Genomic DNA, 288,358 nt, shown 5'->3' with positions numbered 1-288,358 from the left:
GGTAACCTCTGTCCAGACCTTTTTGGTCAGGTGGGGCAACCTTCTCTGGCTGTCCCTTGGCTAGAGTATTTGCTCCCTGGCTCTGACTTCCTCAACCAGGAATCCCAGGCACTCATCGGAGAAATGAGGGGGGAAGCAGGGTACCCGCCCAACTTTCCCTTCTACCTTCCATGATAGCCAAATGTGGAGACCATGACACAATACCAAGAGGAGTTGTTGCAAACCTTCCAACCACCTCCTTTAGCCTTTCCCACCGATCCTGGCAGTTTCATGCTGGGCAGGCCTTAATTGATCAACCTGTGTAATATCATATGAACAACACGATCTTAGCCGGCAGCAGGTTTCACATCTGCTTCCGGCCTCGCTGACTTCGGGCAGCCCGACGGTGAGATTCAGGTCTATGTTAATAAACATGAGCGATGACTTACAGTTTAACACAGATTATACTACCCATGTGACCGTCTGGGCGTCTGGCTGCACAACTGATTTCTCTTGCAGCTTTGGTCTTTTGGTCTTCAAACCTCACTCTTTCTTCTCTCTCTTCTCTCTTTCTCACCCCATCCAACTACCATCCCCTTGTCTCTTGCTTTGTTTGTTCTTGCCTCTGAATGATCTCTCTGTGGTAGTCACCACTGATGTATATATTGTATATATGGGATGTTGATATAGGTGCTTTACAGTGAGGCCCCTGTACGACAGGTACGGGGGTAGATCCCTGCCTGCTGGCTCCACCCAGTAGGCGGAGTATAAATATGTGTGCTCCCAGTACAGCAGCCATTTTGTCAGCTGCTGTAGGAGGCCACACATCTCAGTGTAATAAAGCCTCGATTACATCCTACTCTCGTCTTTGTGTAATTGATCGTGCATCAATTTATTACACTGAGTTTTTCAGAAGATGGACCTCCGCATCAAGCCGGATCGCCTGCAGCTGCATCCGCAAGCAGACAATGGCAAAAAGGACTTTGAACACTGGCTAGCCTGTTTTGAAGTGTACATCGGGTCTGCGCCAGACAAAATCCCAGAAGCACAGAAGCTCCAGATCCTTTACACTTGGCTGAGCTCCAACGTCTTTCCAATTGTCCAGGAAGCGCCGACCTACACAGAGGCCATGGCGCTACTGAAGGTAAACTACGCTCAGCGGACTAACACACTCTATGCCAGGCACCTCCTCTCCACGTGGCGTCAACTTCCCGGTGAGTCGGTGGAAGATATGTGGCGCGCCCTGCTCCCCCTAGTTAGAGACTGTGACTGTCAGGCCATTTCGGCCACGGAACACACAAATTTGCGAATGAGATACGCATTTGTTACGGGCATAGGGTCTGACTACATCCGCCAATACCTCTTAGAGGGGGCCATGCTCGAACTCGCGGCGACCAAAAAACTAGCGCTTTCACGCAACATTCAGGCCTATGCCCCCAACCGCACTGCCCATCCCCCCTGTGCATCGTAGACTCCGCAGACGGCCGCCCCATTGTGGACCCCATCAGCAACCGCCCTCGTGGTCAGCCAACCAACCCCGGTTGGCCCAAATGCTACTTCTGTGGGCAGTCAAAACACCCCCGACAGCGCTGCCCGGCGCGGAGCGCCCTCTGCAAGGCCTGTGGCAAAAAGGGACATTTCGCTGCAGTGTGCCAGGCCCGCTCAATCGGCGCTATTGTCCCGGCGCCCCCCACTTGCAGCCAGTGGGCGCCGCCATCTTCCCCTCCTAGGACCACGTGCGGCCAGTGGACGCCGCCATCTTGTTCCTCCCAGGACCAACGGGCGCCACCATCTTGCTTTCCCCACGACACGTGTGGCCCGTGGGCGCCGCCACCTTACCCGACTCAGGACCCATGCCCGTCGGGCACCTCATCCGGCCACTCATCGCCTGCAACCGCCAACGACCAGCCGCGTCTCGCCTCGGTCACGATTGACCAGTCTCGACCACACAACCTCGCGACTGCTTCAAATAAAGTGATGGTCAACGGGCACGAGATGTCCTGCCTGCTGGACTTTGGGAGCACTGAGAGCTTCATTCACCCCGATACGGTAAGTCGCTGCTCCCTTGCAGTACACCGCGCTAACCAGAGAATCTCCCTGGCCTCCGGGTCCCACTCCGTGGCGATCCAGGGGTACTGCATCGCCACTCTCACTGTCCAGGGCATGGAGTTCAGCGGCTTCCGCCTCTACGTCCTCCCCAACCTCTGTGCTGCCTTGCTACTCGGCCTGGACTTCCAGTGCAACCTCTAGAGCCTAACCCTGAAATTCGGCGGGCCCCTACCACCCCTTACTGTCTGCGGCCTCGCGACCCTTAAGGTCGACCCACCTTCCCTGTTTGCAAACCTAACCCCGGATTGCAAACCCATCGCCAGCAGGAGCAGACGGTACAGCGCCCAGGACAGGACCTTCATCAGGTCTGAAGTCCAGCGGCTGCTTCGGGAAGGCATTATCGAGGCCAGCAACAGCCCCTGGAGAGCCCAAGTGGTAGTGATCAAAACTGGGGAGAGAAACAGGATGGTTGTTGACTACAGTCAGACCATCAATCGGTAGACACAGCTCGACGCGGACCCCCTCCCACGCATATCTGATATGGTCAATCAGATTGCACAGTACCGGGTCTTCTCGACAGTAGTCCTGAAATCTGCCTACCACCAGCTCCCTATCCACAAGGCGGACCACCCATACACTGCGTTCGAGGCAGTTCCCTTCGGTGTCACCAATGGGGTCTCGGTCTTCCAACGGGAGATGGACCGAATGGTTGATCGGTACGGGCTGCGGGCCACTTTCCCATACCTGGACAACGTCACCATCTGCGGCCACAATCAGCAGCACCATGATGCCAACCTTGCCAAATTTATCCACACCGCCATTATCTCTCCTCAACCTCACGTTTAACAAGGAGAAGTGCGTGTTGAGCACAAACCGCTTAGCCATCCTCGGCTATGTCATCCACAATGGAATTCTGGGGCCCGACCCCAATCACATGCACCGCCTCATGGAACTCCCCCTCCCCCACTGCCCCAAGGCCCTCAAACATTGCCTGGGGTTCTTTTCATATTACGCCCAGTGGGTCCCAAACTATGCGGACAAGGCCCGCCCACTCATTCAATCCACTATTTTTCCTCTGACGGCCGAGGCTCATCAGGCATTCAACCGTATCAAGGCCAACATCGCCAAGGCCACGATGCACGCAGTCGACGAGACGCTCCCCTTCCAAATCGAGAACGATGCATCAGACGTCGCTCTGGCCGCCACCCTCAACCAGGCAGGCCCGTGGCATGCTTTTCCCGCACAGTCCATGCCTCCAAAATACGGCACTCCTCCGTCAAAAAAGTGGCCCAAGCCATCGTTGAAGCTGTGCGGCATTGGAGGCATTACCTGGCCGGCAGGAGATTCACTCTCCTCACTGACCAACGGTCGGTTGCCATCATGTTTAATAACACACAGCGGGGCAAGATCAAAAACGATAAAATCTTGAGGTGGAGGATCGAGCTCTCCACCTACAATTACGAGATTTTGTATCGCCCCGGTAAGCTCAACGAGCCCTCCGATGCCCTGTCCCGAGGTACATGTGCCAGCGCACAAGTGGATTGACTCCGGACCCTGCACGACAACCTCTGTCACCCAGGGGCCACACGTTTTTACCATTTCATCAACGCCCACAACCTGCCCTACTCCATCGAGGAAGTCAGGGCGATCACCAGAGATTGCCAGGTCTGCGCGGAGTGTAAACCGCACTTCTACCAGCCAGACCATGCGCTCCTAGTGAAGGCCTCCTGCCCCTTTGAACGCCTCAGCATGGACTTCAAAGGGCCCCTCCCCTCCACCAACCGCAACACGTACATTCTCAGTGTGGTCGATGAATGTTCCAGATTCCCCTTTGCCGCCCCATGCCCCGACATGATGTCTGCCACCGTCATCAAAGCCCTCAAGACCATCTTTGCTCTGTTCGGCTTCCCCGCCCACGTCCACAGCGACCGGGGATCCTCACTCATGAGCGATGAGCTGCGCCAGTACCAGCTCAACAGGGGCATTGCCTCGAACAGGATGACCAGCTACAATCCCCGGGGAAACGGGCAGGTGGAGTGGGAGAATGGGACGGTCTGGAAGGCTGTTCAGCTGGTCCAGAGATCTCCCGGCCTCCCGCTGGCAGGAGTTCCTCCCCGACGCACTTCACTCCATTTGGTCGCTCTTGTGCACCGCGACTAATGAAACCCCCCATGAACATCTTTTTGCTTTCCCTAGGAAGTCCGCCTCCGGGATTTCGCTCCCGTCATGGCTGGCAGCTCCGGGACCTGTTCTCCTCCGTCGACACGTTCGACTCCACAAGGTGGACCCGTTGGTTGAGAGGGTACAGCTACTTCACGCCAACCTGCAATACGCCTACGTAGCGTACCCCAACGGCCGCCAAGACACAGTCTCCCTCAGGGACCTGGCACCAGCTGGTTCCACACACCCCCCCCCTCCGACCCAGCGCCACCCTCCCTCCCCCCGGCGTACCCCACCACAGCCCCCGCTCCGGGACAATCCGTCCTCCCCTTGCTCACACCCGAGAATGAAGAGGATTTCGACACGCTCACCGAAGACCAAGCCGCCGCCGGAGTCGCCACCAGCACTGCGGCGCTCCCAACGACAGATCTAGGCACCGGACCGCCTGAATTTGTAATATTATCTGTACTTTTAAAACACACCTTTCTGTATAGAGTTCTCCACCACCCCCGCCGGACTCATTTTTTTTAACAGGGGGTGAATGTGGTAGTAACCACTGATGTATATATTGTATATATAGGATGTTGATATAGGTGCTTTATGGTAAGGCCCCTGTACTACAGGTACGGGGGTAGACCCCTGCCTGCTGGCTTTGCCCAGTAGGCGGAGTATAAATATGTGTGCTCCCAGTACAGCAGCCATTTCGTCAGCTGCTGTAGGAGGCCACACATCGCAGTGTAATAAAGCCTCGATTACATCCTACTCTCGTCTTTGTGTAATTGATCGTGCATCACACCTCTCCCTCTCTCTGCCATTTCAGAGACAACGTCAGGACATCCTTTAGCATGGCTGTTATTGAATTAACCCCGCCCTCAGCCCAGCCACCTTTAGCATCATATGTGAGGATACCTTTCTTGACCAGTCAGGAATAGTTTACTTTGCTGTTGCCAACCTTACATATTTACATAAGTAATGTTTTCAGGTACCTCAATTCTTTTTCGCACAATGGTCCTTGATGAGAGAGGGAGAGGCATCTATATTCCATTTTCACACTAACAGTTTTTCACAGACAGCTTCAAGATTCCAGCGTCAAAATCTATACAGTCTCCCAGAATCCCTCTACTTTGACATCTTTTCTGTACTGTGCTCTACTAAGCTTTTCCATTTTACTATTCTACAAATAAGAATATCTGATAAAGTCAAGGATTAGTTGTAGTTTCTCATTTGAGAGTTGGATTTTAATCATTCATATTCTTGTTGTTGGTAATCTCACACCTTGGAACTACTATCTTGTCATTTTTGCCTACAAGAGTTAGAGTTGTTGCTTGGAGAAATTTGTCCCTTCAGTGGGAAAATGAAATTAAAATGAAAATCGCTTATTGTCACAAGTAGACTTCAATGAAGTTACTATGAAAAGCCCCTAGTCGCCACATTCCAGCGCCTGTTCGGGGAGGCTGGTACGGGAATTGAACCCTTGCGGGCTTTGTTCTGCATTACAAGCCAGCTGTTTAGCCCACTGTGCTAAACCAGCCCCTTGTGAAGAGAGGGGTATCAGGATCCCCTTCCTTCTGTTCAGAAAATGCCTTTGAAGGACTACCTTCAAAGCAGCCTCTGAAAACCCGTGGGCACAATCTGCAGGTCAGGCAGCCATTTTTCATTTAAACCTTTCCCTCTTGTCTGCACTGCAGCGAGACTGCACCTCCCCTTTAAGAAGCGCTGGCTGCATTTAGGCGATATCAGAGCTGTCCAATTTCCCGCCTCCCCAAAGAAAGACACAGCCAGTGAGTAGTCTCTTAGGTAAATTATAGAAACACAACATCATTGAATTATGATCAGGCAGGTTGGCTCATCGAATTTGATATGTAATTTTATTACTTCTGGCAGGTCCACTTTCATCATTGTCCTGATTACCCTTACTTTGTAAGCAGCGATCTATCTTTCTATTAGACACCTCAATTAATTGAAAAGAGCCAGGATTGGCCTCAAGTTATCAGGAGGTCATTCAATAAGATTTCCAGGAACATTACTGCCAATGTACAGCCCTGCCTATGGGAGTCCACACTTTGGGACTTAGGCTGAATCCTTTTCCTTCAATGCCCTCTGTGATGGGGAAATCGCCCTCCCCTTTTTGAATCCGTCAATTAAATAATTAGAATAACAATCCATAATATGTATACTAGATTTTCCTGAGGCCGATTTCACATCCGTCATTTTACAATTGTTAATTTAGTCGCCGAATAAAGGCTGGCAATTAGATTAGTTCAAAGGTACGCAGGTACTGTCATTTTTATCTAAATAGAGATTATTCCCTGTGAGGAAAGAGAAGATGCAGTTACTAGATATCTACAAATTAATTGGGGGGGGGGCAGACTCAAAGTCACGCACCATCTGCTAGAAACCTAGGAACTGGAGTAGGTCAGTCAGTTACTCAAACCTGTTTTCCCATTCGATGAGATCATGGCTGATCTGCATCTTAACTTCATCCATCTGACTTGGATCTGTGTCCTTTTACCTTGTCTAGAAAAAGTCTTATCATTTCAGATTTACAGTTATTACTTGAGCTACTGTCGATGCTTTTTACTGGGAGAAGCTTTGAAACTTCTCGCAGCCTTTCCTTCACAAAATCTTAAAAACCTCAATCAACTCACCCCTTAAGTGTCGATATTTCAGAGAATACAAAACCTTAGTTTTATAATCCTTCCTCATAATCATCTAACTTGTGAGATCTGGTAACATTATGGTGAATCTGTTGACATGGCAATAAGATTACAAATCCTGGGCGAAATTCTCCGGAAACGGCGCGATGTCCGCCGACTGGCGCCCAAAACGGCGCCAATCAGAAGGGCATCACGCCGCCCCAAAGGTGCGGAATGCTCCGCATCTTTGGGGGCCGAGCCCCAGCATTGAGGGGCTAGGCCGACGCCAGAGGAATTTCCGCCCTGCCAGCTGGCGGAAAAGGCCTTTGTTGCCCCGCCAGCTGGCGCGGAAATGACATCCCCGGGCGGCGCATGCGCGGGAGCGTCAGCGGCCGCTGACAGTTTCCCACGCATGCGCAGTGGAGGGAGTCTCTTCCGCCTCCGCCATGGTGGAGACCGTGGCGGAGGCGGAAGGGAAAGAGTGCCCCCACGGCACAGGCCCGCCCGCGGATCGGTGGGCCCCGATCGCGGGCCAGGCCACCGTGGGGGCACCCCCCGGGGCCAGATCGCCCCGCGCCCCCCCCAGGACCCCGCCCACGCCGCCTAGTCCGGCTGGTAAGGTAGGTGGTTCAAATTACGCCGGCGGGACAGGCAATTTATCGGCGGGACTTCGGCCCATCCGGGCCGGAGAATCGAGCGGGGGGGCCCGCCAACCAGCGCGGCGCGATTCCCGCCCCCGCTGAATCTCCGGTGCCGGAGACTTCGGCAACCGGCGGGGGCGGGATTCACTCCAGCCCCCGGCGATTCTCGACCCGGCGGGGGGTCGGAGAATGTCGCCCAGGTATTTTTATTCCCATCCTCCTCCGTTTGTTCTGTAACATCCTGTAGATGTTCAGCTTTTTTTTTTCCAGAAGTTTCTTTATTAAATTTTCTTTAAAAGTAAAGACCGGGGGCAGCACGGTGGTGCAGTGGGTAGCACTACTGCCTCACGACGCCGAGGTTCCAGTTTCAATCCCGGCTCTGGGTCACCTGTCCTTGTGGAGTTTGCACATTCTCCCCGTGTTTGTGTGGGTTTCACCCCCACAACCCAAAGATGGGCAGGGTAGATGGATTGGCCTCACTAAATTGTCCCTTAATTGGAAAAAAAATTGGGTACTATAAATTTTATTTTTAAAAAGTAAAGACCAATGAGATATTTTGGGGAGCTCACTGTGATTTTGCTTCTAGCAGGTGAGCCTCCTTATTGACAATCTGGTTTCATCAAAACAGTTTTATATTCCCTAACCCGTCATGTTTCTTAACTCCATTTTATTTCTCAATATTTTCCTTCTTTCAGTTATTTTTCTCATTAATCTTAATGCAAGAGGTTGCTCCAGCTATTCTGCAAAAGCTGATTGTATATGCTGAATCCTGTACTATTGCCAAGCCTGCGCAATGCACCAGGCACAGGGAAGTGAACCAGTGAGCCCTCAATCTGCATTGATGCTGCCTGGAAATTTATCAGACTTAATTCCAGGCTGCGAATTTTATCAAACAAGACATTGACATAGTGGGATTTATTCCTGCTCACGTTTTAAAAGATAGGGTCATTTTCTTTAAATCAAGGAGCTTCTTTCTCCTGCCCAGAATGTGACAAAATAAACAAATGAGAGTTGCAGTAAGGTCTTTCCCTTCAGGTCTCAAGGCTATCTGTTTCCTCGTACCATCTGTATCAAGCTTGTGTAAGGGGAGATAACCAAGCACAGAAGAATGTTATCCTCCTCAGACAGGTATCTGCACGTCAAGTTGTCTGACAGCTTTTTCAGTTTTTGTTTAAATGGTTTCTGAATGTGCCCTGCATTTTTGTTGGTGGTTTTCAATTAAAATTGATTTTTTAACATTTTCAGACCAGCTCTGTAGAAAATTTCCAAGTTGATGCACCCAACTCGCACATGGTAGGGAATGGTTTTTATTTGGTAAATAGTTGTTTTTCCTTTTTCTTCTAAGTCTCAATTTTCTGTCGTTCGTTGTTTCAATTCTCCCCCATTCTCACAGTCAGCTTTCGATCTTTGATGCCCTGATATATTCCAACCAAATTCAACACAAATGTCAAGACCTGCCAGTGTCTCACCTTTTATCTGTGCAACTCTCCAACTGTCTGATCTGCACAGTGTCTTTGAAAGCGTCAGATCTCAGTTGTCTCTGCTCTTTTCTCACAGTAAGTTTTATTCACCTTCCAAAGTTTAATTTTTATTTTCGAGCCAAGACTGCCTCACCCTTATCTTTTCTTCTACCTGTTGTAACGTTGTTTTTGTGGTACTATGTATTGGGGGTCATGTGGGACTGGAAGCCCTAATGTCATTGGCTGACAGATCCCGGGTCCTGGTTGGCCGTTGACCTCATACTCCGCCCTGAAGGCGAAGTATAAGAAGCCGGTGCCTTCCCCCGCAGGCCAGTTTACTATCGGGCTGCTGGGGAACAGACACGCTTAATAAAGCCTCATCGACTTCACTCTATTCGTCTCACGGAGTCTTTGTGCGCCACAGTTTTGCATCTCACCAAGAGTTCTGAAGGCGTGTCTGGTTGAACATTAGTTTATTGGCAACAAATAACTATTTATCCAAGGGATGGCCCTGACCAGGTGCTTTCTCAATGCTGACTTCTGCTAGATTATTCATGTACTCAGTCTACTATCATGTGAGTCACTACATCAAAATGTGGGTGGTTTCCCCTGTACCACATTAACCCTTGCTATGCCAACCACCCTTACACTACACCTCCCAAGCCTTTGCCCGAACATATATACAATACAATCTTTCCATGCTACTCCTTCTCACCCCATTCAAGTCTCCAACATCACAAATTCAGTCAGTCTGCAGAATCCACAATTAGAACATAGAACATAGAACAATACAGCGCAGTACAGGCCCTTCGGCCCACGATGTTGCACCGAAAAAAAAAGCCATCTAACCTACACTATGCCATTATCATCCATATGCTTATCCAATAAACTTTTAAATGCCCTCAATGTTGGCGAGTTCACTACTGTAGCAGGTAGGGCATTCCACGGCCTCACTACTCTTTGCGTAAAGAACCTACCTCTGACCTCTGTCCTATATCTATTACCCCTCAGTTTAAAGTTATGTCCCCTCGTGCCAGCCATATCCATCCGCGGGAGAAGGCTCTCACTGTCCACCCTATCCAACCCCCTGATCATTTTGTATGCCTCTATTAAGTCTCCTCTTAACCTTCTTCTCTCCAACGAAAACAACCTCAAGTCCGTCAGCCTTTCCTCATAAGATTTTCCCTCCATACCAGGCAACATCCTGGTAAATCTCCTCTGCACCCGCTCCAAAGCCTCCACGTCCTTCCTATAATGCGGTGACCAGAACTGTACGCAATACTCCAAATGCGGCCGTACCAGAGTTCTGCACAGCTGCAACATGACCTCCCGACTCCGGAACTCAATCCCTCTACCAATAAAGGCCAACACTCCATAGGCCTTCTTCACAACCCTATCAACCTGGGTGGCAACTTTCAGGGATCTATGTACATGGACACCTAGATCCCTCTGCTCATCCACACTTTCAAGAACTTTACCATTAGCCAAATATTCCGCATTCCTGTTATTCCTTCCAAAGTGAATCACCTCACACTTCTCTACATTAAACTCCGTTTGCCACCTCTCAGCCCAGCTCTGCAGCTTATCTATATCCCTCTGTAACCTGCTACATCCTTCCACACTATCGACAACACCACCGACTTTAGTATCGTCTGCAAATTTACTCACCCACCCTTCTGCGCCTTCCTCTAGGTCATTGATAAAAATGACAAACAGCAACGGCCCCAGAACAGATCCTTGTGGTAGATCTCATTCTTGTCACATTCAAAAGAGAGGTAGGCTCAGTTGCTTTTAGCAGACTTTGTTGCTCAGAGTTGAAATCATAATATTAAATGTTTACAATAGTTGGGTGTCTCCATCTGATTCGCTTTGTGTAATTGTTAGAGTTGTATTTCTCTCAATCGGGTCCCAGCACTTCCCCGCTTGCATACAGTTGATGCTCTCCAAGACCTTTCCCAGTCCTATTGGTGCTTCCAGCTCCCCCTGCCTATCATCCCCCACGACTGGCATGTCCAGTTCATCGAGGAACCGTTTCATCTTGTTGCTAACTTTCTCCTTGGTTCAATTGCTCTGTTTTATTACCTTTGCTCTCGAGTGGCCAGGTATCTTTATGATACCGCCACGAGGTTCAAGTCCGAGTAATGATCAATAACCCAATACACCGATCAGTAAGATTCAAATCAAAGCACATTTGTTATACACAGTAATCGCTACTCATGCACAACTTTTACGTCTAAGCTACTTCTACAACTAACAGGCCTATACTTAACTTCGGACTGGCACACCAGGTCAGGGGAACAAATGGCCTTTCGTGCGGGTTCTGAGTCTGCGGGATTCAAAGTTGGTACGGATTGGTAGCTAGGAGCGCCTATCTCGTAGCGAGCGTTGAATTAAGACTTACTTTGTTCGGTGGTCACTGCACCGGTCCCGGTCAATGTTGGTTCGTGTTGCTGGGTGACCCGAGCAGGACGAAGAGGTGAAGAGAGCGATTTGAACTTGGGGCTTAACTCTTATAGTCCCCAGGGGCGGACCCTGTACCTGGTCCCAAGTGATTGGACTTTGTCCCAATCGCTTGGTTCGATTTCTCCAATACTGGACCGGTTCCCTGATCGATGGGCGGTCTTGAGGTGCTCGTTCACCTCCTTTGTGTTGGCTCCTGCTGACGCCGGGGAGTCTGGCTTTGCTTTGTGTGTCCCAAATGTTATTTATTGTTCAGGGGGTTGCTCATCAGTATGTAGGTGGCTGCTACATTGTTATAGTGATGGTCGCTGGTATCGATGATGTCTGGCCTTTGCAGAGTTTTACAGCAAAACTCTGTAAGTTGAGTTTCACAGCAAACCTGCACCTGCCGGTTTCTGTCTTGTTGGCTGACTTTCCCATCAGCCTTTGCCGTTCGCCATTTTAAATCGGGAGTTGGCCAATTTAGGGGGCTACAATCTCCACATCCCCGTCATGGAGTTCAGAGGTGTACAGTCCCCGGTAGAAGGCCTCAAATGCTTGATTCACCTTTTTTGGGTCAGCTACCAGTCAACCTCTGCTATCTTTCACCTGTGCTATCACCCTTGAGGCTGCTTGCTTTCTCAGCTGTTGAGTCGGCAGGATTCTCCGAAGCTAGCCTTCTCTCCGTGTTTGTAGAAGGTCCCCCGTGTCCTAGTGGATAGCAGGTTAAAGTCCATTTGTAGTTTTTTCCTCTCCACCAGAAGCTCTACAGTCGGGGCCTCAGAGTATTTTCTGTCGACCTCCAGGTTGGAGTCAATCATTTGCTGCCTGGCCGCCCTCTCTTCCCTGTCTCTACGAGCTATGTAGGCTATAATCTCTCCCCTGCCTTCTGTGTCTCCCAAAACATGAAGGGTGAGACTTCCCCATTTTGGTTGTTAGTGATGTCCTTGCCTATGGCCTGTGATGTTTTGTGGCAGAAGACCTTCTCGGCCAAGAGGTCATGTCCAACCTCCATGCGGGGCATTGGCACAGCCAGTCTCCAAACTCACATCCATGTAATGTGGAGCGTGGTCGGACATGATTATTGTGGAATATTGTGCTGTGACTATTTCTGGAAGCACCGATTTCCCCACTGTAAAGAAGTCAATACGGGTGTATGCCTTGTGCACCGGTGAAAAGAACGAGAATTCCTTCTCACCAGGGTGTAGGAACCGCCATGGGTCCACAGCCCCCATCTGCTCATGACAGTTCCCAGTTCCTTGGCCATGCCTGTCCTTTTTCCCGTTCTGGGGTTTGATCAGTCAGTCAATGGGTCCTGTACACAGTTGAAGTCCCCCCCATGATGAATCGGTGTGTGTCGATATCCGCTGTGGTCTTCTTTATGAAGTCCATGCCTTGCCAGTTGGGAGCATACACATTTACCAGAACCACCAGTACATAACGGCCCAGTGAAAAGATCCAGAGTCTGCGTCCATTTAAAACGTTTGAAAGCCAACATAGTCTTCCGTCAGGAGACACATCTGATGGAGAAGGATGGACTGGGGCTAAGGAAGGGTTCGGTGGGACAGGCGTACCATTCATGCTATGGGACAAGGGTTAGGGGTGCCCCGTCCAGGACACCGCTGACCATGACTTACCGTCTCTCTGGATCCATAACCATCCTTGTCGCCCTAAACACCGTCCTCTTGCTAATCAGTATTGATACCCCACTGGCCCTTGTCCCGTAGCATGAATGGTACATCTGCCTCACCCAGCCTTTACTTACCCCCAGTCCATCCTTCTCCCTCAGGTGTGTCTTTGAATCTGAAACTCCCGGCTCCCGTGCCGAAAACGTCCGGAGAATGTCCTGGTCCCTAGCTGCGCATGAGCACGGCGACGACCTGCAGCGGTCATGCCATACAACATGGAGCCATCCATGTGCGGACCTGACCCACCATCCGTGACCTCACAGGCCACACTTAGGCTACCCCTCACCAGTCCCCCCAGCTCTCGCAGAAGCCCCCCGGCTAGTGGCACAGATCCCGGCTGAATGTGGCGGCGCTGGACACAGTCCGCAGCCGCCACACAGGGTTCCCGACCACTGAGACCACATGTGTCCCGCGAGGTCAGGAACATCGGGCCCGATTCTCCACTTGGGCAACGGCGAATCCAGTCCCCTGTGTGTCAATCATTGTTTCTTTCTTTCCCTCTTTCCTCCTCTGCTTCGCCTTCAGCATTCCTTTGCCTGCCCCTTGTCCAGGCCATTCGTCTGAACAAACTCATTCACTTCTGCCGGGGTGTTGAAGTAACGTTCCTTATTTCGGAACGTGACACATGTCGTGTTATGTACTCTGGGATATCATAGGCTGCAACTGGATGCAGCTTTAACCAAAAGATACTCCAGACCTTGAAGTTAGTTCAATCTGATTTATTGAACCAGTAGCATAGTTAGCACAGTTCTCTATGAGTTCGACTCTCTGCTAACCTAAGTGTGGTTACTCTGTCTGACTGACCAAGACTAGCTCTTAGCCACGTGCTGGAGGTGTGATACTGTACATACACCCTGTGGATGTTCATCAGTGGAAAGAGGTGGAGTGTGAGTGCCTCGTGCCTTTTATAGTGAGATACCACCCCTGAGTGCCCTGCCTGCTCATTGGTCATGTCCTGTTCTCTGTGTTCATTAGCTGCCTGTCTGTGCCTGTCTGCATATCATTATCTGCATGTCTGCAGATCATGATATCTCCCTTTTTTTAATGTTTTGTTGGCATATGGGAACATACTTACATGTGGTGGCATATATTAACATATTTACAAGTGGTGTCGTGATGTCGGCGTCCTGATGCTCTGCGCGTCGTCGCACATGCGCAGTGCGGGTGTCGGCCGCTTTGTTATCCCGTTCACATCGCGCATGCGTGGGGCCCCGGGAAAACCGCGCAAAATGGCCGCTTTCATCAATGCTGAGGCGCTGCATCCAGGAGATGGCCTGCACACTCTCTGCCTCGTGGGAGGCAAGTTTCTCATTTTCAGCCGATTTGTACTGGGCATAACGATTTTTGGCGTGCTCATGCACTGTGCGTGTTTCAATCGCGACTGGCAGGGTCATATGCTTGATTTTCAGTAGCTGCTCTCTCAGAGGATCAGAGTGAACTCCAAAAACGATATGGTCTCTGATCATGGAGTCAGCAATATCACCAATGTTGCAGGACAGCGCTAGCAGGCGGAGGTTAGTTAAGAAGGAGTTGAAAGATTCATCTTTACCTTGTAGACGCTGTTTGAATATGTAGTGCTCGAAGATTTCATTGGTGTCCACCTCACAGTGACTGTCAAACTTGTCCAGGATGGTCTGAAACTTTGTCTTGTCCTGGCCTTCGGTGAAGTGAAAAGAGTTGAAGAGTTTGATGGCTTGATCACCCGCTGTTGAGAGGAGAAGCGCGATCTTCCTTGCATCAGACGCACCCACAAGGTCTGAAGCTTCGATGTACAGCATAAACGTTTGCTTGAATGTCCGCCAGTTGGCACTGAGATTGCCGGAGGTCCTGAGCTGCTGAGGAGCCTGAGTCCTCTCCATGGTGCCAGGATAAATTCACTGGTCGTCACGGAACGGACTGAGGTAAACCACCTAGATTAAGCCGTCTCCTGGCAGCATGTTGTGTTCTGTACTCTGGGATAACACAGGCTGCAACTGGATGCAGCTTTAACCAAAAGATACTCCAGACCTTGAAGTTAGTTGGTCATGTCTTGTTCTCTGTGTTCATTAGCTGCCTGTCTGTGCCTGTCTGTATATCATTACCTGCATGTCTGCATGTCATGACAACCCAGAGCCTGGCTGGGGACAGAATGGCAAATTTTATTCTGTTCCTGAACAGGGATGATTTTGCCCGGTTGAATTCAGCCCTGCTTTGCCAAGTCTGCCCCAATATCTTGATAGATCCAGATTCTGTGTCCTTCCCAGTTACTCACCTTCGTCTGTCTCACCCACCCCAGGATCCTCTCAAGATTCTGATGCCAACGCAATTTTGCGATTATCGCCCTCGGTTGTTCCCCCGCCTTGGGCTTTGGCCGGAGTAATCTATGCGCTCTGTCTATCTCCGGGGAGTTGGGGAAGGTATCCCTCCCGACTAGGTTGCCCAGAATTTGGGTCACATAGCCCGTCGGGTCCCTGCCCTCGATCACCACTGGCAAGCCCACAATCTGAATGTTCTGCCATTGGAACCTATTCTCCTGGTCCTCAACTTTGCCCTTCAAGCTCCGCTGGGTCACCACCAACCTTTTAATTTTCACCACCTGGACGACAGTACTGTCACTCTCGTCCATCGACGAGGATTGTTTGCCCCTGCGCCTCCACCTTCTTTCCCAGTCCAATTATCGCCGTTTACGTGACAACCCATGTCTCTGTTACTGCCACCGTGACCGCCACCTGGATTTCCAACTTTATTGCCTCTCTCATCGCAGCCAGTTCCTTCATAAAGAATGTCTTTGATCCATCTCCAGGTGGGGGGGAAAGGGGGGGGCGTTGATTCTCGGGGCATTGGTCTCCCTCTCTCTGGGGTGGTCGGGGCCTCCTCTCCTCCTGGGTCCGCCGGCTCGCCCGTCTGTTGTTCACGTCCTTTTCCTCCGCTCCTGCCATCTCTTCGGCCTCTCGAGCTCCCATTTGCTGGCATGCTGGCTCTGTTCCTTCCCTTTCTTAATTGAGTGTGTGTTGCTACCAAATGTTCGTGCTACTTTCGCCTAAACGTGCCTATTTGGCTATGTTCTGGAGGGAGAGCCACATGACGTGCGTCAGCTCAGCACATCACCGTCACCGGAAGTCCGAGATAGAAAGATTTTTAATCAGTAAGGAAATCAAGGCTGGTGGGGATAAGGCGAGAAAGTGGAGTTGAGAATTATGTCAGATCAGCCATGATCTCATTGAATGGCGGGGCAGATTAGATGTGCCGGGTGACCTAATTCTGCTCCTGCATCTTATGGTCTTATGATCTCATGGTCTTAATTTGTCTCAATTCTCATGGCATTAGTATCCGCTCACAGTTTGAAAACCTCTAGAGCTTTTCCTTTCAATGCCTCCACTTCTTCTTTTGCCTCTCTTCTGCTCTTCAGTGGGTAAGGGCACCAGAGAGGCAAGGAACATTCCGGAAGTCTCAAAAATATATATTATTGGAAATTCCAAATCATTACCTGAACTGCAACAGCAAGTGACAGTGCAGAACAAGTAAATGTCTATGAATGAAGGAAAGCTATATGATGAAACTGAAAATGAACAAAACCTGCAAAAGGAAAATGAAATTAGGTTGGAAAATGTTCATATCAGAACTGTATTGGAATATTTGAAACTTAAGATTCAAGCTGAGTATTGTCATGTGAATGTCCCTTTAAGAAAAGTGTGTTTTATCAAATGGCTGCAGTGATGTCATTGTGTGGGTGGAGCTGGGCTGTGATTGTGTATTTTACTTCCGTTTTGAGCTGGAAGCTGCTTTGTGGCTCTGAGCATTTTGGTTTCGTTTTCAGTTGGGAGCTGCATTCAAACAAAGAAGGTGTATTGTTGGTCTCTCTCTCTGCATGCTAAAGAATGTCTCCAGACCACTTGATAACTTCAAAGTAATACCTGGTGTCTGTAAGGAATTCAAACTTACTGTTTTGGTAGAAAAAGGGTGTTTGGCTTATGGATGTTATTTGGAAAGCTATTAAGGGTTACCTATAGAGTACTGTACCTTTTGAGAGGTATTTGTGTTGGTAGTTGTTAAGATGTTTACTGTGTGTTTATAAAATGTTAACTGGATTCATAGAGTAAACACTATTTTGTTTAAAAGTACTGAAAATCTCTGTTGCATAACACCTGGAAAGTGGGCCCTGGTGCTCCTCATAACCAAAATCTATTAAAAGTTGTAGGTCAAGTGAACTCCATGATATACTTTGGCGTTCTCTAAACTCTGGTCCATAACAGTATATATTACTGGAAAAGCATGAGACACTAATGTCACCAATGAACCAATCTGTTCAAGATCTGAACAAACAGATTTTGAGGTGTCACAAGGATACAAGAAAGAGACTACATAGCTGAAGAAAATAGTTTGTTATTTGGAAGAAAACTTGGAAAAACATTCCGGGCATGATCCTCCGGCCTCGTTACTCTGCTCGCTCAAGCTTAATGAGGCCGGTGAATAGTGGGAGAGGCCAAAAACGAGATCCGCACCTGGCACCAAACGTTCCCGTAGGCGAAATCGGGCTCTCGCCGTAGTGTGGCAAGAAACCAATTATCAGCACTTAAGCCCCATTTCCATACAATTAACGAGAGTGACCCCATATCCAACGGCCTCCTGTCACTCAGCAGCCTCCCCAGCAAGTAGTCTCACTGGCGCAGATTAGTACTCCTTTTGAAAAATGTGAACCTGGCGGAAGGGCTTCTGCGGGGAGCTGGGAAGATGAGTAGCCATCTTTGCTCACAGGCAAAGAGCCCGGGGATGCTAGGCTTGCCTCCCCAGTGGTCGGAAGGGGGGGTGGGTACCCTCGGCTGGGGTGGGGGACCCTCCGCAAGGGTGGGCCGCCATGGGGGGGTGGGAGGGGGAGACGCTGGGGGGGCCAACCAGGGGGGCAATCGCTCGCAGCACCACCATGCCGACCGCTGGATCATGTGTACCCATTCCGGAGGCAACCCTTGTCCCTGCCCATCTACCCCAGCAATCACCCATACCCCCCACTGACTGCTGTGGTCTTTGGCTGGAGGCTTATGCTTCTAAGGAATTAGCAATCGTGGTTAAGTGAACACTACACAGATGCCAAGTGGATTCCCGTGGGTGGGCGGGCCATATAGCATGTGGAAGTCATTGCCTTGCATCCGAATCACACTTTGATGCCTGGACACTGTGCTTGAACACCGGGAGGCAAGACCACACATGCAACATCCGAATACCCAGGGGATTGGACACAGCTCCGGGTATATGTCGACGCCTGGAGGGTGGGTGAGCACCTCGGGGAGGGGGGAAAGCCTGGAGAAATGGGCAAAGCGTCCGGAAGTCGGTCCGCATTGTGAAATAAAGTGATAGAGGCATCATAATGGTTGTGCAAAAAGTTCTATAATGTGCTGTACAATACCCCACTCCCGATGGTGCTGCCCCAAACCCCCCAACCCCTAACTACCCCCCACCCCCTTCGCCGGTGTCCTCTGTAGTCCTCGACATGCTTGGGCCTCTTAGCTCTACCACTACATCTCAGTGTTTCCCCAGAATGCATATCGGAGGTGGAGGCTGCCAGTTGCCCACGTCCCGTGGCCTTCAATGCCCCTGGTGGGCATCCTCTAGGAGCTCTTGGGACTCTGGGGCCTTAGGGCCCCGGCTCACTTGTCGGTGGCACATGCACAGGCGTATCACCCTGTCCCGTGTGCTAGCTGTGAGATGCAGCCTCATCAGAGGGGTGGAACGCAGGGGAGTTGGTCGCCACCATCGCCGCCCATGGGACAGGTCTGGGTTGGCACTAGGTACTCCCTCCTCCCAGTTGCTGCCCATAGGGCCCTGGGGGCCACCTTGGAACAGAGGGGCAGCTGGTTTGAGCTGTGGCTGCCCCTGCATCATCTGGCTCTGCCAGCCCTGGCAGTTCCCCATGGTCTGCACCATTGTGCGACACTCTCAGCGATGCTCCTCAGTGACTGTGACAGGCTTTGTAGCGCCTCAGCAATGTCCGGCACCCCACCGTCAGTCTGAGCCCTCTCACGTAGATTATGGGAGAACTTTTCCTGCAGGGCACAGCGAGGGCTTCGTTAGCCACACGCATGGTTCACAATAGGGGAGGTTGTGAAGGGAGGGTTGGGGTGGGGGTGGGGATGGAGGGAGGGTTGAAGGTGAAGGGGTTGAGGGTGGGCTGGGGTTGCATGGAGAGTTTGGGGGTTGGTTGAGGGGCGGCGGGGGTGGGTGGGCGGGGGGGGGGGGGTGGTATCTACTCACTCGTGCTGTCCAGTGTAGGTCATTGACCTTTTTTCTGTACTGCTGGCCCACACATCTCGTCATACTCCTCGGGCAGGATTCTCCACTCCCACGCCGAAGTGGCCGCGCCGTCGTGAACGCCGTTGAGGTTCACGACAGCGCGAAACGGCCCCTTTCCCGACCGATTCAGGTCCTGATAATGGGCTAGGATCGGGGCTGCGTCATCTACACGCGCCAGGCCTTGTCGCCCGCATAAAGGCGGCGCCGCATAGATGACGCGGCCGGCGCCGCATAACCGGCGTCATCCGCGCATGCGTGGTTGCCGTCCTCTCTAAGTCCGCCCCGCAAGAAGATGGCGGACGGATCTTGCAGGGCCGCGGAAGGAAGGAGGTCCTCCTTCAGAGAGGACGGCCCGACGATCGGTGGGCACCGATCGCGGGCCACCCCACATTTCAGGTACCCCCCCAGTGCAGGATCCCCCGTCCCCCCGTCCCCCGCAGGCCGCCCCCCCCCAGCGTTCACGCACTGTTCACGACGGCAGCGACCAGGTGTGGACGGCGCCGGGGGGAACCCGCCATTTTCGCCTGGCCGTTCGGCCCATCCGGGCCTGAGAATAGCAGGGGTGCCGGAGAATCGCCATTTTGGGTGTCTCCGGCGATTCTCCGGCCTGTGGCCCGCGGAACTTGACGGGGCCGTTCCCGCCACTTGGGAGAATCGCGGGAAGGCGTCGGACCGGCGGCCCGGGAAATTTTGGCGGCCCAGGCGATTCTCCCAACCAGCGCGGGAGTGGAGAATTTCGCCCCTCATGTTTACAGCAGTCGCCATCTCATCCCAGGCAGCACTGGCTGCCTTGTGGCTCACCCTCCGGGACCCTTGGGGGAACAGGACATCCCAACTGGCCTCCACCATGTCCAGGAGCCTCCCCAGGTCAACGTCCCCTAATCTTGGGGCTGGTCTCCTCGGTGCCATTGTTAAGAGCTGGCTGGTGTTGGCTGAGCAAGTGCAGCTTAAGTGCTGCTCGACCTTGTTAGCGGGGGGCTAGCGAGTGGGGTCCTGGCAAATCAGCTGGTGAGCCTTCTTTGGCGGCGTGAGGCCCATGAGGCCTTGTTAAGTGGACCAATTAACATTGAATTGCATTGCCTGCCTCACTGTGCCAAGCGAAAGGAAGCCTGCGGCAATTCCTGCTCGCTACCACACATAGAAATGTTTCTGGAGAATTGCGCCCTACACATCCAAGGAGAAAAATCAAGCACCTAGAATGGCAAGTGGAATAAAAGTTCTCACAAAAGAGCACAATTACAGAACATGAGCTTGAATGAAGATGCTTAGGAATTATACTCTGCCAAGGAAAAACTGATCAATGTAGAAAATTAACGTACATGTACAAAGGATGTGTTTGATAAGGCAAAATGAGAGCTAATGAGAATATTGGAATGTTGTTCACAAGAAGTAGAACACTTGACGAGGGTTTTAAATACTTAAATGCTGGACTTGTAGAAACAAATTCAATAGATCTTCAATTAAAACTTGATGAACTTCAAGCATCAAAAGTCTTGAGCAAGCATCATGCAATATACTGGGAATCGGAGAAGGAATTGCTGATGAATCAGAATAGTTGATTGAAAGCAGAATTAACAACCAAAGCGGATGCACTTATTGAAGGATGAGATGCGCAGTGTGGAAGAGCAAATCCAGACTTTAAAAGCAGAAATGATGAATTCTACAGAACAGATTGAAGATCTACAGGATTAATTGAAAGTGTTTCTAATCAGCAGTCATTGACCATGGAAGAAAGACTCTGATCAGAACCGCAAGCCCAGGTGAAGTTGTTAAACTTATGCAAGAGTTCCACAGATAACTCTGAAAGGAAGATAACTCAACTTACCAGAGTCCTTGGTGAGTTGAATGAAAAGATTCAAAAACTCAAAAAACAACTGGAAAATCAGATAGTACTCAAACATTTGGCTAAAATTGTGAAACAAGTAAAAGAAGAGGAAAAAAACATTATGTGGGTGAGCGCATCATTCATCCACCCTGGAATAAAACGGGATACATCAACAACTCCAAAGCCAGGTACACTTGAAAGGGCTTCCAATCCCCTGGCAGCCTTTGAAATGCAAATCTTCCATTCAATTTCACAAAGCAATACACTTCATTAGCCAATGGTTTCTGCTTTGAAAAAGAAGTGAAGCCACTTAGCTGCTTTTGATGTGGCCGGGAGCTGTCCATCATAGCAAGAGTGTTTATAAACATTGCAATTAGCATAAAAGCAAGTTAATGGAGATGAACTCAGAGATTTGAAGGGGGGAAATGGGGGCATAATAAAAATGTAAATACATAAGGTAGACTGGAATAGCTTGTAAAAGGGTAATGTGGGGTAGAGCACAGTGCTGCCCGCAGACTGATTGATGTAGGAGAACATATGACCAGCACTCAGGGGTTAATCTCATATTGGACAGAGCCATGTGCACAAGCAAGCATGGAGACAGCTCCCAACGTCAACCCTTTACTGTGTGTATATACATAGAACATAGAACATTACAGCGCAGTACAGGCCCTTCGGCCCTCAATGTTGCGCCGACCTGTGAAACCACTCTAAAGCCCATCTACACTATTCCCTTATCATCCATATGTCTATCCAATGACCATTTGAATGCCCTTAGTGTTGGCGAGTCCACTACTGTTGCAGGCAGGGCATTCCACGCGCTTACTACTCTCTGAGTAAAGAACCTACCTCTGACATCTGTCTTATATCTATCTCCCCTCAACTTAAAGCTATGTCCCCTCATGCTAGACATCACCATCCGAGGAAGAAGGCTTTCACTGTCCACCCTACTCAATCCTCTGATCATCTTGTATGCCTCAATTAAGTCACCTCTTAACCTTCTCTCTAACGAAAACAGCCTCAAGTCCCTCAACCTTTCGTCATAAGATCTTCCCTCCATACCAGGCAACATTCTGGTAAATCTCCTCTGCACCCTTTCCAATGCTTCCACATCCTTCCTAAAATGCGGCGACGAGAATTGCACGCAATACTCCAAATGCGGCCGCACCAGAGTTTTGTACAGCTGCAACATGACATCATGGATCCGAAACTCAAACCCTCTACCAATAAAAGCTAACATACCGTACGCCTTCTTAACAACCCTCTCAACCTGGGTGGCAACTTTCAAGGATCTATGTACATGGACACCAAGGTCTCTCTGCTCATCCACACTGCCAAGAATCTTACCATTAGCCCAGTACTCTGTCTTCCTGTTATTCCTTCCAAAATGCATCACCTCACACTTTTCTGCATTAAACTCCATTTGCCACCTCTCAGCCCAGCGGTGCAGCTTATCTATGTCCCTCTGTAACTTGTAACATCCTTCCGCACTGTCCACAAGTCCACCGACTTTAGTGTCATCTGCAAATTTACCCTCCCATCCTTCTACCCCCTCCGGTCATTTATAAAAATGACAAACAGCAGTGGCCCCAAAACAGATCCTTGTGGTACACCACTAGTAACTGGACTCCAGTCTGAACATTTCCCATCAACCACCACCCTTTGTCTTCTTCCAGCTAGCCAATTTCTGATCCAAACTGCTAAATCACCCTGAATCCCATGCTTCCGTATTTTCTGCAGTAGCCTACCGTGGGGAACCTTATCAAACGCTTTACTGAAATCCATATACACCACATCAACTGCTTTACCCTCATCCACCTGTTTGGTCACCTTCTCAAAGAACTCAATAAAGTTTGTGAGGCACGACCTACCCTTCACAAAACCATGTTGACTATCTCTAATCAAATTATTCCTTTCCAGATGATTATACATCCTATCTCTTATAAACCTTTCCAAGATTTTGCCCACAACAGAAGTAAGGCTCACTGGTCTATAGTTACCGGGGTTGTCTCTACTCCCCTTCTTGAACAAGGGGACAACATTTGCTATCCTCCAGTCTTCTGGCACCATTCCTGTAGACAAAGATGACTTAAAGATCAAAGCCAAAAGCTCAGCAATCTCCTCCCTAGCTTCCCAGAGAATCCTAGGATAAATCCCATCCGGCCCAGGGGACTTATCTATTTTCACACTTTCCAGAACTGCTAACACCTCGTCCTTATGAACCTCAAGCCCTTCTACATAGTACTTGTAGTTAATAAGTACATACAGATCATTTACTTTAGATTACAAAGATTCATTAATCTCCCACATGGGTCCAACACTCTACAACTATCCGTATTTAGAAGAAATTGCTGAAGGAAAAGAAGGAAGTTTAACCCTGCTCTTAAGAAAAGCAATCACTGTAATAACTGATTAGTTACCCTTGCATTATCCAGGATTAATTCTGGATTTTCATGGACTGTGTGAAAAGTACTAATCCATGCAGTGCCCTTACCCACTGAACAATTAGAAGAACTGTACGAATATTTTGGCATTGATTTGCCTTCCATTTGTCTGGTTAATCCCGGTATCATTGGGAAAATGTTACACTGGAACCTGTTTGAATACCTATTCAATCACTTGATAACTGAATGGAACCAGAACCTTACGATGCAAAGAATTGAAAGGGTTGTGTGCCATTGTTTAACTCGCAATGACAGGAGGAAAATGAATCACAGATCAAGTGTAACTGGTTCTCGCAGTCTTAAAGCACTTAATCTCTGTCAGAGGACTGACACAAACTCTGAGTTATATTTTAAAGTGTTTGTTGCAGTTCAGTTAAAGGGAAATATTTTCTGTAAAGTGTATAGTCAATTTCCTGTCAAACTACCAACTCGAGAGAGAGAAGACAAGGTGGCACGTTTAGGAAATCAGAGTATCTTTCAATCAATGTTCAGAATGTAATCATTTCCCAGTTGACCACTGACTGTACTGTAACGCACATTACAGTTCTTACTTTCTCCATTCCATCAGAGTGTCAATCAGTACCATGCAACCAATCTGAAGCTGATATCATAAAATCTTGTAGCGCAGACAACATTTGCCAAAAGCAGTTCAAGTTAATTTATAACTTTAACACCCATCAGTGAGATGAATATTATGTTGAGTTTTCAGGGTTGATTCAAATGATGATATTAGAGGAATTGAAAAGTAACTCCTTCCCTTAGACTGCTGTTCTTCCTATGATCTTGAACCTTATAAATTCTAAATTCTAAACCTCAACCCCTCTCTGTGCATGCAAAGCACGCAAGGCATGTTTCAGGTATTGGCCTTCCCTTCAACATTAACCAATATGGAGGGTGGCACACTTAGGGTGTGGAATGTGAACGTGCATACTGCTCACCTTAATGGATGCCCATTAATTTTTCAATGGCACAAGTGTAAACAATTACAATATTACCTCTAAAATCCTAAACAGGACACAAGTGAGCTAATTATTAGTGGGAAGTAAAATAACAACCTTACTCCACTTAATACATTTTTCTAAAGTTTATAGATCACAAACAAAAGCTGAGATGTATAATCAATATTCTGTCACTTTTTCTCACACTTTGACCTGAATTTTAACACACGCATCAAAACGCTGATGGCAAGGGGAAACACTGGTTCCAAGCCCAAATCTGTCAGCAGAAGGGCCATCTTAACAATTTTACCACAGCCGGACTACAAATTGGTTTCTGTAAGGCCTACATCAAATTAAGAATGGCAGGCAGGGTTCTGATCCTTCTGGCTTAATCAGAGGGCTTGCAGCTCTAAAGTCACAGCAGGACCACTGGGAAATGGTATCGGTTAAAATAGGTAAGTGCGCTTGGGAGTTGAATCAGGTAAATTTACAAATAATTTAAAATTCTGGGGGTCGATGGTTGGAGGGGATTGTTGGGATCATGGCAACTGCCTTCACTGCCCTTGGTCCGCTCTTTTGACCATCAAACTTCCAACTCATGATTGTTGGGCTGTTGCTAGGAGAATGCCTCCGTTTTGCAGGCAACATCCCTATACAACGTGATCCAGAGAAGGTCACCCCACTGTCAGCAAAATGCCAATAGTCCAGTAAAATGGCCACTCATCGTCAGCTGTCCCTCAATTCAAAGATCTTTTTAAAAATATATAAATTTAGAGTACCCAATTATTTTTTTCCAATTAAGGGGCAATTTAGCGTGATCAATCCATCTTTGGGGTGTGGGGGCGAAACCCACGCAAACACGGGGAGAACGTGCAAATTCCATACAGACAGTGACCCGGAGCTGGGATCGAACCTGGAACCTCGGCGCCGTGAGGCAGCAGGGCTAATCCACTACGCCTCCGTGCTGCCCTCCTCGATTCAAGGATAATGGCTTCTCAGGGGCACAATCTTCTGCCATGGGCATTTACCATGTGACTGAACAAGCTGATTCTCAACCCACACATCTTTGGGCACATGGGTAGGAAGTCCCACGAGGTAATGGGATCTGCAGTGCAGGATTTGATTCCTTCTGTTTCCATCTCTGCTACCGTTCTGAACTCAAACCAAGATGCAGCTCAATGGACAAGTTATCACATTTTGAATTATTGGTAGCAAGCTCCTCACAATTATTAATGCCAATGCTGCCCAAGCTTCAAAGAGATCTTCAGAATGTCTTTGAGTCACTCTATTTGTCCTCTCCTGAAATGCTGGCCACTTGAGAGTTGAGAAAGCAGGACCTGGTAGGGGAGACCTGTTCAGCCATCCGGGCACAGTGTACAGTCCATCGTAATTGATTGCAGCTCTGTTAATTGACTTTTGTTGATTTGCAGAGATTGTTTGTTGTTTGTAGAAGGCTGAGAAGGCACAGCTGATCTAGTGTTGGATTTCCTCGCGAGGGTGGCTTTTTGAGAGAGATGGCTGGCAAGGTATGAGAATTGCTCAACATATTCCAGAGTTTCTCCTTCAACATATATGGAAGGCAAAATATTTGGCTGACCAAGTGTGGGTTAGTATATTCTTTTGTTTTTGGCAACACTCAAGGTCAAGCTGAGTATGTTGCATGTACAATTGAAGAGATCGAGAGTCTCTTATGTAGAGTGGGCAATGCCACTGTAGTCATCTGCAAGTGTAGACCATGTATATCTATGGTGGACAGTTTAGTTTTGGCATGGAACTGACTGAGGTTAAAGAGTTTCCATCCAGATGGTATTTAATACTGACACCAGAGGGCAATTAATATTTGATGAGGTGAATAACCACTAGATTGTAAATAATATGGGGACTCTAACACAGCCTTCTTTGACCCCAGTTCAGATTTTAAGGCATTTGTTTCAGAATTTTTACTCAAAACAGTTGCAATCAAATCATCAGGAAGCAATTGCAAGATTGTGGTGAAATTTCATAGGCTTTCTTTGGAGCACAATCCACAGAGCCTCACGATGTACTCAGTCAACTTTTGGCAGGTCGATGAATGCACTGAAAGGTTCCTGTTTTTTCAACAGTGTAGGACTTGAGCATCGGTCTTGATGTTTGTGCTCATGCCCTGGTACATAGGAAGATAAAAGCAGGAGTAGGTCATTTGGTCCTTCAAGTCTGCTGCACCAGATTTTGCGGGAACAGTTATTCATTTTAAATCTGAGATAGATAGATTTTTGTTTAGCAAAGATATTAAGGGATATGGACCAAAGTCAGGTATATAGAGTTAGGCCACAGATCAGCCATGATTTCATTCAATGGTGGGACAGGCTCGAGGAGCTGAATGGCCTACTCCTGTTCCTATGTTCCTATCATTCAATAAGATCATGGTTGGTCTGGTTGTGATCCCAACTCCACTTTCCTCTCTGCTCCCCATAGTCCTCGACTCCCTTGTCAATCAACAAAATTGACTAACTCTGCCTTGAATGAATATAATGACCAGCCTCCAGGGCTCTCTGGGGAAGCGAATTCCACAGACTAATGACCCTCTGACAGAAAGAAAATTCTCCTCATCTCAGTCTTAAAAGTGGGACCCTCTCTTCTTTTTAAACTGTGTCCCCTTTGTTATGGGCCAGGGTTTAGAGAACCCCAAAGTGTATCATAGAGTTCACCTGACCCACACCTTTTAATAGATTGTGGTATGGGGAGCACACGGCCCACTCTACAAGTGTGGTAGAGCAGAAATGGAAAAGTATTTTTTAAAACAAAACAATGTTTATTCTATGAACTCAAGTTAACCTTTTTAAAACATACAGTGAACATCTTAACAACCATCAATTCAAATACAACCCCCAAAGAATCCAACACTAAGTAATCCTTAATAACTTCCCAAACAACATCCAGAAGACAAAAGAAACACTTTTTAACAGAAGCACATTAGGTTTACATTCACTAATGAGAACATTTATAATTCTGAATTCACCAAATGATCAAGAGATAGTCTTTTCATGGCAGAGAGATCAACAGTACACCTGCTTTGTCTGGCTTCAGCTCCAACACTGAAAACAAAACTAAAACACACCCTGCAGCAAACAGCCTAAAACGAAAGTAAAGAGCTGACCGACAGCCCAGATTCACTCACTCTCTAACATCACTGCAGTAGTAAACACCCATTTCTTAAAGGTACTCTCACTACAGATATTTATATACACACCCATTTATAAACACCCATTTCTTAAAGGTACTCTCACATGATACCTTGTTCTAGTCTCTCCCACAAGGGGAAACATGCTCGCAGAGTGGGCCAACCCAATAACCTTCTGCCTCAGGAGTGAGCATTCTACCAGCTGAGCCATGGCTGACACTGACAATCAAACTAACCTGTAAGACTGACTGTATTATGAGACTATTAGTGCTGAGTGTTAACTTGAAATGATGCTTCATAAAATTACAACTCAGTTTATGGCATATTTAAAAAGGAATTTAGTTTTAAAATTAGAGCTGCATTATATATCAGAATTCCATTTTAAACAAAGGATCCAGCTATTTGAAACAAATGCGTAAATATAAATTAGCTTACTTGTATTATTACTGATTATGTAAAGGAATAAATTGAGACAAAATGGTAGCAATTTACATGAGCATCATGAGCTGAAATGGCATATAATAGGATTTTCTGGAATTCAACTTTATATTTTCAAAACCTGCTGTCATGATATGCAAACATGTGGAAGCATCCGACCTCAATGGCGCGACCGATGCTCGGAAGATAGCTCTTCTACTCACCACTGCGGGTGACCATGCGCTAGAGATCTTCAACTCCTTTCGCTTTTCCGAAGGACAGGACAAAACGAAGTACCAAACCATCCTGGACAAATTCGACAGCCACTGCGAGGTGGACATCAAGTAAATCTTCGAGCGCTACATCTTCAAGCAGAGGATGCAAGGTAAAGACGAATCCTTCAACTCCCATCTTAACTAACCTTAGACTGCTAGCGCAATCCTGCAACTTCGGTGATATCACTGACTCCATGATCAGAGACCAAATCGTTTTTGGAGTCCACTCTGATCCTCTGCGAGAGCAATTGTTGAAAATCAAGCATATGACCCTGCCAGTCGCGATTGAAATGTGTACTGTGCATGAGTACTCTAAAAATCGCTATTCACAGTACAAAAAGGCAGAAAGTGAAAAACAAGCCTCCCACGAGGTGGAGAGTGTTTAGGCCATCTCCCGGATGCAGCGCCTCCACATTGACAAAAGCGGCCATATTGCGCGCTCTTCCCGGGGCCCGACGCATGCGCAATGCGATCGGGAACACGAAGTGGCTGAAAACTGCACTGCGCAGGTGCAGAAGTCCGAGAACTGCACCGCGCATGTGCAACGACGCACTGAGTGTCATGACGCCGACGTCATGACGTGTGCGAACTGCGGCACCGCCAATTTTTTAAAAAACTGCCCTGCAAGAGGCAATCGCTGTTTAAATTGTGGGAAACCAAACCACTATGCAGCCCTGTGCAGATCTGCACCACCAGTCAGGAGCCAGCACTCCCAATTCCGACAGCGGCGCAGCAGAAGTACCGAATGCATGACTCTGATCCAGGCAGTGCGATGGATCCACATGATGAATACCTGGTGTTGCTAACTTTTGGTTAGCTCTTAAATGTTGCCCGTTGTATCTTTACTTAATTTGCTCTGTTTCTATAACCTTTGGCTAGAGTCGCCAGATATCTTTGTGATACCGCCACGAGGTTCAAGTTCAAGTACTGATCAATAACGCGACACACCAATTAGTAAGATCCAAATCAAAACACATTTATTATACACACTATTCATGCATACAACTCTATTTGCTAGGCTATCTCTATCACTAAAAGGCCTATACTTAGCTTGGAACTGGCCCACCAGGTCAGGGGAACAAATGGTCTTTCGTTCGGGTTCTGAATCTGCAGGCTTCAAAGCTGGTATGGACGAGTAGCTAGGAGCGTACGTTGACTGGAGACTTACTTGGTTGATGCGGCAGCTTAGGCAGTTCACTGTCAAGGGTTGGTTCGCTGCTGAGTGACCCTGCCAAGAAGGACGATTTGAACTTGGGGACTCTACTTTATAGTCCCCAGGGGCTTCCCTTCCCTTCGGGGCGGACCCCGTATCTGGTTCCAAGTGATTAGACTACGTTCCGATCACTTGAATTAATTTCTCCAATACTGGAGCCGTTCCCTGATCGCTGGGCGGTCCCTGAGTGTCCGTTGGCCTTCCTTTGTCTTGGCTCCTGCTGGCGCCGAGGAGTCTGGCTTGGCCTTATTCACCTTAAATGTTTCAATTGTTCCCGGGGATCGCTCATTAGTGTGCAGATGGCAGTGAGTTTCAGTGCTGTATGGGCTTTTGCAAGTTCTAATACACAGGGTTTCTGCACTTGCTAGTTTTTGCCTATGTTGGCTGAATTTCCCTTCAGTCGTTGCGTATCTCCATTTTAAGTCAGGAAGTGGCCAACCCAGGTGGATACACTGGACAACACTTACCGGGTGGGCATTGTTACGAAGTGCGAATACGTCACACTGGACACATCGCAAGTCCAATCAATCCTGGCCATGGATTCCGAGGACGAATTGCATGCACTGATGAAGGTCAACCACTGCCCCATCCAGTTCAAACTGGTCACAGGTGCCTCCGCCAACCTGATTTCGCAGGTGGACTTCAAGAGAATCAAGAAGCCCCCACAATCCTTCCAGCTGCCTGCAAACTCCTGGACTACAATGGAAACACAATCAAGGCACTGGGGTCCTGCCATCTGCAGGTGTCCAGCCGACACACACAAGCAAGCTTACGCTTCAAGATTGTTAAACCAGAGAGGGCATGCCTGCTAGGTGCCCATGCCTGCAAGCAACTGAACCTCATTCAAAGGGTCTACACCACGACGCCATCCCATTCGGATCTTCAGGCCAGCATCGCGACATCTTAACCCAGTACCCAGATGTATTTAGCGGGATGGGCATGCTGCTGTACGAGTACAAGATTCTACTGCGGCCTGATGCCAAGCCACTGGTCCACGTACCACGATATGTCCCTGCTCCACTGAGAGAGCGCCTGAAGGCAGAGCTCACGAGTCTACAACAAAAAGGCATCATCTCCAAGGTCACTGAACCAACCGACTGGGTCAGCTCGATGGTGTGCGTAAAGAAGCCTTCGGGGGACCTACGCATCTGCACTGACCCCAAGGATCTAAACAAAAACATTATGCGGGAACATTACCCAATCCCGAAGAGGGAAGAAATCACGAGTGAGAGAGAAAACGCGTGCTTCTTCACAAAATTGGACACATCCCACGGATTTTGGCAAATCCAACTTGAAGAATCCAGCAGAAGGCTCTGCACCTTCAACCTGCCTTTTGGCAGATTCTGCTACAACCGAATGCCATTTGGCATCATCTCGGCATCAGAGACTTTCCATCGCATCATGGAACAGATGATGGAGGGAATAGAAGGGGTTCGTGTCTATGTTGACGATATCATAATCTGGTCCACAACCCCAGAGGAACATGTGTCGCGACTCAAGAAAGTATTCTGATGCATACATGAACATGGCCTCAAGCTAAACAGGTCCAAATGCTGTTTTGGGGCAGTTCCTGGGCGATCAGATTTCGCAACACGGTGTGTGCCCGGACACCGACAAAATTAAAGCCATCAAGGCAATGAAAGTCCCCGAGGACAAGAAGGCAGTACTGCGCTTCCTGGGAATGGTCAATTTCCTTGGCAAGTTCATCCCGAATTTGGCCACACACACCACGGCCCTACGCAACCTGGTGAAAAAATTAACCACCTTTGAGTGGAAGGCGGAGCACCGAACAGAGTGGCTGGAGCTGAAAGCCAAGCTCACCACTGCACCCGTCCTTGCATTCTTTGACCCAGACCGAGAGACCAAGATATCCACAGATTCGAGTCAGGATGGCATTGGGGCGGTGTTGCTTCAAAGAGACAATAGTCATCCTGGGTACCAGTAGCATACGCGTCATGGGCAATGACACCCACTGAGACCAGATATGCGCAGATTGAGAAGGAGTGTTTAGGTCTTCTCACCGGCATCCTCAAATATCATGATTATGTCTACGGCTTGCCAACATTTACTGTTGAGACGGATCATAGGCCTCTGGTCCACATCATCCAAAAGGACCTGAACGACATGACGCCTCATTTGCAGAAAATTCTGCTCAAACTCCAGAGGTATGATTTCAATTTGGTGTACACACCTGGCAAGGAGCTCATTATCGCCGATGCATTGTCCCGCTCCGTCAACTCACCCAGTGAACCACTGGAGATCATCCAGCACATTGAATTGCAGGTACAACTGTGTGCAAGCACTCTCCCGGCAACAGATGAGAAGATTGTTCTTATCCGAGAAGAGACGGCCAAAGACCCCCTGTTGCAGCGAGTCATCCACAACCTCAGCAATGGCTGGCAGAAAGGGCAATGCCCTCAATTCTACAATGTCAAGGACGACCTGACGCTGATCGACAGCAGCCTGCTAAAGCTGGACAGGATAGTCATCCCGCTACGTCTCCAGAGCATGGTGCTGTGGCAGATTCATGAGGGACACCTGGGCAATGAAAAGTGCAGACGCAGGGCCCGGCAAGCTGTCTACTGGCCCAACATCAACCAGGACATCACGGACATGGTCCTGAACTGTGAAACCTGTCAGAGGTTCCAACCAGCGCAGAGCAAGGAGACGCTCCAACCACATGACCTAGAGACCTCTCCATGGTCCAAGGTTGGCATTGACCTATTCCACGCGAATGGTCGCGATTATATCTTAATCATCGATTACTTTTCAAACTATCCTGAGGTGCTGAAGCTGCTAGACCTCACCTCATGGACCGCCATCAAAGCTTGTAAAGAGACATTCTCACGGCATGGCATCCCGAACACCGTCATGAGCGACAATAGCCCGTGCTTCCACAGTCGAGAATGGTCCACGTTTGCCAAGAGCTACAATTTCAGGCACGTCACCTCCAGTCTGCACTATCCGCAGTCCAATGGAAAAGTCAAAAAAGGGGTGTACATCGTTAAGCAGCTCATCCGCAAGGCCTCGGACTCCGCTTCCGACATGCACCTTGCACTACTTGCGTACCGGGCAACTTCCTTGTCCACTGGCATGTCGCTGGCTCAACTCCTGCAGGATGAATGAGCAACTTGACCATGATACAGAAACATTGTCATCAAACCAGCAGACAAAGGAGGGGCCACCGTCATACTGAATAGAACGGAATACTGCAAAGAAGTGTACCGACAACTCAACAACCAGGAACACTACAGACAGTTACCCGCAGATCCGACCAAAGAACACACCCGCCAACTCAACAGACTGATCAAGACCTTGGATCTCGACCTTCAGAGCACCCTACGTGCTCACATCCGACGTACTCCCCGCATTGGAGATCTCTGCTGCCTCCCGAAAATACACAAGGCCAACACACCAGGCCGTCCTATTGTATCAGGCAATGGGACCCTGTGTGAGAACCTCTCTGGCTACATCGATGGCATCATGAAACCCATCGTGCAAGGAATGCCCAGCTTCTGTTGCGACACAACGGAGTTCTTACAGAAACTCAGCACCCATGAACCAGTTGAACCAGGAACATTCCTCGTCACAATTGAGGTTTCAGCACTCTACACCAGCACCCCCCATGACGACGGTATTGCTGCAACAGCCTCGGTACTCAACATTGACAACTGCCAATCTCCAGACACACGGAACAGCCATGGAGAACAAATGCGCACCTCAATACGCCAACATTTTCATGCACAAATTCGAACAAGACCTCCTCTCCGGACAGGACCTTTAATCCGCGCTACACACCAGATACATCAATGACATTTTTTTCCTTTGGACCCACGACGAAGAATCATTGAAACAACTACACAATGACATCAAAAACTTTCATCCCACCATCAGACTCACCAGTTACTACTCTCCAGAATCGGTTGCATACTTGGACACACGCATCTCCATCAAGGACGGTCACCTCAGCACTTCGCTTTACCGCAAGCCCACAGATAACCTCACGATGCTCCACTTCTCCAGCTTCTACCCTAAACACATTAAAGAATCCATCCCCTGTGGTCACGCCCACCGTATACACAGGATCTGCTCAGACGAGGAGGAACGTATCAGACATCTATAGACGCTGAAAGACTCCCTCGCAAGAACGAGATATGGCGCTCGACCCATCGATCGGCAGTTCCAATGCGCAACGGCAAAAAACTTCACCGAACTCCTCAGAAGACAAATATGACTGAGTACCCTTTGTCGTCCAGCATTTCCCTGGAGCGGAGAAACTATGAAATCTTCTTTGCAGCCTTCAACACGTCATCGATGAAGACGAACATCGTGCCATGGTCATCCCCACACCCCCACTACATGCCTTCAAACCTCAAACAGACCATTGGTTGCAGCAAACTACCCGCCTTCAGGAGAACAACGACCACAACACAAAATACCCCTGCCATGGCAACCTCTGCAAGACATGCCAGATCATCGACATGGGTACCACCATTACACGTGAGAACACCACCCACAACGTATGCGGTACATACTCGTGCGATTCGGCCAACGTTGTCTACCTCATACGCTGCAGGAAAGGATGTCCCGAGGCGTGGTACATTGGCGAGACCATGCAGGCGCTGCGACAACAGATAAGCAGACATCGCATGACAATCGCCAGACAGGAATGTTCCCTTCCAGTCAGGGAACACATCAGCAGTCAAAGGCATTCCGCCTCTGATCTTCGGCTAAGCGTCTCCAAGGCAGCCTTCAGGACGCACGACAACGCAGAATCGCCGAGCAGAAATTTATAGCCAAGTTCTGCACGCATGAATATGGCCTCAACCGGAACCTGGGATTCATGTCTCATTACATTCGCCCCCCCCCCCACCATCTGGCCTGGGCTTGTGAAATCCTTCCAACTGTCCTGGCTTGAGACAATTCACATCCCTTTGACCTGTGATTATCCCTCTCTCCAGTTGCACCGTCTGGACTTGTAAAGACTTAATTATCCGCAAGGACTCACATTCAAAGTATCATCTTGCATCATTGCCGTTGTCTATATATGGGTTTGTGGAACCCACCTCTTCACTCACCTGAGGAAGGAGCAGTGCTCCGAAATCTAGTAAATCAAAACAAGCCGATTGGACTTTAACCTGGTGTTGTAAGACTTCTTACTGTGCCCACCCCAGTCCAACGGTGGCATCTCCACATCATGGGCATGATTCACCGACCTCCCACCGGGTCGGCGAATCGCCGGGGGCTGGTGTGAATCCCGCCCCCGCCGTGTCCCGAATTCTCCGCCACCAGAGATTCGGCGAGGGTGGGAATCACGCCGCAACGGTTGGCAGGGACGGGAATTGCGCCGGTCGGCGGGCCTACCTCCGGCGATTCTCCAGCCCGCGATGGGCCGAAGTCCATCCGCTGTCAATCCTCTCCCACCGTCGTGGATTAAACCACGTTTTGAATGGCGGGACTATTCAATGCGGGGGCAGGCTCCGGGGTCCTGGGTGGGGCGTGGGCCGATCTGGCCCCGAGGGGTGCCCCCACGGTGACTTGGCCCGCGATCGGGGCCCACCGATCCGTGGGCGGGCCTGTGCCGTGGGGGCACTCTTTTTCTTCCGCCTTTGCCATGGTCTTCACTATGGCGGAGGCAGAAGAGACCCCCCCCTGCGCATGCGTCGCCCGGCGAAGACCTTTCGGCGCCGGCTGGCGTGGCGCCAAAGGCCTTTCCCGCCAGCCGGCAGAGCGGAAATCACCCCGGCGCGGGCCTAGCCCCTCAAGGTGAGGGTTTGGCCCCTAAAGGTGCAGAGACTTCTGCACCTTTGGGGTGGCCCGATGCCGGAGTGGTTCCCGCCACTCCATTACGCCTGAACCCCCCGCCCCGCTGGGTAGGGGAGATTTACGCCCCTGGATACAGAAAACCATTCAAGCCAAGGGGTGTAAATAGCACGTAGTAGGGGATAGTATAGCTAGGAGGATAGTCAGAGTTATCTGCAGCCGAGATTTAGAGACGAGAAGGCTATGTTGCCTGCCTGGTGTCAGGGTTTGGGATATCTGCTCTGGACCAGAGAGCAACTTGCAGTGGGAGGAGGATGACCACAGCTGATTTGGTCCACATAGGTACCAACCACATAGATAGGTTGAGGAAAGAGGTTCTGCATGAGGAGTATGAGCATCTCAGGGCTGAACTAAAATGCAGAACCTCAAAGGTAATTATCTCTGGATTACAGATCTCTACAGGTATTTTAAAAGAAAAAGAGTAACTAAAATGAGCGTGGGTCCTCTGGAGAGTGGGTCTGGTGAATTGAAAATGGTAGATAAGGAAATGGTGGCAGTGTTGAGCAATATTTCAAGGGGCTTTTCACAGTAACTTCATTGAAGTCTACTTGTGACAATAAGCGATTTTTATTATTATTATTTTATTGTTATTTTGCATCTGTCTTCACTGTAAAAGACACAAATAACATCCCAGAAATAAGTATGCATAAGAGGTGAAAAAAGAGGAACTTAAAACAATTACAATCACCATGGAAAGGAATCTGAGAAAAATATTGGAACTAAAGGCTGACAAGTCCCCAGGTCCAAATGGAATTCATCCTAGGGTCTAAAAATAAGTTGCCGATGGGTTAGTGCATTTGTTTAAATTTTCCAAAATTCCCTCGATTCTGGAAAGCAGCAAATGTAACTCATCTATTCAAGAAAGGAGGGAGACAGAAAAAAGGAAACTTCAAGCCAAATGGCTGAACATCTGCCAAAATCTAGATAAAGGTGAACAGTATATGTGGGATTTCCAGAAGGCATCAGCAGGTTTCAAAGTCAAAGGTTACTACACAAAATAAGAGCTCATGGTGTAGCGGGTAACATATCAGGATGGATAGAGGCTTGATTGGCTAACAGGAAGCAGAGAGTAAGGATAAACGGGTCATTTTTAGATTTTTGATTTGCAAGTTGTAACAAGTGGAGTGCCACAGGGATCAGTGCTGGGGCCTCAGCTATTTACAACCTATATTAATTTAAGTGACTGAATATATGGGTATATATTTGCTGATAATGCAACGAAACGTCGGAGAGTAAATTGTGAAGAGGATATAAGTCTGCAAAGGGACACAGATAGGTTAACTAAAAGTTTGGCAAATGCAGTATACTGTGGGAAAATGTGAACTTTCTCACTTTTGCAGGAAGAATAGAAAAACAGCATATTGGGACTTCCGCTGGTGACCATGGCGTAGGTGGTTGTGTACTTGGTGGCTCCCGCACGAGGTTGCGCTATTTAGTCCTGAACACCCATATGTGCGGGCAAACAGCAAAAAGAAAGCAGCGAATCAGAGAGGGGTGCGAGAGCCTCTCCATAGGGGCTTGTCTTCTTCTTGCACAACTAGAAGAACTTTTTTTTAAATAGGCAACAAACGGACCGAGAGATTTTTTCGAGTGTGGTTAGAGACACGATGGCGGTGGCCTCCGATGTGGCACTTCTGGCACAGTGGTCACCCAATCAGCAGGTCAACTTTCTGACACTAAAATTCCAGCAACAGAGGCTTGAAAGTTCGGAAAATATTACCAGGGTAACTGACCCAATTCAGGCGACTGTTGAGAGGGTCGAACAAAGGCTGGAATCCCACAGTGTGTGATGTTCTCTCTTTTTTTGATCAGATGGCTTTGATGTGTAGTGTTCAACAAAGAACATCAAGCTATGTTAATTAACAAAGCTAATTTATTAACGCTACTTATAACTAGATTCAAACGTCTTCCTAAAGTACAAAGGGTACTAAATAAACTATGCTATAACTGTATCTACAGATCTCCTCAACATACTCAACATCTCTCTCATGACTCAACACCTTCTCCCAGAATCAAGGGTGTCACGTGATCTACGTGACTGCTCTTGAGCACCATCTGGTGGTTAGACATATTTACATAGAATTGTTAACCCTTCATTTACCATACAAAATTCATATTGTCATAGGGTGCATTGCTTAAAAGATGGAGGATTCAGTGGCCGATCACAAGGACTGGCTGGCCTCATTGGAGGTAGAGATCACTTTGGTAGCGGAGAGCCAGAAGGAGCTACAGGAGAAGATGGAAGAGTTTGAAAATCGTGAGACGTCAAAATCTCTGCATAGTAGTTCTGCCGGAATGGATCGAGGGTTCACATGCCACAGATTATGTAGCACGAATGTTGGACAAATTGATAGGAGAGAGGGCCTTTGATCGACCCCTCGAGGTGGACCGAGTGCACAGAGCGCTAAGGAGGAAGCTGGAGGCAGGTGAGTAACCGAGAGCAATGGTGATGCGTCTACTCAGGTTTCTGGATGAAGAAAAAATCCTGCAATGGGCGAAGCAGATGAAGAAATGCACCTGGGAATGGAACGTGGTCTACATTTACCCGGAGCTGGCTAAGCAACGGACCGGATTTAACCAGGTTAAGGCGACCCGACACAAGGAAGGTATGAAATCCAGGGTATTGTACCCAGCTCAGCTGTGGATCATGTACCAGAACCAGGAGTTCCTTATGGACCATAAGATCATAAGACATCGGAGCAGAATTAAGCCACTTGGCCCATTGAGTTTGTTCCTCCATTCAATCATGGCTGATATTTTTCTCATCCCATTCTCCCGCCTTCTCCCCAGAACCCCTGATCCCCTTATTAATCAAGAACCTATCTATCTCTGTCTTAAAGGCACTCAGTGGGCAACACTGTGGCACAGTGGTTAGCCTGCTGCCTCATGGCGCCGAAGTCCCAGGTTCGATCCTGGTTTTGGGTAACTGTCCGTGTGGAGTGATGCGACCATCAATTCACTCGAAGACACGTGGAGAAGTAAACCGTGGTTTTAATGAGCTTAGAACTGTGCCTGCCTGCGACCGGTACAATACTGAAGGTGGCCCCGCAGGTCAGCTGCTCTTATACTTCCTCTAAAGGGGTGGAGCCATGGGCAGAGCCCGTACATGCCCCAACATATCCCCCTGTGGGTGAAGCCACACAATGGCTCATAGGTGGAGCCCACAGGGTTAATAACATAACATAACATAATACAGTGCACTGGTGAATTATCAGTAATTATACATTCACCACATTCACCCCCTGTTTAAAAAATGAAGTCTGGCGGGGGTGACGGGCTCAGAGATTCAGTCGGTCTGGTGCCCGGATCGCACGTTGTGACCGCTGAAGCACTGGTGTTGCAGCCGCTTCGGGTGGCTGTGGAAGTGGGTCCGGAGCGGGCACAGGAGTGGACTCCGGGAGCGGCTCTTCTGGAGCTTCATTCCTGTGGACCGGTGCAGCGGGTGGGAGGGAGCGCGGGAACCATATAGGGGTGAACATGGGAAGTTGGGCAGGACATAGTGTGGGGGATGCAGCAGTGGTAGTGGTGGTGGAGTCTGCGGGCGCCAGGTCCTGGAGGGAGACGGTATCTTGCCGGCCATCGGGGTGTTCGACGTACGCATAGTGTGGGTTGGAGTGCAGGAGCTGGACCCTCTCAACCAGGGGGTCGGTCTTATTGCTCCGAACGTGTCTTCGGAGGAGGACTGGACCCGGTGTCATCAGCCAGGGCGGAAGCGAGGCCCCTGAGGTAGCTCCCCTAGGGAAAACAAACAAGCGGTCATGAGGAGTCTGGTTTGTGGCCGTGCAAAGGAGGGACTTAATAGCGTGGAGCGCATCAGGGAGGACCTCCTGCCAGTGAGAAATGGGAGATTCCTGGATGTAGGGTCAGTAGGACGGTCTTCCAGACCGTCGCGTTCTCCCTCTCCACCTGCCCGTTTCCCCTGGGGTTATAAATGGTAGTCCTGCTTGAGGCGATGCCCTTACTGAGCAGGTACTGATGCAGTTCGTCGCTCGTGATTGACGAGCCCCTGTTGCTGTGGACATAACTGGGGAAACCAAACAGGGTGAAGACACTATGATGTCAGTGGGGTTGGTCATATAGGGGCAGGGGATGGCAAACGGGAAGCGGGAGAACTCATCTATGATGTTAAGGAAGTACGTGTTGCGGTTATTGGAGGGGAGGGGCCCTTTGAAATCGATACTAAGGTGTTCAAAGGGCCGGGATGCCTTTACCAGGTGGGCCTTATCCAGTCAATAGAAGTGCGGTTTGCACTCCGCACATTCTCTGGTTATAGCTCTGACCTCCTCGGTGGAGTAGGGCAGGTTGCGGGCCTTGATGTAAAGGGCGAGCTGGGTGACCCCCGGGTGGCAGAGGTCATCGTGGATAGCCCGTAGTCGGTCATCTTGCGCGCTGGCGCATGTGCCACGGGACAGGGCATCTGGGGGCTCGTTGAGCTTCCCAGGATGATATACTATATCGTAGTTATAGGTGGAGAGTTTGATCCTCCACCTCAAGATCTTATCATTCTTGATTTTGCCCCGCTGCGTATTGTCAAATATGAAGGCGACCGATCGTTGGTCGGAGACAAGGGTAAACCTCCTGCCAGCGAGGTAGTGCCTCCAGTGCCACACGGCTTCCACGATGGCTTGGGCTTCTTTTTCGACCGAGGAGTGTTGAATTTCAGAGGTGGTGAGGGTGCGTGAAAAGAACGCTACCGGTCTGCCTGCTTGGTTGAGGGTGGCGGCGAGGGTGGTGGCGAGAGCGACCTCTGAGGCGTCGCTCTCCACCTGGAAGGGGACGGACTCGTCCACCGCACGCATCGTGGCTTTGGCAATGTCCGCCTTGATGCAGTTGAAGGCCTGGCGGGCCTCGGCTGCCAGTGGAAAGAGGGTGGCCTTAAATAGTGGGCGTCTGCATACTGGGGGACCCACTGGGCATAATAGGAGAAAAATCCAAGGCACCTCTTCAGGGCCTTGGGACAGTGAGGGAGAGGGAATTGTAGGAGGGGGCGCATACGGTCAGGGTCGGGCCTGAGGACCCCGTTTTCCACAACTTAGCCAAGGATGGCTAGCCTGGTTGTGCGGAAAACACATTTCTCCTTGTTGTAGGTGAGGTTGAGTTCTTGGGCGGTTTGGAGAAATCGGTGGAGGTTGGCGTCGTGGTCCTGCTGATCATGGCCGCAGGTGGTGACATTGTCCAAGTACGGAAACGTGGCCCGCAGCCCGTACTGGTCCACCATTCGGTCCATCGCTCGTTGGAACACCGAAACCCCGTTCGTGACGCCAAAGGGGACCCAGAGGAAATGGAAAAGGCAGCCGTCTGCCTCAAACGCCGTGTAGTGGCGGTCCTCCGGGCAGATTGGGAGCTGGTGATATGCAGACTTCAGATCCACCATGGAGAACACGCGTAGTGCGCGATCTGATTTACCACATCTGCAATCCAGGGAAGGGGGTACGCATTGGGTTGCGTAAACCGGTTAATGGTCTGGCTGTAATCAACCACCATCCGGATCTTTTCCCCGGTCTTGACGACCACCACCTGAGCTCTCCAGGGGCTATTGTTGGCCTCTATGACCCCTCCCGCAAGAGACGCTGGACCTCGGACCTAATGAACGTCCTGTCCTGCATGCTATACCACCTGCTTCTGGTGGCTACTGGCTTACAATCGGTGGTGAGCTTTGCGAAGAGGGGGGGCGGTCGATTTTTAGGGTCGCGAGGCTGCATATGGTGAGCGGGGGCAGGAGCCCCCTGAACTTAAGAGTTAGGCTCCTGAGGTTGCACTGGAAGTCGAGTCGCAAAAGGAGAGGAGCGCAGAGGTCTGGGAGCACATATAGTTGAAAATTAGCGTACTCAGCGCCCTGTATCGCTAGGGTTGCAGTAGTGCACCCTTGGATTTGCACCGAGTGCGACCCAGAGGCGAGGGAGATGGTTTGTTGCGTCGGGAATATTGGGAGCGAGTAGCGTCTTACCCTGTCCGGGTGAATGAAGCTCTCTGTGCTCCCGGAGTCGAAGAGGCAAGGTGTCTCGTACCCGTTAACCCGGACGTCCATCATGGAGCTCCGGAGGTGCTTAGGTCGCGACTGGTCCAGGGTGACAGCGCTGAGTTGTGGGTAGCCGGCGGCATGATCGGAGGTGCTGGGGCGGCCCTGCGATGGCTGTCCATGTAGGTCGTACGCGTCGAGCGGCGTAGCAGATGGCGGCCAAGATGGCGGCCCCCGTTGGTCGAGCGTGGCGGGCGGTGAGGAAGATGGCGTCCAAGATGGCGGCCCCCATGGATCGCACGTGGCCGGCCGCGTGGGGGAGGATGGCCAAGATGGCAGCCCCCATGAGTCGCACGTGTTGTGTAGAGGCAGAGTCGGCAGACACGTTGCCACCTTGCGGGGTCTGCGGGCCTGTGAGTCTGTGGATCGGGTCTGTGAGTTCGAGTTCTTAGACCTTGCCAGGCAGACCTTGGCGAAGTGTCCTTTTCGCCCGCAGCTGCTGCAGTTCTCGTTGCGGGCCGGGCAGTGCTGTCGGGGGTGTTGGGACTGGCCGCAAAATGGCAGGGTAGCCCCCCATGTTGGGCTGGCGGCCGCGCGGCACAGGCCTGGCGTAGTCTCTGGTGGGGGGCCCACGAGGGGGTCGCGATGTCGGCCACGAACACAGTAAGGCTTTGAAAAGCGACCTCCAGAGAGGTAGCCAGTTTTACCGTGTCATTCAGGTCCTGCCCCTTTTTTCCAGCAGGCGCTGTCTCACATAGTTCGATCGGACCCCCGCCACGTAAACGTCTCGGACGGCGAGCTCCATGTGCTGAGTGGCCATAACAGCCTGGTAGTTACAGTTGCACGCGAGGGCAATGAGGTCACATAGGTAATCATCTAGCAACTCCCCGGGGTGCTGGCGGCGAGTGGTGAAGACGTGTCGCACGTAGACCTCGTTCACAGGCCACACGTAGAGGCCTTCGCGTAGTGCGAGGACCTCTGTATAGAGGTTTAGAGTAGATGTACGAGGCAAGTTTTTTACGCAGAGGGTAGTGGGTGCCTGGAACTCGATACCGGAGGAGGTAGTGGAAGCAGGGACGATAGGGACATTTAAGGGGCATCTTGACAAATATATGAATAGGATGGGAATAGAAGGATACGGACCCAGGAAGTGTAGAAGATTGTAGTTTAGTCGGGCAGCATGGTCGGCACGGGCTTGGAGGGCCGAAGGGCCGGTTCCTGTGCTGTACATTTCTTTGTTCTTTGTTTGTTCTTTGGTAGCAGCTGCAGGAGGCCACACATCTCTGCTTAATAAAGCCTCGATTACTCTCTACCCTTGTCTCATCGTAATTGATAGTGCATCAATTTATTAAGCAGAGATATTACAGCGATGGAACTTCGCATCAAGCTTAATCGCCTACAGCTGCACCCGCAAGCAGCCAACGTCACGTCGGCCTTCGACCACTGGCTAGCTTGCTTCAAAAGCTACCTCAGATCATCGACCGAACAACCCTCGGACGCACAGAAGCTCCAGATCCTGTACTCAAGGGTGAGCTCCGATATTTTTCCCCTTATCCGGGATGCGCCCACTTACACTGAAGCTATGGAGCTTCTGAAAGGACATTATATCTCGCCGATCAACAAACTCGCCAGACACCTCCTGTCCACGAGGCAGCAACTCCCCGGTGAGTCATTAGACGATTTCTGGCGTGCCCTGCACATCCTGGCGAGGAACTGTGATTGCCAGGCAGTTTCGGCTGTTGAACATACGGAACTCTTAATCAGGGACGCTTTTGTTATGGGCATGGGGTCAGCGTCTATCCGACAGCACCTATTAGAAGGGGGTACGCTCGACCTCGCAGCGACCAGGCAGCTCGCGAACTCGCTAATGGTAGCCTCCCGTAACCTACAGTCGTACGCCCCCGATCGCACAGCACCCTCATGGACATCGTGGGCCCCACCAGCTGCCGCCACCAGCCCACCCCAAGCCTGCGCCGCGCGGCAGCCAGCCAACCCCGGGGGGCCCAAATGCTACTTCTGCGGACAGACCAAACACCCCCGGCAGCGCAGTCCGGCGCAGAGTGTAATCTGCAAAACCTGCGGGAAGAAGGGACATTTCGCTGCTGTGTTCCAGGCCCGGTCGATCGCTGCTGTATCTAGGCCCAGCGTTCCTGCACCCCCCACGTGCGACCCGTGGGTGCTGCCATTTTCGTCCCCGCAGACCATGTGCGGCCCGTGGGTGCCACCATCTTCCTCCCAGCAGATCACGTGCGGCCCGTGGGCGCCGCCATCTTTAACGCCGCCCGCCATGTGCATCCCATGGGCGCCGGCATCTTCGGCGCCATTTTGGATGGCACCTCAGGACCCCTGCTCGTCGGGGACTTCGTCTGGCTGTTCATCGTCTGCCACCGCCGCCGACCAGCCCGGGGGCTACCAACACCAGCCGCAGCTCGCCTCCATCACGCTCGACCAGTACCGGCCTCACAACCTCGCAACCGCGACGACGACGGTGAAAGTCGATGGGCACAAGACCTCCTGCCTTCTTGACTCCGGGAGCACGGAAAGCTTCATCCATCTCTCTCCGGTAAGGCGCTGCTCCCTCGCGGTACACCCCGTTACTCAGAGAATCTCCCTGGCCTCCGGATCCCATTCCGTGGAAATCCGGGGGCACTGCATCGCCACCCTCACCGTCCAGGGCGTAGAGTTCAGCTACTTCCGGCTCTACATCTTCCCCAACCTCTGCGCTGCCCTGGTACTCGGCCTGGACTTCCAGTGCAACACCCAAAGCCTAACTCTAAAATTCGGCGCCCTTACCACCCTTCACCGTATGCGGCCTCACGACCCTTAAGGTCGACCCACCTTCCCTGTTTGCAAACCTCACCCCGGATTGCAAACCGGTCGCCACTAGGAGCAGCCGGTACAGTGCCCAGGACAGGACCTTCATCAGGTCGGAGGTCCAGCGGCTGCTGCGGGAAGGCATCATTGAGGCCAGCAACAGCCCCTGGAGAGCCTAAGTGGTAGTAGTAAAGACTGGGGAAAACACAGGATGGTCATTGTGGTAGTCTGTGTTAGAAGGATTACGGTACCTGGCAATGCCGGAATACCATTGGTGGAGAATGTACTTGTTCCCATTGGTTAATCCTGTATGTTAGCTCCGCCCTGCAAGGCGGGGTATAAGAGCCCGTGCCGCCCCAGCAGCTTTCTTCTGTACCTGTGCTGCTGGGGGAATCATCTAGCGTATTAAAGCCTTCAATTGTCTCCAACCTCGTGGTGTCACTAATGGGGTCTTCGTCTTCCAACGAGAGATGGACCGAATGGTTGACCCGTACGGTTTACGGGCCACATTCCCGTACCTCGATAATGTCACCATCTGCGGCCATGACCAGCAGGGCCACGACACCAACCTCCGAAAATGCCTCCAGACCGCAAAAATCCTTAACCTCACGTATAACCGACCGCCGAGCCATCCTTGGCTACGTAGTGTGTAATGGAGTTATAGGCCCTGACCCTGAACGCATTCGCCCCCTTATGAAGTTCCCATTCTCTCACTGCTCCAAGGCCCTGAGCGCTGCCTAGGTTTTTTTCCTACTATGTCCAGTGGGTCCGCAAATATGCGGCAAAGCCCGACAACTGATCCAATCCACAGTTTTTCCCCTGACGCTAGAGGCCCGCCAGGCCTTCAGCTGCAAAAAGCAGACATTGCAAAGATCACGATGCGCGCCATCAACGAGTCACTCCCCTTCCAGATCGAGAGCAACGTGTCCAACGTAGCTCTGGCGGCCACCCTCAACCAAGCGGGCAGACCCGTGGCCTTCTTCTCACGCACCCTCCATGCTTCCGAATTCCGCCATTCCTCAGTCGAAAAGGTGGCCCAGGCCATAGTGGAAGCTGTGCAACATTGGAGGCATCACCTGGCCGGCAGGAGATTCACTCTCCTCACTGACGAACGGTCGGGTGCTTTCATATTCGATAATGCACAGTGGGGCAAGATAAAACATGACAAGATCTTACGGTGGAGGATCGAACTCTCCACCTACAACTATGAGATCTTGTATCGTCCCGGGAAGCTAAACAAGGCTCCTGATGCCCTATCCCGCGGCATATGTGCCAATGCACAAGTGGACCACCTCCGAGCCCTCCACGAGGACCTCTGCCACCCAGGGGTCCCTCGATTTTTCCATTTCATCAAGACCTGCAACTTGCCCTACTCCATCGAGGAGGTCAGGACAGCCACCAGGGACTGCCAAAATGCAAGCCGCACTTCTACAGGCCAGAGAAAGCACACCTGATAAAGGCTTCCCGTCCCTTTGAACGCCTCAGTATGGATTTCAAAGGCCTCCTCCCCTCCACCGACTGCAACACATACTTCCTGAACGTGATTGACGAGTACTCCCGGTTCCCATTCACCATCCCCTGCCCCGACATGACCGCAACCACCATCATAAAAGCCCTCCATAGTATCTTTACGCTGTTCGGTTTCCCCGCCTACATACACAGTGATAGGGGGTCCTCCTTTATGAGCGACAAACTGCGCCAATTCCTGCTCAGCCAGGGCATTGCCTCGAGCAGGACGACCAGTTACAACCCCCGGGGAAACGGACAGGTAGAGAGGGAGAACGGAACCGTCTGGAAGACCGTCCTACTGGCCCTGCGGTCCAGGAATCTCCCAGTCTCCCGCTGGTAGGAAGTCCTCCCGGATGCCCTCCACTCCATCCGGTCACTGCTCTGTTCCACGACCAACCAAACACCTCACAAACGCCTCCTTGTCTTCCCCAGGAAGTCCTCCTCTGGGACCTCGCTCCCGACCTGGCTGGCAGCTCCCGGACCCGTCCTGCTCCGAAAACACGTGCGGGCGCACAAATCGGACCCATTGGTCGGGAGGGTCCATCTCCTCCACGCTAACCCTCAGTACACCTACGTGGCGTACCCTGACGACCGACAGGATACGGTCTCCCTACGGGACCTGGCGCCCGCTGGATCCCCACACACACCCCAGCCACCAGTCCAACCCTCCCTCCCACCGGTGCACCCCACAGCCGCTCCCTTCCCAGGTGGATCGGTTCTTTCACCAGCCCCATCTAGGCCCTCCCGCCAACCGGCGCACCCCATAGCCGCCCCCTTCCCAGGTCAGTCGGTTCTTCCACCGGCCCTGTCTAGGGGTGATGAAACGGTCACAGAAGCCGAAACCACGCTCCCGGAGTCACAGACGCCTAAACTCCACCGGCATCACCACCAAAGCTACCACGATCGCAGAGGATGACCAGGGCCCCCGATCGACTAATTGCTTCATTTTGAAATGTACATTACTGTTGTAAATAGTTAAGATGTAATAAGGCAAAATGCTGTACGGAGGTATTACGGTACCTTCATAACTGTAACTTCTACCACTTTACCATGTTGTAATATGAAGCCACCACCCCCACGGACTCTTTTTTAACAGGGGGTGAATGTGGTAGTCTGTGTTAGAAGGATTACGGTACCTGGTAATGCCGGAATACCATTGGTGGAGAATGTGCTTGTTCCCATTGGTTAAGCCTGTATGGTAGCTCCGCCCTGCAAGGTGGGGTATAAGAGCCCGTGCCGCCCCAGCAGCTTTCTTCTGTACCTGCGCTGCTGGGGGAAACATCTAGCGTATTAAAGCCTTCAATTGTCTCCAACCTTGCTTCTGGAGTTATTGATCATGCATCAGTCATTGACTACAGTCAGACCATCAATCGGTACACGTAGCTCGATGCGTACCCCCTCCCACGCATATCTGATATGGTCAATCAGATTGCACAGTACCGAGTCTTTTCCACAAATCTGCCTACCACCAGCTCCCCATCCGCAAGGCGGGCCGCCAATACGCTGCGTTCGAATCAGACGGCCGCCTTTACCATTTCCTTAGGGTTCCTTTCGGCGTCTCTAACGGGGTCTCGGTCTTCCAACGTGAGATGGACCAAATGGTTGACCGGTACGGACTGCGGGCCACCTTCCCATACCTAGATAACGTCACCATCTGCGGCCACGACCAGCAGGACCACGACGCTAACCTTCTCAAATTTCTCCACACCGCCAAACTCCTTAACCTCACGTACAATAAGGAGAAGTGCGTGTTCCGCACCAACCGCTTAGCCATCCTTGGCTATGTTGTGGAAAACGGAGTTCTAGGGCCCGACCCCGACCACATGCACCCCCTCATGGAACTCCCCCTCCCCCACTGCCCCAAGGCCCTGAAACGCTGCCGGGGGGTTTTCTCCTATTATGCCCAGTGGCTCCCTAACTATGCGGACAAGGCCCGCCCACTCATCCACTCCACAGTTTTCCCCCTGATGGCCGAGGACCACCAGGCCTTCAACCGCATCAAGGCCGACATCGCCAAGGCCACGATGCACGCAGATGACGAGTCCCTCCCTTTTCAGGTCGAGAGCGATGCATCGGACATCGCTCTGGCCGCCGCCCTCAACCAGGCAGGCAGACCCGTGGCATTCTTTTCCCGCACCCTCCATGCCTCCGAAATTGGGCACTCCTCTGTCGAAAAGGAGGCCCAAGCCATCGTGGGAGCTGTGCGGCATTGGAGGTATTACCTGGCCGGCAGGAGATTCACTCTCCTCACTGACCAATGGTCGGTTGCCTTCATGTTCAATAATACACAGCGGGGCAAGATCAAAAATGATAAAATCTTAAGGTGGAGGATCGAGCACTCCACCTACAATTACGAGATTTTGGAACGCCCCGGGAAGCTCAACGAGCCCCCTGATGCCCTATCCCGAGGTACATGTGCCAGCGCACAAGTGGACCGACTCTGGGCCCTACACGATGGTCTCTGTCACCCAGGGGTCACCCGGTTCTTTCACTTCATAAAGGCCCACAACCTGCCCTACTCCATCGAGGAAGTCAGGGCGATCACCAGAGACTGCCAGGTCTGTGCGGAGTGCAAACTGCACTTCTACCGGCCAGACCGAGCGCACCTGGTGAAGGCCTCCCGCCCCTTTGAACACCTCAGCATGGACTTCAAAGGGCCCCTCCGCTCCACCGACCGAAACACGTACTTCCTGAACGTGGTCGATGACTACTCCCGATTCCCCTTCGCCATCCCATGCCCCGATATGACGTCTGCCACGGTCATTAAAGCACTCAACAGCATCTTCGCCCTGTTCGGTTTCCCCGCTTACGTCCACAGCGACCGGGAATCCTTCTTTATGAGTGATGAGCTGCGTCGGTTCCTGCTCAGCAAGGGCATTGCCTCGAGCAGGACGACCAGCTACAACCCCCGGAGAAACGGGCAGGTGGAGAGGGAGAATGGGACGGTTTGGAAGGCTGTCCAGCTGGCCCTGCGGTCTAAAAATCTCCCGGTCACCCCGCTGGCAGGAGGTCCTCCCCGACGCGCTCCACTCCATCTGATTACTACTCTGCATTGCAACTAATGAAACCCCCATGAACGTCCCCTTACCTTCCCCAGGAAGTCCACCTCCGGGGTTTCGTTCACAACATGGCTGGCAGCTCCTGGACCCGTCCTCCTCCGCAAACACCTGTGGATCCACTAGGCTGACCCGTTGGTCGAAAGGGTACAACTACTGCACGCAAACCCGCAGGTTGTCTACGTGGCATACCCCGACCGGCACCAGGACACCCTCCAGAACTTGGCACCAGCCACCACCCACGGCCCACCACCCGACACCCCCCCCCTCCGATTGCTCTGGTGCCACCCACCCTCCCCCCAGCGCACTTCACTACAACCCCGCCCCAGGACGATCCGTCCTCCCACTGGTTCCACCTGGGGATGAAGACGAGGGCAACACGCTCCCGGAGTCATGGGCGACCAAGTCGGCGGCCGTATCACCACTGGGACTGAGGCGCTCACAGCGGAGGATCAAGGCACCTGACCGGCTGAATTTGTAAATGTCGCCTGGACTCTAAATTTTTCACCAAACTGTAAATTTTTCCACCAACCCCGCTGGACTCTTTTTTTAACAGGGGGTGAATGTGGTAGTCACCACTGATTGTATAATAGTTGTAACGTTGATTATTAGAGGTAATACGATAAGGCTCCTGTACTATAGGTACGGGGGTAAATCCCTGCCTGCAGGCTCCGCCCAGTAGGCAGAGTATAAATGTGTGTGCACACCCGAGCTGCTTCCATTCTGGTAGCAGCTGCAGGAGGCCACGCATCTCTGCTTAATAAAGCCTCGATTACTCTCTACCCTTGTCTCGTTGTAATTGATAGTGCATCAAGTGGGAGGAGGAACTGGGGGGGGTGATGCGGGAGAGAGTTTGGAGTGAGGCCCTGTAGAGGATTAATGGATCCTCATCATGCACGAGATTAAGCCTAATGCACTTTAAAGTTGTGCACAGGGCACATTTGACCACGTCTAGGATGAGTCAATTCTTCCCGGGGGTAGAAAATAAATGCAGGCGGTGTGCCGAGACATCAGCAAACCACATGCCACATGTTCTGGGCATGTCCAAGGCTAGTAGGGCTCTGGAAGGGGGTTGCAAAAGTATTGTCGAAGGTTTTGGCTGCGGAGGTAACACCGAGCCCACAGGTAGCAATATGGAGAGTCAGAAGATCAGGGTGCTCAGATGGGGAGAGAGGCTCACATAGTGGCCTTCACCTCGCTGCTCGCCTGGAGAAGGATCTTGTTGAGTTAGCGGGATTCGGAGCTGCCTAGGGTGGAGACACGGGTGTGCGATCTGGCGGAATTTCTACACTTAGAGAAGATTAAGTTGGCCATTAGGGAAATGGACGAGGAATTCTCCACGGAGTGGAAGCTGTTCATTGACTTTTTAAAGAGTACTAAAATGTCAGCGAGGATGGGGGTTGGAGGTGGGGTGGGGTGGGGTGGGGGGGGGGGGGGGGGGGGGGGTCTTGTTTTTTTTAAATTTCTTTTTCATTCTTTTCTTTGTCAGGGGGGAGGGTGGTCAAGGGGTATACTGGAAAATGGGGGAGGAGGGAGAAGGGACTGGAAAAGTTAGTGTTAGACATGATTAGCAACTTTGCAGATGATACTAAGATTGCAGGAGTTGTGCTGCAAAAGGTTAAATCACATGGGGTCAGGGGTGAACTAGCTGGATGGATCCAGAACTGGCTTGGCCATAGAAGACAGAGGGTAGCAGTGGAAGAGTGCTTTTCCAAATAGAGGTCTGTAACTAGTGGTGTTCCGCAGCGATCAGTACTGGGACCTCTGCTGTTTGTAATATATATAAATGACTTGGAAGAAAATGAAGCGGGTCTGATTAGCAAGTTTGCAGATGATACTAAGATTGCAGGAGTTGCGGATAGTGATGAAGATTGACAGAAAATACAACAGGATATAGATAAGCTGCAAAATTGGGCAGAGAAATGGCAGATGGAATTTAACCTGGACAAATGCGAGGTAATGCATTTTGGTAGCTCCAATTCAGGTGGAAGCTCTAAAATAAATGGCAGAACCATCAGGAGCATAGAGACACAGAGAGATCTAGGCGTGCAGGTCCACAGATCCTTAAAAGTGACAGCATAGGTGGAAATGGTGTTAAAGAAAGCATATGGCATGCTTGCCTTCGTCGGACGGTGTATTGAGTATAAAAGCTCGAAAATTACGATAGTTATATCGAACGTTGGTGTGGTAGTCACCACTCTTGTATTGTATATACCGCATACATTACGGTAAGGCACCTGTACTACAGGTACCGGGGTAAATCCCTGCCTGCTGGCTCCGCCCAGTAGATGGAGTATAAATGTGTGTGCTCTCCGAGCTGTAGCCATTTCGGCAGCAGCTGCGGGAGGCTACACATCTCTGCGTAATAAATCCTCGGTTACAGTCTACCCTCGTCTCGTCGTATCAATGCATTAAGCAGAGATTTCACAACGATGGATCTCCGCATCAAGCCGGATCGCCTGCAGCTGCACCCTCAAGCAGACAACGCCAAGTCGGCCTTCGCACATTGGCTAGCTTGCTTTGAAGCATACATCAGATCTGCGACAGAACCACCCTCAGAGGCACAGAAGCTCCAGATCCTTTACACACGGCTGAGCTCCGATATCTTTCCCCTCATCCGGGACGCTCCGACCTACGCTGAGGCCATGGCGCTACTGAAGGAGAACTACGCTCAGCAGACCAACAAAATCTACGCCAGGCACCGGCTGTCCACGCGGCATCAACTCCTCGGTGAGTCTGTGGAAGCTTTCTGGTCTGCCCTGCACATCCTGGTGAGAGACTGCAATTGCCAGGCCATTTCGGCCGTTGAACATTCTGACCTGCTAGTCAGAGACGCGTTCGTTACGGGCATAGGGTCGGCCTACATCTGCCAGCGCCTCTTAGAAGGGGCTACCCTCGACCTCGCGGCGACCAAAAACTAGCGATCTTGCTCACAGTCGCCTCACGCAATGTACAGGCGTATGCCCCCGACCGCACGGCCCACCCCTCCTGGGCATCATGGACCCCACCAGTGAACACCCCATCGTGGACCCCAGCAGCGACCGCCCCCAGCCAACCCCAGGCCTGCGCCGCGTGGCAGCCAACTAACCCCCGGGGGCCCAAGTGCTACTTCTGCAGACAGACAAAACACCCCCGGCAGCACTGCCCGGCGCGGAGCGCACTCTTCAAGGCCTGCGGGAAGGCCTGTGTGCCAGGCCCGCTCGATCGACGATATTGTCCCTGCATCCCCGATGGGCGACCCGTGGGTGCCGCCATCTTCCTCGCCTCAGACCACGTGCGGCTCGTGGGCGGCGCCATCTTGCTCGCCTCACAACACGTGCGGCCCGTGGGCGCCGCCATCGTGCCTGCCTCAGGACACGTGCGGCCCTTGGGCGCCGCCATCTTCCCCGCCTCAGGACCCCTGCTCGTCGGCCACCTCATCGGGCTGCTCATCGCCTACAACCGCCACCGACCAGCCGCGTCTCGCCTCCATCACAATCGACCAGTCCCGACTGCACAACCTCGCGACCACGTCGACGACAGTGAAGGTCGATGGGCACAAGATATCCTGCCTTCTGGACTCCGGGAGCACTGAGAGCTTCATCCACCCCGATATAGTAAGGCGCTGCTCCCTCACGGTACACCCCATTAATCAGAAAATCTCCCTGGCCTCCGGATCCCACTCCGTGGTGATCCGGGTGTACTGCACCGCTGCCCTCAACATCCAGGGCGTAGAGTTCAGCGGCTTCCGGCTCTACATCCTCCCCGACCTCTGCGCTGCCTTGCTACTCAGCCTGGACTTCCAGTGCAACCTCCAGTGCCTAACCCTGAAATTTGGCGGGCCCCTACCACCCCTTACTGTCTGCAGTCACACAACCCTTAAGGTCGACCCGCCTTACCTGTTTGCAAACCTCACCCCGAATTGCAAACCCGTCGCCGCCAGGAACAGACGGTACAGTGCCCAGGACAGGACCTTCATCAGGTCTGAGGTCCAGCGGCTGCGTGGGAAGGTATTATCGAGGCCAGCAACAGTCCCTGGAGAGCCCAAGTGGTAGTTGTGAAAACTGGGGAGAAAAACAGGATTGTCGTTGACTACAGTCAGACCATCAATCGGTACACGCAGCTCGACGCGTACCCCCTCCCATGCATATCTGATATGGTCAATCAGATTGCACAGTACCGGGTCTTCTCGACAGTGGACCTGAAATCTGCCTACCAGCAGCTCCCAGCCCGTACACCGCGTTTGAAGCAGACGGTCGCCTTTACCACTTCCTTAGGGTTCCCTTTGGTGTCACTAACGGGGTCTCAGTCTTCCAACGGGAGATGGACCGAATGGTTGACCGGTACGGACTGCGGGCCACCTTCCCGTACCTGGATAACATCACAACCAGCAGGACCATGACGCTAACCTTTCCAAATTTCTCCACACCGCTAAACTCCTCAACCTAACCTACACAAGGAGAAGTGCGTGTTCAGCACGAACCGATTAGCCATCCTCGGCTATGTGGTCCACAACGGAGTGCTAGGGCCCGACCCCAATCGCATGCGCCCCCTCATGGAACTCCCCCTTCCCCACTTCCCCAAAGCCCTCAAACAATGCCTGGGCTTCTTCTCATACAACGCCCAGTGGGTCCCTAACAAGGGACAAGGCCCGCCCACTCATTCACTCCACCGTTTTCCCCCTGACGGCCGAGGCTCACCAGGCCTTCAACCGTATCAAGGTCGACATCGCCAAGACCGCGATGCACGCGGTCGACGAGATGCTCCCCTTCCAAGTCGAGAGTGATGCATCAGACGTCGCTCTAGCCGCCACCCTCAACCAGGCAGGCAGGCCCGTGGCATTCTTTTCCCGCACCCTCCATACCTCCGAAATTCGGCACTCCTCCATCGAAAAGGAGGCTCATTGAAGCTGTGCGGCATTGGAGGCATTACCTGGCCGGCAGGAGATTCACTCTCCTCACTGACCAATGGTCGGTTGCCTTCATGTTCAACAACACACAGCGGGGTAAGATCAAAAATGATTAGTATGTAAATAGTCCAACTCGGGAAGGGGCCATACTGGACCTGGTATTGGGGAATGAACCCGGCCAGGTGGTTAAAGTTTCAGTCGGTGATTACTTTGGGAATAGCGATCACAATTCCGTAAGTTTTAGAACACTCATGGACAAAGACGAGAGTGGTCCTAAAGAAAGAGTGCTAAATTGGGGAAAGGCCAAGTATAACAAAATTCGTTAGGAGCTAGGGAATGTGGATTGGGAGCAGCTCTTTAAGGGTAAATCCACATTTGAAATGTGGGAGTCTTTTAAGGAAAGGTTGATTAGAGTGCAGGACAGACATGTCCCTGTGAAAATGAGGGATAGAAATGGCAAGATTAGGGAACCATGGATGACGGGTGGAATGTGAGACTAGCTAAGGTGAAAAAGGAAGCATACATAAGATCTAGGCGACTTAAATCTGATGAAGCTTTGGAGGAATATCGGGAAAGTAGGACAAATTTCAAACGCGCAATAAAGAGGGCTAAAAGGGGTCATGAAATATGTTTGGCTAACAGGGTTAAGGAAAATCCCAAAGCCTTTTATTCGTATATAAGGAGCAAGAGGGTAACTAGAGAAAGGATTGGCCCACTCAAAGACAAAAGAGGGAATTTATGCGTGGAGTCAGAGGAAATGGGTGAGATTCTTAATGAGTACTTTGCATCGGTATTCACCAAGGAGAGGGACATGACGGATGTTGAGGCTAAGGATGGATGTTTAAATACTCTAGGTCAAGTCGGCATTAGGAAGGGGGAAGTTTTGGGTATTCTAAAAGGCATTAAGGTGGACAAGTCCCCAGCTCTGGATGGGATCTATCCCAGGTTACTGAGGGAAGCGAGGGAAGAAATAGCTGGGGTCTTAACAGATATCTTTGCAGCATCCTTGAGCACGGGTGAGGTCCCGGAGGACTGGAGAATTGCTAATGTTGTCCCTTTGTTTAAGAAGGATAGCAGGGATAATCCAGGTAATTATAGACCTGTGAGCTTGACGTCAGTGGTAGGCAAACTGTTGGAGAAGATACTGAGGGATAGGATCTATTCACATTTGGAAGAAAATTGACTTATCAGTGATAGGCAGCATGGTTTTGTGCAGGGAAGGTCATGTCTTTCAAACCTAATAGAATTCTTTGAGGAAGTGACAACGTTAATTGATGAGGGAAGGGCTGTAGATGTCATATACATGGACTTCAGTAAGGCGTTTGATAAAGTTTCCCATGGCAGGTTGATGGAAAAAGTGAAGTCGTATGGGGTTCAGGGTGCACTAGCTAGATGGATAAAGAACTGGCTGGGCAACAGGAGACAGAGAGTAGTGGTGGAAGGGAGTGTCTCAAATTGGAGATAGGTGACTAGTGGTGTTCCACAGGGATCCGTGCTCGGACCACTGTTGTTTGTGATATACATAAATGATCTGGACGAAGGTATAGGTGGTCTGATTAGCAAGTTTGCAGATGATACTTAGATTGGTGGAGTTGCAGATAGCGAGGAGGACTGTCAGAGAATACAGCAAAATATAAATAGATTGGCGAGTTGGGCAGAGAAATGGCAAATGGAGTTCAATCCAGGCAAATACGAGGTGATGCATTTTGGAAGATCTAATTCAAGAGCGGACTATACGGTTAATGGAAGAGTCCTGGGGAAAATTGATGTACAGAGAGGAATGGGAGTTCAGGTCCATTGTACCCTGAAGGTGGCAACGCAGGTCGATAGAGTGGTCAAGAAGGCATACAGCATGCTTGCCTTCATCGGACGGGGTATTGAGTACAAGAGTCGGCAGGTTATTTGGAATACTGCGTGCAGTTCTGGTCGCCACATTACCAGAAGGATGTGAATGCTTTAGAAAGGGTCCAGAGGAGGTTCACCAGGATGTTGCCTGGTATGGAGGGTGCTAGCTATGAAGAAAGGTTGAGTAGATTAGGATTGTTTTCGTTGGTAAGACGGAGGTTGAAGGGGGACCTGATTGAGGTCTACAAAATTATGAGAGGTATGGACAGGGTGGATAGCAACAAGCTTTTTCCAAGAGTGGGGGTGTCAATTACAAGGGGTCACGATTCCAAGGTGAGAGGGGGAAAGTTTAAGGGAGATGTGCATGGAGAGTTTTTTACGCAGAGGGTGGTGGGTGCCTGGAACGCTTTGCCAGCGGAGGTGGTAGAGGCAGGCACAATAGCATCATTTAAGATGCATCTAGACAGACATATGGACGGGCGGGGAACAGAGGGAAGTAGATCCTTGGAAAATAGGTGACAGGTTTAGATAAAAGGGGCAAAATTCTCCTACCCGCCCCGCCACATTTCTGCCCCGACCCGCCGGCAGGATGCTCCATTACACCGGCCGGTCAATGGGGTTTCCCATTGTGGGGCAGCCCCACGCCGTTGGGAAACCCCCGGGCGCCGGCAAAACGGAGACTCCCGCTGGCGGAGAATGACGCCCAGGATCTGGATCGGCGCAGGCTGGGCGGGCAGAAGGTCCTGTTCCTGTGTTGTAATTTTCTTTGTTCTTTATAAGATCTTGAGGTGGAGGATCGAGCTCTCCACCTACAATTACGAGATTTTGTATCACTCCGGTAAGCTCAACGAGCCCCCCGACGCCCTATCCCGAGGTATTTGTGCCAGCGCACAAGTGGACCAACTCCGGACCCTGCACGACGATCTCAGTCACCCAGGGGTCACCCACTTTCGGCACTTCATAAAGGGCCGCAATCTGCCCTACTCCATCGAGGAAGTCAGGGCTTCCTTACACGTACTTCCTTAACGTGGTCGACGAATACTCCAGATTCCCCTTCGCCGTCCCATGCCCCGGTATGACGTCTGCCACCATCATCAAAGCCCTCAACACTACCTTCACCCTGTTCGGTTTCCCCGCCTATGTCCACAGCGACTGGGGATCCTCATTTATGAGCGATGAGCTGCGGCAGTACCTGCTCAACAAGGGCATTGCCTCGAGCAGGATGACCAGCTACAAACCCGGGGAAACGGGCAGGTGGAACGGGAGAATGGGGTGGTCTGGAAGGCCGTTCAGCTGGCCCTACGGTCCAGAAATCTCCCGGCCTCCCGCTGGCATGAGGTCCTCCCTGATGCCCTTCACTCCATTCGGTCGCTTCTTTGCACTGCGATTAACGAAACTCCCCATGAACGTCTCTTGGCCTTCCCCAGGAAGTCCACCTCTGGGGTTTCGCTCGCAACATGGCTGGCAGCCCCAGGACCCATCCTCCTCCGCAAGCACATGCGGCTACACAAGGCAGCCCCGTTGGTTGAGAGGGTAAAGCTACTTCACGCGAAGCCGCAGTACGCCTACGTAGCGTACCCCGACGGCCGCCAAGACACAGTCTCTCTCAGGGACCTGGCACCAGCTGGGCCACCACCCTCCCTCCCCCCAGCGCACCCCACCACAGCCCCCGCTCCAGGACGATCCGTCCTCCCCTTGGACCCACCCGGGGATGAAGATGAGGTCGACATGCTCCCGGAGTCACCGACGACCGAACCGACGCCGAAATGGCCACCAGAACTGCGGCGCTCGCAACGACGGGTCACGGCGCCCGATCGTCTGAATTTGTAAACCTTTTCCTTAAAATATTAAACACCTGTATGTAAATAGTTTTCCATCACCCCCGCTGGACTCTTTTTTAACAGGGGGTGAATGTGGTAGTCACCACTGTTGTATTGTATATACCGCATACGAGGGGTATTACGGTAAGGCCCCTGTACTACAGGTACAGGGTAGATCCCTGCCTGCTGGCTCCGCCCAGTAGATGGAGTATAAATGTGTGGGCTCTCCGAGCTGCAGCCATTTCGGCAGCAGCGGCGGGAGGCTACACATCTCTGCGTAATAAAGCCTCAATTACACTCTACTCTCGTAATTGATAGTGCATCAGTTGGTTAGGCCACATTTGGAATACTGTGTCCAATTCAGGTTATCACACTACCAGAAGGATGTGGAGGCTTTGGAGAGAGTACAGAAAAGGTTTACCAGGATGTCGCCTGATATGGAGGATATTAGAACATAGAACATAGAACGATACAGCGCAGTACAGGCCCTTCAGCCCACGATGTTGCACCGAAACAAAAGCCATCTAACCTACACTATGCCATTATCATCCATATGTTTATCCAGTAAACTTTTAAATGCCCTCAATGTTGGCGAGTTCACTACTGTAGCAGGTAGGGCATTCCACGGCCTCACTACTCTTTGCGTAAAGAACCTACCTCTGACCTCTGTCCTATATCTATTACCCCTCAGTTTAAAGCTATGTCCCCTCGTGCCAGCCATTTCCATCCGCGGGAGAAGGCTCTCACTGTCCACCCTATCTAACCCCCTGATCATTTTGTATGCCTCTATTAAGTCTCCTCATAACCTTCTTCTCTCCAACGAAAACAACCTCAAGTCCATCAGCCTTTCCTCATAAGATTTTCCCTCCATACCAGGCAACATCCTGGTAAATCTCCTCTGCAACCGCTCCAAAGCCTCCACGTCCTTCCTATAATGCGGTGACCAATTAGCTATGAGGAGAGATTGGATAAACTGGGATTGTTCTCCCTAGAGAGACGGAGGCTGAGGGGTGACCTGATAGAAGTTTATAAAATTATGAGGGGTACACATAGGGTGAACAGTTGGAGGCTTTTTCCCATGGGCGGAAATGACAATTACCAGGGGGCACAAGTTCAAAGTGAGAGTGGGATAGGTTCCGTGGAGATGTGTGGGGGAAGTTTTTTTACACAGAGGGTGGTGGTGGGCTGGAATGCCACATGATCGGCGCAGGCTAGGAGGGGCGAAGGGCCTGGTCCTGTGCTGTATTGTTCTTTATTATTACATTGTTGATGATTTGTTCTGGTTCTTTGGGTCTTTTTGTTCTCTATATATTTGAAAATAGCTCCAATAAACTATCTTTTAAAAAAAGAAAACAGCTTATTATTGAAATGGAGAGAGATTGCAGAACTCTGAGCTACAGGGGAATCAGCTTTTCTTTTGACTGGATTTGGTTTATTATTGTCCCATGTATGAGTATACAATGAAAAGTATTGTTTCTTGCATGCTGTACAAACAATGTATACCGTACATAGGGAAGGAAGGAGAGACTGCAGAATATAATGTTTCAGTTATAGCAAGGTGTAGAGAAAAGATTGACTTAGTACGAGGTAGGTCTATTCAAAAGTCTGATGGCAGCAGGGAAGAAGCTGTTCTTGGTACGTGACCTCAAACTTTGGTATCTTTTTCCTGACAGAAGAAGGTGGAAGAGAGTATGTCCGGGGTGCGTGGGATCCTTAATTATGCTGGCTGCCTTTCCGAGGCAGCGGGAATTGTAGATAGAGTCAATGGATGGGAGGCTGGTTTGCTAATTGGACTGGGGTGGTACTTGAATCACAAAAAGGTAGTATGCAGGTACAGCAAGTGATTAGGAAAGCAAAATGGAATGTTGTGCAATGCAAGGGGAATAGAATTTTAAAATATGAAAGCTGTACAGGGCCTTATTGAGACCACATGAGGAGTACTTTGTATACCTTTGGCCTCCTTATTTAAGAAAGGATATAATTGCATTTGAAACAGTGCAGAGAATATTCACTCAACTGATTCCTGGGATGAAGGGGCTGTGTTATAAGGAAAGGTTGAACAGGTTGGGCCTGTAGCCATTGGAGCTTAAGGAGAATGAGCAGTGATCTTATTGAAATGTATAAGAGCCTGAGGGGACTTCACAGGGTGGATGCTGAAAGGATGTTTCCCTGCTTGTAGGAGAGGCTAGAACTAGGGGGCAGGAATTAAAAATAAGGGGTCTCCCATTTAAGACAGACTTGAGGAGAATTTTGTTCTCTGAGAGTCATTAGCCTATGGAAGTATATTCCCCAGGGAGCACTGGAAGCAGAGGTCATTGAATATTTTTAAGGTTGAGTTTGGCAGATTCTTGACTGACAAGTGAGCCAAAAGGATGTAGGGCGTAGACAGGAAAGTAGAGACTACAATCAGATCATCCATGATCTAAATGGCTCAAGGGCTGAATGTTCCTAATTCATATGTCCTTATGTATTAAATACCAGAGGAACATGAGACAATAATCATTTCAATTCACTTTCAATTCAATTCACTTCATTATTATCCATATGGAAATATTTTTGGGTACATTACTCATTCGTTAAAAACCTATGTACAAATGGATAATAACAATAAAAGAAAGAAAATTACCTGATCACAAAGATCTAACTTTAATTAAATATGTATTAAAAACCATCCCAATGCATGAAAATAATCAGTCAGTGAATCCTGCCCTGAGTACATGAGAGCAATGTCAGAATATTTATGGGCCTGTATATACCTAAAAGGCATGAGAGAACTTCAACTGAGGCGATTACCTGAATTAATTGTACTTAACAAAAATATTCATTAAACAGTACATGCAATTACATATAGTTGAGCCACTCGGCAGGATTATAACTATAAGCATCATTACACCTGTCATTCCCCAGTAATCCAGTCTTCATGAACCACTTTAGAATGCTGAACTTTGTAAATACTGTACTAATGAAGAGATAGTGAGTGGAATAAGGTTAGACATGTGGCAGTCTTAGATACTAATATTTACAAATTAGAATAGTAGAACACATTCTGGTACATCAGGACATAAAATGTTGCAACATATTTTTGTTGCTCGACCAATTTGAGATATTTTCATTTTCAGTATAAAAATGTGGAGGCAATTTGTGTGTTGTTTTTGATGTCGCCATGGGTTTGGGGCCTCACCACTCCGAAGCATGGGTAAAGATCTACACAGCCTCCACTGGGAAGAGGGCACTTCCTTGATCAATACTCACTGCTCTCAGCTTCCAGTGCTTGATGTTCAATACTAACTAATGACCACAGGTGAAGGTTTCTGAGCTATTGTCTAAGAGAGAGGAGGCAAGTGTTGGCGTGGTAAATTAGAAGGGATATGGGCAGAGGAATGGGGGCAAACATGTAATAACCGCAAATAATGAGTGGATTGGAACTATCTTTCCTCCTCATCTTCGTGCTGGAAAGACCAAGGAACTGATCATCGACTTCATGAAGTGTAGCACAACCCCCCTCCCCCCCCCCCCCCCCCCCCCCCTCAGTCTACATCAATGGCTCCGAAGTAGAGATGGTCAATAGCTTTAAGTTCCTGGGGGTCACCATCACCAACAGTCTGTCCTGGTCCACTCACATTGATGCAACAGTCAAGAAAACCCAACAACGTCTCTGCTTCCTACGTAAGTTAAAGAAATTCGGCATGTCTGCATAGACTCTCACAAACCTCTACAGATGTGCGATAGAGAGCATGCTATCTGGCTATATGACAGCTTGGTATGGCAACTGCTCGGCACAAAATCGCAAAAAACTGCAGAGTGTGGTGAACTCAGCCCAACCCATCACACAAGCTTGCCATCCTCCCATTGATTCTGTCCACACCTCCTGCTGCCTCAGAAACACAGACAGCAGTGTCAGAGACCCCTCACACCCAGGCTTCGCCCTCTTCCAGACCCTTCCATCAGGCAGAGATACAGAACTCTGAAGACCCGCACATCCAGACATAGGAACAGCTTCTTCCCCACAGTTACTGGACTCCTCAACGACTTTCCCTTGGACAGATCTGTTCCCTGTCAGAACACTATTCACGACGCCCTATGCTGCTCTTGTTTGGCCTTGTTCTGCACAGTAACCAATCACTATTTGTTGATGCACCACTGTCAATGTACTCCATCGATTATTCTTTTGTCTACTATGTATGTACTGTGTACATTCCCTTGGCCGCAGAAAAATACTTTTCATTGTACATCGGTACATGTGACAATAAATGTCAATCAATCAATCAATAAGGAACCAGGAAGAAGAAACTGTTCAGGTCATCCTCCTAATTGCCATCTTTCTTCAGTTGTTCTCCTCATTGATGGAGGCAAGAGTGGCAAAAGGTAAGAATGGGTGAGAATTATGCATTGTGCTCCACAGCCATCTGCCAAAGCAATTGCTGACTGAGTAACCGCAAGCTACATTGCCTGGTCATTGAAGGGAATGAATAGTTTAAAGATAGTGTTATCCCTCCAGTCAATTGCCTTCCATGGGCATGTTGTGCCAATTTCTTCTGCAAACAGATAAGTGAATGAGGCAAGTCTGGATGTTGAATGTGTGCCACGAGTCATGGGATAAATGAAGTAAGAGACTTGCAGGTACGAAGTTGCTAAGTGGAGGAAGAGTTTCTGTGGCTGTGCAGGCAGCGTTAGGGAATGTATGCAGTCATAGTACAGAATAGGGAGCTACAACCGCATTTAACCAGAGTACACTATGAAGAGTTAATTATTTATTTGTTGCTTTAATATAGGAATGGGTCTGCTGGTGCTCAGAGTGGACAGGAAAGATTGTGGTCAATGTGCTACCTTACCAGCCCTGGTGAGGTGGTTAAAGTTCCTGCAGCACTGCTCTGCAACCCTGGGGGTGAGAGATTCAGCACTCAGTGCCAGTGTCATCTATCTCCCTTCAGGCAGAATGCATACCTCAGAGTCCCTTCAATATCAACAAATAGGCTTGAGATGCTGATAACTGGAATTCTGAGTTCTTCTCCAAGACGGAGCCCTGTTCTGCCACCATCCATGTATGGATGGGGAGGCGGTGGCATAGTGGTATTGTCACTGGACTAGTAATCCAGAGAACCAGAGTACTCTGGGGTCCCAGGTTCAAATCCCGCCACTGCAGATGGTGGAATTTGAATTCAATAAAAATCTGGAATTAAAAGATGACCATGAAACCATTGTCAATTGTCATAAAACCCATCTGGTTCACTAATGTCCTTTCGGGAAGCAAATCTGCCATCCTTACCTCGTCTGGTCTATATGTGACTCCAGACCCACAGCAATGTGGTTGACTCTTAACTGTCCCTCAAGGGCAATTAGGGATGGACAATAAATGCTGGCGTCCCATGAACAAATTTTTAAAAAGATGATATTTGAGTTCTTATAACCATATTCAAGTATAGTCAAAATATTGGTAAGAGATGCAGTGATGTAATGTGAAAGAGAAATGAAAGGGAAACATTGGTGTTTACCTGCTTGTCCTCAAGAGTGCTGCTGAAGACTGAGCTGAACAGTGTTTTTAAAAGGTTACCAAGAAATTTCCTGGTGGTTACACCAATTTATGAACGTAGCGTTCTTCCTGCCAACTGCAGTGACTCTTACAGTGATGTAAATCTGCTTAATGAAGCTCCAATCCATACACTATTAACAGTGTACAAGTACAGACAAAGACAATAATAATGCTTTTTTCCCAGCACACTCTCAGCATTATGGGTCTTTGTTATGAACTAGAAAAGTACAATTTTTCACATAGGTTCCAGTTGATTATTACTTTTTAGGTTTTTTTTCCTCCTGAAACAATTTCTTTTTAATGATTGCTTAAATTATATTATAATCAAATTCACTCAAATGCAAATTAAAATGCAAAATATATTCATATATACTTTTTTTTAAATTCCCAATTCCCCTGTCTCCATTCATTTAATGACATTCAAGTCTATTTGAATGCAAATTAGATACATATTCTGGATGTTTATATGAGAAAAAATGGCAAATTAGCATGCAATTCATATGCAGTGACCATTTATATGCTAGTCAAGTGATGTAAATGAACTGCAAAAGCCAGGTCAGTACATCACTTGAAATGCAGCCGTATCAAATTGAAGTAATTCTTGCTTGATATTTAGAAATAAATCCATGTTGTGAAAAATCTACACCTGTGTAATGATGATCACACTTGAATAGTCGTTTTACAATCCTAGATTATTAATACTATGGCTTAATATCAGCAGCCTTTGCGCGGAGCTGTGTTGCATTGTCTCCTTGTGATGTGGAACCTTGATGATTGACCATAAAGATGGATAATTAAGGTTTCACTTTAGCTCACTGGTTCTTTTATTGGAATACTTTGCTTGTTATATGTTTTATGCTAGTCCAGTGTGAGTGTTCTCAGGGCAGCACGGTGGCACCATGATTAGCACTGCTGCCTCACGGCGCCGAGGTCCCAGGTTCGATCCCGGCTCTGGGTCACTGTCTGTGTGAGGGTTGTACATTCTCCCCGTGTTTGCGTGGGTTTCGCCCACACAACCCAAAGATGTGCAGGTTAGGTGGATTGGCCATGCTAAATTGCCCCTTAATTGGAAAAAATGAATTGGGTACTCTAAATTAATAAAAATTAACTTTAGTGTTCTTGAAAAACGCTCATAAATGACTAATAGGATGACGGGTACACCCAAATCATCATAATATGCCTTTTCTCTTTAGAAATTCTGACTGCTACTGTGTTTCTTCAGTGTTTCTATTTTTATTACTGACTTACAGCATTTTTTGTTTTTCCGTTTGAACTAACATAGCTTAATCTACCCAATTTCTAAATCCTTTTACTGCTTTACTTGCTTCACAGCTCCAGGGTCCCAGGTTCAATTCCGGCTTGGGTCACTGTCTGTGCGGAGTCTGCACATCCTCCCCGTGTGTGTGTGGGTTTCCTCCGGGTGCTCCGGTTTCCCCCCACAGTCCAAAGATGTGCAGGTTAGGTGGATTGGCCATGATAAATTTCACTTAGTGTCCAAGGTTGCCCTTGGTGTTGGGTGGGGTTACTGGGTTATGGGGATAGGGTGGAGGTGTTGACCTTAGGTAGGGTGCTCTTTCTTTCCGGGAGCCGGTGCAGACTCGATGGGCCGAATGGCCTCCTTCTGCACTGTAAATTCTAAATTCTATGAAATTCTATTGAAGCATTGTATTTAAAGGATTTCTGGGTGGTTGCCATTACTTATTTGCAGCACATAATAGCGAGTTGTTTTTTTTTCCTGACATTGTTGAAACTTGTAAAATGTCACAGCCACGATCGCTAGCTTCAGAAACATAGTGGTGGGAAGTCCTTGTGACACAGATAAGGGGATTCAGGCTGAGCTCTTCCCTTTGCATGGCAGGAACACTTTGAGGCAGCCCTGAGAGGAGATGGCTGACGATGTGAATGCATCAAGCATCAGCCCCAAAATGTGATAAATGTCACAAGTGCTCCAATGACCTGAGGTGGTAGCAAGGGTGGGAATCATGGGCCCGATTCAGCGGAAAAATATCTGTGTCATTTTGGGCAAGGTGTTTCACGCCAACTATTGGTGACATGGCGGCCTGCATTCAATCGCACTTATTCCCCAAAATGAATCCGCACGTAAATCTCGACATGTTTGGCTCCCTCGCTGTCTGATTCGCCCGACGTGCGCCTCAGCTGCTCGCCACTAACAACGGGGAGTTTCTTTAAAACATTCCCTCGGTACCCACTCCCTGTCAACACAGGAGGATGCCAGCGCGCAGACCACCTGCTAACTTTGGCGAAGCTGACCTGGCCAGGCATCTTGATGCCGTCGATGTAAGGCAGCGCACCCTGTTCCCCTGAGGGGGTCAGAGAATCCGCAGCAGGGTCAGAAATGGAAGTTGCAGTTAGTACAGGCAGCAGGACCAGGAGGACCGCCGTCCAATGTCGGAAGAAGATGGACAACCTCCAACGAGCTGCAAGGGTAAGTTACCACCTCTCGCCTGGCAACAGTCCCACCTGCCACTCCTTAATTTCCCAAAAGAAAAACCCTCCTCACTCCCCTCCCAATCCACTGGCTCACATTTTGCAGCCACTGATCTTCAAGCTCGTTCCTCAGAACCACTGTGGCTCCCACCAGCACCAGCCCTTCAGGTCTGGGAGTGATGCCCACACATGCCACCTAATATAGACCCCCTGACTCATCAAGCGTGTAGCTCAAAATGCCATCTCTTTGTCCCCGCATGAGAAGATAGTCCATAATAAGAGGGAGTGGACGAAGATGGAAGGAGGAGTCCCAGAGATCCAAGTCCTCACCCCCTATGAGGAACGGGCCCAGGAGATTGCACGGTTGCCTAAGGAGAGAGCAGTGGCTGTCAACAATGTCGACCTGCACCAGAGAGGTGAGGATCCACTGACCCTTCATCCAGACCTGTCGCAAGTGAGTTGTTGATGTCTCACAAAATTATCCTTCCCTCTCATTGACCATATGCCCATTGTCTAGCAGGGTCACCATTTGATGAGGCCAGGCCATCAGGATTCATTCCACCCCCCCTGTCAGCCAAGAGAAGACCTCAGAGGAGAGTTCCGAGCAATGCATCACAGCCATCACCTGCACCTTCTACCAGTGGCCTCAGTGGAAAACATTTTTTATTTTTTATTTTGGAGTACCCAATTATTATTTTTTTTCCAATGAAGGTGAAATTTAGCATGGCCAATCCATCCAACCTGCAGACCTTTGGGTTGTGGGTGTGAAAAGCAACGCAGACTGGGGAGAATGTGCAAACTCCACATGGACAATGATCCAGGGCCGGGATCGAACCTGGATCCTCAGCACCGCAGTCCCAGTGCTAACCACTGCGCCACATGCCGCCCAGCCTCAGTGGAAAACATGGACCACAATGTTTGCGTCTTGAGGTGTGGTGTCCAAGACATGGCTCAGTCTGGGCAGCACGGTAGCACAAGTGGATAGCACTGTGGCTTCACAGCGCCAGGGTCCCAGGTTCGATTCCCCACTGGGTCACTGTCTGTGCGGAGTCTGCACGTTCTCCACGGTTCTGCGTGGGTTTCGTCCAGGCGCTCCGGTTTCCTCCCACATTCCAAAGACGTACAGGTTAGGTGGATTGGCCATGATCAATTGCCCTTAGTTACCAAAAAGGTTAGGAGGGGTCATTGGGTTACGGGGATAGGCTTAAGTGGGTCGGTGCAGACTCGATGGGCCGAATGGCCTCCTTTTGCACGGTATGTTCTATGTTCTATGACCATGGCTGAGAGCCATGACATTATGTCCCATTCAATGAGGGATAAATTCCAGCTGCAGGTGGACATCGCTGAGGCACTCCAAAGCATGGCCCAGTCACTGAGAAGCATCGCTGAGGGCGTTGACACCATGGTGCACACAATGGGAAGACTCCAGGACAGGCAGAGCCAGATGACTCAGAGGCTGCTGGAGCTCCCTCCAATTGCCCCTCTGTCCTATGTAGTCACCCTGGGCCCTACAGGCACCTGCAGAGAGGAGGAAGCACTAGAGGCCCAGCCAGGGCCTTCCACCAGGTAGGTGACAGCGGTCTCCAGTTCTTCTAATTTCTCCCCCTTCTGACTCCAGGGCAGTGGGCAGAACAGGGTGGCATGGTGCACCAGCGACAACTGTAAGTCAGCTGGAGCCCTCCAATCTAGGCCCTCCAGAGGACTTCTGCCAAGGGCATCAAATGCCACAGGTCACGGAAGATACAAGGCTCTCTCTACCTCTGATGTGCATTCTGGGGACACAACTAGATGTATTAGACCACGAAAGATCAAGAAGAGAGAGGAGCACTGAGTGGGCACCGGTGAGGTCACTATCTGTAGCTAGGGGTAATGGAAATCTGTCACGTTAAAATGTTCACCATTAAAACATCTGACATCTCACACCTGATAGATGTGAAGTCTCTGCCACATTAATCTTCACAGCGGGTCTGCCTGCACCCCAAGCCATGCCACCCCCCCTTTGCCACCACCTTCCCCACAACCACCTGTCCCCGGCACAGTGGTCCATGATCAAAGGCCCCCAATGCAGACTCGGTCATGAGGATGGGTGTGAGCACGTTGTCAGCTGAAAGACAGGAGTCCAACTTTATCAGATCCTGAGGAGCACCAGAGCTTTCCACACAGCGAGTGATGATCACTCTCCTGCCTTGTGCAGTGACCCGTTGACAGTGCCAACACAGGCCCATCACCCTTGAGTGATGTTATACAGACCTTTGGAGGGAGGAACAGGGTGAGGGCCTCCTTGGTTCTCCTGGCATGTCAGACCTTCGCGCAACCTGTCCTCCATCCTGCAGGTCCTCCTCGGATTCTTCCCCCTCGTACGAGGCCGAATGTCCCTCGCCTCCTCCAGCATTCCGCCTCACTGCTGTGCCAGATTGTGAGGGTATAACTGACCACCACAAAGTGGGAGACCCTCTGGGGGTTGCACTACAGGGCACCTCCAGAGTAGTCCGAGCATCAGAACTGCATTATGAACAGCCCGCTGCACTGCTCAGTAACAGCATGGGTCGCAACGTGGGCCTCATTGTATCGAAGCTCTGCCTCGGTCTCAGGCCTCCGCAGTGGCGTCATCAGCCATGCCTTCACCGGGCATCCCTTGCCCCCCCCCCATGAACCAACCCAGCATGGGCAGCACGGTGGCACAGTGGTTGGCACAGTTGCTTCACTGCTCCAGTGTCCCAGGTTCAATTCCCGGCTTAGGTCACAGCCTGTGTTGAGTCTGTACATTCTCCCCGTGTCTGCGTGGGTTTCCTCCGGGTGCTCCGGTTTCCTCTCATAGTCTAAAGGTGTGTGGGTTAGGTGGATTGGCCAAGCTAAATTGTCCTTAGTGTCCAAAAAGGTTAAGTGGGATTACTGGATTACGGGGATAGGGTGGAGGCATGGGCTTGAGTCGGGTGTTCTTTCCAAGGGCCCGTGCAGACTCGATGGGCCGAATGGTCTCCTTCTGCACTGTAGATTCTATGGGCCCCGTCGTCCTGAGGTGGCCCTCGAAGACACTGGGTGCCCCAGGATGTAGCTGTTATGCATGCTACCAGAGTAGCGGGCACACAGTGCTTGCACGGAATCCTCCTGCATCTGGGACATCTCGGCAATAGTGGCAACACCTGCAGTCCAGGCATCTAGATGGGTCTGGTCCAGGTCGAAGGTGATATAGTGTAATGCCCGGGCATGCAGATTATCCGTCACCTCCGGATGCAGCGAAGAATGGGATATACCACACAGGTACCCACCCGAGCCCTGGAATGACTCAGTGGCTTGGAAGTTTAAGGCTGCAGTGACCTTCAGGGCCACCAGGAGCAGGTGTCCTCTTCCTCCACAGGGTGCCATGCCCGTAAAGGCTTCGCACAGCTGCCGCACAGTCTCTTTGATGAAACAGAGTCTTCTGCTACATATGCTGTCCATCAGGTCACGGAAGAACCAATGATTTCTGTACACATTGGGCAATCGCTAGCCTCCGCTTCTGGCTCTCTCCCCAGCCTGATGGATGGTTGGGTCTTCGGCATCCCCATGCATATGTGCCTGCATTGACATTGCTGCTGTCTTCAGCATCTGCCCACATTGGCTGCCACAAGTACAGCGAAGGCAGCCTCCACTGGATCCACACCAGCAAACATTTTTGTTCCTGAAAGGAATTGGAGATGGAGAGAGACCGACAATAAGTTAGGGCTTCCACCCCAGGCCCCTCAAATCCAAGACCCCCCCCACCCTTACCATGCCTGTCCCGTCTTCTCTCAGCGTGCCATCCAGAGAGCCAGTTGTGCTGACAAACCTCACCCTACACACTCACCCCAGCCAGATCAGGAGCCCCGGACCCCATACTTCTGCCGGGAACATTAGGGAGGTTGTGCTCAGCTGACCTCCGCTCATCCAGACACTTATACTTTGGCCACGAGAGGATCCTCAGTGGTGAAGCCCTGCTCTTCAGTGTTTGACTGTTGGCAGCTGCCTCTATGATGCTGATGCTCCTAGAGTTCAGGCACAGTGTTCAGACATCAAAGGTAGCTGGACATGTAGTGTACTCATCATCCTCTGAGACATGGCATCTGTTCCTTCGAGGAGGCACTTGAGAGTTCAGGAGCGTGAAGTGATTCGCAACTAACATGGCTAATTCCTCATTTGAAATAGCCTTCAGCTGTGAAGCTAGAGGCTGCTCACAGTCAAAGGGGGTGAAATTGATTTTCATGAGAGAAGCCGCAGCAGAGCTCAGTCCTGGGAAAGTTTGGTAAGACAGACAGGCTGCAGCTGTGGTTGCCCCTGGTATGGGTCTCCATAATATTTAAAAATGGCTTGAAGATCTCACAGACGCAAAGCCCCTTACCTCCCCCCCCCCAACCCTGGCCTTGGGGTGACCCCTGACCAGGAACGTTCCAGCCCCTCGAACAGCCTCAGCCTCTCTGAAGCACCCCACCCCATCCCCACTCTGAGTACTGGGGCAACAGCTCCAGTGCCCTTGAGCTGAATGTCAGGAAATAGAAAGGGTTATTTACCTCTTCGCTTCCCCTCAGTAGCCATTGCGCCAGCTTCACGTTTTTGTAAAGGATTACTAAACGACACGCTGGGGGTGTCGGGTAATTTCTGGGAAGCAGCTGCACTTGACTTCATTCTTGTGAATGAGACTGAAATTAATGCAAATTAGGTTTACTGATATTATCACTGTTTTTGGGTGAGATCCGGAACTCACCATTGGGAGTGGGCTGGGTGATTTGCCTGATGGTTCATGGCCATCGCGAACCTTGATTTTGTCCTCGCCCGCTATTCACCCAGTATGACCTGATCCACACCGGGCACAACACGATGGCTGAATAGCGCCTGATGTCTCTATAGCCCTGCATTCCACCTGCCCACAGCATATCCAATTCCACTGTCTTTCCCTCCTCATTCCATATGCACCCTCTCTAGGCTTAAAAAGTATCAAATTCCAGTTCAAATCCCATGGTCATTCCAATCACACACACATTCCATAGCTGTTATACACAAGGCAGGCACTATTAGCATTACTGCAAACAATTCAGTCTGCGCTGACTGCTTTCACATTTTACACTGGAGCCACTTTCTTGCACATCACCACCTCCCCTTCCTGCTCAGTAGCTCCTGCTTCCCATACTTACCCTGTTCTCTGTATCTACCCATACAAGGTGTACAACCCTTTACAACAAACAGTAACTAAATCTCTCCCTCTTTTTTCTGCAGGAAAAGCCAAGCAACAATAATTGGAAGAGGATCAGAGGCTCTCACTCAGCTGCAGGAGGAGCCAATGGCGGTCTGTGGACCTGGCAGCTTGAGGGCTTTTCACAATGGTGAGGCTAGGAGCTACAATCAACAGGCCGTCAGCCAATGTTTCTTCCTCGTTCTCCCATTAATCACACATATATGCAGCTTGCAATGTGCAGTGCATTGCAAATAAAATGGTGAATGGCCAAGAGGAGGGGCAACCCTGGAAACAGTTCACCAGAAGGTAAACTACAATCCAGTTCTGCTGAAGAGGAAAGAGATACCAACTTTAGGGGTCCAGCTAACAACAGAAAAAAATGCTTTCATTGGACCAATAATTGTCTGAAAGCCTGGTTGGGCTGCTGAGTACTGTATCCGATTGTATGGACTCTGGAACAAGGCATTGGTAATCTGAAATCTACCATGCAGCCATTTCCTGGTCAGTTGTATGGATGGTGTAGCTGAGCTTTCTGCACAGGATTCTGTGTCATCAGTTCTTGCAGTTTGGAGAGATAGGTGCTTCAGTGGCATTGTCAATCATCTGGTCTGCACTCCCACTAATTAATGGGAGTGATGGGTTGCCCTCCCACAAAGATGACATGGCATAAAAGAGTGGCGTATGTTGTCGTCCCTTAGAATGACAGCATGTCTGCACTCCCACTCACTTTACATCCATTGCCAGCCATGATACTGGAAAACCAGCTGGATGATAGTGTCCTTACAGCAACTTAGATGTTGCTATCAGACAGGCCTCCTGGAGGTTGCCTACCCTGAGCATCTCAGAGGTCTTAATCAGCAGCTTTTAACTACCCCTGTTGAAGCCACTAGGAGGGTATCTTGTGGGAAAGGTAAATTGGGTTATTAAGACATGCATTATGGGCTCACACTTGGGTGATAATTACAATGCAGGTATTTGTGCAACCCAGTAAATTTATAAAACAGTTTAAAATATGTCGTTATCCTATAATAGCTGGTGATCATGCGATGATTGGTAACTTGAATCTCACTGTTGTCTTTTAAGCAACTATAACTTGAAGTTTGGAAGGATTGAGAGAAATGTTGTTAATATAAGTTTTGGTTGTTCTAGATTAGTACTGAAGTGCTATTTAATGAGCTGCTGACAAAGAGTTGAAGCTGCAGCAGGTTTTGGAATCCTCCATTTACCTATGTCCACTGTTATCAATGTCATCTCCCTCATCATGATGATGGATCTCAGCAATAGTGGTTCCATGTGTTGTCCCCATTTCAGGACAAAGTTATGCAGTGTACAGCAATTTACTATCATGTGGGACTCTTCTTGGCTGCACTGAAAGAAGCCATTAGACATCAGAATTGTTGTTTCAGATATGCACTGGCTTGCTTGATAAGGGCTCCAGTATTCCCAGGGATCTGGGTAAAGCAATTTAACAAGCAAGTATGGGTGCCTAGGAGACAGCATGGGCCAAGTGCGTGGGATAACAATTCTAATGGAAGGTCATTGTCCTAAAATGTTTTTCTCTCTCTACAGATGCTGCCAGACCTGCTGAGTATGTCTAGCATCTCAGTGTTTATATGTCCATGATGGTCTTGGACACAAGCAGCCAGACTTTTACTCGATGTTCAGCAGCAAGAGTAGGAGGATAGATAATTGGTTCAATATGAAAGCATCATGGCAGCAATCAAGTAAAGATCTGCATGATGGGCGACTGGTCATCATACCCCAGTTGTTGGGAATGAAAGCCCTGGCTATTCAGGAAGGCAGCTGGTAATTGGTTGAAGAATGTAATGGAAATGTGTATGGTAATGATACTGTGAACTTGAGAAATCCTGTTATATTTGTGAATTCCATAGCGCTATCCTGCTGTTTCCAGTTGTCCATGAAGAACATGATACATTTATTGACTTTAGCAAACATGACTTGAGTCACTTGCTTTCCTCTTTTCACATACACAGGGCGCGATCTAACAGGAAAAGCATGAAATGTGGTAGTGAGCGTGGCTTCCTGGGTGCTTCCTGACCGCCAACCCAGCGAGGCCGCGACTGATATCTGATGTGAATTAGGGTCGGTACTGATCCCCCACGGGCTTCATGGCGGCAATGGCTGACCCGCTAGCTGATTCGCCTGTCAGCTCCCTGTTAATGAGGGGGAGCAGCAGATAAACCACTCCCTCAGAGCAAACCCCAAACAGAATGCGGCCATGCCACATTGCAGAGCAGAGCAACTCCACGTTTCGGAGATGCTGACTTAGCCTGACCATTGGATGCGGTGGAGTCGAGACGGGACATACTGTTCCCTCGAAGTGGTTGGATGGCCAGCCACAGGTCGGCCAGTGCCGCCAGGGAGGCCGTCAGCTCGGGGAGAATTACAAGGAGGATCTCTGTCCAGTGTCGTAAAAAACTCAACAACCTCGACTGAGCCACACGGTGAGTTGGCATTGGCCCCCTGGCACCGGTCCCTCATGCAACCCCCATCTTCAACCCCCCCCCCCCAAACCTACACACCCTTGAACCCATGAGCTCAACCCACCCATGTCCAGCAGCGGTGCCCAGGCCTGACTCCCACCATAGACACCCCCCCCCCGCCCACTCTTTGTCCCCGCAGGAGAAGTTGGCGCATAACAAACGGGAAAGGGCCCTGACAGGCAATGGGTGCGTACATCAAAATCCTCACCCCCAATGAGGAACGGGCCTGGAGGTCATGGGGGTGACCGAGGATATAGTCAGCTGCTGGGCATAGAGGGCATCCGTGATTTCATGGCTTCTCTTGTGGGATTTAGGTTGTGAAATGCCACATGAGTCACCCCTCGAATGAACCGAGTGCAGAGAGGTTCAGGGCTGCAGTGACCTTCACAGCCACCGGGAGCAGGTATCCTCCTCCTCCACACGGTGCCAAGTCCGCAAGAACATTGCCCAGGTGGTGCACCATCCCCTTGTTGAGACAGATCCTCCTATTGCACACGGTGTCCATCATCTCCTCAAATGATCAACGATGTCTGTACACCTTGGGCCGTCGCTAGCCTCCCTTCCCAGTCTCTCCCCGACCTGATGGGCGGCCAGGTCCTCGGTGCGCAGCGGGCCCCTGCACATGAGCTGCCTCCTTGAGCCTGCATCAATACTGAGAAAAGCAATGAAATGAATCTAGGTACATAACATATAACAAAAGTTTGGAAGTTGCTAATTAACTGAGATTGGGCTACAAAACAATAGGGGTAGCATTCAGAAGACTCATAACTCAAACATTTGTCTCACATTTATAACACCTGATTTCAGAGATCTCTGACTTTTATGCACATCTTCAGATTCTGCAGCAAGAACATTCTAAAGTTAGAGTCTATTGCATAAATCAGTTTGATCTCATGTTTATAAGGAACTGGAATGAAAGAAAATACATTTTCTATCTGAAATGTTTTTTGGGCCAGTTGTCAGAGATTGATGAATCTCTTAAAACTACCTGGCACTGTGACCTGGGCCATCCATTAGACAAAGACTCAATCAGGTTAAAGAGATGCAATTTAAAATTAACTATTGATTTTCACGATAAAGCTCACAAGTTAACTATGTTGAGTAAATGATGTAGTGCACATTCAAGAAGATGAAATTGGAATTATTTACATTTTATATTTGACATACCCAAATATGATGCCACATTTGAATAAAACTATGCATTTGGAATTTAGCATTGTCAAGGATCCAATTATGGAAATTTCAGAGCCATGTTTCTTGGATGTTTTGAGAGATGTCAGCCCAAACAATTAATTAATCCTATTTTGCATTGAAGATATATTATTCAACCCCTGGGAAAAAAAATTGTTGTTCTTATTATGTCAACAATATGGCCAATTTTGTTCCTTCAAAGTCCCACGGTTGGAATAAATGAAGATGGAAGGAAAGTTACATCTGCCAGAACACCATTCTTCTATCATAAGATGGCTATTGAAATCCACATGGATAATTTGTTAACCCTGACAGAATTTGCTGTACCAAGTATTAATCTTAGGTATAAATCAGGAAACTTGAATCAATAAACCCTTTCCTCGATTGTTATTTTGTGTGGTACATGACATGTTTATGTTGTACCAGATTGATTTCATCCATCCACAGATTTATGACTTAAAGATATTTGTACCCATGAGCTATCAATAAGTAGCAAAATTACAATATTAATCAAACACATTTTACAGCTGACTGCAATAAAATGTCATCTGTAGGGAAATATATATTATTCTGAAATATACGCTATGACCAGTGTGAATAATGCAGCAGGTTATATGCTGGACTAGCAAAGACCAGCATATTTTTTATTTCCAGTTTTTGTACCATTTTCAGTTTTTGTACAATTATTCCAACGTAAAATCTGCTGCATTTCTCCCTCAGTGCCAGTACTGCAGGGCCATAGACAACTGAGTTCATTAGAAAATGCCACCAGATTTGAAATACATATTCAGGGATTGAGGCATGGAGTATTAAAAACTAAGAATGTAGGGATGACAAAAGCATATTGGAATACAAGACAGTATTGAGTGAAGTGCAACAAAATTCTCATTTTCCAGAGGTAGGATTGCGTAAAATACAGAGATGCGTTAGCGAACACTATTTTATTTAGCCACCTCTGCAATAATAGAATTGTTACCATCACAAATTAAGTACTGGTGATTACCTCTGTCAGCTGGAAGACTCTCTTTGGGCTGCATTGAAGGAAGATAAAAGTAAATGATGACGCTGACAAGTGGAATCTAAATCTCTTAATTCATAAATACAACACTAATTTAAGTGTATACCAATGCCTCAGACATATCTGGACTTCACTGCATAACATAGGTGTAGATTAGGGTGGGAGGGATGTGACTGAGGTGGTCAGGATATTCAAACTGTCCCGCAAATTCTTATGACTTTTTTTTTAAATGCTGCCCATTCCTTCTTCCAAAAGAACAAACCATGCATCACTTGATTGATCCCAGATACAATGCATCTCTTCCGGAGATAATCAGTTCCACAATTTGACCTGTGAAAACTGGTTAGTTATGCTTGTTCACTGGCATATTGTGGTGAATAGTAATGAAATATTGATAGACGAACAATATTCAATTGGCCCATGGACTCGGTGCTATATAGAATTTTTTTTTTCTTTTCATTTCATTTTCTTCATTCAAGCGCAGGCTAATGAAAGTAATAATGTTTCAACTCGAAAATCATTATGAAATTCCGATTTTTAAAATTGACCTTTTGAAGGAGCTTTGTTTGTTCTGCCAAGCTCACATCCAAATATCACCCTAACATATAATCCTGCCTACACCATTGCTTAGTAACAGCATAATGAAGTTATTTTGATGACCAAAATTAGAATATGTATTAGGTTAGGTTTGCAGCCTATATTTAAGGTTTCGCTGGTATAAAGCTTGATGATGTGAACATGAAAGCATACAATCAAATGATTGGAGCACAAAGGAGACTATTTGGCTCAACATATCAATACCAGCTCTTTACTAGAGCAATCTAGATCTAACCCCATTGTTCTTCTCTCTCCAAAAAGCCTTGTACCTTTAACTATATCCTGTGGTAAAAATGTTATACTGTGACAACTCTCAGCAAGAGGAATTTCCCCAATTTTCCTCCTGACACTCAGTCATTTTAACTTTATGACCTCTTGTCATTAACTCTCCAACCATAGGAAATTGTATTTTTGTCGGATTCTATCAAAGCCTTTCATAGCATTAAAAACCCAAATCTTCTATTAGACTTTTCCGCTCTATTAAAAATGGTCTTACAATAAAAGACTGTTGCTGGCTATCTTAACTTTCCTCTTGGATACCCTGGCTTCATCTATGGACTGCCTGTGGTGAGTTATCAACCACTGTTGTCATCTTTGCTTTGATCTCAATATTAGCTGTTATTATATTGCACATACACAATTTCTCTGTTGCTATTATATAGGCCGGGACTTTGTAGTACAATTAAAAGGCTATCAGTGCTCAAACCCATATTAAATGAGACAGCAACTTCCTGTGATCACACATGCACAGTTCAACACAGAAAATAGGAAGTTACCATCTGAGTTGCTCTACCGCTCCACGAGTTTCTCTTCGCTGGCATGTCACCGAGGAGCTTCACATTCAAACAGATGAAAGAGTGTGAATTTGGAATGGTTACATGACAGATACTCAGTTGTAATGATCCAGGAGACCTGAGAAAGAAGGTTCACTTAAGTTTATTATAAATTTAAAGGTTAAGGCCGCTACTGCGTAAGCAACAAGAGTCCCGGTCCCAGTTCTGGCCGATATTTAAATAGCTAAGGAACGAGCCCCACAAGGGGAGAAGCTTGTATTCTAGGAGTCTCAATGGGGATTTGTTGAACAGACTTTGGGGAGTTAATGCAGTGTCTTATGTAGGTGATGCACATTGCAGCCATGATGCATCAATGTGAAGGGTGTGGGCGTTGGAAGTTATCGACGAGGTGACAATCAAGAATTAAGGGGGTGCATGGAGAGGAGGTTAGGCTGGAGTGAGATGTAGACAGAGTGTATTTCAGGTGGTAAGATCTGGTAAGTTTGAATCTTCAAGTGAGTCAAATAGCCTTGTAAAACAGGGAGCTGCCTGGCAGTGGCGGTTATCTGTCAATCTGCTGAAAGTACTTGGTTCAATAGGTGTTAATTATTATAGAAAAAGAGCTAAAATAGCTAATGACTCATTTTAGGCACTAAATGAGCAGATAGGTTTTCAAACATGGAGTAAGGAGATGAACAGAAAGGACACCTGAATGAGACATAGACAGAGGGCGGAAGCTTACCATATTTTTTCAAAGTGTCAGGCTCAGACTGAAAACTGGTGTGCAACTCTCCAGCTGCACAAACCAATTTTCACTCCAGATGGTGAGCCTCGCTGACTAAAATAAATAAGTATGTTTACTACATGGCTTCCAGATATATTCTGCCTGAGAGGGGACTCCACCATTTGGGATGATCATCCATTCCCTATTGGTCCCCCAAGCCAGGTAACCATCCTCTCCGGTCTTGCACAGACAGGCACAACAATCCAGTACGGCCCTCCCCCTTTTACCATTTTATAAAATCTTCAAACTTAATCTACTCAAACCCAAATTCTACATAAACATTGGGCTGGATTCTCCGATTCTGGGGCCATGTCCCCATGCCGGCGTGGGACAGTGGCGTTTTCCGGCAGACGAAATGGCACAAAACAGCCACCGATTCGCCATTTTGCTGGGAGCTAGCATGTCGGCAGCGTAGAGGACCCGGCTCTAGCTGCCGATATGCCCCGGAGAATTGCCGGGTCCATGGCCGCACATGCACATGGCGGCGGCCTGCAGCGGCTGTGCTGTGCTACATGACAGACACAGCCGTGGACCCGGCCCGCAAAATAGTGCCCCCCCTGTGGCTGGCTGGCGCGCCCCGGACCACCTCTACACAGTGCCCCCAGCCCCGAATAATGTCCCCCCTGCCCGCGGATCGGCTCTCCCCCAACCGTGGCGGAGTTGGACTGAGTCCGCAGCCGCCACGCTGAGTACCCGACGGATGAAACCGTCAGGATGAAAATGAAATGAAAATCGCTTATTGTCGCAAGTAGGCTTCAAATTAAGTTACTGTGAAAAGCCCCTAGTCGCCACATTACGGCGCCTGTTCGGGGAGGCTGGTACAGGAATTGAACCGTGCTGCTGGCCTGACTTGGTCTGCTTTGAAAGCCAGTGTTTTAGCCCTGTGCTAAACAGCCCCTAAAATGAAAATCGCTAATTGTCACAAATAGGCTTCAAATGAAGTTACTGTGAAAAGCCCCTAGTCGCCACATGGGATGAGACCCATGCCATCAGGAACTCGACCGGTCGGGGATGGAACATCAGGCGTTGGGACTCAGGCAATGGCCTGAGTCCGTCGATGCATGACGCGTATGTCGCTTTGGAGGGGCCGGAGTATTGCGAAAGTGACTCAGCCCCCGATTTGGTCGGTGTGGTAGTCTGTGTAGAGGTATTACGGTACCTGGTAATGCTGGAACACCATTGGTAGATATTGTATGCTTCCTATTGGTCAAGCTGTATGGTAGCTCCATCCTGCTAGGCGGGGTATAAGAGCGCGTGCCGCCCCAGCAGCCTTCATTCTTTACCTGAGCTGCTGGGGGAAACATCGAGCTTATTAAAGCCTTCAATTGGACTACAACCTCGCTTTAGTGGTCATTGATCGTGCATCAATTTAATAAGCTAGATTTAAAAGGATGGAGCTCCGAATCAAGCCGAGTGTCTGCAACTCAGCCCCCACGCGGCGAACTCAGCGGCAATCTTCAAGCACTGGCTGGCGTGTTTTAAAGGATATCTCGGAACGGCCGAAAACACACCCACAGGAGAACAGAAAATGCAAGTCCTGCATTCGAGGGTGAGCCCGGAAATTTACACCCTCATCGAGGACGCGGAAGACTTCGATGCGGCAAAGGAACTGCTAAAGGGACATTATATCCGCCCAGTAAACCAGGCCTATGCCCGACATCTGCTAGCAACGAGACGACAAATCCCTGGGGAATCACTGGAACAATTCTATCGTGCACCCCTGGTGTTGGGGAGAAACTGCAGCTGCCCGCAAATTTCGGCGAGCGACCACACAGAACGCTTGATCCGGGACGCTTTCGTGGCAGGTATGCTGTCCCCCCAGATCCGCCAGCGATTGCTGGAAAAAGACACCCTAGGCCTCAAGGAGGCACGGGCACTTGCCAGCTCCCTGGACGTGGCCTGCAGAAATGCCCGCGCTTACGTTCTCGACCGCGCGGCAGCCCCCTCCGCAGCGTGGAACCCCTCCGCAGCCGACCCCGAGACATCCCCCATCCCCCCACGTTCGATGGATGGGCGGCACCATTTTGTGCACCCCCAGCCATGTGCGACCAATGGGAGCCGCCATCTTGGATGGACTCCCAGGACCCCAGCTCAGCTGACCACACACCGCCCGAAGAGAACACTCAACTGCTGAGATTAGCCTCGGTGACTCTGGATCAGTCCCGGCCTCGAGCACTCTCAACTGCTACAACGACAGTACTAATCAACGGGCACGAGACGTCCTGCTTAATTGACTCTGGGAGCACGGAGAGCTTCATACGATCCGACACGGTAAGGCGCTGTTCTCTCCTCGTCCGCCCCATTAATCAAAAAATGTCCCCGGCCTCCGGTTCCCACTCAGTAGAGATAAAGGGTTTTTGTGTAGCAAAAGGGAATTTAAAAATTCCAGGGAAGGGAATTTAAAAATTACCGGCTCTACATCCTTCCCCACCTCTGCGCGGCCACATTCCTAGGTTTAGACTTCCAGTGTAATCTCCAAAGTCTAACTTTCAAATTTGGCGGCCTTATACCCCCCCTCACTGTCTGCGGCCTCGTGACCCTCAAGGTCGATCCACCTTCCCTGTTTGCGAACCTCACCCCGGATTGCAAGCCCGTCGCCACCAGGAGCAGACGGTACAGTGCCCAGGATCGGACCTTTATTAGGTCAGAGGTCCAAAGGCTACTGAGGGAAGGAGTCATTGAAGCTAACAACAGTCCCTGGAGAGCTCAAGTAGTGGTGGTAAAGACCGGGGAGAAGCATAGGATGGTCATCGACTACAGTCAGACCATCAACAGGTTTACGCAGCTGGACGCGTACCCTCTCCCTCTCGTATCCGACCTGGTAAACAGGATCGCGCATTGCAAGGTCTTCTCCACGGTGGATCTTCAGTCCGCCTACCACCAGCTCCCCATCCGCACTAGTGACCACAAATACACTGCCTTCGAGGCAGATGGGCGGCTCTGTCACTTCTTAGGGGTTCCCTTTGGTGTAACCAACGGGGTCTCGGTCTTCCAGCGCGAGATGGACCGAATGGTTGACCAGTATGGTTTACGGGCAACATTCCCATATCTCGATAATGTCACCACCTGCAGCCACAACTGATGTGTTGGGCGCTCTGGATCCGTGGAACACATACAGGCCACCAACATTTAAAATAGTGCAACACTATTTTATTAAGTCAGAACCTGTTTAACATACTTTCACTGTGGGTTAACACGATATTAGATTGAACTTGTCCTAACCAGTCTATGCACTCAGCACATGGTGAAGATCTGGGCTGCGGGCTGTGAGCTCCATCCTACTAGAAGGCTGCAGCTCCAATGAGCGGGAACTCTGATGCCCCCTGTCTTTATAGTGAGTGTGCTTTAACTGGTGATTGGCTGCGGTGTTGTGTGTGTTGATTGGTCCCGCTGTGTGTCCATCAGTGTGTGTGTCTGCACCATGATATACTGGTGTATGTTATGACATCCCCCCCTTTTATAAAAGGCTGTATATGTGTGGCAATAAATAGTGTATGGTAAGAATATTCCTAACTACGTGTGAGGTGCGAAAGACATATTTACAGGACTACGTACATGAGAACTAAGCTATTTACATGGGAAGGTGCCTGGTGCAGAGAAGCAGTATGCAACAAGAACAACGAGATGAACATTATATACAAACCAGAGAAACGATCAAACAAAGCAACGTAATAATTTAGAAAGTCTAAAAGTCCGCAAAGTTCATAATTAAGTCTCTGAGGTGGGCAACGAATTATGGTTGACCGCCTCAAGGGTGGGTCAGGAGCCGCCGGTTCAGGAGCGGGCTGGACCGCGTCAGAGTCAGGGGGATGCAGAGTGACAGGGATTTCTGCATAGTCCGTGGCAGGGTCAGCAGGAGGGCGAGGTGACAGTGGAGGATCATGTAGCGAGCATGGAACGAGCCGAAGGACACGCCGATTGCGGCGCAGAATGGAGCCATCCGGTAGACGAACCAGGAACGACCGAGGGGCCACCTGCTGAAGGACAACAGCGGTTGCAGACCAGCCACCATCTGGAAGATGGATGCGGACATTGCCATCTGGAGCCAGAGCAGGGAGATCAGCTGCACGGGAGTCATGAGCCGCCTTGTGCTGTGCACGAGACAGCTGCATCCGGTGAAGAACTGGAACGTGGTCGAGGTCTGGGACATGAATGGACGGCACCGTCGTCCTCAGGGTACGACCCATGAGCAACTGGGCTGGCGACAGGCCAGTGGAAAGTGGGGCAGAGCGATAGGCCAGCAAGGCGAGGTAGAAATCGGACCCAGCATCGGCAGCCTTGCAGAGGAGCCGTTTGACTATATGTACTCCCTTCTCCGCTTTGCCGTTGGATTGGGAGTACAGGGGATTGGATGTCACATGGGCAAAATTGTACCACCTGGCAAATTTGGACCATTCCTGGCTGGCGAAGCAGGGGCCATTGTCCGACATAACCATGAGCGGGATGCCGTGTCAAGCAAAGGTTTCCTTACAGGCACGAATGACTGCAGACAAGGTGATATCGTGCAACCGTATCACTGCCAGGTAATTTGAAAAGTAGTCCACGATCAGGACATAGTCTCTACCCAGCGCGTGGAACAGGTCAATGCCCACCTTGGTCTATGGTGACGTGATCAACTCATGGGGCTGCAGGGTCTCACGTGGTTGGGCCGGCTGGAAGCGCTGACAAGTGGGGCAGTTGAGCACTGTGTTGGCTATGTCTTCATTAATGCCGGGCCAGTACACTGCCTCTCGGGCCCGTCGGCGGCACTTTTCCACGTCAAGGTGCCCCTCGTGTAGTTGTTCCAGGACGAGCTGGCGCATGCTATGCGGCATGACAATGCGGTCCAGTTTTAGAAGAACCCCGTCTACTGCCGCCAGATCATCTCTGACATTATAGAACTGAGGGCATTGGCCCTTGAGCCACCCGTCTGTTAGGTGGCGCAAGACACGCTGTAGCAAAGGGTCAGCCGCCGTCTCGCGGCGAATTTGGATGAGGCGTTCATCCGTGGCAGGTAGATTGGAGGCCGCGAATGCCACATGGGCGTCAACCTGGCAGACAAATCCTGCTGGGTCACATGGAGTGTTGACTGCCCTGGAGAGAGCGTCAGCAATGATGAGGTCGTTGCCTGGGGTGTATACCAGCTGGAAGTCATATCGCCGGAGCTTGAGAAGAATACGCTGGAGGCGAGGCGTCATGTCGTTCAATTCTTTCTGTATTATGTTGACCAGCGGGCGATGGTCGGTCTCGACAGTGAATTGAGGAAGTCTGTATACATAATCATGAAACTTAACCACACCGGTCAGAAGGCCCAGGCACTCCTTTTCTATCTGCACGTAGCGCTGCTCCGTGGGGGTCATGGTGCGTGACGCATATGCAACGGGGGCCCATGATGAGGCCTCATCACATTGAAGGAGCACTGCCTCAATGCCGGATTGGCTGGCAGCGGTCAAAATTTTGGTCTCCTTTGCTGGATCAAAGAAAGCTAATACCGGGGCCGTGGTGAGTTTTGTTTTGAGTTCTCTCCATTCGCGCTCGTGGGCAGTGAGCCATTGGTAGTCTGGCGTATTCCTGACCAGGTTCCTGAGAGCAGTGGTATGAGAGGCGAGGTTTGGGATGAACTTCCCTAAAAAATTGACCATGCCCAGAAATCGGAGGACCACCTTCTTGTCCTCTGGTGTTTTCATAGCTGTGATAGCAGCTACCTTGTCCGCATCCGGCTGCACACCCAACTGGGAGATGTGGTCCCCGAGGAACTTGAGTTCCGTCTGACCAAAAGAGCATTTGGCCCTGTTGAGGCAGAGGCCATGCTCACGTATGCGTTTGAATACACGCTGGAGGCGACTGACATGCTCTTGTGGGGTGGTAGACCAAATGATTATGTCGTCGACATAGACGCGAACACCTTCAATGCCTTCCATCATTTGTTCCAAAATCCTATGGAACACTTCTGAAGCAGATATGATCCCAAATGGCATCCTGTTGTAACAATATCTGCCTAAGGATTTATTAAATGTGCAAAGTTTCCTGCTGGATTTGTCGACTATGCGGACCTGATCCAATCCACAGTTTTTCCCGTCAATAGAGGCCTGCCAGGCCTTCAGCCCCATCAAAGCAGACATCGTAAAGGCCACGATGCACGCCATCGACGAGTCCCTCCCCTTCCAGGTCGAGAGCGACGCGTCTGACGTAGCTCTCGCGGCCACCCTCAACCAAGCGGGCAGACCCGTGGCCTTATTCTCACGTACCCTCCATGCTTCCGAAATCCGCCACTCCTCAGTCGAAAAGGAGGCCCAGGCCATAGTAGAAGCTGTGCGACATTGGAGGCATTACCTGGCCGGCAGGAGATTCACTCTCTTCATTGACCAACGGTCGGTTGCTTTCATGTTCGATAATGCACAGCGGGGCAAGATGAAAAACAATAAGATCCTGCGGTGGAGGATCAAATTCTCCACCTACAACTACGAGATCTTGTATACTCCCGGGAAGCTAAACGAGCGCCCTGATGCCCTGTCCCGGGGCACATGTGCCACCGCACAAGTGGACCGCCTCCGAGCCCTCCACGTGGACATCTGCCACCCGGGGGTCACTCGCTTTTTCCACTTTATCAAAACCCACAACCTGCCCTACTCCATCGAGGAGGTCAGGACAGCCACCAGGGAATGCCATATCTGCGCGGAGTGCAAACCGTACTTGATAAAGGCTTCCCGTCCCTTTGAACGTCTCAGCATGGACTTCACAGGCCCCCTCCCCTCCACCAACCGCAACACATACTTCCTGAACGTGATTGACGAGTACTTCCGGTTCCCATTCGCCATCCCCAGCCCCGACATGACCGCAACCACCGTCTTCAAGACCCTCCATGGCATCTTTGCACTGTTCGGTTTCCCCGCTTACATACATAGTGATAGGGGGTCCTCCTTTAAGAGCGACAAACTGTGTCAATTCCTGCTCAGCAAGGGCATCGCCTCGAGCAGGATGACCAGTTACAACCCCCGGGGTAACGGACAGGTAGAGAGGGAGAACGGAACGGCCTGGAAGACCGTCCTACTGGCCCTACGGTGCAGGCATCTCCCAGTCTCCCGCTGGCAGGCAGTCCTCCCAGATGCCCTCCACTCCATCCAGTCACTGCTTTGCACCACAACCAACCAGACACCTCACAAACGTCTCCTTGTCTTCCCCAGGAAGCCCTCCTCTGGGACCTCGCTCCCGACCTGTCTGGCAGCCCCCGGACCCATCCTGCTCCGAAAACACATGCGGGCGCACAAGTCGGACCCGTTGGTCGAAAGGGTCCATCTTCTCCATGCTAACCTCCAGTATGCCTACGTGGCGTACCCCGACGGCCGACAAGATATGGTCTCCCTACGAGACCTGGCATCCGCTGGAGCCCCACGCACATCCCAGCCACCAGTCCCACCCTCCCTTTCACCAGTGCACCTTACAGGAGGATCGGTCCTTCTGCCGGCCCTGTCTAGGCCCCCCCACCCACCGACGCACCCCGCAGACGCTCCCTTCCCAGGTCAACCGTTTTCCCCACCTAGGGGTGCCGAAGCTGCCACAGAGATCAAGGCCACGCTCCCGGAGTCACAGATGCCCAAGCCTCCATTGGAGTCACCACCGAAGCTTCGACGATCACAGAGGACGACCAGAGCCTCCGATCGACTGATTGCTTCATTTTAAAGTGTATGGCTAATTATGAATCATAAATTGTAAATAGCTAATAGAATTGTAAATAGTTACAAAATGCTGTACGGAGGTATTACGGTACCTCCATAACTATAATTTCTACCATGTTATCATGTTGTAGTATCAGGCCACCACCCCCGCCGGACTCTTTTTTAACAGGGGTTGAATGTGGTAGTCTCTGTAGAGGTATTACGGTACCTGGTAATGTTGGAACACCATTGGTAGATATTGTATCCTTCCTATTGGTCAAGCTTTATGGTAGCTCCACCCTGCTAGGTGGGGTATAAGAGCCCGTGCCGCCCCAGCAGCCTTCATTCTGTACCTGAGCTGCTGGGGGAAAACATCTAGCTTATTGAAGCTTTCAGTTGGACTACAGCCTCGCTTTAGTGGTCATTGATCGTGCATCAATCAGGGACTCGGATTCTCCAGCCGTTCACCAAACGTGTTTTTGGCGTCGGCGACCAGAAAATCCAGCCCATTAAACATACAGGTTAGACATTTGTAAATTGATGTAGCGATTGTTTAATGATAAGATCTTAAGGCTTGCGTTGAACACAACACTTCTATTAGTAGCCTTCAACTATGTACTGTTCCAAATATCGGCCTGGATTCTCCGTTTTGGAGACTACTTCCCCACGCCAGGAAAACTGGCGCAAAATGACCACCGATTCCCCGTTTTGCTGGGGTCTAGCAGGGAGGCAGTGTAGAGCTCGCAGCCCTAGCTGCTGATACGGCCCTGAACACTTCCGGTTCCGTGGCTGCGCATGCGCACGGAGGCGTCCTGTAGCGGCCGCGCCGTGCTCCATGGCGGACTCAGCCCGCGGGCCTGGACCGCAAAAATAGTGCCCCCCTTCGGCCGGTCGCACACCCCGGGCCGCCCGCCCACAGTGCCTCCAGCCCCAAATGAAGCCCCCGCCCACCCCGCCCACGGATCAGCCCTCCCCCGACTGTGGTGACCCCGGAATGAGTCCGCCGCCGCCGGGCGAGGTTCCCGGACGATGTGAGCACACGTAACCCACGGGAACTCGGCCAGTCAGGAACGGAGCATCGCAGGGCGGGCCTCAGGCAATGGCCTGAGGCCGTGGATAATCGGCGCGCCATACTCCTACAATACGCCGCTTTTCAGGGGAATACAAAAAACGGCGCCGCTCCCGATATTGCCGTCAAAACGGATTCTCCGCCCCATCGCCAATGCGATTTCGGCGTCGGGAAGCAGAGCTTCCAGCCCATTGTCTTTCATGGGACTCTTCCATACAGGCTTGCTGCTTTTCAAGTTCTGTCTGTGACTCTGCACTGATCAATCTATGTTCTTTACACTGCGGGCAATATTACTCTCCAATCCTCCATTGATCCTACTCCTCTGTCAAGCAGCTTACTCTGCAATGCATGCAGGTACCATTATCACAATATAGCACAGTCTTGTGTCTTGACAGCTCATTCACAAACTCGGCCTGACACTTAGAAAGGCAATGGTCATGGTATTCTATTTCTGCTACTTGCGTTGTGTGATAAAGTTCCTTCTCTTTCTATTCTCACCTTTTCCACCAACCATGTTACCATATTCATTCTTGTGCATCCCTATTTCAGCAATCTTGTTCTGGCACATAATCTCAGGTTCCTTTTCTGTCTGAATTACTGCTTTGTCCAGTTCACTCCAACACAACTTTCACAGCTGAGGGGCTTCATTTCCCAATCTCTTTGTTTTGTCTTCTGCATCAACTAACCTTCTGCTTGGACATGAGGAGTTCTTTATGCCGTACATCCGCTCCCTCCTCCACCCACAAGCTTTTTTCTCACTCTGTCAGCACCAATTGCGGTTTGGGTCTGAGCCTATTCAAGCTCAATCTCCCGCAGTCAGTTTTCCTTTTTTTAACAACTCTCTTCCTTTATCTTGATAATCATCTGAAGTCGCCTTGGATGAACAGACAACTTTAAGGGGCCCCCTTGGTGTTAAGAGAGTTCTCTGCAGTGATCACAGTCTTCAACCTGTTTCTAAATTTGTTCCAATTCACTTTATTTACCAACTGTTGCCTTTTCAATCTCTCACTCAGCTCAAAGCTGATCTGTCTGTATTCAATAATTAAGCTGTTCGCCTTGGTTTCTGATTCTTCTTCTCAGCATGTGCAAGCTTTGCTGCATTTGTCTCATGGGAATTCAACATTCCAACCTTGACTTCCAGCTCTTAGTGGGAAATTCCCAATCCACTGACATTTTTCACCAATGTAATACTCTGTTACTGAATGCCTCAGAGTTCTTCCTCAATCACTGTAACTTTCTTTCTGCCATAATAACTTTCTCTTGCTGCAAAGTGTCAGGTGGATGTACCTTTAAGAAATGGGTGTTTATCAAATAGCTGCAGTGATGTCAGTGTATGGGTGGAGCTTGGCTGTTTGTCTTTTACATTCATTTTGAGTTGGCAGTGTGTTTGGTTTTGTTTTCAGGGGTGGACAGCTGCATTCAAAGCACGCAGCTGTATAATGATCTCTCTCTCTCTACAAGCTAAGGAATGTCTCCAGACCATTGACAATTTCAAAGTAATCCCTGTTTCTGTAGAGCATTTAAACCTGCTCTCTTTATTTTAAAAAGGATTTTACTTATGGATGTTGTTTGGGAAGTTACTAAGGGTTACCTATCGAATATTGTATTTGGGAAAGTATCAGTGTTAGTGTTTGTAGTTGAAAATATGTTTACTGTGTGTTTACAAAATGTTAACTGGATTCATAGAATACACTTTGTTTTGTTTTAAACATACTTTAGCTCTCTATTGCACCACACCTGTAAAGTGGGCCCTTGTGCTCCCCATAACCAAAATCTATTTAAAGTTGTGGGTCAGGTGAACTCCATGATATATTTTGGGGTTCTCTAAACCCTGGCCCATAATAAATTGGGGGCTCGTCCAGATACAAGTCTACCTTTCATGATTGGGTTGGCTTAGTGAACTTAAAGACAGTGAGGGGTGAGCATATTTGTGTTTGCTTTTCAGGTGTAGTATTGTGGTACACCAGTTTAAGTAGGGAGTGTGTTGTGGACAATGGTTCTTTCAGAGGCTCGGAAGTTTTTGGGGGTGGAGAAGGTCACAAAGTACCTTACGAACAGACTAAAAAAAGGCTTTTAGATTTGGCAAAAACGTTGCTGTTAGCGGTACCTGACAGTGCATGAAAAGAAGAGATACTTACGGTGCTAGCTGAGCATTTAGAATTGCCTGAGATACAGTCTGACTCATTAGAAATGGCAAAAATTCAGTTACAAATCAAGCAACTTGAACATGAAAAAGAATTAAAGCAGCTTGAATACAAAATGAGATCAGGGAAAAAGAAAAAGAGAGAGAGGAAAGGGTAAAAGAGAGAAAGGAAAGGGACAACGAGAGAGAGTTTGAACTTCAGAAAATGGCCATGAAACATGACAGTCAGTTAAAATTGGCGGATGTAAAGGGAAACGTACAGTTGGGGGATAGTGATGTAATTAAAGAGAAAGAGCGTCATAGACAAAAGCTTGGTGGGGATCTAATTTTAATTATGTCCAAGCATTGCTCAGGTTTGATGAGAAGGAGGTAGAAGTTTTTTTCATTTCATTTGAGAAGGTAGCTAAACAAACGAAATGGTCACAGGACATGTGGGTATTACTGATTCAAACAAAGCTATAGGTAGGGCGAGTGAAGTGTTTGCACTACTATCAGAGGAGGTATCTGAGACGTATGAGGAGGTGACAAAATCCATCTTAGGTGCATATGAACTCGTGCCTGATGCCTACAGACAAAGGTTTAGAAATTTAAGGAAGGAACCTGGTCAAACATACATGGAGTTTGAAAGGATCAAACAGAGTAATTTTGAGAGGTGGATGAGGGCTTTGAAAATAGACCAAACATATGAAGCTCTCAGAGACATTATACTTTTGGAGGAGTTTAAAAATATAATTCCTGATATAGTGAGAACTCATGTGGAAGAGCAGAGGGTTAAAACTGCAAGGTTAGCAGCAGAAATGGAAGATGATTATGAATTAGTTCATAAATCAAAGCTTGGTTTGCGACATCAGTTACAGCCTGCGAGAGATAGAAACTGGGGAAAAGCTCAAGTGGTTGAGGTAAAGGAGATCTGATGGGAGATAATAAGGAGAGTGTACCTCAGATTAAAGAAGAAATCCAGGAGGGTGGAAGAGAAATGAAAAGTTTCAAATGTTTTCACTGTTATAAACTAGGCCATGTAAAGTCACAGTGTTGGTGGTTGAAGAAAAGCACGGGGAAGGATGATGTGGTGAAACAGGATAAGACAGTGGGGGTTGTTAAAGTGGTCAAGGAAATCCCAAGTGAAGCTAAGGAGGTGCAAAAGATTGTACAGCCTGATCAAGAGGTGATTGATAAGAAGGTGCTAGATCGCTTTGAAGAATTTACTTGTGTGAGTAAAATTTACTCGTGTGTATCAAGAGGAGCAGATTAAGAAGTCACAATTTTAAGAGATATGGGAGCTAGTCAATCTTTAATGGTAAGAGATGAGGAGTTATGTAGTTTGGGAAGAATATTGCCAGAAAAGGTGGTAATATGTGGAATTCAGGGCGAGAAGAGTAGTGTTCCATTATATAAAGTAAGGTTGGAAAGTCCAGTGAAGAGTGGTGAAGTGGTAGTAGGAGTAATAGAGTAATAGAGAAACTATCTTGTCCAGGAATACAGTTTATCTTGGATATTGATTCAGCTGAATCGCAGGTGGGAGTGATGCCTACTGTGATTGATAAGCCAGTGGAAAATCAGACAACTGAAGTGTTGAAGGACAAATATCCTGGGATTTTTCCGGATTGTGTAGTAACAAGGTCGCAAAGTCATAGATTAAGACAAGAGGAGAAATCAAAGAGTGAAGATAAAGTTGAAGTTCAATTATCAGAAACGATTTTTGATCAGATGGTTGGAAAAGAACAAGAACACGTAGAGGATGAGGCGAATATGTTTAGTTCAGGAAAATTGGCAGAGTTACAACAGAAAGATATAGAAATAAAATGGATGTATCAGAAAGCATACACTGAAGATAAATCTGTGTGTATACCAGAATGTTATTACTGTAAAAATGATGTCTTGATGAGAAAATGGAGACCTGTACATATGCAGGCGGATGAAAAGTGGGCAGATGTTCAACAAGTGGTATTGCCGGTAAGGTATATAAAGGAGGTGTTGCGAGTAGGACATGAGGTACCAGTGGGAGGTCATTTGGGAGTAAGGAAAGCTCAAGCTAATATCTAAAAACATTTTTATTGGCTGGACTACATAAAAATGTGGTTAAATTTTGTAGATCATGTCACACATGTCAACTGATAGGGAAACCTCAAACAGTGATAAAACCAGCGCCCTTAATATCCATTCCAGTATTTGAGGAACCTTTTACAAGGATCTTAATTGATTACGTAGGACCGCTTCCTAAAATGAAAAGTGGGAATCAATATCTTTCGTCTATAATGGATGTGTCTACTAGCTTTCCAGAGCCCATTCCCGTATGTAATATTTACAGCTAGAAGGATTGTGGAGGAGTTAGTTCAATTCTTTATTAGATATGGACTACCCACAGAAATACAATCGGATCAAGGATCAAATTTTACCTCAAGGTTATTCAAATAAGTTAAGGATAGCTTCGGAATAAAACAATTTAAATCAACTGCGTACCATCCAGAATCGCAGGGAGCGTTAGAAAGGTGGCATCAAACATTAAAGACAATGTTGAGGGCTTATTGTTACGATTATCCAGAGGATTGGGATAAAGGAATTCCATTTGTACTGTTTGCAATTAGCAAGGCACCTAATGAGTCAACCAAAGTCAGTCCTTTTGAACTAATTTTTGGTCATGAAGTAAGAGGACCACTTAAATTGATTAAGGAAAAATTGGTGAGGGAGCAGTCAGAACTCATATTATTGGATTACAGGTCAAATTTTAGGGAACGATTAAATAGAGCAGGGGAATTGGCAAGACAACATTTAAAAGTTGCACAACATGTGATAACCGGGTAGCGGACAAGAAAGCAAAAGTTTGTAGTTTTGCCAGTGGGGATAAAGTTTTAGTGTTGTTACCAGTGGTAGGTGAGCCTTTAAAAGCTAGGTTTTGTGGACCTTATTAGATTGAAAGGAAATTAAGTGAGGTGAATTATGTGGTAAGAACGCCAGATAGAAGGAAAACTCACCGAGTGTGTCATGTGAATATGCTTAAAAGGTACTTTGAAAGGGAAGGAGAGCAAAAGGAGGCGGTTTTAATGATTTAATCTCAAAGTGAAGAACCGCATCCAGATGATTTTGAATTTGACATCCCTCAAATTAAATTGGAAAACGAGAATGTTATTAAAAATTGGGATAAATTGTTACATTCCAGAGGAAAAACAAACTGACCTGAAAGAGTTATTGATATCACATGGGCAAGTTTGTGGAGATAAGTTGGGAAGCACTGAAATGGCTATACATGATGTAGATGTGGGAAATGCTGTTCCAATTAAACAACATCCATATAGACTTAACCCTTTAAAATTGGCACGGTTAACAAGGAAATTGAAAGTATGCTTAAAAATTGCGTAATTGAAGTGTGTAATTGAAGTACTCATAGTGATGACACCAAAGCCAGACAGTACCCAACGGTTGTGTGTGGACTATAGAAAGGTTAATGCAGTTACAAGATGACTCTTATCCTATCCCACATTTGGAGAATTGCATTGAGAAGGTGGGGAAATCAGCTTTTATTTCCAAACTGGATTTACTTAAAGGTTACTGGCAGGTACCTTTATCTGAAAGGGCGAAGGAGATTTCAGCTTTTGTGACTCCAGATGGTACCAATTCAAAGTTATGCCATTTGGCATGAAAAACACCCCAGCCACATTTCAATGGTTAACTAACAAAGTTGTTTCAGGATTACCTAATGTGCCGTATACATCGACAATCTGGTAATTTTCAGCCAGACATGGCAAGAACATTTGAAGCATCTGATGGAGTTATTCGATCGACTTCAGGAGGCGGTTTGGTGGTAAACCTAGCCAGAAATGAATTTGGAAAAGCCCAAGTCACTTTCCTGGGCCATACAATCGGACAGGGTCGAATGGTCCCACGGGATGTGAAAACAAAAGTTATTGGGGAGTTTCCGATACCCTCGACACAATGGGAAGTAATGCGATTTCTTGGCATGAGTGGATTTTACCGGAAATTTTTGCCAAACATTTAGCAGTGTGGTTGCTCCACTGACGGACTTGCTAAAGAAGCGTAGCAAATTTAAGTGGACAGCGGAGTGTCAACAGGCATTTGACTGCCTGAAGGCTGTGTTAACCACTGCTCCTGTGTTAGCCTTCCCAAATTATACAAAACCATTCAAAGTGGCTGTTGATGCGAGTGATGTGGGTGTAGGTGCGGTGCTTTTACAAGATGACGATGATGGACTAGAGCAGCTAATTGGTTATTTTTCGAAGAAATTAATATAAGCACCAGAAGAAGTATTCAACGATTGAGGAGACTTTGAGTTTGGTGCTAGCTTTGAAACATTTTCACATTTATGTGACCAGCAATCCATCTGACACAATTATATATACTGATCATAATCCATTGATGTTTTTGCAGCAATTCCGGAATAACAATGCAAGACTGTTTCAATGGAGTTTATTGTTACAGCCATTTCATTTTAAAATAATTCATGTGGCAGGACGAGAAAACGTGATCGCCAACGCTTTATCACAAATGTAATGAAAAGAAGCAAGTCCGGTGGAGGAAGAAGAACTAAAATGGATTATGTTAATATAAATGTTGGCGTGTTTTGTTTTGTTAAAAGAAAAGTATATTCACTGTCAATATTTCTTAAAGGAAAGTGAAAAGGTGAAAAATGAAACCATCTTGAAATTGATGGGTTTTTGTTTTCTTGGGGGGGGGGGAGTGTCAGGTGGAAGTACCTTTAAGAAATGGGTGTTTATCAAATAGCTGCAGTGATGTCAGTGTGTGGGTGGAGCTGGGCTGTTTGTCTTTCACTTTTATTTTGAGCTGGCAGCTGCAGTGTGTTTAGTTTCGTTTTCAGAGGTGGATAGCTGCATTCAAAGCAAGCAGCTGTATAATTATCTCTCCCTGCAAGCTAAGGAATGTCTCCAGATCACTGACAATTTCAAAGTAATACCTGTTTCTGTAAAGCATTTAAACCTGCTGTCTTTATTTTAAAAGGATTTAACTTATGGATGTTGTTTGTGAAGTTATTAAGGGTTACCTATAGAATATTGTATTTGGGAAAGCATCAGTGTCTGTAGTTGATAAGATGTTTACTGTGTGTTTATAAATTGTTAACTGGATTCATAGAATAAATATTGTTTTGTTTTAAACATACTTTAGCTCTCTGTTGCACCACACCTGTAAAGTGGGCCCTTGTGCTATTTAAAGTTGTGGGTCAGGTGAACTCCATGATATACTTTGGGGTTCTCTAAACCCTGGCCCATAATAAATGGTTCACAATCATTATCTAGTCCATTGCTCTGCTTTTGTAATCCATTCAGTTTATCCATTTCTGACTTTTTTCCAAGGGGAATCCAACAATCTCTTCTAACAACATTTGATAATGATCTCTCCCTTCTCACGCTTTGCATGTTTTTCAGACAATTGCCACGTTCCATTTGTTGTAGGTCCGTCGAACTCTACTTCTCCATTCAACATTTCTTCCTTCTTCTTGTTATATTCATTGGAAAATTCTCCTGAATTGCTAACTTGTTCCAACAGTAGTGTTCTCTCTTTGGTCTTGTCCATTGCTATGTCCTCTTCTGCACCCTCTATCACCGGACAGTTTCTCTCTGCAGAACGCCAACTTCTCAAGCTCATTTGTATTTCCCACTTGACTGGTAGCTCGGTCATTCAATTGGATCTCTAAAGAATTCCCAATAATGGCTCTGCTTAATAATAGCTCTGCTCTAATTTCTGTTTCAGCACCACGGTGGCCCTTGTAGTAGATGATACAGGATGTCCTATGTATGCGTATTGGATCACATCTTTGATGCGCTTCACTAGCAGTTCTCTCACCCATCACAAAACTGACAGGCTCCATTACATGGGATGTCCTTGGCTATGCTCAAGTTCCTTGCTATGCCCTCTGTTGTTGAGTTCTCCCAACCCTTTGGTTTTACATCTTCATGCTCTAACTCTAGTTCCCTTGCCGCTTGCTGGTGAATGATGTACTGTTTTTTACTGACCTTGATAGACTTCTTAGGCACTTCGACCTTCTGCATAGTGCTTGTTTTTTCCCCTTGAATTTGATGTAGCCTGTCTGCTTCCCATTCAGATTAGTGTCACAAACTTTTAACTCATTTTCTATTTGCTGCAGTTTTCTGTTAAGTTTATCCAACTCTTTGTGATAGTCACCACTGTTGTATATATCACATACAAGATTAAATATGGTAAGGCTCCTGTACTACAGGTATGGGGGTAGATCCCTGCCTGCTGGCTCTGCCCAGTAGGCGGAGTATAAATGTGTGTACTCACTGAGCTGCAGCCATTTTGGCAGCAGCTGCAGGAGGCTACACATCTCTGCTTAATAAGGCCTTGATTACACTCTACTCTCATCTGGTCGTAATTGATGGTGCATCAATTTATTTAGCAGATAGTTTACAACGATGGACCTCCGCATCAAGCCAGATCGCCTGCAGCTGCACCCTCAAGCAGACAATGCCAGGTCGGCCATTGCACATTGGCTAGCTTGCTTTGAAGCCTACATCAGATCTGCAACAGAACCGCCTTCAGAGGCATATAAGCTCCAGATCCTGTATACGCGGCTGAGCTCCGTTATCTTTCCCCTCATCCGGGACGCACCTACCTACGCTGAGGCCATGGCGCTACTGAAAGAAAACTACACTCAGCTGACCAACAAGCTCTACGCCAGGCACCTCCTGTCCACATGGCATCAACTCCCCGGTGAGTCTGTGGAAGATTTCTGGCGTGCCCTGCACGCCCTGGCGAGGGACAGCGATTGCCAGGCCGTTTCGGCCGGTGAACATTCCGACCTCCTAATTAGGGACGCTTTTGTTACGGGCATAGGGTCGGCGTACATCCGCCAGCTTCTCTTAGAAGGGGCTACCCTCGACCTCGCGGTGACCCTACACGACGCTCTGTCACCCAGGGGTCACCCGGTTCCTTCACTTCATAAATCCTTCACAATCTGCCCTACTCCATTGAGGAGGTCAGGGCTATCACCAGAGACTGCCAGGTCTGCGCAGAGCGCAAACCGCACTTCTACCGGCCAGACCACGCGCATCTAGTGAAGGCCTCCCATCCCTTTGAACGCCTCAGCATGGATTTCAAAGGGCCCCTCCCCTCCACCGACCGCAACACATCCTTAACGTGGTCGACGAATACTCCAGATTCCCCTTCGCCGTCCCATGCCCCAATATGATGTCTGCCACCGTCATCAAAGCACTCAAAACCATCTTCGCCCTGTTTGGTTTCCCCGCCTACATCCCCAGCAAGCGGGGATCCTCCTTTATGAGTGATGAGCTGCGTCAGTACCTGCTCAGCAAGGGCATTGCCTCGGGCAGGACGACCAGCTACAACCCCCGGGGAAACGGGCAGGTGGAGAGGGAGAATGGGACGGTCTGGAAGGCCGTCCAGCTGGCCCTATGGTCCAAACATTTCCCGCTCTCCCGCTGGCAGGAGGTCCTCCCCGGCGCCTTCACTCCATCCGATCGCTACTTTGCACGGCGACTAATGCGACCCCCCATGAACGTCTCCTTGCCTTCCCCAGGAAGTCCACCAACGTGGCTGGCAGCTCCAGGGCCCGTTCTCCTCCGCAAGTACGTACAGCTCCACAAGGCGGACCCGTTGGTCGAGAGGGTACAGCTACTCCATGCAAACCCGCAGTATGCCTATGTGGCATACCCTGACGGCCGGCAAGACACAGTCTCCCTCAGGGACCTGACACCAGCTGGGTGCCCGTCCCCCCCTGCCCCAGCGCCACCCTTCCTCCCCCCAGTCACCTCACCACTGCCCCGCTCCAGGATGATCCGTCCTCCCCTTGGTCCCACCCGGGGATGAGGATGAGGTCTACATGCTCCCAGAGTCACCGGCGACCGAGCCGATGCCTGCATCGCCACCGCGACTACAGCGCTCACAACGGAGGATCAAGGCACCCAATCGGCTGAATTTGTGAACTTTGCCCAAAATATTAACCTTAAAATGCATGTAAATAGTTTTCCACTACCCCGCTGGACTCTTTTTTAACAGGGGGTGAATGTGGTAGTCACCACTGTTGTATATATCACATACAAGATGTAATACGTAAGGCTCCTGTACTACAGGTACGGGAGTTGATCCCTGCCTGCTGGCTCCGCACAGTAGGCGGAGTATAAATGTGTGTGTTCACCGAGCTACAGCCATTTCGGCAGCAGCTACAGGAGGCTACACATCTCTGCTTAATAAAGCCTCGATTACACTCTACTCTCGTCGCGCTGTAACTGATAGTGCATCACTCTTTTCTCTTCACTCTTAGTTCTTCTTCTGCTATGGCGTGTCTTACTTCCCGACTTATTACAGCTTTAATGTTTGCTAAAACTTACAAGGAATGTCTTATTGCGATACAAAAGGATGGAATGCAACTGAGTCTCATTGCCTTCAGCTCTTCATTTAGTCCTTTAGGGTCTTCTGTTGCCCTCTTCCTGAGTTCTCTCCGTCGCCCCTTCTCTCTGTGGTCAGAGTTTTCCAATGCTCCACCCCCTCCACGGTTTCTTTTACTACCTACTCAGAGTCTGGCTCTGCCTCTTCCTTGAGGATTTATTACCTCCTCTGAGTCCCAGTTGTCATGATATCCACATTAGCATATCATGGTGCAATCACACACACACTGATGGACAGGTAGTTGGACCAACCAACACACACACAGCATCACAGCCAATTATCAGTGAGAGCACACGCACTATAAAACAGGGAACACCACAGTTCCCACTCATTCTACCAGGAGATAGCTCAGAGCACAGAGCTCACAGCGTGCCACTCAGACATACACCATGACCCGCTGAGTGCCTCACTAAGATAGGGCTAGGGCTGGGTCCACAGGTTAGCTGGTGAAGTACGGACCACAGCCAGAAGTTAATAGTTATTATTGTACAGAATAATAAAACAGAGTTGTACCATCTACAACCGTGTTGGTTTGTTTGTGTATCGGAACACCCAACATGTGCCTCTTATTTGAGGTGTTCCATTGCCACTTTCCTGACATCTTCAATGCCTCTTTCCTGAGGTCTTTATTGCCTCCTTTAAGGCATTCACTGTCTCCTCTGAGGTCATCTGTTGCTTATGTTACTTTTCCGTTGCATTTTAAAGTTACCATCTATCTGGGGTCATCTCTGATTTTCCTATCCCTTGTCCTTTGTTCCTTCCTGTGGTTGTTGCATTAAATTTTAAATGCATTAATACTTTAATGCATAAACTCTAAATGCATTAACACTTGAAGGCTGTCAGCCTTTTTTCCACCCACTGACAGCTGCCGTTTCTCTCTCTGTCTCTGCTTTTCCCGTCCTTCTGGAGTATTGGCGGGAACTTGCTCCTCTTTTTGGACCCTTTCTAAATTGTTTAAATGCTCTTGTTATTTGGTGGAAGGCTGCTCCCACGATTTCTGCAGCTCTCTTCAATGCCTCTCAGCTACTCAAAATAGTCGGTTTTCCTTGGCTCCCGATGTACCGTTCTTTTCTTTTCTCAGTTTCACCAGCAAATTCAGCGCAATCATGGTCCAAAATTAAAACTGATTTTTAACTGTCTCTTGAACAGATGGGGGTCTTATTTTTTAAAATGTCTCAACCCCTCCCCCCCCCCCCTCGCAGGCTCTGTTCAAATCTTGAGCATAGAGCCTCAACCTCCTCACTTTCCCGTGCTTCCAGTTCCTTGCGGCACTTTTTAGTTTAAACGCTACTCTCTGTGCTCTCTTTTCTCACTTTCTCTTGTACTCTAAAATCACAGCTCCTGCTTCTGAGGATTATTTTTTCTTCATTTAGAATCTATATTTTTCTAAACTTCTGACAAGGTAATTCAGATTTGCTCTGCATCTGTCCCTCAGGGTCTAGCAATATTGATTCATCCAAACAGGCATTTGGATGAGTATTTCTTCCCCTCAGACTTCAATTAAAACTGACCACTCACAGGTTGGCTGTCATCATAAGAATCGATTTTGTTCTTGTCGCCAGTGTGGTGGATTGAAGCAATCTGGTGGATGCTCTTTGCGTAACCAAACGGAATTTATTGATAACAAGGAAAAATGGTACAGAGGCCAGTTGGCCCCAGCTGCCCTGCAGAGGCAGCTCCGGGTAGCTCCAATCCTTGAATGTTTACTACATTGTTTCCAGATGTATTCTGCCTGAGAGGAGACACTACCTGTTCTCGGTCCCCATTGGTCCTCCAAGCTAGGAGATCCTCATCTGCTGTGCTTTCTAAAAGAGGTAGACACCACAATCCGCTACACTTACCCTTAATAATGTTGGTATTCTCACAAGAATTTTCCTTGCTACCAGACAGCTACCCAAAAGCTGGGTACAGCTCAATTACAGCTTTCCAGAGACCAGCTCTATGCCCTTATTACTAGCAAGAGCAAGAAAGATCCAGGAACATTTCAGAAGTTCATGGCGCGCAGGTAGAAAAATGTAGAAAGATTGAATTGTTTGTAAAGCTCCATGCCTGACAAAGGGATTTAGAAGGAATGTGAAAAGCTGATTTGCATCAGCATGTTATCACAAGTACACTGTGCTGGCTGAGAAAGCAAACGCATGACTGATGATAAACATCCATAGAAGATAATATGAATCAAAAAGTCTGCATATGGCCTTACATGTGGCCTGTGATCCTTAAAATGAGGAATTATTGAAAGTAATTTTATTGTCGCACTTTTTGATGCAGTAACATAAGAACATAAGAACTAGAAGCAGGAGTAGGCCACCTGGCCCCTCAAGCCTGCTCCACCATTCAATGAGATCATGGCTGATCTTTTGTGGACTCAGCTCCACATTCTGGCCCGAACACCATAACCCTTAATCCCTTTATTCTTCAAAAAACTATCTATCTTCATCTTAAAAACATTTAATGAAGGAGCCTCTACTGCTTCACTGGGCAAGGAATTCCATAGGTTCACAACTCTTTGGGTGAAGAAGTTCCTCCTAAACTCAGTCCTAAATCTACTTCCCCTTATTTTGAGGCTATGCCCCCTAGTTCTGCTTTCACCCGCCAGTGGAAACAACCTGCCCGCATCTATCCTATCTATTCCCTTCATAATTTTATATGTTTCTATAAGATCTGCCCTCATCCTTCTAAATTCCAACGAGTACAGTCCCAGTCTACTCAACCTCTCCTCGTAATCCAACCCCTTCAGCGCTGGGATTAACCTAGTGAATCTCCTCTGCACACCCTCCAGTGCCAGTACGTCCTTTCTCAAGTAAGGAGACCAAAACTGAACACAATACTCCAGGTGTGGCCTCACTAACAACTTATACAATTGCAGCATAACCTCCCTAGTCTTAAACTCCATCCCTCTAGCAATGAAGGACAAAATTCCATTTGGCTTCTTAATCACCTGTTGCACCTGTAAACCAACCTTTTGCGACTCATGCACTAGCACACCCAGGTCTCTCTGCACAGCAGCACGTTTTAATATTTTATCATTTAAATAATAATCCCTTTTGCTGTTATTCCTAGCAAAATGGATAACCTCACATTTGTCAACATTGTATTCCATCTGCCAGACGCTAGCCCATTCACTTAGCCTATCCAAAACTTCCAGTATCCTCTGCACTTTTTGCTTTACCACTTATCTTAGTGTTGTCTGCAAACTTGGACACATTGTCCTTGGTCCCCAACTCCAAATCATCTATGTAAATTGTGAACAGTTGTGGGCCCAACACTGATCCCTGAGGGACACCACTAGCTACTGATTGCCAACCAGAGAAACACCCATTAATCCCCACTCTTTGCTTTCTATTCATTAACCAATCCTCTATCCATGCTACTACTTTCCCCTTAATGCCATGCATCTTTATCTTATGCAGCAACCTTTTGTGTGGCACCTTGTCAAAGGCTTTCTGGAAATCCAGATATACCACATCCATTGGCTCCCCGTTATCTACCGCACTGGTAATGTCCTCAAAAAATTCCACTAAATTAGTTAGGCACGACCTGCCCTTTATGAACCCATGCTGCGTCTGCCCAATGGTACAATTTCCATCCAGATGCCTCGCTATTTCTTCCTTGATGATAGATTCCAGCATCTTCCCTACTACCAAAGTTAAGCTCACTGGCCTATAATTACCCGCTTTCTGCCTACCTCCTTTTTTAAACAGTGGTGTCACATTTGCTAATTTCCAATCCGCCGGGACCACCCCAGAGTCTAGTGAATTTTGGTAAATTATCACTAGTGCACTTGCAATTTCCCTAGCCATCTCTTTTAGCACTCTGGGATGCATTCCATCAGGGCCAGGAGACTTGTCTACCTTTAGCACCATTAGCTTGCCCATCACTACCTCCTTGGTGATAACAATCCTCTCAAGGTCCTCACCTGTCATAGCCTCATTTCCATCAGTCACTGGCATGTTATTTGTGTCTTCCACTGTGAAGACCGACCCAAAAAACCTGTTCAGTTCCTCAGCCATTTCCTCGTCTCCCATTATTAATTCTCCCTTCTCATCCTCTAAAGGACCAATATTTACCTTAGCCATTCTTTTTTGTTTTATATATTTGTAGAAACTTTTACTACCTGTTTTTATATTCTGAGCAAGTTTACTCTCATAGTCTATCTTACTCTTCTTTATAGCTTTTTTAGTAGCTTTCTGTTGCCCCCTAAAGTTTTCCCAGTCCTCTAGTCTCCCACTAATCTTTGCTACTTTGTATGCTTTTTCCTTCAATTTGATACTCTCCCTTATTTCCTTAGATATCCACGGTCGATTTTCCCTCTTTCTACCGTCCTTCCTTTTCGTTGCTATAAACCTTTGCTGAGCACTGTGAAAAATCGCTTGAAAGGTTCTCCACTGTTCCTCAACTGTTTCACCATAAAGCCTTTGCTCCCAGTCTACCTTAGCTAGTTCTTCTCTCATCCCATTGTAATCTGCTTTGTTTAAGCACAAAACACTAGTGCTTGATTTTACCTTCTCACCCTCCATCTGTATTTGAAATTCCATCATATTGTGATCGCTCCTTCCGGGAGAATCCTTAACTATGAGATCCTGAATCAATCCTGTCTCATTACACAGGACCAGATCTATGACCGCTTGTTCCCTCGTAGGTTCCATTACATACTGTTCTAGGAAACTATCGCGGATACATTCTATAAACTCCTCCTCAAGGTTGCCTTGACCGACTTGGTTAAACCAATCGACATGTAGATTAAAATCCCCCATGATAACTGCTGTACCATTTCTACATGCATCAGTTATTTCTTTGTTTATTGCCTGCCCCACCATAATGTTACTATTTGATGGCCTATAGACTACTCCTATCAGTGACTTTTTCACCTTACTATTCCTGATTTCCACCCAAATGGATTCAACCTTATCCTCCATAGCACCAATGTCATCCCTTACTGTTGCCCGGATGTCATCCTTAAATAACAGAGCTATACCACCTCCCTTACCATCCACTCTGTCCTTCCGAATAGTTTGATACCCTCGGATATTTAACTCCCAGTCGTGACCATCCTTTAACCATGTTTCAGTAATGGCCACTAAATCATAGTCATTCACGATGATTTGCGCCATCAACTCATTTACCTTATTCCGAATACTACGAGCATTCAGGTAAAGTACACTTATGTTGGCTTTTTTACCTCTGTTCTGAATCTTAACACCTCGATCAGTAACCTCTCCTAAGTTATATTTTCTCTTAACCTTTCTCCTAATTTTCCTTGTCGTTAAACCCATATCTTCATATAACAACCTGCCGCGTCGCTTACCATTAATGTTTTCACTTCCCGTTTTATTCCTTTTAGTATTCCTGGTCCTATTCACTGAGCTCCCCTCAGTCACTGTACCTTGTACTGTCTCCCTTTTTGATTTTTGACTATGGCTTCTCTGCGTTACACTTTCCCCCTTACTGCATTTTGTTTCTGTCCCTGTTTTACTACCTTCCAACTTCCCGCATCGGTTCCCATCCCCCTGCCACATTGGTTTAAACTCTCCCCAACAGCTCTAGCAAACACCCCCCCTCGGACATCGGTTCCAGTCCTGCCCAGGTGCAGACCATCCGGTTTGTACTGGTCCCACCTCCCCAGAACCGGTTCCAATGCCCCAGGAATTTGAATCCCTCCCTTTTGCACCATCTCTCGAGCCACGCATTCATCCTATATATCCTGACATTCCTACTCTGACGAGCTCGTGGCACTGGTAGCAATCCTGAGATTACTACCTTTGAGGTCCTACTTTTTAGTTTAACTCCTAACTCCCTGAATTCAGCATGTAGAACCTCATCCTGTTTTTTACCTATATCGTTGGTGCCTATGTGCACCACGACAGCTGGCTGCTCACCCTCCACCCCCCCCCCCCACCCAGAATGTCCTGCAGCCGCTCCGAGACATCCTTGACCCTTGCACCAGGGAGTCAACATACCATCCTGGATTCTCGATTGCGTCCGCAGAACCGCCTGTCTATTCCCCTTACAATTGAGGCCCCTATCACTATAACCCTGCCATTCTTCTTCCTGCCCAGCTGCGCAGCAGAGCCAGCCACGGCGCCATGAGACTGGCTGCTGCTCCCTTCCCCTGGTTAGCCATCGCCCTCAACAGTATCCAAAGCGGTATATCTGTTTTGCAGGGAGATGACCGCAGAGGACACCTGTGCTGCCTTTCTACTCTTGCTCTGTCTTTTGGTCACCCATTTTCTATCTCTCTCAGTACCATTGACCTGCGGTGTGACCAACTCACTAAACGTGCTATCCACGACGTCCTCAGCATCGCGGATACTCCAAAGTGAGTCCATCCGCAGCTCCAGAGCCGTCAAGCGGTCTAACAGGAGCTGCAACTGGACACACTTCTTGCACGTGAAGGAGCCAGGGACAGTGGACATGTCCCTGAGCTCCCACATCACACACGAGGAGCATGACACGGGTCTGAGATCTCCTGCCATGTCTTAACCCTTCGGTAAACTTCAACAATTACAAATTCCCCCCAAAAATAAATAAATAAACGAAGAAAAAAATAAATAAATATACCAATGAAAAGAAAAAGAAAACAGAAACACTACTTACCAGTCACTTACCAGGGATAAAAATAACTTCCTCCCCACCCCGCTTCGAATTCCCACCTAGATTCAAATTCCCAAACTCACTCTTGGTTCTGTCTCACTCTGGCTGTGTCTTCTCTGGCTCACTGGGAGAACTCACTGGGAGTGAGTTTACAAGTTGCTCTTTTTAAATTGTCCTGAATTGACTCCCCTCCCCCACCTGCTTTTAGATCAAGGTAGATTTAAGTGACTGACACTTAACTGCCAACCAGTTATGTGAGTGGGTGGGGCAGCCCTTGTTAACCTACACTGCACAATTCTAGCTTAATTTAAATTAATTTAAACTCCTAAAATTTAAAAGGAGCTGCCTTACTGATTTGATTCAATTCCCGTTATCAATTGTCACTAGCATTGTAAAATAAGTTAAAGTAATGTTATTTTCTTGCATTCAAAATATACTCGGCTCAGTTTTCTTCCAATGTATGTTGTCATTTTAATTACAAAATGAGAACTTCAGTTCAGAACAATGTTGATCCCCACTGAGATATTAACATTCAGAAATATCAAAACAGTGAGGAGAAACACCTACCTGAAAATACTCAAACTCTAAGAAACTACTCAGAATGCTGGATCTTTTTTAAAATTAAGAACCTGAGGAAAGGTTTAACGTTTAACATTCAAGGTTCACCAAGCAGTAAGATTCAAAGTTCACTGTACACTAAGACTCACGGTAAACCATGCACTAAGGTTCAAGTTCTACCATGCATTAAGGATCAAGGTTCGTCACGCATTAAGATTCAAAATTCACCATGCACGAAGGTTCAAGATTCAACATGCATTAAGGTTCAAAGTTCACCAGGCATAAAGGTTCAAAGTTTACCAGGCAGTAAGGTTCAAAGTTCACCATGTATTATATTGAAACCCAGTGAAGATCAAAGGTAAAAGGAAAAGTAGCAGTTAAGGAATGCCATGTTCACATTTTAAATCAGTAAGAAGTCTTACAACACCAGGTTAAAGTCCAACAGGTTTGTTTCAAACACTAGCTTTCGGAGCACTGCTCCTTCCTCAGGTGAATGAAGAGGTATGTTCCAGAAACATATATATAGACAGATTCAAAGATACAAGACAATACTTATAATGCAAGCATTTGCAGTTAATCAAGTGTTTACAGATCCAGAGAGAGGGGTAACCCCAGGTTAAAGAGGTGTGAATTGTCTTAAGCCAGGACAGTTGGTAGGATTTTGCAAGCCCAGGCCAGATGGTGGGGGGTGAATGTAATGCGACATGAACTTGGCTATAAGTTTCTGCTCGGCGATTCTGCGTTGTCGCGCGTCCTGAAGGCCGCCTTGGAGAATGCTTACCCGGAGATCAGAGCCTGAATGCCCTTGACTGCTGAAGTGTTCCCCGACTGGAAGGGAACATTCCTGCCTGGTGATTGTCGCGCGATGTCCGTTCATTTGTTGTCGCAGCGTCTGCATGGTCTCGCCAATGTACCATGCTTCGGGACATCCTTTCCTGCAGTGTATGAGGTAGACAACGTTGGCCGAGTCGCATGAGTATGTACCGCGTACCTGATGCGTGGTGTTCTCACAAGTAATGGTGGTATCCATGTCGATGATCTGGCACATCTTGCAGAGATTGCCATGGCAGGGTTGTGTGGTGTCATGGTTGCTGTTCTGAAGGCTGGGTAGTTTGCTGCAAACAGTGGTTGCGCGGTTGTTTGAAGGCAAGTAGTGGGGGTGTGGGGACGACCTTGGCAAGATGTTCATCTTCACTGATGACATGTTGAAGGCTGCGAAGAAGATGTCGTAGTTTCTTCGCTCCGGGAAAGTACTGGACGACGAAGGGTACTCTGTCGGCTATATCCCGTGTTTGTCTTATGAGGAGGTGTGGTAGTATGTATTGGGGGTCATGTGGGACTGGAAGCCCTAATGTCATTGGCTGACAGATCCCGGGTCCTGGTTGGCCGTTGACCTCAAGCTCCGCCCTGAAGGCGGAGTATAAGAAGCCGGTGTCTTCCCCCGCAGGCCAGTTTACTATCGAGCTGCTGGGGAACAGACACGCTTAATAAAGCCTCATCGACTTCACTATATTCGTCTCATGGAGTCTTTGTGCGCTACAATTTATTAAGCGTGCCTAAAAAGGACTATGGAGCTCAGGATCATTCCAGAATGCCTGATGATAAGCCCCCAGGCAGTGAACGCGGCAGCAGCCTTCAAACACTGGCAGGCTTGCTTCGAGGCCGACATCAGAACGACCACCGGCCGAGTCTCAGACGAACAAAAACTGCAGGTCCTGCACTCGAGGTTGAGCACGGAGATTTTCACCCTCATTGAAGACACCGACGATTTCCAGACGGCGTTCACAGCACTCAGAAGTCTCTACGTTCGCCCAGTTAACCAAATCTACGCTCGCTACCAGCTCGCGACAAGACGGCAAGCTCCCAGAGAATCGATGGACGAGTTCTACACCGCGCTGCTGATTTTGGGACGAGCCTGCAGCTGCCCGTCGGTGAATGCAAACGAACACACGGACATGTTAATGCGCGACGCTTTTGTGGCAGGTATGCAATCCTCCCAAATCCGCCAAAGACTTCTAGAAAAAGAGTCGCCAGGACTCTCAGAGGCACGGGCCCTCGCAGCCTCCCTAGACGTGGCCGCGCGTAATACCCGTGCCTACGGCCCCGACCGCACGGCAGGCCATTGGGCCCCGTACGTACCCGTCGCGGCAAACCCCCTACCCCCCCCCCGGACACCCCACAGGCTTGCGCAGTCCAAACGCCGAGTCGCACCGGGGGCGCCCGCTGTTATTTCTGTGGCCAGGCGAAGCACCCCCGACAACGCTGTCCGGCCCGCGCAGCCATCTGCAAAAGCTGCGGGAAAAAGGGCCATTATGCGGTGGTGTGCCGATCCCGCGAGGTCGCCGCCGTCCCGGGGCCACAGGGAGCCCTACAAGCAGTCTATGCGTCCCAACCCCCCCCCAGCACGCCATGTGCGACCAGCAGGCGCAGCCGCTCTGGTTCCCGACCACCGCGGTCCCGGGAGAACTGGGAGCCCTGCACGCCGCCTACGCTCCCCAACCCCCCTCCCCGCAGCCCATGTACGACCCGCCGCCGGCGCTACCGCTTTGGGTCCCGGCCAACATTCTCCACGGAGAGGAGGGGGTTTTTCGCGTCCCTAACGCCACCCTAACCCCCGTCCCGCGCCCCACGCCAGACCCGCCGGCGCCACCTACTTGGACCCCGACCACCGCTGTCCCTGGTGAGGGAGCTCCTCGCGCTCCTTGCGCTCGCGGCCCCACGCCTGACCCGCCGGCGCCGCCGACTTGGGCCCCGACCACCGCTGTCCCCGGTGAGGGAGCTCCGCGCGGTCCTAGCGCTCGCGGTGAGGGAGCTCCGCACGGTCCTAGCGCTCGCGGTCCTAGCGCTCCCCAGATCCCCCAGCACACCATGTGCGACCCGCAGACGCCGCCATTTTGGGTCCCGACCACCACGAGGGGAGGAGGGGCGCCGCCATCTTGGACCGCCCCCGACCTGTACGACGCATGGGGGCGGCCATTTTGTCCACCCCCGCCGCCATCTTGTGACCCCCCAGCCACGTGCGATGTATGGGGGCAGCCATTTTGTCCATCCCCGACGCCATCTTGGATGGCAACAACGGACCCCACCCCACTACTACAACCACGGCTCGCTTCAGTTACGCTCGATCAGGTTCGGCCCCGGACACTCCAGACGACGACGACAACGGTCCTAATTAACGGCCACGAGACGCCATGCCTAGTCGACTCCGGGAGCACGGAAAGCTTTATACACCCCGACACGGTAAGACGCTGTTCCTTGACCACCTATCCCAGCGCACAAAAGATTTGCCTAGCTGCAGGATCCCACTCCGTACAGATCCAGGGATTCTGCATAGTTACCCTAACGGTGCAGGGGAGGGAGTTCAAAAACTACAAACTTAACGTCCTTCCCCAACTCTGTGCCCCCACCTTGCTGGGATTAGATTTCCAATGTAATCTACAGAGCCTTACGTTTAAATTCGGCGGCCCCATACCCCCACTCACTATCTGCGGCCTCGCTACCCTCAAGGTGCAACCCCCGTCCTTGTTTGCGAACCTCACCCCGGATTGCAAACCTGTCGCCACTAGGAGCAGACGGTACAGCGCCCAGGACCGGACCTTCATTCGGTCCGAAGTCCAGCGGCTACTAAAGGAGGGCATAATCCAGGCCAGCAATAGTCCCTGGAGAGCGCAGGTGGTAGTAGTGAAGACAGGGGAGAAACAAAGGATGGTCATTGACTATAGCCAGATCATCAACAGGTACACACAACTAGACGCGTACCCTCTCCCCCGCATATCCGACATGGTCAATCGGATTGCCCAGTATAAAGTCTTCTCCACCGTGGACCTCAAGTCCGCCTACCATCAGCTCCCCATCCGCCCAAGTGACCGCAAGTACACAGCCTTCGAGGCAGACGGGCGATTATACCATTTCCTACGGGTCCCTTTTGGCGTCACAAACGGGGTCTCGGTCTTCCAACGGGAGATGGACCGGATGGTTGAACAACATGGGTTACGGGCCACGTTCCCGTATCTCGACAATGTAACCATCTGCGGCCACGATCAGCAGGACCACGACGCCAACCTCCAAAAATTCCTCCAGACCGCCAAAGCCTTGAACCTCACGTACAACGAGGACAAGTGCGTTTTTAGCACCGACCGGCTAGCCATTCTGGGCTACATAGTACGCAATGGGAGAATAGGCCCCGACCCCGAACGTATGCGCGCCCTCATGGAATTTCCCCTCCCGCACTGTCCAAAAGCCCTGAAACGCTGCCTGGGGTTCTTTTCGTACTACGCCCAGTGGGTCCCCCAGTACGCAGACAAGGCCCGCCCCCTAATACAGACCACGACCTTCCCTCTGTCGATAGAGGCTTGCCAGGCCTTCAGCCGCATCAAAGCGGACATCGCAAAGGCCACGATGCGCGCCATCGACGAGTCCCTCCCCTTCCAGGTCGAGAGCGACGCCTCCGACGTAGCCAAGCGGGCAGACCCGTGGCCTTTTTCTCCCGAACCCTCCACGCCTCAGAAATCCGCCACTCCTCAGTGGAAAAGGAAGCCCAAGCCATAGTGGAAGCTGTGCGACATTGGAGGCATTACCTGGCCGGCAGGAGATTCACTCTCCTCACTGACCAACGGTCGGTAGCTTTCATGTTCGATAATGCACAGCGGGGCAAAATTAAAAATGACAAGATCTTAAGGTGGAGGATCGAGCTCTCCACCTTCAACTATGAGATCTTGTACCGGCCCGGAAAGCTGAACGAGCCGTCCGATGCCCTATCCCGCGGCACATGTGCCAACGCACAAATTGACCGCCTCCAAACCCTCCACGAGGACCTCTGCCACCCGGGGGTCACTCGGTTCTACCACTTCATCAAGTCCCGCAATCTCCCATACTCTTTAGAAGAGGTCCGTACAGTCACAAGGGACTGCCACATCTGCGCGGAATGCAAGCCGCATTTTTTCAGGCCAGATGGAGCGCACCTGATTAAGGCTTCCCGCCCCTTTGAACGCCTCAGTCTCGATTTCAAAGGGCCCCTCCCCTCCACCGACCGCAACGCATATTTTCGTAATGTAGTGGACGAATACTCCCGCTTCCCTTTTGCCATTCCCTGCTCCGACATGACCGCGGCCACAGTCATTAAAGCCCTGAACAGCATCTTCACACTGTTCGGTTACCCCGCATACCTCCACAGCGACAGGGGGTCCTCTTTCATGAGTGACGAGCTGCGCCAGTTCCTGCTCAGCAAGGGCATAGCCTCAAGCAGGACGACCAGCTCCAACCCCCGGGGGAACGGGCAAGTAGAAAGGGAGAACGGCACGGTCTGGAAGGCCGTCCTACTGGCCCTACGGTCCAGGGATCTCCCAGTTTCACGGTGGCAGGAGGTCCTCCCGGACGCTCTCCATTCCATCCGGTCGTTATTATGTACAAGCACTAATCAAACGCCTCACAAGCGCCTCCTTGTCTTCCCTAGGAGGTCCTCCTCTGGAACGTCACTGCCGACCTGGCTGGCGGCCCCAGGACCCATCCTGCTCTGAAAGCATGTGCGGGCACATAAGGCGGACCCGTTAGTCGAAAGGGTTCACCTCCTCCACGCAAACCCCCAGTACGCCTACGTGGAGTACCCCGACGGCCGACAGGACACGGTCTCCCTGCGGGATCTGGCGCCCGCCGGCACCACACACACCCCCCCGACACCATCAACCCAACCGCCCCCCTTCCTGCCACCGCCGCACCCCGCGACCGCCCCCTTCCCAGGAGGATCAGTCCCCCTCCCCTTTGCACCGACAGCTGAAACCGTACGGCTCCTGGAGGCGACAACACTGGTACAAGCACCACCACCACCGCCGGGGCCGAGGCGATCGACACGGACGACCAGACCGCCCGACCGACTCGTGGCGTCGATGTAAAACAAAGATGGACTGTTCAAAGAACATTTTGTTTTTTTCCTATACCCTCTGTAAATAGTTGCAACAGGACGAAACTGTCCAATACTGTACTACCATGTGAATGTTCTATCCTCCCAGGACCAGCCCTGTAAACCCTTACCACCATACGAAGCATCACCCCGCCGGGTTCATTTTTGACAAGGGGTGAATGTGGTAGTATGTATTGGGGTTCATGTGGGACTGGAAGCCCTAATGTCATTGGCTGACAGATCCCGGGTCCTGGTTGGCCGTTGACCTCAAGCTCCGCCCTGAAGGCGGAGTATAAGAAGCCGGTGTCTTCCCCCGCAGGCCAGTTTACTATCGAGCTGCTGGGGAACAGACACGCTTAATAAAGCCTCATCGACTTCACTATATTCGTCTCATGGAGTCTTTGTGCGCTACAGGAGGTCGGTGCGGTTTTTTGCTGTGGCGCGTTGGAACTGTCGATCGATGAGTCGAGCGCCATATCCCGTTCGTACGAGGGCATCTTTCAGTGTCTGTAGATGTTAGTTACGCTCCTCGTTGTCTGAGTAGATCCTGTGTATACGGAGGGCTTGTCCATAGGGGATGGCTTCTTTAATGTGTTTAGGGTGGAAGCTGGAGAAGTGGAGCATCGTGAGGTTATCCGTGGGCTTGCGGTAAAGCGAAGTGCTGAGGTGACCGTCCTTGACTGTCACATTTTAAATGCCTGAAATTCGTGGGAGCGACAATTGTTAAAGGAAAGGAGTTTCATAGATTCTCATAGATCTTCCAGAGCATGTCATATACAAATAATCAGTCTGCAGTGCAAACATTTAAAAAAATGTATAAGTGAATAATATAGCAATTTTGCATGCAGCAAGTCTCTCAAACATTTGTTGTGATATTAGTTGAGGGAAGAAATTTGCAAGACTCCAGGGGTCTTTAATGTTCCCTCAACCGGGCCTCAGTTTACACTATTTCCAACATAGCAGCACTCCTTCAGTATTACAGAAGAATGTCAGCCTAGATTAGGAGCTGGAGTACTGAGTTTGGTTTGAACCCACAATCAGCTAAATCAGAGACAAATGCGCTACAAATTGAATCAAAATGATAAGAGCATGATGCATGATTTAAGGTTAATTTCATTCTTAATTTACATATTTAAATTAATCGCTTTCTCTTATTTCACAATTTATGTTGAGGAGGAATGAAATCAGATTAATTAATGATTTTACAAGATGGCGAATCAGGGATAGAAGGCGAAAGTAGGATAAATCTGCTAAATATGCTATGAGGCAGTCTAAAGTTGAACCCACAAAGTGATGAGCTGCCATTTTTGCTAAACGGCACGTTCCAAACTTGATGATCATCATCTTTCTTAATATGGGGCAGCACGGTAGCACAGTGGTTAACACTGTTGCTTTACAGCTCCAAGGTCCCAGGTTCGATTCCCGGCTTGGGTCACTGTCTGTGTGGAGTCTGCACGTTCTCCCTGTGCTTGCGTGGGTTTCCTCCGGGTGCTCCGGTTTCCTCCCACAAGTCCCGAAAGACGCGCTGTTAGGTGAATTGGACATTCTGAATTCTCCCTCTATGTACCCGAACAGGCGCCGGAGTGTGGCGACTAGGGACTTTTCGCAGTAACTTAATGCGGTGTTAATGTAAGCCTACTTGTGACAATAAAGGTTATTATTATTTATTTATGACAACTGCACAATGAATTACCAGCCATGTTACTGTATGGGGAACGGGAATGTAAACACAGTAAGAGGGTTGAGCGTCTTCGGCTGCTCTTGTGATCTTACTGGATCAAAAATTCCCAACCAGTATACCACAGCACACTTGTGTGCTGTGAAGGACCCCCCCCCACCCCCCCCCTCCCAACCAGACGTGTGCTGTGAAGCTCCCCAGCACCCCTCCCCACCACTCCAAGTACACTGTGAAATGAGATTCAGAATGATTATTGACTGTATTTTTTTGCAAAACAGAATTAACCTTTGTCTCCAGCTCGGTGGTCAGGCATTTCCAAGTCCCAAGGAATCTCGGGTCTCCTGCACATGCTCTGCCGGAACATGTACGGTTCAGATTTTGTACATTGGTCAGGCCTCCCGTACATGCACATGGGCCTGCGTCTGCAAATCAAAGGGCACAAAAGCCCAGCGAGAAGTGAAGTGGACAGGGACAGGTTGAAAAAACAGGAGAAGTCAAACATTGAAGATCCCAGTAAGGGAAGAAAACAGAGGTAAGAAACAGGGACAAATTCTGCTAAGTAAAGGAGAAACAGGCTCCAATACAAGAAAGAGCTATAAGGAGCAGACCTTAAGTGAAGTGAGATTGGGAGAAGCCCTGGTAGTTAAAGAAACCTCAAAAGAAGCCCTGAAGATCCGAGAAGGCAGCTGAAGGTCTGAGTTTTGGGGCATTTTGTCCTGGGTACATTTTTGGGACAGTAGTGTTCAACTTGGAACAACCGAAGAGCTGAAATTGTGCTTGTAAGTGGATGCTTGAGGGTGCTTATTGTGTAGTGTGGTGTGTTTGCCCATGGATAAGTTTTTGAAGAAAAGTGAAGAATCCTGCTCTGATCCAAATGTTGCCAAATCAATACCAGCTCAAGAGAAAAAAAAACAAGGTTCGTACACAGACATAACAGCGACAGCTAGTTGGCTTTTGGATTTTCGTGGATTAGTGATACCTCTTGTCCTATCCAGAATGCCCAATTTTCTGAGAAAAACTCTCACATGATGCAAGCATAATTTGAAGCACCATTTCAACATAAAACATCGTAGACTCTCCAGCAAGGATATATAGTACTTCAAGCACCTGGGAGAACGAAACATAAATCAATATCAATATAGGATGAAGTGTGTGTGGATTTCAGATGCACTGGTGGTAAGTTACCTAGTGGCTGAGTTTGTAACGAAATCAAAGAAGCCACACACCATGACCAAAACCCCAATTCTGCCGGCATGCAAAGGTATTGTGAGAGCAATGTCGGAAGCTGATACTGTCAAAGGAATTGGCAAAGTTCCACTTCTGATAAGACAATCAAACGACGTATTGATGAAATGTCAGTTGGTGTTGAACAGGTAATCAATAGAAATTAGAAATGAGTGAAAAATTTGCCTTGCAGATAGATAACTCCACAGATATTAGTGCACGCAGTCAGCTCTTAACCAATGTCAGATATGTTGATAGGGATTCTGTCAAAGAGAATTTCTTCGTTTGCAAAGAATTTACCAGTCATGCGACCTGAGAGGAGAACTTTTGTGTCACAACTGCCTATCTGACGGCAAACAATCTTAACCGAACCAAGTGCTATAACATCTGCACTGATGGCACAGCTTCCATGACAGGAAAAGTCAGAGGATTTGTGAGTAAGGTGAAAAACAGAATCCTGACCTTCAGATCAGACCATGAGCAATAGGAACAGGAGTAGGCCATTTAATCTTCGAGCCTGCTCTACTATTTAATAAGATCATCGCTGATCTAACACTCACTAAGTCCACTTTACTTCCTCATCTCCATAACCCTTAATTCCCATGCTGATTAAAAACTTAACAATCTCAGTCTTGAAAATGTTGAAGGCCTCGGCCTGCACAGCTTCCTGGGGTAATGAATTCCAAACTTTCACCACTCTTTGAGACGACAAATTCTTCAAGTCCGTCTTCAATTAGTACCCCCTTATTCTGCGACGGTGTGCTTTGGTTTTATACTCTCCGAAGAGTGGAAACATCCTCCCAACATTTACGCTGTCTAACTCCCTAAGAATCCTGTATGTTTCAATCATATCACCTCTCTAAAGTCATGCAGTCTAATACAGGTAGCCACTGTATCCTGGACCATGAAGCACTTGTTCCAAAACAATGCTGCCTGAGTTAACAGCGTATTAGACCAAATAATGAAAATCATGAATTATGTGAAGACACATCCTTTGCAATCGCACTTATAGAACATAGAGTGCAGAAGGAGGCCATGTGACCCATCGAGTCTGCACCAACCAACTTAAGCCCTCACTTCCACCTTATCCCCGCAACCCAGTAACCCCACCTAACCTTTTCTTTGGACACAAAGGGCAATTTATCATGGCCAATCTACCTAACCAGCACATCTTTGGACTTTGGGAGGAAACCAGAGCACCCAAAGGAAACCCACGCAGACACGGGGAGAACGTTCAGAGTCCGCACAGACAGTGACCCAAAGGGGAATCGAACCTGGGATCCTGACGCTGTGAAGCCACAGTGCTAACCACTGTGCTGCCTTGCTGCCCCATGGTAGCCCCACTTCTTTACAATTTTGTGTGAAGAGATAGGGAGCCAAATACCAGGGTTAACTCATCCACACAGAAGTGTGATGGCTGTCTCAGGTAAAGGTTCTCTCTTGTGTTTATGAGCTTGGTAACGGACTGAAAGAGTTTTCGGCTCTGCAAGAATTTCCACACAAAGATTTAATATGTGATGATTCTTGGTATTCTAAGCTTGCATATCTTTCAGATATATTCAGCCATCTGAATGAGCTAAATGTTAAAATGCAAGGGGGGAAAGAGAAAATTCTGACTGCCACAGATAAACCTCAAGGCTTTAAATCAAAACTGGCTCTTTGGCAGCAAAGCATGGCAAGTGTTTCAATTGAAATGTTTATTCTGACATTAGCAAATCCTGCTGGCAAAACCATACTCAATCTCATCTGCACACCTTAAGGTACTAGTAGGGAAGTTTGAATGCTACTTCCCCTCCACGAGTGTTGAAAACGTTGACTAGGTACATGACCCATTTAGCTCACCTTCTTTTGAATCGTCAAATAAATTGTCATTAAAAGAACAAGAGGAATTTGCAGAACTCAGGAGGAATCGTTCATCGAAACTGACATTTGCAAAGATGCCTCTGGAAACATTTTGGTTGCTTGCGGGACAAGAATATCCAACTATTTCAGATCCTGTATCGAAGTACTCTTACCGTTTCCTACAACCAACCTGTGCGAGTTGATCTTCTCAACACTGGCTTATGTAAAAAACTCAAAAGGAGCGAGCACCTGTCAGTGGAGCAGGACCTGTGAATTTCAAGTCATAAGTTCCTCTTCGGGTCAAGAGACTCTAAGGTTATCGGTAAGATGCTACTCACAGTAGTTCCTTCAGTTATGATCTTTCACATTGAGGAATGCAGACTGAAAGGAAATGGGAAACACTTTTAGATGATGCACATTTTCAATTAAAAATGTTGACAGGCGGTATTCTCCTTCCCGCTACACACGTTTTCTGGTACGGCGTGCTCTCGCCGGCAGCGGGATCCTCCATCCCAGCAGCCGGCCAATGGAGTTTCCCGTTGTGGCCAACCCCACGCCGTCGGGAAATCAGCGGGAGTGAGCAGGCTGCCGGTAAAACAGAGGATCCCGCCGATGGAGAATCCGGCCCGTTGTATTTGACAATGCAACTGGTGATCAGGGGCGAGATTCTCCGAACCCCCAGCGGGTCGGAGAATGGCCGTTGGCCGCCGTGAATTCCACCCCCGCCGCCCGCCAAAGTCTCCGAAGGGAGAAAAGTCGGCAGGGCGTCAATGGCGCCGCACACCCCGGAGAATGGCACAGGTGGGTGCAAGGCAATGGACTTTGGAGCTGCCGATATTCTCCCGTCCGGATGGGCCGAAGTCCCGTCGACGTGATGACGGGTCACGTCAGCGTAAATCAAACCACCTTTCAATCGGCGTCAACCTATGCTCAAGGTTTACGCCGACCAGCGTGGAGGTGGGTGACGGCCAGGGGGGTTGGCAGCTGGAGAGGCGATGGCGTGGCCGCAGTCTGAATGTGTGGGGAGAGGTGTGTCTCGGGTTTTGTGTGTGTGCGTGCGGAGGGGGGGGGGTGGTTAGAGTGGGCTGGGCTCCGGGTGAGTGCGGGAGGGGGGGTGAGTGCCGGGAGGGGGGGGTGAGTGCCGGGGAGGAGAATGGGGTCCGTGCCGGGGAGGGGGATGGGGTCCGTGCCAGGGAGGGGGGTGGGGGGTCCGTGCCGGGGAGGAGGATGGGGTCTGTTCCGTGGAGGGGGATGGGGTCCGTGCCGGGGAGGAGGATGGGGGGGGGGGGTCCGTGCCGGGGAGGAGGATGGGGTCTGTTCCGTGGAGGGGGACGGGGTCTGTGCCAGGGAGGGGGATGGGGGGGAGGCACGTGCCGGGGAGGGGGATGGGGTCCGTGCCGGGGAGGGGGATGGTGTCCGTGCCAGGGAGGGGGATGGGGTCGGTGCCAGGGAGGGGGATGGGGTCCGTGCCGGGGAGGGGGATGGGTGGGGGCCCGTGCCGGGAGGGGGATGGGGTACGTGCCGGGGAGGAGGATGGGGTCCGTGCTGGGAGGAGGATGGGGTCCGTGCCGGGGAGGAGGATGGGGTCCGTGCCGGGGAGGAGGATGGGGTCCGTGCCGGGGAGGAGGATGGGGTCCGTGCCGGGGAGGGGGATGGGGTCCGTGCCGGGGAGGAGGATGGGGTCCGTGCCGGGGAGGGGGATGGGGGCAGTGACGGGGAGGAGGATGGGGTCCGTGCCGGGGAGGAGGTTGGGGTCCGTGCCGGGGAGGAGGATGGGGTCCGTGCCGGGGAGGAGGATGGGTTCCGTGCCGGGGAGGAGGATGGTGTCCGTGCCGGGGAGGAGGATGGGGTCCGTGTCGGGGAGGAGGATGTGGTCCGTGCCGGGGAGGGGGATGGGGTCCGTGCCGGGGAGGAGGATGTGGCCGTGCCGGGGAGGGGGATGGGGTCCATGCCAGGGAGGGAGATGGGTGGGGGGGTCTGTGCCGGGGAGGGGGATGGGGTCCGTGCCGGGGAGGGGGATGGGGTCCGTGCCAGGGAGGGGGATGGCGTCCGTGCCGGGGAGGGGGATGGAGTCCGTGCCAGGGAGGGGGATGAAGTCCGTGCCTGGGAGGGGGATGGGGTCAGTGCCGGGGAGGGGGATGAGGGGGGTCCGTGCCGGGGAGGAGGATGGGGTCCGTGCCGGGGAGGGGGATGGGGTTCGTGCCGGGGAGGGGGATGGGGTCCGTGCCGGGGAGGAGGATGGGGTCTGTGCCGGGGAGGAGGATGGGGTCCTTGCCGGGGAAGAGGATGGGGTCCGTGCCGGGGAGGAGGATGGGGTCCGTGCCGGGGAGGAGGATGGGGTCCGTGCCGGGGAGGAGGATGGGGTCCGTGCCGGGGAGGGGGATGGGGTCCGTGCCGGGGAGGTGGATGGGGTCCGTGCCGGGGAGGGGGATGGGGTCCGTGCCGGGTAGGAGGATGGGGTCCGTGCCGGGGAGGGGGATGGGGTCCGTGCCGGGGAGGGGGATGGTGTCCGTGCCGGGGAGGGGGATGGGGTCCGTGCCGGGGAGGAGGATGGGGTCCGTGCCGGGGAGGAGGATGGGGTCCGTGCCGGGGAGGAGGATGGGGTCCGTGCCGGGGAGGGGGATGGGGTCCGTGCCGGGGAGGGGATGGGGTCCGTGCCGGGGAGGGGGATGGGGTCCGTGCCGGGGAGGAGGATGGGGACCGTGCCGGGGAGGAGGATGGGGTCCGTGCCGGGGAGGGGGATAGGGTCCGTGCCGGGGAGGAGGATGGGGACTGTGCCAGGGAGGAGGATGGGGTCCGTGCCGGGGAGGGGGATGGGGTCCGTGCCGGGGAGGGGGATGGGGGGGGGGGTTCTGTGCCGGGGAGGGGGATGGGGTCCGTGCCGGGGAGGGGGATGGGGCCGTGCCGGGGAGGGGGATGGAGTCCGTGCCGGCGAGGGGGATGGGGTCCGTGCCGGGGAGGGGGATGGGGCCGTGCCGGGGAGGGGGATGGAGTCCGTGCCGGCGAGGGGGATGGGGTCCGTGCCGGGGAGGGGGATGGGGCCGTGCCGGGGAGGGGGATGGAGTCCGTGCCGGCGAGGGGGATGGGGTCCGTGCCGGGGAGGGGGATGGGGTCCATGCCGGGGAAGAGGATGGGGTCCATGCCGGGGAGGAGGATGGGGTCCTTGCCGGGGATGAGGATGGGGTCCGTGCCGGGGAGGAGGATGGTGTCCGTGCCGGGGAGGGGGATGGTGTCCGTGCCGGGGAGGAGGATGGGGTCCGTGCCGGGGAGGAGGATGGTGTCCGTGCCGGGGAGGGGGATGGTGGGGGGTCCGTGCCGGGGAGGGGGATGGGGTCCGAGCCGGGGAGGAGGATGGGGTCCGTGCCGGGGAGGAGGATGGGGTCCGTGCCGGGGAGGAGAATTGGGTCCGTGCCGGGGAGGAGAATTGGGTCCGTGCTGAGGAGGGGGATGGGGTCCGTGCCGGGGTGGGGGATGGGGGGATCTGTGCCGGGGAGGGGGATGGGGTCCGTGCCGGTGTGGGGGATGGGGCCGTGCCGGGGAGGGGGATGGGGTCCGTGCCGGGGAGGAGGATGGGGTCCGTGCCGGGGAGGGGGATGGGGTCCGTGCCGGGGAGGGGGATGGCGTCCGTGCCGGGGGGGTCTGTGCCGGGGAGGAGGATGGGGTCCGTGCCGGGGAGGAGGATGGGTCCGTGCCGGGGAGGAGGATGGGGTCCTTGCCGGTGAGGAGGATGGGGTCCGTGCCGGGGAGGGGGAAGGGGTCCATGCCGGGGAGGAGGATGGGGTCCGTGCCGGGGAGGGGGATGGGGTCCATGCCGGGGAGGAGCATGGGGTCCGTGCCGGCGAGGAGGATGGGGTCCGTGCCGGTGAGGAGGATAGGGTCCTTGCCGGGGAGGAGGATGGGGTCCGTGCCGGGGAGGGGGATGGGGTCCGTGCCGGGGAGGGGGATGGGGTCCGTGCCGGGGAGGGGGATCGGGTCCGTGCCGGGGAGGAGGATGGGGTCCGTGCCGGGGAGGAGGATGGGGTCCGTGCCGGAGAGGGGGATGGGGGGGGGGGTCCGGGCAGGGGAGAGGGGTGGGGTCCGTGCCGGGGAGGGGGGGTGGGGTCCGTGCCAGGGAGGGGGATGGGGTCCGTGCCAGGGAGGAGGATGGGGTCCGTGCCGGGGAGGGGGATGGGGTCCGTGCCGGGGAGGGAGATGGGGGTGGGGGGGCCGGGCCTGGGAGGGGGATGGGGTCCATGCCGGGGAGGAGGATGGGGTCCGTGCCGGGGAGGGGGATGGGGTCCGTGCCGGGGAGGGGGATAGAGTCCGTGCCAGGGAGGGGGATGGAGTCCGTCCCGGGGAGGGAGATGGGGGTGGGGGGGCCGGGCCGGGGAGGGGGATGGGGTCCGTGCCGGGGAGGGGGAAGGGGTCCGTGCCGGGGAGGAGGATGGGGTCCGTGCCGGGGAGGGGGATGGGGTCCGTGCCGGGGAGGGGGATGGCGTCCGTGCCGGGGGGGTCTGTGCCGGGGAGGAGGATGGGGTCCGTGCCGGGGAGGAGGATGGGTCCGTGCCGGGGAGGAGGGTGGGGTCCTTGCCGGGGAGGGGGATGGTGGGGTGCCCGTGCCGGGGAGGAGGATGGGGTCCGTGCCGGGGAGGAGGATGGGTCCGTGCCGGGGAGGAGGATGGGGTCCTTGCCGGTGAGGAGGATGGGGTCCGTGCCGGGGAGGGGGAAGGGGTCCATGCCGGGGAGGAGGATGGGGTCCGTGCCGGGGAGGGGGATGGGGTCCATGCCGGGGAGGAGCATGGGGTCCGTGCCGGCGAGGAGGATGGGGTCCGTGCCGGGGAGGAGGATGGGGCCCGTGCCGGGGAGGAGGATGGGGTCCGTGCCGGGGAGGGGGATGGGGTCCGTGCCGGGGAGGGGGGGTGGGGTCCGTGCCGGGGAGGGGGATGGGGTCCGTGCCGGGGAGGAGGATGGGGTCCGTGCCGGGGAGGAGGATGGGGTCCGTGCCGGAGAGGGGGATGGGGGGGGGGGGGGGTCCGGGCAGGGGAGAGGGGTGGGGTCCGTGCCGGGGGAGGGGGGTGGGGTCCGTGCCAGGGAGGGGGATGGGGTCCGTGCCAGGGAGGAGGATGGGGTCCGTGCCGGGGAGGGGGATGGGGTCCGTGCCGGGGAGGGAGATGGGGGTGGGGGGGCCGGGCCGGGGAGGGGGATGGGGTCCTTGCCGGGGAGGAGGATGGGGTCCGTGCCGGGGAGGGGGATGGGGTCCGTGCCGGGGAGGGGGATAGAGTCCGTGCCAGGGAGGGGGATGGAGTCCGTCCCGGGGAGGGAGATGGGGGTGGGGGGGCCGGGCCGGGGAGGGGGATGGGGTCCGTGCCGGGGAGGGGGATGGTGTCCGTGCCGGGGAGGAGGATGGGGTCCGTGCCGGGGAGGAGGATGGGGTCCGTGCCGGGGAGGGGGATGGGGTCCGTGCCGGGGAGGAGGATGGGGTCCATGCCGGGGAGGAGGATGGGGTCCGTGCCGGGGAGGGGGATGGGGGCCGTGCCGGCGAGGAGGATGGGGTCCGTGCCGGGGAGGGGGATGGGGTCCGTGCCGGGGAGGAGGATGGGGGTCCGTGCCGGGGAGGTGCATGGGGCCCGTGCCGGGGAGGAGGATGGGGTCCGTGCCGGGGGAGGAGGATGGGGTCCATGCCTGGGAGGGGGATGGGGTCCGTGCCGGGGAGGGGGATGGGGTCCGTGCCGGGGAGGGGGATGGGGTCCGTGCCGGGGGAGGGGGGATGGAGTCCGTGCCAGGGAGGGGGATGGGGTCCGTGCCTGGGAGGGGGATGGGGTCCGTGCCGGGGGAGGGGGATGAGGGGGGGTCCGTGCCGGGGAGGAGGATGGGGTCCGTGCCGGGGAGGGGGTTGGGGTCCGTGCCGGGGATGGGGATGGGGTCCGTGCCGGGGAGGAGGATAGGGTCCGTGCCGGGGAGGAGGATGGGGTCCGTGCCGGGGAAGAGGATGGGGTCCGTGCCGGGGAGGAGGATGGGGTCCGTGCCGGGGAGGGGGATGGGGTCCGTGCCGGGGAGGGGATGGGGTCCGTGCCGGGGAGGGGGATGGGATCCGTGCCGGGGAGGTGAATGGGGTCCGTGCCGGGGAGGGTGATGGGGTCCGTGCCGGGGAGGGGGATGGGGGGGGTGGGGTCTGTGCCGCGGAGGGGGATGGGGTCCGTGCCGGGGAGGGACGGGGGGTGAGTTGGTCCACCTGGCCAGGTGCCAGCCTCCAACAGTCGGACCCATGCGGTCCATGCCACCTGGCTGGGGGGAGGAGGGGATATGGGCAATGATAACATGCCGTCGTTCCCCCCTTCCCCCCCCCCCCCCCCCCCCCCCCCCCCCCGCTCCACCAGGCCATCATGTTTTCCGATCATCCAGCAATGTTGGCCGCCGTGGCGGCAGCCGCTAATGTCCATGTTGCCCTGGATGAGGAAGAGGAGGAGCGTGCCAGAGAGGCGGCGCAGGCTGCCGCAGAGGGGCAGGCGGCAGCCGACCAGGCTGGAGGGACACCTGACCGACAGGACGAGGAGGGGGAGGAGGACGTCGCGGCCCCACGGCAACGGAGGCACCCGAGGGCGCCCCGTGTGTACCGGCCCCGGCAGTCATAGAGGACCTCACGGACCGAGAATGCAGGAGGAGACTCCGGATGAGCCGGGAAACCGTGGCACACATCTGCCACCTGCTGGCGCACCTGTCACCGCGTGGCACTGGCGGGGGACACCCTCTCCCCGTGTCCGTCAAGGTTACGGTGGCCCTGAACTTTTCTGCAACGGGGTCATTCCAGGCACCGAGTGGGGACCTATCCGGCATATCGCAGACATCGGTGAACCGGTGCATCCGGGCAGTGACAGACGCCCTATATGCCCTGTGGACCGGGCCAGCCAAGATGCCCGGGCCGTGGGCTTCTCTGCCGTGGCCGGGTTCCCCATGGTCCAGGGCGCGATTGATGGGATGCACGTCGCCGTGCGGCCACCTGCAGATAACAGGGCCGTGTTCACCAATAGGAAGGGGACCTATTCGATGAACATACAGGTGGTCTACGACCACCGCATGATGATCCTGCACATCTGCGCCCGTTACCCGGGCAGTGTACACGACTCATACGTGTTGTCGCGGTCATACATCACCAGCATGTACGAGGGACGCCATCCCCGGCTGAGGGGCTGGTTGCTGGGCGACAGGGGCTACCCATTGCGATCGTGGCTGATGACGCCTATACGGAGGCCACGCAATGAGGCGGAGAACCGCTACAATGATGCCCATGTAGCGACAAGGGGAGTGATAGAGAGGTGATTTGGCGTGCTGAAGATGTGTTTCAGGTGCCTGGACCTCTCTGGCGCCCCGCCCTCCAGTATCAGTCAGATAGGGTCGGCCGCATCATTGTGGTGTGCTGCGTCCTGCACAATATAGCCCAGCAGAGGGGCGTTGTGCCGCAGGCAGAGGAGGGCGGAGTGGAGGAGCAGCAGGAAGAGGCGCAGTCCTCCTCAGATGAGGGGGATGGGGGCAATGGTCAGGGCAGACGGGGTAGACACGGGCGGGTGGCTGTCCACCATTACCGGCTGAGCCAACGGGCACGGGAAGGCTGATAGCCGCCCGCTTCACTGACTAGATGGGCGTGGGAATCGGGTCGTATGGCCACAGACCGCACACCATGGCAACAGCCGACCACCCACACCCCCCACCCATCCACCCACCCAGCACCCTCACCTCCCTCCCCAACCCCACCCACCCCACCCGCATTGCCGATCCACCTGCGGCACAACGGCCGGGCTCACACAGTTGCCGGTGGACGCGTGTCTATTGCAGGCCATGGAGGATAATGACAACCCGCCCTGCGGTGAGCTCCTGGCTCTACATCGTTGGACTATGTCTGACCCATGGCCACAGTACCACCATCCACCCGGACCATCCCTGCATGCGGCTGTGACACTGCAGCGCACGGTCCCGTCCTCTGCCCGGGGGGATGTTGATGGCGGCCCAGGGGGAAGGGGGCAGACTCACCTGGGGCTGAGGTAAGACCACCCCTCACACACACACTTGCGCTCAACGTACATGACACCCCCGCACGCTTTGGACAGAGCACAAAGGCAGCTTCTGTAGGTGTAACATTGACTTTAATAACCAAAGGAGTTCATGCACGTGCCCTAGCCCCTAAAACTCATCTGTGCCCTGCACCCGTGCCAACTTACTCAGTGTCTAATTGTTTGGCCTTACGGACCCTATGACTACGTCTATGTGGTTCCCCAGACGGTACAGCAGAACTGGAGGTGGACTCCTGTGATTCCTGCCCTCTGACACGGGATCCCTTTGGCGGCCGTTTCCTGGGGCGTCCTGGCCTAGATGGGCCAGGCTGCGGCCCGGGCGACTGGGATGGCGAGCTGCCAGCCTGTCCTGCCCATTGCCAACCCGATGCACCTGGGACGGAAGGGGGGGGAGTCCGAGGTGTCGCGGTGTTCTGGGACCTCCCCTACAGGGGGACCCGGGACGGACCACAGCGCCTCCTCCTCCCTCGGGGTGCCCGATGGCCCCCAGGTCTCTACATGGGTGGGGGATGCGAACGGACTGGCCATCCGACGCCCCCCTGACATCTGGCGCTGCCAGTCCTGGAGGCCCGTGCTGCTATCGACAGGGGTCTGCAGGTTTGCAGCCATGGAGCCCAGGGGGTTGGCAAACCCTGTCTGTGACAGTGCGACGCCGGCTCGCACATGGGCAATGGCGCCGATGCCCTCAGCGATGGCCTGCTGAGACTGGGCCATGGCCTGCAGAGACTGGGCTATGGACAGTTGAGATTGGGCCATGGACTGCTGAGACTGGGCCATGGCCTGCTGAGACTGGGCTATGGCGTTGAGCGCCTCTGCCATCTGCCGCTGGCACTGGCTCATGGCCTCCTGTGAGAGGGCAGCCATGTCCTGGGCCACAGACGCCGCCTGCACGGAAAGCCCCAGGCCTCGCAAACCGTTCCCCATGTCTGACACCGTCGCATCATTGCCTCCACCGCGGACGCCACCCGTGCGGTGTCGGCCTGGGTGGCACGCATGACCGGCACCACTTCCAGCTCCTGGACGCGGGTGGACTCCTCCACCTGCGACTGCAGCCGCCGCATGCCAGCTGTCACCCTCTTCGCTCATCTCCGGTTCGGCGGTTGCATCGGATCTATGAGTGGGTGTGGTAACTCCAGGAACCCGGGATCCATCTGGGCGGCAGATGTTCGCTTGGGCTGGGCTGCCCTCCGACCGCCCGGCCCCTCTGCTGCTTCTACCTCCACCTGCTGTACCGGGACGGCTATGTTGTGCGCACCAGTGAGTGTACCAGACGCCTCATCACTAAAGTGCCCAACCGAGGTGAGCGTCTCTGCGATGGTGGAGGGTGTTGGTGACAGCAATGGCGTTGTGTCGTGCGCATCGTCCCACTCTGAGTCCATGGCACTTTGGGGTGGCAGTTCGTCACCACCCATCCAATCTGTGTCACTCTCCTGTATTTCAGTTTCCTGGGTAGTGGTGTCCTGGGTAGGGGTGTCCTGGGTAGTGGTGTCTTGGGTAGTGGTGGCCTGGGTAGTGGTTTCGTGGCTCGGCTGTGACGGGGGCCTGTGGCTGCCCCCTCGTCGCTGGGTGGCACACGCCTGCGTCGTCGCACCCGCACGAGACGGGGGCGTCGTCTCCCTGTTGCTCCAGGTCTCTCCATCTCCAGTGGTCTCCGAGGGACATCTTGCGGGCGTCGCATGCCAGAGGGTCCGGGTCTCTCCATCTCCAGTGGTCTCCAAGGGGCATCCTGCGGGCGTCGCATGCCAGAGGGTCCGGGTCTCTCCATCTCCAGTGGTCTCCAAGGGGCATCCTGCGGGCGTCGCATGCCAGAGGGTCCGGGTCTCTCCTTTCCCCGTGGTCTCCGAGGGGAATCATGCGGGCGGTCTGCATCTGCGGGGATGGGTGCCTCGACGTTTACTCATGCGATACACAATGAAGCATGCATGATTAGACACGCAGGCAGTGATCAGGTGATATGGGGGAGGGGGATATAGGGGAGGGGGGATATGGGGGAGGGGGATATGGGGGACGGGGGATATGGGGACGGGCTGTCGGTGGCTCACTTGCTGGTGGGCCCCCGACCTCTGCATCAGCAACCTCCCGGTCCTCAGGTCCGCCAGCCAGTTTCAGGGCCCTTCCCTCATGTTCGGTCAGTGGCCTCTCATCAGCGGGGCCTCCTCCAGTCCTCACATGCTCCCTGGTGTTGTGTGCGCGTTTCTACTGTGGGTTGGGGGGGGGCGGGGTGGTGGCAGGGGTAAAAGGCAACAGTGTTAGACAGGTATATGAATGCACGCCATCGGTTGCTCGTGTATTGCAGAGGTTAAGGTTAGGGCTGGATTCACTTGGGGAAATGGGGGAAGGCGGATATGGGGGAGGGGGGATATGGGGGATATGGGGGAGGGGGGATATGGGGAGGGGGGATATGGGGGATATGGGGGAGGGGGGATATGGGGGAGGGGGGATATGGCGGATATGGGGGAGGGGGGATATGGGGAGGGGGATATGGGCAGGGGGGATATGGGTGATATGGGGGAGGGGGGATATGGGGATATGGGGAGGGGGGATATGGGGAGGGGGGATATGGGGAGGGGGGATATGGGGAGGGGGGATATGGGGGAGGGGGATGGAGATATGGGGGAGGGGGGATATGGAGGAAATGGGGGAGGGGGGATATGGGGGAGGGGGGATATGGGGAGGGGGGATATGGGGGATATGTATATCGGGCAGGGGGGAGGCTCACCCTGGCTGCTCTGACGAGGTCGTTCACCTTCTTGTGGCACTGGGTGCCTGTCCGTGGTGTCAGGGCCACAGCGGTGACGGCCTCTGCCACTTCCCTCCACAGACGCCGGCTGTGGCGTGGGGCAACTCTGCGGCCATGCCCGGGATACAGGGCCTCCCTCCTCTGCTCCACTGCGTCCAGGAGCGCCTCGATGTCACGAGACTGGAACCTTGGGGCTGAGCGGCGGGCGGCCATCCGGTCGGGTGTTCTGGTCGGGTGGGGGGAGCAGCGCGTACTTAATGAGCCGTCACGCCGTGCGGCGTGTATGACGTCACGCGGCGTGAACCACGTGAGCCAGCGCGGATAGCGTCACGGCGCTGCTAGCCCATTCCGGGCCGGAGACTTTGCGACGTTTTTGGCGGCGTGATGCAGGTGGGATTTGTGCCGTTTTTGCCGCCGGTCGGCGGATTTTGCGCCGATAACGGAGAATTTCGCCCCAGGTTTTTATTGTAAACTTTATTTAAAGTAATGAAAATTGTATTAGATGATGACTTGACTTCTTTAGGAAGCTTTAGAGATTTAAGAAGCTTTTTCTAGACTCAGCTAGAGATTTAAAAAGCTTTTGCTCGACTCAGCTGGAGAAAATACCTCAAAACTTTTTATAGTATAAAGGTGTGCTGTGACATCAAAATGGTTGGGAATCACTGGACTAAATGCATGGTTATGATGTGACATTAATTGAAATCTTGGCAGGAGTCTGTACAGACTCATTAACATAAGGGCAGATATGTACCAGATAAATTCTATTTTAAAGCAACATTTTTTGTGAGTCCTGTCAAGGAATGTTAATACCAGAGAATTGGCACACTTTCCATTTCAGTCATCTATCAGATTAATGGCAATGGCAGCCTTCTGTCCTGTTAGATGATTGTTGTGCCATGATGGCCAACTTTGTGTTAAGCATCACTTGGTGTGACTGAGGACCACACTCTGGCATGGCAGATTCTTCTGCAAGAAGGTTAGTGGGCTGAGAAGGTGCACAATTCACTGGCCTCTCTTTCTCTAGGTTCTCTCCTCAGCCAGCTGAGCTTTTCATTCTGTTTGCTGCTTCGAATGTCCTTCCAAACAGTCAGCCTCCAGAGGACATGGCCATCAGCGACTGTACCCCAGTTGTCAGTGCCAATGTCAGCCATCTTTGTATCTCGCTTGAGTAGAGGAATGGACGCCCAAGAGGTTGTGATCTAATAATCCGTTCACCGTACAGAAGATCTTTGAGTATACGGTCATCACCAATCCGAGCCTGTGCAGACGTCGTTGGCTTAGCAATGAATGCATGCTGATGGAATTAGCACATTCCAGGTCCTCTGAGTTGATGACTTGTCCTGTCAAGAAATGCTAGGGATATGTCTGAGAGAACAATGGTGGAAACTGTCATGATATGCAAACATGCAACTAATGAACACATAGAATAGGACACGACCAATGAGCAGTCAGGACACTCAGGGGTGGTATGTCACTATAAAAGGGATGAGGCACTCACACCCCGCCTCTTTCCACAGACCAACATCTGCAGAGTGAGACAGGGTGTATCCTCAGCATCACACCCCAGCACGTGGCTTAGAGCAAGGCTGCCTCAGTTAGACTGAGTTACTACATTTAGATTAGCAGAGAGTCAAACTCATTGAGAACTGTGCTAATAGTTCAATAAAACACATTGAACTCACTTCAAAGTCTGGAACATCTTTTACTCAAAACTGCATCAAGTGGCAGCTTGTGGTTATTCCAAATTACATAACACAACAGAAACTGTCTAGCCTTTTCTCCTGTCTTATATGTTGACTAGGTCCCACCACCATTGAGAAGTGGACCGAGGGCACAAGCTTGATAGAATCTCAGTTTGGTGTTCTCAGTCGGGTTGCTGTTGTTTCACACTCTCATACTCAGCTTGGACGTAACAGCTGCAGCATTTACAATGCGCGTGTTGATTTCCGCATCAAGTGACAGCTTGCTGGCAATTGTGGGGTGTAGATATGTGAAGCTATCAACAACATCTAAGGTTGTATTTTCTTTTTTTTAAATTTGTTTTCATTCAAAATTTTTCAATAATTTTTACAAACCACTACAAAAAGAAAACAACAAAAAGTATAGTAATAATTAAGAAAACAACTTAACAAATTAGCAAAACAAGGTGGGGTATCTGCCCTTTACAAACAAAATCCAGCTCGGCTTTACTCGAGTGTCCAATACCTTGGACACGGTCTTTGCAAAGCCTTTCCAAAATGATGTAAGTGCTTGGCATGCCCAAAACATATGGACATGGTTTGCTGAGCCCCCTGAACACCTCACGCACCTGTCCTTCACCCCAAAGGACTTACTCATTCGCGCCACTGTCATATGCGCCCGGTGCACCACCTTAAACTGAATCAGGCTCAACCTGGCACAAGATGAGGAGGAATTGACCCTGCCCAGGGCTTCAGCCCACAGGCCTTCATCTAGCTCCTCACCCAGCTCCTCCTCCCACTTGCCCTTCAGCTCTTCCACCGAGGCCTCCTCCGCCTCCTGCAGCTCCTGGTATATGTCCGATACCTGGCCATCCCCTACCCACACGCCCGAGACCACCCTGCCCTGTATCCTCCGGGCAGGTAACAATGGAAATTTCCCCACCTGCTTTTTCCCGAACACCCGAACCTGCATGTACCTAAAGGTATTCCCGGGGGCAACCCAAATTTCTCCTCCAGCGCCCTCAGACTAGCAAAAGTCCCATCAACAAACAAGTCCCCCATCCTTTTGATATCCGCTCTGTGCCAGCTTAGGAACCCACCATCTATTCTACAGGGAACGAACCTGTGATTGTTCCGTATCGGGGTCCAGACTGAAGCCCTTGCCTCCTCCCTGTGCCATCTCCACTGACCCCAGTTCCTCAATGTCGCCGCCACCACCGGTCTCGTGGTGTAGCCTGCCGGCGGAAGCGGCAACGGAGCCATTATCAATGCCCCAATCTAGTATCCCTGCAAGACGCCACCTCCAACCGCTTCCATGCCGCCCTCCCCCCTTCCTCTACTACCCACTTCCGAATCATGGATATATTCACTGCCCAATAATAGCTACAAAGATTCGGCTGCGCCAGCCCACCCCCACCCCGACTGCGCTCTAAGAACAGTCTCTTAACACGCGGGGTCTTGTTTGCCCTCACAAATCCCGTAATAATCCTGTTTACCCGCTTGAAAAAGGACTTGGGGTTGAGGATGGGAAGGCACTGGAAGGCGAACAAGAACCTGGGGAGGACCGTCATCATCACGGACTGCGAGGGCAGCATGGTGGCGCAGTGGTAGCATTGCAGTCTCACGGCGCTGAGGTCCCAGGTTCGATCCTGGCTCTGGGTCACTGTCCGTGTGGAGTTTGCACATTCTCCCCTGTTTGCGTGGGTTTCACCCCCACAACCCAAAGATGTGCAAGGTAGGTGGATTGAACACGCTAAATTGCCCCTTAATTGGAAAAATGAATTGGGTATTCTACATTTGAAAAGAAAAGAAAAATCTTCACGGACTGCACCCTGCCCGCCATGGAAAGCGGCAGCATGTCCCACCTCTTAAAGTCCTCCTCCATCTGATCCACCAGCCACGCTAAATTGAGCTTGTGCAGGACATCCCAGCTCTTAGCCACCTGAATGCCCAAGTAGCGAAAGCTCCTCTCCACCATCTTAAGCGGTAACTCTCCCAGTCTCTTTTCCTGGCCCCTTGCATGTATCACAAAAAGCTCGCTTTTCCCAACATTCAGCTTATACCCTGAAAAGTCCCCAAAATCTCTAAGGATCTGCATGGCCTCCCCTATCCCCTCCACCGGATCCGCAATGTATAGAAGCAGGTCATCCGCATACAGTGAAACACGATGCTCCTCCCCCCCACCCCCGAACCAGCCCCCTCCAGTTTCTGGACTCCCTCAACGCCATGGCCAGCGGCTCGATCGCCAGGGCAAACAGCAGGGGGGACAGTGGGCACCCCTGCTGTGGTGTTGGGTGCTCTGAGGTACAGATGAACCAACACGGTTGCAATTGGTACAACGCAGTTTTATTCCAACTTGTTATTTACAGATTTGGCTTGGTACTCAGCACGTGGTGACGGTGTGAGTGTCTTGTTAATCAGGTCCTGGCTTGTCCTTGTCTCCAGATGGACTGGCCACCAGGTGTCATGTGTCTTGTCTTGTACTGTGTCTGCTCTTGTCTGTGATTGGTCTGTTGGTCTATCTATCATGATGTGTGTGTTTGAATATCATGACACCTGCCTCGTTCCTCGATGTAACCTAAAGTACTCCAACCGCAGCCGGTTCGTCGACACACTCGCTACCCGGGCCTGATACAACAATTTAACCCACCCTATAAATTCCTCTCCAAACCCAAATCTGCCCAACACTTCCCACAGGTCCTCCCACTCCACTCGAAGGCTTTCTCCGCGTCCATTGCCGCCACCACGTCTGCATCCCCCCTTCCGGGGGCATCATGATCACATTCAGGAGCCTCTGCACATTCGTGTTCAACTGCCTGCCCCTCACAAACCCCGTCTGGTCCTCATTGATCACTCCCGGGACACAGTCCTCAATCCTAGTGGCCAAGATCTTGGCCAACAGTTTGGCATCTACATGAAGGAGCAAAATCAGCCTATAGGAGCCACATTGCAACGGGTCCTTATCTCGCTTAAGGATTAGCGAGATCAAGCCTGCGACATCGTCGGGGGAAGGGTTCCCTTTTCCTTTGCCTCGTTAAAGGTTCTCAACAATAGCGGACCCAACAGCTCTGAGAATTTCCTGTAAAATTCTACGGGATACCCATCCGGTCCCGGGGCCTTGCCCGACTGCATACCCTCCAACCCCTTAACCAATTCCTCCATCTCAATCAGGGCCCCCAATCCCTCTACCCGCCACTTCTCCACATTACGGAACCTCAGTTGGTCCAGGAATTGCTTCATCCCCTCCCCCCCTCCGGGGGTTCTGACTCATACAATTTGCCATAAAAGTCCTTGAAGTCCTCATTGATCCTTGCTGAGCTCAGCACCGTGTTACCCTCCTATCCTTAATTCCCCCAATCTCCCTGGCTGCCTCTCTCTTCCGCAGTTGAGGTGCCAGCATCCTGCTTGCCTTCTCCCCATACTCATACAACTTGTACCTTCCTCAACTGAGCCTCAGCCTTCCCTGTGGTAAGCAGGTCAAACTCCGCCTGCAGACTCCGGCGCCCCTTTAACAACCTCTTCTCGGGGGATTCCGCGTACCTCCTGTCCACCCCAAGTATCTCCCCCACCAACCTCTCCCTCTCCATCCTGTCCCTTTTCTCCCTGTGGGCCCTGACTGAAATTAGCTCCCCCCTGATAACTGCCTTCAGCGCCTCCCAGACCACACTCACTCAAACCTCCCCCATATCATTGGTCTCCACACAGCTTTGGATACACCGCCGAATCCGCCCACAGACCTCCTCATCCGCCAAGGGTCCTCTGTCCAGTCTCCACAGAGGGCGTTGGCCTCTCTCCTCCCACAGCCCCAACTCCACCCAGTGCGGGGTATGGTCCGAGATCGCAATGGCCGAGTATTCCGCCCCCTCCACTCTCGGAATTAGCGCCCTGCTTACCACGAAAATATCAGTCTGCGAGTACGCCTTGTGCACATGGGAGAAGAAAGAAAACTCCTTCGCCCTTGGCCTGGCAAATCTCCACGGGTCCACTCCCCCATTCTGGTCCATGAACCCCCTCAGGACCTTGGCCGCTGCCGGCCTCTTACCCGATCTTGACCTAGACCGGTCCAGTGCCGGATCCAGGAAGTCCCCCCCCCATTACCAAACAGCTTGACTCCAAATCCGGAATCCTACTCAACATCCGCTTCATGAACCCTGCATCGTCCAGTTCGGAGCATATACATTCACTAACACCACCCGGGGCCCCTGCAACTTGCCACTCACCATAATATATCTACCCCCTTTGTCTGCCACAACACCCGCCGCCTCAAATACCACCCACTTGCTCACCAAAATTGCAACCCCCCCTGGTCTTCGCATCCAGCCCTGAGTGGAAAACCTGCCCCACCCATCCCTTCCTCAGCCTGGTTTGATCCGCGATCTTCAGTTGCGTTTCTTGTAGCATGGCTACGTCTGCCTTTAGCCACCTTAAGTGCGAAAACACACGGGCCCTCTTGACCGGCCCATCCAGGCCCCTCACGTTCCACGTGATCAGCCTGGTCGGGGGGGGTTAATTACCCCCCCACCCCTGCCAACTAATTACCCCCCCCCCCCCACTCCTGCCGACTAGCCATCTTCCTTTTCAGGCCAGCCACGTGCCCACACCTGACGCACACTCCAGCCCCCCCCCCCGGCCGAAGGCTCATGTCCCGACTCTCCCCTTTAAAATCGATTCTCCTACAGTCAGCAAAGCAGCATCCCAGCGCCCCCCCCTTAAACCGCCCCCACCCCAGTCAAGCATCCACTTAACCCCCCTTTGCACTCCCGCAAGTCAGCTGACTCATGCTGACCCCGGCCGCTCCCACCTCCACGTCCAATCCCACTGTCGGCTCCCCTTACCAGTCTCCAACCCCCTCCCCCACCTAAGTGAGGTAAAGAGAGTCCGTCCGCCCCCCCCCCCCCCCCACACCCCTCCCCCCACACCCCATGTGTACAGAGAAAGAAGAAAAAAAACCAAGGCACAATACTCTCAAACCCCCGAGCTTCGGGTACTGCCCCCACCATTGAGCGGATAAACCGCTCTCCTGTCTGGGCCAACCCCACCACCTGTGACGCAGCTCTTCCCAACTGCGACCTCGCTCAAAGCCTCGAGGGCCCAGGGCAAAGGGGTCAACAAAACACAAGAGAACACAGGGAAATCTCCAACATAACACCACCACCCCCAGCCCCCACCACCTCACCAGCATGCCCCAACAACATACTGCAGTCCATTAGTTCGAGTCCAGCTTCTCATTCGTGATAAAAGTCCATGCCTCGTCGGCATATCGAAATAGTGGTGCCGGTCCTGATATGTAACCCACAGCCTCACCGGTTGTAACAGCCCGAACTTCACCACTTTGCTGTGGAGGACCGCCTTGGCCCGGTTGAATTTCGCGCGTTTCTTGGCCAGCTCTGCACTCCAGTCCTGATAGGTACAGATCTCGGTATTCTCCCACTTGCTGCTCCGCTCCTTCTTCGCCCATCGCAGGACACACTCCTTATCGGTGAAGCGGTGGAACCTTACCACCATAGCTCGCGGTGGCACGTTCGCCCTAGGCCTCCTTGCCAGGACTCTGTACGCCCCATCCAGCTCCAGGGGCCGCAGGAAAGCCCCCGCGCCCATCAGCGTACCCAGCATCGTGATCACATACGCCCCAGCATCCGACCCCTCCGCGCCTTTAGGGAGACCCAGGATCCGCAGGTTCTGCCTCCTTGACCTATTCTCCAGGTCTTCCAGCTTCTCTTGCCATTTTTTGTGCAGCGCCTCGTGCGCCTCCACTCTAACCGCCAGGCCCAAAATCTCGTCCTCGTCATCAGAGGCCTTCTGCTGCACCTCCTTTATCGCCGTCCCCTGCATCTTCTGGGTCTCCACCAACCTCTCAATCGACGCCTTCATAGGGGCCAACATCTCCGCCTTTAACTCCGCCAAGCAGCTTCTCAAAAACTCCTGCTGCTCCCGTGACCACAGGGCCCACGCTGCCTGATCCCCGCCAGCCGCCATCTTGTTTTTCCCGCGCCCGTTCTCCACTCTTCTCCAAAGCCGCTTTTTTGATCACCCCACTCCTGGTCCACTCCATAGACTCGATAGGCCGAATGGTCTCCTTCTGCACTGTAAATTCTATGGTTCTATGAGTTGGCTTCCCGATGCTGATGGTCAAACCAAGCTCTTTGAGCAATTGCAGTCTGTCCAATTGCTGCTACAGGTGTTTCTCTGTATGGAATGATAGTGAGGCATTATCAGCGAAGCGCAACTCATCTGATAAGGACCTGGCACACCTTTGTCTTGCATCTCAGGTAAGTAAGACTGAGCATCATTCCTTCCGTCCTGGTATATACCAGGTGGCACGGTGGCGCAGTTGTTAGCGCTGCTGCCTGTGGCGCTGAGGACCCCGGTTCGATCCCAGTCCTGTGTCATTGTCCATGTGGAGTCTGCACATTCTCCCTTTGTCTGCGTGTGTTTCACCCCCACAACCCAAAGATGTGCAGGGTAAGTGGATTGGCCACGCTAAATTGCCCCTTAATTGGGAAAAAATGAGTGGGTACTGTTAGCGGAAGAAATTGCTATATGTGTGCCAGAATTGGTATAAGTAATAATAAAGATGTGTCAAGAACAAAGAACAAAGAAAAGTACAGCACAGGAACAGGCTCTTCGGCCCTCCAAGCCTGCGCCGACCAAGTATTATAACAGCACAGGTCAAGGGAAAAACTAGGGGTAAAAAGTTTAGAAGTCACCTGCACTGGAGATAATTCAATCATCTCACAGGGCATTAGTATAAGAAAGGGGAACCACGTCATGGCTCCAGCCTGTCTGTAAGGGATTCATTGTCCAGCCCAATGTAAAACACATTAACACCCCATCCAGAAGTTAAATATGTTGAAAAGAATCCAGGAGATTGTAAAGAAGCATTGTGTTTGCTAATTGTTTTCCCATTAAAGAAACCAGGAAATATGCATACTGATCACCTTGTATTGTTCCGACTGAATTGATGACGTCAAATGCCTAATTGTAAATCTGAAAGAACTTTAAATATATATGCGTGTAATTCTGACTATGATCAGAGCTGACTTTTGCGAACCAAAGCTAGCAGCAGAACTTGCCTCTCCTGTGTGCACACAGCTATTCCGAAATAAACGCAACTTTTACCACTCCACACGGTCGAGAACAGACTCTGAAATTTACTTCCCTCCAACAGGTACACTAAATTTAAAAAAAGTTCTGTTGTATGTAGACATCCTCTAGATAATCTGAAGGTATATGACATCAGCAAAGAAAAGAATATGCCAAAGGGTGTCAATGCCAGAACACAACCCTGTTTGAGTCCATTTTGGAAAGGGTTCCATCATGTTGTCATAGAAACAGCAGCTTCAGTGGGCAGCTAATTTTCTCCAGCAGTTTAAATAGACTACTTCTGCTCACATGTTTGAATGCCATGGCGAGATCGATGATGGCAATATATAGTGGTTTCCTTTGATCACGGAATTTCTTTTTCAGCTGCCAAATTGAGATTATGTCAGCTGAAGATCTTCCAGTTCTGAAATTACACTGGGATTTGGGATCGATGTGGTCAGCCAAAACCTGCAGTCTGACAAGGGCAACGTGGCAAAAACATTTCCCATGCTACATTTCGGGCAGCACGGTAGCATAAATGGATAGCACTGTGGCTTCACAGCGCCAGGGTCCCAGGTTTGATTCCCTGCTGGGTCACTGTCGGCAGAGTCTGCACGTTCTCCCCATGTCTGCGTGGGTTTCCTCCGGGTGCTCCAGTTTCCTCCCACAGTCCAAAAACATGCAGATTAGGTGGGTTGGCTATGCTAAATTGCCCTTAGTGTCCCAAAAAAAAATTAGGAGGGGCTATTGGGTTACGGGGATAGGGTGGAAGTGAGGGCTTAAGTGGGTCGGTGCAGACTCGATGGGCCGAATGGCCTCCTTCTGCACTGTATGTTCCATGTTCTATGTTCTACTCAGCAGGGAGATGCCTCAGTAGTTGTTGTAATCTCTGTGGTCCCCCTTTGTTCTTGTACAGGTTCGCAATCTTGAAACACATATATCCTGAGACACAGCCCCTTCCCTCCAGCAGAGACAGAGAAATTCATGGTGATGCTGCAGAAGTATCAGCTTTCCTGTGTTTGATGATTCAGGCTGTAAAGCATCAGCACCTGGAACTTTGCCCATGACAAGTGAGTCAATAGCTTTGCTAAGCTCATCTACTGTGGGTTCAGTATCCAGCTCTGCCAAGACTGGCAGGCTTTCTACGGTTTCTGGAGCTTCCTCGCTGACCATGTTATCTCTAGAGTACAACTCAAGGTAGTGTTCCTCCATCTCTCCAATTGTTTATTACTTTCAGTGATGACCTCCCCTGCCTTTGTTATCACTGGAACCATTTTCTTTGCTAATGGACCTGTGGTTTTTTGATCTCTTCATATATTCCCCTAGCATTCCCTGTATCGAATTACATCTGGATATTCTGGCAAACTTGTAACCATTAGCCATTGGCGCACCGCCTAACAATCTGTTGGATTTTACTTTGAGTGGCTCTTAGTGCATTCAGCGTCTTTTTGTTTGAATAGTGATGAAAAATGAAATGAAAATCGCTTATTGTCACAAGTAGGCTTCAAATGAAGTTACTGTGAAAAGCCCCTAGTCGCCACATTCCGGCACCTGTTCGGGAAGGCTGGTATGGGATGACGAGACGAGAGTAGAGAGTAATCGAGGCTTTATTAAGCAGAGATGTGTTACCTCCTGCAGCTGCTGCCGAAATGGCTGCAGCTTGGTGAGCACACACATTTATACTCTGCAGGCAGGGATCTACCCCCCCCCGTACCTGTAGTACAGGAGCCTTACCGTATTACTTCTCATATACATAATATATACAAACAGTGGTGACTACCACAGATAGCTTTTGTAATTAATGGGAGCAGACTACTTGGCTTCAGTTACATATCCCATCACAGTGATGCTTTCCTCAAATCAGTCAGCATTTTCCTCCTCTTGCTTCCCGTATGTTGAGGATGCAATATTGTTGATGGTGTTTCAAAGCATGTTCCATTTCGCTTCGGCACACTGTTTAGGAATGTCGGAATGTGCCTGTTCAATTAAGTTGCGGGACTGTTGCTTTTTACCTGTGTCGCCAGTGTGGCTGACATTGATAAGAGGGTAACATTTCTGCTTGGAATAGAAACATTTCTTCAGACGTCTAGTTTGTGGGGGAAGAGAGTTAACATGCTTGTGTGGTGGTTTGCTTTGAATTTTTAGCCTGCACCGCTGGCTCGCAACAATGTGCAAAAGAGAGACAAACGTGTCAGTCTCTCCCCCTCATTACACAGCCTCCCTATTGGCAAGTTCTCAGTTCTGCCTGTGCGTGACAACAAATTAAAACTGGGCTTCTTTCAGCCCCATTCAAAAGCTTACGAGGAACTTCGAAGATATTTGGCTACCAGTCATGTTGTGTGTAGGTCTACTGGCATGTGACCGTGCCCTGGCACTCATGACCCAAACTCCCAGCTATAAGCAAATAGCTTTGTCGATACCTCGGGAAAGTTGAAAGTTAAGGGTATAAATGCTGACCAAAAATCTGGAATAGAGCCCAAAGGCAAACTGATATGTCATTTTTCAGCAACTCCTGCACCAAACCGGTACCAAATATAGTACTTTGCATTCCTTTGGACTCGACAGGGGTGGGGGCAGGTAAGAGGTGGATCCTAATATTCAGGGAGCCTAGAGTCTTCATAAATCTTATCCACACTTGTGTCCTGGAGAAGACACTCAAGTTTTGCCGTAGATCCCTAATATAACATGGGTAACAGAAGTTCCAAGTGATAGAGATTGGTGTAGAGAAAGGGTGCTGAGCGCCATGTCCAATGGTGGCGGGACTATCTTGTCCCATTGATCAGCCACCGCCACCTCAAGTCAGACAAACCCTAGTATGTGTTGACCCACTTTGGTCCATCTCTTCAATGGGGGCTTTGAGTTTAAAGTCTCTACTCAACAAGTGAGTGCATCCATTGCACCAGGCAAATATGCGGAAAGAAAAAATGTCAACTCTTCTGCAATGTCAGGGTCATTAGCATGGGATTCAGATTGACAGACAAATTGCAACTGGTCAATAATGGACTGTACCCGATGGGTATTGTAGAAACATCAGCAAAATGAAGACACCAGCAAAGGCTGAAGGTTAAATGAGCTAACCTTATCAGGTTGAGGACTATGGAAGCAGCAAGGCTGGAAGAGTTTGCAGTGACAAGCACAGGAGCTGATTGGACAGTGGCTTTTGCTGTGCCTTGAACAGACAGCGATAGAACACAAGCCATTGTGTTGTGCTCCTGAGATAAACACAACCCCGGAGAATTTCATGATTTCTTGAGCATTTGTGGCCAAAAGACAGTGATTGATTAGGTCTTGTCCTGTGAGTTTGTGACTGGAAGCATGGTCAGTGCTGTATGAGGAGAGACAAAGGATCTCTGGAGTGATAACCGGCAAGAATAAACATATTAAGAAGCAACACTGGGGCCCAGAAAGGACATTGGAATCCACCAAGAGGAAAACTGATCACTTTGCCTATTAACAGGTGGTGTTTAGGTCTGAGCCGTGAGTTTTGATGCTTTTGTAGAACAGAGTTTGATATTTTGATACCTTTTATAGTGGAGTTTTGATAGTTCTTGGTAACATGGTAAGGTACAATAAAGGAGATGGTTGTACGATAATTTAAGAGGTTGAGTGTTTTGTCCATAATGCTAGTTGACCCAAGTTACCCAAGATGGTCATGATCTACTTGAAATTGATAGGCTGAACATTGGCATAGCAAGCCTTGTCTTTAATAGGGAAGCTGAGAGCAGATCACTGAAAAAAAAACATTGAAATGAAAATCACTTATTGTCACAAGTAGGCTTCAGCGAAGTTACTGTGAAAAGCCCCTCGTCGCAACATTCCGGCACCTGTTCGGGGAGGCTGGTACGGGAATTAAGCCGTGCTGCTGGCCTGCCTTGGTCTGCTTTAAAAGCCAGCTATTTAGCCCAGTGTTCTTTTGGCAGGGGTAGAGTTCAGAGGAAACTTGTGAGCAAGGTATAGATTTTGCTGTAAGGAACTCTATATGACGGATCCCCTTCCACAAATCATACGGAAAGTCTTCTCTCCATCTTCAACTCAAACAGGACAAGTTAACCTTGAGTATTTATGCTGTGCTCCACTACAGAGATGATAAAAACTGTTCAATGAGGATCTTGACACTGCTAACAGCAGAATTGCTGTATCAAAACATTTTTATGTACTGGGAGATTTCAACACAGGAGTGGGTGCAGATCATGAAGTATGATCCCACTGCCTCTGATATCATGGTCTGGGAAAGATAATTGAAAATGGACAGGGACTACATGAGCTTTGCTTCTACCATGACATTGTGTAACTAACACAAGAACAAACTATGCCACAAGACGTCCTGAAGACAACTAAGATCGGCATTGACAAAAGCTGGATCTGACCATCACCTTCTGAACATCAGATACTACAGCACTGACTGCAATACAGATCACTCCTTGACGTGCACCGGGCTTAGGACACAATGTTAATAACAGAGCATGGAACACTTTTTATTTCAGTCATTTATCAAATCAAGTGCCATCATATCAGGCCGATCAACACCAGATCTAACACTTTAAACACTCCCTCCATCACGGCACACAGTGGCAGCAATGTGTACTATATACAAGTGGCACTGCAGCAACCTGTCATGGCCCCTTGGACAGCACCTTCCAAACCCATGACCTCTATCACACAGAAGGACAAGGGCAGCAGAAGCATGGAAACACTACCACCTACAGGTTCTGCTCCAAGCCACATACCATCCTGACGTGGAAACATATCTTCGCTCCTTCATTGTTGCTGGGTTAAAATCCCAGAACTCCCCTCCTAACGGCACTGAACCTGCAGTGCTCAAGGAGGCAGCTCACCACCAAAGTCTTCAGGTCAATTACGAATGGGCAACAAATGCTGACCATTTCAGCGACACATTTTATGAATGAATAAGAAAACAAATCGCATTTATACTCCGCCGTTTTATTTAATTTCTTATAAACAGACGAACATGATTGCCTTGACAATCCAAGTCTTCTATCCGTTCAATAATGCATAAAGGGCATTGTGTAAGTCCATTAGGGAACCAGGCAGTACATGCCAATGGGTGCAGCTTGAAAACTGTGGTCTGTCATTCAAGTTGAGTACATCTTGCACTTTAAGCAACAAATGCAACAAGGCAACTCGCTGCCTGATGTGAGATGGGACGATATTGAACAGGACTGGCCAGATTGAAATCAACGTACTGTGTACATAATTCATTCAAATGAGCAAGAACTAATCTTGCCTTAAGAGGAGCTAAGCCACACGAGGGAGCAATAGAATAGCAGAAGTTAAATCCAGCATCTTCATGTCTGCACATAACTCAGGTTAAACTAACTAGTTTTCTGGTCAGGATGTTTCTTGTCTTTATTCACAGTGATGTCTTTGCAAAGTGCCCCTTTAAAGTCAAGGCAAGGATCAATTCATACCAAGATTAATAGGCTTTGTGGTTGTTTATGATGTTTTTATTCGCAGTATAACTTCTGTTCTTCTATAGTTTGTCCCTCTGCTGTAAGGGTAAACAGAAGTCTAAAGTAAACTCAGCACTTATTTACTATGCTACAACATAAATTTTTAGAACGGTGTCGCTAGTGAGTTAAAACAAACAAGCATTGCTCAACCTGTAGAAGACCAAAAGATCATAGAATAAAAAGATATCTTGAAAGAGAATGTGGTTGACCTAGCGATAATAAAGATTGTACTTTAGTTTGTGTACTTGTTACTGGTTTGTCTAAGAGTTGGATTTAATCTTTGTCAGTGCAGCTGAAGATAGTCTTGAAGTCTGAATTGAACAGTGGAAATATTAAGGAATCAACAAATCAGGAAATGGATAGTAATGCATGGAATTCTCAAATTAAAAATGCATCTCAAATATTAAATCATAATAGAATTCCTACAGTGCAGGAGGTGGCCATTCGGCCCATTGAGCCTGCACCGACCCTCGACAGAGCACTCTACCCACGCCCCAATCCCTCACCCTGTCCCTGCAACCCACCCAACCTGCACATCTCTGGACACGAAGGGGCAATTTAGCATGGCAAATCCATCGAACCTGCACATCTTTGGACTGTGGGAAGAAACTGGAGCACCCGGAAGAAACGCATGCAGACACGGGAAGGATGTACAAACTCCAAAGACAGTCGCCCAAGATTGGAATTGTACCCGGGTCCCTGGCACTGTGAGGCAACAGTGCTAACCACTGCCGTGCCGCCCATGGTAATATTACAACAACAAAAAAATCAATCTTGGGATAGAAAAGGACTGAAGATAAATCATTGAGGATGTAAATAGGCCCAGAAGCGTAGAAGATTACTGAATACTTCAAAATGAAATTGCCATTGAACCATGAATCTAACCCCATGCGATATTAAAACTAAATTCGACTAACTCTATTCTTGAATGAAACGGGGTATTGTATGATTGCACTACGTGTTATGTACTTGTAGCAGTTAATACGTGTTATTTACTTGTAGCAGTTAATAAAACAATATTGTTTTTAACACATCATTGTGCCTGTGTGGTACCAAAGCACAGTGAAAAGTATTTTTCTGTGGCCAAGGGAATGTACACAGTACGTACATAGTAGACATAAGAATAATCGACAGAGTACATGGACAATTGTACATCAACAAATAGTGATTGGTTGCAGTGCAGAACGTGGCCAAACAAAAGCAGCTTTGGGCATCATGAATAGTATTCTTACAAGGAACAGATTAGTCCAAGGGAGAATCATTGAGGAGTCTAGTAGCTGTGGGGAAGAAGCTGTTCCTCTGTCTGGATGGGTGGGCTTCAGACTTCTGCCTGATGGAAGGGTCTGGAAGAGGGCAAAGACTGTGTGCGGGGTCTCTGACAACACTGCCTGCCTTTCTGAGGCAGGTGTATACAGAATCAATGGGAGGGACTTCTGGGTGCGGCTACGCAGAGCTAGGTCGCATATTCGGTAGCTCCCGCTTGGAACGGACCTTTGGGCTCTTTTACAGGGCCCCCACAGCATTTGTTTGACATTTCCCGGTGTGGCAAGAAGACTGCCACACTCCCCTGACAGTGTCCCCCAGGAATGTTATGTCTTTTGGCTACCAAACCCGGCAGAAACAGTAAAAGATTTGGCTGCAACAGGATAAACAGGGCCCCTTCCAGCATGCAAGCGGGGGAAGGGCAAGCTTAAAGCTGCAAACTGACCTGAGGACCTTTATCAAAAGTGAATTCTAACAGCAGAGGGAACAACTGTGAAAAGATCTCACCAAGGCCACTGAAGAAGCGGGGACGAGGCTTCCGGTGGCGGCCATGGAGGAGTAGGTCACGCATTCGGCAGCTCCCGTCTGGAACGGACACTTAGACCTTTTTCAGGAGTTTCCACAGACATTTTGGGGCAGATTGGTGAAGCGAACACTGCCAAAAGCATTCCCTCTCGAGACTTTTGGGCTCTTTTTAGGGCCCCCAAGGGCACTTTTTCGACATTTCCCGGTGTGAGAAGGAGTTAATAATAGTTCCCCGTCAGTATATGGCTTTAACTAGGAGCGGGGTGACAAAAAAGGTGGTGGTGGACCAGAAGAAGGGAGGGAGGAAGGACAAAATGGCGGCGGGCGGAGACCAGGCAGCGTGGAGGCAGTGGGCGGAGGAGCAACAGGAGGGTATCCAGCGCTGCCTCAAAGAGATTAAAAAGGACCTGCTAGAGCCGATGAAGGCTTCTATTGATAAGCTGCTGGAGACACAGACGGCCCAGGGGGTGGCGATCCGAGAGGCTCAACAAAAGATCTCTGACAATGAGGAAGAGATCTTAGTCCTGGCAGTAAAGGTGGAGGCGCACGAGGCGCTCCACAAGAAATGGTAGGAGCGGTTCGAGGAGATGGAGAATCGGTCGAGGCGGAAGAATCTGCGGATTCCAGGCCTCCCGGAGGGGCTGGAGGGGCCGGACGTGGGGGCCTATGTGGTCACCATGTTAAACTTGCTGATGGGAGCGGGGTCCTTCCAGGGGCCCCTGGAGCTGGAAGGGGCCCATAGAGTGTTGGCGAGGAGGCCCAAGGCTAACGAGCCTCCGCGGGCGGTGCTGGTGCGGTTCCATCAGTACGTCGATCGAGAGTGTGTGCTCAGGTGGGCCAAGAAGGAGAGGAGCAGCAGGTGGGAGAATGCGGAGGTTCGGATATATCAGGACTGGAGTGCGGAGGTGGCGAAGAGGGGGGCCGGGTACAATCAAGCGAAGGCGGTGCTGCACAGGAAGGGGGTGAGGTTTGGCATGTTGCAGCCGGCGCGATTGTGGGTTACCTACAAGGACCAGCACCATTATTTTGAGTCTCCGGAGGAGGCATGGGCCTTTGTTCAGGCCGAGAAGCTGGACACAGACTGAGGGTCGGGATGGGCGATTGGGGACTGCGGTGGATATGTTATGCCTATTTTTGGTTCGGGGGGGGGGGGGGGTGCTTTGCATTGTTTTGGGTTTCTTTTTCTCTGTGTTTTTCTCTTTCGGGTTGGGGAGGGTGGATGCGACGGGTTGGGCACTGTTTTGGTTGGTGGCGGGGCCTGGTAGGTGGAGAGCGCGGGATTTTTTTCCCGCGCCGAAGACTGGGGGGGGGGGGGGCGCGGGACCGGGGCGGGGAAGTGAAGATTGTTTCCCGCGCTTAGAACGGAGGGGGAGAGCCTGTGAATGGGGAGCGGGAGAGGAGGGTGTGCCACACAATGGGAGGAGTCGAAGGGGAGGCGTGAGTGGCTGGGGTCAGCAGGAGTCAGCTGACTTGCGGAAGTGCAATGGGGGGAGTAAACCAGCTAGGATGGGTCCTAGCCGGGGGGGGGGGGGGGGGGGGGGGGGGGAATCGAGTTGCTGCTGCTAAGATCAAGGAGGAGCTGGAGCGAGTGGGGTGGGTCGAGGCGAGGGTATGCCGCTGTGGGGAACGGGCTGGGTGTGGGGTGCGGGCGCGTGGCTGGCCGAGGAGGGGGCATGGCTAGTCAGCGGGGAGGGGGGCGGGTAGCCCCCTAATCCGGCTGATAACCTGGAATGTAAGGGGACTGAATGGGCCGGTTAAGCGGGCCCGCGTGTTCGCGCACCTGAAGGGGGCTCAAGGCGGATGTGGTTATGCTCCAGGAGACACACCTGAAGGTGGCAGACCAGGTAAGACTGAGGAAAGGGTGGGTAGGTCAGGTGTTTCACTCAGGGCTAGAGGCCAAAAATCAAGGGCTGGCGATCTTGGTGGGAAAGAAGGTGTTATTCGAGGCGTCGAGCATTGTGGCAGATAATGGCGGTAGGTACATAATGGTAAGTGGTAAGTTGCAGGGAGAGAGGGTGGTATTGGTCAATGTGTATGCTCCGAACTGGGACGATGTGGGTTTTATGCGGCGTATGTTCGGTCGGATCCCAGACTTGGAAGTGGGGGGCCTGATAATGGGGGGAGACTTTAACACGGTGTTGGATCCTGCACTGGATCGCTCCAGGTCTAGGACGGGTAGGAAGCCGGCGGCGGCCAGAGTGTTGAGGGGATTTATGGACCAAATGGGAGGGGTGGACCCTTGGAGATTTGCAAGGCCGGGGGTTAGGGAATTTTCATTCTTCTCACATGTCCATAAGGCTTATTCTCAAATCGACTTTTTCATTTTGAGTAGGGCGCTGATAGCGAGAGTAGAGGATACCGAGTATTCGGCAATAGCCATTTCGGACCACGCCCCGCATTGGGTGGACTTGGAGATGAGGGAGGAGAGGGACCAGCGCCCGCTGTGGCGCTTGGAGGTGGGGCTGTTGGCGGACGAGGAGGTGAGCGAGCGGGTCCGAGGAAGTATAGAGAGGTACTTGGAGACCAACGACAACAGAGAGGTCCGAGTGGGGATGGTATGGGAGGCACTGAAGGCGGTGGTGAGGGGAGAGCTGATCTCCATCAGGGCCCACAAGGAGCGGAGGGAGCGGGGGGGGAGAGGGAGAGGCTGGTGGGGAAGATGGTGAGGGTAGACAGGAGGTATGCGGAAGAACCTGAGGAAGGATTGTTGAGGAAGAGGCGCAGCCTCCAGGCCGAATTCGACCTGGTGACCACCAGGAAGGCGGAGGTGCAGTGGAGGAAGGCCCAGGGGGCGGTCTACGAGTATGGGGAAAAGGCAAGCCGGATGCTGGCGCATCAGCTTCGGAAGCGGGACACAGCTAGGGAGATCGGGGGAGTTAAGGACAGGGGAGGGAGCGTGGTGCGGAGTGGGGTTGGCATCAATGGGGTCTTCAGGGACTTCTACGAGGAATTGTACCAATCCGAGCCCCCACGGGAGGAGGGAGAGATGGGCCGTTTCCTGGACCAATTGAGGTTTCCAAAGGTGGAAGACGGACTGGTGGCGGGACTGGGGCCCTGATTGGGCTGGAGGAGCTGATCAAAGGGATAGGAAGCATGCAGGCGGGGAAGGCACCGGGGCCGGACGGTTTCCCAGTCGAGTTCTATAAAAAAATATATGGACCTGTTGGGCCCGCTGTTAGTTAGGACCTTTAATGAGGCAAGGGAGGGGGGCTTTACCCCCGACGATGTCCCGGGCACTGATCTCCTTGATCCTGAAGCGGGACAAGGATCCCCTGCAATGTGGGTTAACAGGAGTAAAATGGGGTTTGTGTGGGCACGAGGGACTCCGAGGGTGAGAAGGGTGTTCCTGGAGCGGAGTAGAGATAGGAGGGGACTGGCGCTGCCCAACCTCTGTGGGTACTACTGGGCCGACAATGGTGCGCAAGTGGGTGATGGAGGGGGAGGGGGTTGCATGGAAGAGGCTGGAGACGGCGTCCTGTGTGGGTACGAGTCTGGGGGCGCTGGCAACGGCGCCGCTGCCGCTCCCTCCAAGGAGGTATACCACGAGCCCGGTGGTGGTGGCGGCCCTCAAAATTTGGGGGCAGTGGAGGCGGCATAGGGGGGAAGTTAGGGCCTCGGCGTGGACCCCATTACGGGGGAACCACCGGTTCGCCCCAGGAAGAACAGGTGGAGGGTTTTCGGGGTGGCACAGGGCAGGCATACGAAAGTTGGGGGGCCTGTTTGTGAACGGGAAGTTCGCGAGCTTGGGTGAGCTGGAGGAGAAGTACGGGCTCCCCCGGGGAACACCTTCAGGTACTTACAGGTAAGGGCGTTTGCCAGACGGCAGGTGGTGGAATTCCCACGGCTACTGCCACACACAGTACAGGACAGGGTGCTCTCGGGGGGGTGGGTGGGAGTGGGGAAGATCTCAGAAACTTACCAGGTGATGCAGGAGGAGGAGGAGGCCTCGGTGGTGGAGTTGAAAGGTAAGTGGGAGGAGGAGTTGGGAGAGGAGATCGAAGAGGGGACGTGGGCAGATGCCCTAGGGATGGTGAACTCTTCCTCTTCATGCGCGAGGCTCAGCCTCATACAGTTTAAGGTGCTGCACAGGGCACACATGACCGGGACAAGGATGAGCAGGTTCTTTGGGGGTGAGGATAAGTGTGTTAGGTGCTCAGGGAGCCCAGCAAATCACACCCATATGTTCTGGGCATGCCCAGCGCTGGAGGAATTTTGGAAGGGCGTAGCGAGGACGGTGTCGAGGGTGGTAGGATCCAGGGTCAAACCGGGCTGGGGGCTCGCAATATTTGGGGTGGCAGAGGAGCCGGGAGTGCAGGAGGCGAAAGTGGCTGGAATTCTGGCCTTTGCGTCCCTGGTAGCCCGGCGAAGGATTCTCCTTCAGTGGAAAGATACGAGGCCCCCAAGCGTGGAATCCTGGATCAGTGATATGGCAGGGTTCATTAAATTGGAGAGGGTGAAATTCGCCTTGAGAGGGTCGGTACAAGGGTTCTTTAGGCGATGGCAACCGGTCTTAGACTTGCTGGCAGAACGATAGACATTGGTCAATGGCAGCAGCAGCTCGGTGGTGGGGGAGGGGTTTTATTTTATTTTTGTTTATGTTATTTACACTGGAAGGGTCTGAGGGGGTGTATACACCTGTTGTCTTAAGTCGGGGTGTTAATGTTAATTTATTATTTAGGTACGGGGGGTTTGGGGGGTTGCTTTTTTAGATTGTGTTTTGTACTTAACCCTGTTGGGACCTTTTTTCTTTCTCATTTTGTTATTGATATTTTATGAAAACCTTTAATAAAAATTATTTTAAAAAAAAAAGAATCAATGGGAGGATGGCAAGCTTGTGTGATACGTTGGGCTGATCTTGGGCCAAGCAATTGCCATACCAATCTGTAATGCAGCCGGATACGATGCTCTCTTTCGCACATCTGTAGAAGTTTATTGTTGCCGGGGTTGTCTCTGCTCCCCTTTTTGAACAAAGGGACCACATTTGCTATCCTCCAGTCCTCTGGCAATATTCCTGTAGCCAATGATGACATAAAAATCAAAGCCAAAGGCCCAGCAATCTCTTCCCTGGCCTCCCAGAGAATCCTAGGATAAATCCCATCAGGCCCCGGGGACTTATCTATTTTCAGCCTGTCCAGAATTGCCAACACCTCTTCCCTACGTACCTCAATGCCATCTATTCTAATAGCCTGGGTCTCAGCATTCTCCTCCACAACATTCTCTTTTTTTAAAAAATCTTTCATTATCTTTATCTTGTTCATGGGACAAACGTTGATCCATGAACCTTGATAAATGCATCCAAAACCCAGGGCCATTACATTCGTGCCTTTCGCCCTGCTTGAGTTTCATGGATCAGTCAAATTATAAATGGCCTTTCTTGGCACTTTTGCCTTTTTTGTGGATAAATTGTAGAGCAAAACACAAAAAGTTAGTTAATGCCGAGGACAGCTCAAGATACTATACAAATTAAGAGAAACATCAATAAAACTTCCATATAATACTGCACATTATTCAAGTTAGTCAATAATGTCATGGGAGATATGTTTAAGGGAGCATTTGCTTGGGCATTGATCATTTCTACATAATGGGAATACCTCCTACTACAAGAATTAATTTACATTGGAGCTGCAGCTTCATTGGCATTCGCTGTTTCCTGACTTTTAATTTATCTATTACTAAATAAGCAATTTCAATTACCTTAAAACACTTACAGCAGCCAGTTAACTAATCTTTCACCAACCACACTTCACTTTTAGTGAATATTGTGTTTTCACAAACAAATAATGCAGTATGAATAGATAATAGTATGAATAGAGTTTGCATAATCTTCTGCTGTTGACGTGCAAATTATTTGGTTCAGTAGTGCTCAATGGGATAATGTCATTATTTTCCTATTAGAAGTGAGATACTGCAAAGACATTAGTTCTTACATACTTCCAGAAGCTATTATCACAGATTGTATAAATATTCCATTCACATTGATTAATCACGCTTACCTTTTTTTCTATTAATATTCTGCAAATCCCTATTGGGGAATTTACTATATATAGAAAAGTTCCACCAAAGTTGGAATATGGTCTTTTTATTGTTTGATAAATTATAAATACTTTAATCATTACATGATATGAAACATGCAAAACACAAGTCATCAAACCAATGGTTGTTACTTAAATACAATGTAACTAACCATTTTATTACAGGAATAACTTCTTAAAATACATTTTAGTGCATTGTATACAACAGAGTGAAATTTAAAATGACTTTATTTATCAGAATTACTCGAGACATTTATGATCTACCATTTATATGACAGTACCAAATGTCTCTGCAGCAAAGCAGTTCCTTTATCTTAGGACACTTGCCCAATGTTCAGCTTTAGGTATCAGCATTTATATATATGTATTAAAAAATCAACAGCCAACAGTGCAAACAACCTGAATTATTTTCCCTCCCGCACCTGCATCACAAAATTAGATCAACCTTTCTGCAAATATCTCTGCAAAACAGAATCTTATCACAATAAAATACAAAAATACCAGAAAGGCCGATCTCTTATTGCTAGTTTAATTGAAGAGGTTATTATTGGAACAGATCTATGGAATTTATGTAAATTTTGCTAAAATTATGCAGAACAAAAATATTTATCCACAAAATACTATGAGTTCATAGAATTTATCATAGAATTTACAGTGCAGGAGGCGGCCATTCGGCCCATCGAGTCTGCACCGGCTCTTGGAAAGAGCACCCTGCCCAAGGTCAACACCTCCACCCTATCCCCATAACCCCATACGAGAATATCTCAAAATCCAACATTTTGTATTGACTGTTCGACTTTCTTCCTTGCCTAATAAAATTCTGCACTTGTGGAATGCACTGAATTTGAGCATGTCCTTCGGAATATTAAGCGGTTAATGGGATCTGAAGTCAATACCAGATAGACTCAATCCTAGCCCAATAATTATTGCCAAGCACACGCTAGAGACATGGATGCTGATTTTAATGCCCATTTATTAAGCTTCACACATTAGAAATACCTTGCAGGCAATCTGGTTTCATATTTATATTATTTTATGCCACTTTCGGAAAATAAAATGTCCAATTATTCAAGTTAAAGAAAGCTTCAGTGTTATGTGGTTGCATTTTTAAGTACTGATCTTAATCATAAAACAACAGTGCTATAAACTACTAAATTTACAGGTTAGTTTTGCACTCAACAACAAAACTCAAGGTTAACAAGGTTAATCTGCAAAACAAACCCCTTTTCTGACTGAACTAAAGTGACTGAGTGACAGATCTGAAAGACACTCCAGTTCTGAAGTACAAGGAATTGTTTACATTAAGCCATTAAAAAAAACCAATGTAAAGAACATGAATGCTTGTTGGAGAAAAATATATATATTTTGAAGATGCCATGATATTCATTGTGAACCATGCCAATGCATGACTCTCAATTTGATGGCAGAAACCTCAAAGCAAACATGCTTTTTTTTTTAAAAAAAAGGGCCTTCCTGGTAGCCAGCATTAGTAAATCCAAGTTTACTTTTGAGGTTGTTGCCAGCTGTCTGCAATCCATACATTGGGAGCCACAAGCATGGACATAGCACAGAAGCACTACAGTAGATGTCTTATTTACCTGCACAAAAGTGATCACATTTACTGCACTGTACATACAGTATACAAATTGTTGAATTTTGCAAATGTTCAGAGCTGGCAATGTCCTGCAACAGTTTAGGAAAAGTCAATCCCAAGATAAAAGAGTAGTCACAAATCTTTCCAGAAATCTGCCTCAAATCAGTGAGATGTACATATTAAACTTCTGTCAAGAGTGACTAAAATGGTTATGAATTCTCCATTGAAAATAATGGAAATTTCTGAACCTTCTAGATGTGTTGAGGGTGGAGGGGTAACATTGAACAGAACCATTGCATATGTATAATATTTAAGTTCAAAGAGGAAATCCCGCTCTTTCTTTCCCCCTCCCGACAGCACCAATGGAAGGCTCAAAGCACAAAAATTAATTCACTTTTGTCTCCTTCAGAATGAATGGAAACCTGTATTGTACAAGTTTATGAACCTGCAATGAGTTTGATTATTCGTGAAGTTTAAGAAGTCAGTTCAATGTGTGAGAAATTTAAAGCAAAACAAAAAATCCTGAATGATTAATTCCTTGCTCGCGTGAGATATGACAGACTGATTCATAAAAGTTTTTTTGGGGAAAACCCAAAGCTAACACCTTAGAATATCTATTCTATAAGGATATAAGCAAATTTTGCACAATAGTGAAATACTGTTTAAAAGATGCAATTGTAGCAATTAGAAGTCAGTACTTCCATTTAAAAACTCCACCAGTCCAATTAATTACTATGTTGAGTATCCCCTCCCCCCCAAACCCCTGTCTTATGGATCAAATGCATCAATGAGTTCGGATTGAGAGAATCTTCCATCTTCATTCAAATCAAATGGTTGCATTTCTTCAGGCTTAGGGGTTTGGATCCCAAATAAATTATGAAGGTCTTCATAAGAGAGTTGGCCATCATTAGATTTAAGAAACATATCCTGCAGAGCTGCAATAATAAAAACACAAAATATATTTGACAATGATACACTCTTCGGACAAGGCAGAATTAAGGCACTTAAAAAGAAAAAAGTATTTCACCATAGGAACCAACACACATGATGGATGGTCGTTTTCCTTTATGCAGCTGCCCAAGAGTACAACGGTTTAATTTGAATTGTCCCAATTCAGTTTGGAACGGACCACGGCCACTGCAGAAGCAGGGCTGTGTGCTGGTATGCTGCATGGTTTAAGCAAATTAACTGTGCAAACACAAGGGTTCTATGCATTTGTTCTTGCTAACCTGCACCAAAATTCACTGGATCAAGACACGTGGAATATCTTTGCAGGGAAGGAGTGTGCATCCCTGCTGAACAAAACCTCATGTGGACTACTCAGCAGCTTGGTTTAAGAGACTCGGAGCCATTCTGACAGGGTTCAACATAGCAAAAACTACTTGCATTTATATAGGACCTCTACCACAATAAAAGGGTCAAAGACACTTCACAGGGGTGTTCTAAAGCAAAATCTTACATCAAACTGCAAAGATATATTAGGACAGATGACCAATAGGTAATGTTTTCAGAAGTGTCTTAAAGGAAGAAAACCAAGTCGAGAGGGAAAAAGCGTTATGAACGAATTCTAGAGTTTAGGGCTTTGGTAGCTCAAGGGATGGCAAACAATGGTGCAGTGATTAAAATTGGGGATGCCGAGATGGAGATGGTTGACAGCTTCAAATTCCTAGGTGTGCACATTACCAGCAATCTGCCCTGGTCCACCCACGTTGACTCCAAGACCAAGAAAGCACAGCAGTGCCTATGCTTTCTCAGGAAACTAAGGAAATTCAGCATGTCCACATTGACTCTAACCAATTTTTACAGATGCACCATAGAAAGCATCCTATCTGACTGCATCTCAACCTGGTATGGCAACTGCTAGGCCCAAGACCGTAAGAATCTGCAAAGAGTTGTGAACACAGCCCAGTCCATCAAGTCTGCCATACCTTTTCCCTGTCCACACCTCCCGCTGCCTTGGGAAAGCGGGCAGCATAGTCAAAGACCCCTCCCATGTTCCGGGTGCGGCGATGACCAGCTAGGTCGCACGTTTCGGCAGCTCCCGGTGGAACGGACTTTTGGGCTCTTGATAGGAGCCCCAACGGCAATTCTAACGGCAAAAAACACTGTGCTGGAATCCAGAAGGGAATCCCCCTGGACACGGATGGAAAAAAGAGGAAAGTGGCCGGGTTGCGGTGGATCCTCTAGAGCAGCGGCCAGGAAGGCAGGCACAAAGCAAGATGGCGTCGGAAGGAGGCAGTTTAATATGGGGCCCTGACCAACAAGAGTTCCTGCGGCGTTGCATGGAAGAACTCAAAAAGGAGATGAAGAAGGAGCTGTTGGCCCCGATATTACAAGCGATTGAGGGGCTAAAGGAGGAGCAAAAGACCCAGGAACAGGAGGTTCGGGTCGTGAAGGCAAAGGCTGCTGAGAATGAGGACGACATACAAGGCCTGGTGGTGAAAACGGGGATGCACGAGGCACAACACAAAAGGTGTGTGGAAAGGCTGGAGGTGCTGGAGAATAATGCGAGGAGGAAGAATTTAAGGATTCTTGGTCTTCCCGAAGGTGTAGAAGGGGCGGACATTGGGGCATATGTGAGCACGATGCTGCACTCGTTAATGGGATCGGAGGCCCCGACGGATCCGCTGGAGGTGGAGGGAGCCTATCAAGTTATGGCGCGAAGACCGAAGGCTGGAGAAATTCCTCGAGCCATAGTGGTGAGATTTCTCCGATATAAGGACAGAGAGATGGTCCTCAGATGGGCAAAGAAAACTCGGAGCAGTAGGTGGGAGAACGCAGTGAGCCGCGTATATCAAGATTGGAGTGCGGAGGTGGCGAGAAGGAGGGCAAGTTTTAAACGGGCCAAGGCGGTGCTGCACAAACGGAAGATTAAATTTGGAATGCTGCAACCGGCAAGACTGTGGGTCACATATCAAGGGAAACACCACTACTTCGAAACGGCAGATGAGGCGTGGACATTTATTGTCGCGGAGAAACTGGAGTGAGCGGGCCATAAAAAGAACGTTTGGGACAAAGTGGGGGGGTGAATATGTGGGATGAAGGGGGGGGAAAAGAGGGAAGAGATGACTTCCCAAGTTGTTAATCCTGCGATCCTGTAACTTTTCTCTCTTCCCATGTCGTGGGGGAGGGGGGGAGGGAGGATGAGGAGCTGAGGGCGCCGGCCATTGGGGGCGGGGCCAAAAAGGAAGCGCGGGCTTTGTTCCCGCGCTATGGTAATCACGGCAGGAACAGGGAAGCAGGAAGGAGGGGGCCTCGCACAGTTTGAGCCGAGGTCACGGGGGGAAGCCGAGGTCGGCCAGAGTTTGCTGACTTCTGGGAGCAACATGGGGGGTGCAATTACGCTAGTTTGGGATCTAGCGGGGGGGGGGGGGGTTAACTGGGTTGCTGCTGCTAGGGAGAAGGGGGAGCTGGTATGGGGGGGGGGTGGTCGGGGCGGGGGGGCGCCGCTTGGGGGAGATACGGCTACATGGGAACCGGGTGAGGAGCTGGATTGAAAAAGGAGATGGCTAGTCGCCAAGGGGGGGGGGGGGTAAAGAGCCCCCCCAACCCGGTTGATCACGTGGAATGTGAGAGGGCTGAACGGGCCGATCAAGAGGGCACGGGTACTCGCACACCTAAAGAAACTTAAGGCAGATGTGGTTATGCTTCAGGAGACGCATCTGAAGCTGATAGACCAGGTCAGACTACGCAAAGGATGGGTGGGGCAGGTGTTTCATTTGGGGCTAGACGCAAAAAACAGGGGGGTGGCCATACTAGTGGGGAAGCGGGTAATGTTTGAAGCAAAGACTATAGTGGCGGATAGTGGGGGCAGATACGTGATGGTGAGTGGCAAATTGCAAGGGGAGGCGGTGGTATTAGTGAACGTGTATGCCCCGAACTGGGATGATGCCAACTTTATGAGGCGTATGCTAGGACGAATCCCGGACCTAGAAGTGGGGAAGTTGGTAATGGGTGGAGATTTTAATACGGTGCTGGACCCAGGGCTGGACAGATCGAGGTCCAGGACCGGAAGGCCGGCTGCAGCAAGGGTGCTTAAGGACTTTATGGAGCAGATGGGAAGAGTAGACCCCTGGAGATTTAGTAGACCTAGGAGTAAGGAGTTTTCGTTTTTATCCTATGTCCACAAAGTCTATTCACGGATAGACTTTTTTGTTTTGGGAAGGGCACCGATCCTGAAGGTGACGGGGACGGAGTACACAGCTATAGTTATTTCGGATCATGCTCCACATTGGGTGGACCTGGAGATAGGGGAAGAAAAACAACAGCGTCCACCCTGGAGAATGGACATGGGATTATTGGCAGATGAGGGGGTGTGTTTAAGGGTGAGGGGGTGTATTGAAAGGTACTTGGAACTCAATGATAATGGGGAGGTACAGGTGGGAGTGGTCTGGGAGGCGCTGAAGGCAGTGGTTAGAGGGGAGCATATATCTATTAGGGCACATAAAGGAAAGGGAGTGGTTGTTGAAAGAACTTCTCAGGGTGGACAGACAATATGCGGAGGCACCGGAGGAGGGACCGTACAGGGAAAGGCAAAGGCTACATGTAGAATTTGATTTGTTGACTACGGGTAATGCAGAGGCACAATGGAGGAAGGCACAGGGTGTACAGTACGAATATGGGGAGAAGGCGAGCAGGTTGCTGGCCCACCAACTGAGGAAAAGGGGAGCAGCGAGGGAGATAGGGGGGGTGAGAGATGAGGAGGGAGAGATGGAGCGGGGAGAGTGAATGGAGTGTTCAAGGCATTTTACAGGGAAATGAGGGACGAGGGGGAGATCATGGTAGATGAGCTGAAAGGGAAATGGGAAGAAGAACTGGGGGAGGAGATTGAGGAGGGGCTGTGGGCTGATGCCCTACGTAGGGTAAACTCATCGTCCTCGTGTGCCAGGCTAAGCCTGATACAATTTAAGGTGTTACACAGGGCGCATATGACTGGGGCACGGCTTAGTAAATTTTTGGGGGTAGAGGATAGGTGTGCGAGATGCTCGAGAGGCCCAGCGAATCACACCCACATGTTCTGGTCATGCCCGGCACTGCAGGGGTTCTGGGTGGGGGTGGCAAAGGTGCTTTCGAAGGTGGTGGGGGTCCGGGTCGAACCAAGCTGGGGGTTGGCTATATTTGGGGTTGCAGAAGAGCCGGGAGTGCAGGAGGCGAGAGAGGCTGATGTTTTGGCCTTTGCGTCCCTAGTAGCCCGGCGCAGGATATTGTTAATGTGGAAGGAAGCCAAACCCCCGGGTGTGGAGACCTGGATAAACGACATGGCAGGGTTTATAAAGTTAGAACGGATTAAGTTCGTGTTAAGGGGTTCGGCTCAGGGGTTCACCAGGCGGTGGCAACCGTTCGTCGATTACCTCACAGAAAGACAGAGGGAAAGGAAAAGAAGTAGACAACAGCAGCAACCCGGGGGGGGGGGGGGAATCGAACGGACTCTCAGAGATGTTATTGTATATGTATAATATGTATAGGTAGTTGTTATAGGTAATTGATTGTTGGATTGTATTTTTGGAGAGTATTTATTTTGGACAAGGCAGTTGCCATTCAGTTTTGTTTTTGTTTATATATTATTTATTTACTTGTTTAAAACGGGCCACTGTTATTTATATTGCTTTATTGTTGTGTAAAAGAAACACTAAGTACTGTTATGTTTGGCCAAAAATCTTGAATAAAATACATTAAAAAAAAAGACCCCTCCCACCCAGTTTATTCTCTCTTCCAAGTTCTTCCATTGGGCAGAAGATACAAAAGTCTGAGAACACGCACGAACAGGTTCAAAAACAGCTTCTTCCTGCTGTTACCAGATTCCTGAATGATCCTCTTATGGATTAAATGGATCTCTTCACACATCTTCTCTACTGAGTAGTACTACACTCGGTATGCTCACCCGATGCCAGTGATTATGTATTTACAGTATGTATCTGTGTGTGTCCTATGTTTTTCTATGTATGGACTGTACACAAAACAATACTTTTCACTGTACCTCAGTACACGTGACAAAAAATCAAATTCAATTCAATTCAGATAGGGAGGGGCAAAACCATGGAGGGATTTGAAAACAAGGGTGAGAATTTAAAAACCAAAGCATTGCTTAATCGGAAGCCAATATAGGTTAGCGAGCACAAAGATGATGGATGAGTGGAACATGATGCGAGTTAGAGCATAGTTTTTGATGACCTCAAAGTTTATGGAGGCAGAAATGCTTGAGGCTGGCCAGGAACGCATTGGATTAGTTAAGTCTCGAGGTAACAAAGGCTTGGGTGAGAGTATTTTAGGTACATTTTATTGCCATCTCAATTGTATGGCATTACCTCAAGTTCCGGATTTTGAAATTTCCCCAGTTTTGAAATTTTTAAATTGCTAGTCATTTTCGGTTCAACTTTATTAACACTGTACTTTTGAAAGTGCAGGTGCAACACTAATGTAGAGGTCCAGGTCTGCTGACATTCTGGTGCAGGTTTTGATGCTTTGGTTTTTCCCCCCAATGTTATTGCAGGTTAGACAGTGCAAGTATAAACAATGCTGATAATTACAAATTTCCTGGACATATAATAAACTTCATTTTGAAGCCCAAGCTATCTTCAACTTCCATTCTGTTCAGCCCTAGCCTTGAAATATTGCTCTGTCTTTTGGTTTCTTTTAAGCACTGCCCATTGATATGCATTATGATACTAGATTTGAGTATACAGCGCATAATTTTGAAGTCGACAGATTCTAAAGGAGTAGAATCTTAGACATTAGAATACTTTTGAAGGGTTGAAGCAAATATTTTTTAATTATAATGTTTTATGTATGACAGTTTTAAATGTTCCAGGAATTTCTGACTATGTTTCTTAATGGCCCAGATTTTATAGTCAGCAATGAAGGAATGAAGCTTGTTGTTCTTCAAGAAAAGCGGTCTAAAAACTATTAATGGACTTCCTCTTTCCCAATATCGATTTGAATTTGGCTTCTACAGGTGATCTTTTCAGTCTATGAGCGGGGCAGACACTGGGGGAATGATCAATAAATCAAACTGAAGAATTCTCATAGATGGCAAAACAGGAAATACAAATGACACTGAAATCTTTGGACTGAGAGCAAAATAATGATCGGGAAATACATGTGGGATTGAGAAATTTTGCAAAAAAAAACCTCAGTGGTTGCTCAGCAGTTATGAGTACAAAGTTCTAAATTTTGACTCTTGATTGAACAATGGTTAAGTTTTTAACCTGGTTTTATATTTTACTTTAATGCTACTCTATTTTAATGCTAGGAATATTATAGGTAAGAGTTAAGGGTGTAGATTGACACGTAGAATTGTGATATTGCTCCATGAACACAGAGCTGTGGTTGAGGGAGGGGCAGGACCTGCAACTCAACATTCCAGGGTAGAGAACCAGCAACTTAACATTCCAGGGTATAGAATCTTCAGGCGAGATGAGGGAGGCTGCAAAAGAGGTGGTGTTGCATTATTAATTGAGTAGTCAGTTACTGCAGTGAGGAGGGACAATATCTTGGAAGGATCTTCAAATGCGGCTTTGAGAGTCGAGTTTAGAAATAAAAAGGAGGCAGCCCTATTGCTGGGAGCGTATTATAGGTCCCCAAACAATTTGGCTGAGATCAAGTGTAATGTAGATTGAGCCTTTGGCTCAGATCTGGTATGTCTCTCTTGTGGGGACCATGAATTGGATTCAATTTGAATTGGTTTTTGGAGCAGGCGAGGAGCTGGATTAGGACCCTGGCTTTGTAACTCAGAAAAAGTAATTTAAAAAAAAAAAATGTTTTTAAATAGAGGAGCAATATGTAGACACTTCACTGAGGCATGTAAAAATAATAATAGGATAATTATACGAGGAGATTTCAACTTCCCCAACATTAGGATAGACATAGTGTAAAGGGTTTGAGGGGCGGGGGGGGGGATTTCTTGAAACGTATTCAGGATAGCTTTTTATGCCAATGTGTAGAAGGGAAGGCGCAATGCTGGATCTAATTTCTGGGGATAAAAACTGTATAGGTGTTCAAAGTGGAGAGGGGGAGCATTTTAGTGACAGCACCCACACGGAGTACAATTTAAGTTTGTTTTGGAAAAGGAAAAAGATGGTCTGCAAAAAATGGTTTTGGACTGGGGGGTGGGGGAGAAGGCAGATTTTCTTAGAATAAAGCAGGATCTGACCAAAGTAGACTGGGAACAGCTTCTTGTGGGAACATCTACAGCACAGCAGCGGAGGGCACTCAAAAAGGAAATGGGGAGAGTGCAGGCCCTACATCTTCGCTTATGGTGAAACGTAGGAGCAACAAGCCCAGAGAACCCTGGATGTCTAGGAAAGAAAGAAAAGAGGGGTGTTTAGCAGGTACAAATGGAGTCAATCAGCCAAGGCCTTAGTGGAGTACGGAAAGTGCAGGGGGAATAATAATCTTTATTGTCACAAGTAGGCTTACATTAATACTGCAATGAAGTTACTGTTAAAAGCCCCGAGCGTATTATAGGTACATTCCGGCCCCTGTTCGGGTTATGTTGAGGGAGAATTCAGAATGTCCTAATTACCTAACAGCACGTCTTTTGGGACTTGTGTGAGGATACTGGAGCACCCGGAGGAAACCCACGCAGACACTGGGAGAACGTGCAGACTCCGCGCGGACAGGGGCCCAAGCCAGGAATCGAACCTGGGACCCTGGCGCTGTGGTTGACATAGGGAGTGAGGAGGTATTGGAGGTTTTGGCGGGCTTAAAAGTGAGCAAATCCCCAAGTTCGGATGAGTTGTATCCCGGGTTGCTGTGGGAGACAAGGGAGGAAATGACATGGGCTCTGAGCAAAATTTTTAATTCCTCTCGGGCCACAGGGAAGGTGCCAGAGGAGTGGAGGACAGCTAATGTGGTTCCACTTTTCAACAAAGGTGGTAAAGATAAACTAGGGAATTACAGACAATTGAGTCTCACATTAGTAGTAGGGAAATCACTGGAGAAAATTCTGAAGAAGAAAATTAATCTCCACTTGCAGAGGCAAGGTTGACCATGGATAATCAGCATGGCTTTGTCAGAGGGAGGTCATGCCTAACGAATATGACTGAATTTTACGAGGAAGTGATTGGGTGTGTAGATGAGGATAGTGCAGTTGATGTAATTTATTTGGATTTCAACAAAGCCTTTGACAAGGTCACGCACGGGAGACTGATAGAGGGTAAAAGCACATTGGATCCACGGTAACTTGGCAAGTTGGATCCAAAACTGGCTTAGTGGTAGGAGACACAGGGTGGTGGTCGAAGGCTCTTTGTGTCACTAAAAGCCGGTGTCCAGTGACGTATATAGGAATAGTACTAGGTCTTTTATTGTTCATGATGTACATAAACAATGTAGATGACAATGTGTGTGTGTGTGTGTGTGTGTGTGGTGGTGGTGGTGGGGGGGGGGGGGGGGGGGGGGGAGGAGATGATAACTTTGCAGACGACACGAAGATTGACACGGTGGTTATTAGTGAGGCAGAAGGTATAGACGGGTTGGTCGGATGGGTAAATCAGTGGCAGATGGAATTTAACCCTGAAAAGTGCAGGTGATGCACTTTGGAACGAGTAACAAGACCAGGGAGTACGCAATGAATAGCAGGACACCAGGAAGCTCAGAGGAACAGAGGGGGTGCTTTTCCACAGATTCCTGAAGGCAGCAGGACAGGTTAATAGGGTAGTTAAGAAGGCATATGGGGCACTTGCAGTTATCAGTCATGGCATAGATTATCAGAGCAGAGTGGTTATGTTTGAGCTGTACAAAACTTTGGTTAGGCCACATAGGAACACTGTGTGCAGTTCTAGTCACCTCACTATAGGAAGGATGCGATTGCACTGGAGAAGGTGCAGAGGAAATTCATCAGGCTATTGCCTGGGATGGGGCATTTGATCTATTAAGAGAGGGTGGGTAAGCTCGGGTTTTCTTTTAGAGCAGAAAAGGCTGGAAAATCGTAGTAGGTCTGACTGTCTGTGGAGAGAGAACAGATCACTCTTTGTCAGAGGGGGAGCTGATTGAGGTATATAGGATTATGAGGGTTGTGGACAGAGTGGATAGGAATCAGCTGTTCCCCTTATTTTAAGGGTCAATAACAAGGGGGCATAATTTTAAGGCGAACGGTAAGATGTTTAGAGGGGATTTGAGGAAAACATTTTTTACCCAGAGGATGGTGGGAGATGGAATGCACTGCCTGAGAGGGTAGTAGAGGCGGAAACCTCACAACCTTTAAAAGGTACGTGGATGAGCACCTGAAAAGTCATAACATTCAAGGCCAGGGGCCAAATTCTGGAAAGTGGGATTCGTGCAGATTTAGTGTTGTATGGTGGTGCAGACTCGATGGGCTGAAAAGCCTCTTCTGTCCTGTATGGCACTATAATAATGGACAACATTGTACCAGCCATGGCTCAGTTGGTCACACTCATCCTCAAGTTGAGCCAGAAGATTGTGGGTTCAAGTCCCACACAGGGGCTAAGCACACAACAAAATCAAAGCTGACACTCCAGTACAATACTCAGGGAGAGTCTGTCCCATCAAAACAACTCTCAGCACTGTTTTGAAGAGGGGCAAGGGTGTCCCTGGTGTCCTGGTGAATATTTATACTGCATCAACATCACAAAAACAGATTATCTAGTCATTATCACAATGTTGTTTGTGGGAGCTTGTGTGCAAATTGGCTTTTACTTCCGACATTATAACAGTAACTGTACTTCAAAAGTACCTAATTATGTGTAAAGCATTAATGTTCTGCGGTCACGCAAGGCACAATTTAAATGCAAGCCTTTCAATCCTTTTTATATAAATGAGTTTAAGTTCACAGCAAACCTATGATTTGTGTGGCAGCAATTGACAGGACTGCAACCTCACACCCCGATTACCTCTACAGCACCTTCTGGATTTCTGTGTTTAAATGTATGTGCGGACACCACAAGCTGCTGTCAGGATTTACCCAGCAAAGTTACGCTCTGACCACTGATAAATACTACCACAAATTCAGGTCACTATTTAAATGCTCTAGTGTTGCTCTACAAATTCTCAGGTGACATACTTTAGTTTTGATACAAAAATTTCATTCTTTCACAGAACATGTTTTACTTTAAATGTTCTGAATTATTGATATATTGCCTTGAAACCTTTTCGTGAAAATCTAAGCAAAATTTGAGTTCACGGTGCAGCACAAGAGAATGAGGGGGAAAGCAGTGGGTGAGGAACATAATTTAATGGTAGTAAATTTGTTTTGCTCTAAAAGTCAAACATGATTTGTTTACCAGGCCAAAGGCTGGAAACGGAGTAAAGGGCAAGTTAGCACATCGGGTAAAAGAGCTGCTGATATCAGAATGTAACAGCTGGACTTGAAACGAGCAGTCATAAGTGCTTAAAAGTAGGCTTACACATAGTTCGAACCAGTAGGGGCAGGGATAAAAATTTGTTTCTGGGTTACCACCAGTCTTTGGCAAAAGTAATAAGCTTATGTAAATAATTTTAGCAGCAAGTTGGCTAGATCGGTGATTCCCAAACTTTTTGGTTTATGTACTCAGATTCCCAACTTCTTGTATACTCCTCTTCTAACCCCTTACCTACCACTCACTCAGCAGCCTCTCTTCTCAGCCCCTTAACCCTATTCATTCCATCGTTCCTTTGTGCAAAGATTCTGCAGTGCGATGGCCTCACCTCGGAAGGCCACATCCACCCAACAACGTGCAGACCTGTGAGTCAAGCAGCCGCCTCACCCACTCGGACAGTGTTTTAGTCAGCAACTACTGTTCTTACACCAACAGTGTGCCGGCACTCAGGCTGGTGCGGTGCCACTCACTTGCTCTCCAATCAAAGGCTGTTTCTCTCCTAGGCTTGCTGCTAATAGGCCAATGTGCTTCGTATAAGCAAGTGTGGGAGAGGAGCAACCTGTGATTGGAGGAGCAGCAGGAAGGTGAGTGATGGTGCTTTAGTTAAGCACTAGAGACACTTGCACTTGGAAACCCTTGTACAATGGAGATGGGAAGGCAGAAGTCAGAAAAAAATTCTCCTCCCTGAAAATCCACCATTACACAATTAAGGGGTATGCATTTCCACTTTAGGAACCACAAGGCTAGATTATGTTTTTCAGATTACATTGGATTCATTCCACCGTTTTCTAGCTAAGCCAGGTGAGCAATGGGGTGGTGGAACGGCCCACTAGAAGATAAATTAGTACCTTAGGAAAATTCACACAAGTCAAAGATGCAAAACAAACATTTATTCGGCAACTGAGATCTACATCTCCAATCTCCATAATGGTATCTGATTATACTTTGACTGCAGTTTTTGGACAGTCATCTTGCAGAGTTTTGCAGGTGGTGGGGCAGTCTAATGTAAGTTTTAACTCGGCCTTGAGGGATTTAGTAATAGCAACTGTTGAGAGAGTGGGAAAGGATTCAATTTTTCAATTTGAACATCCTCCATCTCAATATATATTAAATTCAACAAAGAACATTCATTATCTTTCTAAATAAAATATTCTGCCTGAGCAAATATTTGCATCCACAATATGGGATTCAAGAATTTCATTTTAAATGAGGCCAAAACATCAACAGAACCGATTCAAAATTAACACTGAATGAAACAGGAAATTTACGACACAGAAGGAGTTCATTCTGCATAGTGTTTGTGCCGGTCAGAAAAGCGCTGGACAGCCAATTCCACTTTCCAGCTTTTGATCCGATGACATTCAAGTGTACGTCCAAGCATTTTTAAAAATGGGATGAGAATTTCTGCCTTTCCAGCAGTGAGTTCCAGATTTTTATCACCCTCTGGATGAAAACATTTTTCAACTTCCCACTATTCCTTATGCCAATTACTTTAAATCTGTGCCCCCTGGTTATTGACTTCTGATAAAGGAAATAATACCTCAGCACCTCAAGTTTACCCAGCTAATTAAATCCCCAAAAGAAAATAGCCCCAACCTATCCACACAGCTGAAATTCTCCATTCCTGCAACATCCTGATTAATTTCCCCTGTACCCTCTCTACTGTAACAACTCCAGTCTGCAGCATTCTCGGTGTTCTGTTCTATGCCTCAGTTAACCTTTCACCTGAGGAAGGAGCAGCGCTCCGAAAGCTAGTGACATCGAACTAAACCTGTTGGACTTTAACCTGGTGTTGTGAAACTTCTTACTGTGCTCACCCCAGTCCAACGCCGGCATCTCCACATCAGTTAATGAAGGCAGCATTCCACCTGCCCTTGCTAAGAAACGGCGACTTGCCTGGCAGGCCTAAGAGTTCAGGCACATGCAGTGTGGGGCAAGTTGACAGGCTGTGTGCATGCTCCATTCTAGTTTCTTTTTTTGGTTAAAGAGCTGAGCCATACAGGACATCAGAGAGCATGTGTCCACTTCCACTCTTCTGACGTTGATCTATCTGAAAGTGACTATTTCCAGTCCAATTTGGCCAAAAAGCAACACCCCTCTATCTGCCTTTTCCCACAACCATGTAGATCTAACTGAATTACGCCCATGACCACCAAAATGCTATCCCGCTGGTATACTCTTCCACCTGTCCAGCTTCATTTCTTAAAAAAACTGCCCTTCTCTTGTTGGGCTTACGACACTGGCTAATAAGGTTTTCCTGAAAGCATTTTAAGAATTCTGTGTTCTGCATATTTCTTAAGACCGGATTTTTACCCCAGCTAATATTAGGGTTCTGCCCCATTGTTTCTGCACTTTTCAGCAATTTGCCGGCATATTTGCTCTTCTATTTCCATTTGTCAGCCGTGCAACAGTCCCATTTTTATGTTCCTCCGCTCAACCCAAATTACCGAATTTGATGACCTTTTTAACTATTTCTCCTCTGAGTTGTGAGTGTTTATTCAACCAATATTACGAACCCACACAAGTACCTAATTTTTTTTATTCCCCTCACAATTTTGCAGAAAACCCTGGAAGCAGGAATGTTGAGCTGCTATTCAAGTGGAAAGAAGAGAACAATAGCTGGATGAGGAGGGAAAATATTTCCAAGTGAATATGAGAGGGCAGAAAACAGGAGGAAAAAGCAAAAGAGAAAGGAAAATCCTAAATATTTATTTTCTACTGATAGTGCAGAATCATAGAATGGTCAATGGCCCAACCACTTTCTCCATGAGAATGTTAATGGAATACTATTGTTTATTCAAAGAGGAATTGAACGTAAAAGGATGTTATGCTTCAGTTGTGCAGGGCATTGATGAGACCACATCTTGAATATTGAGTGCTGTTTTGCTCTCGTTATTTAAGGAAGGATAGAGGTGATTTACTCGATTGATACCTGGAATGAGTGGGTTGTCTTATGTAGAAAGATTTGACAGACTGAGCTTGTTTCCATTGGAACTTAGGAGAATGAGGGGTAACTTGATTGAAGTAAATAAGATGCTGAATGATATTGACAAGATGGAAGTCAAAGAATGTTTCCTGTTGTGGCCAAGTCCAGAACTCGGTGGAAGTCCAGAATTCGGGGGCACTGTTTTAAAATTTGGGGTTACCCTTTTAGGAAAGAGATGAGAAGAATTTATTTCTCTTGAGGGTTGTGCGATTTTAGAACTCTGCTTCAGAAAGAGGTGGAGGTGGGGTCACTGAGTATTTTAAGGCAGAAGTAGATTGATTCCCTTGCCTGACAAGAATCCAAGATCCCAGGGGTAGATGGGACTGTGGAATTTGAAACACAAACTGATCTGCCATGATTTTATTGAATGGCACAGCAAGCTCGAGGGTCCAAGTGGCCTACTTCTGTTCCTATTTTAGATGTTCATGAGTCCACAAGGATAATACTAGTCTTTTGCTCAATTCATGGATTCTGTAATATTTCTCTTTTGGGAAGGAGATGTTTGACAGAAGGCAGTTAGATGTTGACGATATATCAGAAATGTGCAGGCTTGTTGAGCCTCAAAAGGCTAACTTTGAAATTACATTTTGTGGAGTTAACTATTCAAAGTAAAATGTAGTTTTTAAACTAGGTATTTGCACATAAAATTCTCCATATCTTTGATTTTTTCATGCTCATCAAAACAAATCACCATTACCCACAGTAGAAGAGGACCAATCACACTCAATGAATTAAACCGTTACGCAGCCAACATGCTGCTCCTTTGACAGCACCTTCCAAACCCACAACCTCTACTACCCGGAAGGACAAGGACAGCAGATGCCTGGGAACACCACCCATCTGCAAGTTCCCCTCCAAGTCACACACCATCCTGATTTGGAACTTGATGGCCTTTCCTGCACTGCTGCTGGGTCATAATCCTGGAATTTCCTCCCTAACAGCACTGTCGGTGTTCCTACAACTCATGGACTGCAGAGGTTCAAGGCTTCTGATCACCATTTTCTCAAGGTTATTTAGGGATTAGCAATAAATGCTGCTCTAGCCAGCAATGCCTACATTCCATGAACGAATAAGAAAAAAGGACAACTTAAGGAAAAGCTCGAAGATCACCACTGGTTCGCCATGATCATATCCACTGATGTCCACAAATGTGCAGTTAAGATGTGCAAATAATGTACTTCAAATAAGCATGTTGAATGTCTGATGTAGTCTGCATTTTAAAACTCACCTTTTAAGTTGTTAATCCCGGGCAATGAAAGGCGTTTTAATCTGACATTCCTTTTATTGTTTTTTTTAGTTATTGCTTTTATTGGAAGTGTCGAAGACACTAAGGGTTTCACTGTAGATGTTGAACTTGTATTACCTGTAGAACAAAAACAGCATTATTAAAAATCATTCATAACTCATGTCTGCATACTTGTAGGGAAAGATTACACAGAATCTACAGCAGAAACGGGCCATTCTATCCACCCGATCCATGCCAGTGTTGATACATAATCTGATTTCCTCTTCCATTCATGCCCTCATATCCCTCCACTCCTTTCCTCAGGTTTGCATTAAGTTTTCCCCTTAAATGCTATCTGCTTCCACTACTCGATGCATCACCGCTATATAAATTCTTTCAATTCTTTATTTGACCTGTCGGCCATGGTTGTAAACCTATAGCCCTTTGCTCTGGACTCACCCACAAGTGGAAACAGTTTTCCTACATGTACCTTATCCAGACCAAACATAACCTCAAGGGCCTCTATGCGATCTTCTTAGTGTTCTCGTTTGTAGAGAATAAAGTCCGAAGGTTGCTCAATATTTCTGGGTGGATGCACATTCTCAATTCTAAAACCCATGCAAATTATGCTTTCTCAAATGCTTAACAGATGCTATTTCAGGCAGAAGAAAAAGGATTATTTTTGAGTTAACCACCAAGCAGATCCCTGATGAGGACGGAAACTCTGTTTGAAGAAAACAGTTTAAGGCCAAGGAGTCACCAGAGGGTGCCTTGTTACTGGAAGTCCATTTACATATGTTCCGAAAATTGAACGAAGGGTACTTTGTTTAAAAGGACAATGAAAATTCACCCTGGTGGAGCAAGGAGAAGATATCCTGTAAAGTTGAGAAAAGCTTGGCACTTTAAACACAAGACTTCACTTCTGCTGAGAGTGTCATGTATAAATGTGGAATGTGGGATGAGTTTTCGGGTTGTGCTAAATTACTGGGGAACAGTTTTTCTGTAATTTAATGTATTGTTTAGTCATGGTTGATTTTAGTTTGTTACAGTAAAGGTCTTCAAATCTGAGATGTTGTACAATTTTGTGGTGTGGGTTTCTTTGAAATTCATATGTATTAAAAATGATCTGTTTCTACAGGGATTGTAACAACTGCCAGACCTGTATTTTGATTTAGTCAGCCACATTATTAGCAACCTCCCACTGTCAATTTAGTATCATGTACAAAATTTGACAACAGATCTCCAATTTCTGAACATATCTATGTACATGGTAAGCAATGATGATCCAAATGTGAATCCTTGTATGATGCCACTTCCCATTTTCTGCCTGTCTAAAAAACATCCTTTTCTCCTATCTTTCATTTAGCAGCCTTTGCAATCGGTTTTGTTACCTAGCCCCAAACTCCACATGCTTTGACCTTTGTCACAAATCTTTTGCGTGATTCCTTACTGAAGACCTTCTGAAAGTCCATGATTAAAACATCCATTGTACTCTAAAATCACAAATGGAATGGACTCCGCAGTATACTTTATTCAGTCCATTTCAGGGTAAATTTTTAGGTTTACATCTCTTAAAGTACTTGTGGGATTCCTCTTTCGATGTTTCAGTCAAAACCACATAGTTGTGTATTCGGATGTTATTTAATTATCTTGTTATCAGATTAACTGGCAGTAAAATTACAGCTGGATATGTTCATTCAACAGAAAAAGACAACTTAAGCACTATAATTGAATCTATTTTGCATGGAAAATATTTCTGCTTCTACAGTTAAAGTGGTGCAAGTGTTCTAAAAAGCAGGTTTTACTTCATTACATCTGTAAAAAGAAACAAGGCTAAGATAAAAAAATAGGACCCAAAGCAAATTGCAACTGAAGAAAACGCACAATTATTGCCCTCTTGCTACAGCAGGAGCATCTAAGTCTAGGAATCTCTGGTTACAAATGAGGGTCGTCCATTTAAGACAGAACATAGAACATAGAAAATACAGCACAGAACAGGCCCTTCGGCCCACGATGTTGTGCCGAACCTTTGTCCTAGATTAATCATAGATTATCATTGAATTTACAGTGCAGAAGGAGGCCATTCGGCCCTTTGAGTCTGCACCAGCTCTTGGAAAGAGCACCCTACCCAAACTCAACACCTCCACCCAACACCAAGGGCAATTTGGACATTAAGGGCAATTTATCATTGGCCAATTCACCTAACCCGCACATCTTTGGACTGTGGGACGAAACCTGAGCACCCGGAGGAAACCCACGCAGACACGGGGAGGACGTGCAGACTCCGCAGACAATGACCCAAGCCGGAATCGAACCTGGGACCATGGATCTATGAAGCAATTGTGCTATCCACAATGCTACCGTGCTGCCCTTAAGAACAAATAAATCTACACTATATCATTTTCCCGTAATCCATGTACCTATCCAACAGCTGCTTGAAGGTCCCTAATGTTTCCGACTCAACTACTTCCACAGATGAGAATAATTATTTTTCTCGAAGGGTAGTGTGTCTTTGGAACTCACTTTCTCAAAAAACAGTGGAAGCAGAATCTCAATGTTCTCAAGGCAGAGGTAGCTTGATTCTTCATAAGAAAGGGGGTGGGAGATTAAGGTCAGATCAGCCATGGTCTTATTGAATGACAGAACAGCCGCAAAGGACTAAGTTGCTTCCTCTTGTTCCGAGTTCGTATGTGCAAGGGACATGGACGTCACTACTAGGCCAGCATTCTTATAGCCCACCCACCCTCAATTGTCCTGGAGAAGGTGTCGGTGAGCTGCTTTCCTGAATCACTGCAGTCCATGTACTGTAGGTAGACCCACAGTTCTATTAGGGAGGGAGTTCCAGGATTTAGACCCATCAGTGAAGGAATGGCGATATAATCCCAAGTCAGGATTGGTACGTGGCTGCAGAGGATTTTGCAAGAGATTGTGTTCCCAAACATTTGCTGCCTTTGTCCTTCTAGGTGGTAGAGGTCATAGGATTTGAAGGTGCTGTCGATGGAGCTGTGTGTTTCTACAGTACATCTTGTAACTGGTACACATTGCTGCCACTGTGTATTGGTGGTAAAGGGATTAGATGCTGGAGGTGGTAGTTGGAGTACCAATCAAGTGGGCTTTGTCCTGGATTGTGTTGAGCTTCTTGAGAATTGATGGGAGCTACACTCATCCAGGCAAATGGGAGTATTTCCATCACACTCACGACTTGTACCTTGTACAAGTGGTTAGCACTGCTGCATCACAGGTTCGATTCCGACCTTGGGTAATTGAGAGTAGAGTTAGCACTTTCTCCATGTGTTTGCGTGGATTTCATCTGGTTACTCCGGTTTACTCCCGCTGTCCAAAGGGGCAGTTTAGGTGGATTGGCCATGCGTAACTGTCCCTTAGTTTCCAACGGGTAAGTGGGGTTTCAGGGATAGGACGAGGGAGTGGGGTGCTCTTTCGGAGGGGCAATGCAGACTCGATGGGCCGAATGGTCTTCTTCTGAACTGGAGGGATTCTATGATTGTAAATGGTGGACAGGCTTTTGGGGGGGGGCAAGTCACTCACTCCATATTCACTGCAGAATTCCCAGCCTCTCACCTGCTCTTGCAGCCAGAGTATTTAAATGGCTGGTCCAGTTTGGTTTCTGGTCAATTGCAACCCTCCAGGATATTGATAGTGAGGAATTCAACAATGGTAATGCTATTGAATGTCAAGGGGTGATGATTGGATTCTCTCTTGTTGGAGATTGGCATTGTCTGGCACAAATATTTACCACTTATCAGCCCAAGCCTGAATGCTGTCCAGGTCTTGCTGCATATTAGCATGGACTGTTTCAGTACATGCTGTGCACACAAAAGTGCAAGTAGATATAATAAAGCATTTTTTCATTTATCTTTCAAACCAAATTCAAATCTGACTGAAAGACTGATTTGAAACATGGTTTCTCTCGCCACAGATGCTGCATGACCTGCTGAGTATTTCCAGCATTTTGTTTTAATTTCAAAAATCAAATTCCCCTTGTTTTATCAATCCTTAGAGAAATGTTTGTCATAAAGGTTAGAAGGGGCAGCACGGCGGCGCAGTGGTTAGCACTGCTAACTCATGGCGCTGAGGATCCATGTTCGATCGAGGTTCCGGGTCACTATCTGTGTGGAGTTTGCACATTCTCCCCGTGTTTGCGTGGGTCTCACCCCCACAGCCCAAAGATGTGCAGGCTCGGTGGATTGACCACGCTAAATTGTCCCTTAATTGGAAGAAAAATAATTGGGTATTCTAAATTTTTTTTAAAAATCAAGGTTCCAGAAAGTGTAAATTCAACCTAACCACACATTGATGGGAAGTCAAACTCAATTGCACCTTGCAATGCAAAATTGGCACTAGTATTGTAAGCCCCATCTTTGGTCATGTTCTTTTCAAGCTAGACCCGACCCTCCAATTCTTGCCTTGAGCACTGTGGTATTATCATACATGAAGGCAATGTAAGGGTTAATGAAATGTATACAGACAACCATTGGAGGGAGCTAATCCTAGAAGTATGTAAGGAATAACACTGAGCCTTGTGGGATAGAAGGTTGAAGTAGGTGGTCGGAGCAGGAGCTGGCTAGGAAGACTGAAGATAGTGAGAGTAAGAGTAGTTTAATCTGTTGTGAGTTAGATGTAGATGAGTACAGTTTGTGTGATCAATCAACTGTTTGTCTCTTAGGGATAAGTGTCAAATCCAGTTAGTATTGTTTAATAAAATAATTTTGTTGGTCTACAAGACTCATTGTTCTCTGATCAACACTACACATCGAAGCCACCTGGATAGGGCAAGGCAAGGAACACAAGCATTGTCAACTTTAATAGCTCCACCATTGGCAGTTGTGCCTTCAGCAGCGGCCTGGACCCCAAGCTCTTGAATTCCCTCCCTATACCTCTCTTCTTCTTTAAGACTGTCCTTAAAATATACTTCTTTGACCAAGCCCCCAATCATATGCCTCGGTAATTTTTTTCTGTGGCTTGTCAAATTTTGTTTGGTGTTCGCTGTAATGCTTGGGATGTTTTATCTTGTTGAAGTCACTATACAAATAAATCACTGTTGATAAAAGCAAAAGATTACTGAATTTATCCAACAGTTTTCAAACTTTATCTTAATTGCACTGCTGTTGCTTTTCTTGTCTGGTTTTATTGTAATTCTCCCCTTCAACTTGAATTTATTTATATTTAAGTTTGATTAGTTATAAATCTGTGCCTTTTGCTTTTTCCTCCTATCCATCCAAAGTTAAATTTTCCAGAATTGCACACCAGATCTTGATTAAATTGAGATTTTCGGGCAGGCAATTTATTTTCTCTGCTTTTTGCCATTTCTGCTGTGAAATTAGTCAGTAGGAGATTGAAAAGAATAACAATAGCTGATATAATCTTTGAACCCCACCCAATCCTCATTTTACTCCTCAAATTTTTAATTCCTCAAAATGTAGAAGTATAAGTCAATGCACCAGAGCAAGAAGACATGGGCAAACACTGGTGGAAGAACTTTTTCATGCAGCGAATCTCCATTACCATAAGTAGCAGACCATTCCTTCAGGATACAGTTAGATGATCATATCCAATTTTCTTTCTATTCTGGATGGATGAGCCAAGGTAAGCTGAATTGATTCCCTTACTTATATTTACCTTGTGATCTTACTTCTACTGAGAACCTGACTAAATTCGGTTACACACAAAGTGGGAATTAAGAAAAAGAATCCTGTATTATTACCCACCTCTCAAGCAACAAAATATGTCAAAGTGTCATTTTAGGCAATAAAACCCATCCTATAACTCGATAATTTTGACTGTGTCTTCACTATTTTGCTTGTTTCAGTCTGTTTGCTTTTACAAGCAAATGATATTGCTGCCTGCCTGATGAACCAGTTTGCACTGGCAGCATAAATAGCCTAAGTGACGCTCCATGCTTTTGAATCCCAGCAAGTATCAATGCTATCACAGTTAGCACATGAAAGGCTCATCATCACACAGTTCTGTTGCTTCTTTCAACATAACTGGCAGCCTACTTTGATCAAAATCTACACTAGCTTCCAATGAGAGAAAAATAAAACTGTTTTAATTAGTTGTAAGGTCTTAGCCTTTGAATGCCAAATACCTCACAACGTAGGATCGAATGTTCATTACTAAAGGTGATAGTAGAAAGCTGTGAACATGCACTGAATTCCACTGGATGCCTGCTTGCTCCAGGTCAGACCTGCAAGTACTTTGTCAGAGAAAGGAAGTGAATCTCCCACTCTTTATTTTCAAGCATCGTCTGCTCTCAACTTAATTAGCTCGAAGATCAATTATATATTCTCAGGTTATATCATCTGACTCCTGCTGTATGGCCACCTCTGATCTCATCATGCGCAACACATCACTTTACAAAGGAAGCAGCAGGGCTGCTTATTAACCCAGCTGTTCTTTTTTAAAAGCAAGCCTTTCTTCTGAACTTCAATTATATGTTCTTTCCTCAACAGTTTAAAGTAATGCCAATAATGAGGAATTAGTGTGTAATTTTCACACTGTTGGAACAGATATTGTATTGTCTTCCATAGTAAATAGGGCTTTTATTTCTCATACATCAGAATACACAAACAGCATGATAGCAGCATTTGGCTATCCTTGTCTTAATCAGTACAATCTATGGACAGCCCATCCTAATCACTTAATAACCACGAAGAACTATTTAATTCATCAGGATGCAGGCAAAGACACAACTTTCCATTCTACCTTGTTGCATTCTGTCAACATCCCGGAGGTTACCATTGACCAGAAATTGAACTGGACTAGCCATATAAATACTGTGGCCACAAGACCAGGTCAGAGGTTAGGAATCCTGAGGCAAGTAACTCACCTCCTGACTCCCCAAAGCCTCCCCACCATCTGCAAAGCCCAAGTCAGGAGTGTGATGGAATACTATCAGCTGTCTTCCGATGAAAAGGGTCATCAAGGCAGATCCCAATCCTATGCTCATTTACTATTCACATACATACACTTTCCACACAGTTCATAGGCTATACTTTTTTCAGCAGTGATCTCTGAACTCCCATGTGCTTCTGAGGTTAGGACACCTCAAAGCAGTGGGAAGAAAGGGGATACACAGCAGCATCCTCTCCCAAGCCAACATTGCCAGGATCAAGGTGCTAATTACTCAAAACCAACTCTGCTGGGCAGAACATGTTGTTCATATGTCTGACACCAGACTCCTGAACGAATTATTCTACTTGGGACTTGGGTGCAACAGCAGACTCCCGAGGAGAACAGTAGAAATGCTTCAGTGGTACCCTAAAAGTATCCCAAAAGATATCAAACACATTAATAATAATTATCTTTATTGTCAAAAGTAGGCTTACATTAACACTGCAATGAAGTTACTGTGAAAATACATGGGAGCCCCTGGCTGTGATCAACCAAAATGGAGATGGTTCATTCAGGAAGACACTAAACACATTCAGACACTTTGGTAGGATCATTCAGAGGCTGAGTGAAGGCATTGGAGAGAGTGCACAAATCTCCATGCACTTCATGTACCCAACCATTCAAGCATAACCTGCCTACATGGCAAGGTCTGCAGACTGCATATTGGACATTTCAGCTATCTCAGATCCATTGAGCTGGCGTGGAAGCAAGTCATCCTCTACCCAGAGGGGCTGCCTAAGAAGAATAAAGTTCATGATGGGAAATTCCAACTGAATTAGTTACAGAATTAAATCAGACAAATAACCAGCACATTGGATAAATACTGAAAGTGGTGTGGTAATAAAGCATACTACTCAAACATCCCAGGTCTGATCCCTGGTCCATTTTGGGGTTTGCATGGATACCCAATTACCTTCTCAGCAGCACCTTAACCTATATAAAAAGGAGTGATTGTGGCACCAGTTAAAAGTGCATATGAGTATGAGTTTAATTATTTTAAAGGCAAGCTGTTAGGGAAGCCAAAATAGATTTCGCTTTTGACTTTGTCTATTCAGGTATAATGGATGGCACGGTAGCACAGTGGTTAGCACTGTTGATTCACAGAGTCAGGGTCCCAGGTTCGATTCCCAGCTTGGGTCACTGTCTGTGTGGCGTCCTGCGTCTGCGTGGGTTTCCTCTGGGTGCTCCAGTTTCCTCCCACAAGTCCCGAAAGACGTGCTGTTAGGTAATCGGGACAATCTGAATTCTCCCTCTATGTACCCGAACAGGCTCCGAAATGTGGCTACCAGGGGCTTTTCACGGTAACTTCATTGCAGTGTTAATGTAAGCCTACTTGTGACAATAAAGATTATTATAGTATTGAAGAAAAATGCTGTTTTGCTGTAGATGTGAAAGGAAAATTACATCCTCATCTCAAACACCCCTTCGCACAACCAACAGAACAATAATTCAATGAGGTGGAGGTATTGTCTTCCAAAGTGCATTGGCAGGCACTTTTTGGACTGTCCAACCAAAAAAGCCTAACTGGAAGACATGTAATGAACTCATCCCCAGATAGTTGCCATTGAAGTGGATGAGAATTGTCCGAATGATGATGACAACAACTGGCAGTTCTTATTCTAGTGCAAACTTTAGATCCATCAATGGTTCACCAGCCAAGAATCAAGTAACTTGAGCTGGATTGCTTTTCTGTTCACCGAAATCTCAATACATTTCAGTATTAAATTACTGTACTGTTTGTACACCTAACTTAATTTCAAATGGTATCACTGTTGATGAAAAACTTGAAATCTGCAATAATTTTCAAAGAAAACTGGGTATGATTAAAGACGCAATATATGATCAAAATTTTAAATTATAGTGCATTTTAATCCAAATAACCATTTTTGTTTGACTAGGCCAAATTTCTATTTACTCATACATTTCCATGTGTTAGCATTGCTGCCTTACAGCTCCAGGGTCCCAGATTCAATTCCGGCCTCGTGTGACTGTGTGGAGTTTGCACTTTCTTCCAGTGTCTGTGTGGGTTTCCTCCTGGTGCTCCGATTTCCTCCCACAGTCCAAAGATGTGCAGGTTAGGTGGATTGGCCATGTTAAATTGCACCTTAGTGTCCAAACAAAGGTTAGATGGGGTTACTGGTATAGGGTGGAGGAGAGTGCTTAAGTAGGATGCTCTTTCCAAGGGCCGGTGCAGACTCGATGGGCTGAATGGCCTTCTTGTGCATTATAAATTCTAGGACTCCTGGATCCATTTGGCTCTATGGATCAATCTTCATTAGGACCAACAACTCCTAAAAATCTGACGTCGGCCTGTGCTAAAATTGACCACGATCTAACACAATGGGAATTTAATGCTTCAGAATCGATTCAACAGAACTTGAAATAAGTAGTTTTGAATTTAGGGTATTCTTTTCTAGTTCCATAAATTCCACCATGTTGAATCGTCCTTTCTGCAATAAGCACAAACAAATGTATCTGTCTGAAGCGATTTTGGCTCAAAATTGTATCAAATTTGGCTGTGATGGAGGGATTGAATGTTTGTGGATGGGTGCCAATCAAGCGGGCTGCTTTGTCCTGGGTGGTCTCGAGCGCTGCCCTCATCCAGACAAGTGGAGAGTATTCCATCACAATTCTAACTTGTGCCTTGTAAGGTGGTGGCCAGGTTTTAGGGAGTCAGGAGGCGAGTTACTCGCTGGAGGATTCCTAGCCTCTGACCTGTTCTTGTAGCCACAGTATTTATATGGCTAGTTCAGTTTCTTGTAAATGGTAATCCTCAGGATGTTAATCGTGGAGATTCCGTGATGGTAATGTGATGGAATGTCAAGGGCGATAGTTTGATTCTCTATTATTGGAGATGGTCATTGCCTGGCACTTGTGTGATGCGAATGTTGCTTACCACTTGTGAGCCCAAGTCTGGATATTGTCCAGGTCTTGCTTCACGGACTGCTTCAGTGTCTGAGGAGTCAGGAATGGTGCTGAACATGGTGGAATTATCACTGAACATCTCTAATCTGACCTTATGTTGGAAGGAAGGTCATTGATGAAACAGCTGAAGGTTGGGCTGAGAACACTACCTTGAGGAACTCCTGCAACAATGTCATGGGGCTGAGATGATTGACCTCCAACAACCACAACCATCTTCCTTTGTGCTAGGTATGACTCCAACCAGTGAAGGGGTTTCCTTCTGATTCCCATTGACTCCAGTTTTGCTCGGGTTTCTTGATGCCACCCTCGGTCAAATGCTGGCTTGATGTCAAGGGCAGTCACTCACACCTCACCTCTGACTGGACTGTAATTGTTAGATTTATCTTTTTCAAAAAAGGGTGAAAACTTGTCTAATTCTCCAGACCTCTGGAATCCTCCTTGTATCCTAAGAGGATGAGAAGATTATTGACAATACCTCTTCAATTCTCACCCTTACTTCCCTCAGTTTCCCTGATGCACATCAGGTCCTCGTGACTTACCAACTTTTAAGTACAGCCAGCCTTTCTTGTATCTCCATACTATCAATTTTTAGCCCATCTAGCATCTCAACTATCTCCTCTTTTACTATGGTATTCATAGCATCCTCTTCCTTGGTAAAGAAAGATGCAAAATGCTCACTTAGCATCTCAGCCATGTCCTTTGCCTCGCTGCATGGATGGCATTTTTGGTCGTGAATCAGTTCACCCCTTCTTTTCTTAACATCTTACTCCATCTGCAACTGTTTCATTGCCTGCTTGATCTCACCCAACTCCAGTGGCGTTTCTAGTAATTCCTTCTCCACCTTGGGAAACTCCAAGTCACCCAAGAATTGCACCATATCTTCTCCATCTCATGGACGGGCCGACCTGCATAAATTTTGGAATAGATCTTAAAGAGCTCATTTACCTTCCCTTGACCAGAGACCAGCCCCCCCCCCCCCCCCCCCCCAATCTGGGCAATCTCCCTCAGCCTCCTGTTCCTCAGTTGATATGCCAGGAGCCGACTTGCCTTCTCCCCATATTCGTAAATAGCCCCTTTAGCTGTCATACTGGCCTGTGTAGTGATCAGATCAAACTGCATCTGCAGTTTTCTGCTCTCCGCTAATAGTTCTTGGGAATGAGTGTCCGCATACTTACGATCAACCGCTATATCGTCTACTAGTGCCTAAAGTAAAGAACTGCCATTAATGAAAATATAATGCAAACCAGTATATGCAGTAAGCTGTAGATGCTACAGAAGCAGCAAATCACCTACTATTTCAAAATTATAACGGTTGCCAGATCTACACGTATATTGTGCATATTGGAATTACCAATTATTTGGGGTCCTTTAAGAAATCAATTCAACATATACTGGAGAATAAAATGATTCTTTAAAAAAAATTCTAAGTATGCAAAAGTATAATCAGCTTATAAAAAAATGAGTGAACGATTGAACCTTTTAATGTCATGTCTGCAGATACTAACAATGTTTCGAAGGAATTACTGTATAAGCCTTACCTAAAGAAACAATATGAAGGCACATTCAGCAGAATTGCAACAATCTAGTAGCATAGTAAGGCTAGAGACTAGTCATGACGCAAATGTTTAGACCATGAGAAAGCACATGGGAAACTATAGTGTGTCAATATTACGGGAAATATTAATTAATCTTAAGTGAGTGATTTTTATTTTATTTTTTTAAAATAAAAATTTTTATTCTCCATTTTCACATTTTCTTCAGAATTTACACCCCACCAACAAACAGTAAACGGTAACGAATACAATGCCAATCCCCTTATCTTTTTTTTAAAAATATGTTTTATTGAATTTTTTTTCCCAAACAACAATTTTTCCCCTCTTACAAAGCAAACGCAACAATAACAATACAGAAATTTTTAACAATACACAAGTAACAAAACCCCTTTATCTTTGACCTAAACTAAACTAACCCCCCCCCCCCCCCCCCCCTCCCGGGTTGCTGCTGCTGGTCATCTGTCTTCCCTCTAACGTTCCCCTAGGTAGTCGAGAAATGGCTGCCACCGCCTGGTGAACCCTTGAGCCGATCCTCTCAGGGCAAACTTTATCTGCTCCAGTTTAATGAACCCCGCCATATCATTTACCCAGGCCTCCAGTCCGGGGGGTTTCGCCTCTTTCCACATGAGTAGGATCCTGCGCCGGGCTACTAGGGACGCAAAGGCCACAACGTCGGCCTCTTTCGCCTCCTGCACTCTCGGCTCTTCCGCAACTCCAAATAGAGCTAACCCCCAGCCTGGTTTGACCCGGGCCTTCACCACCCGCGAAATCACTCCCATCACTCCCTTCCAATACCCTTCCAGTGCCGGGCATGCCCAAAACATATGTGCGTGGTTTGCCGGGCTCCCGCCATACCTCCCACATTTGTCCTCCACTCCAAAGAACCTGCTCAATCTTGCTCCCGTTATGTGTGCTCTATGTAGCACCTTAAATTGAATCAGGCTAAGCCTGGCGCATGAGGAAGAGGAATTTACCCTGCTTAGGGCATCAGCCCACATACCCTCCTCTATCTCCTCCCCTAGTTCTTCTTCCCACTTTCCTTTTAGTTCGCCCACCGACTCCTCCCCCTCTTCCCTCATCTCTCGGTAAATCTCTGACACCTTGCCCTCTCCGACCCACACCCCTGAAAGCACCCTGTCCTGTATCCCCTGTGTCGGGAGCAACGGAAATTCCCTCACCTGTTGTCTAGTAAACGCCCTCACCTGCATATATCTCAAGAAATTTCCCCGGGGCAACTTATACTTTTCCTCCAATGCTCCCAAGCTCGCAAAAGTCCCATCTATAAATAAATCTCCCACCCTCCTAATTCCCAACTGGTACCAGCTCTGAAATCCTCCATCCATTCTTCCTGGGGCGAACCTATGGTTGTTCCTGACTGGGGACCCCACCAGGGCTCCCCGCACCCCTCTCTGTCGCCTCCACTGTCCCCAGATATTCAATGTTGCCGCCACACCCGGGTTCGTGGTAAACTTTTTAGGTGAGATCGGTAGCGGCGCCGTCACCAGCGCCTCTAAACTCGTCCCTTTACAGGACTTTCTCTCCAGTCTTTTCCACGCCGCTCCCTCACCCTCCATCATCCATTTACGTATCATTGCCACATTGGCAGCCCAATAGTAATCGCCCAAGTTCGGTAGTGCCAATCCTCCTCTGTCCCTACTACGCTGAAGGAACCCCCTCCTTACTCTGGGAACTTTCCCTGCCCACACGAAGCTCGTGATGCTCCTGTCTATTTTATTAAAAAAGGTCTTGGTGATTAGTATAGGGAGACATTGAAATACAAATAAGAACCTCGGGAGGACCATCATCTTAATTGCTTGCACCCTGCCCACCAGCGATAGAGGCTGCATGTCCCACCTCTTGAAGTCCTCCTCCATTTGTTCTACCAGCCGTGGCAGATTAAGTCTGTGCAAGGTTCCCCAGCTCCTAGCGATCTGAATCCCCAGGTATCGGAAGTTTCTTTCCACTTTCCTTAGAGGCAAGCCTTCTATCTCTCTACTCTGGTCCCCTGGATGTATCACAAATAATTCACTCTTTCCCATGTTTAGCCTATACCCCGAGAAATCCCCGAACCCCCTCAAAATTTGCATAACCTCTATCACCCCCCCCCCCCCGCTGGGTCCGACACGTATAACAATAGGTCATTCGCGTATAACGAGACTCGGTGTTCTTCTCCCCCTCTAATCATCCCTCTCCATTTCCTGGAGTCTCTCAACGCCATGGCCAGAGGTTTAATTGCCAACGCGAACAACAATGGAGACAGCGGGCATCCCTGTCTTGTTCCCCTATATAGTCGGAAATACTCCGATCTATGTTGAGCCAATCCCCTTATCAACAACGACGATCCCATCCTCCCAAACAACGGCCCACCTGACAATATAAGCATCAAATAAAACAAGCCCTCCCAATGTTGAAAAAAGAAAGGAAAACGGAATCAGGAATCGCCTATGGTCACCATTGACATCTACAGTCCACCCTCCCAACCTCCACCCTCTAATATTCAATGCCATCCAATCCATGAAAGAGTACCGTGAATGACATCCCCCCACACCAGGCTCCTCCCCTCCTCTTACTCTTGTAAACACCTCCCCCAGCCTCGGTTCCTTCCCCCAACCTTTCACCACGGCTAGACTCACCAAAACCTGTTCTACCAGGCTCCGATGGCCGCAGCCCCTGCCCCCACCTCACTCCCGTTCACTGGCCAGCTTAAACCGGCCAGCGTGGAGGCATCCACACGAGTCTCCTTCCCCCTTGCCCGGTCCCTGGAAAACCAAGAAATCTCCTTTAGCACACAACCCCCACATACACACCCAAGCCCCGAAGAACCATCATTTCAAATGAAAGTCCCATCTCTTCCCTTGTCCAAATATATACAGTGTCAACTCATTTAGTACATACACCAACACGCAGTGAAAAAATAAAGTTACATGAGGCTACATCGGTACACGGACATTTCTCAATTCTGCCACAGTCCTTGTGCCTTTGCAAACTCTTCTGTTGCTTCTGCCGTCCCAAAATAAAAGTCCTTGGATTTGTAGGTCACCCTCAATTAAGCTGGATATACTATGCCGTACTGGATATATTATGCTGTACTGCACCTTGCTGATGTACAGCCTGCCTTCTCACCAGCTCCATCGTAAAGTCCTGGTATATGCATATAACAGCTCCAGCCCACTGCACCACCCGCTTCTGCTTTGTCCAGCACAGGACTTTCTCCTTCACGCTATACCTACGGAAACACAGAGTTACGACTCTTGGCGGCTCACTCGCCTCCACGACCAATGTGCCCGATTCAGCTCATATAGGCAGGGATCGTCCCCCTCCCCAAATAGCTTCACCAACATAGTGGCAAAATACTCCGTCGGCCTTGGGCCTTCCACCCCTTCGGGCAGACCCACAATCCTCAGATTTTGACACCTGGATCTGTTTTCCAGGTCTTCCATTTTGGATCGCAAACCCTTGTTGGTCTCTATCATCCTCTGCAACTCCTTCCCCATCAAGGTGAGTTGATCACTGTGCTGCGATAATTCCTCTTCCACTTCCTTCAGTGTCTCACCTTGCTCCTGCACCTCCGCCGCTGCACTTGACACCGCCGCTCTCGCCGGGGCAATCGCCTCCTCCACCAGCACTTTCAATACCGCCCCCATCTCCTTCTTCTTCGCTTCCATGTGTTTTGTGAACTGTTTTTCAAGTTCCACAGCCATCGCCGTGGTCATTTCTTCTGCTGTGAGTGATGCAGCTTCCCCTGGTGCTCCAGCCTCCGCTTTCCTTACAGTTCCTGCGCTGACTTTTTCACTCCCCGGCGGACTTCCGTTAACCCCCTTTTTCATGGCTGTTTTACTCCCAAACTTGGACATTTCTCCTCCCTGTGCCTTCTTAGCCTTTTCAGCCTCCGTTGTCCCTGGGACTGGGCGTTAAAACTCCGAAATTCCTATTCCCGAGTGGGAGCCCTCCATGTGAGGCTGCCTCCCACCCGCCATCACCGGGAGTCCCTAATGACTGAGTGATTAATATCTAATTAACTAATCACCTGTTGAATGATCCGACACCTTTCTGAATGAGACAGGGGGTCTCAGCTGAGAGCAAAAAACAATGAGAAATGAGTAGTGGACTAAACTAGAGATAAGGATTTCCTTAAGAATATGATTGTATGATAATGTTTTAGAAGAATTCTAGCCTTCCGGAATTCTTGAAGTAGAAATTACTTTTATTTTTGAAGTATTTTCTTTATCTTTTCATATGTTAATGTTTTAATGATTTTTTTGCTGTATTCTGACAAGTTTGTGTATTATTTTGATCGAAGTTGTGATTCAGTTCTTAGGCAAGTGTATTAAGTAAATTCTTATTAATAAAGTGTGTTTTGGACACCTCTATCAACTAGACTAAATGCCTTATTTTTGGAAGAGAAATAAGGAATCCTAGAGTGCAGATGTACATTGCGTATCGCATTTAGAGCATAATCACACGCGTACAGAAGATACTTTGACAAAATAAAGTCGGTGATACATAGGGAATGCTGCAGAGCGGCAATCAGAGGGTCGGAGTGCCACTCCACTCCTAATTTCCCACCTCTCAATCTAGCCGACCATTTCTTGTCCGGAATAACCTGCTCATGCGTGCGTGCATGCATGGTCCCCAGGGCATCTTTGGGGTACCCTCCCCAAATTATGAAATCCCCGGAGCCCGGAAGTTATTATTTTCTTTCTCAGAGGTCATGCATATGCAGCTAAATTGGTGAGAAGCTATTGTCAAGTTATTGTTAAGTTTGGTAAAACTCCATACAAAGGCATTTCAGAGCTCAGTGTCTTAAGATTTGACATAAATCACCTTGCAAAACCAAATGCAAATTAAAAATTAATACACATTTATCTACCAATGCAGTATGTCGGAATTCCCTCAACTTGAAATTGCCACTGTTTTCTCCACCAAAGGAAAATGTGGTCTAAGACGCCAGAGAACATTACCATACATGCCAACATGAAAAAATGGTTAAACAACTGGAAATCAGCATAAATAATTGGGACTGCCTTTCCAGGAGATATGCATTCTCTGATCTTTTGCACGAGGAAGTGAAGCTGCGGCAGCAAGTGAAGTGGTGTTTCACTGATGCAAATTATCAAACTAATTTGTAGATATTTCAGTGTAAAGCTAGAAAGCGCAGAGTTCCGCAGGGAAAGAAACAGAACAACTCTTGTGCTGAAACTTTTCAGGAAATCCTGGCTCAGATATATTCACAGAAAATTGTTTAAAAAAGAAACTACTACACATTGCACTGAAATTGAAACTCACTAATGTTTGTTTTAAGAAAAAAAATACTCAGTACAATTATCACGTCAAATATATACATATATACTATTTCAGCGAAAATAGTTATGAAGGTAATAATACTATCAGAGCCTGAAACATACATCAACCCTATAACATACAGAGAAGAGTAACATACTAAAATTGCAAAATTACTTTTAAATTTCAAGATAATGGTTGTAGCTAATATGCAGAATGAAATTGAACTTAACGGAGCAGAAGTAGATTTTACAAATCTGTCAGGCTGTTTTTAAAAAGGGGAAAAGAATCTCCCAAAAAATTAATACAAATCATTGAAAGCTATAAAAGTGGCATAATTGTTGTCATGCTCACTTCCAATTTGTACTTTATTTCTTCCACGTACCTCTAACAACAAAGAATTGGTGATTACACAATATGGTAGAAGAGGTTTTAGATGTTAAAAAGGAAGAATGAATGTGCAATTGATTTTTAAAAGTGCACCACCACTGACACCTACTGGCATTTATTGCATTTGAAGCAACCAATATGTTCTGATTTGTTTTGAAACACAATTTGAGAATAATTTAAAATGTTCTCACACATACTTTAGGAACTAAGTTTAAATTTGTTCCCTTCCACAAACACCACATAATTTCTCTCCCATTTCCTTGCCCCTCCAACTACTTCAGTCCCATTCCACCTTTCCCCACTTCATCCCATTTTTATCTTTCTTATATTCTTTGTTTGTTTCACATTCCTTGTTACCCTCTCCTGGCCGCCGCTCCTACTCCCCTCTCCTGTCTGTCAAATTAAATCCAGAAAACCAAAAAGGCCAATTGCTAAATAACACCATGAAACCTTCTGTACATAATGTATTTTTATGTGAACTAAGGATACGTAATTCATCAAGGCTACAAGATCAGAAACAGATAATCAGGCTATTCCTTATCTGAATGTGGGCAAGGTTCTCAGTTAAAAAGAAACAGAAATTGTGGAGTGAAAGTACAACTTCATGTCTTGATTCTCACTTCACTAATTTAAAGCCATCAGGAGTACTCACATGGTTCAAATGGGTAGCCCCTAATGGATGAATTCTTCTAATACATTAATCACTCAGACAGTGACTAAATTAAGGGGGTTCCTGGACAATCTAGGACATAATGGCGTTTTAAACAATAAAAAGTACAAATGTGTGAACAATGATGGGCAGGCAAAAAACTCTCAGTTCCTCCTAACCTCTTAATAGCTGTAGTAGAAGTATCTTTAATTAATTATATGTAAAGGAAATATTTGCGTATTGTGTGCAAAATGAATGTCTCTGCAAAAAGAAGTGTGTCCAGGAAAATCAGTTCTCATCCTGTGACAGGACCAAGCTCCTGCAGAACTTAACATTTTATGACTGTACTATCCAGCATGTCACTCAGATGCCATGTAACTCCTTAAGATCAGGGGAAATGAATTTCAAGCCAGCCAGTCCAGATACAGCTCCCCACTCTTTCCCACCCTCCGCTTCTCTCCGGACTATCCCCACCTCACTTTATCTTTTAGGCACTCCATCAACCACTCTACTCCACTGGTATTCCATCTCCAATTTCCTTTATCCATGTACTGAAAACCTCCTTAAAACCCACCGCTTTCTGTGGTTGAGGATCAATTTTTTTCCCTTACACCCTATAATATACTTGCCATAGATAGTGTGCAGCGAAAGTTCACTAGACCAATTCCTGAGATGGCAGGATTATCATACGAGGAGACATTGGGTCGACTAGGCCTGCATTCACTGGAGTTTAGAACAATAAAAAGGGATCTCATTGAAATCTATATAATTCTGACAGGGATGAACAGACAGGATGGAGGGATGATGTTTTCCCTAGCTGGGAGGTCTAGAACAAGGGGTCACAGTCTCAGAATACAGGGTAGACAATTTAGGACTGAGATGAGGAGAAATGTATTTACACAGAGGGTGGTGATCCTGTGGCATTCTCTACCACAGAAGGCTGTGGAGTCCAAGTTACTGAATATGTTTAACGAGGAAATAGATAGATTGCTGGACACTAAAGGCATCAAGAGGTATGTGGAGAGAGCAGGAGTATGACATTGCCACAGAGGATCATATTGAATGATCACATTGAATGGTGGAGCAAGTTTGAGGGGCTGAATGACCTACTCCTGTTCCTATTTTCTATGTCTCATCCAGAAGTGATAGCTACTGCTTCAGTTTATGACATCTGATAAAAACAATTGAAATTATTTTCTCTAATCACTAAAAACATACCATGAAAATATGTAAAGCTGGTATTTTTAAATATTAGGAATGAATATGCAACAGCAAGGTTGACTTTAGTTATTATACTTAATGATCTGTTGAGTTGCTCGCAGAAAAATACTTTTCACTGTACCTCGGTACACGTGACAATAAACAAATCCAATCCAATCCAATCCAATCCAATCATCCACACTCCAGAACATATCCAGTAATATACCCATTACACTACAATGGAAATAAGGGTTAAATAGCATTGATGGGACCTGTTTGTAGCTGCTGTTCTGATTCCATTCCAAAACATAATACAGTGAACAAGTAGAATTCTGTCCATGATAAAGGTTAAAAATGCACTATTTAAATAAAAACAGCAATTCAGATTTAGAAGGCAGGAGCTATATAAATCGGTGAGCTATTAACCCAAGAAGCATTAAAGCAGCAACTTGACCAAACATGCAGGTACATGTGAGCTTTTCTCAAATGAGACGTGATATTAATTTATTGAAGTTGGTACCTGTAGAAGAAAATGTAGCATTGCACACCCTACGGCAATAGCCTTTATAGGTAAAACTGCATTTTAAATTTTTAACAAATTTATGTTTCCCCCTGTTGTGAGAGAAAAATGCAACTTTGAAAATGCCAATTTTATCGCAAACTGGTAATCTCAAGCACTGCAGAGCGCTGACATTCCCAGCTGCAATATGGTTTCCGCAGAGTCAAGCACCTCCAGGCTAGCCCTCAGACCTGTAAGAAAACTCTCTTTTCCTGTTGCTTCTAATGGAGCAGCTCCATGACACCCCTCATACTAGACTTCACCAGAATGGTCCAGGAAAGGAGGACGCCACCTCTGATACAGAAATAGGGTCAATGTTAAAATTGCTTTTTAGGAAAAATGTTGAAATATTTGATTTGCACTATTTTCTTGTATTCAAAGCAGGTTTACAAGCAGTAGTAAAAGGTTATTGGGAGTAGCAGTATTTAACAACTCTAAATTAAAGTGAATCAACACATAATACTAATCTTATTAGGGTCACAAGCAGGCTTACTTTAACACTGCAATGAAGGTGCTGTGAAAATCCCCTAGTCGCCACACTCCGGCACCTGTTCGGGCACACTAAGGGAGAATTCAGAATGTCCAATTCACCTAACAAGCACATCTTTGGGACTTGTGGGGACGAAACCAGAGCACCAGGAGGAAATCCACGCAGACACGGGGAGAACATGCAGACTCGCAGACAGTGATCCAACCCGGGTCCCTGGCGCTGTGATGCAACAGTCCTAACCACTGTGCTACTGTGCTGCCCTTAAAGATAGCAGGGTAGGTGATGTGCGTGACTGTAGAATATGGGAGCACCTAGACACCAGTATGATTGAGGAGCTTCGGCTCAGAGTCACTGAGCTGGAGACCGAGCTTCAGACACTGCAACACATCAGGGATGGGAAAAGTTACCTGGACACTTTGTGAAAACATATATTCCCTTTTTACTTTTCATCTTCAAATTACTTCCTTACCTTGACTGATGATAGTTTCTGTGTTTCCCATATTATCCGGCTTGCTAGTCAGGGCGTTCACCATAATCTTCAACCTCTCCCTCAGGTTTGACAATTGACTGCTGTCATTCTGCTGAGAGAGAAACAAGTACTACATTAGCAATAATTGTTGAAGATGATCAGCAATTAACAGACACAAAGCATCATTATTCTTGGAAGCAACATCAGGAATTCATGAAGTATGGTGGAGTACTTCAAAGCTGAACACAATAGTTTGGAATCTCATTTGCATGGGAAAAATGCTGTATATCAGAGAACAGATTGCATTAATTTTCATCGAGACCATAAAGGATATCTAATCGCAAGGAAATGAACGGGTAAAAGGTTGACCCAGGACAGAGGGCGAAATGAGGACCTGGAGGCAGTCAGCATCACGTAAAAGAACTATCTGTCCAATCCAGTCTGTCTCTGCAGAGTGGAGCAGCCGTATTGCAAGATAAATCAATGTCTGACATCGCAGAGAAACAAATAAGTGATGGGTATATTCATATTTTTCTTGTTTCACCTTCAAAACTCATGGAATTAATAATAATTGTAAGATTTAATAGTTTGAAACAGGTTTGCAAGCAGTACAAAGAACAAAGAAATGCACAGCACAGGAACAGGCCCTTCGGCCCTCCAAGCCCGTGCCGACCATGCTGCCCGACTAAACTACAATCTTCTACACTTCCTGGGTCCGTATCCCTCTATTCCCATCCTATTCATGTATTCGTCAAGATGCCCCTTAAATGTCACTATCGTCCCTGCTTCCACCACCTCCTCCGGTAGCGAGTTCCAGGCATCCACTACCCTCTGCGTAAAAAACTTGCCTCGCACATCTACTCGAAACCTTGCCCCTCTCACCTTAAACCTATGTCCCCTAGTAATTGACCCCTCTACCCCGGGGAAAAGCCTCTGACTATCCACTCTGTCTATGCCCCTCATAATTTTGTAGACCGCTATCAGGTCGCCCCTCAACCTCCTTCGTTCCAGTGAGAACAAACGGAGTTGATTCAACCGCTCCTCATAGCTAATGCCCTCCATACCAGGCAACATTCTGGTAAATCTCTTCTGCACCCTCTCTAAAGCCTCCACATCCTTCTGGTAGTGTGGTGACCAGAATTGAACACTATACTCCAAGTGTGGCCTAACTAAGGTTCTATACAGCTGCAACATGACTTGCCAATTCTTATACTCAATGCCCCGGCCAATGAAGGCAAGTATGCTGTATGCCTTCTTGACTACCTTTTCCACCTGTGTTGCCCCTTTCAGTAACCTGTGGACCTGTACTCCTAGATCTCTTTGACTTTCAATACTCTTGAGGGTTCTACCATTCACTGTATATTCCCTACCTGCATTAGACCTTCCAAAATGCATTACCTCACATTTGTCCGGATTAAACTCCATCTGCCATCTCTCCGCCCAAGTCTCCAAACAATCTAAATCCTGCTGTATCCTCTGACAGTCCTCATCGCTATCCGCAATTCCACCAACCTTTGTGCCGTCTGCAAACTTACTAATCAGACCAGTTACATTTTCCTCCAAATCATTTATATATACTACAAACAGCAAAGGTCCCAGCACTGATCCCTGTGGAACACCACTGGTCACAGCCCTCCAATTAGAAAAGTATCCTTCCATTGCTACTCTCTGCCTTCTATGATCTAGCCAGTTCTGTATCCACCTTGCCAGCTCACCCCTGATCCCATGTGACTTCACCTTTTGTACTAGTCTACCATGAGGGACCTTGTCAAAGGCCTTACTAAAGTCCATATAGACAATATCCACTGCCCTACCTGCATCAATCATCTTAGTGACCGCCTCGAAAAACTCTATCAAGTTAATGAGACACAACCTCCCCTTCACAAAACCATGCTGCCTTTCACTAATACGTCCATTTGCTTCCAAATGGGAGTAGATCCTGTCTCGAAGAATTCTCTCCAGTAATTTCCCTACCACTGAAGTAAGGCAAGGCTCACCGGCCTGTAGTTCCCTGGATTATCCTTGCTACCCTTCTTAAACAGAGGAACAACATTGGCTATTCTCCAGTCCGCCGGGACATCACCTGAAGAGTGAGGATCCAAAGATTTCTGTCAAGGCCTCAGCAATTTCCTCTCCAGCCTCCTTCAGTATTCTGGGGTAGATCCCATCAGGCCCTGGGGACTTAACTACCTTAATATTTTTTCAGACACCCAACACCTCGTCTTTTTGGATCTCAATGTGACCCAGGCTATCTACACACCCTTCTCCAGACTCAACATCTACCAATTTCTTCTCTTTGGTGAATACTGAAGCAAAGTATTCATTTAGTACCTCGCCCATTTCCTCTGGCTCCACACATACATTCCCTTGCCTATCCTTCAGTGGGCCAACCCTTTCCCTGGCTACCCTCTTGCTTTTTATGTACCTGTAAAAATCCTTGGGATTTTCCTTAACCCTATTTGCCAATGACTTTTCGTGACCCCTTCTAACCCTCCTGACTCCTTGCTTAAGTTCCTTCCTACTTTCCTTATATTCCACACAGGCTTCGTCTGTTCCCAGCCTTTTAGCCCTGGCAAATGCCTCCTTTTTCTTTTAGACGAGGCCTACAATAGCTCTCGTTATCCAAGGTTCCCGAAAATTGTCGTATTTGTCCTTCTTCCTCACAGGAACATGCCGGTCCTAAATTACTTTCAACTGACACTTGAAAGCCTCCCACATGTCAGATGTTGATTTGCCCTCAAACATCCGCCCCCAATCTATGTTCTTCAGTTCCCGCCTAATATTGTTATAATTAGCCTTCCCCCAATTTAGCACATTCATCCTAGGACCACTCTTATCCTTGTCCACCAGCACTTTAAAACTTACTGAATTGTGGTCACTGTTCCCGAAATGCTCCCCTACTGAAACATCTACCACCTGGCCGGGCTCATTCCCCAATACCAGGTCCAGTACCGTCCCTTCCCTAGTTGGACTGTCTACATATTGTTTTAAGAAGCCCTCCTGGATGCTCCTTACATACTCCGCCCCGTCTAAGCCCCTGGCACTAAGTGAGTCCCAGTCAATATTGGGGAAGTTGAAGTCTCCCATCACCACAACCCTGTTGTTTTTACTCTTTTCCAAAATCTGTCTACCTATCTGCTCCTCTATCTCCCGCTGGCTGTTGGAAGGCCTGTAGTAAACCCCCAACATTGTGACTGCACCCTTCTTATTCCTGATCTCTATCCATATAGCCTCACTGCCCTCTGAGGTGTCCTCCCGCAGTACAGCTGTGATATTCTCCCTAACCAGTAGCGCAACTCCGCCACCCCTTTTACATCACCCTCTATCCCGCCTGAAACATCTAAATCCTGGAACGTTTAGCTGCCAATCCTGCCCTTCCCTCAACCAGGTCTCTGTAATGGCAACAACATCATAGTTCCAAGTACTAATCCAAGCTCTAAGTTCATCTGCCTTACCCGTAATACTTCTTGCATTAAAACATATGCACTTCAGGCCACCAGACCCGCTGTGTTCAGCAACGTCTCCCTGTCAGCTCTGCCTCAGAGCCACACTGTCCCTATTCCCTAGTTCTCCCTCAATGCTCTCGCCTTCTGACCTATTGCTCCCGTGCCCATCCCCCTGCCATACTAGTTTAAACCCTCCCGTGTGACACTAGCAAACCTCGCGGCCAGGATATTTATGCCTCTCCAGTTTAGATGCAACCCGTCCTTCTTATATAGGTCACACCTGCCCCGGAAGAGCTCCCAGTGGTCCAGATAACGGAAACCCTCCCTCCTACACCAGCTGTTTAGCCACGTGTTTAGCTGCTCTATCTTCCTATTTCTAGCCTCACTGGCACGTGGCACAGGGAGTAATCCCGAGATTACAACCCTAGAGGTCCTGTCTTTTAACTTTCTGCCTAGCTCCCTGAACTCCTGCTGCAGGACCTCATGCCCCTTCCTGCCTATGTCGTTAGTACCAATATGTACAACGACCTCTGCCTGTTTGCCCTCCCCCTTCAGGATGCCCTCTACCTGTTCGGAGACATCCTGGACCATGGCACCAGGGAGGCAACATACCATCCTGGAGTCTCTTTCCCGTCCACAGAAGCGCCTATCTGTGCCCCTGACTATAGAGTCCCCTATTACTATTGCTCTTCTGCGCTTTGACCCTCCCTTCTGAACATCAGAGCCAGCTGTGGTGCCACTGCTCTGGCTGCTGCTGTTTTCCCCTGATAGGCTATCCCCCCCCGACAGTATCCAAAGGGGTATACCTGTTCGAGAGGGGGACAACCACAGGGGATTCCTGCACTGACTGCCTGCCTTTTCTGGTGGTCACCCATTTCTCTGCCTGCACCTTGGGTGTGACCACATTTATATAACTGCGATCTATGATGCTTTCCACCACCTGCATGCTCCTAAGTGCATCCAATTGCTGCTCCAACCGAACCGAATTAGTGAAGATAATTGGGAGTAGCAGTATTTAACAACTCTAAATTAAAGTGAATGAATAAACAATAAAGATGGCAGGGTAGCTGATGTGTGTGACTGCAGAATGTGGGAGCACCTGGACACCAGTATGATTCAGGTAAAACACATCTGTACTAAGTGCCTGCGGCTTGAGGAGCTTCAGCTCAGAGTCACTGAGCTGGAGACTGAGCTGCAGATACTGCAACACATCAGGGAGGGGGAAAATTTACCTGGACACTTTGTACCAGGAGGCAGTCACATCCTTTAGGATAGAATTTTCTGATTTGTTCAATGAGAGGAGGTTGTGACCACTAGGCAGGTGCGGGTAGCTAGAAGGTAGAAGTGGAGAAGCCTCTGTTTTTGCAATTGTGCAACAGAGTCAAAGTGCTTTCAACCTGCACTGATGCAAGTGGAAGCTGCAGGGTGGATAAGCGAACTGACCATGGCACACAGCAGACCATTTAAGCAGTGGAGTGAATAAGACTGGAGTGGTAGTAGGGGGCAGTATAGTGAGGGGGATAGACACAGTTCTCTGCAGCTGAGTGCAGCAGTCCAGAAGACTCTGTTGCCTGCCTGGTGCCAAGGTTCAGGACATCTACTCTGGGCTGGAGAGAAACTTGCAGTGGGAAGCAGAGGATCCAGTGGCCGTGATTCACATCGGTACAAACAACATAGGCAGCACTAGGGAAGAGGTTCTGCTTCGGAAGTATGAGCAGTTAGGGGCTAAATTAAAATCCAAAACCTCAAAGTAATCATCTCTGGATTATTACCTGAGCCGCAAGCAAATTGGCATGGGGTAAATAAGATTAGGGAGTACAATGCATGGCTAAAGATTGGTGCAAGAGAAATGAGTTTCAATATGGAGTACTCGCACCAGGACTGGGGAAAGTGGGAGCTATGCTGTTGGGATGGTCTTCACCTGAAATGTTCTTGGAACAGTGCTCTGGGGAGTCATACAACTAGGGCAATAGAGAACTTTAAACTAAACAGTAAAGACAAGGGATCAATTGTGGGAAGGTGCGATCAATTAGAGAGAAGACAAGGCAAGAGAGTAAGGTAGCAATAAGAGAAGTGATAACCAGAGTGTGGCAGGAAGGGATAGAACATATTAGCAAGTGCGCCAGCAGAAAGGGCTATAGATTGAAATAAATGTAAAAAGATAGAGTTAAAGGTGGTGTATCTCAATGCATATAGCATTCATAAAACCGATGAATCAACAGCTCAAACTGAAATAAATATGTATGATCTCATAGCCATTACATAGATATGTCTGCATGCTGACAAAGGTCGGTACCTGAAGCTTGTTAGGAAAACAAAGCAAATTTCAATTAGATTTGTATCGGTAAACATTAGAAATAAGGTATCGTTTCAGTTTTTTTAAAATTCATTTACGGGATATGGGCATTGCTGGTTAGGCCAGCATTTATTGTCCATCCCTAGTTACCCTTCAGAAGATGGTGGTCAGTTGGTTCTTGAACCGTTGCAGGATGTTGCCCTAGCGACAGTGAAGGAATGGCGATATATTTCCAAGTCAGGGTGGTGAGTGACTTGGAGGTGAACCTCCAGGTGGTGGGGTTCCCAGGTATCTGCTCTTGTTCTTCTAGATGGCAGTGGTCGTGGGTTTGGAAGGAACCTTGGTGAGTTACTGCAGTGCATCTTGTAGATGGGACACACGGCTGCCACTGTTCATCGGTGGTGGAGGGTTTGAATGTTTGTGGAAGGGGGAGCAATCAAGTGGGTTGCTTTGTCCTGGATGGTTTTGAGCTTGAGTGTTGTTGGAGATGCACTCATCCACGCAAGTGGAGAGTATTCCATTATAGCCCTGACTTGTGCCTTGTAGATGGTGGACAGGCTTTGGGGAGTCAGGAGGTGAGTTACTCACCATAGGATTCCTAACAGTTGACCTGCCCTGTTAGCGACAGTATTAATATGCCGAGTCCAGTTTAATTTCTGATCACTGGTAACCCCCAGGATGTAGACTGCGGGGAATTCAGCGATGGTAATGCCATTGCATGTCAAGGGGAGGTGGTTAGATATTCTCTTGTAGGAGATGATCATTGCCTGATACTTGTGTGGTGCGAATGTACCTTGCCACTTGTCAACCCAAGCCTGGATATTGTCCAGGTATTGCTGCATTTGGACTTGGACTACTTCATTATCTGAGGAGTCACGAATGAAGCAGAATATTGTGCAGTCATCCTTGCTTCTTCTGACCTTATGATGGAAGGGAGGTTATTGATGAAGCAGCTGAAGATGGTTGGGCCTAGGGCACTACTCGGAGGAACCCCTGCATGCCCTGGAGCGGAGATGATTGACCTCTAATCACTACAGCCATCTTCCTTTGTGCCAGGTATGTTTCCAGCCAGCGGAGAGTTTCCCCCCTGATTTCTAGGGCTCCTTGATGCCATACTCAGTAAATTCTGCATTGATGTCAAGGGCAGTCACTCTCATCTCACCGCTGGCATTCAGCTCTTTTGCCCATATTTAAACAAAGGCTATAATGAGGTCAGGAGCTAAGTGGCCCTGGCGGAGCACAAACTGAGTATCTGTGAGCAGGTTATTGCTGAGTAAGTGCCGCTTGAAAGCACAGTTGATGGCTCCTTTCATCACTTTGCTGATGATGGAGAGTAGACTGATAGGGAGGTAATTGCCTGGGTTGGATTTGTCCTGTTTCTTGTGTGTAGGACACACCTGGGCAATTTTCCACATTGCCGGGTAGATGCCAGTGTTGTAGCTGTACTGGAGCAGCTTGGCAAGGGGTGCCGCCAGTCCTGGAGCACAAGACTTCAGTACTACTGCCGGGATATTGTCAGGGCCCATAGCCTTTGCAGTATCCAGTGTCTTCAGTTGCCGTTTCTTGATATCACGTGGAGTGAATTGCATTGGCTGAAGGCTGGGGACCTCCGGATGGGACGAAGATGGATCATCCACTCGGCACTTCTGGCTGAAGATTGTTGCAAATGCCTCAGCCTTGTCTTTTGAACATATTTGCTGGGCTTCTCCATCATTGAGAATGGGGATATTTGTGGAACCACATCCTCCAGTCAATTGTTCCAATTGTCCACCACCATTCACAGCTGGATGTGGCAGAACTGCAGAGTGTAGATCTGATGCGGTCATTGTGCAATCGCTTAGCTCTATCACTTACTGCTTATGCCGTTTGGCACACAAGTAGTCCTGTGCTGTAGCTTCAGCAAGTTGACACCTCATTTTTCAGCATGCTTGATGTTGCTCCTGGCATGCTCTCCTGCACTCTTCATTGAACCAGGGTTGATCCCCTGGCTTGGTGCTAAAGGAAGAGTGGGGGAATAAGCCAGGCCATGAGGGTGCAAATTGTGGTTGAATACAATTCTGCTGCTGATGGCCACAGCGCCTCATGGTCATAGTCTTGAGTTGCTAGATCTGTTCGAAGTCTATCCTATTTAGCACGGTGGGAGTGCCACACAACACAATGGAGGGTATCCTCAATGTGAAGACGCGACTTTGTCTCCACAGGGACTGTGCAGTGGTCACTTCTACCAATACTATCATGGACAGATGCATCTGTAGCAGGCAGATTGGTGAGGATGAGGTCAAGTATGCTTTTCCTCTTGTTGGTTCACTCACTACCTGCTGCAGTGCCAGTCTAGCAGCTATGTCCTTTATGACTCGGTCTGCTTAGTCTGTGGTGGTACTACTGAGCCACTCTTGGCAATGGCATTGAAGTCCCCCACCCAGAGCATTCTTGCATCCTTGCCACCCTCAGTGCTTCCTCTATGTGGTGTTTAACATGGAGGAGTACTGATTCATCAGCTGATGGTGGCCAGTACATGGTAATCAGCAGGTTTCCTTGCCCATGTTTAACCTGAAGCAATGAGACTTCATGGGGTTAGAGTCGATGTTCAGAACTCCAGGGCAACTCCCTCCCGATTGCATACCATGATGCCGCCACCTCTGCTGGGTCTGTCCTGCCGGTGAGACACGACATACCCAGGAATGGTGATAGTGGTATCTGGGACATGTCTGTAAGATATGGTTCTATGAGTATGACTATGTCAGACAGTTGCTTAACTAGTCTGAGTCAACTCTCCCAACTTTGGCACAAGCCGCCAGATGTTAGTAAGGAGGGCTTTGCAGGGTGGGGTTTGCCATTGTCGTTTCCGGTGCCTGGTGCTATTCCGGGTGGTCTGTCCAGTTTCATTCCTTTTTGAATGGCTTGCAAGGCCATTTCAGAGGGTATTAAGAGTCAATCACATTGCTGTGGGTCTGGAGTCATATGTAGGCCATACCAGATAAGGATGGCAGATTTCCTTCCCTAATGGACATCGGTGAACCAGATGCGTTTTTACGACAATCGGCAACGGTTGCATGGTCATCATTAATAATAATAATCTTTATTGTCAGAAGTAGGCTTACATTAATACTGCAATGAAGCCACTGTGAAAAGCCCCTAGTCGCCACATTCCGGCACCTGTTCGGGTACACAGAGGGAGAATTCAGAATGTCCAAATTGCCTAACAAACACGTCTTTCGGGACTTGTGGGAGGAAACCGGAGCACCCGGAGGAAACCCACGCAGACACAAGGGAAGTGCAGACTACGCACAGACAGTGACCCAAGCCAGGAATCGAACGTGGAACCCTGGTGCTGTGAAGCAAAAGTTCTATCCACTGTGCTACCGTGCTGCCCATTAGACTTTTAATTCCAGATATTTTTTATTGAGTTTAAATTCCACAACCTGCCATGGTGGGATTTGAACCCCGGTCCCCAGATCATTATCCTGGGTCTCTGGATTATTAGTCCAGCGACAATACCACTATGCTACCGCCTCCCCATAATTTAATTTTGCTGTGCCTGGAAGGATAAAACCTATGGCTTGATTCATGCTGGACAAAGGTGTTTGTCTGTTTGGGGGTTGGTTAAGTTCCAACTATGTTCTATTGTGCATAGAGAGGGCTACGACTTTGAAGAATAAAAAAAAAGGCATAAGCATTCGGGTGTTGCTTAGAGAAGCTTTTAAGTTTACTATAGCTGATTTGGAGGTTGTTCAGGATGGGTATTGAGAGGGAAGGCAGCTCTCTCAACTCGTCTAGAAGCAGTTGGATTTAGAAGGCTAAAGAGAAAACATCTCTCTCAGCATTGCAAGAAGAAAAGTCGCATCATGGTGGAATGGGGGCAGCACATGGCACAGTGGATGACGCTGTTGCTTCATAGCGCCAGGGACCTAGGCTCAATTCCCGGCTTGGGTCACTGTCTGTGCAGAGTCTGCACATTCTCCCAGTGTCTGTGTGGGTTTCCACCAGGTGCTCCGGTTTCCTCCCATGAAAAACGTGCCTGTTAGGTGATTTGGACATTCTGAATTCTCTCAGTGCACCCGATCAGGTTCTGTATTGCGGAGACTAGGGGATTTTCACAGTGACGTAATTACAGCGTTAATATAAGCCTATTTGTGACGCTAATAAAGATTATTATTATGGTTAAGAAAATAAGTGGAGATCTGAAGAGCAGCTAGTTCAAGAAACTAAAGAAACGAAGTGACGTTTCAAGAAGTCTGAGGTAAAAGATACTAGAACAGGGAACTGATCAGTAAAGTCACAGAGTTGAAAATACATTGGGTATGAGAGGCCAGAAAGATATCTGAAGTGATATTCAGGATTCTGAGATTTTACTACAATTTTGGTTGAAATAATAAGTCTTTATTGTCACAAGTAGGCTTACATCAACGCTGCAATGAAGTTACTGCGAAAAGTCCCAAGTTGCAGCATTCCGGCACCTGTTCGGGTACACAGAGGGAGAATTCAGAATGTCCAAATTACTTAACAGCACATCTTTCGGGACTTGTGGGAGGAAACCGGAACACCCGGAGGAAACCCACGCGCACACAGGGTGAACGTGCAGACTCCACACAGACAGTGACCCAAGCCGGGAATCGAAAATGGGACCTTGGGGCTGTGAAGCAACAGTGCTACCCACAGTGCTGCTGTAACTATGGTAATCGGTGGCTAGATCTCAGAATTTGCACAAAAACAGTTAAGACAAAGGAAACCTAAAAGGGGGTGGTGTAAAATCCTGGATTGGAATCTCTGTTAAATGTGAAGCACCAGCTTTGTTTAAAAGCATAATTTGTAAAACCTGGACTGGATTTCGGAATGCACCCAGTACAGGAAAACCTCTTTCGGAGACAAGATTTTAAAGCATGTTTTTGGCAGTGGAGTTTGGAAACACTCATGTGATCATATTCTGGGGCGATTCTAAGGAGGCATCCACAAATATTCACTTGAGGTTCAGAGTGGTCAGTGTATTTTCCCACAGTCAAATTGCGTGCTTAATGGGGACTTTTGTGTTAATAAAACCATTGTAGATTAAGATGTTTTTTGTAATCCTCGTTAATCCTAAAACCTGTATGTAATTGCTAAGCTAAAGGGGGAGTAAAGTCGTATTGTATCGTAATCCAATTTTTTAATGCTGAAATAAATGCTTTTTTTATTATTGTTAAAACTAATTAGCAATCCGGTGACTGCTCCTCCACATTTTATAAAAGAAATATAAAAGTTACTGTCTTTTGAGTCAGGGTTTAATTCTGGGATCTTCCAGTTCAGTTATAACATCAACTGGGATCATAACACGAGTACATGACATTTTAAAAGGACAGGATGCTAGGAAAAGGTGGAGGGGCAGCTCTGCTAATTAAGGATGGAATTAGTACAATAGAGAGATATGACAAGTTACCTCTGGGAGTAGTTAAACAACCCCTTAAGAATAACCACACTATAGGATGGGGTACAGAGGAAGAAATATGGGGGCCTGTGAGCAATAACCAAGGATTGGGTGAATCAGATTGGAAACGGTTGCTTGGAAGTTGAGTACATAGGCTATTTAAGGGATAATTTCTTAAGAGCAGCACATGCTACAGCCAACCAGAGAACAGTCTGTTGTAGATCTGGTATTGAGGCAGGATTAATTAATGACCTCACAATAAAGGCAACACTTATGTAGTAGTGATCATAACGATTGCATTTTACATTCCGTTCAATGAAGAGAAGAGTTATCCAAGTCTTGTATAAGGGAAATTATGAGGGTATGAAGACGGGGTTGGCTAAAGTGAACTGGCAAATTAGGTTAACGGATAAGTCAGTACAGATTCAGCAGTGGACATTTAAGGAGATATTTTGTAACACTTAGAAAAGATACATTCCAGTGAGAAAAAAAGGGAAGGACGCCCCACCCGCAGCTAAATAAGGAAGTTAAAAACAGTACCAAATTGAAAGAAAAAGTGCGCAATTCTGTGAAGGTGAGTGGCAGGTTCGAAGATTGGACAGAATATAAAACCAGTAAAATACGGATTTAAAAAAAGAGAAATTAGAGTACAAGAGAAATCTAGCTAGAAATATAAAAGATAGTGAGCATTTCTACAGGTATTTAAAAAGGAACAGACTAAGGATAATGAATGATGGTCCTCTGCAGTGACAGACTAGGGAATAAATAATGGAAAATAAGGAGATGCCAATGAATTAACAAATATTTGGTATCTGTCTTCACTGTAGATTATACAAATAATACCCCAGAAACAATTATGCATTAAAAGGTGAAAAGTGAGGGAGGAACTTCAATTACAATCACCAGGGAAAAAGTACTGAGAAAATTATTAAGAACTAAAAGCTGACAAATCCCAGGTACTGATAGCCTTCATCCTAGGGTCTTAAAAGAAGCAGCTGTTCAGATAGGAAGTTTTAATTTTCCAACATTCCCTGGATTCTGACAGGATCTCATTAGATTGGAAAATAGAGAATATAACACCTCTATTCAAAACAGGAATGAGACAGAAGAAAGGAAACTACAGGCCAGTTTGCCCAACATTTGTCATATGGAAAATTCTGGATTCTATCATTAAAGAGGTTACAGCGGGGCACTTAGAAAATTTCAATGCAATCAGGCATGGTTTTATGAAAGGGAAATTGTTGTTGAGTAAGTTAACGACGTGGATAAAGGGGAATCAGTGGAAGTGCTGTACTCCGATTTCCAGATGTCATTTGACAAGGTATCACATCGAAGAGTTCATGGTGTAGAGGGTAACATATTAGCTTGGATAAAGGATTAGTTAGCTAACAGGAAGCAGAGAGGAGGGGTAAATGGGATTTCTGCTTGGCAAGATATAATGAGTTGAGTGCCACAGGGATCAGTGTTGGGGCCTCAACTATTTAAGTTTTATATCAGATGTTCTGAATGAAGGGACCAAATGTATACGGTGTGAGGAGTCCGCAGATGGGCATAGAAGTGAATGGCAGGTGGAGTATAATGTGGGGAAGCTGTGAACTTGTCCACTTTGGCCGAAAAAAATAATTTTAAGCATATATTTTAAATGGAGATTACAAAACTCTTGAGGTACAGTGAGATCTGGGTGTCCTGGCATATGAATCAAAAAGGGTTAGTATGCAGGCACAGAAAATGATTAGGAAGGTAAATGCAACGTTGTGAAGTATTGCAATAGGTATAGAATATATAAATTGGGGTGTTTTGCTTTTGTGGAGGAGGGCAATGATGAGACCATATCTACTGTACTGCGTGCAATTTTGGTCTCAAAAGTTATCATTGCATTTGAAGCAATTCAGAAAGGCTCACTCAACTGAATCTTGGGATTCAGCGCTCATCTTGCAAGGAAAGGTTGGACAGGTGGAGCCTGTATCCACTGGAACAGTTTTGTTCAAACTTTTTTCCCGGGGACCCATTTTTACCAACCGGCCAACCTTCGTAACCCACGCCGGACGACCTTCGCGGCCCATCATTTTCTCTTACTTTTAATGCGAGAGGTGAGCCTGCTTGGTCCTCATGATCTCACTCCAATCAGGTTCACAGGAGGAGAGCTTGGATTTCATACCTCAGTTCGTAAACTCGGAGTAGCCCCTATTGACTGATCGTTACAGTAACTTTTCAAGCTGCTGAAGTCCACCGTCATTGGGACTGACTGGTTACTGTTTCGATTCAATGCTTTAATGTAGTTTAAAAGATCAGCAAAAATCTTATGGCCACCCTTCAGTACACAGAGGGTGACAATGTGATGATTTCCCATGGCTTTCATTCGACCCCTTGCCAGACGTTCAGTTCTGTCCATGATTAAACCACGAGGAATATATACTCTCTCCAGATCATTGCAGTAATGTTTAGGGATGCAAAACAGATTGAGGTCATAGCCTTGTTCATCATCGGTGATCACCACACAGTCAGCCGCTGCCATGCCGCAATCGCACTTTGACTCCGGGTTCAGGTCCCAACACTCCTGGGCTTGCATGCCCACTGATGAGCGGACACACATGCGCAGTTCGGCTGCGTTTTTTTAGCTGGTCACGGCCACCATTTTAAAAGCCGGCTGCTGTGGCTGTTGCGCGTGAATTCCCGCAATCGGGAATGCCGCGATGGCTGGCTCCGCGACCCCTCGATACCCGCCCGCGACACACCCGCGGGTCACGACCCCACTTTGAAAATGTCTGCACTGGAGCATAGAAGAATGAGAGGTGATCTTAAGGAAACATACAAGGTCCTAAGGGAACTTGACAGGGTCTTGCTAAAAGACTGTTTCCCCTTGTGGAACACTAGAACTAGCAGACAGTTTAAAAATCAGGGGTTTCCCACTTAAGATGGAGATGTGGAGAAATGTTTTCTCTCAGAGGGTCTCAAGTCCGTACAACTCTCTTTCCCAGAGAGCAGTGAAGGCAGGGTCATTGAATATTTTGACGGTCAAGTTACATAGATTCATGACTAATAAGGGAGTCAAAGGGTATAGAGTGGAGGGAGGAAGGAAAGTGGAGGGCATAATCAGATCAACTATGATCTTACTAAATGGCAGAGCATGCTTGAGGGGTCAAATGGCTTACCCCCACTCATAATTTGTAGTTCATATCAGTGCCAAATAAACATGTTTCGTATTTTTCTTGTTAAATGAGCATTAAGATGTACTAGCATTAAAACTCACATCAAAAAAATAAACAGTATTGAAGTATCCAACATAAGTTTCTCTCCCATTATCAAACTCTTCAAAATCCGATAAATTCTGGGCTATATTTTCAGTGATGAGCAGTATAACTGAGGTATAAATAAATGCAAAATATAAGGATCGGAAGTGACAAGTTGGAGAAACTAGGAAATCAAAATAAACCTTGCACTAATTTTCAGTACCTTCAGATTAAAAGTGCACGGTGAAAGGAACAGACACCAAATATTATGGCGAGGGAGCATGAGGAGAACAATTGTGGGGGGAAATCCACAAAAATCTTGGAAGCCTCAAAATACTTGATTACAGGACTTTCATCATTATTTTTATTTCCTTTTTGATCCGATAGTCAGTCGGGCTAACGAGCTAGCAGCAGGTCCAGGTTGCAATTGGCTGGATGTTTAGAAGAAGGGCCATGGAGGGCATTCCTGTTTCTTCTGGCTCATAAACAGTGTTATGAAAAGCGCTTAGCTGCTTGATTCAGCTGCTCCTGTCTCCATTTAACTGTTAGGCAGTATCAATTTAAACCAGGCTCGCAAATACATTGCAGAGTCCTGAGTTAAATATCATTATTAACTGTCACATCTTAATAGTAAGGCACAAAGAGTAGGATACAAATACTCTACGCAACCTGACACCATTAAAATGTCAGCTGTCATATGCTGCAGATTGGAGTGACATTACTCATTTTTGAATTTAATATCTCCGACTGGTCGCTAAGTGTGATTGGGGGATGTTAATATTTTTTAAAAAAAATTTAGAGTACCCAATTAATTTTTTCCAATTAAGAGGCAATTTAGCGTGGCCAATCCACCTACCCTGCACATATTTGGGTTGTGGGGGCGAAACCCACACAATAACAGGGAGAATGTGCAAACTCAGCGGTGGCATGTGGCGCAGTGGTTAGCACTGAGACTGTGGCGCTGAGGACCCGGGTTCAAATCCCGGCCCTGGGTCACTGTCCGTGTGGAGTTTCCATATTCTCCCCGTTTCTGTGTGGGTTTCGCCCCAACAACTCAAAGATGTGCAGGTTAGGTGGATTGGTCACGCTAAATTGCCCCTGAATTGTAAAAAAATAATTGGGTACTCTAAATTTAATTTTAAAAAAGAGAATGCGCAAACTCCACATGGACAGTGATCCAGAGCCAGGATCGAACCTGGGACCTCAGCGCCGTGAGGCAGCTGTGCTAACCACTGCACCACCATGCTGCCCTGGGGATGTAAATATTAACCCCAGAAATTCTAATCCCACTAGAATTCAATTTGAGAACCATCATTTATGGTCTTTTCTAGTGATCTTGTATGTAGCAGTGTAACATTTGCTGCTAACTTAAGCATTTATTCCACATTAGCTAAAGCCTCTCACAAACATACATCCGGATCACAATGGCAACCCTCCAGGAAAGCATCAGAACTCAGCCTGAAAGAGCATCAGGACCCACACCTTCAGCTTTGGAAAACATTTTTCATACGGCTACCCTGCAACTAGTAAACATTCACGGAACTAATGTTTCCACAGTACAAAGAAAACTCAATTAGTTTGTATTGCAGGGATGGGAGCAGCCAAAGGCAAAAGGGTCTGAAAATTAATGGCCGAAAACAAAAAGCTATAAAAATTGTTTGTGACAAGAGGTCAAATACAGTGACAAGTCACTGCATTGAGAGTGGCTGGCAAGTTAGAGCACTTATAATTCATCGTCACCTGTGAACAAATATAAGAGGAAGAAATGCATTGGAAAGGATTGAATGTTTTTAGTTTGATTATTGTTGTGCCAGCAGTAGTTTGCAAACTTGAAAGCCAGGCCCTGGAGGAGAGTTTGAATACATAAAATAAGTTGTCAGTATGAAAATGAGCAATATTGCCTATTGTCCAAATGCTCTCTCTTGTGCCTGAAGCGCCCCATTCTTCTTCCTGCCCACACCAAATTCCCCCTCTCCTTTCTTCCTTACTCAGTGTCTCTCCCTCTTCCTCCCTCTTACATTTCATGCCCCACGCTCCCCCAGACAACCAGAACTGCTTTACCTGCACTGAATCTGCCTGCATCTTTGCCTCCCTCTCTCCTCCACATCCACCAATCCTAATTATTTTCCTTTTCTTTTATATTAAAATAGGAGGTTGTTATAACTTGGAACGAGGTGAGGATGGGGGTGGGTCCGTTTATTAGAAATAATTTTAAACAGGAATTTAGCGTTTCTTCCCCGTGGGTGCCAGAAAAAAAGTCTCTAAAAGGATTGCAAAAAATAAATACTCCAAAGGGAGTAAAAAGAGTCAACTATCCATGACTCATGTTCTGAGGTTCTACTCAGAGAATTGAATCCGTCTCTTTCCCCTTCAACTTGGGGAGCAGTTCTGGTTCCAGTTTCAATTCTCCTGTTTTCTCCATGCTGCTACTCCAGTGCCTCCAATCACAGGCTCACTCCTTTCCACCCTTGATGCTCCTTCAATCACAGCTTCTATCTCTCCCATGTTCACTGCTCCGATCACAGGTTTCACACCTCCCACTCTTACTGCTTCTTCAATCATGGATTCTGTCTCTGGGGGAACATCAAGAGTGGGAGGGAGGAAACCTCTGATTGAAGGGACTGCAGAAGCCAGCATGTTGGGAGAGAATCTATGATTAGAGGAAGAGACAGATTTTGTCTCGCCCACACTCGCTCCTCCAATTATTGCTCTGCAGTCATCTCCCACTCTGACAGCAGAGTTGCGACTATTTTTAAAACCCGGTAATCTTAGGCTAACCCTGAAGTTCAGAACATAGATTTAAGATGACAGATTTCCAATGTGCCAATATCAAAAATCTGCCAAACAGCAGAAATTTCTCAGCCTTGATATTGACTTCTGTACCATTTTGTACTGTGGAAAGTCAGCACCTCATCCATCTACAAGAATGAAGCAATGATTGAATGGGTTCAGTATTCTGGGCAAAGGACCTCAATATTCTTATTGCAAAACTTTATTCCAGTAAAGAAAAAGCGTGATAATTTTAGAAATCAGCCTTCAGCAAAATAACGCTCGATTACCATTAAAGGTAATCCCACTGATTCGTCAAGATTAAAACTAAAATTTTTAAAAGTATGTGAAAAAATAAGGGTTAACAATAAAGAAAATAAATGCAGAAAGTATAGTTTGGATTAGAACATGCAGATTAGATGAACTAAAGGACGGCATGAAAATATAAGAGAAATATGATTTCGTTTTTATAAGTATATCATAAAGTAGAAGAATAAATGAAGATGATTAGATTCATAAACAGATGAGGTGATAATTTAGTTCAGGAGGATAGATATGACATTAGTGCAGCAGTGTTTACAAATACAGATAGAAATGAAAAGGTAGGTAAACCTGAGCATTGCTGACAATTTTTAACAGTAGACAAGGAATTTGGTCAAAAAGGTGAGCAGATGTTTTGATAGCATGCCCATGTTGACAGAAGTCAGAAGGGAGAAATGAAAACCTCCCAAATTGTTTCAATCAATCCATTTTAGATGTGCAACTTATACCAAGTGATCGAGAAGACCCAATGTTACACCTTTATTCAAAAATTACAAAGCAACCCAATTACTATAGGTTAATTAGTCTATCATTTGTGGACAAAATCTATATCATCCATAACTTGATCAAATTACTGTGCATTTAGATGGAATAATCAAAATAAGCCAGCATGGATTCTATTTTATAAAATAAGGTTAAGCAATCAGTGAGGACCATTAAACACGCAAGGGATTCGTTCATACATATAGGTTGGCAGAATGAGGAAACTGGTCGTACATGCAATTTATTGCAGAGATTGTGAGAAAAGTAAGTGATTTTGCACATTTCAAGGAAGATTTCAAATGTTACATATCAGTCCTTAGTGGTGTTTTCAAATATTTACCCTCTTTTGGATGATGGTCTCCATGATACTAATTTGGCCAGTCACAAAGAATGTGAGCTGCCAGAACACTTCTCCAGAAAATTTTGTTTAAGACCTTGGATTTTCTTGCAAAACTGCAACATTATTATCCATGAGAAAATGGGTCATTTGGCAGAAAGGGCTTTTCTAGTGTCAACAGATGTGCACAAATTAACATTTCTTCCACCTATTTTGCACAAGGAATTTAAATCCGTCCAGATCCAAATCAAATAAGGCATGCTGATTTTATGGAATAGTGCAGGCTACAGCAGCAGAGCACTTTGGGAAATCAGCTTCGGAGATCATTAGAGAATAGCATAGAACACACATTTCCTTACCAAAGTCCCAATCAGCACTACCATCATACAAAACTTTACACCAAGAATTGTAATTCATAATATTGATTCCAAATTCATATTCAGATCTCTTTTCCACAAGTATCAGTTAGATACCAGCAATGCACATTATGATTTTTCTGAAGATTTGAGGACCAGATCAAACTTCTGCTTGATGGTTCAATAACAGAGCTAGTTCTGATGTTGCAACCTAAAGCTTGTCCCACAATGAACAAATATGCAGTTCAGTATTTCAAATTGTAGATACAGAAATAAATCAATATACAAAACAGGGCGGCGATGTCCAGCTAAGCCGCACGTTTCGGCACCTCCCGTTTCAACTGACTTTTGGGCTCTTATCGGGAGCCCCAACGGAAAATTTTTACGGCCAAACCCAGTGTGAGGCGACAAAGGAAGGTGTCCCCCCAGGTGTGGATGGAAAGAAGCTGTCGATAGTGTGGAAGGATGTAGCAGGTTACAGAGGGATATAGATAAGCTGCAGAGCTGGGCTGAGAGGTGGCAAATGGAGTTTAATGTAGAGAAGTGTGAGGTGATTCACTTTGGAAGGAGTAACAGGAATGCGGAATATTTGGCTAATGGTAAAGTTCTTGGAAGTGTGGATGAACAGAGGGATCTAGGTGTCCATGTACATAGATCCCTGAAAGTTGCCACCCAGGTTGATAGGGTTGTGAAGAAGGCCTATGGAGTGTTGGCCTTTATTGGTAGAGGGATTGAGTTCCGGAGTCGGGAGGTCATGTTGCAGCTGTACAGAACTCTGGTACGGCCGCATTTGGAGTATTGCGTGCAGTTCTGGTCACCGCATTATAGGAAGGACGTGGAGGCTTTGGAGCGGGTGCAGAGGAGATTTACCAGGATGTTGCCTGGTATGGAGGGAAAATCTTATGAGGAAAGGCTGATGGACTTGAGGTTGTTTTCGTTGGAGAGAAGAAGGTTAAGAGGAGACTTAACAGAGGCATACAAAATGATCAGGGGGTTGGATAGGGTGGATAGTGAGAGCCTTCTCCCGCGGATGGATATGGCTGGCACGAGGGGACATAACTTTAAACTGAGGGGTAATAGATATAGGACAGAGGTCAGAGGTAGGTTCTTTACGCAAAGAGTAGTGAGGCCGTGGAATGCCCTACCTGCTACAGTAGTGAACTCGCCAACATTGACGGCATTTAAAAGTTTATTGGATAAACATATGGATGATAATGGCATAGTGTAGGTTAGATGGCTTTTGTTTCGGTGCAATATCGTGGGCCGAAGGGCCTGTACTGCGCTGTATTGTTCTATGTTCTATGAAGCGATAGTAGTGGCCAGATTGCGGAGGGGATCCTCTGGAGCAACGGCAGAGAAGAGAAGGGAGAAGCAAGATGGCGGCTGAGGGAGCCCAGATGGTATGGGGCCCGGAACAGCAGGAGTTCCTCCGACGATGTGTGGAGGAGCTCAAGAAGGAGGTGCTGGCGCCGATGTTGCTGGCGATTGAGGGATTGAATGAGACACAAAAGACCCAGGCGATGGAGCTCCGTGGAGTGAAGGCAAAGGCAGCCGAGAATGAAAACGAGATACAGGGCTTGGTGGTGAAGACGGAGACACACGAGGCACTACATAAGAGGTGCATAGAAAGGCTGGAAGCCCTGGAAAATAGCTCGAGGAGGAAGAATCTAACGATTTTGGGTCTTCCCGAAGGGACAGAGGGAGTTAATGTTGGGGCGTATGCGACTACGATGCTCCATACTTTAATGGGAGCCGAGGCCCCGACGGGCCCCTTGGAAGTGGAGGGAGCATACCGGGTCCTCGTGAGAAGACCAAAGGCAGGGGAAATACCGCGAGCAATAGTGGTGAGGTCCCACCGTTACAAGGACAGGGAGATGGTCCTGAGATGGGCTAAGAAGTCACGGAGTCGGAGGTGGGAGAACGCGGTGATCCGCGTGTATCAAGATTGGAGTGCGGAGGTGGCGAGAAGGAGGGCGAGTTTCAATCGGGCCAAGGCGGTGCTCCACAGGAAGAAAGTAAAATTTGGAATGCTGCAGCCTGCAAGACTGTGGGTTACACACCAGGGCAAACACCACTACTTTGAGACGGCAGAGGAGGCGTGGACATTTATTAAAGAAGAGAAGTTGGACTAGATTTGAGGAATTGATGTTTGGAAAGAAGTAGCGAGGTGGTGGCAAAGAAATGCAAAGGGGGGAGAGGGGGAGGGTTTATCTGTAAAAATGTTAGACGGGAGAATTTTTCTCCCCCCCCCCCCCCACCCCCCTGAGGGGACACACACAAAGAAATGGGGGCGCCGGTGGGGAAGGGGACAGGGAAGGGGAGAGGGAGCTGCGCCACTAGGGGCGGGGCCGAGAGGGAAGCGCGGGTTTTTTTCCCGCGCTATGGAAATTGCGGCGGGAAAAGTGGGCGCAGGAAGGAAGGGGTCCTCACACGCAGGGAGGCCAAGGGTAAACGGGGGAAGCCGAGGTCAGCCAGAGTTTGCTGACTCCCGGAAGCAATATGGGGGGAGCAATCAAGCTAGAAGGGAATCTAGCGGGGGGGGAACTAACTGGGTAAGGGGGAGCTGATACGGGATGGGATGGTCGGGGCGGGAGGGCGCCGTCTGGGGGACAAACGGGTGCGTGGGACCCAGGTGAGGAGCTGGTTTAAAAAAGGGGATGGCTAGTCGACGATGGGGGGGGGGGGGGTAAAGGGCCCCCCAACCCGGTTGATCACGTGGAACGTGAGAGGGCTGAATGGGCCGATTAAGAGGGCAAGGGTATTTGCGCACCTAAAGAGACTGAAGGCGGATGTGGTCATGCTTCAGGAGACGCACCTGAAATTGGCGGATCAGATCAGATTAAGGAAAGGATGGGTGGGACAGGTATTCCACTCAGGCTTAGATACGAAAAATAGAGGGGTGGCAATACTGGTGGGGAAACGGGTATCGTTTGAGGCTAAGACCATAGTGGTGGACAGTGGGGGCAGGTACGTGATGGTGAGTGGCAGATTGCAAGGTGAGGCGGTGGTGCTGGTGAACGTATACGCCCCGAACTGGGATGACGCGGGTTTTATGAAGCGTATGTTGGGGCGCATCCCGGACCGAGAGATGGGAAATTTGGTAATGGGGGGGGGGGGGGGGACTTCAACACGGTGCTGGACCCAGGGCTGGACCGGTCCAGATCTAGGACCGGGAGGAGGCCGGCAGCGGCCAAGGTGCTTAAGGGGTTTATGGAGCAGATGGGAGGAGTAGATCCCTGGAGATTTGCTAGGCCGAGGAGTAAAGAGTTTTCCTTCTTCGCCCACGTCCATAAAGTATACTCCCGGATAGACTTTTTTGTCCTAGGAAGGGCGCTGATCCCAAAGTGGTAGGAACGGAATATTCGGCTATAGCCGTTTCAGATCACGCCCCACATTGGGTGGATCTGGATCTAGGAGGAGAAGGAGCAGCGCCCACTTTGGGGATTAGACATGGGACTGTTGGCGGACGAGGGGGTTTGTGGAAGGGTGAGGGGATGTATTGAAAGATACCTAGAGGTCAATGATGATGGAGCGGTCCAGGTGGGAGTAGTATGGGAGGCGCTTAAGGCGGTGGTTAGGGGGGGAGCTGATTTCCATAAGAGTCCACAGGGGGAAACAAGAGGGTAAAGAAAGGGAGAGACTGATTGGGGAGATTCTGAGGGTGGATAGGCAATATGCGGAGGCCCCGGATGAAGGGTTATACAGGGAAAGATGGAGATGACAGACGGAGTTTGACCTGCTGACCACGGGTAAGGCGGAGACGCAGTGGAGGAAGGCACAGGGAATACAATACGAATATGGGGAAAAGGCGAGCCGATTGCTGGCCCAACAACTTAGTAAGCGGGGGGGCGGCGAGAGAGATCGGAGGAGTTAGGGACGGGGAGGGAAGGATGGAGCAGAGAGCGGGGAGGGTGAACAGGGTGTTTAAGTCATTTTACGAGAGGCTGTATAAGTCCCAACCCCCGGAGGGGAAAGAGGGAATGATACACTTCCTGGACCAGCTGGAGTTCCCGAGGGTTGAGGAGCAGGAGGTGGCAGGTTTGGGAGTGCAGATTGAGGTGGAGGAGATGATTAAAGGAATTGGGAACATGCAGGCAGTAAAGGCCCCGGGACCAGATGGGTTCCCGGTGGAATTTTAGAGGAAATATGTGGACCTACTGGCCCCACTCCTGACGAGAACCTTCAATGAGGCTAAGGAAAGGGGGACACTACCCCCGACAATGTCGGAGGGGACGATATCGTTGATCCTGAAACGAGACAAAGACCCACTGCAGTGCGGGTCATACAGGCCCATCTCCCTCCTAAATGTAGATGCCAAGTTACTAGCCAAAGTGATGGCGACAAGGATAGAGGACTGTGTCCCAGGAGTGGTACATGACGACCAGACAGGGTTTGTTAAAGGGAGGCAATTGAATGCCAATATACAAAGGTTGCTGGGGGTGATGATGATGCCCCCACCGGAGGGGGAGGCGGAGATAGTGGTGGCGATGGATGCAGAGAAGGCATTTGATAGAGTGGAGTGGGACTACCTGTGGGAGGTACTGAAGAGATTTGGATTTGGAGAGGGGTTCATCAGATGGGTTCTGCTCCTGTACGGGGCCCCGGTGGCAAGCGTGGTTATAAACAGGCAACGATCCGACTATTTCCGATTACATAGGGGCACAAGACAGGGGTGCCCCCTGCCCCCGTTACTGTTCGCGTTGGCAATCGAGCCATTGGCCATAGCGCTGAGGGGCTCTAAGAAGTGGAGGGGGGTGCTCAGGGGAGGAGAGGAATATCGGGTGTCATTATATGCGGATGATTTGCTGCTATATGTGGCGGACCCAGTGGAGGGGATGCCAGAGATAATGCAGACACTCCGGGAGTTTGGAGAGTTCTCGGGATATAAATTGAATATGGGAAAGAGTGAACTTTTTGTGATGCACCCCGGGGAACAGGGCAGGGGGATAGACGATCTGCCGCTGAGGAGAGTAGCAAGGGATTTTCGATATCTAGGGATCCAGGTGGCCAGGAACTGGGGAACCTTGCATAAACTTAACTTGCCGCGACTGGTAGAGCAGATGGAGGAGGACTTTAAGAGGTGGGACATGGTGCCCGTCTTTGGCGGGCAGAGTACAGGGGGTTAAAATGGTGGTCCTCCCGAGGTTTCTTTTCGTGTTTCAGTGCCTCCCCATACTGATTACAAAGGCCTTTTTCAAGAAAGTGGACAGAAGTATTATGAGCTTTGTGTGGGCTGGAAAGACCCCGAGGGTAAAGAGGGGGTTCCTGCAGCGCAGTAGGGACAGAGGGGGACTGGCACTGCCGAGTCTGCGTGACTATTATTGGCCTGCCAACGTGTCCATGATATGTAAGTGGATGAGGGAAGAAGAAGGGGCGGCGTGGAAAAGGCTGGAGATGGCGTCCTGTAAGGGAACAAGTTTAAAGCACTGGCGACGGCGCCGTTACCGTTCCCCCCGAAAAAATACACCACAAACCCAGTAGTGAGGGCGACTTTGAAGATTTGGGGGCAGTGGAGACGACATAGGGGAGTGACGGGTGCCTCGGTGTGGTCCCCGATAAGGAACAATCACAGGTTCGTCCCGGGGAGGATAGATGGGGGATTCCAATCTTGGCAGCGAGCAGGAATTGGGAAGTTGAAGGACTTGTTCTTGGACGGGACGTTCGCGAGTTTGGGAGCATTGGTAGAAAAATACGGGTTGCCACCTGGGAATGCCTTCCGATATATGCAAGTGAGGGCATTTGCGAGGCAACAGGTGAGGCGCAAGGGATCCAGGAGAGTGATTTCGGGGGCATGGGTCGGTGAAGGTAAAGTGTCCGATATATACAGGGAAATGAGAGATGAGGGGGAGACGATGGTAGAGGAGCTGAAGGGTAAATGGGAGGAGGAGCTGGGGGAAGAGATTGAGGAGGGGCTGTGGGCAGATGCCCGAAGTAGGGTAAATTCCTCGTCCTCGTGTGCCAGGCTTAGCCTGATCCAATTCAAGGTTCTACACAGGGCGCATATGACGGGAGCAAGGCTGAGTAGATTTTCTGGAGTGGAGGATAGGTGCGGGAGGTGCTCGGGAAGCCCGGCGAACCACACTCACATGTTTTGGGTATGGGTTCTGGGTGGGTGTGGCAAGAGTGATCTCAAAGGTGGTGGGGGTCCGGGTCGAGCTGGGGGTTAGCTATATTTGGGGTTGCAGAAGAGCCGGGAGTGCAGGAGGCGAGAGAGGCTGATGTTTTGGCCTTTGCGTCCCTAGTAGCCTGGCGAAGGATTCTACTTATGTGGAAAGAAGCCAAACTCCCAGGCGTGGAGGCCTGGATAAACGACATGGCAGGGCTTATAAAATTGGAGCGAATAAAATACGCACTAAGAGGTTCGGCTCAAGGGTTCACCAGGCGGTGGCAACCGTTCCTTGACTATCTCGCAAGAGCGATAAGGGAAAACAGGAAAGACAGCAGCAGCAACCCAGGGGGGAAGGGGGGGGGGAAGAGGGTGTATTCGGTGTTTGGGTGTTTTTTTTCATCCTAGTTGTTTATATTTATTTTTTCAGTATTATTATTTCTCTTTTGTTGTTCTTTTTCTGCACTTGTTGTTAGTTTAATATATTGTTTAAATAACGGTCAATGTACATTTTGTTACAAAGTTGTAAAAATGGAAAATTCTTTTTGATCGAAAAACTTTAATAAAATATATTTCAAAAAAAATATACAAAACAGAACATACTAAAAATGTTCTTTAATTTTAAAATACTGACTGCAATCATTTTTTGCAGTTAGCATTTACATTCAGTTATTTTTCTTCGAAGCAAATTCTTTGAATTCTCAAATTCAGACATATTTGAGGGGCGCAGGTTTCATTTTGCATTTGACCTTCAGCACAGCTATCTGAAAGCTAACAGCCTCTTGCTGCTGGGCAAGCAATAAATGTCAAATGGATATAGTTGAGAAGCCTTTGTGGAAACAACTATTGGCAGTAATTCCCCCTTATGAGGTACAAGTGTTCTAATTAGCATATTCACAAGCAGCATAGTTTGACATTTCCAAAGTCCATTAAGTGTATTTGTTCTTCTCGCTCATCATACTTTTATAATAAACTGATGATAACAGAGACACCTTAAATAGTTTTTATAAATGTCAACTTACCTGCTCTTGCCAAAATGCATTATTAGTGTTTGGTTTGTTTTGCAGCTAAAATGACCTCACACAGTTTTAAGAGGTGGACAAGAGATAATGGCATGTCTTTTTATTTTCTAAAAGTGCACCTTTGAAGAAGACAATTTATGTTAACCATGTTTGAATTCTGATACCGTAAATATTAAATTTGTGTTTTTTTTTTTTAATTTTAGATATTCCAGGTTTCAAAACTTCGTCTTGATTGATAATTTTAGTATCAGTGTGAATAGAAATTCTTATTGGTGATGTTCTGATTAACTTAGGAACTATCAATCATTTAACACAGAAACAAAATTAATAATTGCCAGCTGCTCTTGTATAAACTAGAACGGTACCGTGATTGCCTTTGTAAAATACTACACACGGTACAACACCTGTTACTCAAGGTTTAAACTAAAATATGTCATATAAAATGCAAAAACCAATAAAAATACTTCAAAAAAAATAATTGCCAGCTGCAAAGCCTATCAATGAGATCACAGAAGCACCAGTCCAACAGGTTTATTTGAAATCACTAGCTTTCGGAGCGCAGCCTGACTCACCTGATGAAGGCACTGCGCTCCGAAAGCTCATGATTCCAAATCAACCTGTTGGACTTTAACCTGGTGTTTTAAGACTTTTTATTCTATAACATGACTTGAGGGAAAATTAAATTGGTAGAGGCAAGCACCCAAAAGGAATTTACTTACATTTAGCCCTGAAGGTTTCTGTGCTTTGAATGCAATTTGTTGATCCGAGCTGACTATTTCCTGAGAGTTGTTCGTCGGAGCCACCTGCAGTTTGCAACAATAGGCTCATTAAAGCTTGGGCTACTGGTGTCAAGAATGGACAGTGACAAACTCATTGAATATCCAGTAAAAGATTATCTCGTGTGGAAGATTGCCTTTCAAGTAGAGTATCTCATCACATCACTTCAAGTACAATCTGCTTTCCACTCTTAGGTCAGGAATTGTTTAAAAAAACACACTGAACAGACGGAACAGAAGACTGAATGAGCTTTTTAAAAATTGGATATCTAAAAAAATTCCAGGCACCATTATTTATAAGGAAGTGCACTGTCCTCCTACCATTGATTTATGCCATCCTCTCTTAAGTTACTCCAATATTCTCCTAGCCAACCGCTCATCCTTTACCATCTGTAAACATCAGCTCATCAAGATCCCTGCTGCTCAAATTCTATCGCACCAGTGTCCCTGCACCCATCTCAAAGCGTATTCCCATTAAACCTTTTCATGCCCCACAATATCTCACATTCCAATTTCTGATCATCCAATTCTAGCCTCTTACCCATCACCCCTCCTTTCACCTCATCTTTAACAGCTGTGGCCTTAGCCACCTCGGTCCCACTCTTGAAACTCCCTCTTTAAACCTTTTTCCACTCCTTCTCCACCTTTTTAAGCCATTTCTTTTTGACCAAGACCTTGAACACATTCTCCTCCTTTATGCCGTTGAAGCACCCTGGGATATTTGACTGCATCAAAGGTTTTTATGTATAGTAAATGTGAGTTGCTGCCCATTCAAATTTAAATGTATTTGAACATTTATTACCAGTACTAAACTAAGCACGTAGTTGGGGATATTAAAAGAGAAAACAAGTTACATTTGGACATCCTTCCATTCTAAAATTCCAACATTTCAAAAAATAGATGGAAGAAGAATGTTACCATGATAATGAGAATGTATCGGTGACCATCAATTACTTTGCACTTCGGAACAGCACCACAGGAATTCAACTGAGAATATTAATTAACTTAGAACTTTGCATTAACATATTGGCCAAAAATCACCTTTTAAAGAATCAGTTCTCAGAGGCATTAAATCTAAAATATTAAAGAAATAAATGTTCTTTTCATTTGAGTTATGAAATGAACAAAAATAATTCAATTTTGTCCAAAGGGATCAACCGACTCTAATGGTTTCAGATGTTGGGTAAGCCCAAGATAGTTAAATGGCCTCTGATTTTGACACCAGCATTAACCCTGTACATTTGCTATTACATTAGCATTCAACCTCCCCAACAAATCATGAGGCAGTGGCTCTTTTGCTCATACCATTTCTAATCAAATATCCAATGGAAGCAGTTCGAAATACTGCACAACTTCAATCAGTAAATTACAGTCTTAGAACATAGAACATAGAACAATACAGCGCAGTACAGGCCCTTCGGCCCACGATGTTGCACCGAAACAAAAGCCATCTAACCTACACTATACCATTATCATCCATATGTTTATCCAATAAACTTTTAAATGCCCTCAATGTTGGCGAGTTCACTACTGTAGCAGGTAGGGCATTCCACAACCTCACTACTCTTTGCGTAAAGAACCTACCTCTGACCTCTGTCCTATATCTATTACCCCTCAGTTTAAAGTTATGTCCCCTCGTGCCAGCCATTTCCATCCGCGGGAGAAGGCTCTCACTGTACACCCTATCCAGCCCCCTAATCATTTTGTATGCCTCTATTAAGTCTCCTCTTAACCTTCTTCTCTCCAACGAAAACAACCTCAAGTCCATCAGCCTTTCCTCATAAGATTTTCCCTCCATACCAGGCAACATCCTGGTAAATCTCCTCTGCACCCGCTCCAAAGCCTCCACGTCCTTCCTATAATGCGGTGACCAGAACTGTACGCAATACTCCAAATGCGGCCGTACCAGAGTTCTGTACAGCTGCAACATGACCTCCTGACTCCGGAACTCAATCCCTCTACCAATAAAGGCCAACACTCCATAGGCCTTCTTCACTACCCTATCAACCTGGGTGGCAACTTTCAGGGATCTATGTACATGGACACCTAGATCCCTCTGCTCATCCACACTTTCAAGAACTTTTCCATTAGCCAAATATTCCACATTCCTGTTACTCCTTCCAAAGTGAATCACCTCACACTTCTCTACATTAAACTCCATTTGCCACCTCTCAGCCCAGCTCTGCAGCTTATCTATATCCCTCTGTAACCTGCTACTTCCTTCCATACTATCGACAACCCCACCGACTTTAGTATCGTCTGCAAATTCACTCACCCACCCTTCTGCGCCTTCCTCTAGGTCACTGATAAAAATGACAAACAGCAACGGCCCCAGAACAGATCCTTGTGGTACTCCACTTGTGACTGAACTCCATTCTGAACATTTCCCATCAACCACCACCCTCTGTCTTCTTTCAGCTAGCCAATTTCTGATCCACATCTCTAAATCACCCTCAATCCCCAGCCTCCGTATTTTCTGCAATAGCCTACCGTGGGGAACCTTATCAAACACTTTGCTGAAATCCATATACATCACATCAACTGCTCTACCCTCGTCTACCTGTTCAGTCACCTTCTCAAAGAACTCGATAAGGTTTGTGAGGCATGACCTACCCTTCACAAAGCCATGCTGACTATCCCTGATCATATTATTCCTATCTAGATGATTATAAATCTTGTCTCTTATAATCCCCTCCAAGACTTTACCCACTACAGACGTGAGGCTCACCGGTCTATAGTTGCCGGGGTTGTCTCTGCTTCCCTTTTTGAACAAAGGGACCACATTTGCTATCCTCCAGTCCTCTGGCACTATTCCTGTCGCCAATGATGACATAAAAATCAAAGCCAATAGCAATCTCTTCCCTGGCCTCCCAGAGAATCCTAGGATAAATCCCATCAGGTCCCGGGGACTTATCTATTTTCAGCCTGTCCAGAATTGCCAACACCTCTTCCCTACGTACCTCAATGCCATCTAATCTATTTACCTGGAGCTCAGCATTCTACTCCACAACATTATCTTTTTCCTGAGTGAATACTGACGAAAAATATTCATTTAGTATCTCGCCTATCTCTTCAGACTCTACACACAACTTCCCATCCCTGTCCTTGACTGGTCCTACTCTTTCCCTAGTCATTCACTTATTCCTGACATACCTATAGAAAGCTTTTGGGTTTTCCTTGATCCTTCCTGCCAAATACTTCTCATGTCCCCTCCTTGCTCGTCTTAGCTCTCTCTTTAGATCCTTCCTCGCTACCTTGTAACTATCCATCGCCCCAACTGAAACTTCACACCTCATCTTCACATAGGCCTCCTTCTTCCTCTTAACAAGAGATTCCACTTCTTTGGTAAACCATGGTTCCCTCGCTCGGCACCTTCCTCCCTGCCTGACCGGTACAAACTTATCAAGAACACGCAGTAGCTGATCCTTGAACAAGCTCCACTTATCCAGTGTGTCCAACACTTGCAGCCTACTTCTCCACCTTATCCCCCCCAAGTCACGTCTAATGGCATCATAATTTCCCTTCCCCCAGCTATAACTCTTGCCCTGTGGTGTATACTTATCCCTTTCCATCCTTAACGTAAACGTCACCGAATTGTGGTCACTGTCCCCAAAGTGCTCACCTACCTCCAAATCCAACACCTGGCCTGGTTCATTACCCAAAACCAAATCCAATGTGGCCTCGCCTCTTGTTGGCCTGTCAACAAACTGGAAACCCTCCTGCACACACTGTACAAAAAACGACCCATCTAATGTACTCGAACTACATCTTTTCCAGTCAATATTTGGAAAGTTAAAGTCTCCCATAATAACTACCCTGTTACTTTCGCTCTTATCCAGGATCATCCTCGCCATCCTTTCCTCTACATCCCTAGAACTATTTGGAGGCCTATAGAAGACTCCCAACAGTGTGACCTCTCCTTTCATGTTTCTAACCTCAGCCCATACTACCTCGGAAGATGAGTCCCCATCTAGCATCCTCTCCGCCACCGTAATACTGCTCTTGACTAGCAGCGCCACACCGCCCCCTCTTTTGCCTCCTTCTCTGAGCTTACTAAAACACCTAAACCCCGGAACCTGCAACATCCATTCCTGTCCCTGCTCTATCCATGTCTCCGAAATGGCCACAACATCGAAGTCCCAGGTACCAACCCATGCTGCCAGTTCCCCTACCTTATTTCGTATACTCCTGGCATTGAAGTAGACACACTTCAAACCACCTACCTGAACACTGGCCCCCTCCTGCGACGTCAAATCTGAGCTCCTGACCTCTGTACTCTCATTCTCCCTTACCCTAAAACTACAATCCAGGTTCCCATGCCCCTGCTGCATTAGTTTAAACCCCCCCAAAGAGCACTAACAAATCTCCCCCCCAGGATTTGGGAGGGAGATTAGTAGCTTACATGAAGCTACTAAATGGTTGCTGATCAAGACATGTTGTGGTGAGCATAGTAAGCTTGAACCTACATCCAAATTAATATAGCACTAACATCTCAAACAGAAAAATTGGTGGTATTCAACTCAGCTGCAATAATTATCTTGATGTTTACAAACCTGGCACAATAATAGACAAGGTGCAAACAGTTTGACCAAAATAACTGCATCAACAACATGAAATTTCCCAACAGCTCTCTAGCTATTTGCGTGTTATTTTGCCTTTCTTACATTTGGTCTGCATGCATTGTTTCTAGCTTATTTTCAATCTGAAAGGAATAATGGGACACTGAAGAAAAGCAATTAGGATTGTGCACTACTACAAGTTTATATGTATAAAATATTAAAAGAAGCAAACCACAATGCCTTCTATAAATCAACTGAGATGCAAGTGATGGTTCAATAAATTATAAATACAAATTTAACGAGTTCAACTCAAACATATCAGTGAAAAGGCCCCATCACAGCCCCATGAATTCTGGAGGTCTCCCATCACTAAGTCTCCAAAAGTTAACGCAATCAAAAAATGAAAACTCAAATACTGCCGTGGTACTGAGGGCAGCAATTCAATCTCATGGTTGATCATCTGAAACTCCACAATCCTTCTCCCTTGAACCAAATTTGATATTTACTGATAGTTATATAGCAGTCATCACATATGGTGGGTCCAGAATAAAGCAAGTTTTATGATTCAGATTATTTCTGCTCCATTTCTACCTATTATCTTTAAATACATACATTAGCGCTTTCAAAAGACATTCAAAAGGCATAAGCCGCAATAGACCATAGAATTTACAGTGCAGGAGGCCATTCAGCCCATCGAGTCAGCACCGGCTCTTGGCAAGAGCACCCCACTTAAGCCCATACTTCCACCCTATTCCCGTAACCCAGTAACCCCACCTAACCTAAGGGAAATTTAGCATGGCCAATCCACCGAACCCTGCACATCTTTGGACTGTGGGAGGAAACCGCAGCACCCGGAGGAAACCCACGCAGACACGGGGAGAATGTGCAGACTCCGCACAGACAGTGACCCAAGCCGGGAATCAAACCTGGGACCCTTGAGCTGTGAAGCAACTATGCTAACCACTATGCTAACATGCTGCCCTTCTAGATCTGCAATTGAAATTATTTCAAATTCAAAATGGTTACACTTACCAAACTGCCATTTACATTTTCAATTTTAGTCGCTTTACTGGCAATTAAAAAATTGCTCTCCAGTAAGGTAACTCTCTGGCTGATATTATTAACTTCTAAATTTATGTGATGCAGCTTTTGGTCACTGTGTGTATGATAAAACGCGAGGGTGGCATTCACAGCTTCTAGTTGATCATGCAGGTCCAAGATGTCCTGAAACATAGAAAAATAAGAAATGTGATCAAAGAAAGTGTTAATGAACAGTGTATTAACAAAAGTATTGCTTTAACCAGATTTCACTTGTACGAAAGTCTACATTTTGTGGCTTGGCACCATCTCCCTACTCTCAATAACAAAGTCTTGCTAAACAGGATTTATAATTTATTGACCCATCACTTGCATCTCAGTTGATTTACAGAAGCACCTCCTGCTAAACAGATTGCTGAAACTCCCCAAAATTAGCAGCTGGGTCCTGGACTTCCTCACCAACAGACAGCAATTTGTCAGAATATGCAACAGCACTTCCTCCACAGTAGTCCTCAACACCGGAGCCACGCAAGAATTTGTGCTCAGTCCTCTACTGTACTCCCTATATATACACACGACTGTGTGGCAAGATTTAACTCCAACTCAATCTAGAAGTTTGGGGATGAAACGACTGTGGTGGGTCGTATTTCAAACAATGACGAATCAGACTACAGAAGAGAGATAAATCATTTGGGTGCATGGTGTACCGAAAACAATCTCTCTCTAAATGTCAGAAAGACCAAGGAACTAATCATCGACTTCAGGAAGCGTAGCATGACCCCCACAGGCGTTAGACCCCATTAGCCAGCTCTTGCAGTACCTCCAAGAGCTCCTGTTTCCATTTCTGTGAAACTGAAAAACAGACCTCTTCGAGAGATAGTGATTTGTTTCTCAAGAATTTGGTCCATTCTTTTTTCTATCTGCATCTGGGTTTTCACACTCTTGTTCCTTTGCTTGTGGTTTTCATTTGTGTCTCGCCACACAGCACCCGTTATCTTAGTATCCTTCCTTTTGGTGCTGCTTCCAGGACAAGGATCACCAGGTCACATGGACCAGTATTTATTATCCAAGAAAACTGCAGTTGATCACTTCATACTTGATGCAAACTCAATGTTTTAAGAATGTTTGAAAAGGACAATTACAGGTTCCACAGACATTTTAAATAAATTACAAATCTTTCTTACTGTACAGATTCTAGATCAGCGGTCATCACAAAATAATTTCAGTCAAACAGAGGAACTGATGGATGGATCTGGTAGAGCCACTGCTGGAGGAAGGAAGACTGAAACAATCTGGATTGAGGTCTAGAGGAAATATGTGCTCTTTCATCATCCTGATGTGCAAAGAAAGTCTGAAATAGTTAGGGTGACAATGGATGTCAGATGGGTCATGGATGTGAATGGGCAGATATTGGCCAGGACACTGGGGATAACAGCCCTACTCTACTTTAAAAATAGTATCATAACATTTTTGGCATCACCCGAGACAGCAGACAGGACCTCTGTTTAATCTTTCATCCAAAGCACAATGACAATCTTCTGCTTCAGAGCCAAGCATGCTACCAACAAGAGTGTTCAGTCCTATTAGATGGCTTGCTTATGTTCCAGATCAAAATGCGCATTTATCCTTGAAACATTAAGAACTTTTTTCATTCGAGTGCCAATGGGCGAGCTGTGTATTGGTATCATTTTTTAGTATTATCTCGGATAAGGGTATCTTTTTTTCCCTGCATCCAGTATTAAGGGCATTTATAATGCTTTTTTTCTATTTCATTTGGGTTAAGTAGGAATTTGGCACTTTCATATATGTATACCAAATAGAAAATGGAGCTCAAAAATTGAAAGATTTTCCTTAATGTGCACCTAGACATTTACATGCTCATATACACGATTGGAGGAAATTTTTGCTAATTTGAATTTAAAATAAAATGCAATTCATCATAAAAGCACAAGTACTTCAAGGTGAATTTTTCCTCAAGTTCTTCCAATTACTTTCCCCTCTTCTCTGAAGGCAGAATATCAATTTGGGGGTCGGATCTATAACATAAATGCGATTGTTGAACGTGATCATGACCCCATCGAGAGGACGGGTACCGGAGGTGCTGGTGTCCATGGACGTGGAGAAGGCATTCGATCGGGTGGAGTGGCAGTACCCGTTCGAGGGCCTGGGAAGGCTTTGGTCCGAGCCGAAGTTTGTGGCATGGGTGCACATTTTGTACGTGGCCCTGGTGGCGAGTGTTCGGACCAATGAGATGAATTCACAAAGTTTTGGGTAGCACAGGGGAATGAGGCCGGAGTGCCCGCTGCTATTGTTCGGGCTCACGATAAGAGCCCTTGGCAATGGCCCTGAGGGGGTCAGTAGAGTGGCAGGGGATTAGGAGGAGAAGCAGGGAGCACCACATGTTACAATAGCAGACGACCTGCTACTATATGTGTCTGACCCCGCTGGAGAGCATGGGGAGGGTTACGGGCCTACTAGAGGGGTTTGGGGTTTTCTCTGGTTATAAGCTGAACGTGGGGAAAAGTGAGGTGTTCCCGATGAACGAGTTGGGTCGGAGGGTCAGCTTAGGAGGGCTGCCATTAAAGGTAGCCAGGGATAGGTTCAATTATTTGGGGATCGAGGTGATGGAAGAGTGGGTGACGCTGCTTAAATGGAACATAACAAAGCGAGTGGAGGAAATAAGGAAGGATTTTAAGAGGTTGGATATGCTGCATCTGACTCTGGCAGGGAGGGTTCAAGTGGTAAAAATAATGTCCTGCCAAGGTTGTTATTCATATTCCAGGCGCTCCCGATTTTCAGGCCAAAGGCCTTTCTTTGGAAGTTGGATACAGTTATTTCAGAGTCAATATGGACGAGGAAGGTGCCATGGGTGAAGAGGCAGAAGGGGGGTTGGCGTTACCGAACTTGTTGCATTATTATTGGGCGGCAAACATGGAGAAAGTGAGGCGGTAGTGGGAGGGAGAGGGGGCAGAATGGGTTAGGATGGAGGAAGAACACTGTAGGGGGTACAGCGGGGTATGGTGACGGCGGCACTACCACTGGCGTCAAGATGTACGGAGAGCCCGGTTGTACAGTCCATGATTAAGGTGTGAAATCAGCTGAGGTGCAATTTTAGAATAGTGGGGATGTCAATGTTAACGCCGCTACATGAGAACCATGGGTTTGAGTTTCACGCGTGCGCTGGGGGGTATGTATAGGAAGTGGAGAGGCAGGGTTGGTGAGGGCGAGAGATCTGTACCTAGAGAAGAAGTTCGGGGCAGCATGGTGGCGCAGTGGTTAGCACTGCTGCCTTATGGCACCGAGGTCCCAGGTTTGATCCCGGCTCTGGATCACTGTCCGTGTGGAGTTTGCAATTTTCCCTGTGTTTACATGGGTTTCGGCCCCACAACCCAAAGATGTGCAGAGTAGGTGGATTGGCCACGCTAAATTGCCCCTTGATTGGAAAAGAAAAATTGGGTACTCTAAATTTTTTTTTTTTTTTTAAAAGAGACGTTCGCAAGCATAAAGGAGCTGAGGGAGAGGGTAGAGCTCCTGAGAGGAAGCAAATTTAGATATATACAAGGGACTTTGCACAGGTGTGGAAAGGGTTCCCCAAGCTGCCGAAGTATGCCCTATTGGAACGGTTGCTGCTTCTGGACGTGGATTGGGGACATATATGGACGGTCGGGAGAGCCAGGGGTGTGCAGGTAGTGAGGAGCAAGGACGTGGGAGGCAGAGAAAGGAGGGGAGATAAATTGGGGAGTGTGGAGTGAGGCATTACACAGGGTGAACTCTACCTCCTCGTGTGCGAGGATGTGCCTTATACAGTTTAAGGTGGTACATAGGGTGCATATGACTCAGGCGAGGATGAGTGGCTTCTTTCAGGGGGTGGCAGGAGAGTGGGAGAAGTGTGGACGAGGACCAGCAAACCACGCGTATATGTTCTGGGGCTGTGAGAAGGTGGAGTGATATTGGGCGGGAGTGTTCGGAAAAGAAACAAAAATTGTGGGGGAGGAGGTTGGACCAGACCCTATGGTGGCGATCTTCGGGATATCGGAGAAGCCGGAGCAGATGGAGGGGAGGAAGGCCAATGTCGTGGCCTTCGCCTCTCTAATTGCACGGCGGAGAGTTTTATTCGAATGGCGGTCGGCAACGCCGCTGGGGATAGCGGCCTGGCTAGGGGACCTGTATGACTTTCTCCGGTTGGAGAAAATCAAGTATGAACTGAGGGGCAGATGGTGGGGGCTGTTCGTGGCCAAAATATTGGGGGGTCGGGTCCACAGGTACCAACAGCTCTCAATCAATGTATTTTAAGTCTAAAATATATGTCGATAGTATTTTGAAAATGTCTAATTTCAGGATTCATATGTCGTAGTTTGGGGATTGAATTGTGACAAGATAAATAGAAACCCCTGCTGAGAAGCTAGTAAACAGACACAAAGTTACTGCTATTCAAAGGCTGATTTCTATTTATTTAATTAGGACAGAATTGAAATGGAAAAGCACTGAACAAAGGGGATCCCTTTGAGTCTTAAAAGAAATGGGATGTCTACATTTATCTTCATAAGAGGTTTAAACTATTCATATAATTGCCAAGGCCAAAAAAAGGTTGGAAAGCAACTGGTAAAAAAGGAGGTCTATTCATATATTTTTCAGAACAAAGGAAAGGTTTTAGAAAGTGTAATTAATTAGTTAAAATCTCCATCTATGACATCTCAAAGCTACATTGTCAAGAGGTCAGGTTACAGGGGAGGTACTCTTTTGTTTTGGATTTATTTGTGTCACTTTGCATAAAACAGGTAGTTTTATGTTTGGAGCTTGAACAACAGACTTAAAAGGTTGCCAGGTGCTGCAGAAAGCACTGAAGTTTGTTCTTAAGCTAGGGTGTCTACAATCATGAGGTACTTAAGGAGTTAGAAGGTTGCAGGAAGGACCCAAGAAGTCTCATACCTTGCAGAATAACAGAAACACTGATAAGGATCAAAATAAATTCCTAAGAACTGTGTAACAGCTTGGTTTGGTCCAGCAAAATTAAATCCATAGATTCCCTTAACAGTGCAGAAGGAGGCCATTTGGCCCATTGAGTCTGCACCAATCCTCTGAAAGAGAACCCTACTTAGGCCCACTCCCCTGCCCTATCCCCATAACCTCAGTTAACCTGCAGATCTTTGGACACTAAGGGGAAAGTTAACATAGCCAATCCATCTAACCTGCACATCTTTGGACTCTCAGGGTCCTGCAATGTAGGAGGAACTCTTGGGCGGAAATAATAGTAGAACAAGGCGTGTACTGAGAGATTTTTGAGCTTAAAGAATAAATGCTTCCAAAATACATAGTGTTACGTTAGTACCTTTTTTGTTTAACCCCTGCACAGGAAAAACTTTGGTTTAAAATGTGGAATTTTGGGGCAAAATCAATTCAGTAAATAATTGGAAATTTGAATTTATCTTTAAAAGTTAATGGTCTCTTTCAAGATCATGACAGGTTATTAGCTTTCAATAAGACAGCCCTCCCACCCAACCCCACTCCCCTAGCAGCACTAAACATTTCCAGAGGGTCACTGGATAAGTATTAGGATCCATGTCTTACTTTCTTGTTCACCAACCTGCAACAATTAGATCAGATTCCTCTCTGGTCTAGATCAACTAACTCAACAGACTAGAAATTGAACCTTTACTTTGCTGCATGCTCTAATAATATGCAATGTCCATATCTACAACAATATTAAGAAAGTTCAACTTGAATCTTCGTTTTGGTGATACAGAAAAATAGAATTACTTTGACTCTTTGGATAACAAACCTGTTATTCACAGGAGTACATGAGACAATATTGCTGCAATTTATTTTGTTGATTATGCTATTGCATTAGTGTGCAGGAAAAGTAGAAATTTTGCTCAATCAACAAGGAACGTTGCTTACTGAGAGATAAATTGTGGTACTGACTTTATCAAGCCTCAATACCAGGTCTTCTAAATGCTTACAAATATTAATAGAAATACCAATTATAAATTCCATTCCAACATGAGTTATATAAATGTGTGATAGTAGTTCTGCCAACTCTCATTAACACTCCAGTCTCATCAGCAGATTACAGATGCAAAATTGTCCGTCCATGCAAAATTAGGTATGCATGCATTGTGCTAGAACATTGAAGAGCAATTATCACAAGAGAATACATTCTCCCAATATAAAACATTTTGGCCCTCATTTCTTTTAATTACAGCAATCCTCACCTTATTTTGTTGAAGTGTCTCCACAATTTTCTTATGATTTTCTAAGGCATTCCGTATAGTATCAACGTCATGTTGAACACTGGTAAGCGTGCTCCCAATTGTGGCAACACTCTGCAAAAATCAACATAATAACTTCATTTAATTTAGCTTTTTTAGATTTATTTCTCTTCTGCAATTTATTAGCCACATTTATTTTACAAAAAATCAAGAGCACTTGACTTCACAAGTTACTACAGTATTAATACACTGGCCAATTTATTTTACACAGCTCAAATTTACTGTTCATACCTAGCCACCCTTGAGACAGTGATGGTGGTCTTTCTCCTTAAACCAATGCATTCTATGTGGTGAAAGTATACCCACAATATTGTTAGGTACAGAAGTAGATCACAAATACATAAGAAATAGGACCAGAAATTGGTCATTTAATCCATCTAGCCTGCTTCTCCATTCAACAAGATTATGGTTTACATCAACTATGTCATATGCTTACATCTCTGATTTTCTTAGTGCACAAAAATGTATCGATCCCGGTGGGTGGGTTGGGGGGGATGGGGGTGATTTAAAAATTGCAGACGATTTTCTGCCTCCAGTCCCCACATGTAGGATTTATGGTACCAGGGTCAGTATGTGGGTAGAAAGCTTACACTCAGCAATCCCACCCATGCCTACTTCATTGCTGGGGTGAGCAATTTAGACCACCCAATATTTTCATGGGATCAGGCCAATTTTGGGAGGAGAGGGGGTTTACAGCACTAAATGTGAATTATGGTCTGGTTTTGGGAATCTTTTCACAGATAAGATTTAACGGTCTTTTTTAAAATAAATTCAGAGTACCCAATTTTTTTTTTCAATTAAGGGCCAATCCACGTAACCTGCACATCTTTGGGTTGTGGGGGTGAAACCCACGCAGACACGGGGAGAATGTGCAAACTCCACACAGACAGTGACCCAGGGCCAGGATTCTGTAGCCATCTAAGATGGCCACCTGCAAAGGACCATGGGAATTATGGCCAATCCAGGACTCAGACAGATACAGAGCCTATGTGTATCTGAAACACAGGTAACCAGACCTGATCGAAACCCCCCCCCCCCCCCCCCCCGCTCGTTTGCATTTGAATGGACCATTTTCCCAGTACAATAGAACTCCAATAAAGAAACCGGTACAGCCACAGACTGATCGGCGCCACGCCCTTTACTCAGAAAGCCCAACTGCCAAGGTCAATGACCGCTAAGTACCCGCCCAGCTACCAAGGCACCCGCCCCTTTATTGGCCGAAATCAAAGACAGTGATCAGAGCCCTGTCAAACTATTGGGTCCAAGGTTAAAGACCGCCCCAAAGAGCGCGATATCCCAGAGGGATAAAAGACAGCACAGCCATGTGTTCTGTCTCTTTTGGATCCGGCCTGTGCCAGTCCAACTGTAGCAGGAACAGCCAGCCAAGTTAAGACCAACGGTCGCTACCTGACGGATGAGCTCAGCAGAGACAGAGCCATTTTCTTCGAACCAGCCGAGTGAAATCCAGATAAAGGCCTTATCCATTTGCACAGTGCCTGTCGCCCTGAAGTTAAGTATAGGTTATTGTAGCTGATAGGTGTAGTTTAACCCGTAGTAGATATTGTGTTTGCATGTCGAGGTAACTCTGGTGTATGTAAATAAACCATCTTTTGAACTAACTAACTGGTTGTGTGGTCATTTGATTGATATAAGGGAAGGCTTGTGGTTCACCAACATCATTAATATTAGCAACAACATTGGCGGCGCTGTTGGGATCGAAAACTAGCAACATTATTGGCGACCTCTGGTGGGACTCGATTAGAAGTGACTTGGTCACTCCCGAGAGAACCCACAAACGATGAATCCAATTGCGAGAAAGAGAAAGAACCACAAGTGCAAGTCCCATAGCGACCAAATAACCTATTTTCGGAAGTGTGTACTAACCCGCATGCGTACCTAACAGGAAGAGTAAGGTAAGAATTGTGTACAACTATCGCAGGATTGTGAGCCGGAAGATAGCTTAGGCCATACCCGCTGTTCAAATCGCCACCTTATTCCCCTGTCCCAAATTAAAGTGGAGCAAGAGATAAGAGAAGTAATGGTAACTAAAGCAATGGAACGATTGATGAATCCACAGGAACCCGAGGTCGCAGCGACCAACAGAGCAGAGCAATGCCCCATATGGGAGGAAGAGTTAAGGAAATACTTAAAGGGGAAAGGATGGCCCCTTTGGTCGAATTTTTGCGCTAATGATGAGTCAGGTCCAGGAAAGATAGGACAAACTTGATGGGAGAACCCAAGCGAGGTCCACAAGAAAAATGTAGGGAAAGTCAGAAAACCGATGGCAATAGTGTCCTGTTTGGCACAGCTGTGAGGCACAGAGGAGGTCGTGAAGACGCTCCGTAGGCAGCTAATTGAGAAGGAAGAATAGAACGAGGGAAACAATAACAAAAGCGCGAAGATAATTGAGCAACTCCGGCAACAGGTAGCAGCTAAGGATAAGGCTGATATAAAATGTGCACATCAATCTTGTCTAGTTCACCTTAATAGCTTTCAGACCCAGTACGATAATGCCTACTAAGAGACACAGCACGCAGTCCTAGTAAGAGAGGAAACAGAACAGGTAGCCCAGCTAACTAGCAAATGCGCAGATCTAAAAGCAGCTTTGAGAGCGCTTGACAGCTCCACTAAGGAAGAGAGGCAGAGTACCGTTGACCATGTGAAATGCCGACAGAAGATAGAAAAGTTACAGTTGCTACTCTCAGTACAGAATGGCTTCAGGTACACTTTCGGGCAGGATTTAGATGAGGAAGATGCTCCGGAGTGGCAAGAATTAAACAAAAGTGCCCAAAGATACGCAGAGGACACGGGAAATCAAAATCGAGCCCCCAAGCCCCAAAAAGAAAAGCACCCGCACCACCGACTGCACAGGCAGCACACACGCCCACTCACAATTCGACCCCCATGAATCCGGTTACCGCACAACGCAAGTCATCGGATCAGGATGAGCCTGATATAGTTTACACCACCCCACTATCCATAACCCAATTAAGAGAAGCATGCATGAAAATTAGTCCATTCCAGCCCACAGCAGACCCGCACAGCTTCTTTGAGGAGGTGCGCCAACAAAAAGTTATGTACGGCCTAGATGAGAGAGAGGAAGTAAAGGTAATAGTTATGAGCCTTTGCCAGTCCGTAAGATCAGCTTTGCCCAAACCCCAAAATGTAGCAGGAGGAACCCTACAGGAAATGAAAACAGCCATATTAGATGCCATCGGATATAACAAAGGAGATCCAGTCGAGTGTTTAAATCACTGCAGGCAAAAGAAGGGAGAGCATCCGACCGCATTTTGCTGGTCGCCTATGGATTCATTTTATGGCAGTTTACAGACAATTGAACAGCACACACCTAAATGAGGACACCACTTAGCACCTTAATCTCGCATGCCACAGGCGCAGGTCAAAAGGCTTGTGTAAACTACGACCCCGCAGACCACACACACAATGAAGTTTGGGTATTGAAACGACTTTCCAGAGCATGGGAACAAACCCCACACCGACAGACAGATCAGGACGAGATAGAAGCAAACATGCACCCACTTAGGACTAGCCAGGACCCACATGGATAAACGAGAGTAGACACGAGGGACAGCACCCCAGAGCACAGGCACCACGAGGTTGTTACAATTGTGGCCACATGAGACATTACGCCCACGATTGCCGACAAAACCCTCCGAACCAGCACCGATACCAACAACCAAACCCCCCACCGAGGAACAATGTTAGGCCCATGCATAATGTTAGCGCCCGTTCAGACGATTTAGCGTTCAATTCCACAGATTGACGGTGTTCGGACTCTCCAACTTGGGTCTGTGACACACGCTGGGACAAATCAGGCAGACCAGTAGTTACAGGCGCAGTCCGGGGACATACAGTCGATTTTCTTTGGGACACAGGAGGATCCCACACCACTTTAAACTCCTCCACCATGTTTCAACGTGACAAATGGCCCACCACTGACACCATCACCCTGAGTGGATTCACCGGCCACATACAGCAAGGATATATCACAGCTCCCATACCCATTCAGATAAGGAACATTAGCACCACCAGGCACCCCGTCGTTTTAGTTGACTTACCCCAAACAGCAGAGCACATTTTAGGCATTGATTTTATGAGTTCCCATAACCTTTTATTTGACCCAGTAAACAAATGTGTCTGGCGAATGGCCAAAACAGCTAGGGCTCCCGCTACGCTCACAGTAGGTGGTTATGAAAACAGGATTTGCTCAATAGGGGACTATTGGTTTAATCTGCAAACAATTAGTGCAGACCAGACGATTAGTGAGGTCCTCATAAAACACACATCTTTGTTCGCACAACACAAACACGTTTGTGGGAAGATCCCAGGTGCAATAAAGATTTCAGGTCCCGATCCAAAGCCGCAAAAGCAATACGGTTTCCCACAACAAGCCAAGGGTGAGATTTCGAAGGTTATAACAGTTTGTTAGACCAAGGAGTTATTCGACCCGTAGCGTCCACAAAGAATGCCCCAATTTGGCCTGTAAAAAAGCCTGATGGTTCATGGTGACTAATGATCCGACTACCGAGAATTTAATAAGGTAACCCTTTTAGCAGCCCCCACCGTTGCCACAAGTCCCGAGACCATGCTCAAACAGGGAGTACAGGCAAAGTACTTCACAGTGCTAGACATCAGCAATGGCTTTTGGTCCATCCTGTTAGACAAGGCCTGCCAGTATAAGTTTGTGCTTATGTTCCAAGGGCAGCAGTACACGTGGACATGCCTCCCACAAGGATTCCATAGCTGCTCCTCCATTTTCCACCAACAATTGGCCAACGGACTTTCTAAATTTTCCCGACCCGAATGCCTAATACAATATGTGGACGATCAGCTCCTGCAAACTGACACAAAAGAGGAACACGGAGAGCTCTTATCGGAGTTACTAGGCCTACTGCAATCCATCGGATGCAAGGTCCACCCCAAATAGGCCCAGATTTTAACGAAAAAGGTTCTTTATTTAGGCACCATCATCACCCACGGGAAGAGATAAATTGAGCAAAAACGAATTGAGTCGATCGTTAAATTGCCCCTGCCCCAAAATGTCACGGCACTCCGGTCATTCCTAGGTTTGGTAGGATATTGCAGAAATCATATAGATGGTTTTGCCACTAAAACAGCCCCACTCTCAGAGCTCCTCAAAAAGAACGGTCCATGGGAATGGCTTCCGCAGCACACAGACGCCATTGATGATTTAAAACGCGCCCTAGGCACAGCCCCGCTTTAGAAGTTCCAGACCCAGACTTTCCCTATGCCATAGATATAGCAACCACCGACCAAACCCTATCAGCAGGACTCCTGCAAGAACGACATGACCACTTGGGACCCGTAGCCTATGCCTCAAGAGTATTAGACCCCGTAGAGCAAGGATTCTCAGCCTGCGAATGGCACTTGCTTGCAGTCTTTTGGGAAGTACAGTACTTTGCGTACATCACAGTCACGATCTTGACTGAGCACACCCCCACTCAACTATTACTAGACAGTAGAGTAAAGGATGGTTCAGTCAGCCAAATCAGAGCAGCTCACTGGACACTACTGTTACAAGGCAGGGACATTATGGTAAAACGCACCAATACCAACACATTTCTGGCTGATAATCTCCAATATGCAGGGACCCCACATGAGTGCCAGATCATAGCAGCCCAACACCACACACCCGTTATCCCAAAGTCACTACACCCACGAGCAGGCAGTAAAACACAGAATTCCCAAGCCACAGGGAATGCTTTACAAATGTATGTAGACAGTTCCTCCACAATCGAAAATGGAGTTAGAATTACTGGTTGTGGAATTTACGTAGAAGACGCGCAGGGACACCCACTAGAAGAGATCTCTTTAAAATTGTCCAGCCACCTAGGTTCACAAGCAGCAGAACTCGCCGCCATAGCCTATGTAGTTCAGCACCCCGACTCTTTTCCAACCCCCGCAGACATACACTCGGACAGCCTGTATGTGTGCAATAGTTTAACATAATTCCTGCCCCTATGGGAGCCTCAAGGTTTTGTTTCAGCCGATGGAAAACCCCTACCCTCTGCCCCATTGTTAAAGCACATTCTCAAGACAGCCTCAGACCGCACATACGGTATTATTAAAGTAAGAAGCCATCATCGCTCGTCCGCACCCGGTAATGTAAAGGCAGATGCCTTAGCCAAAGCAGGATCACGCCATGGTCACTTCTGGCAGCCACCCGAAAGCAAACCGATAGACTCAGTCCAGGTTTCCCAGACCAATATTGAGGATCTATCTCAAGCCGAAAAAGCAGACAATACCCTCAAACAGGTTTTAGACGGCAACTTCCCAGCCCCCTATGATAAATGGAAGGATGCACTGACTGTACAGGACGGCATAGTTTTAAAAAACGGAGTTTATGTGGTCCCCACCCAGGACAGAAACCAGCTCATTTACCAATTTCATGACGGACACGGACATCAGGGGATAGACAATACCATTGCCCATTTAAGACCTTTGTGTTGGTGGCCCAATTTAAAAAGTGATGTAACCCATTATGTCGAGAATTGCCTTATCTGTGCACAGAACAATCCCGAACATTACTCAAAGAAAGGACAATTCCATCACACCCGACCTGTGAATGACCCTTGGAGAAATTTGCAACTCAACTATATTGCCCCCCTTTCCCCTTGCAGAAATTGTTTCAAGTACGTGCTGGTTGTATTCGACACCTTTACTAAATGGGTAGAAGCATTTCCCTCACGGACAAACACAGCAAAGGCCACCGCTAAGATTTCGACCCAACAGATGTTCATACGCTGGGGTCTCCCCCGTAGCATTGAGTCAGACCAAGGTTCCCACTTCACCGGCAGTCATGCAAAATGTTTTAACAATTTTTGGGATCAGGCAGAAATTCCATAGAGCATATCACCCCCAATCCAGTGGCATTGTCGAGAGAATGAATCGAACTTTAAAAGCGACCATTAGGAAGATGGTGCAACAGAACAATACCACGTGGGACACAGTCCTCCCATTTGCTCTCAAGTTTATTCGGAACATCGTTTTCAGTTCAACAGGTTTCACCCCCACACTCATGACCGGACGGCCCATGAAGGGTATTGAATATTTATTAGGCCACGATTTGGCAAGCCCCACAGTAACCACCCTCACCCACGAAAAAGCAATCCAACAGGATACAGATAACATTAAAGCGGCACAACTAGCTGCAGCTGTACGATTAGGTGCTAGAAGGAAGCAGAGTAAAGCCTGCTTTGACAAAACCGTCCACCCCGTAGAGTACACAATCGGTCAGCAAGTAATGGTTTCACTTTACAACCCCAGTTCTTTCCTCGCCCCCAAATTTGCAGGACCCTACTCCATTTCCGACAAAGTGAGTCCCTCCGTGTACAAGATAACATACCCCAAAGGTAAAACTGGTTGGTTCCACATCAACCAACTCAAAGTCTACAGATCCCAATGTAGCCACTCCCACATCTCTCTGGCAATAGGAGATGATTACGCCCCGCCCATCGACAACCTAATCCGACCCCTACGACAACCTAATCCGACCACTACGCCAAACATCCTCCAGCCATGCCGGCATATGTCCCTTGTCCACGCCCACAAACCCGAACTTGTTTCCGCCCACAGGTACGGACTTTCACCTTGAACGTGACTCCGACGACAGCGAGAGCCTCCCGGATTTGATTACTATCCCTGAACACTGGCGTGATCTCTGTGCCCCCAGCCACCCCAGCCCCCGGAATCTGGACTTAGATATCTTTGACACCCTATATGCCCTCCCCAGCCACAGCCACCGCCCGACGACAGTAACTTGCCCTCCACTCCCACTGCCCCTACGCCTCACGACAAACAAGCCCCTCTTTGGCACCGCAACAACTCTTGCAGACTAGTAAGGCACGACGATTCGGATTATCCGACGGCCCACATGCCATAGAACATAGAACAGTACAGCACAGAACAGGCCCTTCAGCCCTCGATGTTGTGCCGAGCATTGTCCGAAACCAAGATCAAGCTATCCCACTCCCTGTCATTCAGGTGTGCTCCATGTGCCTATCCAATTACCGCTTGAAAGTTCCTAAAGTGTCCGACTCTACTATCACAGCAGGTAGTCCATTCCACACCCTAACCACTCTCCGAGTAAAGAACCTACCTCGGACATCCCTCCTATATCTCCCACCCTGAATCTTATAGTTGTGCCCCATTGTAACAGCTACATCCACCCGAGGTAATAGTCTCTGAACGTCCACTCTACTATCCCCTTCATTATCTTATAAACCTCTATTAATCTCAGGTGGAGGATGCGTCGGTCCGGACCCCGATTTGTAACAACCACAGGTTTGTACCGGGCAGGCTGGATGGTGGGTTCCAGAGCTGGCAGAGGGCAGGAATTAGAAGGATGGTGGATCTGTATATAGATGGGAGCTTTCCCAGCTTGAAGGCGCTGGAGGATAAATTTAAACTACCGCACGAGTCTGGCAACCGGGAGATAGTGATGATTCAGATACTGACTCTCGTTTCGGTAATGCTTTTACAACACAGTTTGGTACAGAACCCGGAGGCGTCGCTTGATGAGAAAGAGACACCACCTAAGTATTAAGGTGTCCAAGTTCTGATGGAGACTGCCCACCTTTTTCCTCCTCCTTTTTTCAACTACGTGGTTTTAATTCATGTTGCCCGACACAAAATTACTCTTCCGATTCGAGGATACAATGCCCTTTGACAGTTAAAGGCACAAGTTTGTCGGAAAACAGATCACTGTTCTCCCAGTCTTTGTGACAAGTTTCCACACGACTACAAACTCTTACCGACTGATCCCCACCCTACCCGAGGACCCCAAATGCATCCGGTCAGTTAAGCTCGGGTAGTGGAGTAACAGCACTAATCCCCACCCTACCCGGGGATTCCACCCATTCTTATCCTGCAGTGGCCCATACGCACCTCATGTTCCCGTCACTTCATATGCTCTGGAATGGTTTTCTACACTCTGCACTGTCTTTGGCAGGCCTTAGTTTCACCTTCTCTGCTCCCCCTTTGGTTGTGGTATGAAGAATGCATTTTGCCACATTCTGTACGCTCACCCCTTCTTTCCTTTACCTTCCACAACCCCCTGGCCACCTGCTATTTACACATGACACAATTGGTTGCTATACACACTGCTACACGCAAACTACCTCTGAACCCTGGGACGAAACTCTATAAAACTGGCCACCCAGAAATTCGGCTAGTTAAGATAAGCCTCAACCTCCCATGGTTGTGAGTTAAGAAAAGAGTGGTGGCAGGAATTGTCCACCCACTCCTCGCATCGACCACAAGCTGCGAGAGTCTCTGCGCTTTGAAAATTTGCATTTCTTGGCTCTCCAAAATGGTATTTCGGAAAAAAAAATGAAAGAGTCACACATGGTGACAATCATAACGGAAAATTGGAGTAAGGAGAGAAAGACTAATAAAACAAGATATTAACCGAAGATAATAACAGATACTATGCTTGCACCCACAGGATTACACGGAAAACAGAAAACACCCGATGAAGCAAGGACTGCTGACGTGCGTTTGGATCATCGCTGGACTTCTGCAACTGCGCACGCAAAACACGTTCGTTACAAACCCCACACCAGCCCCGAACACTACCACACAACAGGCCATCCCCAGCCCGTACACTACACCACACATAAAGACAGACATCGAGACCCCCACTTGGTGCGAAAACATTGCCAAATGGAACCCCCTTTCATACATAGTAGAGGCCCTTCTAGTAATTGCAATAATCTTCAGTGTCATTCAGACACTCAGACTCCATAAATGGCAAGCAAAAGCCTTCCGCTCCCTGATATATACAGTCCGATCCCCCTTCTTTGGAATTCAACCAAACTACATTCAGGTACTAATCGCTGCTAAGAATAAACCATGTACCTCTTTAACTTTATTAGGATTAAGTAGAAATGTGATGCTGTTTTAAATTTTGTACTGTATATAAATTCTTTGATATTCATCAGCAGCATGAGTAGCAGCTTAGATAGTGTTAGTTAGAGATCAACTGTGCGGGTAAATTAAATGTTTTATAGTGACCTAAATTATAGTGACCGTTAAAGATTAATTAATTTATGAATGTATTAACAAAATATTAGGTAAATGTCCCAAACCATAGGATAGAGTAGAGTAAAACCTTGCCTTGACCAAGGGTGACCGGTCCACCAAGCATGAACAAGGATCAATAGTGTGATCCACCACACTTCGCGTTCAGGATCAAGAGGACGGGATGTAGCCATCTAAGATGGCCACCTGTAAAGGACCTTGGGAATTATGGCCAACCCAGGACTCAGACAGATACAGAGCCTATGTGTATCTGAAACACAGGTAACCAGACCCGATCGACCCCCCCCCCCCTCCCCCCGCTCGTTTACATTTTAATGGCCCATTTTCACAGGACAATAGAACTCCAATCAAGAAACCGTTACAGCCACAGACTGATCGGCACCACTCCCTTTACTCAGAAAGCCCAACTGCCAAGGTCAATGACCGCTAAAGACCCGCCCAGCTACCAAGGCCCGTTTATTGGCCGAAATTGAAGACAGTGATCAGAGCCCTGTCGAACTATTGGGTCCAAGGTTAAGGACCGCCCAAAGAGCGTGAAATCCCAGAGGGATAAAAGACAGCACAGCCATGTGTTCCGTTTCTTTTGGAAAGGCCTGTGCCAGTCCAACTGTAGCAGGAACAGCCAGCCAAGTTCAAGACCAACGATCCCTACCTGGCAGTTGAACGCAGCAGAGACAGAGACACTTTCTTCGAACCAGCCAAGTGAAATCCAGATAAAAGCCTTATCCATTTGCACAATGCCGGTCGCCCTGAAGTTAAGTATAGGTTATTGTAGCTGATCGGTGTAGTTTAACTCGTAGTAGATATTGTGTTTGCATGTCGAGGTAACTCTTGCGTATGTAAATAAACCATCTTTTGAACTAACTAACTGGTTGTGTGGTCATTTGATCGATATAAGGGAAGACTTGTGGTTCACCATCATTATCATTAATATTAGCAACAGTATTGGCGACACTGTTGGGATCGAAAACGAGCAACAATTCAAACCCGGGTCCTCAGCGCCGTAGTCCCAGTGCTAATCGCTGCGCCACGTGCTGTCCTCCGATTTAACAATGCACCTTCATATCCTCCATGCTCCCTCATTCAGTTGGGAATTAAGATGTTCCTTAAGCAAGAAAAGAATCTGTACACCAAAGCTCTACAACATTCCAGCAAGACTTTCTTACTTTTATACTGTAACCTTTTTGCAATACAATTTGCCTTCCTAACTACTTCTTGTTGGATTTGTCCCAAATCCCTTTGTCCCACCGTGACCATTTTTAACTTGCTTAAATAGTGTAGATTTAATGTAAAGACTCCACACTCGACTTCATCAATGTCCGCCTTGTGACTTACCTCCCAGTATCACCTTGCACAAGTTCCATCTCATTCAAAACCCACACATTAATCTCATTCTTCTCATTTATCCGAGTGTGGACAATCGCATATGGCACCCTTATGCTCACGTGCATTGACTTCAAAATTCTTGTTCACTTTAAATTGCCTCACGGCTTCACTCCCCCCACTGCTGCAAGTTGCTCTAACTCAAAATCCTGCCAACAGTTTCCCATCTTCTAACTCTGGTTTACATCACTATTAGTAGCAAAGCTTTCAGCCATTTCATTCATATACATTTAATTTATATACCCTGGAATTCCTCTCCCTAAATAATCTCTGAACCTTGCTATGTCACTCCTGATTTATTTTCAAGGACTAAATGGAACATCTCAAAATGTCTGTGCACTACTCTTTGGCATTACTCAAATGACACATGGCTAGTAATTTCTCCCAGTGTAAGCCTAGAAGCAATAATATTTTCCCCTTCAAAATGTTCTTTCAAAGTAGCTTTCTGAAAGGGCTATTCCTCAATCCTACTTAGGTCCAAGCCCCAGTTGTGAATCTCAGAAACTGTTAGCAGTGATAAAAATAGATAAAAGGAATAACTTGCAAAGATCTCTTCCAACATTAAATGTGAAAATAAATAGAATATGGTACATTAAAGGCTTCTTTGTCAACCAGATCACGCTATAGGAAACCATACCTTCTGTAGTTCTTCCACGGTGACTGGAAGGTTGATCAAGTCAGATGCTGATTTCACATTGGCTTTTAAATGGGCAACAGCTGAATTCAGTTGGCTAATCTGTTTATAAAACAAGAATATGTGTTAGAATTTAACACAAACAAATTTCAGGATTGAAATAACAATCAGATTTAAAGGCCAATTCAACTGTTTTGTCTCAAATATGGCTAAATCTGTGCCAGTATGTTTCCCAGAAGCTATCTAGTCTAATCCCATTCTCATACTCACTCCACATGCCAATCAAAAATCACATTTTAACAACCTTCACTGAAGATTTTTTCCCCAATTTTCCCTTTGAATAGTTTGATTTACGAAGTCTGTGCATCTCTTGGCACTGTATTAACTTGTGCTACCATCTTGACAAGCCTATTTCTAAAATAAGGCCCCTCTCATTTGGACACCATTAAATATCTGCATTTTCCTCAATTCCAAAATATTACTTCCCATTCTTCTACTGCACTTACCCATCTACATGTACTTCTGGTCTACTCATAAACAACTGAAGTCTTTCATAGTTCGTAATATCCCATACCACCTACCCACCACAGGTGCCCCCTTCCCATAAGCAATTATATGTCATCAGTAAATTTTGATACTATCCCCAATTTCTAAAACCAAGTTTGTAGGTATACTGCAAGAATCCCAATGTAGTTCTTTGAAGACGGAGACCATTCATCACAGTTTTACGGTTAGAGAAACTTATTTTTTTATCTGCAAAGAAGAACACGATATCACTTCGGATTGTTCTCCAATGTCCATCTCCTTAATGAAAACCGAGGCTAATTATTTATTTACCATCTTTGCCATTTCTTCATTCTTAATTTTTACCAAATCTCCCTGTCGTGCGAGAGCCTTTAAGAACTGGATGTTTAAGCAATGTACCTTTAAGAAAACAGTGATGTCATACAGCGGGTGGAGCTCAGCTCAGTTCAGCCATTTTGAAGTTTGCTTTTGCAGTTTCAAAAGTGCCTGGCTGTTTTGCTGTGAGCAGTTTGAAAGTAGAAAGCCAGTTTGAGACAGCAGCTTGATAAGTTCTGTTTTGCTGTGATCTGCTTAGAAGGGAGAAAGCCAGGTTTGAGAAAGAAGCGTGGGTGTGTCTGTGGGTTTCCAGAGAGCTGCATGAAGAAAGCAAGGTGCTGGAGCTGAAGTCACCCAAGCTAATATATCTCTGCCATTCTACAGAAAATATATATATCCTTTAACCTGATGTGATACTGTTTAAAGGTGTTCAGTCTCTTGGAAGTTTGAAGGAACATTTTAAGGAAGTATTTACTGTTGCAATATTTTCTGAGTTATCTTTGAAGTAAGGGGTGTTAAGCGATCCAATGTTTATTTAAGATGTTAAGTTGAGTTTATGGAATAAACAGTGTTTTGTGTTTAAAAACCCACGTGTCCATAATTGAAATACCACACCTAGGGAACAAGCCGCGTGCTCGGAAAAGCAACAAATCCATTAAAGGGAGAGGTTGGTTGAACTCCATGATACATTTTGGGGTTCTGAAAACGCCTCGCCCATAACATCCCGAAAAAGGATATACAAGGTCAATAGATGTGCCTCAGAACTGATTTTCCTCATTTCATCTGCACCTGGGTACCAGGTATGCAGAGCACATCTGAAATGTGCTCCTTATGCACTGACCTCAAGAAACCTCAGAATAATACAGCACAGAAAAGGCTCTTCGGCCCATCGAGTCTGCACAGATGCATGAAAAACACTTGACCTGCCTACCTAATCCCATTTGCCAGCACTTGACCTATAGCCTTGAAAATGCTCATCCAGATACTTTTTGAGGGATGTGAGGTAACCCGCCTCTACCACCCTCCCAAGGCAGTGCATTCCAGACCGTCACCACCCTCTGGGTAAAAAAGCTTTTCTTCAAATCCCCCCTAAATCTCCTGTCCCGACATTGAACTTGTGTCCCCTCGTAACTGACCTTTAACTAAGAGGACCAGCTGCTCCCTATCCATCGTGTCCTACATAAACCTTGCCGTGTAGGTGCTTTCAGGTGACTGTCCATAACACCAGCCAGGAAGCATTCAGTACAAGTCCCTCACTGCCAAGGAGAGGACCAGTTCATTAGGCTCTAAGGCGCACTACTTAGCACTCACTAGAAGTTGGCATCTTTCTGGCTTTGTTGGATGAACATTAATTAGGAAGGGCAGGAATGTCCCTGACCACCTCATTACAGTAGCTTCTTTAGCTTCCTACTGTAAATCTGTGCGCATCATAAAAAAAGACATGGGATTCAACATTGCAGTACTCTCCCTCTTTACACTGTTTAACACCCACAAAATACGCATTTCTTGTTGCAAAACACATGAACTATTGCCTAAGCTTTTGGTCTTGCACTCAAATTTAACTTTTATAATCTCTTTTTGTAGCATTCTTATAATACTTGCATTTATTTTGGTTTTCAGCTATGTTTACTTCTTCAGTCTCTCAGTCTTCTACAATTATAACTACAGGAAACTCTGTTTTCCGTTATACTCCGGGAATAGAGGTGCTGGTTATAAAATATGCCCGTTCGTTAAGATGTAAGGCGAGTTCCACATTTTCATTCAATCAGAAAGCTCCTGTGTCGATGTGGCTGTTGAGGTCTAATGAGTGGTGCGGGAGTGCACAAATCAAGTGAGTGTCACTGAGGTAACATGATGCTGCAGAACAAGCACGGCGAGTTTGGCAAATATCAGTATTTGTGCAAGAGTGAGACAGATGCCAGCACTGATTTTTGAAGGAGGGGGGAGGGGGAAGAGTTATCTCCAGTCACAAATCAGATCCGACTCCAGAATTCTGGTTAATAAAAGCTACAGTTTGGTAAAATGCAGGATAATAAAAATCTTACTGCATATTATTTAATTATTTTTTTTCTCTAACAAAATCATTAATTCCCTTTTCATTGTTCAGCAGTTCTCAATGTGATTGATCACTTGGTAGTCTTTGGCTCAGATTTCTAAAAGAATTTAGGTTATTTCTCTATTTAGTTTGTTACAATGAGTGCCCTCCCTCAGCAAGTGCTATTGTTCCTACCTCTCTTGAAACGTTTATACCCAGCAATAAATAATTATCAATTCTAACCTATATACAACCATCTATTAGTTACCACATAATCATAATTTTATTAATTTGATAAATTCCCCATATTCACCAATTTTGTTTCTTATACATTTTCCAGACTGATTTTTTTGAAGTCCAGCTTGCCTCACTCATCTTTGAACTTCACAGGTCAAAGTTACTTTGTATTCCAAGGTGCCTACTCCCTCACTCTTTCTGCGAACCAGACTTTTCCTCTGACCCCCCACTGCCCACCATACATAACACCACACCATTCCCCGACTAGTTTCAACCAATTACTGCAAATGTATTTAATTATCCCTATTATATTAGCGCACAATTTGAGAAAACACCTCATCACTGCTACGGCAATAAACTGCAGTTCTCTGTGCAAATAGCCAGGTTTCAGGATATTAAAGGCTCTGAAAATTGCTGCATTCAGGCAGTTAATTCCAGGTCTTAACTTTTCAGTGGCAAAAGAATCAAAGGCAATATGAGGCAAAAGTTTTTTTTTTATAAACACGATCACTTTAAATATGTATCCTGTTTCTCGACCCTTCTGCCAGAAAGATATTTCTCTCTGCATTGTTGTCATGTAAGAAGTCTTACAACAGCAGGTTAAAGGCCAACAGGTTTGATTCAAACACTAGTTTTCGGAGCACTGCTCCTTCCTCAGGTGAATGAGGAAGGAGCCCTCATTCACCTGAGGAAGGAGCAGTGCTCCGAAAGCTAGTGTTTGAAACAAACCTGTTGGACTTTAACCTGGTGTCGTAAGAATTCTTACTGTGCTCAACCCAGTCCAACACCGGCATCTCCACATCATTGTTGTCATGTGAGAGTACATTTAATAAATGGGTAATTATAAATGGGTGGGTATATAAGTATCTGTAGTGAGAGCACCTTTAAGAAATGGGTGTTTATTACTGCAGTGATGTCAGAGAGTAGGTGGAGCTGGGCTGTCTGTCAGCTTTTTACTTTCGTTTTAGGCTGTTTGCTGCAGGGTGTGTTTTAGTTTCATTTTCAGAGCTGGATAGCTGCAGTCACAGCCAGAAGGCATATTAGAGTCTCTCTCTGTAACCTAAAGACTGTAAATCAATCCTGGTAATTTAAAACTAATAACAGTAGTGACTTTAACCTGATGTGCTTCTGGTACAAGGTGTTTTAAGTCTTATGGATGTTAAAAGGAAAGATTAAAGAATCACTTAGTGTTGTACTCTTTGAGGTTGTATTTGAATTAATGGTTGCTAAGATGTTCACTGTATGTTTTAAAAAGGTTAACTTGAGTTCATAGAATAAACATTGTTTTGCTTTAAAAAATACTTTTCCATTTCTGCTATACCACACCTGTAGAGTGAGCCGTGTGCTCCTCATACCACAATCTATTAAAAGTTGTGGGTCAGGTGAACTCCATGATGCACTTTGGGGTTCTCTAAACCCTGGCCCATAACAAATTGGGGGCTTGAGGGGGTTAAAAGTCTATCTATTGGATTGGCTTTGTGTACTTAAAAGACAGTGAGGGGTGAGCATATTGTGGTTGCTTTTCAGGTGTGGTATTTTAGTTTAAGTAGGGAGTGTGTTGTGGACAATGGCTCTTTCAGAGGCTCTGAAGTTCTTGGGTGTGGAGACGGTCACATGCAGTACCTTTCGGACAGAGACTAAAAGCAGACTGTTAGATTTGGCAAAAACATTGCAGTGACTTGACAAAATGCAAAAAGATGAGGTAATTATGGCGGTGGCTAAGCATTTAAAGTTGCCCGAGATACATTTTGACTCATTGGAAATGGCAACAATTCAGTTACAAATTAAACAAATGGAACATGAGAAAGAATTAAAGCAGCTTAAATACGAAAGAGAGAGAGAGGAAAAAGAGAGAAGGAAGGAAAACAGAAAGAATAGCCCTTGCAGAACAAAAAGAAAGAGAAAGGGAGATACAGATCAGGGAAAAAGATAAAGAGAGAGAGTTTGAACTTCAGAAAATGGCCATGAAACATGACAGTCAGTTAAAATTGGCAGACGTAAATGGAAACGTACAGTTGGTTGATAGTGAGAAAGAACATCATAGTCGAAGGCTTGGTGGGGAACTATTTAAGTACGTCCAACCATTGCAGAGGTTTGACGAGAAGGAGGTTGAAGTCTTTTTCACTTCATTTGAGAAGGTAGCTGAGCAAATGAAACGGTCACAGGACATGTGGGTATTACTGATTCAAACAAAGCTTGTAGGTAGGGCTAGTGAAGTGTTTGCATCACTACCGGAGGAGGTATCTGAGACGTAGAAGGAGGTGAAAAAATCCATCTTAGGCACATATGAACTAGTGTCTGAAGCTTACGAAGGTTTAGAAATTTAAGGAAAACATTTGGTCAAACATGCATGGAGTTTGAAAGGCTCAAACAGGGTAATTTAGATAGGTGGATAAGGGCTTTGAAAATAGACCAAACGTATGAAGCTCTCAGGGAAATTATATTTTTGGAGAAGTTTAAAAATTCAATTCCTGATGTAGTGAGAACTCATGAGCAGAGGGTTAAAACTGCGAGGTAAGCAGCAGAAATCGCAGATGATTATGAATTAGTTCATCAATCAAAGCTTGATTTCCGACACGAGTTTCAGCCTGTGAGGGATAGAAACTGGGGACAAGAGAAATACTCAAGTGGTAACGGTAAAGGTGATCTGATGGGAGATAAGGAGAGTGCACCTCAGATTTTTTTCAAAATCCAGGAGGGTGGAAGAGACATGAAAAGTTTCAAATGGTTTCACTGTAATAAACTAGGCCATGTAAAGTCACAGTGTTGATGGTTGAAGAAAAGCACTGGGAAGGCTGATGTGGTAAAACAGGATACAACAGTGGGGTTTGTTAAAGTGGTAAAAGAAAACCCAAATGAAGCAAAGGAGGTGCAAAAGATTGTACAGCCTGATCAAGTGGTGATTGATAAGAAGGTGCCAGATCGCTTTAAAGAATTTACTTGTGTGGGTAAAGTTTACTCATGTGTATCAGGAGGAGCAGGTAAAGAAGTCACAATTTTAAGAGATACGGGAGACAGTCAATCTTTAATGGTATGAGATGAGGAGTTATGTAGTTTGGGAAGAATGTTGCCAGAAAAGATGGTAATATGTGGAATTCAGGGTGAGAGGAGTAGTGTTCCATTAGATAAGTTAAGGTTGGAAAGTCCAGTGAAGAGTGGTGAAGTGGTAGTAGGAGTAATAGAGAAACTACCTTGTCCAGGAATACAGTTTATCTTGGGTAACGATATAGCTGGATCGCAGGTGGGAGTGATGCCTACTGTTGTTGATAAGCCAGTGAAAAATCAGACAACTAAAATGTTGAAGGACGAATATCCTGGGATTTTTCCGGATTGTGTAGTAACAAGGTCGCAAAGTCACAGGTTAAGACAAGAAATCAAAGAGTGAAGATGAAGTGCAATTATCAGAAACGATTTTTGATCAGATGGTTGAAAAAGAACAAGAACAGGTGGAGGATGAGGCGGATATTTTTAGTTCAGGAAAATTGGCGGAGTTACAACAAAAAGATATAGAAATAAAACGGATGTATCAGAAAGCATACACGGAAGAGGAATCGGAGTGTATACCAGAGTGTTATTACCGTAAAAGTGATGTCTTGATGAGAAAATGGAGATTTTTACATATGCAGGTGGATGAACAGTGGGCAGAAATTCATCAAGTAGCATTGCCGGTAGGGTATAGAAAGGAGGTGTTGCGAGTTGCACACGAGGTACCAGTGGGAAGTCATTTGGAAATAAGGAAAACTCAAGCTGAAATCCAGAAACATTTTTATTGGCCTGGACTACATAAAGATGTAGTTAACTTTTGTCAATCATGTCACACATCAAGTGATAGGGAAACCTCAAGCAGTGATAAAACCAGCGCCCTTAATACCCATTCAAGCATTTGAGGTACCTTTTACAAGGTCCTAATTGATTGCGTAGGACCGCTTCCTAAAACAAAAATGGGAATCAATTATAATGGATGTATCTACTAGGTTTCCAGAGGTCATTCCAGTACGTAATATTACAGCTAAAAAGATTGTGGAGGAGTTACTTAAAATTCTTTACTAGATATGGACTACCTACAGAAATACAATCGGATCAAGGATCAAATTTTACCTCAAGGTTATTCTAAGAAGTTATGGATAGCTTAGGAATAGAATAATTTAAATCAACTGCGTACCATCCAGAATTGCAGGGAGCGTGAGAAAATTGCATCAGACATTAAAGACAATGTTGAGGGCTTATTGTCAAGATTATCCAGAGGATTGGGATAAAGGAATTCCATTCGTACTGTTTGCAATTAGGGATGCACCTAATGAGTCAACCAAATTCAGTCCTTTTGAACTAACTTTTGGTCATGAGGCAAGAGGACCACTTAAATTGATTAAGGAAAAATTGGTGAGTGAGACATCGGATATTACATTATTGGATTTCGCGCTAAATTTTAGAGAACGATTAAATAGAGGTGAATTGGCTAGATAACATTTAAAAGTTGCATAAAATGTGATGAAATGGGTAGCGGACAAGAAATCCAAAGTTCGCAGTTTTGCCAGTGGAGATAACGTTTTAGTGTTGTTACCAGTGGTAGGTGAATCTTTAAAAGCAAGGTTTTGTGAACCTTATCAGATTGAAAGGAAATTAAGTGAGGTGAACTATGTGGCAAAAACGCCAGATAGAAGGAAAACTCACCGAGTGCGTCATGTGAATATGCTTAAAAGGTACTTTGAAAGGGAAGGAGAGAAAAAGGAGGTTTTAATGATTCTAACTCAAAGTGACAAACCAAATCCAGATGACTGTGAATTTGACATACCTCAAATTAAAATTGGAAAATGAAGATGTTCTTAAAAATTGGGATAAATTGTTGAGTTACCTTCCAGAGGAAAAACAAACTAACCTGAAAGAGTTATTGATATCACATGGGCATATTTGTGGAGATAAATTGGGAAGTACTAAAATGGCTATACATGATGTAGATGTGGGAAATGCTGTTCCAATCAAACAACATCCATATAGACTTAACCCCTTAAAATTGGCACAGGTTAACAAAGAGATTGAGAGTATGCTTAAAAATGGCATAATTGAAGTGGGTTGCAGCCAATGGAGCTCACCCATAGTGATGGTAGCAAAACCAGACGGTACGCAACGGTTGTGTGTGGACTATAGAAAGGTTAATGCAGTTACAAGAACGGACCTCTTATCCTATCCCACATTTGCAGGATTGCATTGAGAAAGTGGGACAAGCAGCTTTTATTTTCAAACTGGATTTACTTAAAGGTTACTGGCAGGTACCTTTATCCGAAAGGGCGAAGGAGATTTCAGCTTTTGTGACTCCAGATGGTGTGTACCAATTCAAAGTTACACCATTTCGCATGAAAAACGCCCCAGCCACATTTCAACGGTTAACTAACAAAGTCGTTTCAGGATTACCCAATTGTGCGATATTCATCGACGATCTGGTAATTTTCAGCCAGTCATGGAAAGAACATTTAAAACATCTGATGGAGTTATTTGATCGACTTCAGGAGGCAGGTTTGGTGATAAACCTAGCCAAATGGACAGGGTTGAATGGTCACACGGGATGTGAAGACAACAGTTATTGAGGAGTTTCCGATACCCTCAAGACGAAGGGAAATAATGCATTTCTTGGCATGAGTGGATTTGATTGAACATTTGTGCAAAGGTTTTGTAGGTGGTTGCTCCACTGATGGACTTGCTGAAGAAATGTCGAAAGTTTCAGTGGACAGCAGAGTTTCAACATGCATTTGACTGCCTGAAAGCTGTGATAACCAATGCTCATGTATTGGAGAATTACAAGGGACTCTGTGATCAGATTGAACTAAAGTATCTGACTTTAAAGAGAAATGCCGAGGCGTAGAGAAATGGACGGATCGTGCAATAACCTTCTTGTTCAAAGAGACTGTCAATCGAGAAGGATTTCAGTTGGAGGAAGAACGACGAAAAAAAATGGACTATATTATTATACCTGTTTGCGTGTGGGTTTTTTTAACGATAAAGTATATTTACTGTGTGCATTTCTTAAAGGATGGTGAAAAGGTGAAAAATGAAGCCATCTTGATGTTGATGGTTAATTTTTTTTTCTTGCAGGAGGTGTCATGTGAGAGTACCTTTAAGAAATGGGTAATTATAAATGGGTGGGTATAAAAGTATCTGTTGTGAGAGTACCTTTAAGAAATGGGTGCTTATTACTGCAGTGATGTCAGAGAGTAGGTGGAGCTGGGCTGTCTGTCAGTTTTTTACTTTCGTTTTCGGCTGTTTGCTGCAGGGTGTGTTTTAGTTTCGTTTTCAGAGCTGGATAGCTGCAGTCACAACCAGAAGGTGTATTAGAGTCTCTCTCGGTAACCTAAAGACTGTAAATCGATCCTGATGATTTAAAACTAATAACAGTTGTGACTTTAACCTGATGTACTTCTGGTACAAGGTGTTTTATCTCTTATGGATGTTAAAAGGAAAGATTAAAGGATTACTTGGTGTTGTATTCTTTGGGGGTTGTATTTGAATTAATGGTTGCTAAGATGTTCACTGTATGTTTTAAAAAGGTTAACTTGAGTTCATAGAATAAACATTGTTTCGCTTTACAAAATACTTTTCCATTTCTGCTGTACCACACCTGTAGAGTGGGCCGTGTGCTCCCTATACCGCAATCTATTAAAAGTTGTGGGTCAGGTGAACTCCATGATACACTTTGGGGTTCTTTAAACCCTGGCCCGTAAGATTGTCTAGACTCCTTAATATATCATCCATTATAAAATCCCAACATCACTTTTGTCAGAAATCTAAAGTTTAAAAAAACACATAACTGACAGCCCATTTGGCAATGCATGAGAATGAGTGAAAATAACAACTTTCACTAAGTGAGGCTTTAACTATTAAATACAACGGGTCATAGTTAAGAATGGAGTAAAAATTAAGTTAAGAAGTCGGTCTTGCATAGACTTGAAGTCTAAAACTAAGCAGTATCCAAAAAAGGTACCATGATTGCCTCGCATATCAAGATGCACTCCTCGAAAGGAGGTATTGTGGCACAATGGCATCCCTATCTCTGAGCCAGAAATTCTGGGTTTGAATTCCACCTTAGGACTCGATGGCCAAGAAAGATGTCTTCATAACACAGCCACTCAGGTTGAGTATTACTCCATCCACCATACGCCAGTGGCAGACAGGAAGAGCAAGTGAGATTCTTGGTCAGCCATGTGACAAGAGCCTCTACTACCATTATCCATAGCACCAGACTACAATATACACATAAAAGTGCATGCTGCCACAGCAACTCAAACCCCTCCAGAGTGAACTGTAACATACAAACAGGAAGCGGAGCAGGCAATTCAGCCATTCAAGCCTGCTGCACCATTTAACATCATAGCTGATCTGATAGTAACCTCAAATCTGCACTCCGCCTAAGCTTGATAACCTATCACAACCTTTCTTGCCAATAATCTATCCAGCTCTGCTGTAAAAATATTCAAAGACTTGGCTTCCTGTTACGATGCCAGTTGGTGTGACAACTGGACAAGAAGGTCCCAGAATGGAAGCCTGGCTCAAAAGACAGTAACTGTTGCTTTTTTTAAAGAAAACATGGAGGAACAGAATCACGGGGGAGGGGGCAATTAGTTTTAAACAATATTTTAAAATCTACTTGACATGAAAAGTTTGGCTATGATACAATACTGCTTCACTCCCATTTATCTTCCCAAATGTGCACAGGTTTTAAGAATAACACAGGTTACAAAATATATCTTATGCTATACTGTTCTCAGTAAACACAGTCCTTGTAACCCAACAGGCTTACTGTGGTCAGACAACACCCCACACAGAAACCAAGTGGCAGATGGATTGTCTGTAAATCCCACCTCCCCTCCAGATGACTATTATTTTGAGAGTCAAGTTATCTCACTGAAATCCAGCTTCCAACTGAATATTTCCAAGCTCCACTTTCAAAGAGACATGCCTTAGAATTTTCTTTCAAACAATACTTTCCCTCAGCTATTTTGCAGCAAGGACCTGCCTCCAGGTTTTCCATTTCTCCTTTCAGTATTTCTTTGTCTGCACAGAAGTGATTCTATTCCATTCTAAAGTGCCAGGAGCTTTCAAACAATCTCTCAGGGACCCAGCCACTAATTGCTTCACCCTTTTATTTCACAGACTGTAAAGTATCACCAACCTTAGGAGTGCTTCAGGTATCACTGGCTTTTCACGAGCTAACTCCACTAGGTCTGCACTTTTCAGCTCTGACTTTAACTTCAATGAACAGTACCCTGTTCCAATGGCAGTTCCTCTTGGTTTCTTTTTAATTCAGTCTTCCTGGAAACTTCTCTTCATTCTCTAGTTTCTAGAACGAACTGTCCTTTAGTTTCTAGAACAAACTGGCTAGCACGGTAGCATTGTGGATAGCACAATTGCTTCACAGCTCCAGGGTCCCAGGTTCAATTCTGGCTTGGGTCACTGTCTGTGCGGAGTCTGCACATCCTTCCAGTGTGTGCGTGGGTTTCCTCCGGGTTCTCCGGTTTCCTCCCACAGTCCAAAGACGTGCGGGTTAGGTGGTTTGGCCATGAAGTGTCCAAAATTGCCCTTAGTGTTGGGTGGGGTTACTGGGTTATGGGGATAGGGTGGAGGTATTGACCTTGTTGCAGGGTAGGGAGGTGGAGGTGTTGATAGGGTAGGGTGCTCTTTCCAAGAGCCGGTGCAGACTTGATGGGCCGAATGGCCTCCTTCTGCACTGTAAATTCTGTGAAATTAGCTTCTGGATGAGCTTTCTTACCTATTACACCACGGTATGGCTATTTTTCTAACAGATTTGAGAGAGCTGTTCCCTCTCTAGCTTTCTAATTCTGACTGCTATACATTTGGTTTAAAACTAAACTCAAAAAACCTTCCTAACCTAAAAAGTGGCCCTTGGTTGCTAAGCAGCAGCTCACTTTTTCCAAGTTAATGCCTAATTTTCACATCTTAAATTCCCTAAGCACAATACAGACAGTTTGAACTGAACCCAAAATCCCCAAATAGCCAAACAGCTTTGCAGCAATTTGGCACAGTAGTTAACACTGCTGCCTCAGCGGCAGGGGCCCGTGTTCAAATCCAGCCTTGGGTGAGTGTGGAGTTTGAACGTTCTCCCTATATCTGCGTGGCTTTCCTCCTGGTGCTCCGATTCCCTCCCACAATCCAAAATTGTGCAGATTAGGTGGATTGGACATGCTAAATTGCCCCTCGTGTCCAACAATGTGCAGGTTAGGTGGGGTTACAGGAATAGGGCGGGGGAGTGGGCCTAGGTAGGGTGCTCTTTCTGAGGGTTGGTGCAGACTTGATGGGCCGAATGACCTCCTTATGCATTGTAGGAATTCTATGGTTTAGCATGAATCTAACTTCCTTATACAAAAACACTACATTAAACTCACTTAAATCTATACCTTATTTCTAATATCCTACAATACAAATAATTTACTTACAAGTACCTCTATTTCCTAGCATTCTACAATCTTTTCGTGGAGAGTTCCAAAGAGTCACAACCCTCCGAGTGAAAAAATTCATCTCATCTCCATTTTAAATTGGCATTCCCTTATTTTAAACAGTGACCCCCTAGTTCTAGATTCTCCCAGAAGAGGGAACATCCTCTCCACATCCACTCTGACAAGATCCCTCAGGATCTTACATGTTACAACCAAATCCCCTCATATTACTCGAAAGTCCAACAGATACAAGCCAAGCCTGTCTTACTTTTGTTAAGTAAGTGATTAGTGTCAGAATCAATGGCCAGATTTTACACTTAACAGCAAAGTATAGTGCTCACCATCACCTTCCTGACAATTGACCAGTTTACATGGGTGTGAAGATTCCCCCTAGTCGGGCATATGTTTCAGTGCTCTACAGGGGATGGGTGGTGTGTGATTAGATCAAGAAATAACAATGCTTTTCAATCAACCAGACCGAAGAATCTCATTGAGAAAGGCAGAGTCCAAACCATGAGGGTTAAAGCAAGAAACATAAATTAGTTTGAAAGGCAAATCAAGGTTCCTGCACCTTTACTAAAATAAAAAGACTTTTCCTGTTCTGCATTACTTTGTTTTCTGTGCACGCTTTGTACAAGGTACACGAGTCCTCTGCCAGGTAATCCTTACTGATAGTAACAAACACACCTCTGCTCAAAGAAGGAAAGCAAAAGAGGAGGATGGGGAAATGTGGCACCAACTACTCAGCTAATGACTACTGTTGTTTTGGCAGTTTCCAAAGCAGCCAATCAGCAGTGGCAACAAGTGCGATCAGACAGGAGAACAAAACTTGTACTGGATTCAGAACATATGAAGCAAAGCAAACAATTACAGGAAAATGGAAAAACATGGAAAGTTTGGAATTCCACCCAAAGCCTGGAAGGTCTCATGCTTGTCTTCATATATTTCCATAATTTTTCAATGACTTGGGCTTTTTTGAAAATTTCCATGACTTTTCCAGGCATAGAAAAGTGGCTTTTCCAAGACATGTGAGAACTCTAGAAAATGAAATAAAGATTTAAAAATACAGATGGGATGGCGGAAGAGTGAGAAGAGATTTGAATTTTCTTTTTAAATTGCCAATGTTAATTTTCTTCTGAGGAAATAAAACTCCACATTTAAAAAATAAATTTTACAGGTTCCACAAGGTTGCTCCACAGTAACCATCACATATTTTGCTATTGAAAACTCACTCCTAAAAGCACAATCAGATTTTAATGTGGAACTTTTATTCTTTCATGAGATGTGCACGTCGCTGGGAAGGCCAGTATTTGTTGCCCATCCTTAATTGCCGTTGAACAGAGTCGCTGGCGAGGCTATTTCAGACAGCAGTTAAGGATCAACCACAATAATGTGTGTCCGGAGTCACACGTTGGCCAGACCAGGTAATGATGGCAGATTTCCTTCTCCAAAAGGGCCTTTGTGAACTAATATGCAATGCACCAAGCTCATGCTGTTGATTTGAGGATTGCAACAGCACACCCTGTGGAGGAACAGAACAAGTGGCTGCAATTGCTGGATTTCTACATTTAACTTCTAGTGTCTGCATGTTGATGTCAGATAAACCATATAAAAATGGCAAATGTTGATAGTCTCTCTATTAATATTACAACAAAATTCAGACCATTGTCTTTGCTTCCTGTTTAAGCAGTTGAATTTAAAATGATTGAAAACAGATTAAGTATTTGATTTGGACATACTGCAATTGTAAAAATAGGCAACATGGAAAGTTAGAAGAGGAAGAGTTCAGCCAGAGGATCTATTACCCTGTACTATCTGGGGTTTTGATGTTTGAAACTAGCACAGTAAAACCTGCAAATTAAGGTCAAACAAGGTAATTGTATCAGCTGTTCTTATTTTTAAAAGGATCATTGAACATTCACTTTGCCAAAAGAGCGAACCAAATATTGCATCCCCTCCAGCATTCCATTTTTATTTCTTCACCTTGGATTGTTACATTTTGAAGACTTGCCAGAAGGATGTTATTTCAATTCATTTTGGTTATTTGGTTTCCTAGCTTATTGCTATCCCATGATCCTTTTCCATTGAGAGGCATGATATTTCATATGTTGGCAACCTGCACAGGGCAAGTGCTTGGACGGATCCAGCAATTGACAGTACTCGATGCCAGATCTTTATGAAAATAAGGGTGAATCTCATGAATAATTTTACTGCAGTTATAAATTGAACTATATTAATTTTAACCAATTACTTCACGATTTTCCTGTTGTGATGAATTTCCTGAAAATTACAGCAATAAAGATTTCTGCCAATATTTTCTATATAGCAGTTATTAAATGGATTAAATAAGTAATTTGATAATTGGGCTGACACGCACACACAACTGGTTAACTTATCTATTGCTATCTTTGGCAGAGAAAGTCCATGTACCAGTGGATGTCAAAGTGAAACAGCAGGAGAAAAAACCAACTAACTTACATAAATGGTGTGCTTCCTTATTCTGCGCCACGTCTTTTCATAGCCTCACCTTGCTAATCGTGATTAGCTACAATCCATAAGCCCGCTCCAGATTCTGGGCTCTTATGCATTTACCCCAAGCACCCTCTACATCCCTCCACTTACTATTTTTAATAGTATAGAGATGTTCATTGATAAATCCCATTTTGCAAACACTTATTTTCTTATTGTATTTTTGAGCCACCAGATCCCAAAAATCATTTTGAAATGGAGAAAATTCTTTGCAGGAGATCAGATACTGGAAAATTTCAAATGTTGAATTAAGAGTTAGATTTTTTTTTCAATAACTTTTAAGATGCCAGAGTGTTTAAACATTGAAATCAAATCTGCTTTCTGGTATATTCTTTTAAACAGAAAATGCTGAATTTACAACCCTTTCAGCTTTAAAAGCATTATAATTATCTTTATTAGTGTCACAAGTAGGTTTTCATCAACACTAATGAAGTTACTGTGAAAATCCCCTCGTCGCCACACTCCGGTGGCTGCTCAGGTACACCGAGGGAAAATTCAGAATGTCCAATTCATCTAACAAGCAAGTCTTTCGGGACTTATGGGAGGAAATTGGAGCACCCGGAGGAAACCCACGCAGACACGGGGACAGACAGTGACCCAAGCCGGGAATCGAACTCAGGTCCCTGGCGCTGTGAAGCAACAGTGCCAACCACTGTGCTACTGTGCTGCAAAACTGTAACTGGAAAGTTGATTGGAGAAATTCAAAAAGATTGGCGATTTTGAACACATCCAACGTTAAATTATTTGTATTCTTACTCCATTTATTACCTATCAAAATTCAAGAGAATTCCAATACATGCAATTCCAATACTAATCTTGAAATACAGTACACCTAATTATCCTATGGGCTGATTTTTTAGATCATATTAGCAATAGTGTCTTCACAGAATTTCATAATATAGCACAACAGCACACTAGCTTATTTAACTGTCCTAAACTGTTTAGCACATTAAGAATCGGTTCAGTGCCACCATCATTCTATTTATGTTGTGAGTCAGAATATAGGAATACAAATCACAAACATCATATTTGGTTTTCTTCAGCAGTCACCTTCAGAAACCAAAATGTACCAAAAAAAAGACAGTCTGTAACAAATATACCATGATAATTTAAATAGGTTATGAACTAAAATTTTTTGACTTAAATAAAAGCAGACATAGCAGAATCTTGGCAAAGTTTTCAAACATAAAAAGATTGATTTCTTTAAATATAATTTAGAAATGTGTAACAACATTCGATGCATCTATATAAACATCTTGCTTAAATTTTTCCATATCAGTGTTGTCCAATAGAAATTGACTTAGTAGAGGTGGTTATGGTGAAACTATTTCAATCCCGTTCACTAATTTAAAAAAGGCATCTCATACTCTCACAACACAGGTAAATGAATTTCACTTGTGCATATTTACTTACTATCTATCACCATACAGTAACCAAATCTCTCATATTAATCAAAAATACTTGCATTTTCTACTTTTCACCCTTCCATTTCACGAATAAATGGACAAAAAGTACATATGCATAAAGCATGCAAAAAAAAGGTATTGAGATTACATGCACAATAATATCTATAACTCCTTTTGATTTCCTATTAAATCCAATTAGCCACATGGTTAGTGAGTAATGTATTGAATAAAGTTCCATATAATTGAAATAAAGTAGCGTAGATTACACTCAGCTAGTCAGGCAATATCTGTGGAGAAAGAAACTGTGCGAATATTTCAGATTGATGACCCTTTCATCATAGCAGTTCAGGGGACCGACCAGAAACAGTTAAACTTTTCACTCTTCACAGATAATGCCTGACCTGCTGAGCACTTCCAGTATCTTGTTTTTATTTCAGACTTCCCACACTTTCCTTGTTCATATAATTGAATATTGTTCTTGTTCAACAGTTAAATTCTTCCAGCCTGTTTTTTCTCCATTCTGCAATATGGTACACTGATGAATTATAAGATCTCCTTTGCTTACTTGCTTATTCAGCTCTGTGATGTTGGTCCATATTTTGCTAATCCCTCGGTCTCCAGTGTCTATATTGGTAAGGTCCTTCTGGACTGCAAGGAGATCTTCATTTAGCTTTGGAATGTCACTAAACGAGGTCTTTTGACTAGATTCCACTAAAAGAATAGAACAAATTCCAGTTTTAGGACTAAAACATGCAGAAATGCAAACTATAAAAAGAGCAGACAAATAACTTCATTAGACCATAAGACCATAAGACATAGGAGCGGAAGTAAGGCCATTCGGCCCATCGAGTCCACTCCGCCATTCAATCATGGCTGATTTCAACTCCATTTACCCGCCCTCTCTCCATAGTCCTTAATTCCTCGAGAAATCAAGAATTTATCAACTTCTGTCTTAAAGACACTCAACGTCCCGGCCTCCACCGCCCTCTGTGGCAATGAATTCCACAGACCCACCACTCTCTGGCTGAAGAAATTTCTCCTCATCTCAAAGAACAAAGAACAAAGAACAAAGAAATGTACAGCACAGGAACAGGCCCTTCGGCCCTCCAAGCCCGTGCCGACCATACTGCCCGACTAAACTACAATCTTCTACACTTCCTGGGTCCGTATCCTTCTATTCCCATCCTATTCATATATTTGTCAAGATGCCCCTTAAATGTCCCTATCGTCCCTGCCTCCACTACCTCCTCCGGTAGTGAGTTCCAGGCACCCACTACCCTCTGCGTAAAAAACTTGCCTCGTACATCTACTCTAAACTTTGCCCCTCTCACCTTAAACCTATGCCCCCTAGTAATTGACCCCTCTACCCTGGGGAAAAGCCTCTGACTATCCACTCTGTCTATGCCCCTCATAATTTTGTATACCTCTATCAGGTCGCCCCTCAACCTCCTTCGTTCCAGTGAGAACAAACCGAGTTTATTCAATCGCTCCTCATAGCTTATGCCCTCCATACCAGGCAACATTCTGGTAAATCTCTTCTGCACCCTCTCTAAAGCCTCCACATCCTTCTGGTAGTGTGGCGACCAGAATTGAACACTATACTCCAAGTGTGGCCTAACTAAGGTTCTATACAGCTGCAACATGACTTGCCAATTCTTATACTCAATGCCCCGGCCAATGAAGGCAAGCATGCCGTATGCCTTCTTGACTACCTTCTCCACCTGTGTAGCCCCTTTCAGTGATCTGTGGACCTGTACTCCTAGATCTCTTTGACTTTCAATACTCTTGAGGGTTCTACCATTCACTGTATATTCCCTACCTGCATTAGCCCTTCCAAAATGCATTACCTCACATTTGTCCAGGTTAAACTCCATCTGCCATCTCTCCGCCCAAGTCTCCAGACAATCTAAATCCTGCTGTATCCTCAGACAGTCCTCATCGCTATCCGCAATTCCACCAACCTTTGTGTCGTCTGCAAACTTACTAATCAGACCAGTTACATTTTCCTCCAAATCATTTATATATACTACAAAGAGCAAAGGTCCCAGCACTGATCCCTGTGGAACACCACTGGTCACAGCCCTCCAATTAGAAAAGCATCCCTCCATTGCTACCCTCTGCCTTCTATGGCCTAGCCAGTTCTGTATCCACCTTGCCAGTTCACCCCTGATCCCGTGTGACTTCACCTTTTGTACCAGTCTACCATGAGGGACCTTGTCAAAGGCCTTACTGAAGTCCATATAGACAACATCTACTGCCCTACCTGCATCAATCATCTTAGTGACCTCCTCGAAAAACTCTATCAAGTTAGTGAGACACGACCTCCCCTTCACAAAACCGTGCTGCCTCTCACTAATACGTCCATTTGCTTCCAAATGGGAGTAGATCCTGTCTCGAAGAATTCTCTCCAGTAATTTCCCTACCACTGAAGTAAGGCTCACCGGCCTGTAGTTCCCGGGATTATCCCTGCCACCCTTCTTAAACAGAGGAACAACATTGGCTATTCTCCAGTCCTCCGGGACATCCCCTGAAGACAGCGAGGATCCAAAGATTTCTGTCAAGGCCTCAGCAATTTCCTCTCCAGCCTCCTTCAGTATTCTGGGGTAGATCCCATCCGGCCCTGGGGACTTATCTACCTTAATATTTTTTAAGACACCCAACACCTCGTCTTTTTGGATCACAATGTGACCCAGGCTATCTACACCCCCTTCTCCAGACTCAACATCTACCAATTCCTTCTCTTTGGTGAATACTGATGCAAAGTATTCATTTAGTACCTCGCCCATTTCCTCTGGCTCCACACATAGATTCCCTTGCCTATCCTTCAGTGGGCCAACCCTTTCCCTGGCTACCCTCTTACTTTTTATGTAAGTGTAAAAAGCCTTGGGATTTTCCTTAACCCTATTTGCCAATGCCTTTTCATGACCCCTTCTAGCCCTCCTGACTCCTTGCTTAAGTTCCTTCCTACTTTCCTTATATGCCACACAGGCTTCGTCTGTTCCCAGCCTTTTAGCCCTGACAAATGCCTCCTTTTTCTTTTTGACGAGGCCTACAATATCACTCGTCATCCAAGGTTCCCGAAAATTGCCGTATTTATCTTTCTTCCTCACAGGAACATGCCTGTCCTGTATTCCTTTCAACTGACACTTGAAAGCCTCCCACATGTCAGATGTTGATTTGCCCTCAAACATCCGCCCCCAATCTATGTTCTTCAGTTCCCGCCTAATATTGTTATAATTAGCCTTCCCCCAATTTAGCACATTCATCCTCGGACCACTCCTATCCTTGTCCACCAGTACTTTAAAACTTACTGAATTGTGGTCACTGTTACCGAAATGCTCCCCTACTGAAACATCTACCACCTGGCCGGGCTCATTCCCCAATACCAGGTCCAGTACCGCCCCTTCCCTAGTTGGACTGTTTACATATTGTTTTAAGAAGCCCTCCTGGATGCTCCTTACAAACTCTGCCCCGTCTAAGCCCCTGGCACTAAGTGAGTCCCAGTCAATATTGGGGAAGTTGAAGTCTCCCATCACCACAACCCTGTTGTTTTTACTCTTTTCCAAAATCTGTCTACCTATCTGCTCCTCTATCTCCCGCTGGCTGTTGGGAGGCCTGTAGTATACCCCCAACATTGTGACTGCACCCTTCTTATTCCTGATCTCTACCCATATAGCCTCACTGCCCTCTGAGGTGTCCTCTCGCTGTATAGCTGTGATACTCTCCTGAACAAGTAGCGCAACTCCGCCTCCCCTTTTACATCCCCCTCTATCCCGCCTGAAACATCTAAATCCTGGAACGTTTAGCTGCCAATCCTGCCCTTCCCTCAACCAGGTCTCTGTAATGGCAACAACATCATAGTTCCAAGTAGTAATCCAAGCTCTAAGTTCATCTGCCTTACCCGTAATGCTCCTTGCATTAAAACATATGCACTTCAGGCCACCAGACCCGCTGTGTTCAGCAACTTCTCCCCGTCTGCGCTGCCTCAGAGCCACACTGTCCCTATTCCCTAGTTCTCCCTCAATGCTCTCACCTTCTGACCTATTGCTCCCGTGCCCACCCCCCTGCCATACTAGTTTAAACCCTCCCGTGTGACACTAGCAAACCTCGCGGCCAGGATATTTATGCCTCTCCGGTTTAGATGCAACCCGTCCATCTTATACAGGTCACACCTGCCCCGGAAGAGCTCCCAGTGGTCCAGATAACAGAAACCCTCCCTCCTACACCAGCTGTTTAGCCACGTGTTTGTCTGCTCTATCTTCCTATTTCTAGCCTCACTGGCACGTGGCACAGGGAGTAATCCCGAGATTACAACCCTCGAGGTCCTGTCTTTTAACTTTCTGCCTAGCTCCCTGAACTCCTGCTGCAGGACCTCATGCCCCTTCCTGCCTATGTCGTTAGTACCAATATGTACAACGACCTCTGCCTGTTTGCCCTCCCCCTTCAGGATTCCCTCTACCCGTTCGGAGACATCCTGGACCCTGGCACCAGGGAGGCAACATACCATCCTGGAGTCTCTTTCACGTCCACAGAAGCGCCTATCTGTGCCCCTGACTATAGAGTCCCCTATAACTATTACTCTTCTGCGCTTTGACCCTCCCTTCTGAACATCAGAGCCAGCCGTGGTGCCACTGCTCTGGCTGCTGCTGTTTTCCCCTGATAGGCTATCCCCCCCGACAGTATCCAAAGGGGTATATCTGTTCGAGAGGGGGACAACCACAGGGGATTCCTGCACTGACTGCCTGCCCTTTCTGGTGGTCACCCATTTCTCTGCCTGCACCTTGGGTGTGACCACACTTACATAACTGCGATCTATGACGCTTTCCGCCACCTGCATGCTCCTAAGTGCATCCAATTGCTGCTCCAACCGAACCATGCGGTCTGTGAGGAGCTGCAGTTGGGTGCACTTTCTGCAGATGAAGCCATCCGGGACACTGGAAGCCTCCCGGACCTGCCACATCTCACAGTCAGAGCACAGCACCCCTCTAACTGACATTGCGTCAATTAATTAAAATTAAAATTTGTCTTTTTTTTTTTTTTTTAATACTTTTTTTAAATTTCAAAGTTACTGTCAAGTTAGAATCTCTGTTCTAAAGTGACTCCCTTTTATTCTAAGGCTGTGCCCCCGGGTCCTAGTCTCCCCTGCTAATGGAAACAACTTCCCTACATCCACCCTATCTAAGCCATTCATTATCTTGTAAGTTTCTATTAGATCTCCCCTCAACCTCCTAAACTCCAATGAATATAATCCCAGGATCCTCAGACGTTCATCGTATGTTAGGCCTACCATTCCTGGGATCATCCGTGTGAATCTCCGCTGGACCCGCTCCAGTGCCAGTATGTCCTTCCTGAGGTGTGGGGCCCAAAATTGCTCACAGTATTCTAAATGGGGCCTAACAATGCTTTATAAAGCTTCAGAAGTACATCCCTGCTTTTATATTCCAAGCCTCTTGAGATGAATGACAACATTGCATTTGCTTTCTTAATTACGGACTCAACCTGCAAGTTTACCTTTAGAGAATCCTGGACTAGGACTCCCAAGTCCCTTTGCACTTCAGCATTATGAATTTTGTCACCGTTTAGAAAATAGTCCATGCCTCTATTCTTTTTTCCAAAGTGCAAGACCTCGCACTTGCCCACGTTGAATTTCATCAGCCATTTCTTGGACCACTCTCCTAAACTGTCTAAATCTTTCTGCAGCCTCCCCACCTCCTCCATACTACCTGCCCCTCCACCTATCTTTGTATCATCGGCAAACTTAGCCAGAATGCCCCCAGTCCCGTCATCTAGATCGTTAATATATAAAGAGAACAGCTGTGGCCCCAACACTGAACCCTGCGGGACACCACTCGTCACCGGTTGCCATTCCGAAAAAGAACCTTTTATCCCAACTCTCTGCCTTCTGCCTGACAGCCAATCGTCAATCCATGTTAGTACCTTGCCTCGAATACCATGGGCCCTTATTTTACTCAGCAGTCTCCCGTGAGGCACCTTATCAAAGGTCTTTTGGAAGTCAAGATAGATAACATCCATTGGCTCTCCTTGGTCTAACCTATTTGTTATCTCTTCAAAGAACTCTAACAGGTTTGTCAGGCACGACCTCCCCTTACTAAATCCATGCTGACTTGTCCTAATCTGACCCTGCACTTCCAAGAATTTAGAAATCTCATCCTTAACAATGGATTCTAGAATCTTGCCAACAACCGAGGTTAGGCTAATTGGCCTATAATTTTCCATCTTTTTCCTTGTTCCCTTCTTGAACAGGGGGGTTACAACAGCGATTTTCCAATCCTCTGGGACTTTCCCGGACTCCAGTGACTTTTGAAAGATCATAACTAACGCCTCCACTATTTCTTCAGCTATCTCCTTTAGAACTCTAGGATGTAGTCCATCTGGGCCCGGAGATTTATCAATTTTTAGACCTCTTAGTTTCTCTAGCACTTTCTCCTTTGTGATGGCTACCATATTCAACTCTGCCCCCTGACTCTCCGGAATTGGTGGGATATTACTCATGTCTTCTACTGTGAAGACTGACGCAAGGTACTTATTTAGTTCCTCAGCTATTTCCTTGTCTCCCATCACAAAATTACCAGCGTCATTTTGGAGCGGCCCAATGTCAACTTTTGCCTCCCGTTTGTTTTTAATGTATTTAAATAAACTTTTACTATCATTCCTAATGTTACTGGCTAGCCTACCTTAATATTTGATCCTCTCTTTCCTTATTTCTCTCTTTGTTATCCTCTGTTTGTTTTTGTAGCCTTCCCAATCTTCTGACTTCCCACTACTCTTTGCCACATTATAGGCTTTCTCTTTTGCTTTGATGCATTCCCTAACTTCCTTTGTCAGCCATGACTGCCTAATCCCCCCTCTGATAACCTTTCTTTTCTTTGGGATGAACCTCTGCACTGTGTCCTCAATTACTCCAAGAAACTCCTGCCATTGCTGTTCTACTGTCTTTCCCACTAGACTCTGCTCCCAGTCGATTTTCATCAGTTCCTCCCTCATGCCCCTGTAGTTACCTTTATTTAACTGTAACACCTTTACATCTGATTCTACCTTCTTTCTTTCAAATTGGAGATTGAATTCTACCATATTATGATCACTGCCTCCTAAGTGCTCCCTTACTTTAAGATCTTTAATCAAGTCTGGCTCATTACATAACACTATGTCCAGAATGGCCTGTTCCCTCGAGGGCTCCATCACAAGCTGCTCCAAAAAGCCCTCCTGTAAACATTCAATGAATTCCCTTTCCTTGGGTCCACTGGCAGCATTATTTACCCAGTCCACCTGCATATTGAAGTCCTCCATGATCACTGTGACCTTGCCTTTCTGGCATGCACTTTCTATTTCGTGGTGCATTTTGTGCCCCCGGTCCTGACCACTGTTAGGAGGCCTGTACATAACTCCCATTATGGTTTTTTTGCCTTTGTGGTTCCTCAACTCTACCCACACAGACTCCACATCATCTGACCCTATGTCATTTAGTGCTATTGATTTAATTTCATTCCTAATTAACAAGGCAACCCCGCCCCCTCTGCCCACCTCCCTGTCTTTTCGATAGGTTGTGAATCCCTGGATGTTTAAATGCTAGTCCTGAACCCCCTGCAACCATGTCTCTGTGATGCCTACCACATCATACCTGCCAGTCACAATCTGGGCCACAAGCTCAGTCCCTGTACCTTGTTCCGTACACTGCGCGCATTTAAATATAGCACCTTTAATTCTCTATTGACCATCCCTTTTTGTTTTCTTAGTGTGGTGGACCTTGGTTTACTGAGCCTTTCCATACACTGTGTCATATTTTGTGGTATGGGGACTATCATAACCTCTCCTGAGTTTTGTCTTTTTGTGCTTTTTTGTATTCCTAAGCAGCTACGCTTCCCACTGATTACTTCACCTCTTGGTTCCCTGACTTTCCCTTCCCCCCCAATCTTTAGTTTAAAGTCCTATTGACCACCCTATTTATTCTTTTCGCCAGAACACTGGTCCCAGCTCGGTTCAGGTGGAGACCATCCCAACGGTATAGGTCCCCCCCTGTCCCAAAACTGATGCCAGTGTCCCATGAAAAGGAACCCCTCTTTCCCACACCACTCTTTCAGCCACGTGTTAACTTCCCTTATTCTTGCCTCCCTATGCCAATTTGCACGTGGCTCGGGCAGTAATCCGGAGATTATGACCCTTGAGGACCTGTTTTTTAATTTGAATCCTAGCTCTTTATAATCTCTAAACAGGTCCTCTTTCCTAGACTTGCCTATGTTGTTGGTACCGACATGGACCACAACAACTGGATCCTCCCCCTCCCTCTCCAGTATCCTTTCAAGCTGGTCAGAGATGTCCCGCACCCTAGCACCAGGCAGGCAACATACCATGCGGGACTCTTTATCCTGCTCACAAAGGATACTATCTATCCCCCTGATAATAGAATCCCCTACAACTACAACTTGCCTATTTACTCCCTCCCCTTGAATGGCCTGCTGAACCATGGTGCCTTGGTCAGCTGACTCATCCTTCCTGCAGCCCTGTTCGCCATCCACACAGGGAGCAAGTGCCTCATACCTGTTGGACAGAGTCAAGGGCTGAGGCTCCTGAGTTCCTGACTGCTGGTTCCCTTTACCTGCCTGACTTGCAGTCACACCCTGCTGTCCCTGGCCACTGGCAGGATTTAAACTACTTACTCTGACAGGTGTGACTGCCTCCTGAAACACAGTGTCCAGGTAAGTCTCCCCCTCCCGGATGTGCCTCAGTGTTTGAAGCTCAGACTCCAGCTCATCAACTCTGAGCCGGTGCTCTTCGAGCAGCCAACACTTACTGCCGATGTGGTCGCTGCAGCTCGCAATGGGATCTGCCAGCTCCCACATCAAGCAGCTCAAGCACATCACCTGACCAGCCATCACTAATTAATTAATTAGTTTAATTTAAGTTTATGAGTTTAGCTGTGTTTTTAAAAAAATTTGGGGCAGATTTGCTATCAACCACTCAGATCACAGCTTCCCTCTGACGTCACTTTTGGGGGGAAAACTGGAAAACAGGGAGTTTCCGTTAGGTTTTTATACTCACAGAGACTGCTCCTCCTCCTCCGAACGGCTCCCGAAATTAGGCCCGAAGAAAGAGAGAGAACAAACAGTAGGGAAAAAGCACCTTCTCCCACTCTTCACCGAATTACCTCACTGCACCAAATTGCCAAATTCTCACTCGGTCTGTATCTCTCTCACTCAGGCTGTGTGTCCTTGACCTGCGCAATGCTTACTAATGTGCGCTTTCTGTCTGTCTTTTATACAGACTTTAGGATTACTCAGACTAAAACTTCAAAGAGAAGAATACAATGTGTACCTTTGTGCCCCTTAACAGGCCTCAGGTGACTGCCAGATAACTGCCTCTCAGCAATTAGGGTGGGGGCAGCTTCAGCCAATCAGACACTAATCTACACTGCACTTTTAACTGAAAAACAGCAAAATTAGATGAACCACTTACCTTTCCTGGTTACCTCACTGCACCAAATTACCAAATTCTCACTCGGTCTGTATCTCTCTCACTCAGGCTGTGTCTCCTTGACCTGCGCAATGCTTACCAATGTGCGCTTTCTGTCTGTCTTTTATACAGACTTCAGGATGACTCACACTAAAACTTCAAAGAGAAGAATACAATGTGTACCTTTGTGCCCCTTAACAGGCCTCAGGTGACTGCCAGATAACTGCCTCTCAGCAATTAGGGTGGGGGCAGCTTCAGCCAATCAGACACTAATCTACACTGCACTTTTAACTGAAAAACAGCAAAATTAGATGAACCACTTACCTTTCCTGGTTACCTCACGCACCAAATTACCAAATTCTCACTCGGTCTGTATCTCTCTCACTCAGGCTGTGTCCTTGACCTGCGCAATGCTTCTTAAAATGTGCTTACTTAAATCAATTCAAACTCTTCGCTCCATATCTGTTTTATGTTCTGGAAAAATAGATAATGCAGTGGGCTGAGTGCTGAGAACCTAACATAATGGGGATGAAAATTTCTTCTGTCTTTAATTGCAAATTCTATTGTTAAGCACTTGGTAGTCACAATATAGGTGCCATAAGCCATGGCATCACGGCATCACGGCATTTAACTGCTAATTTGGCAATAACTGCCAATCACATTTAGTGGGCACATATTTGTCATGTAGGAAATAGAAAAATGCCAGAAAATGTCAGAATCGTAACATTAGTGAAGAAATGTTTTTTTAAGTTTGGAGTGCAGCAATATTGTAAATGCAGTTGGAGGGACTTTATCACTGCTTTTCTCCATGCCAAGCAATGAAAGTGCTGAGCAAAATGCTGCAGTCCTTAGAAATAAAAGAGTCCTCAACTTTGCACATTAAAGTGACAACTTGTCTGTAAATATGTGGTTATTCGGGAGCTAGTAGTTTTAAATAGATTAATACTACAAAACTTGGCAATTATAAAAACTACTTTAATTGCAACTTCTTAAACCAAAATTAAAACTTGTGAACAGCAACAAAAACAGTCCCACACACACACTCCCCCACATTCCCTTTCTCACACACACACTCCCACATTCCCTTTCTCACACGCGCTCACACGTCTCACATATTCCCCCACACACGCTCACACATTTCCCCCCCCCCCACTCTCACACATCCCCCCACATGCTCACACGTCTCTCACATTCTCCCCCACACGCTCACCCGTCTCACACATTCCCCCCACACACACACGATCACCTGCCTCACACATTCCCCACACACACACGATCACCCGTCTCGCACGCACGCGCCCACACACATGCCCCACACACATGCGCGCGCGCACACCCACTCCCTCGCGCGCGCTCACACACACACACCCACCCCCTCTCACACACACACACCCACCCCCTCTCACACACACACACCCACCCCCTCTCACACACACACACCCACCCCCTCTCACACACACACACCCACCCCCTCTCACACACACACACCCACCCCCTCTCACACACACACACCCACCCCCTCTCACACACACACACCCACCCCCTCTCACACACACACACCCACCCCCTCTCACACACACACACCCACCCCCTCTCACACACACACACCCACCCCCTCTCACACACACACACCCACCCCCTCTCACACACACACACCCACCCCCTCTCACACACACACACCCACCCCCTCTCACACACACACACCCACCCCCTCTCACACACACACACCCACCCCCTCTCACACACACACACCCACCCCCTCTCACACACACACACCCACCCCCTCTCACACACACACACCCACCCCCTCTCACACACACACACCCACCCCCTCTCACACACACACACCCACCCCCTCTCACACACACACACCCACCCCCTCTCACACACACACACCCACCCCCTCTCACACACACACACCCACCCCCTCTCACACACACACACCCACCCCCTCTCACACACACACACCCACCCCCTCTCACACACACACACCCACCCCCTCTCACACACACACACCCACCCCCTCTCACACACACACACCCACCCCCTCTCACACACACACACCCACCCCCTCTCACACACACACACCCACCCCCTCTCACACACACACACCCACCCCCTCTCACACACACACACCCACCCCCTCTCACACACACACACCCACCCCCTCTCACACACACACACCCACCCCCTCTCACACACACACACCCACCCCCTCTCACACACACACACCCACCCCCTCTCACACACACACACCCACCCCCTCTCACACACACACACCCACCCCCTCTCACACACACACACCCACCCCCTCTCACACACACACACCCACCCCCTCTCACACACACACACCCACCCCCTCTCACACACACACACCCACCCCCTCTCACACACACACACCCACCCCCTCTCACACACACACACCCACCCCCTCTCACACACACACACCCACCCCCTCTCACACACACACACCCACCCCCTCTCACACACACACACCCACCCCCTCTCACACACACACACCCACCCCCTCTCACACACACACACCCACCCCCTCTCACACACACACACCCAACCCCTCTCACACACACACACCCAACCCCTCTCACACACACACACCCACCCCCTCTCACACACACACACCCACCCCCTCTCACACACACACACCCACCCCCTCTCACACACACACACCCACCCCCTCTCACACACACACACCCACCCCCTCTCACACACACACACCCACCCCCTCTCACACACACACACCCACCCCCTCTCACACACACACACCCACCCCCTCTCACACACACACACCCACCCCCTCTCACACACACACACCCACCCCCTCTCACACACACACACCCACCCCCTCTCACACACACACACACACCCCCTCTCACACACACACACCCACCCCCTCTCACACACACACCCACCCCCTCTCACACACACACACCCACCCCCTCTCACACACAACCCCTCACACACACACCCCCTCACACACACACCCCCTCACACACACCCCCTCACACACACACCCCCTCTCACACACACCCCCTCTCACACACACACACCCTCACACACACACACCCTCACACACACACACCCTCACACACACACACCCTCACACACACACACCCTCACACACACACACCCTCACACACACACACCCCCTCTCTCACACACACACCTCCTCTCTCACACACACACCTCCTCTCACACACGCACACCCCCTCTCACACACGCACACCCCCTCTCACACACGCACACCCCCTCTCACACACGCACACCCCCTCTCACACACACACACCCCCTCTCACACACGCACACCCCCTCTCACACACGCACACCCCCTCTCACACACGCACACCCCCTCTCACACACGCACACCCCCTCTCACACACGCACACCCCCTCTCACACACGCACACCCCCTCTCACACACGCACACCCCCTCTCACACACACACACCCCCTCTCACACACACACACCCTCTCACACACACACACCCTCTCACACACACACACCCTCTCACACACACACACCCCCTCACACACACACACACCCTCACACACACACACACCCTCACACACACACACACCCTCACACACACACACCCCCTCTCACACACACACACACCCTCTCACACACACACACACCCTCTCTCACACACACACACCCTCTCTCACACACACACCCCCTCTCTCACACACACACCCCCTCTCTCACACACACCCCCTCTCACACACACACCCCCTCTCACACACACACCCCCTCTCACACACACACCCCCTCTCACACACACACCCCCTCTCACACACACACACCCCCTCTCACACACACACACCCCCTCTCACACACACACACCCCCTCTCACACACACACACCCCCTCTCACACACACACACCCCCTCTCACACACACACACCCCCTCTCACACACACACACCCCCTCTCACACACACACACCCCCTCTCACACACACACACCCCCTCTCACACACACACACACCCTCTCACACACACACACACCCTCTCACACACACACACACCCTCTCACACACACACACACCCTCTCACACACACACAGTCCCTCTCACACACACACACTCCCTCTCACACACACACACTCCCTCTCACACACACACACTCCCTCTCACACACACGCACCCACACACACCCACTCTCACACACCCATTCCCAGAAAACAGATATTGGGCGGCATGTGGCGTAGTGGATAGCACTGGGACTGCGGTGCTGAGGACCCAGGTTCGAATCCCGGCCCTGGGTCACTGTCCCTGTGGAGTTTGCACATTCTCCCCATGTCTGCGTGGGATTCACCCCCACAACCCAAAGATGTGCAGGTTTGGTGGGTTGGCCATGCTAAATTGCCCCTTAATTGGAAAAAGAATAATTGGGTGCTCTAAATTTAAGAAGAAAATCAGATATTAATTCAAAGTTTATTCGATGCAATCGCCACAATAAAATGGAGTGTTAGAAGTAAATTTCCAAGTCATTTTAATCAGAGTACACCCAGCTTAAACAAGATAATCCAAATGAAACCAAATAAAATTTGCCAACTTGAGAAACAAAGTACAGATGAGAATCAGATCCCAGGCCAATAATATAGACTTTGAACTCATCCAACACGTATAAAATATCGACACAGCAGAATATTGGTCAGAGGAAATGCACATCAATGCATGTCATCCAATGTGACAATAGGTGTTATGCTTACCTACTGGTCTATCATTACAGTAACATGTATATAATAGACGTTAAGGAGGAAAATTGTGGCAAAGTAATAATGTCACTGGACTAGGAATCCAGAAGCCCAGGATAATGCTCTGGCGACCTGGGCTCAAAACCAATTATGGCAGATGGTGGAATTTGAATTTTTTGGATTTGAAAACTAGTCTTTAAGGAAATTAAATCTGCCAACCTTGATGAGCTGGGAAACATGAAGGATACCTCAGTAAAACTGACTATCAAGGAAGAAAGTCATGTTTAAAGGTTAAATCAATGCCATACACAATTAGACCTATAACAGAGGCATAATTAGAACAGCTCGTCAGAATCTCAGTCCTTGACCCTGGCAGCGAGAGTGATTGGGCTACGCCAATCGTACCCGTGATGAAAAAAGATCGCATTTGTGGCAATTTTAAAGTCATCATTAATCATGTACGGTGTGCAGAGCTGTATCCTCTACACCAATTGATGACCCTTTCGCTGGGTTGGCTGAGGCCAACACTTCAATAAAATCAACCTCAGTCCAGCATATCTTCAAATGAACATAGATCAGGATTCACAAGTTATTGACGATTGTGACACATAAAGGGTTATTTCGATAAATGTCCACTTGGCATCACTTCAGTGCCAGCGTTGTTCCAACAAGCTATGGACCAAATCTTAAGCAAATTAGATGGAGTCCAATGTTACCTGGGTGACATCTTGGTTCCTGGTTAGAATGAGGAAGAACATGTTCACAACCCAGATTGTGATGTTGTACGAATTAAGTACTGGCATGATGGGAAAACTGGTCAACTATTCGGTACAGTGTAAGAAAAGCTGACCTAGCCATTTCAATGTACCAGACCCCTTTGTAAGAAATGCTGATCTAGCCATTCCAATATACCAGAACCTAAAGCATGAACAAGATCAGAGAAGGTTAAGCTATTCCAAAATGCCTGACCTCTGTAATTTCTGATAAGGCTAACTCGTCATAACCCAGGGCGGTATGAATAAGACAAGATAAGGAATGGATGAGTCTCCTCCGACCTTTTAATGTTCTATCAAAGGACATGATAATGGTATGAGTGATGAGACAAAGAGTCCTTGGAGGTCATCAGGTTTATGACAGTGCTTCCGTTTCTACTTCCGATCGAATTCCTGACTAAGCTGTAGTCACGTAATCTTGATAATGATAATGTATAAATACTGAACTGATTTTCTGAAAAAGGGCGGACTTGACAAGGAATCATCAGTGGTAGTAACTGCTCTCCGACCTCAAGTTTCAGCCAAAACTGCATGCGGTCTTTTTGTAAATAAAGCCTTGTTATTTTACCATAACAATCTATTGTTGAGTCTTCCTACCAGTCAAAGAAGCAGGAAAATATTGACTTCTACAAGATGCCACACTCTGGAGATTAGAATATTATGGATTAAGGGTCCAAAAAGACAAATGTGAATTTTTCCAATCTTCAATTGAATATCTGGGTCGGCATCGATGCCAAGGGACTGCATAAGTCTCTTTCGAAAGTCAAAGTAATTACTGATGCACGTGCACTTTACGATCTTCCATAGGCTTACTAAATTACTACAGAAGGTTTGTCCTTAATCTGGCGACTATTTTGAAATCCTTGCACAATTTACTGTGTCAAAATAAAAAGTGGAAAAGGGGGGAGGGATCAATGTGATAGAGAATTCGTACTGGCCAAAGAGGCGTTTTTCAAGTCAGATGTCCAGAGAGGGTTGAGGTGGTGGTTTCCCACATAATGCCCACAGGTGAGGAGAAGCTGATAGCCTTCGCATCAAGGACCTTGAATAAAGCTAGAAGCAGTTATGTGCAGACAGAAGCCCTAGGAATCATTTTTTGGAACACAATGGTTCTACCAATTCCTGTATGGGAGGAAATTCACTTTATTCATGGGCCATCATCCACTAACAACGATGTTTGGACCTCATATTGGGATTCCATCACAGGTAGTGAGCAGAATGCAGAGCTGGATATTCTTCTTGTCAGCACACACATACATGAAGTACAGTCAGTCAAACCTTCATGGGAACGCAGGATTCTTCAGAATGCCATTACCAATTAGTTCAATGATAAGCAGTTTGTCGGGAAACAATTTCTACTTCGAGCAAGTAGGTAACACTCCTGTAGCAGGACAGGTGAAGAAGCATGGCAGAAGTGATTCAATACAGCCACAGATTATGGAAATGGTGCTTTGAGGCATGTCTTCAAGAACAAGCCTGGAGTTAAAGCCATATTCCATCCGAAGACTTGAGTTAACCATACTGCCTTGAGTGTATTCATTCCACCATTATTAAGAAAACATGTATCAAACCAATTACACGAAGGCCACTGTGATATTGCAAGGAGAAAGGTGAAAGCCAGGTGTATTTTTGGTAGCCAGAGTTAGATGGTGAAATAGGAGGAGGAGACGGGAATGTGTTTGTCTTGTACAAAAGTGCGGAACCTGCCGCCATTAGCCCATTGCACCAGTGGGAATGGCCATCATCATGAAATCAACGTCATCAGAGAAAACAATTGAAAGACTGGGTGAAACCTTCAGCAGATTCGATCATCCTGAAGAACTGGTGAGCGATAATGGACCGCAGTTCCTATCTAAGAGTTCATAAACTACTTGGAGAATGGAATTAAGCTCATCCAGTCCACTCCTCATCACTCTTCCACAAATGGGCTGACAGAGCATTTTGTACAGACGATGAAACATTCTTTAAAAGGTAACCAGAGAACAAGGCTCATTGTCTAAACGTTTGAGTTAATTCCCGCTCCCGGGAATACTGCGCACTCAACAATCCAAGTTTCTCGGCAATGAGACGTCAACTATGCACAGCATTCAATTTGCTGAAACTACCCAAGGCAAAAGAAATTGTTGAGAAAAAGCAGCAGGATCAGGTCATATGGTGGGAGAACAAGGCGAAAGGTCATGTTTTTTGCCAGGGTCAAGAAGTTCTGGCAAGAAATTTTACCAAAAGTGAAAAGTGGATTAGCACAGAAGGGACCAGTCTCCTACACCGTATGACCCAAGGCGATGCAATATAGAGGAGGCATGCAGATCAACGTTTGGTGACAAGAATCAATCCGCCAGAGGCAGAACTGCCAGTCCAAATCCAACTGTGCCAAGAGGCGACATGGACTTCAAGGGAACCTGACACTAACCAAACCAATTGGGAAAACAGCATCTCAATTGCATCAAACACCAAGTCAGCCTCAGATCACTACGTCGACTCTGGTTAAGATTACCAATGATGATGTTCACAACAAGCCAAAACCACCATAGTTTGCATCAAGCACTAAAAAGCAGACATCTGAGGTTCGCCAACAATCACACAGAGAATGACGACCTCCAGAAAGTCTGACGTCTTGATTGTTGTTGTTGATCGATTGTTCATGTTGCTAATTAATTGTTAATATTATACTGTATAAATATAAGGTTTCTGACACAATAAAGAGGGAGGAAATATTGTGTATTCATAGTGTTTTCTCAATAGCAGCCTTGTAGCTGAACAGACATTTTAAGGGAACGATGGCATGGGCAAACAGGCAATCTAACATCACAGACTAGCGTTAACATCTTCTAAATAAAGCTCTATGTTTTAGTTGAACCTCCAAGGCCTGCAGACTCGATCTTGAATCCACCACAGTATTCATATACATATATCCCTTCCAAATTGCTTTACATCTAATACTATAGTTTTGAAGGGCAGACACAATTGTAATATAGGAAACACAGGAGAAAATTTACGCACAACAAGCCCTCACAAACAGCAATGTGCTAATGACCTGATGATCTTTTTTTCAGTATTGGGCAATGGATAAATAGTGACACATGATCTCTCAAGTTTATCTGCATTCAGATGGGATCTTGATTTAATGTTTGCAAAAGATTGTACTTCTGATAGTGCGAGTGCAGAACTGGCTCAGCAGTGCACTGGAGGGTTAGCATGGATTGTGTGCTCACATCGCCGGGTTAATATTTGAACCTACAATTTCCTAACTCAGGGTGAGAGTGCTACCAACTGAACCGTTTTGAGTTCAAGTCGAGCAAGTTGTTTAGCAGTAAGCTGAAAAGCAAGTTTTTTCAAATTAAGCAGCTGTACTACTTTTTTTAAACTCGTGAAGTTGAAGATACATGGGCCTCAACTTGCTCAAGAGTGCGAATCAGCATTGGATTGCAACTCTGTGCCCAATTACTTTTTTTTTTTTAATGCTTTTTTTTTTTCATTTTTCTAATTAAGGGGCAATTAAGCATGGCCAACCATCTACCCTGCAGATCTTTGGGTTCGGGGTGAGGCCCATGCATACAGGGGAGAATGTGAAATCTCCACACTGACAGAGACCGGGGCCGGGCTCGAACTGGGGTTCTCGGTATCATGAGGCAGCAATGCTAACCACTGGGCTACAGTGCCACCCCTCTGTGCCCAATAACTCATGTTTTCTTTGACCAACCTGTTTGTTTTGGTCTGCACAATAGTTACCCAGAAGTTAGAAGAGGTTTTAATTGCTCTAATTTTTTCTGGTAACTATTGGTGGATTGGATTGTTCTGCGTACATGAAAGAAATTAGGAGATACATAAATACACAATGTAAATACATAGGCACAGGCATCGGGTGAGCATACAGTGTAGTACTACTCAGTAAAGAAGGTGTGTGAAGAGATCAGTTCAGTCTATAAGAGGGTAATTCAGGAATCTGGTTAAAGTGGGGAAGAAGCTGTTTTTGAACTTGTTAGTGCATGTTTCAGACTTTTGTATCTCCTACTGAACGGAAGAAGTTGGATGAGATAATAACCCGGGTAGAAGGGGTTTTTGATTATGCTGCCTGCCATCCCAAGGCAGCGGGAGGTGTAGACAGAGTCAGTGGATGGAAGAAGGGTTTGCGTGATTGACTGGGCTCTGCTCACAACTCTCTGTAATTTCTTACGGTCTTGGGTTGAGCAGTTGCCATACCAGGTTGTGTGCAGCAAGATATTGGTGTAACCCAGTCAGAATCATTAGAACTTTGCGATTTAAATCACATTTTTGGATGGTTCCCAACTCAGAGCAATTGTCCAGGAGAGGTTTGCACATCTGTGAAATTGCACTGCAAACTGTTATCTATGAAGTTTCAAGAGGGGTTACCCAGCGCATTTTTGGGGTATCCCTCCCAATGCTGGAAGCTCGGAAGATACAGCCCATTTTGAATAAAGAGGAAATATGTTTTAAGCAACCTGTGAAGTTTCGGAGGGGGTTCCCCAACAAATCTTTGGGTACTCCTCTAATCCAATGTTGGGAGCTCGGAAGTTACAGCCCATTTTGAATAAGGAGGAACTATACTTTAAGCACACGGATATGCATGCTTCTGTACGTCAAGCAATAGTACAAACATCTCTGAACAATGGTTGAATAATATCACTAATGAATAAAGTTGTGAAATGGAGTGCAATTCTCTACACAGCGGGTTTTTGATTTGGCCAGGCTGGTTGGTTGTTCATTCCCACAGGAAGGAGGAAAGTCAGAAGAGCAAAATAATCAGCCTGCTCAAATCGCAAATTTGAAAAGGTTTGCGAACAATTTTCTGACTACCCTTTACCCTGGAGTATGACCAAAATTAGGGGATGGAAAAAACACTGCAGAGCAAATTACTGACAATCTTTAAATGTCTGCCCTTATAATATGCTATCATATCCAAAACTTTTTCTACACTCATTATTAAAATATTGAATATCATAGATGGCTTTTGTTTTGGTGCAACATCGTGGGCCGAAGGGCCTGTACTGTCCTGTACCGTTCTATGTTCTATACACATGGCTTTGAACAATGCACTTCTCTTCAAAATATTTAACTCTTCAAAGCAATATGGTATTAACCACAAGTTATGATTGTCTGCTAGTAACTTCAGTGCTATGATCAGATAAGGGACCCTGAACTGATACCTAGGACCGGTACAGGTCCCAGTTGCCTTATATTAAGCGATGGCTTCGATTTCTATTATCAAGCCAAATTGTTGTCTGGTTTACAACTTCTTCCTTGGTCGCAGAGGACTAATTAACTGATTATCAAACTGTCAGAAAAATTCACCACTTGCCAGACTAACCCCATAATCTTCAACCCCATCAAAAATTTAATTGTTTCATAACTTCATGAATTGTGCAATGAAAAAGGAAAAACCACACTGCAAATTCATGCCGCCAAAACGTATCTTTAGGATTGACAAATGATGTGGTTACCTGCTCATTATCCAATATCCCCACAGTAGACATGAGGTAATCAGCCTCTAATTAGCAGAATTATAGTTCTTGCATTCTTTTATGCCATGAACTTAAGGTACCTTAGTCTAAGGCAACCCCCAGGTCCAAAAGATTCAGAAACAGACAAAAAAGCATCCTTATTGTGTTTTACCAGTTTACATACATCCCAAAATACTCTAAAGAACAGTAACGGTTATGAATAGGTGAACTGACTGTCCAAATATTTCATCGAATGGTAATGAGTTGAGACTCACAGCCCAAATAGTGACATAAAAATAAATTGAAACCTAGCGGTTTATACAATATAGAATTCATTAAGTCACCAGCGTAAACATCACATAGCAATTTTTATACCTGTCTGTTGAATAAAATCTGAGCCATGACCCAGGCTTACAGATCCTAACACTTGCAAGATGTGACAATGTGAATATTTTCATATGTACCATTATTCGGTAGTTAAATCTAAAAACAGACATTTTGATAAAAGTTACATGCAATAAACATATTGAAGCATACTTCGCCCCAAAGAAACCGAACATTTGGGTCTGCTGTCCAGAACATTCATTTCAATGTAAGGTTCAACTTTAGATCAATCTAGGAGTTAAGACATTGCTACAAAACTCTGAAAAGCACTTTTGTGGCTGAATAGACAGTGTCCTTTTTCCAGAGTCAAATAGCTCTAGGTCACTCTCAATCCAATCCAAAGTCATGGGAACTAGGTGAAGTGAGTTGAACACAAAATATTCAGCTGTAGGATTACCATTTGGATCCAATCACAACTGATGGGATGCAAATTCCTTTGTCTGATACTCAATTATCTTCGACAGCACTTGTTGTGACCTTGTGTGCATTAGCATAAATGCATACAAGCAATCAGCAAGGAAATAAATGTACAGGTGGATACATTTTCACTCAGATACTTAGTGCTGAATTTTTTGATTTTTCACTTTGAGTATCAACAATAATCACTTTCAAGTCAGGTATAACAAAAGGTAGTTGCTGAATTCTAGGTAAAACTCCTTCTACACCACCAAATTCTCATCTTAACCCCAATCTCCATTAAGTTTTCCACACTGTCGCATTGTGACATAGCCATTTTCCACTTGAACCATCAGTAGTGTGTCTGTAAATTAATAAATATTACTTGGATATAAAACTGAACAATATATTAGTTAGAACATCCCAAACAGAAAGGTTTTGATTTCATGAGAAGTTTGACAAATGTAATAGAAAGCCAATTATTTTGCAGTTTTATCAGGGCCAGCACTTTAAATTCCTATTCTCCACAGTCTTCCCCCCCTTACACCAAATGCAAAACCACCTAAAACACTTTGAAGAGGTTCAGAATACCCTGGTCCCCACAAACACTTACATGTTCTGAACTTTTCTTTAAGTGCATCCAGGTCTTCTTTGAGGGCAACCTGCATCCAGACCAAACCAACACAAGCCACTACACAAGCAGCTAGCATAACAAATGCACATAGTGGATAGCAAATCTTGCAGCATCTTATGTAACCTCTCCTGCAACACAAAAACAAAAAAGGACTGAAAATGAGTATGTACCATTTAGCACTGTAAATACTGACATTGCCACCCCAATGAACTTGTACAATTTCTTCATAAATTTGAGCAATGGATGAAAATTGAAAAGTGGAAATGCCACCACATCATTTCATAACGTAAACAGCTACAATTATGATTAACTTTTTTTATTCTGTCCATTTCTGCTAACCTGTGAATATTTTTGTTGAGCCACAAAATAGGAGGCTTAATTAAGGAATTCCAGAATGTGAGTGAATGTGGAGTTAGTTCAGCTCATCTCAGTATCAACCATATATATCGCTGCTCCCATAAATCTTAGGCTCATTCAGTAAATTTAATGAAATCACAAGTAAGCTACCTCAGTTTAATACTCAGGCTTTTGTTTTTCTATTTATTAAGTCAGATTTCACATTTAGAATAATGGAATCAGATTTTACTTTTAGGCAACTTCAGTTACATAATTTGGATTTAATGGGTAGAAGTGCCATCGACAGGAAAAGCAAATATTAAATTTGAATTTTTAAAAGTGATTTTACTAAAAGAGATTCAGCTATTAAAGCTTTAACTGTATTTGATTTTTAAAAATTCTTTGCTTGGTGCAGGAGGGGGTGCGAATAAACAGTGTTTCGTAGAAGCCTTTCACATATTGCTTCCCTTTCTATTAGAGTATATTAGGATGTGAACTGACATACGCGATCCATAGAAATCAAGGCTTTTAATAAAAGTAAAATTCAGCTCAAAATTGTGTACCTAATATTTTTAAATGTTACATCAGAAATACTAAGCTAATAGATACAAGTGAAACTTTACTTTGCTTGCGCAAGTGTTCTGCATAACCAAGGAGTTGAATCTGTGACTTGATACATTCTGCACGACAAGTCATACAATAGTATCATGAAACTTTACAGAACTGAGGAGACCTTTTAGCCGATCATGTCTGCTCAAAAAGAGCTTTCCATCCAAATTCCCAATTCCTCTCTAATTAATTCCTCCACTTCCCAGGTATGCAGTTGGAAGCTCAATTTGAGTATGAATAAGAAGCAAAGTTGAAAATTCTGTTGATAAAATGGCTGGGAGGGAGAGGTAGGTGGCTGGGGTACTGAGTTTGTGTTGTGGACAAAGACAATGGTTTTGGTCCATTCACATTTCTCAGCAATAAATTTAATGAAATGATTTATTCAGTAGGGCACTTGTTCATGTACTTCTGAAAGTGCTCATGTCCCTGTTCAATTATGTCCAAAGATATGGTTAGGTGGATTGGCCATTCTAAATAGTCCCTAAGTGGTGGGATTATGGGGTTACAGGGATAGGGCAAGGGAGTGGGCTCAGGGTGTTCTTTCCAGGGGTCAGTGTAGACTCGATGGGCCGAATGGCCACCTTCTGCACTGTGGGGATTCTAGAATTCTAATTAACGTTATTTAATGATGTGTCATGCTGGAATTTTTATTTTCAATCCTCATACAGAATTGAAAATTGCAGCAGCAATCCAAACACTGACTGTTTAAAGCCATCATTGTTTGCATACCTCCAGCCTGAAAATACTGAGCATTCTGTCCTTTAACAAACTTACAATTCACACTGTTAAACTCCCTTTAACGTTAAGACATTAAATGTCAATGGTAACTTCCTTTCATGTTAAATGACAGCAAGCTTCCTATGTAGTATCTGAGGAAACAGCTTTTGAAACAGTACACACATCCGCAAAATTTGCTTTATTGAACATTCATTTTCTCGAATAACTCTATATTTATGTGCTGGATGGGGTGCAAAGCACGCCAGCTACTTTATTCTGGATGGTGTCAAGCTTCTTGAATGTTGCAGCGGCGCTGAACCGTACAAGTGATGAGCATTGCATTACAATCCTGACCTGTGCCTTGTAGAAGGCAGACAGATGTTGAGGATCAGAAGACGAATTATGCTCTGCAGAATACCAGCCGCTGACCTACGCTTGTGACTGCAACGTCAAGATTCCAGTCAACAGCGATACCCACTCCCTGGGTATTTTTTGATGAGGGATACGGTGATGGTAAGGCCAATAAATGCCATGAAGCAGTGGCTAGACTTTGTTACTGGAGATGGTTATTTCCTGGCACCTGTGTAGCATGAATATTACTTGTCACTTATCAGTCCAAGCCTGAATTTTGCCTAGGTCTTGTTGCACACTGCCACAGAAGCCATCACATATTGTTCCCAAACATGAAGTAACACATGCATAGGATGCTGCAGTTAGCTAAATTATCTGAGTTATGAATTTAAATGAATAGAGCACAATTATCTGCAAACATCCTCAGTTCTGGCCCTATAGTGAAGGGAAGGTAACTAGTGAAGTAGTTGAAGGTGACTGGGCTATGATTGGCCTCAATGAACCACACCATCCTTGTGCTAGATGTAATGCCAGCTTGTGGAGAGATTTTCCCCACCCCACACACCTGTTTCAATTTTACAAGGAGCCCAAACTGTCACATGATAACACTGACAACACCACATTCCACACCTTTGCTTATGATCGAGAGGAGACTGATGGGGCAGTAGCTGGTCTGCTTGGATCGGTCCTGCTTTATGGGCAATTTTCAAATACACAAATACATCAGATAGTGTTGTAGCTACTGTAGCTTAGTTAGGAGAGTGGCTGTTTCTGTAGCACAAATCTCTAGCACAAACGCCAGGCATAGCCTTGGCTGCATCCAGTGGGCTCAGCTATTCCCTGATATCATGCAGATTGAATTGAACTGGCTCAAGGCCTGTTTCTATGATCTCCCAGGCGAGGGAGAGATAAATCATGCACACCTTAATTCTGACTGAAAAAATTTGCAAACACTTCAGCCTTGTTTTTTGCACTCACTCTGCTGAGATGATGCTACTTCCAGTATTTAGCATACACGTTCTGTTTTGTAACTTCATCAGGTTATGCCCTCATTTTTAGGTATGACTGGTGCTTTTCCTGGCATGCCCTCCTCATTGAATCGGGGTTGAGTTTCCAGGCTTGATGATAATGGTAAGACAAGGAATATGTCAATCTATGACGTTATAGATTATGCACAGCAAGAAGTCTTACAACACCAGGTAAAAGTTCAACAGGTTTGTTTCGAATTACTAGCTTTCGGAGCGCAGCTCCTTCCTCAGGTGAATGAAGAGGTGGGTTCCAGAAACATATATAGACAAAGTCAATGATGCAAGATGATGCAAGACGATACTTTCACATTCAAAGTGAAAGCTAGTGATTCAAAACAAACATGTTGGACTTTAACCTGGTGTTGTAAGACTTCTCACTGTGCCCACCCCAGTCCAACGCTGGCATCTCCACATCATAGATTATGCAGTAATGCAATTCTGTTGTAGCTCTGATAGTCCTCATGGATTTTTTAGGCTGCTAGATCTGTTCTGAATCTATACCATTTAGTAGTGCGAGTGTCACAAAACATGATGGGGGAGGAGAGGAGGGGGGGGGGGGGGGAAGGGGAGGTCTTCAATATGAAGATAGGATTTCATCTGTTCAAGAACTGTGCAACGGCCATTCCAACCAATACTATCACAGACAAACACAGAGGGCAGCATGGTGACAGTGGTTAGCTCTGCTGCCTTACCGCGTCAGGGACCCAGGTTCAATTGTGTAACTGTGTGGCGTTTTCACTTTCTCCCCATGTCTGCGTGAATGACGAATGTGATATAAAATAGTTACTTTAGAGATATTAGTTAATGTAATGTAGAAATAAGCCACTTTGATTCTGGCAAGTAGAGGCAAAGGATTTTAGACCGCATGGAAAAAAGCAGGAAGAGGTGTGTCTATGAGAGTGATGCTGAATTGATAGGGGCCGGAGAAAGGGATTGGAAGTTAGCCAATCAGAATAGATCAAATAAGTCAGGAGGGACATAGGATGACCTATGGGTGTCGAGGATGTGAAACTTGATGCCATTTGAATGTATCAGTACTGATCTCTTTGTCTGGGACATTCACTTAGTCCCGGGGCTGCAGAGAGCAACATGTTATCTGTATCACTGTGGGCTAGGTAGCTTGCAAGCTGAATAAGATAACTATTGTTATACTTGCAAATCCATCTCGACTTTTATTGAGGCCAGACTGACGGATAAAGAAATTTGAGATTCAACATTTGGTGCCGAAACCCGGGATTTCTCAGGGCGATCCTGGTCCAACTGCGAAATCAGAATTAGACTGATTATGAACAGGAGGATGGGGAACGAGGGCCCTCAATGTAGAACTGGAAAATGACCGCGCATTGATTGTTCCCCTCTTCTTATCGTCTGATTAGTCTGGTCACTCGCAGTTGGCACAGAAAGACCGCCTCGACGAAATCACAGGTCAGTCTGGGGATTAGCAATTTAATTGATGGGATTTCATATTGTTGATTCGGCTTGGGTTAGGGTTTTGGGTTGATGTGACATCTCAAATGATGATTCAATTCCAAGTATAAGGGTTCAGAGGCTGATGGGACTTCAGTAATGAAGGTTCAGTCTATTATATGAGTTCAGGGGCAGATGGGACTTCAGTACTGAAGGTTCAGTCCAGTATAACTGTTTTTAAATCTGAAGATGGTTCAACTCTATGTGTGAGTGTTTTAAATATATAGTTGATTAAGCTAAAATTGTCTCCTTGGACTGTATTGGCGAAAAACGCAGTTCCGAGGACGAGTTGAGATTGTGGGGAATGCTGCATATTCGTTGAAGCAGAAGTCTCTCAAAGGGTTAACAGCAGCAGGCAACATCAAAAGACAGACAGTGCTTCTCACTCAGGCTTTGAGATAACAGCAGCAGCCTGTAGTGTAATCGGATACCTTTCCTTTGAGTCAGTGAACACCAGCAAAGTTACGTTTTGAATTAATTAAAGGAAACCAGTGGGTTTCTCCACCTCTTTGCTAAAAGTTATTATTTTCGAAAGCAATTGATTGAAATTGCCAGAATCTTAAGTTTTACTTACTTGAAATAATGTTTATCTCATTTTATCAGGAGATTAATAGAAACTTAAAGGAGGTCACGGACAGCATTTTTAAAAAAAGTGTAAATCTGGAGATGATAGTTGATTTTGCCAACACTTATGTGAATGTAAAAGAAAAAAAAACTTGTTAAAAGAAAAATTGTTAAGATAAAGAAATAATTAAGTTGTAAATGTTATACAAGTTTGTGTTAAGCAAATTGTAAATTTGGTTCTGAGTTGAGATCAGAGCTAAGCTTGCAAGTTGCAGTAATTCAATTTGAATTTTCAAACATTTTTAAGTTTAAAAAAAAAAAAGCGCAAGTAGAGACAGGAAAGACGCGGGTCAAACAAGAGATGAGCTACGTAGTTCAATGGCTGGCCTTGAATTGACAGAAAAAGAAAAATTCAATAATTTGGAAAAGTAAGCATATCACCTAAGTCTCTCCAAACTAAGCAGAAACCACAAGGTTCGGGAACAAAGGAAGCTGAAACAGATTCTTTTGAAGAGAAAGAACTCCCCCTAGTGACAGGGAGAGATGTTGAAGTCCTGGAACAACCAGGGGAAATAGCTAGAGTGCCCCCTGGTGACATTCGGAAAGTTACCGATTAGGAAGATGCGAAACCCCGACGCAGTGACTGCGGGGGCGAACCCCACGATAGACGTTTACTTCCCAAGGACACCCAGTGAGATGATGGCTATTATGGCTACAATCCCAGATAGAAAAAAATCTCCTGCTGCCTTCGTGGATTCCTTGAGAACTACCATCTCAATTTATCAAGCTGATTCAAGGGACCTCTGGGCCCTAGTCCAGCAGATTTTAACCCCAGCAGAGTACCACAATTATCTTAACCACCTGAATTATGCTAGTCATGCTGCACTTCAGCAGGCCTATGCGTTAGACGACGATAGAAGGACACAGATCCTGAATGCGTTGAATAGCACATTTCAAAGGCCCATAAATCTTTCTGTTATCTTAGACCTAAAACCTAAGAAGACTGAAGAGCCAGAGGAATTTCTGGAGCGTTTTAATGAAATCTACTGTGGGCAGTCAGGCGACTTGCCACATCAAAATGGTCAGAATTCCCCTCAATATTGTGCTATGTCAATGCATTGCCTACCACCTTCTGTGGTTACTGCTGTGAAATGTAATAACATGAATTGGACAGAGAACGACCCTTCCAAGATGGCAAGGCCAGTCAGATTTTATTGGAAGGAGGGTGTAGGCCAGGAAGGAGGCTCAGTTACAAAGGTTAAGACTGAGTATGTAATGAAAAAGGATGATCTGCGACCCCAACAAGCGGCAGAAATGGTAGTTTACCATCAGGAGCCCCAATATTGTGACTTTGGGTAGGTGGATCAGCGAGGGGGAGGATATCAAACCCACCCAAAGGGACCCTCAGCTCCTTTTTATGGCCCACCGAACGAATCAACAGCTCTACAACCGCAGCCCCCTCTGAGGGGCCATTGGTCTACTGGAAGAAGAGGACGGGGCAGATATAGAGGGAGCAATGCATGTTTTAATTGCGGCCGTGCAGATCACTGGCAACAGGAATGCCCCTTTAAAAGACAGGCAGCAGAAGGAGAGGGTACCCACCAAGGGGAGGACAGACGAGATACACTGACTTCTCCCAGGAAAACCCTTTCCCAACACAGGATTGACTAGCTAATTTAGCCATAAGGACTCTCCAATCGGACAGGGAACCTATTATCTCTCCGCAGATAGGAGATCAACATCACTCATTTGTAATCGACACCGGGGCAGCCATGTCTTCTGTGCAATCAGCACTTAAATTACCATTATCCGACCACACGCAGCAATTGTCAGGGTTCCAAGGACAGGTGTGTGAGTATCCTATTTCTGCACCTGTGACAGTCACTTACGAGAATAAGTCTGCAGAGCATCAGTTTGTAGTGACTACTGGATTGGACTGTAACTTGTTGGCCCGAGATTTACTGTGTATCTTCCAGCTACAGCTAGAATGCGGAGATGAGGGGGTAACGGTTACATCATGGAGGATGAGACAACAGTGCAATATTTCTATCACCCCCCAGTGGTGGACGTTAGATGTTGAACAGTCACTGCTTCACGTTACCCTGGCCTATGACAGAACTGGACGAAACAGGGAGTTGGAGGACAAATACCGGCCATTACTTGAGACCGAATGGCCAGTCAAGGTTACAGCCACAGTCACGGGAAAAGAAGGTACAGCCGATTTTGTTACAATATCACCACATTTATGGCCACAGTCAGCTTCGGTAAGCCCTCATATTACACGTCAGGTCCATGACCAGTACCATGCCAGGGATATGGGGTGAATGGTCAGGAGGGCAGTGGATCATTCGGATCCAACAGAGTACGCACTTCAAGTCATGCCGGACGGCACTACCATAAAAAAATTTTGAGGTCCCTGAAACAATTAACACTCGACTGCAGCATCACAGGGGACATGATGCGTTGGAATATGTCAATCCACAAGTCTGGGCGGAATACCCATCACAAGTGGGAAAGACAAAGGTGATGATTAAGGATCATGTAAAGCTACCTTCCATTCGACAATATCCCCTGAAATCTCAAGCTGCTCCATCAATAGATAAATTAATTCAAAAGCTGTTGAAACAGGGTATTTTGGTCCCTTGCCAATCAGAATGTAACACCCCCATACTTGCTGTGCCTAAACCAGCCAAACCAGACCAGTACCCGATTAGTACAGGATTTACGTTCAATCAATGCCATCACATAGCTGTTACATGCTCTCACCCTCCAACAGGATATTACGGTGTATAGCTCCCACTCGGTAATCGCACTATTGGGGCAACTGCAGACTCAGCATCATACCGCAGCTCGTCAGAATAGGTATGAGATATACCTTTTGAACAATCCACGTCTGACATTTAACCACTGTACCACTATCAATCCAGCCTGTTTTCTTAGTGGTCCCCCTGTCCATGAAGACGCACCTGGCCACGACTGTTTAGCCTTGATTCAGGAAACTACCACAATAAGGGGCGATTTGAGTGACATTTCGTCAGAACAACCTGACATGATTATGTGGTCAAATATCCCACCGGGGTTTAGTTAATGACCTACTGCAGGCCCTCCTTATGCCCGCGCAGATTTCCGTTATTAAATGCGCTGCCCACACGAATGGTAGGACCCCAGTTGACGTTGGTAATGAACGAGCAGATTGTGCAGCGCGAACAGCCGCGCAAATTCAGCAAGTGAGACTAAACGATCTACTATAAATATGTCTGCTTCTGACAAGTCAATGCCAACCATCCAAGACGTCATAAGGTTACAGGAGGACGCTCCTGAGAGTGATAAACAAATGTGGAAACGGTTAGGTTGTACATATGATTCTGTTTCCTCTTTATGGACCACGCCTGCACATCAGACTTGTATGTCTGATGTGCTGGCTTTATGGGTCATTGAATGTGTACACTTTGCAACTCATTGTGGGGCTCGAGGGACTAGTGATTTGTTGCTGGACACTTGGTGGCACCCTAAAATGCAGGGGTTGGCCCAAAGTATCAGTAATCGGTGTTTGATTTGTCAGCAATATAACACCGGAAAAGGTATCCCTTGTGGGATGGGGCAAACCCCGTTGCCCAGTGGTCCCTTTGAGACGCTCCAAATGGATTACATTGAGTTGGAAAGGTGTCAATGTTATAAATATGTTTTGGTCATTGTAGATGTGTTCAGCAGATGGGTCGAGGCGTATCCGACTATCGATAATAAAGCTGCTACTGTGGTTAAAGTCTTGATGAGGGAAATCATTCCCCGGTACGGTATACCAGCTCAGTTAAGTTATGATAATGGGCCTCATTTTATTGGACAAATTAACAAGGAGTTTTGCTCCCAGTTGGGCATACGCCAGCAGTTACACTGTGCTTACAGACCGCAGGCGGCTGGGTTGGTTGAGAGACACAATCAGACCCTCAAAACTAAATTGGCTAAATTAAGAGCAGACACGGGACTGACATGGCTTAAGTTGCTCCCCGTTGCCCTCTTCCAGCTGCGGGTTACACCTGCGGGACCGGCCCGGCTCTCTCCCGCCAAGATTCTTTATGGCAGGCCTCTTAGAACTCCCTGGAGCCTGCAGGTTCCCAGACTGGTTCAGTTTCATCAGATGACTGAAGAGATGACCACCTATGTTCTAGCCCTCACGCAAGTGCTCAAGGAACTCCATGGCCAGGTCCGCGCGGCTCACCAGCCATCGCCCCCAGTACCTAGCTCACTTTCAGTCCAGCCCGGTAGTTATGTCATGGTCAAAAATTGCACTAGGAAGGGGTCGGAGCCGCGATGGGACGGGCCCTTCCAAGTTCTCTTTACCACCTCCACAGCAGTTAAAGTGGAGGGGCGAAGTGCTTAGGTCCACCTACATCACTGTAAATTGAGTCCATCTCCACTACTGTAAAAGGTCGGATACTAACCTGCCTCCCTTTTCCAGTGCTATTTTACAGGTGTGGAGCATGATGGGGTGGCTACGCACCGTCTGTGTGATATTTGGCCTCACCTCGCTTGGCGTGTTATTGGCGATGGACATGGAAAAGGGGAATATTATGTATCTGTGTAGCCCCAACCAATCTACAAGGTTACATCACCTCTGCAAAGGTGATGTTCTTCGCTGCCCCCATATACGAGGACATGGTATCGACTCATGGAAGGTCATCAAAGTTAAGGAGAATGCAGGAGTCATGAAGCAGTTGCACCGGTCCCGGCGATGGGAAGGGAACATTATATGGACATTGCCTTGTTTTTGGAATACATGTAAATTTGATTTTGGATGTGTTAAGAGTGGTACAATAAAGGTAAAATCAGGCTGTCAGAAGAGCGTAGGAAGAGGCTATGAGAAAGTGAAAGGGACTAGAGAGGATAGGGCGTATGAGAAGGGAAGTACAGCTAGAACGTAGGTTACCGGGAGATATACTTAAGTTAGTTAAAGGCCAAACTGAGGAAAACCCGGGTAGTAAACCTTGGGAGCCCTCAGGGCAATAACCATGGAGTTGTCTCAGCTACGGTTGTTTGCAATGCAGAACCGGTATGCTCTTGACTATCTTCTGGCCCGTGAGGGTGGGGTATGTGCCATAGTGCAGGGCAAGTGTATCATGGGAGTTTAGGACTTGACCGCTAACATCACTAAATTTATGGATCGCATACGGGATCACTTAGACGGGATGCAGGATCCTGGCTCTTGGGGTAACTGGGGATTTGGAGGTTGGAAGGACTGGTTGATAAATATGGTCATGTATTTAGTGGTGGCTATCGGCTGCATCTTTGTGGGCCCAGCCATCCTTAAATGTGTGATGGGTAGAATGCGGGGTGCACTGGAACAGATCAACGCCCCTAAAATCTTAGCTGTCAAAATTCATGAGGGTGCAGCAGATGAAGGGGGGCTACGCCAGGAATTGGAAATGCAGTGACAGATCTTTTTAGATGAGGAACCGTAGCTATGGATTGGATAGTTTGGTTATCATGGAATAATAAAAGGAGGGAATGACGAATGTGATATAAAATAGTTACTTTAGAGATATTAGTTAATGTAATGTAGAAATAAGCCACTTTGATTCTGGCAAGTAGAGACAAAGGATTTTAGACCGCATGGAAAAAAGCAGGAAGAGGTGTGTCTATGAGAGTGATGCTGAATTGATAGGGGCCGGAGAAAGGGATTGGAAGTGAGCCAATCAGAATAGATCAAACAAGTCAGGAGGGACATAGGATGACCTATGGGTGTCGAGGATGTGAAACTTGATGCCATTTGAATGTATCGGTACTGATCTCATTGTCTGGGACATTCACTTAGTCCCGGGGCTGCAGAGAGCAACATGTTATCTGTATCACTGTGGACTAGGTAGCTTGCAAGCTGAATAAAATAACTATTGTTATACTTGCAAATCCATCTCGACTTTTATTGAGGCCAGACTGACGGATAAAGAAATTTGGGATTCAACATGAGTTTCCTTCCAGTCTAAAGATGTGTAGGTTAGGTGGATTGGCCATGCTAAATTGCCCCTTAGTGTCCAAAGGTGAGGTGGGGGAAATGGGGATAGAGCAGGGAGTGGGCCTGTGTAGGATATCTTTTACATCCATCTTAGAGTAGGCAGGGTCTCAGTATAAACTCCTCTGACAAGGGAACACTCCATCAATACGGAGGTACTGCACTGGGGTGAGTCAAGATTTCTGTGTTCAGGTTTTGGAGTGGGAATTGAACCCACAACCTTCTGACTGAGGGGCAAGTGCATTAAAGTGAACCATGGCTGACAGCATTAAACAATTAGGGGAAGGGAGGCTGCAGGTATCCTCAACATTGACTCATAAGACCATAATACATAGGAGCAGTATTAGGCCACTCGGCCCATCGAGTCTGCTCTATCATTCAATCATGGCTGATATTTTCTCATCCCCATTCTCCTGCCTTCTCCCCATAACCCCTGATCCCCTTATTAATCAAGAACCTATATATCTCTGACTTAAAGACACTCAGTGATTTGGCCCACAGTCTTCTGCAGCAAAGAGTTCCACAGATTCACCATCCTCTGGCTGAAGAAATACCTCCTCATCTCTGTTTTAAAGGAGAGTCCCTTTAGTCTGAGTTGGTGTCCTCTGGTTCTAGTTTTTCTGACAAGTGGAAGCGTCCTCTCCACGTCCACTCGATCCAGGCCTCACAGTATCTTGTAAGTTGCAATATGATCCCCTCTCATCCTTCTAAACTCCAACGAGTACAGACCCAGAGTCCGGAAACATTCCTCATACAAGTTCTTCATTCCAGGGATCATTCTTGTGAACCTCCTCTGGACCCTTTCCAAGGTCAGCACATCCTTCCTTAGATACGGGGCCCAATAATCCAAATGGGGTCTGACGAGAGCCTAATACAGCCTCAGAAGTACATCCCTGTTCTTATATTCTAGCCCTCTTTACATGAATGCTAACATTGCATTTGCCTTCTTAACTGCCGACTGAACCTGCACATTAACCTTAAGAGAATCGTGAACAAGGACTCCCAAGTCCCTTTGTGCTTCTGATTTCCCAATTCCCCATTTAGAAAATAGTCTATGCCTAAACTCCTCGTTCCAAAGTGGATAACCTCACACTTTTCCACATTGTATTTCATTTGCCACTTCATTGCCCACTCTCCTAGCTTGTCCAAGTCCTTCTGCAGCCCCCTTGCTTCCTCAATACTACCTGTCCCTCTAAAGATCTTTGTATCATCTGCAAACTTCGCAACAGTGCCTTCACTACCTTCTTCCAGATCATTAATGTATATTGTGAAAAGTTGTGGTCATCAGCCCAAACCTCTGGATTCCTAGTCTCAGTGTAATTACTATGCTACCATACTTGATTACTTGCCATTCAAGGAGGCTGAATTTAATGCATACTTTTCTAGACAACAATCATGTTTTACCTATTGAGTATTCTATGACAATTTTCTGGACAAATATTTCTTAGCAAGCCTGCCCTAGTACAATCTTCATATCCATTGCAGTCAGTCTCATTTTTACTAACTTCCCTTAACAGAAACAGTGCCTTTTCTACTTCACCCCCCCCCCCCCAGCATTTCGGCATGGTGGCACAGTTGTTAGCACTGCTGCCTCAGTGACCTGGGTTCAATTACAGCGTTGGGTGACTGTGTGGAGTTTGCACATTCTCCCAGTATCTGCATAGTTTCCTCCCAGAGTCCAAAGATGTGCAGTTAGGTGGATTCCCTATGCTAGATTGCCCCTTAATGTCCAACAATTAGGTGGGGTCACAGGGATGGAAGAGTGGCGTAGGTAGGGTGCTCTTTCAGAGGGCTGGTGCAGAATGGCCTCCTTCAGTACTGTAGGATTCTATGATACAACTTACCCCATCCGTACCACTCTTCTATTAAAAACCAAGATAAATCACTTAATCATTGCCATTCATTCTTCCATGTTCCATAATATCTACTTTCTCGTCTAATCGATCCTGCCTTTTCTTACTACCCTCATTGTTAGAAGGCCAAGAAATTTGGTGGACCTGGTACACCTCATCAGAAACCTTCACTGTTGTTATTATTGACAAATAAATGTACAACTATCGAAAGATCAGCTGAATGGAAAGGGGGGGGGGGTGCAAAGCACGTTCTTCAAAACATAGAAGTTAGTCAAACTTGCCGCAGGCAGGTCACTGTGACATCCTAATGCAGCCTTTCCTCGGCTGCTCGCTACAAGATTACTGGGCGCTCTTTCTTCCTCAGACAGTAACCCAAGTTTGCAGAATAGTTTTGGTTTCGCCCGCAGGCACAGCGCCTTTAATTTAAAGGGCCCCTTACTTTGTAAACAGGGAGTTGGAGGCTGGCTGCGCGAACTCGTCGAACTCGTCTGTGGATTCAGAGTCCGTGGCCGTGGCCTCGGGCCGCAGCAGCAGCTGGTGCCCGGAGCTTTTCTTCGGCTTCTTCTTCTTGCCGTCGCCGGTGAGACCGATAAGTGCGTTCAGCTCCTTCCTCTTCTTCATCTTCTTCTGCGGCGTCGCCGCTTTATACTGAACATCGAGCTGCCCGTGTTTGCTCTCCAGCTTGTAGCGGTTCGTGGCCCAACATATAAACCGGGAGAGTGAAGCTGGAGTTACCGGGTAAAGATCAAATCCGGAATCTCCCACTCGGACCGCCCGCTCCTTCACCCCCCACAACAGCAGCCAAACCACCTCGTCACAAGCCGCTTCCCCGTTGGTCAATACGAAAGGCGCTCCGACATACGTCCAACTCCAGTGACCTGACGCGAGCGGAGCAAGACCAGTTCGGGCGGCTGCGCAGAGCCGTGCGTATGGGCCAGAACAGGTCAGTGCGGCTGCGCAGAGCCGTGCGTGTGGGCCAGAACAGATCGTTGCGGCTGCGCAGAGCCGTGCGGACTGGAACAGATCAGTGCGGCTGCGCAGAGCCATGCCTGCGGATCAGAAGGGGCCAGTGCGGCTGCGCAGTAGAACAGTTGGCGCTGCAGCGCCCGTGGGGCGGGATGGTGAGCGTGGCAAATGAAAGCAAAATACTGGAGCGCTCCAATGAGAAACAGGAAAGTGCTGGAAAAACTCAGCGGCATCCGTGGAGGAAGAAACATAGTCACTTGTACTCAAAACGTTAACTCTGTCTCTCTACAAATGCTGCCAGACAGGAAATGGTGGGGCGGAAGGTGCTTGGTGTATTCTTGCAACCTGAATGTGGATGTCTATCTTGTGAATAAGCCTCCAATTTGCGGTTGTAAAATCAGTGGGGCTGTCAGAGCTGACCCGTTTACTTTCACCAACTCCCAGAAAAAGTAATTTAAAAAAACTCCTGGCATGCACCCTTTGAGACAAGTAAAACTCCCGGAAGTGACGGCTTACCCGTTGAGTTGTATTCGGCTCTGTGGGACTGGATGGGCCCAGACCTGCTGGAAGTGTACGAGAGTATGCTTCTGGACGGCAGCATGCCAGAATCCACAAAAAAAAGGCATCATCACCCTCATCTACAAGCAGAAGGGGGAAAGGGAAGAAATTCGAAACTGGCGACCCATTTCACTGTTGAATGTGGATTATAAAATTCTAGCCAAGCTCATCGCCAATCGGGTCAGGTCTGCTCTGGAGTCGGTGATCCACCCTGACCAGACCTGTGCTATACCCGGCAGGAAGATCTCTGATAGCCTTGCGCTACTCGGATACGATCGCCTACGTGCAGACAGGACGTGGACACCTGTCTCATCAGCCTTGACCAGGAGA

General features: G+C 47.4%; 1 protein-coding gene across 3 annotated transcripts; it reads right to left on the bottom strand.

Moving 5' to 3' along the window:
* Window positions 1-147,236: 147,236 nt before the first annotated feature.
* On the bottom strand, window positions 147,237-287,403 carry efcab14 (EF-hand calcium binding domain 14). 3 transcript variants are annotated; one of them, XM_072511030.1, is made up of 10 exons: window positions 286,944-287,402; window positions 273,555-273,703; window positions 252,314-252,459; window positions 235,262-235,360; window positions 223,102-223,212; window positions 216,884-217,075; window positions 211,236-211,319; window positions 184,750-184,861; window positions 164,326-164,460; window positions 147,237-149,734 (listed from the first exon to the last, which is right to left on the bottom strand). In XM_072511030.1, exons 1-10 carry the CDS (start codon window positions 287,123-287,125, stop codon window positions 149,568-149,570), a joined length of 1,377 nt encoding a protein of 458 aa, XP_072367131.1. In that variant the 5' UTR covers window positions 287,126-287,402; the 3' UTR covers window positions 147,237-149,567. The 3 variants fall into 3 exon arrangements, with proteins under 3 accessions (XP_072367131.1, XP_072367132.1, XP_072367133.1); XM_072511031.1 differs by having other exon boundaries at window positions 184,750-184,858; XM_072511032.1 differs by lacking the exon at window positions 211,236-211,319 and having other exon boundaries at window positions 184,750-184,858; window positions 286,944-287,403.
* Between the last annotated feature and the right edge of the window lie 955 nt (window positions 287,404-288,358).

Source organism: Scyliorhinus torazame, chromosome 7 (assembly GCF_047496885.1).
Source record: "Scyliorhinus torazame isolate Kashiwa2021f chromosome 7, sScyTor2.1, whole genome shotgun sequence".
Taxonomy (NCBI): domain Eukaryota; kingdom Metazoa; phylum Chordata; class Chondrichthyes; order Carcharhiniformes; family Scyliorhinidae; genus Scyliorhinus; species Scyliorhinus torazame.
The sequence above is the reverse complement of the archived record's forward strand: the minus strand, read 5'-3'. Positions and strand labels throughout refer to the sequence as shown.

What these genes read in the sequence shown, in the direction of transcription:
- efcab14 (XM_072511030.1), bottom strand. Translation starts at nt 287,125, where the DNA reads ATGAAGAAGAGGAAGGAGCTGAACGCACTTATCGGTCTCACCGGCGAC. An exon ending in TCACAGAGCTGAATAAGCAA is followed by an intron (nt 235,361 to 252,313) that starts GTAAGCAAAGGA and finishes TTTTATAAACAG; the next exon opens with ATTAGCCAACTGAATTCAGC. An exon ending in AAAATGTAAATGGCAGTTTG is followed by an intron (nt 211,320 to 216,883) that starts GTAAGTGTAACC and finishes TGCAAACTGCAG; the next exon opens with GTGGCTCCGACGAACAACTC.